The sequence below is a fragment of the Salmo salar genome, chromosome ssa07 (genome assembly GCF_905237065.1).
Source record: "Salmo salar chromosome ssa07, Ssal_v3.1, whole genome shotgun sequence".
NCBI classification, from domain to species: Eukaryota; Metazoa; Chordata; class Actinopteri; order Salmoniformes; family Salmonidae; genus Salmo; species Salmo salar.
In genome coordinates, this window is record NC_059448.1 from 23295217 (window position 1) to 23583574 (window position 288358).

Sequence of the window (288358 nt, forward strand, 5' to 3'; positions counted from 1 at the left end):
CTCGACCAACCAACAAACCAACCAACCAGCCAGCCAGACAGACAGAGACGATGTATTACCTGTTGACCTGGTGACACCTCCAAACCTAATGACTTCCGTTGTAGCCATTTCACCTTCATGCCTCCTTCCACTCCCAGCCTCTTCTCTCTCTCTCTCTCTCTCTCTCTCTCTCTCTCTCTCTGTCCCAGCCTATCTGACATGACTGTACCAGCTGGGCGGCTGGTTGGCAGGAGAGGGTGAAGGAGGGGGAGGCAGGAGGGGAGAGAATGGGTAGAGGAGCGGTGGAGGGGGGATGAGAAGGTAGAGGGGGCGGACGTGCTGATTGTATGTTGTAACGTCTGTTCCCTTCAGAGATCTGAGTCACGCCCGAGTGATGTTTTTTTGGGGGTGGGATTGAGAGTTATATTTGATTTCTATGAAGACAGCTGTCAACAGCTTGCGGGAGCTTTGGGACCTCTGGTTGCTGCAATCACAGCTGACTCATTGGACACAATGCCACTTTCTGGGAAGTGTGTGTGTGCGCGTGTGTGTGTGTGTGTTTCTATGAGTGTGTGGATGTGTGCACACCTGTGTTTGTTGGAACAAGGCTTATGAACACTGATAGAAACCATTTAAGAACTGCCCATCGCACTCCACTCCCCTCTCCCAACATCACAGTCCTTCACAGGCCTGCAGGAAACATTTAGACTCTTATTGGAAACATTTGAGACTTACAGCAGATGTGTCTGTGATTTCAGCAGCGCTAAACAAGCTCCCCTATCCAACTTTCTCCCCCTCTCCTCCTCACCTCTCCCCCTCTCCTTCTCCTTATTTGGCAGGTCAGACACACCAGTTCCCGTCTCTCCCAACCCTGCTCCCCTCCTCTCCCCCTTTTTGGCAGGTCTGATCAGGCACACCAGAGCTCCTGGGTCTTCAGGGGCCTAAAGTTGTGGCTGATTGAGATGAATGAAGACAACCTGGGAAGAGGCCCCACTAAAAATCATCACCAGTGACTCTTTCCAGATAGACGTGTAAAACCAGACGCGGATCGTTCTATATGGGCCGGAGCTGCTGACGGACACACACACACACACACACACACACACACACACACACACACACACACACACACACACACACACACACACACACACTGTTACACACACACTGTTACACACTCACTGTTAGTCATGAACGCCCTCCAAAAGCTGATTGAGTGAGGGATTGATGGAGGAGTGGAGAGGGGGAGGAGAGGGAGGGAGGGAGGGAGGGATGGTGGTGTAGGGATTTTTTTATGTGTTCATAAGGAATCTCAATTAAGTTTTATGGTGAAGGTCTTTTACCCACTTTGTGTCTCGTGTCGTTGGCATGAGGCTACGCTGGATTATGAGATTGATTCACCACCAAGAAAGAGAGGGAACAAAAAAGATGGATGGAGGGATGGAGGGAGGGAGAGATAGAGAAGTGGAAGGTCCCTACAGCTTGGGAGGAGGTCAGAGAGAATTAGACCTCAGGTGCACTGAGATGGAGGGAGGGAGGGAGGGAGGGAGGGAGGGAGGGAGGGAGGGAGGGAGGGAGGGAGGGAGGGAGGGAGGGAGGGAGGGAGAGTAGATGGAGAGATGGGGCTTGACTGAAGGGAGGAGTGGAGAAACAGTATATTCACTGGAGAAACATGACACAGAGTGAGGTTGGAGAGAATGGTTGTAAGGAACAAATGCTCTGTAGAATGAGAGAGGGAGAGAGCGAAAGTAATAGTCATTGTTCTAAAGTGTAGATTTACATTCTACTGTTGTGGCCCTCAGCTACAGCTCCATGTACCCCCAGTTACAGCCAAGAACAGTATACCTAACAGCCTTCCAAATGGATAATGTGAAGAGTGAGCTCTGTATCTCACCAGACATCTGGTGAGGGGAAGAACAGGGCTGGAGGCAGAGCAGTAGACAGACACATTGACAGGAGTGTATAAGGTGAAGGGTAGAGGGTTTAGGGTAGAGGGTTTAGGGTGTAGGGGGTAAGGGGCTTGTCGCATACACATTGACAGAATTCTATAGGGCGGAGTGGATGGGGGGGGGGTGAGGGTACACTGCTGGTCAAAGTGCAAACCCCTACGGGGCCCTGAAGGAGGCTGATTGTCTGATCTTTAGTTCCCGCTGACTGAGTGAGCACTCTCAGGTTTCCATCTGTGTTTCCCTGGGGACTCGTTTAACCGCGGCGCTGCCTGACCCTTTATGAATCACATGATGCTTAAATGTGCATTGCCCCTCATTACGAGCATCATTGCCTGTAATCCAGTCGGAGAGCTGTGTGTGTGTGTGTGTGTGTGTGTGTGTGTGTGTGTGTGTGTGTGTGTGTGTGTGTCTGTGTGGGTGTGTGTGAGTGTGTGTCTGTTTGTCTGGCCTCTCCTGTTACACTCATCCCACCCTCATGGCTAAGGCTTCACACACACACACACACACACACACACCAACCATCTCCCACCTGTCAGGGTGGACTCAACATCATTAGGATGTGTGTGTGTCTTATACATGTCATGAGGCAGGATTGTACACAGTACATGTGGATGATATGTTGTGATATGTGTGTATGTGTGGCTGCATGTAAGTATGACAGTTAAACATCCTAGTCGAGTGAGAACATGATGTATCTATAAATAACAACGGCAGTTTATCTTCAAGTAACAAAATGTGCCTGTGGTCGGATCTGTGTGTGTGTGTGTGTGTGTCTCGCATGTCAGTGCAGTATGCGCATTGCCCCAGCATGCACGTGTGTGTTTGTGATCTCCAGGTTGTGAGTATGGTACAGAGATTGTGCCGCTGATGGCTATCTCGGGGAGTGCAGTATTGATTAGCCAGAGGTAAATAATCGCCTGGGTTCTACAGGCTGTCATGGCCAGGCTGATTGCTCTGCACTGATGGCCGACAGGCAGGCAGCTCTGTTGTTATCACTATCATCCTCCATCTCCAGACCCCTTCAAACGGTTTTATTCTTCTTAGACTATCTCTACATCTATCGACTTGACACCATTTATTTGTACATCCATTTATCAATTTGCTTCCTATGTCGAAGGCGACAAATCTATGTACGCGACTTGTTTCCTTATTGTCGGACGTTTCACAGTGGGAAGAGCATGGAAATGGAGGGCAGTGGTGGGAATAAAAACGATAAAAAAATACAGATAGAAGTAAGACTACGTTTGGGAGGTCGAGATAGAGCAGCACAATAAAACGTTGCTTTGAGGCTTCTCGGGCGGGCAGATGTGGACCGGGACTGGTGGGGCAACAAATTAGATGGCACAGAGGCTGTCAGCGACCCCGCACGACTGGGACTGGTACTGCAGACCCAGCTGCGTTCGGAGTCCCAGTGCGATTTCTAGATGGTCAATGGACTGTATTTACAGTATGCTATAGTTTACTGTGGCAGCCTATACGATTCAAAATAATTCAGATGGTCGAACATGCATAAAACACACTATCTCAGTATCTATTCATACATAGGCTATATTTTAGGCTGCAGGCATAACTTCCCCAAACACCTTGAAACAAGTGTTGATTGTTTGCATGCGACAGACTTCAGTGCCATTGCCACGGTGGAATGTTAGACATTTCTGGAAAGAGAGAAAGCGCCTGGACTTGAGTGTGTGGTCTGGGGTCGAAACAAACGATTTAATAGACAGGCGAATAGACAGACTTCCAGAACTTCCTTTGCCACGTCTGAGCCAACAGAAATAAGCTCCATTTCCCTCGTTGAACAAGCCCGAGGGAAGCGGTGGAGGAGAGAAAGAAAGACACTTTAATTAATTTACGGAGAGAAAAAAAATCTAACAAAGAACTTTTCACTTTTGCCCTTCAATTCACATCAGCATAGACAAACAGAAGTTGGCGTCATTGTGTTATCCGCTCCGTAGGCTGATAATGAACTGGTTTTGTGTTGAAAGAAAGCAGCGCTTTCTATTCACCAAGATGTTCAGAAGAAGGCAAATTAATAGGTTTTTGTTTAACAGGTTTAAATTAAATGTTGTTAGCAATTTTTCTTCGATAATAATAACAATATGCATGTTGCAATTTGATGTTACATCATATTCTCGTCTCAGAGCCACTCGTCTTTTTACCGGCAGGACTGCATTTTCATAGGGGTTTGATTAAAACTCGAGTGGAAATTCCAATGAATTTCGATTTTTTAAAAAAGCAACTAGACTATATGAAGCAATGTTGTTCGCTTTTTTTCATTGTTGTAGCCTAAATGTTGTTGTAATGAGGTTCAGTGACCTGCGTGTTGCAGTATAAAATGATGAACAGCCTACAATACTATCAGCTAATCCACTTCTGTATTCCCTCTCCTCCCAGGTCTGCCATGCTGCGTACACTGTCCCTTTCTCTCCTCATCTCTGTTTGGGCCCTGCTGGTGCTAGGGGTCTCCACTTCCTCTGGTCCACCACAGGAAGAGAACCCCACTTCCCCCAGCAGCCCCCCTCCTCCCCCTGGGGGAGACCCCACCTCCACCTGGGCCCTGCGTCTCTACCAGGCCCTGCACTCCTCAGGCTCCAAATCCACCCCCCTGAACACTTTCTTCTCCCTCCTGCTCCTGGCCACCTCGCTGGGGGCTATGGATGGAGGGGCCGGGGGCTCCACAGCTAAGCAGCTCAGGACCTGCTCAAGACCCCAGAACCATCCAAGGACCAGGGGACATTGCTAGCCTTAGCCGGGGATCTAAGGTCCCTCTACGGGGCCAATGGGACCAGTTTCCTTCTGCAGAGCTTATCTGCTGTGTTCACGACCAAACAAGGTGACCAGGTCAGTGAGGCCTTCTTGAAGGAGAACCAGGGCCGCTATAGGCTGAAGCACCCGGCCCTGGGCCAGAAGGACCCTCAGACGCAGCTTCATGCCTGGGCCAATGGGAGCATGGGTGGGGTGGAGGGGACACTGCTGGAGGGTGAGATCCAGACCAACACTGGAGGCCTGATTCTAGCACTTTAAAGGTGAGGAGAAACAATAATATGGATTATAGTGTGGTATCGTGTATTATAATGTAGTAACCATGGTGATAGTGGTTAATTAATAAGAAATGCAGATGAATTGGGATTTAATTAGGTTTGCGTGTATCACCATTTAGAATCACACTGTGTTTTCCCAACTCTGATTTATATAGGTACACTAGCCAACCGGTTGGAGGTCCTTAGATTGGTTAATCCATGTGGTTGGTGGGCCATGATAACCTTTGATTATAATTGATGATTATAAGTTATGTATGTGTGCGCCTGCCAGCATGCCGACCTGTCAGTGTGTGTCTGTGTGTGTGAGCATGCATGCTTGTGTGTGTGTGTGTGTGTGTGTGTGTGTGTGTGTGTGTGTGTGTGTGTGTGTGTGTGTGTGTGTGTGTGTGTGTGTGTGTGTGTGTGTGTGTGTGTGTGTGTGTGTGTGTGTGAGAGCCCAGCTGGTGGACGCAGCATAAAGGATGATTCTGTGGTCTGTCACTGAGAGCTTATTTATCTTCCTGTGGGGGGGGGGATGTGTCATCTTAAATAATTGAGTAACAAGTGTCCAGGCTCTCTTCTCTTCTCTTCTCTTCTCTTCTCTTCTCTTCTCTTCTCTTCTCTTCTCTTCTCTTCTCTTCTCTTCTCTTCTCTTCTCTTCTCTTCTCTTCTCTTCTCTCTCTCGCTCACTCTTTTTTTCTCTCTCTCTCTCTCTCTCTCTGCTATTTAGAACCTAAAAGGTTTTTTCGGCTGTCCCCGTCAGATAACCATTTGAAGAGCCCTTTCTGGTTCCAATCCACAGAGGATTGTATATGGAAGCCTAAAGGGTTCTACCTGGACCTGGCGGTCCCGTGTGGCTCAGTTGGTAGAGCATGGTGTTTGCAACGCCAGGGTTGTGGGTTCGATTCCCACGGGGGACCAGAACGGAGAAAAAAATGTATGAAATGTATGCATTCACTACTGTAAGTTGCTCTGAATAAGAGCATCTGCTAAATGACAAAAATGTAAATGGGCACAGCCGAATAACCCTTTTTTTCTAAAAGTGGATATCTCTCTCTCTCCCGATCTCTCTCTCCCCCTCTGTCAGTCCCCCAGCGTTAGGCCTAACATCTGTGCTCAGAGCTTGCTCAGATTATGCAGTGACGCACCGGCTAGATCTCAACGCCTAGGCTTCACACTCAGCACTGCTACCTCTCACTTCCCTTTCCTCCCCATCTTCCTCGTTATCGCCCTGTCTTTCTCTTCATCTTTGTATGTGCTTCCTCAATCTGTTTCACTCACCCTATCTCTTCCTCCTCCTCCTTCTCTCTTAAGTTATTATCTTTCTCAGGTGAGGAAGGGAAAGGAAAGGGGAAATCTAGTCAATTGCACAACTGAATGTATTCAACGGAAACTTGTCTTCCGCATTTGTCCCAACCCCTCGACGATGTCATTGTCTCCCGGGTAGGAGTTGTTGTTTGGCGTTAACTCGAATTTCGGTTCCTGGTCCAACGCTCTTAACCGATAGGCTACTTGCCACCCTGGGGGGGGGGGGGTTGTCTAAGAGAAAAATGCCTTATAGATAGAAAATACATTCACGACTGACGCAATATAATTAATTTACTTTGTTTGATGTTTTGACTTCATTACGAAAATAGTTTCTTTCTGATTAGCCCGTGTTGATTAGTTCATTAATTTGGGGGATTAAATACACACATTACATTTTACAATAGATTACAACAAGTAGAGTGTCTACAGATGGAAAATCCGGACTATCCAAACAAAGTGTGACCTTTGTTGTAATCTATTGTAAAATGTAATGTGTGGTCACACTATCAACAAACTATCTGTTGATAAGCAACTGCTTCCTAAGGTTATGGTTAAGGTTAGGTTTAGAATAAGGGTTAGGTTAGGGCTAGGGTAAGGGTTAAGTTTAGGGTTAGGATAAGGGTTAAGTTTAGGGTTAGGATAAGGGTTAAGGTTTGGGTTAGGGCTAGGGTTAGTAGATAGTTGAAATTTTACTTATAGTCTGTAGAGCATCTACAGATTGACAATCCAAATAATGTATTAGCACAACAAATGAAGATTATGCAAATTGGATTCTTAGTTTTAATTTATAATTGAAAAAGTAGTCAATATTCTTCTACTGGCCGTTGTTAAGTTTTTTTGTAATTCATTTATTTGTCTGTAATTTTCTGGCCCGGGGCTATTCTCAATGTCTGGTATTGCAATGGCCTCCAAAACATTTCCTCTGTTATTGATACAGAAGTAATATGTTGGGGTGGCACCATTCATCTGCTTGTATCTCCCTTGTTTCTGTTTGTTTCCATTTGTTTCCTTTCCGTTAATTATTGAAAGGCAGAATTAAAAGCACTCCAGCAGCCCTCCATCTCTGTTCTGTACAGAAGAAAACTCAAAGAGGGAGAGAAAGAGATGGGGAAAGGATGGTGGGAGGGAGTGGGGCAACTAGTATGGGAGGAAAAGCAAAGAGAATACAGAGAGCAGTAAAGAGCAAGAGTATTGTAAAGAGAGACGGTGGGTGGGATAGGGGGAGTAAAGAGGAACAGAAGAGGGAACACAAGGAATGGAGGGAGTGAGAAAAGTAAAGAAAGAGAAAGAGCGACAGCCTGCTGCGAGGAAAAGAGAGAGAAGAGATTGACCGACATGGTGGAGGGATGTACAAAGCCCTACCTTGGGAGTTCCAGTCCACACTTGGTAATTAATTCAGCCTTTGTTCCTGCCGTTAAAAAAACAAACTGAAGAGAGAGGAAAAGAAAGAAAAAATAGGATCTCGATACAGCAGCCAAAATACACACATACACATATAACGCAATAAAAGGAAGAGAGAGAAAAAGCACACAGCCAACAACAAAAGAATGCACATTTAACCTCTAATAATAGCTTCCGGAATAGAATACCAAAACGACTAGTAATCACAGAGCTGAGCTGATGAGGGAGGGAGGGAGGAGGGGGAAAGTTGCCGGCTTCATTGATTTCATTGATTCTCAGTTTCCCTCGGATGTTTTGGGTATGAATCAGAGGGGACTGGTTTTCATAGCTGCACAATTGTCTCATTGTTATGTCCATTGATATGAATGGCTGGTAATGGCTGGTAATAAAGGCCCTTCTCTGCAGACTCTGTGTGTGTGTGTGTGTGTCTGCGTCTGTGTGTGTGTTGCTATAGGATCATTCTCTAAGCTCAGAGGAGGACTAGTTGTCTAGACACAGACTCACAGATCCACCCAAATCTGTGTCCTCCCTTGACTGCCAGCCAAATGTGTGGTTTGATAGATAACACACACAGTACACTCATTGGGAAATTCACCCATAATACCATATAACTGTCATTCCATAGACTTGTGCCACCCTAGGTGATCCACACTGCAATTTGTTTTGGAACTCCACCGTGATCAGATTTCCTCCTCCAAAATTACAGAAACTCAAAACTTGTATTTGCAAGTCTTGATTGGCATGCCGTTCTGCTGTATGACTGGCCGGATTCTTTCATCATTACCTATTTTAGTTTCTCCCACAGAACTCCCCTGTATCAAATAACTCCCTCTATGGAACGGAGCCGGAGGGTTTTGTAATGTAATATATAGTGTGAAAAAATTGTTTATTACTGTGGTAGTGCAGTTTTAGTTCTGGTCAGTCCTTCTTAATTGACAGGAGTGAGGAGGTGAGGTGAGCTGAAGTGTGTGTGTGTGTGTCACGTTCTTGGAAATGAGCGGACCAAGGCGCAGCGTGAGTATAGTTCCACATATTTATTTAAGTGAAACTAACAAAACAAAATAACAAAACTTACAAAGACCGTGAGGACGTAGTGCCCAAACACACTAACAATCAATCAAAATCCCACAAAACACAGGTGGGGAAATAACTACCTAAATATGATGCCCAATCAGAGGCAACTATAAACAGCTGCCTCTAATTGGGAACCATATTAGCACCAACATAGAAATAAACATACTAGATCACCCCCTAGTCACACCCTGACCTACTACACCATAGAGAACCAAGGGCTCTCCATGGTCAGGGCGTGACAGTGTGTGAGAAGGTGAGGTAAGCTGAAGTGTGTGCGTATGTGTGCGTATGTATGTGTGTGAGAAGGCGAGGTGAGCTAAATGGAGTGAGTGAATGGGGAATTGAGGAGACCTGTAAGTGACCTCATAACGGACCTTGATTGGCCCTGGGATGTGAGCCAATGAAATAGCTCTGTTGAGGAGATCATAGGGGGTTTTCAATGGACTACAGTATGTGTCAAAGCTTTATAGCACATTGTGTGTAGGGTTTGGTCTATAGGAAAGCGGCCGTCTGTTTGGACAATTAATAGACACTGCAGTAAATAAAACCGAATAAAAACATCTGTCTCATCCAGGACCGGAGACTACGCAGACCAGTGCACCATAGCCAGTCGTAGCTTCAGTAGGACTTTATTCAAATAAGCCATTTGCCACACGGGCCAGCCATCATTCACTTTGAACTGGACTGTGTTTACAGGCAGTAGCAACATCGCAACTTCAGATCATTAGAACACATTCGCCAAAAGCCACAAAATACACCTGAATGGATTTTTGCAAATATGTCAATACCACGGGAGTCCTCTTACATTTGGGAACTTCACAGTTGATCATGAAAAGGTAGACTCACTCTCCCTTAGTTATGCACATGAACAACAAGATCAACAACTAACTCTAGCCAGAGTAAAATCTAACTAGAGAACATTAGATAAACCCTCTCAAACCTTTTCAGATAGTTGGCCGTCAAAACTGCACTGATGAACGATGGGAAATAGTAGCCTACTCGTCCTCCTGCAGCTTGCCTGCCAATGCATGCTTGTCCCAACCAAGCACCCAAGCTAACTGGCTAAAGTTGGCTAGCTTGCTAGCTAGCTACTTCTAGACACAAATGAGAGAGAACCTCACTCTGACCATTTTACTCGCCGTAGCAGAGCTTGTTAGGCTGTTCACATGTTATCTAGAGCGTTCGTGACCAACTATCACTTTATTTTGCCAACGTTTACTAACACTGATCATATTTAGTCAATATTTTTAGCTTGCTACATACATAGATATGCTAGCCTATTAGCCACGTTATGACTGACTTGTGATCATTGTCCTTGCTAGTTTGATTGTATTGACATTCCCAGCCTTAGTTACATTAGTCCGTTTTTGTCCAGATATTGTGTCATTGAAACTGAAACAGTGCTTCCCTAATGGAGGCAGCAAACAATGTACCAGACCAGCTGTGATTTACAACCTGATAGCAATATTTTTTAGACTACCAGGAAATGTTTTGGTGAATTATATTAATCATGCATTGAACTGCATCCATCTATTCTGCCAGCAATGCCTTACTGTACGTCATGGAATGCTGAATGCTGAGAACCTATTTTTAAAACCTCTTATGAAGTTGGTTTTTATAGCATGAACTGGGAATTGTATCTTTTTGACTGATATTATGATTGTCTGTTAGTTTCACAGCTACAACGTAGTTAAAACGTTGTCAGTTCCACTGAAAGCATTCTCCTCTCTGTGTCTCTGTGCAGGACTATGGGAGAAAGACTTCAATGACGAGACGGCAGACATACGCAGCCTCCTGGGGACCAAATACACCAAGGTATCTATGATGCACCACGTAGGAGAGTCGTCCACACTACTTACTCAAATCAAATCAAATGTGATTTGTCACATGCGCCGAATACAACAGGTGTAGACTTTACCATGAAATGCTTAATTACAAGCCCTCAACTAACAATGCAGTTTTAAGAAAATAAGAGTGAAGAAAATATTTACAAAGTAAACTAAAGCAACAAAAAAACCATTAGAACACAATAAAATAAATATTAGTTACAAACAATGCGAAAAAAAAACACAAAATAGCACAATTGGTTAGGAGCCCGTAAAATGGCAGCCATCCCCTCCGGGACCATTATCCACTCATCAATACATACAAGCTCACAACCAGGGTTGGGCTCCATTCCATTTAAACATTTTCAAGGTGTGAAATTCAGTTCATGTCGAATTTTCATCTCATTAACTGAATGTCAATTCCCTTTCCTGAATGGACTAAATAAAAAAAAAGCTCCAAAACTTGCTCACAACCAATTCTCGTACAACCCCTTCTCCAGCACCGTACACACTCTGGCAAAGCAGGGGTCAAAGGACACTCCCTCCCATACCTTCCCTCGGTTCTGGGACTCCAGTTGTGTACACAACATCGGGCCACCACGCCCGTCAGTAGGGCCTCGAATCCACGGCCAGGGTGAGAGCGGAGGGGTCCTCCAGGGCTATGTGGGATAGGACGGAGACTGTGTCTGGGCTGCTGATGGGGGAGCTGGGGAAGCCACGGGGGAAGTGAAAGAGAAGGGACCTGGCCAGGCCCCAAGGCCCGTAGCAAGGGCGGAGACGCTGGAACAGGGCCACACAGGGCTCTACATGGAGGGCCTCCTGGGAGGGCTGCTTCCCGGGCCAACAGGGATCTTAGGGAGCTTGAGAGGGTCTGTTGATTGGGTGTTTTCGTCAAAGCTGGGTCTGTAAAGAGGGAGAGGGGGAGAGAGAGATGGACGGAGGTTAGCAGGCATGTTTACTGTTCTCCACTTTGAAATTAGAAGTATTGAACTTCAACTCAACAGGTCAGAGAGAAAAAAAGAGAGAGAAAAAAAAGAGTTGGTGTGAAGTGTGAACAGACGTCTTGTAAGTTGGGTAATCAGCATGTTGTGGGGGGGTCTAAGACCGAGAGAGAGAGAGACGCTATTTGGCCCTAAACAGAGAGTACTGTACACAGTGGAGAGTACTGTACACCTGACCACTGTGACTGACCCAAAATGAAGGAAAACTTTGACTACTGTATGTACAGACTCAGTGAGCATAGCCTTGCTATTGAGAGAGGACGCTGTAGGCAGACCTGTTCTCAAAGAAGACAGGCTATGGGCACACTGCCCACAAAATGAGGTGGAAACCATTGTAAATACAGCCCATATTTATGTTTATTTATTTTCCCATCATTAGTACACTGTATATAGCCATAACATGACATTTTAAATGTCTCTATTCCTTTTGTGAGTGCAATGTTTACTGTTCATTTTGTTTATTTCACTTTTGTTTATTATCTATTTCACTTGCTTTGGCAATGTAAACATACAGTATATATACAAAAGTATGTGGACACCCCTTCAAATTAGTGGATTTGGCTACTTCAGCCACACCCTTTGCTGACAGGTGTATAAAATCAAGCACACAGCCATGCAATCTCCATAGACAAACATTGGCAGTAGAATAGCCTTACTGAATAGCTCAGTGACTTTCAACGTGGCACCTTCGTCTTTAAAACAAGTCAGTTCGTCAAATTTCTGCCCTGCTTGAGCTACCCAGGTCACCTGTAAGTGCTGTTATTGTGAAGTGGAAACGCCTAGGAGCAACAACGGCTTAGCCAGAAAGTGGTAGGCCACACAAGCTCACAGAACGGGACCGACGAGTGCTGAAGCGCGTAACCGTAAAAATTGTCTGTCCTCGGTTGCAACTCTCACTACCGAGTTCCAAACTGCCTCTGGACGCAACGTCAGGAAAATAAATGTTGATCGGAAGTTACAGGATACAATGACATTCTCGACGATTCTGTGCTTGCTTCTTTGTGGGAACAGTTTGGGGAAAGCCCTTTCCTGTTTCAGCATGACAATGCCCGCGTGCACAAAGCCATGTCCGTACAGAAATGGTTTGTTGAGATCGGTGTGGAAGAACTTGACTGGCCTGCACAGAGACCTGACATCAACCCCATCGAACACCTTTGGGATGAATTGGAACGCCAACTGTGAACCAGGCCTAATCGCCTAACATCAGTGCCCAACCTCATTAATGCTCTTGTGGCTGAATGGAAGCAAGTCCCCTCAGCTATGTTCCAACATCTAGTGGAAAGCCTTCCCAGAAGAGTGGAGGCTGTTATAGCAGCAAAGGGTGGACCAACTCCATATTAATGTCCGTGATTTTGGAATGAGATGTTCGATGAGCAGGCGTCCACATACACTACATGACGAAAAAAGCCCTTTGAATTGAATTGAATTGAGAGGGAGGTTAGTTCGACATAACAGATACAGAGAAAACCATTTCCCCTGGAGTGGACTGAGAAGTGGATCCTATCATGTCGTCTGCAGTGTAGAGGTGTAGAGTATACGTGATGGAGGAGCTTTACACACATACACACACACACACACACACACCCCTAACCAGCATCAGATGTCCACAGACTGGGGCTGCCATGTACCTCTGCTCAGCTCTGCTGGGAGGAACAAGCTTTTGACATTAATGTGGAGAGGACAGGCTCTCTGACAGACAGGCTCAGGAGAGGAGGCTGTCCGAGGCTGCATCCCAAATGACTCCCTATTCTCTTTATAGGGCAGTGCACTACTTTTGACCAGGGCCCTCTTGTCAAAAGTAGTGCTCTATATAGGTAGTAGGGTGCCATTTGGGAGGCTGACCTAGACTAAAGACTAGAACAGCCCTCTGGGACCATGGCTACTTGGATAGGAAAGCAACAGAGAAGGCTACACACTCAAGTACTTTTTGCTTAGGGGCTAGGAGTTCATGCTAAGCAAATACACTACATATTGCCTACAGTATATTGCCTAGCCCGCGGATATTAGAGTTGATCCCTTGTCTTTTTTCCCTCGTACTCTCAGTGCGCTCTCTCTCACTCTCTTTCTTTCTCTCTCTCTCGCTCTCTCACACTCTGTCTCTCTCGCTCTACTCTCTTTCTTTCTCTATCTCTCGCTCTCTCTTTCTCTCTCTCTCGCTCTCTCTCACACTCTTTTTTTCTCTCTCTCTCTCTCTCTCTCTCTCTCTCATTCTGTCTCTCTTCAACTTCCATTTAAGGGCTTTATTGGCATGGGGAACATATGTTAGCATTGCCAAAGCAAGTGAAGTAGATAATAAACAAAAGTGAAATAAACAATAAAAATTAACAGTAAACACTACACTCACAAATGTTCCAAAAGAATAAAGACATTTCAACTGTCATATTATGTGTAAATAGTTAAAGTACAAAAGTTTAAATAAATAAACATAAATATGGTTTGTATTTACAATGGGGTTTGTTCAATGGTTGCCCTTTTCTTGTGGCAACAGGTCACAAATATTGCTGCTGTGATTGCACACTGTGGTATTTCACCTCATAGATATGGGAGTTTATCAAAATAAGATTTTTTATCTCAAATTCTTTGTGGGTCTGTGTAATCTGAGGTAAATATGTGTCTCTAATATGGTCATACATTTGGCAGGAGGTTAGGAAGTGCAGCTCAGTTTCCACCTCATTTTGTGGGCAGTGTGTACATAGCCTGTCTTCTCTTGAGAGCCAGGTCTGCCTTTGGCTGCCTTTCTCAATAGCAAGGATATGCTCACTGAGTCTGTACATAGTCAAAGATTTCCTTAGTTTTGGGTCAGTCACAGTGGTCAGGTATTCTGCCACTGTGTACTCTCTGTTTAGGGCCAAATAGCATTCTACTTTGCTCTGTTTTTTTTGTAAATTCTTTCCAATGTGTTAAGTCATTATATATATGTTTTTCTCATGCTTTGGTTGGGTCTAAATTTGTTGCTGTCCTGGGGCTCTGTGGGGTGTGTTTGTGTTTGTGAACAGAGCCCCAGGACCAGCTTGCTTAGCGGGCTCTTCTCCAGGTTTATTTCTCTGTAGGTGATGGCTTTGTTATGGAAGGTTTGGGAATCGTTTCCTTTTAGGTGGTTATAGAATTTAACGGCTCTTTTCTGGATTTTGATAATTAGTGGGTATCTGCCTAATTCTGCTCTGCATGCATTATTTGGTGTTTTTGCAGAATTCTGCATGCAGAGTCTCAAGTTGGTGTTTGTCCCATTTTGTGAATTCTTGGTTGGTGAGCGGACCCCAGACCTCACAACCATAAAGGGCAATGGGTTCTATAACTGATTCAAGTATTTTTTGACAGATCCTAGTTGGTATGTCGAAATTTATGTTCCTTTTGATGGCATAGCAGGCCCTTCTTGACTTGTCTCTCAGCTCGTTCACAGCTTTTTGGAAGTTACCTGTGGCACTGATGTTTAGGCTAAGGTATGTATAGTTTTTTGTGTGCTCTAGATGGAATTTTTATTTGTGGTCCTGGCAACTGGACCTTTTTTGGTACACCATTATTTTTGTCTTACTGAGATTTACTGTCAGGGCCCAGGTCTGACAGAATCTGTGCAGAAGATCTAGGTTCTGCTTTAGGCCCTCCTTGGTTGTGGACAGAAGGACCAGATCATCAGCGAACAGTAGACATTTGACTTCAGATTCTAGTAGGGTGAGGCCGGGTGCTGCAGACTGTTCTAGTGCCCTCACCAGTTCGTTGATATATATGTTGAAGAGGGTGGGGCTTAAGCGGCATCCCTGTCTCACCCTACAGGCCTGCGGGAAGAAATGTGTGTGTGTTTTTTACCTATTTTAACTGCACACTTGTTGTTTGTGTACATGGATTTTATAACGTCGTATGTTTTTCCCACAACACCACTTTCCATCAATTTGTATAGAAGACCCTCAACAAAGCATGAGAAGACTTTGCCTTTGTTTTGGTCGGTTTGTTTGTCAATTAGTGTGTGCAGGGTGAATACGTGGTCTGTCGTATGGTATTTTGGTAAAAAGCCAATTTGACATTTGCTCAGTACATTGTTTTCACTGAGGAAATGTACGAGTCTGCTGTTAATAACAATGCAGAGAATTTTCCCAAGGTTGCTGTTGACACATATCCCACGGTAGTTATTGGGGTCAAATTTGTCTCCACATTTGTGGATTGGGGCGATCAGTCCTTGGTTCCAAATATTGGGGAATATACCAGAGCTGAGGATGATTTTAAAGAGTTTAAGTATAGCCATTTGGAATTTGTGGTCTATATATTTTATAATTTCATTTCGAATACCATCAACTGCACAGGCCATTTTGGGTTGGACTGAGGGTTTGTATTTTGTCCTATAGTTCATTCAATTTAATTGGAGAATCCAGTGAGTTCTGGTAGTCTTTTATAGTTGATTCTAAGATTTGTATTTAATCATGTATATTTTTTTGCTATTTGTTCTTTGTTATAGAGCCAAAAATATTGGAGAAGTGGTTTATCCATACATCTCCATTTTGGATAGATAATTCTTTGTGTTGTTGTTTTGTTTAATGTTTTCCAATTTTCCCAGAAGTGGTTAGATTCTATGGATTCTTCAATTACATTGAGCTGATTTCTGACATGCTGTTCCTTCTTTTTCCGTAGTGTATTTCTATATTTTTTAGTGATTCACCATAGTGAAGGCGTAGGCTCAGGTTTTCTGGGTCTTTATGTTTTTGGTTGGATAGGTTTCTCAATTTCTTTCTTAGGTTTTTGCATTCTTCATCAAACCATTTGTCATTGTTGTTAATTTTCTTAGGTTGTCTGCTTGACATTTTTAGATTTTATAGGGAAGCTGAGGGGTCAAATATATTGTTTAGGTTTTCTACTGCTAAGTTTACACCCTCAATATTACAGTGGAATATTTTGTCCAGGAAATTGTCTAGAAGGGATTGCATTTGTTGTTGCCTCATAGTTTTTTGGTAGATTTCCACACTACCTTCCTTCCATCTATACCATTTCTTAATATTATTCAGTTCCTTTGAGTTTGATGCCTCATGACTGAACATAGCTCTGTTCAACTAGTGTTATTTTGCTGTAATCTGATAGGGGTGTCAGTGGACTGACTGTGAACGCTCTAAGAGTCTCTCCCTCTATCACTCTGTCTCTCTCTCTCTCTCTCTCTCTCTCTGTGTTTCTCGCTCAAGCTCACTACTCCTTCAATTGGGCTGAGCAAATATTGCTCATTACACCACGTTTATACTGTTTACCTCTCTGCCTGTCAGAACTCAGGACAGCTCCGAATACAGAAAGGGGGATGAGAGAGGAGAGAAAGGAGAGGCAGAACATCTGGAACCGACAAAAGTTTTCTTCTCAGACTCCGAGAGCTGATTCACTCGCTGCCGTTCTGTCATTAGACTCGTAGCGTAAGCCCGATGTTCTAGCGTTCTCTGTACATCGTTATTGGAGGAGAACCTAGACGCTTGGCACGCGAGGGGATTCTGGCAGTGACTGAGCATTCAACCCTATTGCGCCTTACACACGCACGGAGACACAAATACACAAATACACACACACAACTCTTCTCCTGACTCATTTATGATTCTTTCTGGCCCATCATCCCATCCCCAGCCTGTGTAGTCATCCTTTACTCTTGATCTCTGTTAAGACTCTTGAGTCCTCCTAGTTCTGTCCCGGTCGCGGCTCCCATCACATTACATGTGTACTAATGTGGCATCGTTCAGTGGTCCTGCTGACCTAAATAGGAGTGACATTCAGCAGGCGAGGGTGTAGGAGGTAGAGGAGGGAGGGAAGGATGGAGTGGAGGGAGGGGGCGCTGGGTCGAGCGCTGGGGGACAAGGTGGAACGCAGAAGCTACTAAAAATAACCTTCGGTTCACTCGTTCGCTCTCTTCTCTGGTGAAGGGCAGGCTGGGATGGAGGAGCCATGGCACGGCGGAGAGAGAGAGACAGAGACCCTGGCCCTCATTAACGAGGTTGGAGGTCGTTGGCGTGCGCACACAAATAAACACACACGCCAGAGTACCGGTCTGGTTTCCAGTTCCCCAGTGAAGACGTATGAGTAAGCAGGAGACATAGGAGAGCTCAGTCATGTCTAATGAGGTCACCATTTACAGAGCCACAGTTCGCTGTGTACAGGATCACGACCATGAGGAGAGCTCCCTGTACCTTTTTATCATAGGCTAAGCATTAATCCACATTAATGAATTAGGTGGATTTCATTTCTGCTGTTACCACCTCAAATGCCTCAATAAAAGTCCATGGTTTTTCATGAGCCGCTTAAACGCTGTAATGTTGGCCTGGTGGAACAGAGGGGATTGAGGGTTGAGAGATGGAGGGATGAATAAGAGAAGGGTAAATTCATTTGAATTCAATCACTTTTTGACAGAACCCCTTTTAATATGAACGAAGCCTTCCATACGTATTTGTAGGAGAGCTCAGAAAGTGATATTTTTGGGCCTGAATGCCAAAGCATTCAAGAGATAAAGGTGCTTAAAGTTGACCCATTTTGCATACTCCATCATACCATGAGACATCTATATCCTTGTCACTGGAAAAGATAAAAGGTTGAGATTTAAATCATTTAAAAACTTACAAACAGGGTTGTCAAACTATATAATTTCTGAAAAAAAAAAGTTTTGTAATAAAGAATATGCATTATTTTACCTTATACTCCAATTATCTAAAAACGCGTAAACTACCAATCAAAAGTTTGGACACACTTACTCATTCGAGGGTTTTTCTTTATTTTTACGACTTTCTACATTGTAGAATAATAGTGAAGACATCAAAACTATGAAAACCAAAAGAGTGTTAAACAAATCTAAATATATTTTTGATTTGAGATTCTTCACAGTAGCCACCCTTTGCCTTGATGACAGCTTTGCACACTCATGGCATTCTCTCAACCAGCTTCATGAGGTAGTCACCTGGAATGTATTTCAGTTAACAGGTGTGCCTTGTTCAAAGTTAAATTGTGGAATCTCTTCCCTTCTTAATGCGTTTGAGCCAATCAGTTGTTTTGTGACAAGTTAAGGGTGGTATACAGAAGATAGCCCTATTTGGTAAAAGTCCATATTATGGCAAGAACAGCTTAAATAAGCAAACAGAAACGACAGTCCATCATTACTTTAAGACATGAAGGTCAGTCAATCCGGACAATATCAATAACTTTGAAACTTTCTTTGAGTTATGTCTCAAAAACCATCAAGCGCTATGATGAAACTGGCTCTCATGAGGACCGCCACAGCAAAGGAAGACCCAGAGTTACCTCTGCTGCAGAGGACAATTTCATTAGAGTTCACTGCACCTCAGATTGCAGCCCAAATAAATGCTTCACAGAGTTCAAGTAACAGACACATCTCAACATCAACTGTTCAGAGATGACTGCATGAATCAGACCTTCATGGTCGAATTGCTGCAAAGAAACCACTACTAAAGGACACACCAATAAGAAGAAGAGACTTGCTTAGGCCAAGAAACACGAGCAATGGACATTAGACCGGTGGAAATCTGTCCTTTGGACTGATGAGTCCAAATTTGTCTTTGTGAGATGCAGAGTAGGTGAACTGATGATCTCTGCGTGTGTGGTTCCCACCGTGAAGCATGGAGGAGGAGGTGTGATGGTGTGGGAGTGCTTTGCTGGTGACACTGTCTGTGATTTATTTAGAAATCAAGGCACACTTAACCAGCATGGCTACCACAGCATTCTGCAGCGATACGCCATCCCATCTGGTTTGTGCTTAGTGGGACTATCATTTGTTTTTCAACAGGACAATGACCCAACACACCTCCAGGCTGTGTAAGGGCTATTTTACCAAGAAGGAGAGTGATGAAGTGCTGCATCAGATGACCTGGTATCCACAATCACCCAACCTCAACCCAATTCACCGCAGAGTGAAGGAAAACTATCCAACAAGTGCTCAGCATATGTGGAAACTCCTACAAGACTATTGGAAAAGCATTCCAGGTGAAGCTAGTTGAGAGAATGCCAAGAGTGTGCAATTTAGAAAAAGTAAAACCCTTGAATGAGTAGATTTGTCCACACTTTTGACTGGTACTGTATGTTGTAGCTTACACCCTATTTTACATCATCAAACGTTTTTGTGTTGTGCCCGCCATCGGTTTGAGACACAACATGGTCGTAAATACAGGGTGGGTGTCATGTTTAGGCTGATACGTGTACTAACATTTAAATAAAATGTCATTTTCAACTTTCAAATGGTACTACAAAGATGGTTGGAGGTCTACACATCAGAGAATGTTGACTTGAATGGGAATATCTGTTGTTTTAAATTATTACTGTCAATCCTCCATAGGAAACCTGTTGAAATCATAGAAATATAGATAATAGAATAGACATGACCATTGCAGCTGATATTCGAAGGTGGGTGGACAGGCAGTCATCTTTGTGGAAGTAATTTGAAGTTATAATTTGAATTCAATTGAAATGTCACTGGTATACCAGCTAAATTGTGTTTTTTTTCCTATGAATTTAATGACACCGACAGTGTATTCAAGAGCATGTTGTGTCTCAGCTGATGGCTGCGCCACACTAAAACCTCACAGGATGTCAAATAGGGCCTAATCTACAACATATGTGACTATATAAATAAATCTGAGTTTACTCGTTTTGCGATAATTGACGTTAAAGTTTAAACAAATATATATTTTAAAACTTTTTCTCAAGAAATAAGAAAATTGTTTGACCACACTGTAAGCTTTCAAAACGCAACCATTTATATGTCCAGTGATGAAAACATGTATGGAAAGTTTTGTTAAATTCAAAAGTGATTGAAATGGATTTACCCAGAAGGTATTGAGAGAGCGGAGGAGAGGTAGAGGAGACGTAGAGGGCCATGTAAACGAACAAGGTGGTGGAGGGATGAGAGAGAGGGATGAATTTAGTTTTAAATCGTTTTATTTTTATTTGAAGGTGTATATCAGCTTTAATACTGCAGATAGATTGGGGTTTCTATCAAAATAATTGTTAGCATAATTTCTAAAATCCCTTATTTTTTATCATATATTTCCCCCCAACGCTACCACCCCTCTCCTGATGAATTAAAGAAGGTATCGACAGAGGAGTGTAGGAGAGGGGAGGTAGTGGAGAGGTATAGAGGGCAATGGAAATGAACGAGGGGATGGAGGCCAGGTATGGAGGGATGAGAGGGACGGATGAATAAGAGAAGGTATCGACAGAGCGGAGGAGAGGAGTGAGGAGAGGTAGAGGGCCATGTAAATAAGACATCAGTGGCGGAGGGAGGGAGGGAGACGCTGGCTGCTGATTAAGAGTGAGAGGAGCTTTGAGACTCTCAAGAGGGTGTCCTGAGGTGAGCTTTGACTTTCTTTATAGGGTTGAATTAAACATGTTTCTCTGTGGGCTGAGCCACTCCTGACAATGACACACACACACACACACGTGTTCTATAATGTTTGTATTCCCACGTGCTCCTCCACTACAGACGTCTAAAACGCAGGACACGCGCGTGTGTGTGTGTTGCACCGCTCTCGTCCATGCATTATGCAACCCTTTTTGTTTTCTATTTTTAATTAGATTGTTGTTAATGCTGTTAAGCATGATGGGAGATTGTGCATCCCTCCGATGAATTATAAAGCAAGGTTGGCTGAAGAAAGAGAAGCGAACAGAGGGAGAAAGACATAAAGGAGAGGTAGAATATGCCAGAGGAGTGAAGGATAGAGAGGGGGGGGAAAGGGGGAAATGGGAGAAAGGGGGAAATGAAAGCATGAGCTGAGTGTATGTTTATTTATTTACCCTTTGTTAAATCAGGTTAGTCCCATAGCAACTGATGCTGTGCAAGCAGAGTCAGACAAGAGATGAGTGGCTGTTAGAACAACCATCCCTCCGCTCCCTGTCTCCTCCTTAACCCCCTTATCTCTCTCTCTATCGTGCCTCGTCCTCTCTTCATCTGTCACTCTATCACATGGGGCCCATCGAGCCCTCTCTATCCCTCTCCATCTCTTTAAATACCAGCAGAGAAAAGACTATGGCCCTTTACAGCTGCATCCAACTCCCCTCATTTCCTCGCCCTCCCAGGCCTGACTCGCCCCACTCCTCGCCTCTCAACTCTGTCATCCAAAGGCTCATCCAGCAGCCACTTACTCTCCTCAATCGTCCGACTAATTCATTTGGATACCGAGGACACCACACAAGAGAGTTGCCACGCTTCCAAGACCCAGACAGCGCTGAAGGCGAAGTTAGAGCTCTGGGATAAGGAGGGAACGGAGTCGGGGGGAGCCCATCCTGCATAGTGAACGGGTACTGACAATGCCTTTAGCATAAATTGTCTTCTAATAGCTTGGCGAAAGCAGATCTCAATGGACAATGCTATGCGCACACACACACACACACACACACACACACACACACACACACACACACACACACACACACACACACACACACACACACACGTGCGCGCACGCACACACCAGAAAACAATGGCTGTGGAGACATCTCATAGATATAGTTCAACAGAGCTCCCAGAAGGCCACATTTCTGCTGTAGTGCCCTACATCTCCCCATAGCATGCCTGCTGGAGCCCTGCCCTGGCCCTAGGGAACCAGTGTCACCCGTACCGTCGTACCACGGTGCGACAGCCACGCTTACATTTTAAACATTTACAACAGACAGAGACCCTCTGAGCTTTTGTCTTCCACCAGAATGAGCTTTGGCTCCATTGGATGGAGGGAGCAGTTGATGAGGGAGGGAGGGAGAGAGAGATCAAAAGACAAGAGAAAGTGGTGGTCTATTTATATGGATGTTGCCTGCTAATGTCACTGTGTGACTGTAATTTCTGGTGTCAGTACCACAGTGGTGAGACACGGTGCCCATGTTAGCTGCTGCCGTGGAAACAGGCTGCTTAAGGTCAGGCCAACAGGGTCTAACTGACATCCTCCTCTTAAAAGAGAGAACTTTACATGCAGTTAGTTAAGGAGGAGGAGGAGAGGTAACCTGATCCTAAATCTGTATTGCCAATGGGTGACAATAACCATAGGAGTAGGCAAGACAGTACAGACAGATCTGGGATAAGGCTAGGAGAATTCTCCCTTTCTTCAGGTTGTTAGCCGTGGTGTGTAGAACATTTGTCTTCCTAGAAGTGTGGTTATTCACTAGTTTTAAGTCTATTTCTGTTAACTGGAAGATAAGGCACCAGAAAACCTTGGAATGATTGCCGATGGCGAAAGAGAGGGAGAGAGAGTGATGTAAACAAGGGAGCGAACGTCCAAAAAGAGAAGGATGACCTGAGAAAGGGAAAAAGAGTGAGTGACAAACGGAGGGAGCAAGACAGAGCAGGACAAAATAGAGGCAGGAGGGGCAGATGAGGGATGCGGATGAGGGATGTGGATGCCACAGAGGTGGCAGAGCAGTGGCGAGAGACAGTGATGAAGTGGTGGAGGGCGGAAGAGAGGAGAAGAAGGGACGAATAATAGATGAGGACAATAGAAGTGCATTAGAGAGCAGGGGGTGGTGTGCACGAAAAACAGGGACTCTCTCACTGTCCGTCTCAAGGGCATGTTGACCATGAACTCAAGCAGACAGATTGGGAGGTGTGTGTGCGTCTGTCTGTGTGTGTGTGTGCGTGTGGACAGGCCGTGAGAGCCCAGGACGGGGGGAACAGAACAGGGACACGCATCGTGTTAAATGGAAGCAGTGGATCTAGTTGTCCACGTTAAAGCAGGTGACACAAACTGACATGGTCCCTGTCCTATTAATTAACTAGCCCTCTCTTACTGCTACGTCTACTTCCTGTAGAACAGTCTCCTTTCTATTGAGTCTCGTGGTCTGTAACACGGAAGCATGAAAATCACTTTCAAAACCTAACTGCTAAAAGTCTGGTATAAATGTTTTGCTTTATGTGAATAATATCAAATGGTCTGTGATTCGTATGGTGAACTGTCAGATGGGAAAAGATTAGATAGCGAATCATTTTCAACAAAGGTGGTCATGTACACAGCAGGCTACCCAGAATGCACGAAAACAGCATCCTCACTCACTTCTCCGTCCTCGCTCTCGCCCTCCCCCCTACGCACCTCTGCCTCCCCTCCCCTCTACCTACCTCCCTCCCCCTGCTACCCTCTGTGGTAGCCTGTCATATGGCGTGTGAGTGGTCCTCTGTTCTGCGTGTGGAAGTAAAAACTAGCTGTCACCGTGACGATGCTGCATCTTCCTGTTGGAATTCGTATGAAAGGCACAACAAAGGAGGTGGATGCATGGTGAGGTCACGAGTCATAGAACCATCCTTCGTACATTATTCATGGGACACTTCGCTGCCCGCCTCTACGTTACACACACACACGGCAGCTCCAGACATCGCGTTTGTACCGGCACGTCGCAACAAGGTCATCTGTCAGCGTTTGATTGAATTTGGGGAAAAATATTTTGGTTTTGATAGACTGTACATTTTGTTTGTTTTGTTTATATTTGTTTTGACGATTTGCGAGTTTGGAAGATGGCAGTGTTTATTTTCCTCACTCGCCGTATGTCATTGCATCATGACATTTTTAAATCTGCTTCCACTCGACATTGTTTGGACTTTGCTTGCATAATTAAGCGGCGAGGGAAGCAGACGCCCTGAGATGGTGTCTCCTGACGCGGGACATGTTCTAGAGGAGAGTTAGGAGGTTGTAGTTGGGGAATTTAATTGAGTTTTGTGTCAGTCCATGTCCAAAGTACTGATTGTCTTTCTCTCTGGTTTATGTTGAACACAGAAACAGCTGTCTACACTGGGCCTGACCGAAGCCTGGGACCAGAAGGCCGCTGATTTCTCTGGGGCCTCCGGTGGCCTAGGGCCATAGAAAGTGGAAAGGGCTCCATCTAGGGGCTGTCCTTCACTGGGCCTCCCTGGAGCTGGGCTCTGAGGCTGGGGAGGGAGCGACCGAGTTGGGGGACGAGAAGGTGGAGAAGCCCAAGCTGTTCTACGCCTACCACTGCTTCATGGTCCTGGTGAGGGACAACACTACAGGGGCCCTGCTACTGATGGGGGCCCTGGACCAGGCTTGGGGGCCCGCCCTGCATGATGAGCTGTAGTGGAACCTCCGGAGACTACATGACAATCATTGGCCCCTCAGACTCAGAATCTCTCTCTCTCTGCACTCACAGACACACATGCTGTTGCAATTGGGACTGACAATTGGGACTGGACTAACTCTTTCTCTCTCGCTCTCTCTCACACTCTTTTTCTCTCTCTCTCTCTCTCTCTCTCTCTCTCTCTGTCTCTCCCTCTCGGCTCTCTCACTGACACACATTCACAAAACCCAGCCAACTATCAGACAGTGCGACATTGTGTTTTGTAGGCTGACTGACTTGCCCATTGAGACTGGCTCTGCCACTCACTGTGACACATTATCAGGCTGCGACTAGCTGGCTGTCACGTCTTTACACTGACGAATAACACCCCCTCTTACGGCACACATGAATGAAAGTAATGGACAGAAATACTGAAAATACTAAGTTAGAGGGACTGGTACACACACAGGCAGGCAGGCAGGCAGACAGACAGACAGACAGACAGACAGACAGACAGACAGACAGACAGACAGACAGACAGACAGACAGACAGACAGACACACACACACACACACACACACACTGGTCCTCTCTTGTCACTGGCGAGAGAGTCCACAGTAACAAACTGACAAACAAGCTGACATTCTGACAAACCGTTCCGGCACCAGTTGACAGACTTTAACAACAACAACAGGACTCTAACAATCACAGACGGAGACACTGAAACACCCTGAGTCATTCCAGGAGACAGGCGGGTGTAGGCAGACCAGGTGGCGTGGCGAGCAGATGAAGGGTGCTCTCTGTGGGCCAGATAAGCTGGCTAGAGGCACCCCCTCCCCTGGTCCCCTGGGCATCTACTGGAGGAACGATTGTTCTGTGTCAGTGTGTGATAGATATGATTGTGTGCTCCTGTGTGTGTGTGTGTGTGTGTGTGTGTGTGCTTGTGTGTCCTGAGAAGAGTGATCACTCAGCCAAGTGGTTATTGATGGGCCTGGCTTAATGTTAATGTCTCTAATGAGCCAGAACTGCTGTCAACAACACAGTGGGACCAGGAACCTTTTAATCTTTTAATTCCATCGGGACCAATGGAGGCCAGGGATTTAGCATTGTGTCAAAAAGTTGTAACCAATCTCTGGCAACCAACCAGTTAACTTTAATGTAGCTCATTTTATTATGGGCTATTGATGTCAACGTCAGTGTTATATGAATTCGTATTTCTTTTAGATGTATCACAATAGTGCAGGGTGTGTGTGAAGGAAAACTATCAACTGCTAAGACATGGCTATGTTGCATGCGATTGAGTGGGCAGTTTTTCTATTTTTTTTATAGCATGAAACATTGCTGCACTGCACATTGTTAGCCTTTTTTCCCCCCAACGTTTCAGCGAGACAGCTCCTTATTTTCCATGTCAATAAATCAGTTATTTTTCAATTTTGCGTTGCATTTCTCAATCCCCACACCTGCATTTAGCACTGATAAAGCAGTTAATTGAGGGCACATAGACAATTGTTGCCAATTGAGTTGAGACAACAACAACTGTTGACAGCAGGCAGCAGTGATATAGACAGAGTGCTGCTTTAAAAAAAATCTAATTAATCATCCTCACACTAAAATAGATTGGCTAGTCTGGAGCTTCAGAGGTCTATGAAACTAGATTTAGGGGCTAAAACACACATCAAGATATTGAGCTTTGAGTCTAGACAAATTGCAAACTGATGATGAGGGCCTAGAAGGACCCTTAGCCTCCATGGCCCTCTATGGCAGCTACACTTACCAAACAAACTTCCCGTCCCGAAGGCTCCAAAACAAGCAAAGGGAAATATGTCCTTCTTTTCATCTCGACAAAAATGAATTATTGAGAAATAGAACGAACGAATGGAAAAAAAAGGACTCTCTCCTTGCCATTAATCTTAAAACAGAATGTGTCCCTGTGTAGGTATGTTTTATTAAAACGTTTTAGCCTCTCGTTTTCTGCTGATTCCAATGGATGCCTTAGTGCTTTGCTGGTCGCACAGACATCCAGACGGCATTATTACTTCTGGAGGGCCTGCAATGTTTGTGACCAAAATGGAAATATGTTTCAGTTTCTTGGGGGGTAAACGTGAAAATGGGTAGAAACATCTGTCCTGTTAGGGGGTCATGTAATATGCTGCTCAGAAACCATCCTGTGGCCTGCTAATGCACATTCTTGAAGTATCTGATATTGTAACACAGCACTACTACTGCTTTGCTAAGCTACTAATTCCGAAGTACAGGGCTGCACAGTCAAGATTTAGGGCCCAGAGTTACTCCTGACCGCGTGACCCAGGTTCCAGAGTTTCTCCTGACTGCGTGACCCAGGGGCAGCGCCTGAGTTTTTCTCCTGACCACGTGACCCAGGTTCCAGAGTTTTTCCTGACCGCGTGACCCAGGGGCAGCGCCTAGTTTTTCTCCTGACCACGTGACCCAGGTTCCAGAGTTTCTCCTGACTGCGTGACCCAGGCCCAGGGCCCAGAGTTTCTCCTGACCGCTTGACCCAGGGCCAGCACCCAAAGTTTACCTTGATCAGTCTCAGATCACATGGCCAGAAAAAACTCGGCCCTAAATCAAGCCATAGTCTAACAGGAAGACAGATAAACAAACCCAAACCCAAACCTTATATAACAGTTTGCTGTTATTCTGGCTGTGTGTGGGCTGACTAAGCCTCACTGCAGTAGTAATGTACAGTATAAGGTATAAAGAGCAGTGGCTGAGTAAACACAAGGCTCCATTGACAGGAGGCTGAAGAGCCTGCGGGCTGTGTGTGTGTGTGTACATCAGTCCTGCTCACTCCTGCATCAGCCCTCTTGCTGACTCACCTTCACGTTCTGCTCAAAAGCAGCTAGCAGAGAGCAGTTGCACCAACCAACCAACCAACCAACCTACCCACACACACACACAAACAGACTGTGAGGAATATGACCTAGCAAAATAGTGTATTTAGTTACCTTCTGAGATGCAGTCAAATCTCAAGACACATTGAGTCAAATACCGACACAGCTCTAAATGTGTTTTAAATGTACAGCTGTATCATTCTGTTTCTTTTGACATGTCTTGAGACTTTATTCCTCCATTTCCTCTGGTGCTAGGCTACAGAACGATTAATCAGTAGATGCATTGCACCTTCAAGAAAATGTATGTTTGTGTAGATGTTTCCAAGACAGCATAGAAAGACTGAACAGTTTTCTCTCTCTCTCTCTCTCTCTGTGTGAGAGAGAGAGGCCACAGAACACAGCCTTGTTTGTAGATATCAGACTATCTGTGCGTAGAATAGAAAGGTAATTGAGTTGAATGCGTTATGGGCACTAGGGGTTGAGTGACATTATCACAGCCAAAAGCTTCCAACATAACATATGAATGGGTTTAGGGAATTTAAAGTTTAATATATCTTTTTTTATAAATAAAAAATAAAAATAGCTGGCCCTGAACTTCAACTCCCCTGCTGCTTTTTGTCAAGGTTCAGCTTTGAGCTGCCTGTGCCCATTTTCTGATGCACAAGAGAGGGTTGAAGGAGTGCACTCTCCGTCTCTCAGAGTCCAGAGGAATCCCAGACGTGGTACTTACCCTTTCGTGTAAAAAGCAAGTGGCTCACTATGGCTGTGTGATCCTCAAGGGTCAACGAATAGAAAGGAATCTTACTGGTGCCTGTCCATTTTCGCCTTGTCCATTTTAAAAACTTGAGATGTGGAAAATGGTGAAAAGTGAAAGTCAGATTTGTTAGACTGGAAAAATGTATGTGTTTCAAACTTGTTTCAGCCTCTTAGGAATTGCATGTTGACATTTGAGAGGGTTCTTTGGGTAGGCCTACAGTTTATTTTTCCCTATCCAATATGCCACTCCATTCTTACATGATTGATACATTGGAGGAGAGCAACAGAGGAGTTCAGACAGTGAATAGGCCTAATACAGTAAGGATGTATTTTCTTATATTTAACTGAGTAGATGCCCCCATGGCCTTGATTTTTTCTAGTTAGCAATGTTTACATTGGATATGTCCAGTCCAGTTTAACATTCATAAAGCAAAATGTTTCAATGGCTACGCCTTGGCATCCCAGGCACTCTCCCTGCAGTGAGTCAGATTCTCTTTCAAAGCATCATATTTATTGTTTTTATCAACAGGAATGTCATATGTCACTTTCGCCACAGAAAGTGCAACATCTAATGCTGATCATTTTTTAAATTAGCATTCACTTGGTTGGCCTACCGTTGTCGTTTATGATGAGTGATTTTGTAAAAATGTGTAGTGACAGTTGGTTGTATTCACTCAAACATGGCACGCTCACTCAGTAATTATTCTCTGCCACACCTGCTGGATTTCTCACTGTGCTGTTTGATAATGAAAGCAATGTGATATGGTATTTATAATGTCTATTTATCTGAATTTGTACGCGCATATTTTTTTTCTTCCCACGAACCTTCCTACAACTGCATCAGAATGGGGTAGCCTAATTATCATGACGACGAGATAACATACCGATAACGTTACTGTACAATCAATTGGAAATCATTCGTTATGAGCAAATTGGGGACATGAAAGACCACGTCCCATCGTTGTAGAGGGCTTGTCTTCTCGCGAGGTGGGCTTGTCTTCTCGCGAGGTGCGCTTGCAACGAGAAGAGCACGTGGAACCGGTGCAAAGCAACCCCCTCTCGTGAGCCGTTTCTATGGAGACGTGTCTACAAGCGCGCCTCTACAAAAGCCGGAGAGTGGAGCCAACTACCATAGAAGAAACCGATAAAGTTGCCTGGCCAGTTTACTTCAAAACTATTTTATCACGCCATTTCGTATCTAGTGGTTTTAGAGTATGTAAGAATAAACAGTATTGATGTAGGTGTTATAGCTAGGTAAATCATTAAACACGTGGAGTTGCAAACAGTTATTACCTGACGGAAGGTAAGGTGGTTGTCAAGTAGGTAGCGACGTTACTGTAGCTACCGTTGTTAGCTAACTCTATTTGGTCTGCAGCTAGCTAGTGAAATGCTGAAAAGTAATTCTACTTATATAGAAATGTACAATTTTGGAAAGGAAATTATGGATTTAGCATGCCTTCAGAGGCAAACCCATCCTGCAATAAGATAATGACAAGCTTATAAAGAAAGAAATGTGTATCAAGTTACATTAGCTAGCTACAGTGTGTTCAATATACAGTAGCTAAGCATTTTGTATGCTCACTTGACACTCGTTAACTCCAACTGGGACAATTCTTGGTGGCTTTCCTCTGCAACAACCGTCCACTGTTTGACATTAAATCCCAGTACTGTATCTCTAACAGTTCGTTCATCTCTGCCAGAAGCAGACTCAGTCTATATTAATGTTATTGATCACTGTCAACTATACCTGCTCCCTCCCATTTCACATCTAAAGGGAGGGTGTATTTCAAAGGGTTTTCTGCTAACTTTCTTTTTATTACTCCCTTTCTCTTCTTTCCTCAATAACCTGTCTCTTTTATTACATAGCTACAGCCCTTAGAAACGGACAACTTGGGAACTTAATCAAAGTTTTAATAAAGACATGGTCACCCTGCCAGCTTTGACAAGTGAGGTGGTTGGCTAAACCAGAGAGGGGATATCTGCCCCAGATAGATAAATAGTTCATGAGCCTGTTGCCGTTTTGAGTTTATTACTTTTGTCTCAGATGTTTCCTCCAGACAGCAGGACTGTCTGTCTCACACTAATTTGCAAGCATTTACTCCCTTGGCTGGACCACCAGATTGTCCTAGGGAAAGGGGAAAGAGGGATACCTAGTCAGTTGTCCAACTGAATGTATTCAACTGAAATGTGTCTTCCACATTTAACCCAACCCCTCTGAATCAGAGGGAATAGGGTTTCCTATGGAGGGTAATTGGAGGGGACTTAAAGGCTCAGTTTATTTACCTTCACTGAGTCAGTGTATCAGTATATCTTTCTTTTTTATTCTCCTCTCCTCTACAGCTGACGACAAACATCAGCGGCTGGTTCGTTGGCCATGGCGGACCCAGAGAAGCCCCGCTCGGGCAAGTCCTCGGGCAAGTCCAAGCGTTCCAGCTCTGGTAAGAGCAAAAAGGCCAAGAACCAGAGCATCACGCCTGCTCCTGGGGAGAGCCTGCCTGAAGACAAGGAGACGCAGCCTGGAGGTAAAGGCCTAGAGGAGACATAACCAAACCTGAGTGCCAGGAAGTCTGTTTGTGTTATCGTGCCAACTCCTTGCCACTCATTGTCCACCCTCTGCTGGGTCGGAACAACAGGATGCATCCGGTGTTTAGGGGAAATGGAAAGAGAGCCTGTGATGCGATGTCCGCTTTTGGACTTTAATAAGGTGACACTCTTAACTCCTCCTCCACATTTACTGGATTGGTTGAACAGTGCAGAAGAGAACCTCCCCTACAAAAAAATGTTCTGGTCAGGATCAGAAAGAAAGAAAGGCCTGCTACGTTAGGTTACTCATTGTCATACCGAACATGTTTGCCTTGAGAAGGACAGCAATAGAGTTGGCAGGATTACACAAACAGATCTTAGACCAGGCTAACATAACCAAACCTGGACTCTATATACTAACTAGTCTAGCATGTCACACAACCAGGCTCATGTTCAGGTGGGTGCGATCAACGCTATAAACGTTGCACATAGAAATATTGTATCGTGTATAGAGCAGCTTGCCATTGTCTTACATCAGACAGCGCGTTGATTCCGCCTGCACTGATCTGTCTCGTTTCTCGCAATGGACAGTGGGATAGATGAAGAGTAGTCCAGCTACAATGGGCTGTCTAACATTCAAAAATATTACCTAGGCTACATCGTCTGTTGCTGAACCCCATTTCTGCCTCAAAACAGTCTAAATGAATCTAAGCTAAAACAATACATCTGTCAATAATGTTGATGTTTTTTGTTGAAGAAGTCGGCCCATTTTACATCTAGCTCAGGATTATGAGCAGTATTTCTGAAGTTTGACTATGGGCACAAAAGCTAGCATAAATGTGTCCAGTAACAGCTGAGCCAGTCACTGAAATCATCTTTGATGCTTTATGATAACAGTCAGTTCCTCTTAATTGTGGAGCTGCATGTCTACAACTTCAGGGTAGTTTAAACAGGCTAAGCAAGCTTTTCATGTCAGTGAAGAAAGAGCTAGCCGACTGGCTAGCCAGCTGCGTCAGTAAGCTAGCTAGCAACAACCATAGACATTAAAACAACAGTTAGCTGCACAGCTGATCAAGTCACTGCACTGGCAACCAATGTCCTTGCACAGAATTTGTGCAGGAAATAGCCACCGTTTTGTTTTTCTTTTCTCACTATTAAAACACTGTCACACATTTTTTAAAATAATTTAGCTAGTTGTTCTGCCAATTTCACTGAGAGTCATATGAAAGTGCAGTGATATATAATAAATGAGGACATTTGTTTACATTATTTGAATGGCGGACGCTCAATATTTCAACGTGAATATGAGTTCCACGTCCTGCAAGGCAGTTTGGTTGATGGAGGAGGAGTGACGCCATCTGACATGAGACAATAACAGCAGGAAATGATTCATTTTCTCCACGTCATCTGGAAGCATACGCGATCTGTTATGTCAGTCCGTTCTCCATAATGTATTTCTACCTGAGAAGGTTGTGCCCTGCTGAACATGCCATCAGGAACCATGCAACCATTCAGCTTGTTTTCGTCATAGCTCAAACGCTCCGATTGATTTAATTAGCTATTTTTACACTCATTGATTCGGTTGCCAAAAGGTTATTCAAATGATAAGGCATAAAATAGATTTTACAATAGATACTTTTATCCGAAATGTCTAAATTATGTAATTAAGTTATTACAGGAGCAGACGTTTATCGGCAGTGAACTCGTAGTTAATTAAAGGTTAAATAAAAAAAGAAATGAAATAAAAAAATGAACCACTGCGGAAAGTAATGACTGCACCCCCCAGAATGACAGGAAAGAGAATAGCAGAGATTATCTTGACAATACAGAAAATAAGATGTAGTTATGAAAATCTGAGTCGGCCTGTCGCAGCAATTACATATACTTATTGAAATGTGGTGTGTGTGTGTGTGTGTGCGTGTGTTTGCCTGTGTGTGTGTGTGTGTGTGTGTGTGTGTGTGTGTGTGTGTGTGTGTGTGTGTGTGTGTGTGTGTGTGTGTGTGTGTGTGTGTGTGTGTGTGTGTGTGTGTGTGTGTGTGTGTGTGTGTGTGTGTGTGTGTGTGTGTGTGTGTGTGTTGCGCGTGCGTGTGTTTGCCTGTGTGTGTGACGCACAGAGGAGATTCAAGAGGAAAGCAGCCAAGGAACGGCTGTGACCATAGAAGAAGTGGACACGTACACCGTGGGCCTGGTAAATCCATCATGATACTGTATCCCCCTATAGCGAATGTCCTGTCAACAGTAATGAATTGATTGTCAAATACAATGTAGCATCAGAAGACTTACACACGATGGTATCAAATTACACTGTGTCTCCATTGCAGATTAACACACACACACACACACACACACACACACACACACACACACACACACACACACTACAAAATGTCAAAAGGCAGTTTCAGTCTATTGGACACAATGGTATAATTGTGGAGAACAGGAGGAGGTGATTTGTGAGCAGCTGGTCAGTGAACCTGCACAGTCACTGTCTCTCTCATCAATTGAATTAATATAATTAATTACCACTCTGAACACACACACACAGAGACACCCACCCACACAGAGATGGCATTTCCATGCAGTGACCATAGCCCTGTGGACGATGGCAGCAGCTGTGGAGCGTAGCGGGGGGTGGTGGGTGGTGTAGCTACAGTGTTAGTGATCTAACTCCCATCCGCTACACAGTTTGCCTGCTAACATATTCGACATTACAAGACAGCAGAGAAGAGCACCACAGCCCTGTATCTATCCGCATGGTAATATGACCATGATATATTTGGGTAATAATAACAGATTTTGGGTTTAGGCTAGCTCTTTCTCCTCTGTCCTCTCCATAAAGAAATGATACTGTGTGTTGTTATTATTGAAAAAGCTTCTGGGGGTTTGGAATTGCATGTAAAGGAAGACCGGATGGTCGAGGGGTATGTTGCTACTCAGTGACATTAGTAAGAACCCCTGTGACAACTGTTGTTGTAAAATAGTCTTTATGAATACATTTAATTGATTGATTATTTTCTTGTTTCCAGTTTTTCACCTTTCCCTTTTTTTCCTCTGCAGAGGATGCTGTTTAAAAACCGTGTGGCTCTGACTGGCATGTCTAAGCTGCCTTGGTCAGAGGAGAACGAGAAAGCCCTGGATAACTTCATCCTGGACAGCTCCATCAGGACCCTAGTGGTCTACCCAGACCCCTACGCTGGCCTCCGGGTGGAGTACGCCATGCCGTCTCAGGTACAGCCTCAATAACCGCTAATATTGGGTCAAATCATAACCTTCACTTGAGTCGAATTTCCACTTAGCCACACATTGATGTCAATAGGAGACTTTAGTTGAATGAATGTTAGGATTTGCCCCAAGGTAGATATCCTTAAGTAAAGATCTCAGGTAGCTACTGCCCCAGCCCTGTTCACACACAGTTAGAACAAGGTAGATATCCTTAAGTAGAGATCTCAGGTAGCTACTGCCCCAGCCCTGTTCACACACAGTTAGAACAAGGTAGATATCCTTAAGTAGAGATCTCAGGTAGCTACTGCCCCAGCCCTGTTCACACACAGTTAGAACAAGGTAGATATCCTTAAGTAAAGATCTCAGGTAGCTACTGCCCCAGCCCTGTTCACACACAGTTAGAACAAGGTAGATATCCTTAAGTAGAGATCTCAGGTAGCTACTGCCCCAGCCCTGTTCACACACAGTTAGAACAAGGTAGATATCCTTAAGTAGAGATCTCAGGTAGCTACTGCCCCTGCCCCAGCCCTGTTCACACACAGTTAGAACAAGGTAGATATCCTTAAGTAGAGATCTCAGGTAGCTACTGCCCCAGCCCTGTTCACACACAGTTAGAACAAGGTAGATATCCTTAAGTAGAGATCTCAGGTAGCTACTGCCCCAGCCCTGTTCACATACAGTTAGAACAAGTTAGATATCCTTAAGTAGAGATCTCAGGTAGCTACTTCCCCAGCCCTGTTCACACACAGTTAGAACAAGTTAGATATCCTTAAGTAGAGATCTCAGGTAGCTACTTCCCCAGCCCTGTTCACATATAGTTAGAACAAGGTAGATATCCTTAAGTAGAGATCTCAGGTAGCTACTTCCCCAGCCCCAGCCCTGTTCACACACAGTTAGAACAAGGTAGAGATTCTTCCTCGAGCGCCTTCCTTGTATTGCACCGTCAGTGCATTATTATTATTACAAATGATTGGAGCTTTGTAGATTGAGATAATGATGTCCCTGAATACCAAGCTCCGTCTAAAGGGGAAGAGAAATGTCTACGTTTTCAGGCGGCGCTACACCAGTTAGTTTCCTCCTCCTAACACAAAGGAGAATCAGAGAATGCAGAATTGAATTATGTATTTTTACATCTTTTGCTAATGTGTTCAAACGTATTACCCACTTGTGTTTCCTGCCTCTCCACACCCCCTCCTCTTTCTTCCAACCATTGTCTGGTGCTCCTTCTCCTCCCCTCTCCCCCCTCCCTATAGGTGGTAGACCAGCTGGCCTTCTTCGTCCGCTCTGATGGCGGTCTGATCCTTGAGGAGACGTTTGAGAGCACGGTGCAGTTTGGTACGGTGCGGGGCAACGCCACCGAGAGCCTGCTGAGGATGATGAACGGAGTGCACGCCCCCCAGGTCACCCTCAGCACCGCCTGGCCCGAGAGCATCAAGAACAACTACTCCGCCCACATGCATCGCTTCCTCACAAACCTCACAGGTAGGTGCTGCTAAGTCACAGGTGGCTCCTAGAGTCGTCACAGCGCCACCTAGTGTTAGCCTTCCACACGTGCGCCACTTCACCACAGCGCCACCCAGAGTTTTCACACAGTTCCTGCACTTCTTCCTCCCCAACTCCACAGGAGTCCCGCTCTTATCCCCCTCTCTTTCAGCTCCACTTCTGTCTATTTCATCCCCCTCTCTCTCCCCATGAGGTCCCATGAGCACCCTCTTTGCACTAATATATTTAAAAAGTGACCAGCTCAGACCTAAAAAAAAACAATTTTTTCTGAGCGAGAACCTCAACAACACTCCATTTTTCCCTTTGACAAAACGACTGCTTTGACAGAAAACCATTGATCTGTTTCATGCTTCACGGTTGATTTAGTTGTTCTTTCATGTGTTGTAGCAGCCTATAGAGTCTTATTGTGCTATTGGTTCCTTATTCTTCTTCTCAGTAAAAAGGTCAAGGTTCTGAGTAAAAGTGACCTCAATGAGGACACACGTAGTCATAATCATAATCACGCAGTGCAGTCAGAGTCACACACGTACACACACGTACTGTACACACACGTACCCGGGCACACACACACACAGCCAGTGGAGCGCTGTGATGGTTCAGTTATCATGCTAATTATCCAAATCACCGTAGACTACGCCACTTTTTACACTGCCGGTAAACAGAAACTGCACACACACAATCAGAACACACACACACACACACACACACACACACACACACACACACACACACACACACACACACACACACACACACACACACACACTGTTCACCTGAAGCAGCAGCTCAGTCAGACTCATGGGATAATCAGCCAATGGTTTGGGCAATATTAAATTCTGACAGTAGTACTTTCATTCTTTGTTTTTTTTTCTCTCTTCCCCCTTACTCATTTTATGGATCATATTCAGTCAATTACCTAAGAAAAAACGAAGCATTTCAAGGATACCATTCCTCCAGGGTAAACTAAACAACATTCTTCTTGTTGCGAGATATCGACATGTAAAACTTACTAAGCCAAACAAATAACTGTGTTTGTCTCAATGGCACCCGATTCCATATATAGTGCACTACTTTTCAACAGATCCCTATGGGCCCTGGTCAAAAGCAGTGCACCAAATAGTGGTGCCATTTGAGGCGCGACCTATGCAACCACTGTGACTGCAGATGATGCCTTTAATACATTTACTACATAAATATGTAATTGAGGTGAGAGGCGAGCACAGCCCAGGTAATATGGCCTCTGGTATACAGGTTTCACCCACGCCTGGCACGCCGCACTAGCAATCAGGAAGCAGATGCATTTGGCCAGAAGGCAAAGCTTTACCTTGTCCTCTGTGTCTTCATCCATTCACTTCAGTCTGCCAAAGGTCAACTAACTGGATACATATAAATACACAAAGCACAACAAAATCTATATCTATACACAGACATGTATAGGTACTTATCCACGAAAGGTTCCCAATCAGACACACACATGGATTCAAGCAGACACACACACCCAAAACACACACACCCAAAACACACACACCCAAAACAGCATTGCTCTTTAGCGGTTTTGTTCACCTTCGCTGCTCTGAGTTGTCTCATTATTTCTCCTTCTGTTTTTGTGTTCTTACTCTTCCCATAAAGGCCAGAGCATCTCTTTGTTGTGCTTCCAGTCTTGCTCTCTGTGTGTGTGTCTCTCTATGTGTGTGTGTCTCCTAACTATCCTCCCAGTCAAGAGGCAGTACAGCCAGAGTCTCTGGTTCACACTGATACTCCGACCCTGTTCTCTTTCATCTCTTCATTTATCAGGCCAATGCACTCTGTTTGGACCCACCGACCACTTGTTCTTTCATTCAAACCATTTTTCTTTCATGTTTCTCTGCATTGTAGTTGTTTTTGGTCAACCTTTCACTCCTGCATTTCTCGCTCAAGTGGTGGGAGATGTTTGAGGTGTGTGGTGCAGGATGAGAGATGCGGGGAACTGTTTCCGCTAAGTTCTACTCGGTGGGCTACAGTAGAAGTAGTGGACGTTGGTTTGCCTTGGTTTGTGTCGATGTACTAGATATTTGAACGTTGTCTACGTGACGGGGGGGGACACACACGTTACAGTGTTGAACCATTAGCTACCTTTATTATCCTTAACACTCTATTCTATAGATATACAACACCAGGCGTTTTCTAGGAAGTCAATTTAAAATGGCTTTATTTCTTGGAAATCAAATATATGAATGCTTCCGAATGCTTGATCTGCATTGTTGTCAACACCATAATATGATTAGATTGCGTTTCATATAATAATGTTTGTGTGTGTGTGTGTGTGTGTGTGTGTGTGTGTGTGTGTGTGTGTGTGTGTGTGTGTGTGTGTGTGTGTGTGTGTGTGTGTGTGTGCAGACACCAGGTTCAAGCTGGTGGGCAACACAGTGCTTTATATCCCTATGGAGGCCCTGCAGCATAGCCCGGAGGTGGCCAGCAAGGACAAGGAGCTGGTGCAGAGACTGGAGAGTAAGCCTGGGGCGGGGGTGTGTGTGTGTGTGTGTGTGTGTGTGTGTGTGTGTGTGTGTCTGTGCGTGCGTGCGTGAAGCTGGCGGCGGCGTATTTTCATAAATATCACAACATTTTCGCTTTCCAATTCATGTTACTCCTAATGTACCTGACTCTGTTGTCCTCTGTTGTTCTCACCCTCATCTAATTCAACTGCCCTGCCGTCTTATGTCCGCTCCCTCTCCTTTCTCCGTCCCTTCTCTGCTCCTTTCCTCCCCTCTGTCCCCATCCCCTCTCCTCCCCCTCCCCAGTGGTGATGATCCACTGGACCCGTCAGATCAAGGAGGTGCTGAATGCTCAGGAGACGGTGGAGACGGGGGACAGCTCTGGACCCCTGGAGGAGATCTCCTTCTGGAGGAGTCGCTGTGCCGACCTCTCTGGGATCAGCCAGCAGTTGCAGAAGCCCGGGGTCCGTCACATCCAGAGCACGCTGCAGCTCTCCAAGTCCTCCTACGTACCCCCCTTCTGCAAGCTGGCCAAGCAGATCCAGGTGCCAAGCAGATACACACACACACACACACACACACACACACACACACACACACACACACACACACACACACACACACACACATAGCAGAGAAAGCGTACACATAGCCTGGTCCCAGTGTTTGTGCTGTCTTGCCAACTCCTGGTGTGACAGAGACCATAGGAGTTGGCAAGACAGTACAAAGAGATCTGGGACCAGGCTAGCATGCATAGAGCAGAGATGGGATATTTCCTGATTATGCAAGAATTCTGAATTCAGACACTGTAGAGTAGTCTATTCATAAGTCATTAAAATTGAGTTCAGCTTACCAAAGTTCACCTCAAACCAATACCCTCTTTCCAAGTCCTACCTCTCCACTCCCTACTAGGGCTCTGGTTGAAAGTAGCGCACCATGTAGTGAATAGGGTGTCATTTGAGACGCCATGTCTGTGTTTCTAGGATGGCTCTCTCCAAGCCCAGTCCAACCTGTCCTTCCTGTCCCTGCTGAGGGAGCCATGTGAGGAGATGGCTCAGCTCAAGCCCAGAGAGGTGGTTCCCAAGCTGGCCCACATCCTCAACCTCATCCGCCTCATCTGGGTCAACTCTGTCTACTACAACACCCGCGAGAGACTCACCGCTCTCTTCAGAAAGGTAGAGAAAACCGTTGTGTTTTTGTATTGTATGGGACGGACCCTCTCTCTGTCAGATTCACTCCAGTGAAAGGTTGGGATCAATTTGATTTTTGAATCAATTAACTGAAGAATTTAAATGGAATTGACCCTAACCCTGCTTCACTGAGATACACAGTCATATCCCTCCCTATCAACTCCAACCATTTACCGCTCCTTCTGAGATTATATTTCCAACCAATCAGCTGGCCCTCAGGTCCTCTCTCATGTTACTCAGCACTCCAATCAGAGCGCACTACTGCCCCTCTGTTCCTCTGAGAAGGGATCAGCTTGTAGTAACAGTGAAAGAGAGAGAGAGAACATGTACAGATCACAGCCACGACACCCCTTCCATGTTAGCCGAGTAGAGGGCCACACTCCTTTTACAATCCCGCCATTTTTATTTCAATCTCCTAGACAGGCGAAGCCGGGAAAAGCATTTAACCTCTCATAATTACGCCCTGACCTTCCCCTCTCCCGTCGCTGGAATCGTTTGTTGCTGTCCCACCGACCGTATTCCTTTTCTTGTTCATTTTTTTTCTTCCTCCGTCTCCCTCCTTTTCTCTATCTCCGGCCCTTTGATAGTACATCAAGGAGAGAGACTGACTGGCACAAAACATTTGATCTAATTGTTTCCTTGGGGTTAGTGGGGGTGTGGGGAGGGGAGAAACATAACCTAGCTCAAAGGCCCGCCAGCCACGGAGGATTCAAAGGAGCCCCTCTCTCTCTCTCCCTCCCTCTCTCACTTCTTCCTGATCTGCTCGGGTCAGATCAGCCTTCATCCAACACCTCCGCAGCCTCAGACAAAATGCCTGGGTCTCTCCCTCCATCTCTCCATCTCTCTCTCCTTCTCCACGAGAGAGAGAGAGAGAGAGACAGAGAGAGAGAGAGAGAGAGAGAGAGAGAGAGAGAGAGAGAGAGAGAGAGAGAGAGAGAGAGATGCAACCCTAAGTCTGTTCTGTTGTCACAGTTTCTCCACCAGCTAGAAAGTAACTAGTGTAACTTACCAAGAAGTTATAGTGGACCTTCTGTTCAATAATTTTTTGAGGAAATTAATGCTTATTTTGAATAGCAGTTTGTTTTAGCAGGGTTTTCTCTGTTTATTATAATATAATATGCTGATAACTTCACACGGACTGAAGCGGTCCCATGCTCCAAGCATCACAGATGTGCTTTTATGTCCATCCACATGTCCTTTTGGCTTCTTTCTCCACTAGTTCTCTGTGATTTTTACTACGCGATAGAGCTTTTTCTCTGCCCTCCGAGCCCCCTTTTTATTATTCCTCCAAACCCCTCTGAAAGGAAAGCGATGGTTTTTACAACCATTTTGCTGCTGCAGTATGTGCACTGTGGCACTACTGCATAAAGGCATTCTGTGTAGAGCAGGCCGGGAGTTTGAAGGCATCATGAAGGCATCATTGGTGACCAATGACCTGGATCACACTAGCTGGTTCATAGACTTGGCTCGGATCGTCTACCGCCGCTCCCTCCGCTCAGCAACCGCTCAGCAACCCCAACCGCCACTGTTGTCATTGGCAGGGAAGGAACGCAGAAAATATTACTGTGTTTTATGTAACTAATGACCCCAAGTTATTCCTGTACCACCAGCTGTGTGTGTGTGTGTGTGTGTGTTGCTACTGCTGTGTCCACCACCACCACTCTCACTACGTTTTCACTGGTCTCATGGTTGAGAGGCTTTTCTCCTTCCAATGGCGTAAAATAACCGAAAAGAAACTGTGTGTTTATTTCAGCAAAATGTTTTATCTCTTTCTGAATGCTGGGGTAGAACCAGCTCTGTCTGATGGGGTTTCTGTCGTGTTTGAGTTTTTGGCTAATCATTTCTAATCAGAGTCCATTTGAGTCATGGTAGCAGCAGTGTGTGTTTGTGTGCACGTATGTATAGATCTAATGTGTGTGTGTGGGGGTGCACGTGTGGACATTTGCCTGTGCGTGCATGTGTGTGTGTATGTCCGCCTTCCCACCCCCCCTTGCCTCCCTGCTGCAGGGGCCTCACTAACCATTATGTTCATTTCTTGCTTTTCTTTGTGCTGCTGGAGAGAGAACACAACACAACAATGTCTGGTTTAATATAATTTCCCAAGCCCACAGACCCTGAGGCCATGGCCTTGTGACTGTGAAACACGGTTTCAGCTAATGCCGAGAGAGAAAACCATAAAAACGAAATAAGTATGATCATTTTGGAACTACCGGTCATTGATGAATATACACACGCTCATGGTTAACTAGTCAATGCATCCCAATGGACACTGGTCAACTAATGCACTAGTGAATAGGATTCAGGCATACATTTTCTTAGTATTAAAGGGATGATCCACCCCGAAACCACTAATTCCAGATTAACAGTGTTAAATCGTGTTAAATAACACTAATATGTGAAGAATTTGTTTTTTTGTGAACCAATGTTTCATTTTGTTTTTATAAGAAGGTTGGTAGAAACATTTGAAAAATCAACAATGCAATGCTCTCTCTCTCTGGGCTGGCTGGCTAGCTAGCTAGACAACAAAGCTACACACAATAATACCAAAGTAGCTAGCTAGCTGTAAAATCGCCTAAATAAAATGCACTATCAATTTAGGAGTCTTACTCACCGTCAACTTGCAGTTTGTCTCTGCCACTGAGCTATAAACGGTATCTCTGCCCAGAGTGAGAGCAGAGTAACGTTGCTTTCCTACAGAGATCATTTTGAGGATATTGGAATTTACATTACATTTACATTGTGTACATTGCCCATAAGTCGTCAATGGGCTGCGCGGTGCATTCTGGGTGATTCTGGAACAAGGAGAGCTCTATTTCAAGGAGTGAATGGGATTCAGTTGGGCGCTAGCTCAAAAACAGAACATTAGCATGAAGTTCGTGAACAAGAAGTGCAGCATTGCAAATATTTTCCAAGATATGAGATAATTAACTTGTTCTCTGTAATATCGTAAAGCTTTGGAATATCGTATAGCTTTTGGAACACTAACTTTGAGAAGGGATTGCGTGACGATTAGCTTAGCAACCTTCCTATTTTGCAACAAAGCCTCCTTCACTCATGCCACCAAACATACCCTCGTAAAACTGACTAGCCTACCGATCCTTGACTTTGGCGATGTCATTTACAAAATAGCCCCCAACACTCTACTCAGCAAACTGGATGTAGTCTATCACAGTGCCATCTGTTTTATCACCAAAGCCTCATATACTACCCACCACTGCAACCTGTATGCTCTCGTTGGCTGGCCCCCACTGTATGCTCTCGTTGGCTGGCCCCCAATCTGTCGCCAAAGCCACTGGCTCCAGGTCATCTATAAGTCTTTGCTAGGTAAAGCCCCACCTTATCTCAGCTCACTGGTCACCATAGCAACACACACCCGTAGCACGTGCTCCAGCAGGTATATTTCACTGGTCATCCCCAAAGCCAACACTTCCTTTGGCCGCCTCTCCTTCCAGTTCTCTGCTTCCAATGACTGGAACGAATTGCAAAAATTTCTGAAGCTGAAGTCTTATATCTCCCTCTCTAACTTTAAGCATCAGCTGTCAGAGCAGCTTACCTATCACTGTATCTGTCCACAGCCAATCTGTAAATAGCCCACCCAACTACCTCATCCCCATATTATTACCTACCCTCTTGCTCTTTTGCACCCGAGTATCTCATCATCTGCACATCTATCACTCCAGTATTAATGCTAAATTGTAATTATTTTCACCTCTAAGGCCTATTTATTGCCTACCTCCCTACTCTTCTACATTTGCACACACTGTACATGGATTTTTCTATATTTCTTTTCTATTGTGTTATTGACTGTACGTTTGTTTTTGTGTAACTCTGGGTTGTTGTTTTTGTCGCACTGCTTTGCTTTATCTTGGCCAGGTCGCAGTTGTAAATGAGAACTTGTTCTCAACTGGCCTTCCTGGTTAAATAAAGGTGAAACAAAAAATAATATAAAAATTGTAAAAATGCCCGACGCAGCATGACAACGTGAATGTGATGGGTCAACAGTCAGTTGGGTGGGGCATTTCTCCATTCATTGCCCAATGGGGTTTGTATCTCATCCTTTCTGTAATATCAAAATATATTTTATATTTCAGAGTCTTGCCTTGATGATAGCTTTGCACACTCTTGGCATTCTCTCAACCAGCTTCATGAGGTAGTCACCTGAAATGCATTTCAATTAACAGGTGTGCCTTGTTAAAAGTTAATTTGTGGAATTTCTTTCCTTAATGCGTTTCAGCCAATCAGTTGTGTTGTGACAAGGAAGGGGTGGTATACAGAAGATAGCCCTATTTGGTAAAAGACCAAGTCCATTATATGGCAAGAACAGCTCAAATAAGCAAAGAGAATCAACAGTCCATCATTACTTTAAAACATGAAGGTCAGTCAATCCAGAAAATGTCAAAAACATTGAAAGTTTCTTCAAGTGCAGTCGCAAAAACCATCAAGCGCTATGATGAAACTGGCTCTCATGAAGGCCTGAAAAGCTCCTTGCCATTGGACTCTGGAGCAGTGGAAACACTTTATCTGCAGTGATGAATCACGCTTCACCATCTGGCAGTCCGACACACAAATCTGGATTTGGCGGATGCCAGGAGAACGCTACCCTAACGCTACCCTAATGCATAGTGCCAACTGTAAAGTTTGGTGGAGGAGGAATAAGGGTCTAGGGCTGTTTTTCATGGTTCAGGCTAGGCCCATTTCCTGTTTCAGCATGACAATGGTTTGTTGAGATCGGTGTGGAAGAACTTGATCCCATCAAACACCTTTTGGATGAATTGGAACGCAGAATGTGATACAGCCCTAATCCCCCAACGTCAGTGCCTGACCTCACTAATGCTATTGTGGCTGAATGGAAGCAAGTCCCCGCAGCAATGTTCCAACTGTCAGGGATTTCTTCGTCGGAGGACGATATGGCGAAATCATCATCGGAAAATGAGGACCAATATGCAGCAGAGTTGAGATGGTTCATTTTGAACTTTTAATAAATTCCAAAACGAACATACAAAATAACAAACACACGATACACTGACAGTCCTGTTAGGTTTACACACACTAAACACGGAACAATCTCCCACAAATACACAGACAAACACACCCAACTAATATAGGACTTCCAATCAAAGGCAACACCACACAGCTGCCTTCAATTGGCAGAACAAAACACACTGTCCCAATACTTTGAGCTCACTGTATCTCTGCTAGAGCTGACCTTATCTGCTATTGTCCCTTCTCAGTGTACAGGGCTTGAGAGGGATGCCTAAGGTAAAGCCAAACATGTTTAATGTTAAAATCTGCTACTCTTTTGGAACGCAGTATTGTCAAGATAACTACTTTTTACCGTGTGTAAAATTGCTTGTTTCATTTGAAAGCTTTTTATAAAAATACAAAAAATGCATGAAATGAAATGTATGCATTCACTACTGTAAGTCGCTCTGGATAAGAGCGTCTGCTAAATGAGAAATGTAAATGTAAATGTAATTGGAAGTCCACCCCAATTAACTCAACATAGAAACAGATCAACCAGACTACACATAGAAATACATCAACATAGACCATAACTCAAAACCCGGAAATAATAAATCAAACGCCCTCCTAACTAACACACCACCCTGAACCACATAAAACAAATACCCTCTGCCACGTCCTGACCAAACTAAAATGACAATTAACCCTTATACTGGCCAGGACGTGACACCAACATCTAGTGGAAAGCCTTCCCAGAAGAGTGGAGGCTATTATAGCAGCAAAGGGGGGACCAACTCCATATTAATGCTCATGATTTTGGAATTAGATTTTTGACGAGCAGGTGTCCACATATTTTTCATTTTGTAGTGTATTTAGAGTTAGCGATCTGGTGTTTTGAGTTTCCATCTCCTCAGGTGGTGAATTAGCACCAATTGAATTAGACCTACAGTTGAAGTCGGAAGTTTACATACACTTATGTTGGAGTCAGTAAAACCAATTTTTCAACCACTCCACAAATGTCTTGTTAACAAACTATATTTTTGGCAAGTCGGTTAGGACATCTACTTTGTGCAAGACAAATAATTTTTTCCAACAATTATTTACAGACAGATTATTTCATTTATAATTCACTGTATCACAATTCCAGTGGGTCAGAAGTTTACATACACTAAGTTGACTGTGCCTTTAAACAGCAATTCCAGAAAATGATGTCATGGCTTTAGAAGCTTCTGATAGGCTAATTGACATCATTTGAGTCAATTGAGGTGTACCTGTGGATGTATTTCAAGGCCTATCTTCAAACTCTGTGCCTCTTTGCGTGACATCATGGGAAAATCAAAAGAGATCATCCAAGACCTCAGAAAAAAATTGTAGACCTCCACAAGTCTGGTTCCTCCTTGGGAGCAATTTCCAAACGCCTGAAGGTACCACGTTCATCTGTAGAAACAATAGTACGCAAGTATAAACACTATGGGACCACGCATCCGTCATACCGCTCAGGAAGAAGACTTGTTCTGTCTCTTAGAGATGAATGTACTTTGGTGTGAAAAGTGCAACTCAATCCCAGAACAACAGCAAAGGACCTTGTGAAGATGCTGGAGGAAACAGGTACCAAAGTGTCTATATCCACAGTAAAATGAGTCCTATATCGACATAACTTGAAAGGCCGCTCAGCAAGGAAGATGCCACTGCTTCAAAACCGCCATAAAAAAGCCAGACTACGGTTTGCAACTGCACATGGGGACAAAGATTGTACTTTTTGGAGAAATGTCCTCTGGTCTGATGAAACAAAAATAGAACTGTTTGGCGATAATTACCATCGTTATGTTTGGAGGAAAAAGGGGGAGGCTTGCAAGCCGAAGAACACCATCCCAACAGTGAAGCACAGGGGTGGCAGCATCATGTTGTGGGGGTGCATTGCTGCAGGAGGGACTGGTGCACTTCACAAAATAGATGGTATCAGGAGGAAAATGATGTGGATATATTGAAACAACATCACAAGACATCAGTCAGGAAGTTAAAGCTTGGTCGCAAATGGGTCTTCCAAATAGACAATGACCCCAAGCATACTTCCAAAGTTGTGGCAAAATGGCTTAAGGACAACAAAGTCAAGGTATTGGAGTGGCCATCACAAAGCCCTGACCTCATTCCTATAGAACATTTGTGGGCAGAACTGAAAACGCTCGTGCGAGCAAGGAGGCCTACAAACATGACTCAGTTACACCTGCTCTGTCACGAGGAATGGGCCAAAATTCACCCAATTTATTGTGGGAAGCTTGTGGAAAGCGACCCGACACGTTTGACCCAAGTTAAACAATTTAAAGGCAATGCTACCAAATACTAATTGAGTTTATGTAAACTTCTGACCCACTGGGAATTTGATGAAAGAAATAAAAGCTTAAATATATCATTCTCTGTACTATTATTCTGACATTTCACATTCTTAAAATAAAGTGGTGATCCTAACTGACCTAAAACAGGGAATTTTTCTCAGATTAAATGTCAGGAATTGTGAAAATCTGAGTTTAAATGTGTTTGGCTAAGGTGTATGTAAACTTCCAACTTCAACTGTATATATAATATTAGTGCACATAAAGATGAAGGAAAATTCTGGAGCCCTGTTTTGACAGTAAAATAAAAGAAATAGCCTAATTGTCAACCCAAAATTCATGACAATCACTGGATTAAGTTGTATATAAATATATTTTAATCATGCATTCCTGCTTGGATGATGTAGCAGCGTATTTATTAAATATCTTCTTGGTAGTCTATTGTACTTCTAAGGCCCTATGCATTTTGTAAAAAAAAGTATCCCTGATTCCGTTTTCACCATTTAGTTTTTCCCAATTTTTTGTTTGTTTTTTCTCTCACAAAATCGTACTTTTTTAATAGAAAAACAATCAAATTGGATGTTGTATGTCCACAACAATGCTTAAACCACATCAGGAGACCGCTTTTGAGGCCTGTGAAAAATCGAAGAAATTAAGATTTATGGGTGTTGTTACCCTTTTAATTCAACTGGATTGATGCAAAGAATCATGTTTTCCTTCTGCCAGGTAGGCATAGGCTATTTTGGAGTTCACATCTAATTAAGAAGGATTTTGGGTACCTTTCCATCTACCAGAAGGCTTTCTCCTAATCCCCACCTATATGTACATATCTACCTTAAATACACCATTATCCCTGCACATTGTAAATTTGGTATTGATACTGACCCTGTATGTAGCTTCCTATCTTATTTCATGTAAGGTCTTGGCCCCATGTTTCATGAGCTGAAATAAAAAATACCTGAAGTTTTCCATATGCACAAAAAGCTTATTTCTCTAAAAGGTTGTGCACAAATTTGTTTATATCTGTGTTAGGGAACATTTCTCCTTTGCCAAGATAATCCATCCACCTGAGAGGTGTGGCATATCAAGAAGCTGATTAAACAGAATGATCATTACATACTGTAGGTGCACCTTGCGCTTGGGACAATAAAAGGCCACTCTAAAATGGGCAATTTTGTCACACGTGTCACACGTGCAATTAGTATGCTGACTGCAGGAATGTCCGCCAGAGCTGTTGCCAGATAATGTAATATTCATTTCTCTACCATAAGTTGCCTCCAATGTCGTTTTAGAGTATGTGACAGTACGTCGACCGGAGTATTTTTTTTCTGTAATAAAGACCTTTTGTATGGAAAAACTAATTCTGATTGGCTGTGCCTGGCTCCCCAGTGAGTGGGCCTGGCTGCAAAGTGGTTGGGCCTATGCCCTCCAAGGCCCAATCATGGCTGCACCCCTGCCCAGTCATGTGAAATCCATAGATGAGGGCCTAATGAATTTATTTAAATTGACTGATTTCCTTATCTGAACTGTAACTCAGTCAAATCTTTGAAATTGTTGCATGTTGCGTTTATATTTATGTTCAGTATTTATATAATACTAAGTTCAATACATTTTGGAATATTCTTGAATTCCGTTTTAATGTCTTGATTCCTTGATTCTGTCTGCATTCTCCACAACACAGATTTTATAGCGCACTACACTTATTAATAAAGCATTGTGAATGACGTGATAATGACTATATAAGATGATGACTCAAATGTATTCTGTTGTGTGACGCTGCAAAAAAGTTAGTGGTACCAGTGCCTGGTGGAGCCCCTCTTTCAAAGTCATGATATCTTTTCTTCTTGTCACGGTAGCCAAAATAATGGGCAACTGGTCATTATTATACCAGAGGTCACGTTAATATCTTGCTGAGTTTTGTAAACACAGATCTAAAATGCTTCTTATTGTAATTTCTGCTCGGCATCAGACAAATTTTGTGCTTCAGTAGCACTTCTCCACTTGGATGAGAATTCACCAAAAGGCATTCTTATCAGCAGACAGCACTCTGACTGATGGGTAGCTACTTTTCTCTGGTACTTTTCTCAGTGTAGCCTACTTTTCTCCAGTAAGATGCAAGTATATCTTCAAGCAAAACATTTCTATGATAAACATTAGAAATATAATAGCCATGCATTGTTTTGGCAAAAAAGATCTTGTTTTTTTTCATTTTAAGCTCATTTACTAGTGTGGCTGCCAGCCAAATAGTGCTGCACTTCTGTTGTCATCTGATGAAAATGAAGCTATTTTCTGGCGAATGTGTTGCACTAATGTGTTTTCTGGGAAGGAAAACTATAGTTGCACGCCCCTGATCACTCTATTGAAGCAAAACATCACTGTTGACCCTACGCATAATGGCCTTGAAATTGCTTAATTAACTCAGGAAGTTCACCTGTGTGGAAGCCCTTGCTTTCAATATACTTTTTATCCCTCATTTACTCAAGTGTTTCCTTTATTTGGGCAGTGTGTTGTCTTCATCGTTCTTCTTCTTCCTCCTCTCTCTTTCGCTCTCCATTTTTGTCTCTCAGTGAAGAAGAAAAGATCATTATTAACTCATAAGCTGGTTAATGCTCTAGCACTCTCCACCTTCAGGCCAAATGATCATTTCTGTCATTTACATATCAATTTAATTTCCTGTGTTTTTCTCTCTCTCCCCCTCTTTCATTAAAAGCGGCATTTGCTTGGCGGTGTAATCAGCCTGTAGAACACATTTTCCTGGTGCCGTGAGCACTCGAACACACACACACACACACACACATACACATACACACACACGCAGAGCAGGGCGGCTCAGCTCCCCAGCCCGCTGTTCCTCTGTCAGGATTAAACCACTGATCAGAGAAATGAAAGGGAAGCTGTCATTCCACATACGCCACTATATACATCATCCCCAATAATTACTCTCCTCCCTTTGACTCTTTCCACTCTCTCTCTTTCTCTTTCTCTCTCGCTCTCTCTCTCTCGCTCGCTCTCTCTCTGTCACTCTCTCTTTCTGTGTCTCTGTGTCTGTTTCTCTCTTCCTCTCTCTTTTTCTCTCTCTCTCTTTCTCCTGTCCCTTCTCCCTCCTCTCTCTCACACACTTTTTCTCTCCTGTTTCTTCTCTCCCTACCCCACTCTCTGTCCCTTCCCCTATATCCTACCTGTGCTTATGTGAGTGTGACAGACAGGATAGCGATGGCTGACTGACACCAAGCACACCACATTAAATAGGGGGTTTATGAAACGTTGAAATGTGAGCCTGGTGGAATTATACACTACCCCTTTAAAGCATAGGCCTTTTCTCTCTCTCTCTGCGTGGTATAATAATACAAACCACACCTGCATCAAGAGTCTGAGCCGGCCAGGCTGCACAGAACAGATGTAGATCTGCATACATCTGGTGCGATCCAACCCTGGAGGGGGATACCAGGGCCTTCAACCTGGCTTTTTAGCGTTATGAATATGAAAAATCATACATACTCCAAGGAGAACAAAATGTTACACTTGGACTGGAGACTTGGAGTTGAAAGAGAGAGAGGGAAGGGTAAGGGGGGGGTATCTGTAGATTATTTTGTGGGTTTTTCTTGGCCAAATGACTTGACCAGGAATTGTTTTAGTCTACAACTAGGAGCCCAGAGTTTATCCTGGTGAGGCCATATCATGGTAACTAGGAGCCCAGAGTTTCTCCTGGTGAGGCCATATCATGGTAACTAGGAGCCTGAGTTTCTTCTGGTGAGGCCATATCATGGTAACTAGGGGCCTGAGTTTCTCCTGGTGAGGCCATATCATGGTTACTAGGGGCCTGAGTTTCTCCTGGTGAGGCCATATCATGGTAACTAGGAGCCTGAGTTTCTTCTGGTGAGGCCATATCATGGTTACTAGGGGCCTGAGTTTCTCCTGGTGAGGCCATATCATGGTAACTAGGGGCCTGAGTTTCTCCTGGTGAGGCCATATCATGGTAACTAGGAGCCTGAGTTTCTTCTGGTGAGGCCATATCATGGTTACTAGGGGCCTGAGTTTCTCCTGGTGAGGCCATATCATGGTAACTAGGGGCCTGAGTTTCTCCTGGTGAGGCCATATCATGGTAACTAGGGGCCTGAGTTTCTCATGGTAACTAGGGGCCTGAGTTTCTCCTGTTGAGTCTACATCATGGTAACTAGGGGCCTGAGTTTCTCCTGGTGAGGCCACATCATGGTAACTAGGGGCCTGAGTTTCTTCTGTTGAGTCTACATCATGGTAACTAGGGGCCTGAGTTTCTCCTGGTGAGGCCACATCATGGTAACTAGGGGCCTGAGTTTCTCCTGTTGAGTCTACGTCATGGTAACTAGGTCCCTGAGTTTCTCCTGGTGAGGCCACATCATGGTAACTAGGGGCCTGAGTTTCTCCTGTTGAGTCTACATCATGGTAACTAGGGGCCTGAGTTTCTCCTGTTGAGTCTACGTCATGGTAACTAGGTCCCTGAGTTTCTCCTGTTGAGTCTACATCATGGTAACTAGGGGCCTGAGTTTCTCCTGGTGAGGCCACATCATGGTAACTAGGGGCCTGAGTTTCTCCTGTTGAGTCTACGTCATGGTAACTAGGTCCCTGAGTTTCTCCTGTTGAGTCTACATCATGGTAACTAGGGGCCTGAGTTTCTCCTGGTGAGGCCACATCATGGTAACTAGGGGCCTGAGTTTCTCCTGGTCAGGTCTAGTAATCAGGATAACTCAAGGCTCTATACATAACTCAAGGCCTAAGTCATTTCTACTCATGTATTACACAAGCCTTACTGGTAATGTGGTGTCTTGCATCTTGCCTCTGTTGTTGATGTTGTTGATCATTTCTGTGTTGTTGTTGTTCCAGATGAGTAATGAGATTATCCGGCTGTGCTGCAGAGATATCTCCCTGGACAGGATCTTCCAAGGCTATGTGGTGTCCAGCAAGCAGACCCTCAACGACTGCATTCAGTGCTGCCTGGCCTGGAAGGAGCTTTACCTGCACGCCTCACAGCTGCACCACAAGTAAGGACAGACACACACACACACACACACACACACACACACACACACACACACACACACACACACACACACACACACACACACACACACACACACACAAACCCAAACGTGTTTTACACAGCAAATGCACACACACACACACACATTCACATTTACATTTGAGGCATCTAGCAGACGCTGTTATCCAGAGCGACTTACAGTTAGTGCATTCATATTAAAATAGCTAGGTGGGACAACCACATATCTCAGTCATAGTAAGTAAATATTTCCTCAACGTAGCTATCAGCAAAGCCAGAATCAGTAAGAAGGAAAATAGTCAAGTGTTATTTCACGAAAGGCTTATTTTTATAATTTTCTGACACACACACACACACACACACACACACACACACACACACACACACACACACACACACACACACACACACACACACACACACACACACACACACTGTACAATTAATCAACATCACTCACTAGTAATTGCATGTGTAATGACACTTAATCCAAGTTCCTACACCTTCCTGCTGAATGTAAAGCTTATAGACGTCCCTTCTCTTCCTGAGGAAAACGACTGTGTCTCCTTTCTAAGTGATAGCAACAACGCACTGCAGCTAGCTACTGTAGCTCCTCTGCGTATTGACAGCAGATGACAGCAACCTCACTTCAAAGTGATGGTGAACGCACTAGGGAATGACAGCACCTCACTGCAAATAGCGTAGTAGCGCGTCTGTCTCCGAGCTTATAAAGGAGCTTTTGCGTTAAGTTACATCAGCTTATCCTATAGTGGAGCTCTCTTGTGGAGTTTCAATGAGCAACTTGACAAGGTGTATGACAACGTCTTGCTAAGAAAATAAGTCTTAAAACTGAGCAGGAGAGTTCGTCAACAGTTTCTTCACCTGTTGGTTTCAGTAAAGTTGGGCTGGGGATTTGGAGATGGACTGAGAGCGAGAGAGGAGGGAGATTGAGAGAGAGAGAGTAATAGTGGGGGAGAGAGAGAGAGATCCAGAAAGACAGGGAGCGTGAGGGAGAACGAAAGCTGGAACTTGTTGTTTCCTCTCAGTTGTCAGTCAGTGAGCTCAGCCTCAGCTCAGCGTTGTCAGGCGTGGTAGTGGGGAGGCTAGCTTCACTTCATTATGGCCGCCAGGGTGTGTGATGTGTGATTGCTCTGAGAGCCTCGGGGCCCCAGCTTTATTCAATGGTAGCGCAGAGGCCAAATCGTTCCACACGCACACACACACACAGACACACACACACACACGGCTCCAATACTCCTCAGGGCCCCTGCCGTCCGCACGGGCGATCAACCCCATCCACCCAATTAAAGAGAGTGCTTAGTTCCCGATCAATGGAGGGGGAGAGGGGTGGGATAGGAGGGGAGGTGAAAGCCCCATAGCATAGCTGATGACTACAGCATTTACTCTCTCTATGATAGTCCTCTGTACCCTAGTGACTAGGCACTAGTCTATAGTATAGGGTGGGACTGGTGCAGCCAAACATGGCTCTAAAGCACCTCATGAACAGAACCATTTAGAGACATACAGTACAGTGCATTCGGAAAGGATTCAGACCCCTTCACTTTTTCCACATTTGTTTTTTCCCCTCATCATAAGTATCCAGAGCTATTTTCAGGTCTCTCCAGAGATGTTCGATCGAGTTCAAGTCCAGGCTCTGGCTGTGCCACTCAAGGACATTGAGAGACTTGTCCCGAAGCCACTCCTGCATTGTCTTGGCTTTGTGCTAGGGTCGTTGTCCTGTTGGAAGGTGAACCTTCGCCCCAGTCTGAGGTCCTGAGGGCTCTGGAGCAGGTTTTCATGAAGGATCCCTCTGTACTTTGCTCCGTTCATCTTTCCCTCGATCCTGACTAGTCTCCCAGTCCCTGCCTCTGAAAAACATGCCCACAGCATGATGCTGCCACCACCATGCTTCACCGTAGGGGTGGTGCCTTTTTGGCAAACTCCAAGCGGGTTGTCATGTGCCTTTTACTACGGAATGGCTTCCGTCTGGCCACTCTACCATAAAGGCCTGATTGGTGGAGTGCTGCAGAGATGATTGTCATGTTTGATTCTCTCAGTGATCCCTTCTCTGCCCTCTATCCAGTAGTATCATACACAGGGTTTGTTTAGGGATTCATATGAGAGTCAATAGCCCTGCCATATCTACAGTACCAGTCAAAGGTTTGGACACACCTACTCATTCCAGGGTTTTTCTTTATTTTTACTATTATCTACATTATAGAATAATAGTGAAGACATCAAAACTATGAAATAACACATATGCAATCATGTAGTAACCAAAAACAGTGTTCGACAACTCAAAATATGTTATTTCATAGTGTTGATGTCTTCACTATTATTCTATAATGTAGAAAATAGTAAAAATAAAGAAAAACTCTTGAATGAGTAGGTGTGTCCAAGCTTTTGACTGGTACTGTACATTGAGGCTAGCCATATCACCTAATACTGTATCTTAGCATAAGACAGAGCTGCTGCGATGTGGTTATGTGGTATCTTCCGGGAGACAAGTTAAGTATAAGAGTGGGGTGTTGGAACCGTTTACAGCCAAGAATGTTTCAGACCCAAGTGGTGTCCTTTCACTATTCCGTTATCTTTGAACTGGGATGCCTCTGTCCGTCTGCGAGATAGCCACTTTTAAAAAATGAAGCACATTCCATCAGCTCTCTCAAGAGAGCCATCCCCGGCTAGGTGAGGATAAGAGAGAAGGGGGAGGAGGGGAGTAGGGTGACCACATGTCCTGGATTGTGCGGGACAGCCCCGCATTTTGGCCCTTTGTCCAGCGTCCTGCAACCAAATAATCATGTCCCATATTTTATCAACAAATTCAAACACCACTAGTTTTGAAAGAAAAGGTTGATTTGTCCCGTATTTCATTCGTACATTCCAACCTGTCTCTTGCAGTCACTTTGCGTTCATAGATAGATGTATATCATAAGGATGTGGTACTGGTGATGTTCAACACTTCTCCAATAGTTGTTGAGATCGAGAGGTAGGCCTATGTCATAGGCCTATCGTTAACCAATCATTTCTCAAATCCTTTCCGGCAAAATTCCAGCTAAACTTGTAGAGGACAGTTAGGCCTAACTACTTACAAAAAGCGTGCTTCTGACTAAGAGCTACAAAAGCAAGTAAATAGCCTTATCAGACTGAAAGATAGGCTATAAACTAATTTCGTCAAACTTGTGAGGCTCTCCATGTTTCTCATTAGTTGCTCATTCAACACATTTGCTGCTACTTCACTCAATCCGTTTTAAAAGTCTCCTGTCCTAACTGTTTTACATTCCCTGAGACCAACCAGAAATGTTTCCTTGGTCACATATTCCCAGATTTTTATAAAACAGCCGCACATGTGGTCTCTCCTTTCTGCATCACCACATTTTGCGAGAAGGGGTGTAGTGCTGCCAGAGTGCACCAAGAGCGTCGCTCCGCCACTTCTCACAATGGTGCCCATTAGGTAAAGTTAGATCAAAGCTGAATCAATGTCTTGGAAGATCACATAATAATTAAAGTAGTATTCTACATAACACAACCAAATGTAATAGCATAGTATAACATTACTGTCACACCAAAAACACCACCTGATTTTACCACCTCATTACTTGCCATCTGTAAATATGTATAAAATGGTTAAATTACGAGCCTAGTTGGTTTAGACACGGAAAAAGGCAGAAACCTTCCCGCTACCCATGATTGGCTGAGATAATGGATGGGCAGGACATGCCAAGAGATGAGTTTGGATTGGTCTGCCATGTAGCATTCTGTCTATAACATAGACTCAGTATGTGTAGGTAATTCTTTCAAACGCAGCTTTTTTTGAAAGATATCACTAAGAGGACCAAGTTTTGAAATCAGTTGAATGCCCGATGGAAGCAGAGTATGACCGCTAAGGAGATGCAGAAAATTCCACCGTTTGATTGCAAATGTGGAGGGAGTCAAAAAGAGAACACAGAAGGCTGTTGTATAAAACACCTGTCTGTAACAGTTGTCGTCAGATTGAGACCAAAACACAGCGGGTATATGTGTACTCATCTTCTTTTATTATGGAAAGAAGGAAAAACCTAAATAAACATGTACACCAAACGAACACACCGACGAATAAACAGTCCTGTAAGGCCATAAGCTATACATGGAACAATCTCACACAAACTCTAAACCAAACACATACCCATATATAGGACTCTCAATCAGAGGCAACGAGGAAACACCTGCCTCCAATTGAGAGTCCAACCCCAATAAACAAAACATAGAAATACAAAAGACTAGACAGAACATAGAAATACACTAACATAGAACAGTACCCAAAAACCCGGAAATAATAAATCAAACACCCTACTAACTAAACCACCACCCCGAACCACATAAAACAAATACCCTCTGCCACGTCCTGACCAAACTACAATAACAAATAACCCTTATACTGGTCAGGACGTGACACTGTCTCCGGATTACATCTTCAAACTAAGGGCAACCAGTACCTCTACTTGCACATTCATCTTCTGCACATCTATCACTCCAGTGTTTAATTGCTAAATTGTAATTATTTCGCCACTATGGCCTATTTATTGCCTTACCTCCCTAATCTTACTACATTTGCACACACTGTATATAGATTTTTTTATTGTGTTATTGACTATACGTTTGTTTATCCCATGTGTAACTCTGTGTTGTTTGTGTCGCACTGCTTTGCTTTATCTTGGGCAAGTCGCAGTTGTAAATGAGAACTTGTTCTCAACTAGCCTACCTGGTTAAATAAAGGAGAAATAAAAAATAAAACAATTTAAAAAACATGGCATCCGTGACAGAGAGGGAGAAGTAATGTTTGGCATGCAGATGCAGTTTCGACGTTTCACTGTAAAACGTTGACAGTGATGATGACCTAATTTGATATTAGGTATGCCTAACTTGGTGTTTAAGGTTATAAAAAATATTAAATGTTCTTGAGACTGTGTGGGCATAGGCAGACGTTGCAATTGGACGATGCATTTTAGGCATATTCTATAATTATATTCAGTAGGCTACATCTGTCAGGGGGAATGCAAATGTCCCGCACAATCATCCCGTTGTCCTGCATTTGGGCATTTTAAATGTGGCCACGCTTGAGGGGAGGAGAGTGGAGGGGAGCTAAGTAAAGAAATGCTGATACATCTCCAAGCTCGTTAAGAGGGCCAGGTTCTGCATCTTTCTCTCTCTCTCTCTTTCTCCAGTCAGATATCACTCTGAGGCTGTCTCCCACACGGCCAATATCACAGTCTATACTGGGTTCAGCCATAGGGCATGGAGAGAGCTGAGGAGGAGGGGTTGAAGTGAGGGAGAGAGGCAGAGGAGGAGGAGGCAGGGTGAGTGGGAGAGAAGAGGAAGAGAGGGAGTAGGGGAGACCTGTTTTAACACTTAGGGTTCCTATCTAGGAGGGAGTCAGTGTGTTGCAGTGTGGTGTAAGCGTCTGCCCTAGGAAGCAGTCCCTGGCCTTGTGTCTGCAGCCTGAGCCCAAAACACGCACACACGCACGCACGCACACACACACACACACACACACACACACACACACACACACACACACACAGCCTGTAAGAGAGAAAGCCCAGTGATAACAAAGAGACCAGCACTGCTTGCCTGTCTGTCAGCCATCACCTTGACTTCATAAAGCAATAAACCAGGTGCTGAAGCCCTCTCTCTTTCTCACACCAATCTAACACTGAGGGGAGAGAGAGAGTGTCGGTGTGCAAAATGCATTAAGACAGAGGATCGATCAAAGTTTAGACTATAAGAGAGCTATGTGGGGACGGCCAAGAATCAAAGGGCTGCGTTTCTGGTCAGATTCAGAGGTTGTGTGTGTGAGTGTTAGCAGAGATCGGTTTATTAGGTTTATATAACCCTCAGGAGGGTCAGTCGATGTGGTGCGTGCGTGTTCACGTGCGTGTGTTCATATGTGTTTGTGTATATTATCTGTGAGTGTATGTGCTGCTATGACCGTGGAGCTCTGACGCATGATTAATGTGTGGTTAGCTCCAGCCTGCCCTCTCTCCTCTGTCCTCCTGGTGGCCTCTCTCTCTATTTCTTTCTTTGTCTCTCTCTCTCTCTCTCTCTCTCTCTCTTTCTCTCTCTCTTTTTCTCTCTCTCTATCTCGCTTGACCTTCTTTCTCTTTCTCTGCATCTCACTGTTTTCTCATCCTTCCTGCCTCTCATTTTCAACCTTCATCACTCTCTTTCTTTTCAACAGCCTCTCTCTCTTTCATTTGCCCTCTTTCTCTGGTCTCTCTCTCACACACACACACACACACACTCACAAACGCACGCACGCACCCACACACGTGCACTTGTTCACCTCCTGTTATTTTAACATTAGGCCAATTATGTTAGATTTGCCAGCCAGACAGACAGATAGAAAGAGAGACAGACAGAGCGACAATGCAGTACATAGCCAGGCAGCAGGCAGCTCCTCTTTATCCCTCATCAGGTTTAACCCTTTGTAGTGTCTTTGTAGAGGTGTGTGCGTGTGTGTGCGCGTGCGTTCGTGTAGTCTCCCTTCTCCCTTACCCTGACTGAGATAAATTAATTTAATACGCCTGGCTGTTTGATGTAGTGATAACCTTCTGATAAAGGTTATTCCTTCGAGTTAATCTCAGGTAAAGGAAAAGAACGTGCTCAACTCTCTTCCTCTTGCCTAAATAAATTAAAGGGTGCTAACATTTTCCCCTGCCACTAAGTTTTTCAGTTGGTGGCAACAGCCCATGATTTGTTCTCACCCTCAAAAAATTGCCCCATCACTCAATAGAGTAGCTTAGCTAGGATAGTGGGTTCGATTCCCGGGACCATCCATACGTAAAATGTATTCAGTCATGACTGTAAGTCGCTGCATGCAAGCGTCTGCTAATTCATATATTATTATTAGTATTATTATTATCATCATCTTATAAAGTCTTTCACAGTGCTTTATTAAAAAGCCTAATGGACACCTGAGAAGATATTTCATCAGCTTTTCATGTTGTGATTCCAAATATTTTTATGTGCAACTTCATTCATTGGATAGACAATAAAGCTATTGTTATTATATTTTACTGTTAAAATAGGGCTCCAGAATTGTCAAATCTTTTTTGTTGTTCAATATAGATGAATTTGCCTGCATCTTTATGTGCTGTAATATCATTGGCAAATTTATTTGGGACTAATTCACCACCTAAATATGTGGAAACTCAAAACACATTAGCTAGATCGCTAAGTCTAAATATAACACCCACTGCCAGTAGCCATGTATTCATCTAACAGTAAAAATGTTTTTGCAGTTGTAGCCTACCGCCCAATGAGGCCTATGCCCTCGCAGTGGCTAACTGCGCATTTCGCGTGCTCCGTATCTCAGTGCCATATCAAATAGCCTATCGCGTTTGTAAAATAGAGTTGAGAAAGAACAAGTATACCTACACAAAGCTGAGAACCTCTTCTTTCCAACTGTGTCAACAGGGTAGCTCTGTTTTCCCCACAATTGGATTTAAAAATGTTATACAATCAGAACACTTTATTTTCTCCCCGGAGCAGTTTTTTGCCACTGGGAAAGGAGAGAGTGGCTTGCTCGACATAGCAGCAGGCCCCAGCGAAACAGGTACAGGGGCAGGCAGACACTTTCCTTATAGGAATCATGAGGATAATATACTTTACTGTTTGACCAAATCATGGTTTTAGCCGCCTAAAAAAATTGACATTTTGAGTGAGGTATTTGTATTTCTTATGGATAAATCCAGCTGCCAAGGCATCAGCTACTCTTCCTGGGTCCAGCAAAATTAAGGCAGTTATCTAATTTTCAAAACCTTACAATACATTCACATGGCTCCCGAGTGATGCAGCGGTCTAAGGCACTGCATCTCAGTGCTAGAGGTGTCACTACAGACCCTGGTTCGATTCTAGGCTGTATCACAACCGGACGTGATTAGGAGTCCCATAGGGCGGCGCACAATTGTCCCAGCGTCGTCCAGGGTTGGGCCGGGGTAGGCCGTCAATGTAAAGAAGAATTTGTTCTTAACCGACTTGCCTAGTTAAATAAAGGTTCAATCTTTTTTTATATAAATAAAAATAAAACAGATTTCACAACACAGTAAGTGTGTGCCCTCAAGCCCAACTCTACTACCACATATCTACAACACAAAATCCATGTGTACGTGTGTATATAGTGCGTATGTTATTGTGTGTTTGTATGCATGTGTCTGTGTGTCACGTCTACTCTCGCTTCCCCTCTCTGGCGCTCGTTGTCACCAGTTTATTCATCATTACGCACACCTGCCACCATTGTTACGCGCACCTGCGCCTCATGAGACTCACCTGGACTCCATCACCTTCCTGATTACCTCCCCTGTATCGGTCACTCCCTTTGGTTCTTTCCCCAGGCGTTGTTGTTTCTGTTTATATGTTTCATGTCTGTACACTACTCGTGTTTCTTGTTTTGTTCCATGTTCGTTTATTTATTAAATTCACTCCCTGTACTTGCTTCCCGATTATTAGTGTACACATTACACTGTGCCTATGTTTGCACTGCTTGCATGAGTTACTTGATGTGGAATAGAGTTCCATGTAGTCATGGCTCTATGTAGTAATGTGCGCCTCCCATAGTCTGTTCTGGACTTGGGGACTGTGAAGAGACCTCTGGTGGCATGTCTTGTGGGGTATGCATGGGTGTCTGAGCTGTGTGCCAGTAGTTTAGACAGACAGCTCGGTGCATTCAACATGTCAATACTCACAAATACAAGTAGTGATGAAGTCAATCTCTCCTCCACTTTGAGCCAGGAGAGATCGACATGCATATTATTAATGTGAGATCTCTGTGTACCGTGCTGCCCTGTACTGAGCCAATTGCAATTTTCCTAAGTCCCTCTTTGTGGCACCTAACCACACGACTGAACAGTAGTCCTGATGCGACAAAACTGTTGATAGTGTTGTTAAGAAGGCAGAACAGTGCTTTATTATGGACAGACTTCTCCCCTTCTTAGCTACTGTTGTATCAATATGTTTTGACCATGACAGTTTACAATCCAGGATTACCCTAAGCAGTTTAGTCACATCAACTTGCTCAATTTCCACATTATTAATTACAATATTTAGTTGAGGTTTAGGGTTTACTGAATGATTTGTCCCAAATGAAATGGTTTTAGTTTTTGAAATATTTAGGACTGACTTATTCCTTGCCACCCATTCTGAAACTAACTGCAGCTCTTTGTTAAGTGTTGCAGTAATTTCAGTCGATGTAGTAGCTGATGTATATAGTGTTGAGTCATCCGCATACATAGACACACTGGCTTTACTCAAGGCATGTCGTTAGTAAAGACTGAAGAATGTTAGGGGCCTAGACTGCTGCCCTGAGGAATTCCTGATTCTACCTGGATGTTGGATAGGCTTCCATTAAAGAACACCCTTTGTGTTCTGTTAGACAGGCAACTCTATCCACAATATAGCAGGGGGTGTAAAGCCATAACACATATGTTTTTCCAGCAGCAGACTATGATCGATAATGTCAAAAGCCTCACTGAAGTCTAACAAAACCTGCACAATCTAACCTGCACAATCTTTTTATCATACATTTTTCTCAGCCAATCATCAGTCATTTGTGTAAGTGCTGTGCTTGTTGAATGTCCTTCCCTATAAGCGTGCTGAAAGTCTGTTTGTTTACTGTAAAATAGCATTGTATCTGGTCAAACACACATTTTTCCAAACTAAGGGTTGGTAACAGGTTGATTGGTCAGCTATTTGAGACAGTAAAAGGGACTTTGCCATTCTTAGGTAGGGGAATTACTTTTGCTTCCCTCCAGCTCTGAGGGCACACAGTTTATAGTAGGCTTAAATTGAAGATAGGCAGAAAGGAGTGGCAATATCGTCTGCTATTATCCTCAGTAATTTTCCATCCATGTTGTCAGACCCCGGTGGCTTGTCATTGTTGATAGACAACAATCATTTTTTTCACCTCATCCACACTCACTTTACGGAATTCAAAATTGCTTGTCTTTCATAATTTGGTCAGATATACTTGGCTGTGTAGTGTCAGTGTTTGTTGCTGGCATGTCATGCCTAAGTTTGCTAATCTTGCCAATTAAAAAATCATTAAAGTAGTTGGCAATATCAGTGGGTTTTGTGATGAATGAGCCACCTGATTCAATAAATGATGGACCGTTGTATGCCTTTTTACCCAAAATGTACAATCATTCTTTGTCATTTATCTTTGTTTCATAGTGTAGTTTCTTCTTTTTTTCCGTTTAGCCACATGATTTCTCAATTTGAAGTACATTTGCCAATCGGTTGTGCAGTTAGACTTATTTACCAATTATTTTGCCTCATCCCTCTCAACCATACAATTTTTTCAATTCCTCATCAATCCGTGGGGATTTAACCGTTTCTAATGTCATTTTCTTAATGGGTGCATGATTATTAGTAACGGGGATAAGCAATTTAATAAATGTGTCAAGTGGAGCATCTGGTTGCTTCTCATTACACACCATGGACCAACAAATATTATTTACATCAACAACATAGGAATCACTACAAAACTTATTGTTTTCATTTTACCTTCATTTAACTAGGCAAGTCAGTTAAGAACAAATTCTTATTTTCAATGACTGCCTAGGAACAGTGGGTTAATTTAAAACTGCCTTATTCAGGGACAGAATGATAGATTTTTACTTTGTCAGCTCTGGGATTTGATCTTGCAACCTTCCGGTTACTAGTCCAATGCTCTAACCACTAGGCTACCTGCCGCCCCTGATGATGACCTCTTATACTCTATATTAGGCCCAGCCTTTGGAACTTCGATTTTCCTACATATGGCTACTATATTGTGATCACGTGTAATGTAAAATGTGCAGCTCGCACCAATGCGAACTATACATTTTTTTACTTGCACAGCCAAGCCAAAGGGTTGCAAGATACGACTAAAGGGTTGCAGTCTGGAGCCCTGCGATCACACACACAAAAAAGTGCTTTTTCAGGCTTCTTGTAGTTGTATAGTATTGTCTGTGCTTTTGCCCAAGAAAGCCTGGAGGATGCCTGTCCTAGGCTCCTAGCACCTCTCTGCAGTGTTTATATTAGTTTTCACACTGTCTCCAGCCTGTTGTTGTTGTTGTGGTTCAGGTGGTGTTGAGATGATAAGGTTGTGTCTCTGAGGCTAAGCTAATATCTATTTTAAACACAGTTGAATCATCTTTGTCCTGTTTTGACGGAGTGTGTGTGTGTTACCTTCTATTCTGTCTCACCCTCCAGGCTTATCGCGGTACACAGCTGGGGGTAAGGTGACTAGCTAGTAGCTAGCTTTTCTTTGAGCCTGTAGAGGGCCGTGGTATTATTGTTCAGAAGCTTGGTCGTGAACCTAGCCATTGTGTTGCATCAAACGGAATAAACACACAGATCATCTGGGTAATGTGCTGTTTATGTGGATCACTGACTGACATTCACCTCGCACCTGTGTGTGTGTGTGTGTGCGTGTATCACACAACCTGTGAGCATAACAACTTTTAAGGTCTTATAAAATCCCCCCCAAAAAATGCCTGATTCCATTTTTCCCCAAATTCCGTTTTCTCCGCTTAGTTTTTCCAGGTTTCCGTTTTTCCCCCGTTTTTTTTTCTTCAGGTTTTCGCTCTCAACATCACACTTAATAGAAAAACAAAACAAATTGATGTCGTAAGTGATGTTTAAACCACATCAGAAGAACATTTTTGAGGTCTAGGAAAAATTGTAAGAAATTTAAATTTTGAGGTGTTGCAAATGAAACATGAAATCACCCACAATTGAAATCCTGCGTGCATAACTTGCTTTCCTGGGAGATTGGCCCAGGCCAGTGATTTTCTCATTCGGGCCAGTAGTTTTCACTTGTTGCTGGCCCGGTGTGCCACTGGTAAATCTATCTGAATGTCAAGCCCTGCAGTGTAGCTACGCTTTAATGCAAGTGTTCACCAGGAAGAGACAGTTGTTTGGATAAATGGTGTTGCTGTAGCGCTCATATGATTGCAGAGTCTGCAAAACAAATGGCCACTGGGTTGATTGATGCAAATGATACAATTATATCATTCTGCCAGGTAGGCGTAGGCTACTTTGTAGTTAACATTTAATTGAGAACTTATTTGGGTTTTTTGGGAAAGTCTTTCCATCTCTACCAGAAGAAGGTCATCATTAGCATCGTCGCTAACGGCTACACAAGGTGTACGCACCGCACCGCACACACACACAGTACACACAGACAGGGGCATTCCTGTGCTATTTCAGGAAGTCACTGATGCATTTTGTTAAGGTCTTACGATTCACTTTGGCAAATGAATGCATTTTCTAATAAGTTCAATAGATTTAGTTGATTACCTACTAAGTTAAAATCCTTGTGGCGTTCTTTACAGATTTTGTTAGGGCCCTACAACTTGTCAGCTTACATCACACACAGTGGTTGGTCCACTACAAAGCAGTAGATCTTCTCTCCTCTTATTGGATCCTTTCCTCAGACAGACAGACAGACAGGCAGGCAGGCAGACAGGCAGACAGACAGACAGACAGACAGACAGACAGACAGACAGACAGACAGACAGACAGACAGACAGACAGTAGGATCTCTGGCTCCTGTTGGGTTGACATGATAGTCATGCTTTTGTCTGTTATTACCACACACTTTTGTCCTCTGCTCTTTCTCAGTTAATTAGGCTGAAAATTGGAGGGATTTATGCTTATCCAGACGCCCAAACATTTTTTATTCGCTATTCATCCCAGAGGGTTAGGGTTAGTTAAGTTGATCAAATTACCCTGACTTACAGCATAGCACTGTACTGGGAGGAACACCCTCCGCGCACAAACACACACGCACACGCACGCACGCACACACACACACACACACACACACACACACACACACACACACACACATAACAACATTAACCTTAGCATCCAATTTTATTTAACAAGGTTAATCAAGAGAGACCTGGACCAAGACAGCACCATCAACACATCCGTGTCAGACAAATAGACACATGACATCAATCAGACATAAATTCAGTCAGCGGAACGTCAGTAAAGAACATGTACACAGCACAAGCCAGGAAAACCCCAGAGTGCCATAATCAGAGCTTGAAATAAATAACAGGGTGACATCTAGAAACAACTACATGCCTCAACAACACAGTAACAAAAAAACACACCAAATGAATGGGGGGGGGGGTCCTTATTCAAATTCTATGAGACTGTTAGAGCATTGGGCCAGTAACCAAAAGGGTACTAGATCGAATCCTCGAGCTGACAAGGTGAAAATCTGTCGTTCTGCCCCTGAACAAGGCAGTTAACCCACTGTTCCTAGGCCGTCATTGTAAATAAGAATTTGTTCTTAACTGACATGCCTAGTTAAATGAAGGTTAAATAAAATAAATAAACAAAATGAATCCAGAAACAGAGCTCCCTCTCTTGCAGTCTTTAAATAGAGAAGAAGAATCCAGCATTTAAAATTGAACAGTGTGAATCGCAGCCTTCAGTTTCTAAAAGAGGACCATTGAGTGTTCCAGTGGCTGTAGTATTTCTTGGTTGCTGAAGTTAATATCCTCCTGAACGAGGGAACCAGCGAGAGGCCAGGCCGTCCAGGCGCTAAAGGTATCATTGAGATGATGAATGCAGTGCTACACACCCACATCAGCTAGCGTTTCATCTGAGTCATGGTAGGAATAAAGCCGTATAAACTTCAAACAACTTTCTTTCATCTGCAGTTAGACAGAGAGAGCGAGAGAGACTCACAGATGTTCAACACCCCCCCCCCTACCCCCACCCCCCACCTTGGCTCCAGTCGTTCCCTGTTCTGTTCTGAACATCTCAAACCTCCTACTAGCCAGACTTGGGTCTATATCTCACTCTAAGTTCTCCCCATCCTTCATAGCTGGAACGTGTGTGTGTGTGTCGCACTCTTCATCACACCGTGTGTGTGTGTGTAGTAGAGGTCGGCCGATTATGATTTTTCGACGCCGATACCGATTATTGGAGGACCAAAGAAAGCCGAACCGGTTAATCGGCCGATTTTTACATATATATTTGTAATAATGACAATTACAACAATACTGAATGAACACTTTAATTTTAACTTAATATAATACATAAATGAAATCAATTTAGTAAGTCAATTAGGAACAAATTCTTATTTTGAAAAACAGCAGGTTAACTGCCTTCTTCAGGGGCAGATTGACCAATTTTTACCTTGTCAGCTCAGGGATTTGATCTTGCAACCTCTCGTTTAGTAGTCCAACGCTCTAACCACCTCCCCATAAATAATGAATCATGTTCAATTTGGTTTAAATAATGCAAAAACACAGTGTTGGAGAAGAAAGTTAAAGTGCAATGTGTGCCATGTAAAAAAGCTAACGTTTAAGTTCCTTGCCCAGAACATGAGAACATATGAAAGCTGGTGGTTCCTTTTAACTTCAATATTCCCAGTTAAGAAGTTTTAGGTTGTAGTTATTATAGGAATTATAGGACAATTTCTCTCTATACCATTTGTATTTAATATACCTTTGACTATTGGATGTTCTTATAGGCACTATAGTATTGCCAGCCTAATCTCGGGAGTTGATAGGCTTGAAGTCATAAACAGCGCTGTGCTTCAAGCGTTGCTAAGAGCTGCTGGCAAACGCAGGAAAGTGCTGTTTGAATGAATGCTTACGAGCCTGCTGCTGCCTTCCATCGTTCAGTCAGACTGCTCTATCAAATATCAAATCATAGATTTAATTATAATATAATAAACACACAGAAATACGAGCCTTAGGTCATTATTATGGTCAAACCTGGAAACTATCATTTTGAAAACAAAACGTTAATTCTTTCAGTGAAATACGGAACCGTTCCGTATTTTATCGAACAGGTGGCAACCCTAAGTCGAAATATTGCTGTTACATTGCACAACCTTCAATGTTATGTCATAATTATGTACAATTCTGCCAAATTAATTACGGTCTTTGTTAGGAAGAAATGGTCTTCACACAGTTCACAACGAGCCAGGCGGCCCAAACTGCTGCATATACCCTGACTCTGCTTGCACTGAACGCAAGAGAAGTGACACAATTTCCGTAGTTAATATTGCCTGCTAACATGAATTTCTTTTAACTAAATATGCAGGGTTAAAAAAATATACTTGATTGATTTTAAGAAAGGCATTGATGTTTATGGTTAGATAAATTGGTGCAACGATTGTGATTTTTTCACGATGCGCTTTTGTTAAATCATTCGATGATTCAATGATAAATTAACATGCACCGCATTGATTATATGCAACGCAGGACAAGCTAGTTAAACTAGTAATATCATCAACCATGTGTAGTTAACTAGTGATTATGTTAAGATTGATTGTTTTTTATAAGATAAGTTTAATGCTAGCTAGCAACTTAGCTTGGCTCCTTGCTGCACTCTCGTAACAGGTGGTCAGCCTGCCACGCAGTCTCCCCGTGGATTGCAATGTAATCGGCCATAATCGGCGTCCAAAAATGGCGATTACCGATTGTTATGAAAACTTGAAATCGGCCCTAATTAATCAGCCATGCCGATTAATCGGTCGACCTCTAGTGTGTAGCCCTCTGCAACTTTGTTCTACTCCCCCCAGTCTCTTCCCACGGCCTCCGCCCCCCTGAACCGGGTCCCATTTTCCTTCCATAACAGAAACTCTAAATGTTTGTGTCTCAAAAGCTGCGCTAGAGATTACCTTTCCATCAGGAGAAGAATGAAGTGTGAAAAGCAATCCCACTTCCAACCCCACTGCCATACAGACGTTTGGAAGAATGCAATTATGCCAATGACAGATCATTTCTGGCCTTATCCCTTACCCCTATGGATCGGAGTTTACTGTTTCTATTGCTTTTGTTTATGTCATTCTCTGTTGGTCGTGGAAATGTAGAGAGAGACCGTGAGTGAAGCGATGGTGGACCGGTTGAAAGACTGAAAGGCCGCTTAACCTTCTGTTGCTTTCTCTCACTTTTTCTTTCTCTTTGTTTCACTCCCTCTCTCCCCCAACCGCTCTCTCTCTCTCTCTCTCTCTCTCTGTCTCCCTCTCTCTTTCTCTCTCTCTAGGTACTCTTCTAAAGGCTGGGTCCTGGACCAGACCAGCATCTTTGCTTTGGTCGATGCCTTTGTACAGAGGTGCAAAGACCTACTGGAGGTGAGGTCTCTCACACACACACACACACACACACACACACACACACACACACACACACACACACACACACACACACACACACACACACACACACACACACACACACACACACACACACACACACACACACACACTATTAAATGTATGCATTATTAAATGTATGCATTCAGTATTGTAACCAGAGCATCTGCTAAATGACTAAAATGTAAATGATAACAACACATACACTCACAAAAGATAGATACTAATCACAAACACTAATGAACATACACAGTGGCAAGGTTAGAAGAAATGTAAATATTCACACACTGCCATCAACTTCATCTCACCTCTTCGGAATTCTCCACAATCACTTCCCCATTTGTGTCTCACACTGTTGAATACACTTTTTTCTGTGTTGCACTGTTTTCTGTCTCACCATCACCATCACGCTTCTCTATTTGCCCTTCTGCTACCATGTCCCTGTCACAATGACTGTGCTACTGCACTCCTCCCTCCCCCCTCCCTCCCTCCCTCCCTCCCTCCCTCCCTCCCTCCCTCCCTCCCTCCCTCCCTCCCTCCCTCCCTCCCTCCCTCCCTCCCTATGCTGATACTGTCACACTGTGCTGTCACTATGCTGATCCATGTGCATGTGTGTACGTGCATGTTTGTGTGTGCCAACGCGGGTGCGCGTGTGATCTGTTTCCACCGGCCTCTAACTCTCTCCCCTCCCAGGTGTGTGACTGCCAGCAGCAGTTTGCCAGGCGGGAGGAGGGCGAGCAGATACCCCTGCCCTGCTTCGCCGGACGCCAGGGGGCGGAGGTGACCCGCAGCCTGCTGGAGATGGAGTCCACGTTCGGACGCAGCCTGCTGATCCTCCAACACGTCCGCAAGGGCATCCTGGACGTAAAGAACACTTCCTGGCACGACGACTACAACAGGTACCGTCTGTGTGTCCGTCCGTCCGTCTGTCTGTCAGAACACCTTGCAAGACGGCTACAAGAAGTACCTCTGTTTGTCTGTCTGAACATCTGTCTGTCTGTCTGTCCTGGCATGACGACTACAACAGGCATGTCTGTCTGGAGTGGATGGACGTCATACTGCTGACCTGTCTGTCTGAATACTGGGTCGTGTTCATTTGGCACCAAACTGAAGAAAACGGACTATCCTAAATGCAAATTTACATTTTTCCTTTGCAAACTGTTTTACCCTGAATTTTTTTACAAGAAGCACATGTGCTCCTCAGTTGACGAAAGCAGTATTAAAGGTATTAATGATCAGAATTGCCAGCAATTACAAAATACAGGGGTTATATATATTTTTTACGATTAAAATATAGCCTATACTCATGTTTTTTCTTTCTGTGCCACCAAGTGTTTGGATACTACTGGTAAAGATTATGATAACTATCATCTGTGGTTACCAGGTTGTAAGCTAGCCAGCAAATGCTGTAACATGACTGAACAAGGTTAGCGGCTCGCGAGATGGTTTAGAAATGTAATATGGGTCCTAACATTTGAACGTTTGGGCTAGAAACAAGACATTTTTTCTGCAGTAATGGTGCAACGGTCACGAATCTACACTCAGTGTATTATCTTTGGCACTCAGAGGCTGCGGAATAGCAAAGTAATAATTACAACAATTATTATCTGGGTTATTTAGGAGCATATGTGACCAAAATGGTTGCACTGTTATAGCAGTGTCTGTCAATAGAAGATATGTAGACATTCTGTATGTTTGTTTATATACTGTTTCGATCTACTAGGATCGCTGTTTACTTCTTCTGTCTGTCTTGTACAGTTTACGTAGGCCTATACCAGGGTTTCCGATTGCTGATAATAGCCGGCTTTTGGCCCCCCCCCCCCAAAAATGAAAAGCCGATAAATAAAATTGACTCTGGCCAATTGTCTGGGAGAAGGGAAAAAAATCCCTTTGCGAAATAATGTTTTTTAGCCTATTCATTGATAGAAATACCAGTCGATGTAAATATATTTGACCGGTCATGCTTATCATTCTATAGGTTTCTTTGCATAATTTAGTGGCATTCCATTAGTCGTTATGCGTCTTATGACACACGCACAGCATACTGATACAGAGCCTATGTTTGGGTGGAAAATCTGTCAGACAGCACGAGAGCTGCTGTTACAGCTCCTCAAACAGCTTGTTCATTGCTCCTGCACTGAAATGTGCTTTTATAAACCCAATCATTGCGCAACAATTCTAAATGCAATCGCGTGTTAAAAGGTGTTTTGAGGGCCACGATTTGTATTTCTTAACTGGTAATTGAAGTGCGCTTCCCATTCGTTAGGGGTGTGCCGACATGGCCGTACTTGTATCCGTAATTGTATCTGTAAATTGACAGTTGATAGTAAGATCGGATCAGATTGTGAGGACAGACGCTGGAAGAGGAGAAGCAAGCACAGGGAGTGAATATTTAATAAATAACAGACATAAAACAAAACACGGACAGCGTCGGGACAGGGGAAACATTATGACATTAATGCTGACACAGGGATCAAACTGAGGAACAGACAGATATAGAGGAGGCAATCAATAAAGTGATGGAGTCCAGGTGAGTCCAATGAAGCACTGAGGTGCGTAACGATGGTGACAGGTGTGCGTAATTATGGGCAGCATGGGAGAGGGAGTGGGAGCAGGCGTGCCACAGATGATACTCGTGATCGAAATAAACTGTTTTCATATAACTAAGTAGATGTTGGCTAAATACATCCCTGCACGTTCTCACTGCAAAAAAACTGCAGATTAGGAGCAGAGGGGCGTCTGTGTGTGTGTGTCCTTAACCTGCAGCTGGCAGCCAAGTTTGCTGTCACTTAGTCCGAATGCGCATCATCGTTTCATATTTTTCCCTTGCCCCACTTGTTAAATATTATGCACATTGATAGCTTGATAGCAAACGTCTTCGCCATGTTATTTATCATAGCAGCATGCAGCAGCAATCTAAATGATGGGACCAAAAATATGCAAGGAAAACTGATCGGGTGAAATTATGAAGTTAGTAGATGGAGAAATACAGCTTCACTCTATCCAATCGGAGCAGCAGGATCAACGTACAGCCCGTCCTTCTCTTTACAGACAGCCAGTTGAGTAATTTAGACCACGTAGAACCTTGCACATGACTGACTAATGAGAAGGATGTGTGCTGGCACCTGATTTGTATTTATTTTTGGATCACGGATAATTACAAATATTTCTCGGATCATAATCGTATCCAGAAAATTGCCCATATCCGTTACGATTCTAGTTTTGTCCAACTACTCAGGAACACCCCTACCATTTGCCATTCAAGTGCATAGGCAACTAGGCCGGCTTCAGTGCATCACCCACCACTTTGCAATGAGCTGGAGGCAGTATGCATTTTGAGAACATATACTTAGTTGTTTGAAACCTGAACGTTTTACTACATATTATGAGGCATGTTTTACCTTGCTTCAAAGTAGTCTAGCCAAAATCAGACCATATTAGTGGAGGCAATTATTTTATAAAGACTTCCATATGCCAATTAAACCAGTAGCCTATTTCTGTCATGTTCTATTGGTTTCTTTCATTGTCCAGCAGCCAACGGCACAATCCTAGTCATATTAGCAACCGATGCTAGTTGTTGCATCTTTAGATCTCCCCTCTTTCTAAATTTCTACCGGATATTTTCATCTCGGTCACATGAAACCGCTAGCTTGACAACGTTTTCCCGATAACTGCATTATGGAATGAACATTCACACACAACCTACTGCCTTGTGCGCATTGCTCTGCATATAATGTGAATAATTAATCGTTTATCGACATTTTAAGCTAATTTGTTGCATCAGTTTTTTTATGTACCCTAGGCTACTGGTTGTATGAATTTGTTATCTATCGTCCCACAACTGTCTGTTTGGAACAGGCTGTTTCTTTCTCGCACAGAACAACAAGCTGACCAATAAAATATGTTAGCTTTTCTACTATGGGGGATAGTAGATTGACATAGTCTAGTGATATTGCTGTTCTTACTCGTCTTGTTGGCTGATCAAAAGTACATGTGGACAGGTATTCTAACATCTTCAAAGTGTACATTGGAATACAGTAAGAAGGACGTTGCATCCTGGAGTTGCATGTTCTGTGAAGATGAATTAGCATTATCGAAGATGTTATTTCTGTCATTCTGAGCACCGTGGGTGGACACCCTAATCAGGTTACGCACCCAATGCATATGGCTCCAGTGAATTTCTCAAATGTCCATTCAATTAAAATGCTGCTGGTCAATTATCCATTTTCCTAAAGGAAACCCTGGCCTATACACTTATAGCTGTGTCTGTTTTCCACACGCTAATTCCAAACTTGATGGTGTAGGAGTTGGATCAATGCTTGTCCAGACCCGGGACAGTACCCACCAACACCTCTCTGACACAGCATTAATAGATCGTTAGTATGTGTCTGACTGTCTTTTAGATGAATGACCCGGGCTGCGGTGACTACGATGCGTCCCAAATGACGCCCTATGCCCTACATAGGGTGCACAACTTTTTGACAAGAAGCTCAAATGTTGTGCATTATATAGGGGATAGTGTGCCATTTGGGACACAAGCCTATCTATGAGCGAAGAGGCCCCTATGGGCCAGGCCGATACAGGGTTGTACAGCAACGCCCAACGCCCCTTCTTGTCATTCAGAGTTTCGGTGACAGCAGCCTATTGGACTCCTCATCTGAATAACATGATTAGGGAAGGGGGAGGTGGGGGGGGGGAGGAGGTGGGAGGGAGTGTGTGTGGATCCTCAGGGGACTATCCACCCCCCCCGCTGCCACCCCTCCACACCCCTGCGCCAGGGTAGCGGGGGTGTTGGGAACAGGGGCTGGCCAGGGGCTGATGTGTGTTTGATGTGGATGATGAATGGGGGTCGCTGGAGGTCGTGGGGTCGTAATGTTGTTGCCAAGACAGCTGGGCTTGTGTCAGGGGCAGCTGTTTCATAGCCACTCAGCACATTACTATTGGTCCAATCAATACTAGCCTACACCCTGTGGTGTGGGTGTGTGTGTCGGGGTGTGTGTGTGTGTGTGTGTGAGCGAGTTTTCGCTTACATGTGTGAGAAACTGTTTGATGTGTTGTGTGGGTCACCATTTCACCAAATCATCAATCATGTGTGTCTGTACATGTTTTACTGTGTGTGTGCTCGTGTGTGTGCGGTTTTGGTAGGTTCCGTGCGGGAGTGAAGGATCTGGAGGTGATGATGCAGAACCTGATCAGCACAGCGTTTGAGACGGTCAACACCGTGGAGGAGGGCGTTCAGCTGCTAGACATCTTCCAGCACCTGTCTGCCCGCGAGGTACACCACACACACACACACACACACACCACACACCTGCATTCATATGCCAATATACTTCCACACACACAACTCTACATTCATTAACCACACAGTAAAACCATGTGGACTGTATATGACTGCACATCTTTTTGTTACGATACGGCTGGCCAGCACAGAAGCCTATTTCTTTCTCCTAAATGGACCATGCAACATCGGGCCATTCTATCACTCTAATACTTGGGGAATAGCATTTTTCAACAATAGCAAGGCCTCTGTAGATTATTCATCCTCTGATGCCTTTTAAAGCTTAGGGTGGGTGTGTGTGTGCATGAGTGGTAAAGGACTTTCTCACGCTCAAACTACTTTATGTACTATCTGTGTGCCATTTCATAACAGAGATAAACACTGTCGAGTAAATGCACTCTCTCTCTGCCCTTCTGTCTCTGTCTTTCTCTCCCTCTCTCTCTCCCTCCCTCCCGCTCCCTCTCTCCCTCCCGCTCCCTCTCCCTCCCGCTCTCCCTCTCTCCCTCCCGCTCTCCCTCTCCCTCTCTCTCTCTCTCTCTCTCCCCCTCCCTCCCTCTCTCTCTCTCTCTCTCCCCCCCTCCCTCCCTCCCCCTCTCTCTCCAGGCCATCAAGAGGACCATAGACAGGAAGACGGTAGATGTCTATGGTCTTTTTAATAAGGAACTCAACCTGGTCAACAAGGAGCTGAGTAAAAAGATGTTCCACACCCCTGCCCACATGCCCCTCCACGCTGGACAGGCCCACTGGGCTAGAGCCCTGCGGCGACGCATAGAGAGACCCATGGAGGTGAGAGGAGGGGTAGGGCCAGAGGCTACACATGGTTACGGTCTACACCGTCATTGAGAAGGGGTGATCATTAAGATATTTGTTTTATCGAACTTCATTTGAACTATGAGGCCATAGGTCAAACCTTGCTTTAGGCCTTTGGAGGGGAAAAGTGTCACATTCAATGAGAGTGAGGTTACATTGGAAGAACGCCTACTGTGTCGGTAAACCCACAGAGAAGAGGTACTGTAAAGGGGAGACGGGTTATAGCAGGCCAAAGTACTGTATAAGGGAGATAGGGGTTATGGTAGCCCAGAGTACTGTATAGGGGAGACTGGGGTTATAGCAGGCCAAAGTACTGTATAAGGGAGATAGAGGTTATAGCAGGCCAAAGTACTGTATAGGGGAGACTGGGGTTATAGCAGGCCAAAGTACTGTATAAGGGAGATAGGGGTTATAGCAGGCCAAAGTACTGTATAGGGGAGACAGGGCTTATAGCAGGTCAAAGTACAGTATAGGGGAGACAGGGGTTATAGCAGGTCAAAGTACTGTATAAGGGAGATCGGGGTTATAGCAGCTCAAAGTACTTTATAAGGGGGACTGGGGTTATAGCAGGTCAAATTACAGTATAGGGGAGACAGGGGTTATAGCAGGCCAAGGTACTGTATAGGGGAGACAGGGGTTATAGCAGGCCAAGGTACTGTATAGGGGAGACAGGGGTTATAGCAGGCCAAGGTACTGTATAGGGGAGACAGGGGTTATAGCAGGCCAAGGTACTGTATAGGGGAGACAGGGGTTATAGCAGGCCAAAGTACTGTATAGGGGAGACAGGGGTTATAGCAGGCCAAAGTACTGTATAGGGGAGACAGGGGTTATAGCAGGTCAAACTACTGTATAGGGGAGACAGGGCTTATAGCAGGTCAAAGTACTGTATAGGGGAGACAGGGGTTATAGCAGGCCAAGGTACTGTATAGGGGAGACAGGGGTTATAGCAGGCCAAAGTACTGTATAGGGGAGACAGGGGTTATAGCAGGCCAAAGTACTGTATAAGGGAGACTGGGGTTATGGTAGCCCAAAGTACTGTATAGGGGAGACAGGGGTTATAGCAGGCCAAAGTACTGTATAAGGGAGACAGGAGTTATAGCAGGTCAAAGTACTGTATAGGGGAGACAGGGCTTATAGCAGGTCAAAGTACAGTATAGGGGAGACAGGGGTTATAGCAGGCCAAAGTACTGTATAAGGGAGACTGGGGTTATAGCAGGCCAAAGTACTGTATAGGGAGACAGGGGTTATAGCAGGCCAAAGTACTGTATAGGGGAGACAGGGGTTATAGCAGGTCAAAGTACTGTATAGGGGAGACAGGGGTTATAGCAGGTCAAAGTACTGTATAGGGGAGACAGGGGTTATAGCAGGTCAAAGTACTGTATAGGGGAGACAGGGGTTATAGCAGGCCAAGGTACTGTATAAGGGAGACAGGGGTTATAGCAGGCCAAGGTACTGTATAGGGGAGACAGGGGTTATAGCAGGCCAAAGTACTGTATAGGGGAGACAGGGGTTATAGCAGGTCAAAGTACTGTATAGGGGAGACAGGGGTTATAGCAGGCCAAGGTACTGTATAGGGGAGACAGGGGTTATAGCAGGTCAAAGTACTGTATAGGGGAGACCGTGGTTATAGCAGGTCAAAGTACTTTATAAGGGAGACAGGGGTTATAGCAGGTCAAAGTACTGTATAGGGGAGACAGGGGTTATAGCAGGCCAAAGTACTGTATAGGGGAGACAGGGGTTATAGCAGGCCAAAGTACTGTATAGGGGAGACAGGGGTTATAGCAGGTCAAAGTACTGTATAGGGGAGACAGGGGTTATAGCAGGTCAAAGTACTGTATAGGGGAGACAGGGGTTATAGCAGGCCAAAGTACTGTATAGGGGAGACAGGGGTTATAGCAGGCCAAGGTACTGTATAGGGGAGACAGGGGTTATAGCAGGCCAAGGTACTGTATAGGGGAGACAGGGGTTATAGCAGGCCAAAGTACTGTATAGGGGAGACAGGGGTTATAGCAGGCCAAAGTACTGTATAGGGGAGACAGGGGTTATAGCAGGTCAAAGTACTGTATAGGGGAGACAGGGGTTATAGCAGGCCAAGGTACTGTATAGGGGAGACAGGGGTTATAGCAGGCCAAGGTACTGTATAGGGGAGACAGGGGTTATAGCAGGCCAAAGTACTGTATAGGGGAGACAGGGGTTATAGCAGGTCAAAGTACAGTATAGGGGAGACAGGGGTTATAGCAGGCCAAGGTACTGTATAGGGGAGACAGGGGTTATAGCATGCCAAAGCAATCCTCTGACATATGTTGATGAACCTTAATGAAGCCAGGCTCCAGTTCTCTGTAGTACTCTATGAGGAGTATTAGCTAGTTAGGGGTTGGAGCAGGCCTGGCTGCCCATCCAAAGGCCTATCATGGCAGGGGGCCAGTCCATTAAGTCCAGGGCACAGATTCATAAAGCATCTCAGAGTAGGAGTCCTACCGATCTATGATCAGGTCCTCCCAGACTGTCCATGTAATCTCATTCATTATCTGAATGGCCAAACTGATCCTCGATCAGATGGATAGGGGCGCAGACATGGCCTTGGCATCTGTGTGTTTTAAACACAGCCGTGTCTGCCTGGTCTCTTTGCTTACACAGAGCATATGGCTGGAAGGAACGGCTCTCTGTTGAAATGCATCTTTCTGGATACATTAGGCACCATAGAACAAAGGAGAACATTCATTCTACACACATAGGAATTTAATAAGTACTTTTTATCAAACATTTCTCCGTCAAGTAAGTGGTAGTGAGTGTGCAAGGATACAGAATATACAACAGAAGCACTATTCCTTAGCAACAGCATCCTGTTAACGTTGGAGACCCTTCCTGTCCATCTAAGGTCGGTTTTGATACAAGTTGCTATCTGCCTTTCTTAGCTCGTCTGTATGTCCCGTTGCTCCTTTTTTAAAACTCTTGTTGAATTACCGTGTGTGTGGTTTGAACCTCTCCCCTGCCGTAGGTGGTACAGTGTGCCCACTTCATGCCCCACATCGGCAGTGGAGAGGAGGTGTGTCTGGCGTACAGCCAGCTGGTCCAGACCCTGGATGAGTTGGTCCGGAGGGTCTTCTCTGAGTGGAGTCAGTCTCTGGACCGACAGAGTCTCAAGAGGCTGGACCAGCCACTCATGGTGCGCTGCAAGGAGAAACAGGGCATGCTGGACATCAACTTCGACAAGTGGGTTCATACCGGAGGACACACACACGCACACACACACACTCGGAAGATGGAGGAGAGTTTTAGGAGAGTTTTCGCAAACGCAGACAGGCGGTTAGAGGACGCGTCACAGCACACGTGGATATTCTCAGGCTCACACGCCCTACTGACATAAAGACGCACGCCGGGGACTCTCGCTCCCCTCGACACAAACACCTTCTGTATCAGACCTCAGTCATGTGAACACTCCCTGTCCTTGGTTGTGTGTAGGAACATGCTGCAGATGTTCAATGAGGTCCACTACTGGGAGCGTCTGCTGTTCGAGATCCCCCACTACGTCTCTGACGTCTACCAGAGGAGAGAGGAGCTCCGCAGCATGAGGGAGAGTGTCCTGCTGGTGGTACGAGACTACAACCGGTACAGACACACACACACGCAGGCACGCACACACACAGATGTACGCAGACGCGTACGAACGCACACACGCACACACGCGCGAGCGCACACACACGCTGTACCTAAGTCTCTCACATCCTTGCTCAGTACGAGGCAATTTGGACTTTAAGCCTCTGTATACACAGTGCCTGGGACCCTGCAAAGTTCAGCACACCCAACACTGCTTGAAACTGAACACACACACACACACACACTGCGAAACACTTCAGATTGAAGCACACTCAGAGTGGATGTGAATTAGCACGTGGCAGGCCATGCATAGCATAATGCTCACAACTTACTGTGAGAAGAGTCCTAGCCGTAGGTCAAGTGTGTGCATACTGCATCAACAAACTGTGTGTTAGTGTTTATCTATGTCCCTGTAATTAGGGTGTCCATCCACTCTGCCCAAACAAGCTTTGGTGATGAAATTTCACTTCATTATGTTATAAAATACATTTCACTAAGACAAATATGATTGTTCACATTCTGGATCGTTCAGTGGGGTCTTTCACTATCATATCATTAACATTATATCTAAAAAGTTGGATTTCGTCATCTAATACTTCTGCTAATGAACACCGAGCTCAGTCGACAGCGGTGCGCTTTCTCGCAGCGACTTATGAGGATTTTATACATTGTGGTCATTTGCAAAGTTGTTTCTGCTGGTCGCAAAAAGCCAAATGAACTGAGTGAAATGTAAAAGGCTTTGAAAATCAACAGCTTGTGGTACGCTCCGTGCCCCGTTGACATTTCACAGAGCTACGCTTGTTTTTGTGAGAAGTCTTCGAAAAAGAACAGGAATTTCACATTAATATGAAAAGCGTATACTAAAATATGAAAATACTACATGTCATGTCTCAAAATCGATATCAGTCTTACTTCTATATGGTTTTATGTCCTTCCGGATTCCAGAAGAAAGATGACAGTTTCAATGGTGAGCCTGTCAAGTAGCCTTAACTCTCTCACAGCATCCAGTCTAGTTGACACAGCATCCAGTCTAGTTGACACAGCATCCAACCTAGCTGACACAGCATCCAGTCTAATTGACACAGCATCCAGCCTAGCTGACACAGCATCCAGCCTAGTTGACACAGCATCCAGCCTAGTTGACACAGCATCCAACCTAGCTGACACAGAATCCAGCCTAGCTGACACAGCATCCAGTCTAATTGACACAGCATCCAGTCTAATTGACACAGCATCCAGCCTAGCTGACACAGCATCCAGCCTAGCTGACACAGCATCCAGCCTAGTTGACACAGCATCCAACCTAGCTGACACAGAATCCAGCCTAGCTGACACAGCATCCAGTCTAATTGACACAGCATCCAGTCTAATTGACACAGCATCCAGCCTAGCTGACACAGCATCCAGTCTAATTGACACAGCATCCAGCCTAGCTGACACAGCATCCAGCCTAGCTGACACAGCATCCAGTCTAGTTGACACAGCATCCAGTCTAATTGACACAGCATCCAGCCTAGTTGACACAGCATCCAGCCTAGCTGACACAGAATCCAGCCTAGCTGACACAGCATCCAGCCTAGTTGACACAGCATCCAGCCTAGTTGACACAGCATCCAGTCTAGTTGACACAGCATCCAGCCTAGCTGACACAGAATCCAGCCTAGTAGACACAGCATCCAGCCTAGCTGACACAGCATCCAGCCTAGCTGACACAGCATCCAGCCTAGCTGACACAGCATCCAGCCTAGTTGACACAGCATCCAGCCTAGCTGACACAGCATCCAGCCTAGCTGACACAGCATCCAGCCTAGCTGACACAGCATCCAGCCTAGCTGACACAGAATCCAGCCTAGTTGACACAGAATCCAGCCTAGTTGACACAGCATCCAGCCTAGCTGACACAGCATCCAGCCTAGTTGACACAGCATCCAGCCTAGTTGACACAGCATCCAGCCTAGTTGACACAGCATCCAGCCTAGCTGACACAGCATCCAGCCTAGTTGACACAGAATCCAGCCTAGTTGACACAGCATCCAGCCTAGCTGACACAGCATCCAGCCTAGTTGACACAGCATCCAGCCTAGCTGACACAGCATCCAGCCTAGCTGACACAGCATCCAGCCTAGCTGACACAGCATCCAGCCTAGTTGACACAGCATCCAGCCTAGCTGACACAGCATCCAGCGTAATAGCTTTTTTCCAGATTTCCGACCAGTATCTACACAGTTAACATTATTTTACCCATTGGTCAAAATATGCTTTTTTGATTGGACATCCTACTGTAATACAGTATTTAGTGACCCAGACTATTTCTGTTAAACAATACAGTGCAGGAAATGAATTGAAGAAAAGACCACCAATATTATCATGTTTATATAAACACTAATGTTTGGTCCGTGTGTGTGTCCTGCGTGTGTCTATACTGTATTTATGTGTGTGTGTGTGTGTGTGTGTGTGTGTCAGGATCATCGCGTCACTGTCTGCTGAAGAGCTGGGTTTGTTCCGGGAGCGAATCCGTTTCCTGGACAAGAAGATCCAGCCAGGTCTCTCCAAGCTGCTCTGGTCCTCTAAAGGAGCGTCCAGCTTCTTCATCAAAGACTGCAGGCTGCACGCCAGCAAGGTCAGGACACACCATGATAAAACACACACCGACTGATAGATCAGAGAAAGGGTGTAAAGTATTGGTCACCAACCTTGAGATGGATAGAGACGTTTTGCTGTCGGCTTTCTCTAGCCCTTTTGATCCATTATAAGCTTTTATAGGCCAGTTGAATCAAGTTTTAGCATGTTTGGCGGGAACAAAAACCTGCGTACTCTGATGCTCTCTCGGACCAGGGTTGGTAGCCAGTGGGTTAGAAGTACACTACTGTGCTGTGCTCCAGGGCCCAGGGTTTAGATGTGAAGCCGTAACCCATGTAGATACAGTACAGCAACAGGATGTGGGTTCATTTGGCTCCCTGCTTTTACAAACCACCTTCATCACACGCACACACACACACACACACACACAGAGCACAGACTGTATCCCGTTGTCTTCCTTCTGCGGTCAGCATTTTCTAGACCAATAAACATCTGAATCTGGGAAACAAATTCAGCAGAATTCAGCCGCTAGCAGAAAACAGCAGACACTGACACAAAAACACCCAGCCAGGCTGGCCGCAGTTCAATTTAAGCCATGATGCATGGAGTGTTATGAGGCATTACTGTTGGATCCAATGCACAGAGGGCTGTGTGTGATGGACTGTATGTGCTTTTGTGTGTGTGCGTGTGCGTGTGCGTGCGTGCGTGCGTGTGTGCGTGTGTATGCGCGTAATAGACTCAGAGGGCTTCTATTCTCCTCAACCACCGGGATCAAATGATCTCCAGAGGGAAAAGAAGGAGTGAGGAGGGATAGACGGGAAGGTGGAGAGGGGTGATAGAGTATAAATACACATAACCCTCCTGCGTTTCATTTTTATTCCATTCCAATGCCATATAAGGCTGCATTATAAAACAGGGGGATGGTTGTTTGATTCATGGGTAATTGTATAGTAAGCGATACAGGACACAGGAGAGTTGCAGTGAATAGCCTGGTTTCAGATCAGTTTGTGCTGTCTTGCCAACAGCAATGCCCATAGGAGTTGTCAAGACAGCACAAACAGACCTGGGACCAGGCTAGGTTCGGGGTGTAATGCTGAAATACTAGCTGTAGTATAATGAATGCTTTGCCAACGTTATGGAGTTGCATTGTATTGGATGCTAAGTTACACTACGATGCTTGATAATGAATGATAATGAATGCCTTGCCAACATTGTATTGGATGCTACGATGCTAAGCTACGGTACGATGCTACAGTGCTACAGTATAATAATGAGTGCCTTGGCTTCCAGAGAGACAGTATGGGGGCTCAGTGTTCAAGACAGGTTGAGCAGCAGCAGCATGCGTAATGAACACTAACACTCATTGGCAAGGATTCATGCCACCGCAACACGCCCCTCTCCCCTGTCTCCCCTCTCTCTCAAGGGGTTTAAGATCAGGTTTGCGTCGAGCCAATGTCAAGATCTGTCGAGCCCAAAGTCAAAAACTCAGTGAGCGCTGTCTTCCGTGTTGTAGGTAGGTAGATGGGGAGAGAGGGTGTGAGAGGGAGAGTGAGCGAGAGGAAGAGAGCTCTGAACTGACTCAGAACAGCCCCCCCATCCCTATTATCCTCCCTCCACCTCCACCCCGCTCCCTCTCTCTCTCTCTCTCTCTCTCTCTCTCTCTCTCTCTCTCTCTCTCTCTCAGAGGATTATTCTGCGCGGCAGGCCTTATCCCCATGAAAGCCGTAAAATCCGGAGATCGGCGCTAGGATCTGGAGTTCTGAGTGAGAGACGGATTTGCTCTCCGTCTGAATTAGGTCCGGCTGCCGAGGCAATATGAGAGAGCCAGTCATCTCCGCAGCTCCCCTCCTCTTCTCTCTTCCACAAATTGAAAAGGAAACTGCTGGATGTATGTTCTATTCTGTTTGGCCACAGCCTGATGCTGTCATGATAAGACCTGTCTCTGGTAATTCAAACCAGAAGAGTTAGTGTTGGTGGAAATGGTGGAGCGTGATTCCTATGTAATAAAGCTCGCCTGCTTCGATCCTAGAAGTGAAGCGGGGGATGGAAAGGGACACTGCTGGGAAAGTACCATGGGTTCTGTATTCATCCATCTTTCCCCAGTTGCTTCTATTCCTCTTTATCTCCTCTCCTCTCCTCTCCTCTCCTCTCCTCTCCTCTCCTCTCCTCTCCTCTCCTCTCCTCTCCTCTCCTCTCCTCTCCTCTCCTCTCCTCTCCTCTCCTCTCCTCTCCTCCAAATTAACCATCACACACCTAACCTCCTCTCCCCTCCCTATCAGATCCAGCTCATCGTGGATGAGTACAAGGCAGCCAACCTGGCCATCTCCCGTCAGTGTGGTCTGATCAGTGAGCTGCTGCTTGTGCGTGTGGATGGGAAGACAGTGTACAGGGACCTGGAGTTTGAGGGGGACCAGCAGGCCCACCAGCAAGCCCAGCTCCAGCGGCTCCACTCAGCACACCAGGACATCGTAGCCATCATGTCCCGGGTCTACGAGACCTTCCGCACAGACGGACCAGAGGTGTGTGGTGTAGTGATGCGCGGGTTGAATCGGTTATATCTGCGGGACGGGTGGGCTTAGGGTCATTAAATATTGTGTGGGTGAAGGGCGGGTTGACTAAAGAGAAAACAATACCTTAAAAAAATGTATAAATGTATCGTTCATGTGCAATTTATATCTATAGGCTACATTGAGGTTTTTCTTTCATGATTTTAGGTTATCTGGCATTCGTGCATAAGCCTAAGCTTTAGGGCCTGACTGTACGGACGCCAAATAGCCTACAGCCAATTATCAAACGTTTTTGGAAACGGGCAGAAAAAGTTCACGTCGATCCACTGAGGCAAAAAGGACAATGTCGGAGTTTAATTCAGTAAGAGAAAAGCTGTGAAATGGAGAGTTGAAGATGTTTGGGAAAGATTTGGTGAAGTGGTAAACTAGGACGATGGCAGTGCCCGGCTATGTTATGTGTGATGTTGTGCGTCGCCATACAAATTCGCCAGTCACAAGACGAGGACTTCAAATAGGCCTACGGCACGTCAAGGGAACTGCAGCCTACTGTTCAGATGGGTTAAATGGAAACTGAAATCAGGACACTGACTGTAGGTCTATAACCTCTCACATAGCCTAAATATGAACTCCTGCAGAACTAAGCATTTCTCGCAGTATAATGACACACCAAATATAGACTACATTTTGACTCGGGAACAGGAGTGGAGAAATATGATTGATTTCTTTCAGCATCTTGAGAGAATTCGAATGCATAGTTAGATACAGTCTGTAGAGGTGCTATCAGCATCATTAAAGCTGATCGTATTTCAACCGCAATAAAATATGCATCCAAGCCGAACTGAAATCTTAACTGAAACATGTTGGGTCGTTTTCACAGGTTTCTATTTCCCTACAGGTCAGACTGATGCTTTTGGACACTTTGCACAGGAAATATTTCCAGTTTTGTTGAGTTATTTCATTTTGACAAAGAAAAAATGACCGCTGTCGATTTATGACATTATTCTGATGAACAAGGGCTTGTTTAGTCTTCTAGGGCAACATATAGGCTAATGCCAGAAGAGAAGCTGCGTGTATCCAATTATAGACAAGTTGACTAACAAATAGCCTGCCAACATTTCTGAAATTATAAACAGAAGCTTCTAAATCAGGCCCCAAAAAATCCTGCACCCCCTGTCAGGAAATCATTCTGCCGTCTCTGACTGTAGCCTACAGCGCATTTTCTATATTAGTGGGTTAGGGTCAGATTTTATCACATAGTCGGGCGGATTGTGTGTGTGTGTGTGTGTGTGCGTGTGCGTGTGCGTGTGGGAGGGTACCTATTCCTTGCTAGTTTTTGCTTCCCTACTTTTTGTGCTAATTTGTACTCACAAATAGTGGCTAGCAAGATACAATTATGGGGTAATTTCATTATAGAAAATGAAAACTGTTCATCTAGAAAATCACTTCATTTAGAACTTCACCTGTGGAACAAATTATGAATAGATGACATTAAGTGGTTGAGTGAATGTATGATGGACAGATAATAGTAGGTGTGTGTGTGTGTGTGTGTGTGTGTGTGTGTGTGTGTGTGTGTGTGTGTGTGTCCCAGGTCCAGCAGCACTGGGTTGTGTACACGGAGAAGATGGACAGCATGGTGGAGGAGGCACTACGTCTCAACATCAAGTGGTCCTTACAGGAGCTGTCCAAGGCCATCAACGGAGACAGCAAGACTTCCCCCAACCCCCTCTTCAGGGTGCAGGTGGTACTACGCCAGGAGGCCCCTGGGGCCACCTCACAGGTAAAGGGACACACAGGTCACACGCGCGCACACAAACAGAGAAACATGCATTGCCCACACACACTCAATCACTCAATCACATACACACACACACACAGTTTTTAACACTCATGTATATGCATTGCAGATTGTAATAGACTTCCAAGCAGTTCTCGAGACATATATTTTGTTCACGTACACACTTACCAGGGATTCTAGCAATATTACTCCTACTCGTACTAACCTCGGTTTGAAGGCGAACAATGTTATCCATTCTCAGTGTAGGATGCCATGTGATTTTGTAGCATTTCCAAGGTCTGAGTCACAGTGAGAGACACAGCCAGACAGGTCGTCAACTCGGCCCTATTTAGAATACAATGGAAGAGAACATCCTTTGTCCTTGTCTAACAGACGCAGAGCTCTACGCAGCGCAAGTTATTTTACGTATTAAGATAGCATTATAAATCAAAACAGAACACCAAGAGTCTCCCTTGCTCTCTCCCTCTTTCTCTCTTTTTCTCTCTCCCTCCCTCTCTCCCTCTTTTACTCTCCCTCTTTCTCCCTCTCTCTCTCCCTCTTTCTCTCTCTCTCGCGCTTTCTCCCTCTCTCTCTCCCTCTTTCTCTCTCTCTCGCACTCTCTCCCTCTCTCTCTCCCTCTTTCTCCCTCTCTCTCTCTCCCTCTTTCTCTCTCCCTCTTTCTCCCTCTCTCTCCCTCTCTCTCTCTCTCTCCCTCTTTTTCTCTCTCCCTCTCTCTTTTTCTCTCTCTCCCTCCCTCTCTCCCTCTTTTACTCTCCCTCTTTCTCCCTCTCTCTCTCCCTCTTTCTCTCTCTCGCACTCTCTCCCTCTTTCTCTCTCTCCCTCTTTCTCTCTCTTTCTCTCTCCCTCTCTCTCTTTCTCTCTCTCTCTCCCTCTCTCTCCCTCTCTCTCTCCCTCTCTCTCTCTCCCTCTCTCTCTCCCTCTCCTTCTCGCACTCCTCTCTCTCCACACTTTATAAATCAGCCGTGACAAATGATTTATGCTTTGTGTATGTACAATATCTGCATCGTTGATAGGCTAGGAGGGTGTGGTTCAGAAAGCATGAACCTTTTGGTATTCTTTATACAGGAGGATTAATTTATGTTATTACAAATAAAAAAGATTAAAGTCATATTTTATAAAAAAGGAATGTAGAGTTTTGGGGAAAATGATAGCAGGAGAGCTCGTTGGGTCTTTAAGCCTAGAGGCAAAAATTATTGGTGTGTGTGTGTGTGTGTGTGTGTGTGTGTGTGTGTGTGTGTGTGTGTGTGTGTGTGTGTGTGTGTGTGTGTGTGTGTGTGTGTGTGTGTGTGTGTGTGTGTGTGTGTGTGTGTGTGTGTGTGTGTGTGTCCAACAGGTGGAGTTCTCCCCCACTCTACAGAAACTGGCTCAGATCGTGAACAACATCAGTTGTCAGCTGATCGGCACCATCTCTGTGTTCAAACGCCTCCCGGACCTCCTCACACGCAGACGCTCACAGAGGAAACCTGTACGCTGCATCATAGGTAACAGACCTCACACGCAGACAGAGGTTAGAGACCCCTCTCGCTGTTCCACGCCTCCTCCTCCTCGACCCATCCTTATGTTCAGTTCTCTTTATTTTCACTTCTGACCCCTCACCTCTCCTCCACTCTCCTCACCTCACCCCGTCCGTCTTTCATTTCTCACTCCTTCTCTTCACCATATCCTCTTTTCTCTCCTACTCTTCATTTGCACTCCATCCCACTTTTACTCCTCACCCCTCACTTCACCCCCCCCCGTCCATTTATCCTCACTCCTCTTCACGCCACGCTCTTGTTACCATACCTCCTCCTCTTCATCCACTGCTCCTTCACCCTGACCTTATTCTCTCCCTCCATTCTAACCCCATTCCCCTCCTACCATTCTCTTCATCCTATCCTCATCTGTCCATTTTAAGCAGCTCTCCCGTCAGCTGTCTCCGGGTTTGATTGACAGCTGGTCGTCCACAGGGAGTATCTAGGCTTTGGCTTTAATCAAACAGTCAGGAGATGGTGGACTGGAGCAGGTCAGAGGTAGCCCCTCTCCATAGCTCTGTGTGTGTGTGTGTGTGTGTGTGTGTGTGTGTGTGTGTGTGTGTGTGTGTGTGTGTGTGTGTGTGTGTGTGTGTGTGTGTGTGTGTGTGTGTGTGTGTGTGTGTGTGTGTGTGTGTGTGTTTGTCTCTATCGAGGGGGAATGCTCTTACAGCTACTGCTGTTAGCTCCTGAAACCCAATCAGCATAGTGTAGTTGATCCCTAGTGACACGCGCCGGGCTGTTAAACATGTTCACTCATGAAAAGCCTTTTCTAACACGTGTAAGTGCCTGTTACAATGTGTCAAAGGTGTGTCAACTCACTGTATTTAACTACGAATGTGTGGAAGCATGCACTATGTAGTCGAGTGTACAGTTACTGTATGTATCTACCATATGGTGAGCTTGTGGTAGAAGGTGCCCCTATCCACAGATCTCGGATCAGGTCAACATATTCCAAGTTACAACCATAACCGTCGTCATTGATTTATCCAGGCATGTCTCATTGAGATAAAAATCTATTTGGCCAGAGAGGATCGACCGAATACAAAAATATCTGTATCAGTTCGGGGCTTCTACTTACTCCATATGGAATCCTCTCTGTCTCTCTCTCTCTCTCTCTCTTTCTCTCCCTCCCCAGAGCAGGATAAGGACAATTCAATAATAACTGATCCTAGAAATATAATTTGCTTTGGCCTATTTTATATGGTAATTCCCCTTTCTCTCCTTCTCTAACCCCAGAACAAGATGAGGAGATCGGTAAGATTCAGGCAGCGGTAGCAGCAGGAATGACGGCCAACGCAGGCCACCTGCAGGCTTACCTGAAGACCTGGGACAAACACAGAGAGATCTGGGAGATCAACAAGGACCCCTTCATCAGGAGATACCAGCGTCTCAACCCCCCCGTGTCCTCGTTCGACGCCGACATCGCCAGGTTTGACCCTCTAACAGCTGTGGGGGGGGGTGTTGCCAGATCGGTGTTTTCTTTAGCTTTAGCGAGCTCTGTTGTTCACTGGAATGAGTTACGGTGGTGTTGGCTAAAATAAGAACAGATCTGGCGAACAGGTCATCTACCTCAACAGGGTTGGAAGGTTAGAAGTCACAGATCTAGGATCAGCTTAAGCTACAGAACGGACCTAAGATACATAGCCGCGGGAAGATGTTTTGATACAATACCTAATGTGATCAGTAGCCTAAGCATAGGACAAGATTCAGTAATAGTAGTCACTGCAGGCTAAAGTAAATTAAAATCAATTTACCAAAATGATATAATTACTCTTATCTATACAGAAATAAATAAAACCATTCTCAGCAATAGAGGATCATTGGCTTCTTTCAAATCACAAATCTGTTGGCCTATATGCCTAGCAGCCTGTAATTTGGGCTGCTTGCTTGGCAATAGGCCTAGCTGGGGATACATAGTCAGCTGGACAACTGAAGTAATTCAACTGAAACGTATCTACCGCATTTAATCAACCTGAAACATCCACAGCACCCAGGGGGTTAACTGCCTTACTCAGTGGTGGAACAACAGATTTTTACTTTGTCAGCTCAGGGATTTGATCCAGCTACCTTTCAGTTACTGGCCCAACACTCTAACCACTAGGCTACCTGCCTAGTGTGATGTCAGTGAAAAGCAATGCATCTATAATATGTGTGAAGATAATGTGTCTTGAGTATCATTTGAAATGTTGAGACAAGAAGAAGGGAAGGCGAGGAGAGGGGAGGGGTGGGTGGCCAAGACATTGGATCTTCTCTCTCCAGAATGCGCTCAGTTCCCCAGAATGTGCTTAGCTGTCTCCCACCAATTCTTGTGCATTCATAGTTTTTTATTGTGTTAATTGTTTGACCTTTGATTGCTTATTTTGGATGAATTCCCCATTACATATCCTGAGTGTTCGAAACATTAGGAATACCTTGACATAGACCAGGGGAATCCAGGTGAAAGCTGTGATCCCTTATTGATGTCACTTGTTAAATCCACTTCAATCAGTGTAGATCAGCGGTTCCCAAACTAGAGGTGGCGCCTTGACCCAGGCCGCACCTGACCGTTGCACTTGAGTCATTCCCACAGTGAATGGCTAAGCCTGCTACGTTATGAAACCACACGCTATTGCAGTGACTTTGATATTACCGGCCACAACTGATATGGTGAAAAACAATGTGTGGGGAGGCAGAGGCACAGAAACTCACATCGATACCTTTAACAGATAACACTGTGAAACTAAGAATTGATGCTGTAGCTAACAATCAAGAGGACACTGACTGAACCACTGGAATTCCTCACCTTATGCCCTCCAAATGGACGTTAGCTGTGAGGGCCGAGATGCCCGTGCATTGACTTTTGTTCTCTGTACATGTCGGGGGATGCTATTCACCAGGACATATTGTTCTGTCTCACGATTCCCGAGCCTGAAACGGCATAGGGGATGTTCAGTGTGCTGCGTGGCTGTATTTGCGAAAAACAGATTCCATGGGATCAAATGGTGGGCTTTTGCACAGATGGGGCTCCATCTATCATGGGACGGCGGGCAGGCCTCTGTACTCTAGTTATGAATGTATCTCCCTCTGCCATATGGACTCATTTTATGATACACCCACTGAGCTAGAATGGATACACCGAGAGCAACTGGTGGGCAAAAAAGCTGAGCGCAGAACTCGGAGATGCGCGGCAGGTAACTTTGATTGTTAACTACATCACGCCCGCCTGTTCGCAAAACTATGTGGAGGCATGGGATCAGAGCAGGACGATGTTCTATTTCACAACAAGGCTTGGTGGTTATTGAGGGGGAGTGTTGGAAATATGTTTTTAATTGGGAGAAGAACTGTTGTGTAAAAAACTGTCTCCGTGCCTATGTAACAGACATTTGGGAAACTGAACGAACCGAACTCAAGCATGCAGGGTAAATACAAAAAAATGATACAGATGAGTGACCGAATCAGCGAAATCCATTTGAATGTGATACAGGCTCAGTTGACATGCCGGTAAGTGAAACCGAACAGCTGATGGAGCTGTCATGTGACTGAATGCTGCAGACAGCGCATTCACGTGTCATTATGGAAGAGTTTTGGTCCCTCCGAGCATTAAAACACATGGTACGCTGATTCAGTGCTCTCGTCTGCATTCAAATAAATATCGATCCAGGTTGGAGGTGACAGGAGAGATGAGGTGCACACTGTCGACCACGCCCCCTGACTTTGAGAAGCTCCGACGCGACATGCATCAACCATCTCATTAGTGGTGGTGAGATAAGAGAAATGATTTCAGACTCATTTGCAATTGACTATAATAGCCCCACATTAAATGTATATGATGGTGAGTTGAGAATACAATCAGAAATACTGTTAGAATGTTTTGAAATTGACTGCCATAGCCCCAATTAAAAAAGTAAACATTGGCTGTTTATTTACATCATTTTTTTTTTTACATGATTGTGGTCGCGAGAATTTTCGGATATCAAAATGGGGTTGCAGGCCGTAAAGGTTTGGGAACCACTGGTGTTGACAAAGGGGAGGAGACAGGTTAAAGAAGGATTTTTAAGCCTTGAGACAATTGAGACATGGATTGTGTATGTGTGTGTCATTCAGAGGGTGAATGGGCAAGACAAAAGATCTAAGTGCCTTTGAACGGGGTGTGGTAGTAGGTGCCAGGCGCACCGGTTTGTGTCAAGAATTGCAACGCTGCTGGGGTTTTCATGCTTGACCGTTTCCTGTGTGTATCAAGAATGGTCCACCACCCAAAGGACATCCAGCCAACTTGACACAGCTGTGGGAAGCATTAGAGTCAACATGGGACAGCATCCCTGTTGAATGCTTTCAACACCTTGTAGAGTCCATATCTCAACGAATTGAAACCGTTCTGAGGGCAAAAGGGGTGCGACTCAATATTAGGAAGGTGTTCTTAATGTTTTGTACACTCAGTGTATGTCACCAGTAGTACATTTACTGTTAATCCTCATCATTTGGTTACATACATTTATGTTAATGCATGGATTAATTAGGCCTACAGTCACGTTGCTACACATGTGAGAAACAAGTTTGGGTTTATTTCATACAATTAGTTTCGTCATTTCTTCCATTGTATTTTGTTTGGAGAGCTTCATGTGGTCATGTGTCTGGTTTCTCTGTCCTCTAAATGTTGACGGAGCTGACGGCGCCCGGAGCACGCTTAGAAGTAGGCCAACTGGCCTGCTCTGTGCAAATGGTAGAAAGTGCCCGTTTGGGGATGTCTGATTTCTGTTTGTCTGAACTCACCACCACTAAGCTGAGGTTCTCAGTTGTTTCTTCTTTACCTCACACAGTAAGTCAATAAAGTCCGTTTTTTTTATTAAATCCATTGTGAATGATAATAGTTCCTCGCCATATTTGAAAAATCTTTTCTAGCACTGCCCCTCGATAATCACCAGGCCTCGGTGTGAAAGATCTATATGTAATGCTCTGAGGATCCCATGTAGCCAGTGGAAACGTCATAAAATACCTGAACACATTTCCTATTGCGCAAAAACAGCTGCGTCTGTGCAAAAACAGCTGAGTCTGTCTCAAGCTCACTGGCCCGGGAAACTCTGACCGCCTGGAATAGGCTAGTAGCCCAGAATAGGCTAGTTGATACAATGTTGCACTTCACTAGCGATAGCTCAAGTCCTGACAGATAGAAAGGGAGGCAGACAGGCGGAGTAGAGAGATGAATGCGATTGAAAGAACCTGCATTTTCAGTTTTTATTTGTCAGCTTTATGTATTTGTACTTAGTTGACAATGGAAGTAATAGGCCTACTGCTACATTGGCCAAAAGGCTATCTCTTAGTTCCATGCGTTCATTTCTTTAACCACCAATGGATCGTGGTGTATCAACGTGTCCGTATGACAGAGGCTGGTGCTCTTCCATTAGTTGAATTTTAACTTTTAGATTTTTATCATTTCAATTCCCATTTGTATTATTAACCACGTGACAATGATTTTGAGAAACAAAAACGTTATTATTGAAATGAAACTATTCCACGAAACTGGCACGCAGCTCGGTAGAAATGGCAGGATCAATTGTAAGCTTCCCTCATCTTGAAACTCATAAACACACCCGCCGCCTAGGAATAGACCATTGTGAACAGAGCGCACATTTCTTTGTACTGCATAATGGCAATGGGGGTGTGTGTGAGAGAGAGAGAGAGAGAGAGAGAGAGAGAGAGAGAGAGAGAGAGAGAGAGAGAGAGAGAGAGAGAGAGAGAGAGAGAGAGAGAGAGAGAGAGAGAGAGAGAGAGAGAGAGAGAGAGAGAGAGAGAGAGAGAGAGAGAGAGAGAGAGAGAGAGAGAGAGAGAGAGAGAGAGAGATATAACGAGAGCGGTGTTGTAACTAAGATTGAGCCTATTAAAACTGAGCACAAATGAACAGCTATGAGCTCCATCGCAGAGAAAAGCGATCGGCTCGATCCAGCACCAGTTGGTGGAATGCGGCACTTGTTGGGCTGTGCCCTACACTGTGTTGCTTGCCAGACTAGTGGGCTTGTACACTTACGTGTTTGACATGGGCAGGAGCAGGCCTGCGAGGGCGAGAGAATGCCTTGTTCCTAATTTCATATTGTTCCCATTCCCTTTATGCCAAGTTTAGAATAGAGGTGGAAGACTATTGTGAGTGCTGCTCCAGATCACTTGATATCCACCACAAGAGGGAGAGAAGAGGAAGAGAGAGGGGGAGAGAGACTAACTCAACTGTCTATCATACAACAGAGCGCGTGTGACTCCAACCCCCCACAACTGAATAGATCAGAACATATCATGAGAGCACTGCTTACAAAACAGAGCTGAGAGCTCACCGTGCAGAATGGGGCCCATGCTTTTCTCTCTCCCCTACTCCAATCGCATTATCATTTATATCAATAATGCAACGGATAAATAGTTGAATCGTTTTTTATTGCAACAACACAAATGCAGCACAAATTCTTGCAGTTTTACCATCTTACCACCAGGGGTAAGATGGTATCCCTGGTGGTAAGCACCCCTACTTCCCGCGGGTGTGTTTATATCAAATCAAATCAATTCAAATTGTATTTGTCACATGCGCCGAATACAACCTGAAATGCTTACTTACAAGCCCTTAACAAACACTGCTTTAAGAAGTGTTAAATAAAAAATAGAAAATAAAAGTTACAAATAATTCAACAGCACAAGTAAAATAACAATATCGAGACTATATACAGGGGATACCGGTACAGAATCACCGTTAGTCGAGGTAATTGAGGTAATATTTACAAGAGGGGTCTGGGTAGCCCTTTGATTAGCTTTTCAGGAGTCTTATGGCTTGGGGGTAGAAGCTGTTAAGAAGCCTTTTGGACCTAGACTTGGCACTCCGGTACCGCTTGTCGTGCGGTAGCAGAGAGAACAGTCTGACTAGAGTGGCTGGAGTCTGACAATTTTTAGGGCCTTCCTCTGACACCGCCTGGTATAGGGGTCCTGGATGGCAGGAAGCTTGGCCCCAGTGATGTACTGGGCCATACGCACTACACTCTGTAGTGCCTTGTGGTCGGAGGTTGCCATACTAGTCAGTGATGCAACCAGTCAGGATGCTCTCGATGGTGCCAGCATCGGGGCGGCAGATAGCCTAGTGGTTAGAGCGTTGGGCCAGTAACCGAAAGGTTGCTAGATTGAATTCCCGAGCTGACAAGGTAAAAATCTGTCGTTCTGCCCCTGGACAAGGCAGTTAACCCACTGTTCCTAGTCAGTCATTGTAAATAAGAATTTGTTCTTAGCTGACTTGCCTAGTTAAATTTAAAAAATCTAGGAGCAGGTTCGTTCTACTCCCATGAGAATGGATAGAGAAGTGAGAGGGTCCAAACCAGACCCAACTGTCCCTGTATCCTCGCTGTTTAACATATACAGTTGAAGTTGGAAGTTTACATACACCTTAGCCAAATACATTTAAACTCAATTTTTTACAATTCCTGACGTTTAATCCTAGTAAAAATTCCGTCTTAGGTCAGTTAGGATCACCACTTTATTTTAACCTCTTACATCTAGACGTTCCGCTAGCGGAACACCTGCTCCAATATCCAATGATAGGCGTGGCGCGAATTACAAATTCCTCAAAAATACAAAAACTTCCATTTTTCAAACATATGACTATTTTACAGCATTTTAAAGACAAGACTCTCCTTTATCTAACCACACTGTCCGATTTCAAAAAGGCTTTACAGCGAAAGCAAAACATTAGATTATGTCAGCAGAGTACCCAGCCAGAAATAATCAGACACCCATTTTTCAAGCTAGCATATAATGTCACAAAAAACAAAACCACAGCTAAATGCAGCACTAACCTTTGATGATCTTCATCAGATGACACGCCTAGGACATTATGTTATACAATACATGCATGTTTTGTTCAATCAAGTTCATATTTATATCAAAAAACAGCTTTTTACATTAGCATGTGACGTTCAGAACTAGCATACCCCCCCGCAAACTTCCGGTGAATTTACTAAATTACTCACGATAAACGTTCACAAAAAAAACATAACAATTATTTTAAGAATTATAGATACAGAACTCCTCTATGCACTCGCTATGTCCGATTTTAAAATAGCTTTTCGGTGAAAGCACATTTTGCAATATTCTGAGTAGATAGCCCAGCCATCACGGCTAGCTATTTTGACACCCATTAAGTTTAGCCCTGACCAAACTCCGATTTACTATTAGAAAAGTTTGATTACCTTTGGTGTTCTTCGTCAGAATGCACTCCCAGGACTGCTACTTCAATAACAAATGTTGGTTTGGTTCAAAATAATCCATAGTTATATCCAAATAGCGGCGTTTTGTTCGTGCGTTCAAGACACTATCCGAATGGTAAATAAGGGTCACGAGCACGACGCAGTTCGTGACAAAAAAATTCTAAATATTCCATTACCGTACTTCGAAGCATGTAAACCGCTGTTTAAAATAAATTTTTATGCCATTTTTCTCGTAAAAAAGCGATAATATTCCGACCGGGAAAGCGTGTTTACATACAAAGAGAGAGAAAATAAAAGCATGGGATCCCCCCACGAGCCTGAGTCTCATAGTACTGTGACCGGCCACTATCCAAATGCGCTACTGTTTTTCAACCAGGGCCTGCAAAGCCACGATTCAGCTTTTTGCCGCCTTCTGAGAGCCCATGGGAGTCGTAGGAAGTGTCACGTAACAGCAGAGATCCCCTGTTTTGGATAGAGATAATCAAGAAGGCCAAGAAATGGTCAGACAGGGTACTTCCTGTACAGAATTTTCTCAGGTTTTGGCCTGCCAAATGAGTTCTGTTATACTCACAGACACCATTCAAACAGTTTTAGAAACTTTGGAGTGTTTTCTATCCAAAGCTAATAATTATATGCATATTCTAGTTTCTGGGCAGGAGTAATAATCAGATTAAATCGGGTACGTTTTTTATCCGGCCGTGAAAATACTGCCCCCTAGCCATAATTAAGATTGTGAAATGTCAGAATAATAGTTGAGAGAATTATTTATTTCAGCTTTTATTTTTTTCATCACATTCCCAGTGGGTCAGAAGTTTACATACACTCAATTAGTATTTGGTAGCATTCCCTTTAAATTGTTTAACTTGGGTCAAACGTTTTGGTTAGCGTTCCACAAGCTTCCCACAATAAGTTGGGTGAATTTTGGCCCATTCCTCCTGACAGAGCTGGTGTAACTGAGTCAGGTTTGTAGGCCTCCTTGCTTGCACACGCCTTTTCAGTTCTGCCCACAAATGTTCTATAGGATTGAGGTCAGGGCTTTGTGATGGCCACTCCAATACCTTGACTTTGTTGTTCTTAAGCTATTTTGCCACAACTTTGGAAGTATGCTTGGGGTCATTGTCCATTTGGAAGACCCATTTGCGACCAAGCTTTAACTTCCTGACTGATGTCTTGAGATGTTGCTTAAATATATCCACATAATTGTCCTGCCTCATGATGCCATCTATTTTGTGAAGTGCACCAGTCTGTCCTGTAACAAAGCACCCCCACAACATGATTCTGCCACCCCGTGCTTCACGGTTAGGATGGTGTTCTTCGGCTTGCAAGCCTCCCCCGTTTCCCTCCAAACATAACGATGGTCATTATGGCCAAATGGTTATATATATTTTTGTTTCATCAAACCAGAGGACATTTCTCCAAAAAGTACAATCTTTGTCCCCATGTGCAGTTGCAAAACGTAGTCTGGCTTTTTTATGGCGGTTTTGGAGCAGTGGCTTCTTCCTTGCTGAGCGGCCTTTCAGGTTATGTCGATATAGGACTCGTTTTACTGTGGATATAGATACTTTTGTACCTGTTTCCTCCAGCATCTTCACAAGGTCCTTTGCTGTTGTTCTGGGATTGATTTGCACTTTTCGCACCAAAGTACATTCATCTCTTGGAAACAGAACTTGTTTCCTTCCTGAGTGGGATGACGGCTGCATGGTCCCATGGTGTTTATACTTGCATACTATTGTTTGTACAGATGAACGTGGTACCTTCAGGCATTTTGAAATTACTCCCAAGGATGAACCAGACTTGTGGAGGTCTACAATTTTTTTTCTGAGGTCTTGGCTGATTTCTTCAGATTTTCCCATGATTTCAAGCAAAGAGGCACTGAGCTTGAAGGTAGGCCTTGAAATACATCGACTGGTACACCTCCAATTGACTCAAATGTTGTCAATTAGCCTGTCAGAAGCTTCTAAAGATATGACATAATTTTCTGTTTAAAGGCACAGTCAACTTAGTGTATGTCAACTTCTGACCCACTGGAATTGTGATACAGTGAATGATAAGTGAACTAATCTGTCTGTGAACAATTGTTGGAAAAATTATTTGTGTCATGCACAAAGTAGATGTCCTAACCGACTTGCCAAAACTATCGTTTGTTAACAAGAAATTTGTGGAGTGGTTGAAAATCGAGTTTTAATGACTCCAACCTTAGTGTATGTAAACTTCCGACTTCAACTCTATAGCCTGTCATATGGATGTGCATGGTAAACATGTTGGAGACTAGCGAGAGACAGTGAGATATTGTCTTATGGATTTGTCTGGGATAGTGCGATGTAAATCGTTGGAGAGTCAACACTCCATGTTTGTACATTACACGCTGGTCTGGCTCAGCAGGTTCCTATTGGCCCTTGTCAATAGAACAATCAGACCATGTTGCTTTAATCCTTTTGTGGTCTTGACTTTTGTTTGATGGTAATTCATTTAGCATTGTATTTTAGTGTTTACCGTATTATACAGATAATTATGTTAGTAAACAAAGTAGAATCTTTAGGCTACAGAGGAACAGTGTACCGGTTCCTATTGAAGTCAAAGTACGGTCTTTATCCTTTACGTGTACTTACAAATATTTCTCTCTTTCCTCCCCTCACCCCTCTCCTCCCCCAGGTACACGGAGGTGGCCAACAACGTTCAGAAGGAGGAGACGGTGTTGAGTGTTCAGTTTGTGTTGCTGGACTGTGCTCCCCTGAAGTTCAGCCTGGTGCAGCACTGTAACGAGTGGCAGGGCAAGTTCACCCAGCTGCTCAGCCTCATGGCCAGCACCAGGCTCAAAGAGCTGCACGTCTTTCTGCAGGAGAACGCTCTCAGGTGGGTGGGGAAGGTGGGTGGTGGAGGGTGGGGCCAGGAGTGTGTGGGTTCCACTTTATAAAAGGTTAATGAAGAGTTTATGGGCCTTAAAGTTGAAAGTGGGAGCATGTGTGTCTGGTGGAAAGGCATATGTGCAGCATATAGCTAGATTATAGGCCTTTTGACGTGTGACCTGTCTTAAACGTTTTATCTGCAGACGTCTTCAGAGTCCAGAAGATGTGTACTGTATGTGCTGCTAGTGAATGAGAAGGGTCAATTAACTATTATGTGTGTGTCCAGGCTGAGCCAGCCCCCTCAGTCCCTGGTGGAGCTGGGTGAGAGTCTGAAGCTACTGGAGACACTACAGGGAGACCTTCAGAAGATAGAGAGTCAGATCCCTCCCATCCATGAACAGTTTGCTATCCTGGAGAAGTACGAGGTCACCGTGGACCAGGCTGTGAGTAGCGCGACAGACGGACGGACGCACACCCACCCACCCACCCCCTGTTTTAACCCCCCCCCCCCTTTCTCTCTGTCTCTCTCTCTCCCCAGGTCCATGAGATGTTGGAGGCTCTGAATGGGGAGTGGGTGTGGTTCCAACAGGTGGTGATAGACAGTGACATCATGTTGAAGAAACACAAGGACAAGTTCAAGAGCAGCCTTATCTTCTCAGCAGAGGAGTTTAAGAAGAAAATGCAGATTACTGTCCAGACCTTCAGCAGCTCAGGTCATCTGCTAGCACAAAAAGCCGTACACAGATATCTCACAAACAGCTGTACACAGATATCTCACAAACAGCCGTACACAGATATCTCACAAACAGCCGTACACAGATATCTCACAAACAGCCATACACAGATGTCTCACAAACAGCCATACACAGATGTCTCACAAACAGCCATACACAGATGTCTCACAAACAGCCATACACAGATGTCTCACAAACAGCCATACACAGATATCTCACAAACAGCCATATACAGATATCTCACAAACAGCCATACATACACCAGGCAGATTATTTTCCAGTACTTCTGCACACCAGGGTTAGGGTCAATTCCATTCCATTTTCAGTTGAATTCCTGTTAAGGAATATACATTTCCGGGTAATAAATTCCATCCCTGAATTGGAATTTCAATTCATCTCCTGTTTTACGTCAGACGGTGTCACTCCTACGCGACGCTCATCCCTCAACCTGTCTGTCTTGTAGGACATAGAACTCATATTCACATTTGGAATATTCCAGAGCTTCCGCCATTCAACAGTGAAAACATAGTTGCAACTGTTTTATATCACTGCGTTTTCATATGACTCTCCATGAAATAAGCAGAATAACTAGCAAAAATGATTAAAAAAACGTTGTGATAGTGATTTCAAAGTTTGAAATTTTGAGAAATTCTTCACAAAGTCTGTGCAAGGATGTCGGTCGCCAATGCAGTGACTTGATTAGCTGCTTAGCTAACTTTTGTAGCTGCTAGTTTACTGACATAGCTAAACGTTAGTTAGTTAGCTAGCTAGCTCTTCCTTTAACAGTTACTGATATGAAAAGCTTGCTTAGCCTGTTTGAATTACCCTGAAGTTGTTGACATGCAGCCCCAGAATTAGGAGGAATTGTTATCAGAAATGTGTCCATAAGTCAGCATGTTTCTCCACTATAGCTACCATGTAACTTTGTATCGTTGGGTCAGCTAGCACTACAGTAGCTTACTAGCTAGTTTTTGTTGGAAGCATTCAACATTGTGTGTGCAGCACTAGCTAAGTAGGTATCTGGTTGGTTAGCATCGTTTCAGTGCCTGGTTCAGCTAGCAAGCTAAATGTTGGACAAATTCATGCTAGCTTTCGTGCCCATTGTCAAACTTCTGAAATACTGCTCCATAAAACACAAATGTTCTTAGCTGGATGTAAAATGGTGGGACTAAGACTTGCTCAACAGAAACATGTCCACATTATTGACAGATTTATTGTTCTAGCTTAGATAGATTTTGAGACAGAAATGGGGTTCAGCAACAGACGATGTCGCCTAGGTAATATTTTTGAACGTTAGACAGCCCATTGTAGCTGGACTACTCTTGATCTATCCCACTGTCCTTTGCGAGAAACGAGACAGATCAAATCAAATCAAATCAAATTTATTTTTATATAGCCCTTCGTACATCAGCTGATATTCTCAAAGTGCTGTACAGAAACCCAGCCTAAAACCCCAAACAGCAAGCAAAGCATGTGAAAGAAGCACGGTGGCTAGGAAAAACTCCCTAGGAAAAACTCCCTAGAAAGGCCAAAAACCTAGGAAGAAACCTAGAGAGGAACCAGGCTATGAGGGGTGGCCAGTCCTCTTCTGGCTGTGCAGGGTGGATATTATAACAGAACATGGTCAAAATGTTAAAATGTTAAAATGTTCATAAATGACCAGCATGGTCAAATAATAATAATCATAGTAGTTGTCGAGGGTGCAACAAGCACGTCCGGTGAACAGGTCAGGGTTCCATAGCCGCAGGCAGAACAGTTGAAACTGGAGCAGCAGCACGGCCAGGTGGACTGGGGACAGCAAGGAGTCATCATACCAGGTAGTCCTGAGGCATGGTCCTAGGGCTCAGGTCCTCCGAGAGAAAGACAGAAAGAGAGAAAGAGAGAATTAGAGAGAGCATATTTAAATACACACAGGACACCGGATAAGACAAGAGAAATACTCCAGATGTAACAGACTGACCCTAGCCCCCGACACATAAACTACTGCAGCATAAATACTGGAGGCTGAGACAGGAGGGATCAGAAGACACTGTGGCCCCATCCGATGATACCCCGGACAGGGCCAAACAGGCAGGATATAACCCCACCCACTTTGCCAAAGCACAGGCCCCACACCACTAGAGGGATGTCTCCAACCACCAACTTACCGTCCTAAGACAAGGCCGAGTATAGCCCACAACGATCTCCGCCATGGCACAACCCAAGGGGGGGCGCCAACCCAGACAGGAAGACCACGTCAGTGACTCAACCCACTCAAGTGACGCACCCCTCCCATGGACGGCATGGAAGAACACCGGTAGGCCAGTGACTCAGCCCCTGTAAAAGGGTTAGAGGCAGAGAATCCCAGTGGAAAGAGGGGAACCGGCAAGGCAGAGACAGCAAGGGCGGTTCGTTGCTCCAGCCTTTCCGTTCACCTTCACACTCCTGGGCCAGACTATACTTAATCATAGGACCTACTGAAGAGATAAGTCTTCAGTAAAGACTTAAAGGTTGAGACTGAGTCTGCGTCTCTCACATTGGTAGGCAGACCATTCCATAAAAATGGAGCTCTATAGGAGAAAGCCCTACCTCCAGCCGTTTGCTTAGAAATTCTAGGGACAATTAGGAGGCCTGCGTCTTGTGACCGTAGCGTACGTGTAGGTATGTACGGCAGGACCAAATCGGAAAGATAGGTAGGAGCAAGCCCATGTAATGCTTTGTAGGTTAGCAGTAAAACCTTGAAATCAGCCCTTGCCTTAACAGGAAGCCAGTGTAGGGAGGCTAACACTGGAGTAATATGATCAAATTTTTTGGTTCTAGTCAGGATTCTAGCAGCCGTATTTAGCACTAACTGAAGTTTATTTAGTGCTTTATCCGGGTAGCCGGAAAGTAGAGCATTGCAGTAGTCCAGCCTAGAAGTAACAAAAGCATGGATTAATTTTTCTGCGTCATTTTTGGACAGAAAATTTCTGATTTTTGCAATGTTACGTAGATGGAAAAAAGCTGTCCTTGAAACAGTCTTGATATGTTCTTCAAAAGAGAGATCAGGGTCCAGAGTAACGCCGAGGTCCTTCACAGTTTTATTTGAGACGACTGTACAACCATCCAGATTAATTGTCAGATTCAACAGAAGATCTCTTTGTTTCTTGGGACCTAGAACAAGCATCTCTGTTTTGTCCGAGTTTAAAAGTAGAAAGTTTGCAGCCATCCACTTCTTTATGTCTGAAACACAGGCTTCTAGCGAGGGCAATTTTGGGGCTTCACCATGTTTCATTGAAATGTACAGCTGTGTGTCGTCTGCATAGCAGTGAAATTTAACATTATGTTTTCGAATGACATCCCCAAGAGGTAAAATATATAGTGAAAACAATAGTGGTCCTAAAACGGAACCTTGAGGAACACCGAAATTTACAATTGATTTGTCAGAGGACAAACCATTCACAGAGACAAACTGATATCTTTCCGACAGATAAGATCTAAACCAGGCCAGATCAGTGCAGGCGGAATCGACACGCGATATGATGTAAGACAATGGCTACATACTGTACAGTACAGTAGGCTACACACACACAGGTTTGCATGGCAGACTGTATAAGGACATGTTAGTAGCACCATAGGGGTAGTGTGTGTGTGTGTGTGGGAGGGGGGTCAATGATCTTCCCAGCTGGTCCATGACATCTCCCCCCAGAGGGCTGGTCGACATGTTCTCTGTCTCTCTCCACATCTGACATCTCCCATTCTGGCTGTGCCATCCTTCGTTGTAGGGAGACTTTTTCCCTTACTTTTGTTTATTCTCTTAGTTTCCGTTGCCATTAAAAATCTGATTGAACTCGCTGTTCCTCCTCCACAGGCAAACACACACGCACACACATGCGCGCGCACACACTTCTACGACTCAAAACAAGATGCCGTGCCAAACCGTATCAAAGAGGACAAACCTCCTGTCCTACTTTTCTTTTACCTCCCTCTCATCCCTTTGCTCCACTCCCTCCCTCCCTCCCTCTCCTCTCTCTCTCTCTCTCTCTCTCTCTCTCTCTCTCTCTCTCTCTCTCTCGTGAACACAGAGAGAGACGTGTGATGTCTCATTGTTTTTGTCATGACAGAGTTACATATCCTTCCCATCTCTCCATCTCCAGGCTCTCTCTTACACACTTTGTCTCACCGCATCTGAATGTAAAAGTTTTACACTTTCAACACGTCTCGGAATGTGAACCATTCCCCTCCTCACTGTGGGGAAAGTTGTGCACTTTACGTTGTGCACGTTAGAACAGTCAAATTCATCATATCAAGTTCCACAAAGTCACCTCACTTTGTGTTTTCACAATTCTATTCCACTGTTCTATTCCAGAGCTCCTTGAAGGTTACTTCTCTAACCCCAGCCGTCCCTTCTGCTCAGAACCTGTTGAGAAGAGAATGGGGGGAATGTTTAGAAGGTGAAAACAATGGCTGTGACTGTAGCACTGGGAAGGTTAATGAGGCCAGCAGGCAGCCTTTGTTCTCTGGGACATTAGTATTCAGGACCAGACCACCTCCACACACACACACACACACACACACACACACACACACACACACACACACACACACACACACACACACACACACACACACACACACACACACACACACACACACACACACACACACTCAACAATAATTGCACAGTACACAGATGCGAGCACACACACACACACACACACACACACACACACACACACACACACACACACACACACACACACACACACACACACACACACACACACACACACACACACACACACACCACATTCTACAATAATAGCACAGTACACACACACACACACGTACATACACACACACAATAATATCCCAGTCAATTGGGTCAGCCATATCATATTCATTCTCTGTGTGAAGGGCACATCACAGTCAAAGAGAAGAGAAATAACTGGTCTGATGGTTTTATACAGAGACAACAGTCTGTGAATAGTCAATGAATAAAGACCATCAAATTCTCCCATAGCCTTAGTACGTACCTCAACACTAGCCTGATCCCAGACCTGTTGAGTCGGCAAGACAGCACAAACAAATCTGGGACGAGCACCAGCCCAATGCAACACGTATAGTATAGAGAGCTCTCCAGTCTAGTGAGGATTGTAGAATCAGTTATTCCGTCATTACAACTCCTGTTACTCTACTAGTACCATCATGGCTGTAACAATAGCAGCAGGCAGTCATCCAGTGAAAGGCCTAATTGAAAGCAGATAAGAGGCTGTGGTACAGTGCTGGTGATTGTGGTGGTGGGTCTGTCTGTCTGAAGCTGAAACGTCCTGCCTGAGAGCCTGGGAGTTGGGGTGGGGGCTGGGCCTGGGTGTTGGGGTGGGGGCTGGGCCTGGGAGTTGGGCCTGGGAGTTGGGGTGCTGGGCCTGGGTGTTGGGCCTGTTGGGCTGTGGATGGGGCCTGAGTTGGGCTGGGGCCTGAGAGTTGGGCTGTGGATGGGGATGGGGCCTGAGAGTTGGGCTGTGGATGGGGATGGGGCCTGAGAGTTGGGCTGTGGATGGGGATGGGGCCTGAGAGTTGGGCTGGAGATGGGGCTGGGCGTGAGTTGGGCTGGGGATGGGCCTGAGTGGGGCTGGGGATGGGGATGGGGCCTGAGTGGGGCTGGGGATGGGGATGGGGCCTGAGAGTTGGGCTGTGGATGGGCCTGAGTGGGGCTGGGGATGGGCCTGAGTGGGGCTGGGGATGGGGATGGGGCCTGAGAGTTGGGCTGTGGATGGGGATGGGGCCTGAGAGTTGGGCTATGGATAAGGCCTGAGAGTTGGGCTATGGATAAGGCCTGAGAGTTGGGCTATGGATGAGGCCTGAGAGTTGGGCTGTGGATGGGCCTGAGTGGGGATGGGGATGGGGCCTGAGAGTTGGGCTGTGGATGGGGATGGGGCTTGAGAGTTGGGCTATGGATAAGGCCTGAGAGTTGGGCTATGGATGAGGCCTGAGAGTTGGGCTGGGGCCTGAGAGTTGGGCTGGGGATGGGGCATGAGAGTTGGGCTGGGGATGGGGATGGGGAAGGGCCTGAGAGTTGAGCTGGGGATGGGCCTGAGAGTTGGGCTGGGGAAGGGGAAGGGCCTGAGAGTTGGGCTGGGGATGGGGCCTGAGAGTTGGGCTGGGGAAGGGCCTGAGAGTTGGGCTGGGGAAGGGCCTGAGAGTTGGGATGGGGCTAGGGCCTGAGAGTTGGGCTGGGGAAGGGCCTGAGAGTTGGGATGGGGCTAGGGCCTGAGAGTTGGGATGGGGCTGGGGCCTGAGAGTTGGGCTGGGGAAGGGCCTGAGAGTTGGGCTGGGGAAGGGCCTGAGAGTTGGGATGGGGCTAGGGCCTGAGAGTTGGGCTGGGGAAGGGCCTGAGAGTTGAGCTGGGGATGGGGAAGGGCCTGAGAGTTGGGCTGGGGATGGGGAAGGGCCTGAGAGTTGGGCTGGGGATGGGGCCTGAGAGTTGGGATGGGGCTGGGGCCTGAGAGTTGGGATGGGGCTGGGGCCTGAGAGTTGGGCTGGGGAAGGGCCTGAGAGTTGGGCTGGGGAAGGGCCTGAGAGTTGGGATGGGGCTAGGGCCTGAGAGTTGGGCTGGGGAAGGGCCTGAGAGTTGGGATGGGGCTAGGGCCTGAGAGTTGGGATGGGGCTGGGGCCTGAGAGTTGGGCTGGGGAAGGGCCTGAGAGTTGGGCTGGGGAAGGGCCTGAGAGTTGGGATGGGGCTAGGGCCTGAGAGTTGGGCTGGGGAAGGGCCTGAGAGTTGGGATGGGGCTAGGGCCTGAGAGTTGGGATGGGGCTAGGGCCTGAGAGTTGGGCTGGGGAAGGGCCTGAGTTGGCTGGAAGGGCCTGAGAGTTGGGATGGGGCTAGGGCCTGAGAGTTGGGATGGGGCTAGGGCCTGAGAGTTGGGCTGGGGAAGGGCCTGAGAGTTGGGATGGGGCTAGGGCCTGAGAGTTGGGCTGGGGATAGGCCTGAGAGTTGGGATGGGGCTAGGGCCTGAGAGTTGGGATGGGGCTAGGGCCTGAGAGTTGGGCTGGGGAAGGGCCTGAGAGTTGGGATGGGGCTAGGGCCTGAGAGTTGGGCTGGGGATAGGCCTGAGAGTTGGGATGAGGCTAGGGCCTGAGAGTTGGGCTGGGGATAGGCCTGAGAGTTGGGATGGGGCTGGGGAAGGGCCTGAGAGTTGGGATGGGGCCGAGGAAGGGCCTGGGAGTTGGGATGGGGCTGAGCCTGAGAGTTGGGCTGGGGAAGGGCCTGAGAGTTGGGATGGGGCTGGGGCCTGCGAGTTGGGATGGGGCTGGGGCCTGAGAGTTGGGATGGGCCTGAGAGTTGGGCTGGGGATGAGGCTGGGGCCTGGGAGTTAGGCTGGGGCCTGGGAGTTGGGCTGGGGATGGGAGTTGGGCTGGGGATGGGGCCTGAGAGTTGGGATTGGGATGGGGCTGGGGAACGGCCTGAGAGTTGGGCTGGGGATGGGAGTTAGGCTGGGGCCTGGGAGTTGGGCTGGGGCCTGGGAGTTGGGCTGGGGATGGGAGTTGGGCTGGGGATGGGCCTGAGAGTTTGGCTGGGGATGGGGATGGGCCTGAGAGTTTGGCTGGGGATGGGGATGGGCCTGAGAGTTTGGCTGGGGATGGGGCTGGGCCTGAGAGTTAGGCTGGGAGTTGGGCTGGGGATGGGAGTTGGGCTGGGGCCTGGGAGTTGGGCTGGGGATGGGGCTGGGCCTGGGAGTTGGGCTGGGGATGGGGCCTGAGAGTTGGGCTCTGGCTGGGGATGGGGCTCCGTCGGAGAGCAGTGTGTGTGGTGGTGGTGAGCGACTAAGCGTGGGCGTAGTCTGGGAAGTGTAAGAGAGAGGGGGGGGCATGGGAGTTCGGGGGCTTTGTGGGAATCTGGCAGGGGCCGACTGGGGGACCTGGGACCCCAACCAACCCTCTTTTCTCTTTATCATACTCTCACAGGGTAAAAAAGGGGTTCACAGCTCTCCCTCTTTCTTTTTCTCTTTTTCTCTCTCTCTCAACCTCCCTCCTGCTCTTTATTTTATCTCTCCCCTCTTTCCCCCTCTCTCTCGTCCCCCCCTGATGCTCTTTATTTTCCTCTTCTTATCTTCCCTCTCCCTCTTCATCCATCCCTTCCTCAGGGTGGTAAGTCGTGACACACTGACCTTTGGGCTCAAGCTGTGAAACAACATGAATGACGCAGAGGGAGAAACACTTCTTCTCTACTTTCCCTACCACACGCTGTTGAGTTAAACAGAACAGATTACCATCGCTGATACAATCACACTGTTTCTCTACTGTGAAATCAGCTCAAGGTTACTACATACAGTATTATACATTGTCACGTTTACTGCCGTTGAATTAACAGCTCTGCTTACTGTTTGCATGTACCAGTATCTCTCGCGTTTGTGCAGTTGTGTGTGTACTGTGCTGTGTATGTATGTATGTATGCAAAGTATACACATTACAAGGTATCACGTGTACATGTATGTACTGTGCGTGTGCCGTACTGCAGGTCCGTTTGGTAGCGTGGTGACGTGCGAGTTGGCCCTGGAGAAGGTAGCAGCGCTGAGAGGCCAGCTGGACACGCTGAAGGAGGAGGAGGGAACCATACGTCACGGCCTGGGCATCTTCAAGCTAGAACAGCCGTGCTCTAAAGACGTACAGACCCTGGAGAAGGTAGCCCACCTAACCATAACCCCAACCATAACCCACGGCCTGGGCATCTTCAATATAGAAGAGCCGTGCGAGAGGGGTGCCATGGTTACGCATTTTGGGGCGGCGGGTAGCCTAGAGGTTAGAGCGTTGGACTATTAACTGAAAGGTTGCCAGATCAAATCCCCGAGCTGACGAGGTAAAAATCATTCTGCCCCTGAACTAGGCTGTCATTGAAAATAAGAATTTGTTCTTAAATGACTTGCCTAGTTAAATAAAGGTAATGTAGAGAGGAAGGAGGATGTCTTGGGGTTCATTTGTAAGCCCCTCCACCACGTGAAGTCATAACGTAGGATTGTGGTAGGATGCGCATTGCGCTGTAAAGGGGATGTGTGTATGTTTTGTGTTGTGTTGTAGGACCTAGACTACCTGCAGCAGGTGTGGGAGATCACCCAGCAGTGGGATGCCCACTGGGATGAGTGGAAGGCGGGTCAGTTTGTCACCCTGCAGACAGAGAACATGGAGAACATCGCCCAGACCATGTTCAAGAAACTACACAAACTCAGCAGGGAACTCAAGGTCAGTGTCTATCTACCACAGCTACAGTACACATTTTATTCTACCCTATGTTCTATCCAAAAATTTGCTCTGGATTGCTGAAGCTATGTATTGCCCATTGAGAGGCTTTGAAGCCGCAGGTCGGCCATGTTGGCATTCCCCAGTAAGAGCAATCCTCCGAATGAATTGAATTCTACAGCATTTCAATTAAAGGACAAAATTACATGTATTTAAATATATGTGTTGTTGTAGTTGGGACAGTAACATTAGTACTCTCTAAAAAATATATATACTTTAAGGACATTTTTTAAATAATTGTTATTTTTTATTTATGTTGAGCTCACGTAATATCATTTAAAAGTAGGCATTAAGGTGTCTGCAATAGAAGAAACGTGTCAATAACGAATGCAGACGTTCATAAATTGGGTCAAATGTGGAAGACACATTTCAGTTGAATGCATTCAGTTGTACAACTGACTAGGTATTTCCCTTTCCCTTTCCTTAAATGCATTTCTATAGCTTCCCAAATCTGTTTTTTTTTTTTACAATGGAGGAGCAGTACCAAGATGGCTGTTCATTGGCTGTTATTCATCCAGGGTTTATACACATTGTTGGCATCAAAATACTCTGCATGGTACTGGGCACCTGTACTTTTCCCTCGTGCGCTAAACAGGTCCCTTGCATTTGTTGTGCAATTTTGGTAATGAAGTGGACTTTGTATTTTGTTATGTAGTAAACGTTTGCTGTTGTTGTTGTGTGCCTGCAGGATAAGCAGTGGGAGATAGTGGACTTCTCTAAGAACAGGATTGACCAGTTCAAGAGAACCATCCCTCTCATCTCTGACCTGAGGAACCCAGCCATGAGGGACAGGTCAGGCCAGGAGAGAGTAATATGTCCTGCTGACGGTCCTCACCTCTAAGTAATGTGTAGAAGTCCACTTAGGTTCTCATACACAAACAGTGCAGTCTGCTCCTCCCATAGCACTCGTTCTCCTTCACTTTACTTTGAACCTCAAATACACTACAGCAGTTAGGAGAAGAGCATCTGTTAACTGACTAAAATGTAAATGTAGGTAAACACACCCGCCTTATACAGTGTTCTCCCCCCAAGGTTGTGCTTCTCTGTAGAATAATGTTCAAAACTCAGCAGGGTTTTCTACAATATGTCTATACGTACCTGCGGATTTCTAAGCCTTCGGCTCTTCCCCAATTCCCCAGTTCTTCCCCAGTCTTTTTTCTCCAGCCCTTCCCCTGTTCTTAATATCATACCGAGCCAAGGGGTCTGGCGCCAGACCCTGCCTGGACCATTGTAAACGCTCACTGGGCTCCCCCCCCAAAAATGTTTCACTCACTTTGCTGGAGGTTCTACAGGACATCAGTTCCTCCTAAAGCCTCCTGTCCTAGTCGCGACTTCACTTCCTCCCATCAGCTCCCCCCCCCCCCTGATTGGTTGTGGCGTTCCCAAAACAACGTTCCCCACTTCCCATCCATCCAGCTCGATCCGGAATGTTTTGACAAGGAACCTAATGACAGGGAGAAAAGGAGGGAGAGAGAGAGAGATTTCCGAGATGACGTTGTTGCCTATCAGCAGTGATGTAACCGTCTGAAAGATCCTTTCTGACTGGGCCGCGCTCTGGGGAATAGGAGAAAATAAACAGAGGATTACGTCTGACGGAGAGAGAGGGGAAAAAAAGCTGAAAAAGAGAAAAGACAGAAAGAGAAAACACATTTTCCGTTGCACTCTACCAGGTCCCAGGGTGCACAGCGGCGCAGCGAGACTCCATGGGGGCGGATAGAGAGAGAGAGAGAGATCAGAGTGCAAGATGGTGGGGTTGGGTTGTGTGCCTGGTCTGTAGTTAAGGAAGGGCGGGTGTCTTGTGGTTAAAGTCAAGTGGGGCTAAGGTACCGTGGTGCTGTGGGTAACTAAGGGGTTTCCTAGTGAGAGGAATCCAAGCTGTGATTAAATGGCAGAACATAGCCAGAGGCTGACTTTTGGCACATATTCCTTATCTATCCTCTTCCTCCTTTTCCCTCCTCCTCTTCCATTAATACTTCTCCTTCAATGTGTCAATATTGTCAATCATCATGACAGTCAGTGGTTTGACCCACTCAAGTTATGGGACTGCATCCATAATGTCCAGTTACATGATGGTACCAGACCCTCCATGTTTTTATGTAGATGTAAGCCTCACTTCACACAGACAAGAGTGAATCCAACAGGTTGAGTACAACACAGTAGAAGTACCCAACTTGATAGGAACATTGGACATTTGTCTGTGGTATGATCCCACAAGTGCTCCAAGAAAATCACAACACACATCAAACATGGGTAAATCTGGTAAAGTATTTTCAAATTCTTTTTATCGGTATGACATTACACCATTGCATAACGCTAATAACAACCAACAAGGCAACAAACAAGACAGCACCTTTCAACCTTATATCAGTGGTTGTAATATTAAACAGTAAATAAAAAGAAATGAATAATAAGTAATAAAAGATTTGAATAAAAACTCCCAATACACATACAGTTGTACATCCATCCCTTCAATAGCCTCTTTCCTCCCCACTCCTCTGCATTCATACTCTACAGTGTGTGTCCTGGCTGACCTGGTGACTGTCTGTGATTGTTGTTGCTAGGCACTGGAAGCAGCTCTGCCACGAGGTTCAGCGGTCGTTTGACCACACCAGTCCAGAGTTCACCCTGGAGAGGATCGTGGCCCTGGGCCTCGAGCAGCACGCTGACAAGATCTCTGAGATATCTGCAGCCGCCAGCAAAGAGCTCTCCATAGAACAGGTCCGTTTCAGACCCTTCTCCTTTACACTCTCTCTCTCCATTCTCTCACTTTCTCTCTCTCTTTCCCTTCCTCTCTCTCCTCCTCTCGACCTACCTCCTCTCTCTCGTACCTACTGTACAGGGTTAACAGCAAAGTGTAGTCTTTTCAATAGCACGTTAATCATGGACTCCCAGTCCCTGCATCTCTCAGCACATGCCTCTAGGGGTCTGAGGGTTCAGTCATCGGAGCCTTTTGCTTTGGTTATAAGGGTCAGAGGTCTAAATGTAATTAGTCACTCCTGATCCTGGAAGTCTTTAGGGAGTGTAATGGCTCCTCATCTGTGATCACAGCATATCCAAGCATTCAGTAAGGTCAGTGTAGTGTTAGAATGATGAATGGCCCACAGGTGCAGTGTACCTCTGCTCTTATAACCAGGGTTGTTGGGATCAATTCCATTTCTATTAAGTCAATTTGTGACTGAATTGAAATGGTATTGACCCCAAAACTGATTATAACCCCCCCCAACTACAGTCTTAACGAAGAACCATAAGGGTTTAGCCTTGTCCCAGATCTGTTTGTGCTGTGTAAGCATTTCTTTCGCTGGCTCCCCCTCTTTCTCTCTCCCTCCCCTCGCCCTAGCAGCCTTTAACCCTATAAATTCCCAGACACAGCGCTCCTCTGTCACAGAGGTTACATCAACACAGATATAGTGTGTGAATACCGTCGGCCGCCAGGGAACAGAGGCGTTTGAAATAGCCCAATTGGCCTCCGTCCAAGCCCCCCTAACCCCTCTAGCCCCTCAAACCCCAACACGGTTCATTGATAAGTCATGGAGGAGGAGTGGAAGAGAGAAAAGAGAGCGCACGAGAGAGAGAAAGAGGGTCCATGGCCATGTAAGGCCTCTCACTGTAGGTGCCTGCCAAGATCAATGGTTTCCTGTCTTAAGAGCTGTTTCAAGCTGCTGCTGATTCAGAAATCATCATATAAGAAGGGGTGCAGATCAGATCACCCGCGACACACACACACACACACACACACACACACACACACACACACACACACACACACACACACGCCCCCTCCGGCCCCTCTCTGTTCTGTCTGTTAACATTAGCATTCAAACGTAGATTTTTTTCTCTTCTCCTTCCAGTCGCTGGAGGGCATCGGCATGACATGGGAAGAGACATCCCTGGACATCGCACCTTACAAAGACAAGGGCTACCACAGGCTGAGGTAAGTCAGTCTGCCCCCCGCAGGGGAGGGAAAGAGGGGTCAAAGGTCACAGAGTTAAAGGTCAGGGGTCAGAGAGAGGCATGTCACCTCAGTAACAAGGCCTCAATGAAAAGGTGACTTGCCACTTGGCGTTTCGCCGAGCTGAACTGAAAATATTCCCCTTTGTGAAATTTAGGACTCGACATTCAGCGTCTGCCAACGTCTGCCGAACTCACTGGGACAGTTAATCAAATTTTCATATGGCCCACTTGAGTCAGTACATTTTCAAACTCCAAAACAGAAAAAAAAATATTATATTTGTATTTAATCCTTCACAGTCTTTCTAATGTCGGATGCTTCACACTTGTTATCAACCAGCATTTGGTTTCCAAGGCTACATCCTGGATACTCGCGCCAGACCCGTGTCAGCGGAGGCGGGAAGCTCATCAGTTCAGAGTTGAACATCGACATGTGCATTCAAAAGGACCCTCACCTGCTTTTCAGTCTTCTTTCATATCAGACGCAGCGATGACATTATTAAAAAGAGAAAGATTTACTTAGGCCTACACTAAGAAGCTACTTGGTTGTCAAGACATGAACATTATTTACACAAAAAGTTAAGTACAGGAATACAAGACAACAGTTTTGATGACAGTTATTGAAAAGAGCAGGATCCCAGCTTTAAAGTGGTGTATGATTTATTTCTCAACTTTTTTTCGCAATTGTCAACGTTTTACAATCCCAGTGTCTGGCATGACAATGGAGAAACAAAGTCAGCGGGAAGCGCGTCGGCCATTCCAATGCATAAACGGTAGGCCTATATTCACTATAAAGTTCACACAATTACACTGTGTTTATAAACATTGTAGAAATCACATGATTTTATTGGTGCCATTGGGATTTCTTTGGGGGGGACATTAAACAAGCAACAAGATCATATTTAGCGTGTGTGATCTAAGTAATGGTTAGCCCATTGTGGTAAACCAGGGCTCTCCAACGCTGTCCCTGGAGAGCTACCCTCCTGTAGGTTCTCGCTCCAACCCTGATCTAGCCCCCCTGATTCTAATAATTAGCTGGTTGATACGCTGAATGAGGTTAGTTACAACTAGGTTGGAGAGAGAACCTACTGGAGGGCATCTCTCCAGGGACAGCGTTGGAGAGCCCTGGTTTACCACAATGGGCTAACCATTACTTAGATCACACACGCTAAATATGATCTTGTTGCTTGTTTAATGTCCCAAAATATGACGTTTTAAACAGCTTAATATGTTAAGGCTATATGTCATCATTTTATTTTGGTTTTCCAAACAATCAGTGTAAACATCAGTGTAAACATATGGTTGGCTATACGGTAGCCAACCTGCCCAGACTGCAAATGAAACATGACATCACCCACGATTGAAATTCTGCATGCCGAACTTTCCTGTGATCGTGGCCCAGGCCAGTCATTTTCTAATTCGGGCCAGTAGTTTTCACTTGGTACTGGCCCAGTGTGCCACTGGTAAATTTACCTGAACGTCAAGCCCTAAAATTGACCTGTAAAGACTTTCTTTTTGGGATGCGGTTACTGACAACAACCTTTGGATGCAGTTAATTTGGCACAGGATAATGTAGTTAGTTGTGGCTTGTCTGAAACAAAAAGGAGAGCTGCAAGCTCAGTGGTCCGCCAGCTGAACACCTCCCTCGACAAGCAGGCAGGGCCTTTGGTGAGCATTAGCCAGATCAAAATGACTCATTCTACATGCAGTAGAAAAACCCTTCAAACGCATGGCTTTTTCCCAGAACACACACAGTACACATGCGCTGGGCCTCAAAGGATTCAATTAGTGGGTTCAATTCAGAATCAGAACCTACTCACGGCTCTGCATGTTCGCAGAGCAGGACATTTAAAACACGCACAGACGAACACACGTTAGCAGGACATAAACAAGGACACAGTCTCAGTGTGGCTCCATCCACCCAGCAGCAGCTCCTTATATCCCTACCCTCAAGTCACAGATTTGTCCTTAATTGGAAAGTTGTCCTAATTGACTTTACCTATTTTATGGATTAGAGGGTTTCTACTCCCAGCCTAATTGAGCCATAACTTCCACGTGTTCCCAGTCAGTGAGGATGGTAATTGGCTGATTGGGGATGAGTTGTGGAGTTGTTTTTCTCCATCAGATGTAGTTATGAACAGCATGCATATTACACAGTAGCCTAATATTGAAATGAATCTAACTAGAACAATGTGAAAAGAACCACCACAACAGAAATGAACAAGAGACGTAATGTTTCAACGTGATAGGATGCAAGGCCTTAGGTCTGTTCTAGTGTGTCTGTGTGTGTAGATGTATTAATTATTCTAACATTGTTATTGTATTAGTCCGGGTGTTGCAGTGTGGTATTAAGTCACATTTACTGGCCTCAAGGCAGAGACAGAGACAACAGAGCGAAAGAACGAGGCGAAAAGAGAGGCCAGCTAGCACAAAATGTGTTTCTTACACCTTGGCGAGAGAGTGGTTGTCCTATGGTTATTTTGCATACAACCTTCCCACAACTTTCTGGGAATGGTGCCGGATAGTCGCTTGGTTTTAGAACATTCTCAGCACATTTAAGGAACTTGACAACAACATTTTTTCCCCTAAAGGTTCACACGCGGTTACGTTCAGGTGTGTTGGCCACGCCCACTAATTGGCCACACCTGATCTTAATGAGTGCTCGTTTACTTTGAAATGGGGTCTGTTTGAGTAGACTGAAATGAGCAGCTTTGTATGCGTAGAAAAACACGTCATGCTAGTTTTGAATCTCACTGATGCCGTGTCACAATAAAAAAAAATTGTTTGAATGAGTAATGCCTAAGCAAGTGAAATTCCTTGTGTCCTTTCTGCACTTCGAGTTACAAAAAAGTTCACCTAAAATAGGCTAGCAGTGTTATTAAAAGTCTTATTGAAGCATTCAGGGAAAGTTATTCAAAAAGCTAGACATTTTGTTATTAGAGTGTTAAGAAAACGTACAATAATAACCATAAAACTTTCACATTTATAGTAAAACATCCCAGTAAAACTGTAAAGGAACCAAAGTAAAACGTTCTCAAAACCTCCCTGCAACCTAAAAACAAACGTTCCCAGAACAGTCTGGAATATTCTGAAACCAAATAACACGTTCTCACAACTTCCAGGAAACCAAATGTGCTAGCTGGGAGAATTATACCTAAGATGAGATACAGAGCTTTGAGGGTTATGATAAGCAAAGACTTCAAGACTCATTTATAACCCTTGTATCTATAATATAATGGCACTCTAAATGGCTTATCAATGACAGGTCAATCAGTGGCACATTACTGTAGCTTTACTGCAGACAGCTTTAACATAAACAGAGGTAGCTTGTGACATGTGTTGAAGAGCCAGTACAATTGAAACTGAGAACATTGTTGTGTAAGTAGTCTAGACGAGATACTCACAGTCACGAGCAGTGTGCAGAAAAACAGGCCAAAAACACTGGGAAAGTAATGCTTTTTCATTTTTAGGGTTGAAGCGTTTCTTTGATGCTGTTCTCAGGGTTTTCCTTTCTCACCCTCCATTTGTTGTATGTATGACAATGTTTGTAGTCCCTGATACTTTTGATTTCTTTGTATGTATATTTCTTTGTATGTGTATGTGAGAATGTTTGATGTGTAGGTCACACTGTATTCATTAGTTTAGCATGTTTCTGTGTATGTGTGTATGTCTACCAGGGTTGTATTCATTAGTGTAGCATGTTTCTGTGTATGTGTGTATGTCTACCAGGGTTGTATTCATTAGTGTAGCGTGTTTCTGTGTATGTGTGTGTTTCTGTGAATGTGTGTATGTCTACCAGGGTTGTATTCATTAGTGTAGCATGTTTCTGTTTATGTGTGCATGTCTACCAGGGTTGTATTCATTAGTGTAGCGTGTTTCTGTGTATGTGTGTATGTCTACCAGGGTTGTATTCATTAGTGTAGCGTGTTTCTGTGTATGTGTGTGTTTCTGTGTATGTGTGTATGTCTACCAGGGTTGTATTCATTAGTGTAGCATGTTTCTGTGTATGTGTGTATGTCTACCAGGGTTGTATTCATTAGTGTATGATGTTTCTGTGTTTGTGTGTATGTCTATCAGAGTTTTATTTGTTAGTGTATGATGTTTCTGTGTGTGTGTATGTCTACCAGGGTTGTATTCGTTAGTGTAGCGTGTTTCTGTGTATGTGTGTATGTCTACCAGGGTTGTATTCATTAGTGTAGCGTGTTTCTGTGTATGTGTGTATGTCTATCAGAGTTTTATTTGTTAGTGTATGATGTTTCTGTGTGTGTGTATGTCTACCAGGGTTGTATTCGTTAGTGTAGCATGTTTCTGTGTATGTGTGTATGTCTACCAGGGTTGTATTCGTTAGTGTAGCATGTTTCTGTGTATGTGTGTATGTCTACCAGGGTTGTATTCATTAGTGTATGATGTTTCTGTGTATGTGTGTATGTCTACCAGAGTTGTATTTGTTAGTGTATGATGTTTCTGTGTGTGTATGTCTAGCAGGGTTGTATTCGTTAGTGTTGCATGTTTCTGTGTATGTGTGTATGTCTACCAGGGTTGTATTAATTGGTGTTGCATGTTTCTGTGTGTGTGTATGTCTACCAGGGTTGGGGTCACTTCCAAATTTAATTTGAAATGTCTATTTAATTCTTGAAATCACTCATGAAGTGGAGGATTTACATTGAATTCAATTGAAATTTCGTTATGGAATTGGAATTGAATTGGAACTAAACTAATTGTACTTTTTTATTTTTTGTACTTTTTACCCATTTTTCTATGATATCCAATTGGTAGTTACAGTTTTGTCCCATCGCTGCAACTCCCGTACGGACTCGGGAGAGGCGAAGGTTGAGAGCCATGCATCCTCCTAAACACGACCCCTCCAAGCCGCACTGCTTTTTGACACACTGCTCGCTAGACCCGGAAGCCAGCCGCACCAATGTGTTGGAGGAAACACCGTGAACTCAGTTTGCAGGCACCCGGCCGCCACAAGGAGTCGCTAGAGCGCCATGGGACAAGGACATCCCAGCCGGCCAAACCCTCCCTTAACCTCTCTGGGAAATGTGGGACGGTCCCACCCGCGGGACACACTATTCAACAGCCAGTGAAATAGCAGGGTGGCAAATTCAAAACAACAAAAATCTCATAATTCAAATTTCTCAAACATACAACTATTATATCCCATTTTAAAGATACACTTCTCGTTAATCCAACCACATTGTCCGATTTCAAAAGGCTTTACGGCGAAAGTATAACATTAGATTATGTTAGGACAGCGCCGACACAAGAAAAACCACACAGCCATTTTCCAAGCAAGGAGAGGTGTCACAAAAACCAGAAATACAGCTAAAATGAATTACTAACCTTTGATGATCTTCATCAGATGGCACTCATAGGACTTCATGTTACACAATACATGTATGTTTTGCTCGATAAAGTTAATATTTATATCCAAAAACCCCATTTTACATTGGCGTGTAATGTTCAGAGATGTTTTGCCACCCAAAACTTCCGGTGAATGACCACATCAATTTACAGAAATACTCATCATAAACGTTGATAAAATATTAAACTGTTATTCAAAGAATTATAGATACACTTCTCCTTAATGCAACCGCTGTGTCAGATTTCTAAAAAACTTTACAGCGAAAGCACACTTTGCAATAATCTGAGTACAGCGCTCAGACAACAACAACAAGCAATACAGATACCCGCCATTTTGGAGTCAACTAAAATCAGAAATAGCATTATAAATATTCACTTACCTTTGATGATCTTCATCAGAATGCACTCCCAGGAATCCCAGTTCCACAATAAATGTTTGTTTTGTTCGATAAAGTCCATCATGTATGTCCAAATACCTCCCTTTTGTTTGCGCGTTTAGTCCACTACTCCAAATGCAGGAAGCGCGCGCAAAATGTCACGACAAAGTCAAAAGAAGTTATATTTACGTTCGTAGAAACATGTCAAACGATGTATAGCATCAATCTTTAGGATGTTTTTATCATAAATCTTCAGTAATATTCCAACCGGACAATTCCAATGTCTTCAGAAAAGAAAAGGAACACAGCTAACTCATGTGATTGCGCGCCACTGAACTCATGTCATTCTCTCAGTCATCTGACTCCAGGAGCTCTTATTCTCTCCCCAGTCACAGTAGAAGCATGAAACAACGTTCTAAAGACTGTTGACATCTAGTGGAAGCCTTAGGAAGTGCAAAATGACCCCACAGACACTGTATACCGGATAGGGAATCACTTGAACCACTTCCTGGTTGGATTTTTTCTCAGGTTTTTGCCTGCCATATGAGTTCTGTTATACTCACAGACATCATTCAAACAGTTTTAGAAACTTCAGAGTGTTTTCTATCCAAATCTACTAATAATATGCATATCCTACCTTCTGGGCCCGAGTAGCAGGCAGTTTAATTTGGGCACGTTATTCATCTGAATTTCCGAATACTGCCCCCTGTCACCAAGAAGTTAACTCGGTGGGAGAATTGTGTGCCACCTCATGGGTCTCCCGGTCATGGCCGGCTGCAACACAGCCTGGGATCAAACCTGGTTCTGTAGTGCCTTAGTCCGCTGCGCCACTCGGGAGGCTTAAACATTCTTCTTTAACCTGTCTCCTCCCCTTCATCAACACTCACCTACACTGATTGAAGTGGATTTAACAAGTGACATCAACAAGAGATCATAGCTTTCACCTGGATTCACCTTGCCAGTCTATGTCATGGAAAGAGCAGGTGTTCCTAATGTTTTGTACACGCAGTGTATGTCTACAGTATATTTGTCTCTGCGTGTGTAAACAGTATATTTGTGTCTGTCAGTGTGAGCGTGTCTAAAATTGGCTGATGGAAAGAAGCGGAGGTTGAGAGGTGTCAGGAATAAAAGCGGCAGCAACGTCTCTCTCTCTCTCTCTCTCCCTCCCTTTTTCCTCTCTATCTCTCTCCTCCCCATCTCTCTCCAGGTGTCACGTCAGCTTCTCTCGCCCACCAGTGAGCCACTGCCAGGTCACTGCTAACGGAGACACATGCACCGCAGAGGGAGATGGGGGGTGGGGGGGAAGGAAGGAGAGCGAGAGAGTGGGGGGGAGAAGGCGAGACAGAGGGGGGTAGAAGGAGGAGGAAGGAGAGTGAGAGAGAAAGAGAAAGAGGGAGAGAGAGAAGGGTGAGAAGGGAGGGGAGGAATAACAGAGATAGATAGAGAGGAGTGAAAAATGTTCTCTTTATGCACATCTCCGTCAGTTTTTTAAAACGTAATTAAGTGGTGATGGGGAGCTGGGTTGTATAGACACCGATGAGTCTTCTGTTGTTACGCTTGTTTCTACCGGCGGATTCGCGCGTGTGTTATATAATTTCATAAACCATGTTTTGGGCCGTTTTAAACTACTCGTGGGCCGCTCTTTTTTGGTTTGATAAGAAACAACCTTTTTTTTGTCATGTTACCTAGCTAGCTAACAACCTGGTAACTTGACCAAAAGGCTATGCTCAAATTTGTATTGCATGGAAAGAGCAAAATTCTTTCTTAATGAAAAAATGACTTCTTTTTCTGGTGTTTCTTTTCTAAGTTGAGAGCAGTATTTAGTATTTATTAGGGTCCCAATTAGCTGCTGCCAAGGCAACAGCTACTCTTCCTGGGGTCCAAATACGACTAAAACAATTAACGTCGCAAGGAACGTTTGACATCTTCCTAAGTCTGAGGGTGGTTTTAACTTTCTAGTCTTGGAATGGTATCAACTCACTACCCAAGGCTTTTACTTGCGACATATACTGTAGTTCAGTGCATTAAAGAGGAACAATGGGCACATATTAAAGATGTACATGCTCATCCCCAAAATCTTTTTATGTGTCTATTTTCAAAGGACAAAGCTAAGAACATGGACAACTTCATAGTTAAGAACACTATAACAACAGAGCAGAAAATGAAGTGTATTCTACAAGAATGAATATCACTCCCTAAAAATGTACCCCTATGGAACAATCCTTGGATAGCTTTTCAGAATTCACCGGTAAATTGGTCCACATGGAAAACTAAAAGCACCGAAACCGTAAATGACTTGGTAACAGGAAATGCAGTTATTTCCATAACAGAATTCTAAAGTCATTTTGGACTGATCATTTCAAATACATGCAACTTAAAAGTTACATATCATAACCTTTTGATTTGAAATCTTTTGGACATCAGAGCAGCCTTGAGGAAATCTTACTTGAGTCAGAAAATGTTGTTCATATGATAGGGAAGATACAGTAAGGGGAAAAAGTATTTGATCCCCTGCTGATTTTGTATGTTTGCCCACTGACAAAGAAATGATCAGTCTATAATTTTAATGGTAGGTTTATTTGAACAGTGAGAGACAGAATAACAACAAAAAAATCCAGAAAAACGCATGTCAAAAATGTTATAAATTGATTTGCATTTTAATGATGGGAAATAAGTATTTGACCCCTCTGCAAAACATGACTTAGTACTTGGTGGCAAAACCCTTGTTGGCAATCACAGAGGTCAGACGTTTCTTGTAGTTGGCCACCAGGTTTGCACACATCTCAGGAGAGATTTTGTCCCACTCCTCTTTGCAGATCTTCTCCAAGTCATTAAGGTTTCGAGGTTGTTTGGCAACGTTTGGCAACTCGAACCTTCAGCTCCCTCCACAGATTTTCTATGGGATTAAGGTCTGGAGACTGGCTAGGCCACTCCAGGACCTTAATGTGCTTCTTCTTGAGCCACTCCTTTGTTGCCTTGGCCGTGTGTTTTGGGTCATTGTCATGCTGGAATACCCACCCACGACCCATTTTCAATGGCTGAGGGAAGGTGGTTCTCACCCAAGATTTGGCCCCGTCCATCGTCCCTTTGATGCGGTGAAGTTGTCCTGTCCCCTTAGCAGAAAAACACCCCCAAAGCATAATGTTTCCATCTTCATGTTTGACAGTGGGGATGGTGTTCTTGCGGTCATAGGCAGCATTCCTCCTCCTCCAAACATGGCGAGTTGAGTTGATGCCAAAGAGCTCCATTTTGGTCTCATCTGACCACAACACTTTCACTCAATTGTCCTCTGAATCATTCAGATGTTCATTGGCAAACTTCAGACGGGCATGTATATGTGCTTTCTTGAGCAGGGGGACCTTGCGGGCGCTGCAGGATTTCAGTCCTTCACAGTGTAGTGTGTTACCAATTGTTTTCTTGGTGACTATGGTCCCAGCTGCCTTGAGATCATTGACAAGATCCTCCCGTGTAGTTCTGAGCTGATTCCTTACCGTTCTCATGATCATTGCAACTCCACGAGGTGAGATCTTGCATGGAGCCCCAGGCCGAGGGAGATTGACAGTTCTTTTGTGTTTCTTCCATTTGCGAATAATCACACCAACTGTTGTCACCTTCTCACCAAGCTGCTTGGCGATGGTCTTGTAGCCCATTCCAGCCTTGTGTAGGTCTACAATCTTGTCCCTGACATCATTGGAGAGCTCTTTGGTCTTGGCCATGGTGGAGAGTTTGGAATCTGATTGATTGATTGCTTCTGTGGACAGGTGTCTTTTATACAGGTAACAAACTGAGATTAGGAGTACTCCCTTTAAGAGTGTGCTCCTAATCTCAGCTCGTTACCTGTATAAAAAACACCTGGGAGCCAGAAACCTTTCTGATTGAGAGGGGGTCAAATACTTATTTCCCTCATTAAAATGCAAATCAATTTATAACATTTTTGACATGCGTTTTTCAGGATTTTTTTGTTGTTATTCTGTCTCTCACTGTTTATATAAACCTACCATCAAAAATTATAGACTGATCATTTCTTTGTCAGTGGGCAAACGTACAAAATCAGCAGGGGATCAAATACTTTTTTCCCCCACTGTACATACAAAATCTTGCAGAGAGCATATCCAACTAACAACCTCTTAACCCAGTATAAACTAATGTGTGGAACTTATTATACAAGAGACAAAATTCACAAATTCTATAGCACAACAGCAGAGTCATGTCTTAAGTGTAAATGACTCAATAACCCATGCTTTCTGGGATCGCTATAAAGTCTGGAAGTTGTGGTCAGAGCTAGAAAGTTGGCTATCAGAAGTATTTCATCCGTCTGCATATTTAATCTGTCTGCATATTTCAAGACACAGCATATGGGGGTGTAGAGAGATACCCGATGGGTCGGACGATTCTCTTCTCATCACTCACCTTGAAAAAACGTGGAAATCAATCAATCTGCTGTCATTAATACCGTGGAAAAATTGAAATTGTGTGGGCTACGGAGAGAAAGAGACAGAAAGTGATGCGGGCGCTGGAGATGGGGGGGGTGCTAGTGGGTCTGGGCAGGTGTGATGTAGTTGATGTTTGTATGATGTTGTCGTTTGTATGTGTATGTTTATGTTTTGTATTGTTTATAAAAGAAATAACAAAAAAGCAATATATGATACATTATTAAATCATTACTCCATCATTATAGATGCATAATATAAAATATACAATAATACATTATTACAATGTGTTTTGTGTGGCGTGTGTGTGTTAGTGTGCAGAACTCAGGAACGGCGTCCTGGGGTTCAGAGCTAACAGGACCCCCCCTACTTTCAACACTACTTTCCGTGCAAAACCTTTTTGGCACCTTTTTGGGCCCTCACAAGTTTGCATCCCCGAGGGATGGTGGGGTGATATTAGGGTGGAATGAGGAGCCAGATAGACAAATAGACAGGATACAGAAATAAACAGACAGGTGGGGAGGCAGATAGACGAATAGACAGGATACAGAAATAAACAGACAGGTGGGGAGGCAGATAGACGAATAGACAGGATACAGAAATAAACAGACAGGTGGGGAGGCAGATAGACGAATAGACAGGATACAGAAATAAACAGACAGGTGGGGAGGCAGATAGACGAATAGACAGGATACAGAAATAAACAGACAGGTGGGGAGGCAGATAGACGAATAGACAGGATACGGAAATAAACAGACAGGTGGGGAGGCAGATAGACGAATAGACAGGATACGGAAATAAACAGACAGGTGGGGAGGCAGATAGACAAATAGACAGGATACGGAAATAAACAGACAGGTGGGGCGGCAGAGGTGGATGAGCAAAAGAAAAAGATAGTGAGAAAGAGGTGGAGGGAGCTTAAAGAGGTCCTTCTCTCTCTCTCTCTTCCTCCTCACATGCCAATCTCCCTATTTATAGGCTCCAAGTTACACCCCTGTTTTCTGTAGCAGAGGATGACAACGTGGGCTTGGTGTTTCCGTTTCTCTCTTCTGTTTTCTATCCCTCCTTCCCAAATCTGTTGCCCTCACACACACACACACGCACGCAGGCACGCATGCACACAAGCACACACGCACGCACCGGACAAACACACACACAAACAGGCCCAGCAATTGTGCATTTTTCTGCCTCATCATCCCAGTCATACCTAGACTAAAGTAAGAGAGGAGGAGGAGGGGGAGGAGGAGGAGGAGGAGGAGGTGGAGGAGGGGAGTAGGAGAGGAGGAGGAGAGGGAGGGAGGGGAGTGGGTGTAGGTGTAGGGGAGGGGGAGTAGGAGGAGGAGAGGAGGAGGAGAGGAGGAGTAGGAGAGGAGGAGAGGAGTAGGAGAGGAGGAGGAGAGGAGGAGGAGAGGAGGAGGAGAGGAGAGGAGTAGGAGAGGAGGAGAGGATGAGGGACATGTGATGGGGTTCTTTTAATCTCTCCCGGGGAAGCTTAGATCACTCTTCAGAATATTTCCATCTTTTCCAGGATTTACCCATCCACCCCTCCTCCAAATACTGAGCCTTATGTATTCAGAGCCGACCTATCATATCCAATGTGGGGGACTAAATCAATTCCAAATTATTGTGCCTCTCAATAACTGATGGCAATGTCTGGCCAGGGGAAGATATGATTGATGATGATGCTATGGACAGTATGAGTAAGATGTGGGGAGACACACACACATACACACACTGCCAAAGCGAACAATGTGGATGTGGCCGCCCTGGTAAGCGCACGCACACACACACACACACACACACACACAAACTGGGCCAAAGAGTCTGGCTGACATTGGTTATAGGAGGGTTAACGCGAGCTATGGCCCTGTCCCTGGAGAAAGAGGACGTGTGCATGGGCCTCCTCTGCCAGTGTAATTGGCCCTGCTGTTAAGGCTCCACAGCATTGTGTGTGTGTGTGTGTGTGTGTGTGTGTGTGTGTGTGTGTGTGTGTACTGCTCTGTGCTCTGGCTGTAATAACAGGAAGACAGGACACACTGTGCACGGAGGAGCACAAATCACCTGTAATTACCACCCACCCATCCATCTCTCACTGGCCCCAGACCGGTTGCCATGAATACACATCCTTCAGTTGCATACACACAGGCTCTCATGGACACACACACACCTCACACTATGTCCTCGGCCACGCACACTAAAATCCAAACACAATCACACTCATACAGTATATAATTGCATCTACACTGTTGTCCGTACCCCACTACACAAGAACACACACACATGATGTTCTCCTCTGGTAAAACATAGCACACAGCTCACTACACCCGCCCACGCCTGAGAAAGGCAGTCACACACACTCACACACCCTTTTGTTCTGTTTGGACGTACACTCCCCAACCTGCACTCCCCGTCACACAGTCCCATATGCACTTGATAGCTGAGGATAGTAGTTACAGTGAGCTATGTTCCCTTTCTGTATTGTTCTGTTATTGCATTACAAGCCCCTCTCTCTATCTCTCTCTCTCTCTCTCTCCCCCTCACACACACAGACCCCCACACACCACTCTCCAGCCTCCCCTCTGTGTAATTTAGTGCTCACACTGTTTACTCTGCAATGCCGCACAAGACCTCTGAAAATGATTTCAGCCCAGGTCTACCCTCTCTCCAAATGATGGCCATTGATTTGTGTCTTTATGATGTCTTTAGTGCAAAGTGCTCCCCCGCATGGCTGGCACAGCCCAACACTGCCACCCAGTGCTTAGCCCATACGCCAATAGGTGTGTGTGTGTGTGTGTGTGTGTGTGTGTGTGTGTGTGTGTGTGTGTGTGTGTGTGTGTGTGTGTGTGTGTGTGTGTGTGTGTGTGTGTGTGTGTGTGTGTGTGTGTGTGTGTGTGTGTGTGTGTGTGTGTGTGTGCGCGTGTGTGCGTGTGTGTGTGTGTGAGAGAGAGCCGCTCTCCTGGATTTCATTACCTTGGGCAGATCTTGGCTGACTGCTGGAGAATGCAGGAATGCCTTGGCCATCTGCTGCAGATTAGAGTTAGACCTCCAGCCCAAATCAATTAGCATCCCCGGCCAGCTACGCAGATCGGCTAGTGAGGGGGGAAAGGCTAGGAGGCGAACACTACGCTAAGGCACAATCAGTCAGCTAGGGAGGCTATGCTAAGGCTAGCGCTACAAAAGCTCGGTTACGCTAGGCTAACGCTAAGGCACAGGCAGTCAAATGTGGATGGGGGAAAGATTTAAAAGGTAAGGCTACGCTAAGGCTGCACCAGAGTCAGTCGATCACTGCCTGCTCTGCAGTAAACATCGGGTGTGGGGGAAAAAGCAGGGATGTGGAGTTCATTGCTCCATGATAAACCCTTCATAGTTTCAATCCAGTGGAGAGGAAGGGGTGCAGGGGGGGGCAATGAAAGAGGCCTAGGGTTGCTACACACACAAACAAACATTCAATCAAACATACACACACACGCACACACACACACACACATACAGTGCAGATATGCTCACTCAGGTAAATGCACAATACTCATGTACAGTAGAGATAATAAAATATACACCCGTATTCACAAGGTGTTTTAGATTCAGACAAATACAGTTGGCTTCACTAGCTTCACAGAGACATAAAACACAAAGAACTCACTGTTGTTTCCAGATATGGTCCCAATTATCTGAAACATATTTCTAACTGAGGGCAGCCTGGCATTTTTGGAGAACATAGTGGAAGTTGAGTGTGTGTGTCTATGTGAGTGCGTGTGTTTCTGTATGCTGTTGCCCCTTTGTTTGTGTGTGTGTTGGGTCTCAGAGGAGGTCCGCAGTAATACAGTCGATGCAGGAGACTTTTGTCAGCTCCCTCTGCTTGTCTCTCACCTGTTCCTCACACTGCAAGAAACCTGCCATGTTTCTTTTAGTGTGAGGACAGGTTTTTTACTTGTCCAAAACTCAAGTCACTTGTCGTCGTCCCCCCATTGTATGACGCAAGGAACCATTTTACAAAACAAAACAAATAAAAATTAACATAGAGAATCAGACAAAGATGTAGGCTACACTCTGCCTGATGGCTTCTTTGCATATTCATGCCTGTCTCCTGGAGGATGATTGGCCACCCTTGGTAACCTATAAAATATTGGAACATTGCAATTTGGACCAAACACGTTTTATGCATTTATAAAATAATTTGCTCCAGGGCTCAAAATTAAGGTCGTCCCGTTGTCCCAGGGACGATGAAAAATAGGACTCTGTTACAGTTCTGGGATGACAGATCCAAAATTCATACAACCACTGTACAGATTATAATTTTTTTTACCCCAATGAGGCTGATGGAACAGATCAGACTGTTTAGCTTAAAATGTTGATACAGTTTTATTTCAACAATGAGCACAAGAATGTTACAAAATGCAATTAGCGGCAAAACACAGTTCTCAAAAGCGCATCACATGCATGAGCGGTTTCATGTTACAGTAGTTGTAATCGGCCTGTGTGTAGCTGGTGTGGAGGAGTCAGGCGCAGGACAGCAGAAATGAGTAAGGAACGTCATTTACTCAAGGAATCAATAAATACAACACAATAAACTAGCCCACAATAACGGACCGTATACATACAAACAATCACTCCCAAAAAAACATGGGGGAACAGAGGGTTAATGTCACGTCCTGGCCAGTATAAGGGTTAATTGTTATTGTAGTTTGGTCAGGACGTGGCAGAGGGTATTTGGTTTATGTGGTTCGGGGTGGTGTTTTTTCTAAAAGGGCATTTGATTTAAGTATTCCGGGGTTTTTGGGCACTGTTCCTTGTTTACGTATTTCTATGTTGATCTAGCTGGTTGTATGTCTATGTTTGGTTAATTGGGGTGGACTTCCAATTGAAGGCAGCTGTGTGGTGTGGCCTTTGATTGGAAGTCCTATATTAGTTGGGTGTGTTTGTCTGTGTATTTGTGGGAGATTGTTTCTTGTTTAGCGTGTGTGAGCCTAACAGGACTGTCTAGTAATCGTGAGTTCATTTTTGAGTTTATTAAATGTTCAAAATGAACTATCTCAACTCTGCTGCATATTGGTCCTCTTTTTCTGACGATGATTTCGCTATATCGTCTGACGATGAAGAAGTCCCTGACAGTTAAATAATGAACAAGTAATTGGGGAAGTGAAACCGGGTGTGTAAAACAAAGACAAAACAAATGGAAAATTAAAAGTGGATCGGCTAGAAGCTAGAAGGCCGGTGATGTCGACCTCCGAACGCCGCCCGAACAAGGAGAGGGACCGACTTCGGGGGAAGTCGTGACAGTAGTAGTGTGCCGTTCGCGATTTGTTGTTTTTGAACGGCTCTTTTTACGGACTCGTGAGTTCTGATTTGTCTGTCAAATCAAATCAGATTGTATTTGTCACATCCGCCGAATACAACAGGTGTTGACCTTACATTGAAATGCTTACTTTACAAGCCCTTAACAGTGACTCGTTCATTTTAGTCGTTCGTTTGACCTGCTAGTGCTGGCAGCAATGAGATCTACAGCAGGATTAATACACGCTCCTCCGGTTTAGCGACTCCAGAGACGACCACCAACTGTCGTATGTGCGCAGGAAAATAGATAATGAGCATAGAGAAGAAAAATACATGTTTAGAACTGATAATTGATCACATGGTGCAAGAATTAATTAAAATAATTGATTATTGAATGTTGTAATGGACACTGCTTTGTAGAACCAAAACATACACAGGCTCTGCTCAACAAACTCAAACTCGAGAACGAATTGTTTGGGGGGGATGCAGTTCGAGAATGATATTGTGTTTATCACCTTTCACGGCAGTAAAGCAATGCATTCCACCAAGAGTCGTTCACAATCTAGTCCATTTGCAGCCACAACTAGACTTTGTTTCAAATGCATCAAGAAATAATCTTATTTGTATGCCTAGCAATCAACATATGTACGTTGTTTTTTAAGCACACGACACAAGTTTACAAGTCTGTGGCTATACTGACTCAAATGAAAGAAATAAGTCGAAAGAGTCGTTCTTTTTACTGAATGAGTCAATAAAAAGAGACAAACTTCCCATCCCTATTTGACAGAGATGAAAATATCAATTTGAAATTAAGAAAGAGGGGAGATCTAAAGATGCAACAACTAGCATGGGTTACTTATATGACTACGATCATGCCTTTGGCTGCTGGACAATTCAAAAAAAAAAATATGTGAAAACCAATAGAACATAAATTGGAATTTTAAGTGTTTATAAAATAATTCCCTCAACATTTTTATGGTCGTATTTTAGGCTAGGCTACTTTGAAACAAGGTAAGACCTGCTTCATACAATTACATAAAATATCCAGGTTTGAAACAGTTAAGTTTATGGTTAAATAGTTTCAAAATGCTGACCTCCTCCACTCATATTCAAGTTGGGTGCGGTGCGTGACATGCACTGTCCTTCACTCTCTGGTGACCATTTAATCTGAACAAACCGTGCCTCGGATATGTTGACAGAATCGAGCCTTTAGACGTTAATGTTAATTATCCTTCATTGTATTTGTCAAACATGACTGGTGTTTAGCCTATATTTTTGTAATTAACAGTCTCATGAAAGTTTGGCTACATTTTCTGCCGCCTCCCTCATGTCAGCATAGGTTTGGACATGAGGTTGTAACCAATATGCATATCACATACACTTTGACATGTCGGCTTTTTTATTTAAGTACATGAAAAATAGATTTGAATATTATTACAATGTTGGCCTCTGATCCAATTATGATCTGACTAATTGTTTGATATTGGGATTGTTGTTGGATTACATTTTTTAAACTTGTCCTTTCAGACAACTCAAACCTATATTCTTCTTGTCTGACAATTTTGGTTTACTTGTCCCGGACAAGAAGACAAGCGTTAATGTCGAGCCCTGCACACAAACACACACACATCACCAACGGATATTCCACAGCCCTCGTGAAATATCATCAAAGCAAAATGCACACACACGTATACCGTAGCTACAGTATACAGTAAACAGCATGGCAGTAATGGCTATTTGCCTGTCTGTACAGTAATCAGACACACACACACACACACACACACACACACACACACACACACACACACACACACACACGCCTCCCCACAGCTCTGTCTCTGGGCTCCATTCAGCCATTCAGGCAGGCAGCTCTCTGGGCACTAGCCCTGAGCTCGGCCCTCTGGGCATTCCTCCTCTAGCTCTGCTGGGTAACACCAGATCCTTCAGCATGTATTACATGTGTGGCTGGTGTGTGTGTGTGTTTGTCTGTGTGTGGCGGATGGATAGATCAAGTGAAGCATGTGTGGCGAGTGTTGTTGGTAAGTGAGTTTGTGGTCAGCGTATATTGCTTCAGCAGTTGATGGAGACATAGTGATGTGTGTGTGTCGGCTCAGTGTGCGTGTCATGCGTGTGTTTGTCTTTGTATTTTTTGGGTCAGTTGACAGTTGTATGAATGTACATGATGAGTTAGTGTGTGTGTGTGTGTGTGTGTGTGTGGCATTACAAGCAGAGCAGAGTGAACATAGGGTCTTGAATGTGTAAGTGGTAGTATGGGCCAACATCCCTGTGAAACGCTTTCGACACCTTGTAGAGTCCATGCCCCAATGAATTGAGCGGGGGGAGGGGACAAATTAGCTGTTCCTAATCTCAGTGTACGTTATGGAGTGTGTGATTAGTCACTAACAGTGTGTACCTGTGCTTTGAGTGATTGTGTGTATGTGCATTTAAGCATTGTGTGTGTGCTCTGAGCAGTGTATGCCCTATGCGCCATGTGTGTGTGTGTGTGTGTGTGTGTGCGCTCTCAGCGGTGTGTGTGTGTGTCCCTAGCTGAAGGAGCATGCGGATAACCTAGCCTCCTCCTTTCATTGCCCTTCCCTCAAGAACCCATCTCATCTCTCTCTCTCTCTCTCTCTCTCTCTCTCTCTCTCTCTCTCATTTAGAACACTATTTGAATCCTATCCTATCTCTCCCACCTAATGTGGTGAAACAACAGGTAGGCTATTCTCTATGCTGACAACCCCCAAACCACCCAGTCTGGTATTGTAGGTAGTTGAACCTGTAGTTCCTGTGGTGTCAGGATTCAGTTCTGAATACATTAAGGCCCTCTCTCTCCTCTCCTCTCTGCATGGCCCTGTCTCTCTCTGCACCACAGTCCTCGAGAGCTCAAATTGACATTGGAGGACTGGTTATTAATACGTGGACAACAGTGGTATGGGCGCGCTTGTGTGTCGCTGTATGTGTGTCTAATACACAGTGTGCTCAGAACACACCACGTCTGATGAAATTAAAGAAAAGTTGCCTCTCTGCACACCTGCTGAAGCCATGATCTCTCTGTGTGTGTGTGTGTGTGTGTGTGTGTGTGTGTGTGTGTGTGTGTGTGTGTGTGTGTGTGTGTGTGTGTGTGTGTGTGTCAGCCGTGGGTTTGTGGGTTTGCAGGTGTGTGTACGTGTGTGTCTGCATGTTTGTGTCTGTGTGTGTATGCGTCAGGTGTCACCCACCGCGTCTGATCCCCGCAGAAGGCTGCCGCCGCCGTTGGCATGGCGACGGCTGCAGTGCCGCACGAGGCTGCTGCCATGGTTACAAGGCACGCTAGGCGGGGGGGCGGCGGAGACCACAGCTTCTTACTTTGTACCCTTTATTTCTGTTTCTGAAAGCTCTGGTTACCTCGGCCCCCCTCTTCAACCCCAGCCCCCCCCATCATACCCTCCTCAGTCCCTCAGCTCCTCACCACTCTGTTTTCTTTGTTGTAATATTTTAGAGAGGTTCAGCTAGTGAGGTAGAGGAAAGGTCTATTCTGCTGTTGTGAGGGCTGTTCCCTGCCTTACCTACCTGCACCCCAACCACCCACTCCACCGTCCCTTAGCCCCTCACTGTGTTCTTTCTTAGGTGTAGAGAGAATGTGCGTGTGCACGTGTGTGTGTGTGTGTGTGTGTGTGTGTGTGTGTGTGTGTGTGTGTGTGTGTGTGTGTGTGTCAGTGATAATAGCTGTTCAGAGTACAGTAGCTACACAGCACTGTTATATCCCTACTCAGACTGGAGACTCAGAAACAGACTGGAGGACAGAAACGTATTCTCCCTAGTAATATGTGTTTGAATATTCGTCATATGTATGCAGGTATAGTATGTTTGAAAAAAACGCTAAATATATATATACCTTTTTTGTTCTCTGAAAATGTCAAATGCTGCTCTTTTATCTTTGAGAAGGGTTTAAGTCATCGGTCAAACTCTGCATATTTCAAACGACATGTATTTCAATGGGTCCAGCCATTATAATACATGTGGACCTTGTTCCATCTGACCCGGTGTCTCCTAAACCCTCCAGGGGTACAGAGGAAGTGTTCCAGACCCTGGAGGACAACCAGGTGACCCTCTCCACCATGAAGGCGTCCAGGTTCGTCAGGGCCTTTGAGAAGGAAGTGGACCGCTGGGAACGCTGCCTCTCTCTGGTGCTGGAGGTCATAGAGGTGATCCTCACTGTCCAGAGGCAGTGGATGTACCTGGAGGTAGACTACACACACAGTCACACTGTCATGCACGCATAGAACCCCTATTCTCTCTCTCTCCCTCTCTCGCTCTCTCTCTCTCTCTCTCTCTCTCTCTCTCTCTCTCTCTCTCGCTCTCTCTCTCTCTCTCCTCACACGTTATCTTCCATTCTTACACCCTGACAGATCTTGGGTGTACTCAGGGGTCAGGAGCATAACAGAGGAACAGTGTAGGCCTTCATTTAAGTTGTATGCTCTTCTATAAACAAACAACCTTTCACATCAACTCACCAACATTCGCAGTTCTCTCACGCCTAAATCCTGAGTACAACGTAAAACACATGGAGTACAACGTAAAACACATGGAGTACAACGTAAAACACATGGAGTACAACGTAAAACACATGGAGTACAACGTAAAACACATGGAGTACAACATAAAACGTGTTTGTTCGTTTAGCTCTGATCAGCTGTCTAAACAGAGTGGTAGAGTGTTTTAGCAACATCTAGTGTCTACTGCCGGGTATAAACACACCTGTAACACGTTTCCTCTCTTCTCTCTGTTTTGTCTGGTCTGTTTCCTCTCTCGTCTATTGTTTTTCTCTCTCGCTCTTTCTTTCTCTCTTTCGCTGTCTCTCTTCCCTCGGCTTTCTCTTATCTGTTTTTTTTAAATCTTTCTTCTCTCTCTCTCTCTCTCTCTCTCTTTCATCACTCTCTTCTCTAGAACATCTTCCTGGGCGAGGACATCCGTAAGCAGCTTCCAAGAGAGTCCACAGAGTTTGATGACATCAACAGCAGCTGGAAGACCATCATGGATCGACTGAACAAGGACAACAACGCCCTGAGGGGAACACACCACCCGGGTACGCACGCACGCACGCACGCACGCACGCACGCACGCACACACACACACACACACACACACACACACACACACACACACACACACACACACACACACACACACACACACACACACACACACACACACACCACCCAGGTACAGAAAGGGGGAAGGATGTTTTGTAACACACCATTGTAAGATTAGACACCCTAGCGCCCCGACACAAACTACTGCAGCATAAATACTGGAGGCTGAGACAGGAGGGGTCAGGAGACACTGTGGCCCTGTCTGATGATACCCACGGACAGGGCCAAACAGGCAGCGATATAACCCCACACACTTTGCCAAAGCACAGCCCCCACACCACTAGAGGGATATCTTCAACCACCAACTTACTACCCTGAGACAAGGCCGAGTATAGCCCACGAAGACCTCCCCCACGGCACGAACCCAAGGGGAGCGCCAACCCGGACAGGAAAGATCACGTCAGTGACTCAACCCACTCAAGTGACGCACCCCTCCTATGGACGGCATGGAAAAGCACCAGTAAGCCAGTGACTCAGCCTCCATAATAGGGTTAGAGGCAGAGAATCCCAGTGGAGAGAGGGGAACCGGAAAGGCAGAGGCGGCAAGGGCGGTTCGTTGCTCCAGTGCCTTTCCGTTCACCTTCACACCCCTGGGCCATTTGGTGTGCTAGTGCTGGGCTGGAACAAAAACCAAAAACTGCACAGTCACCGATGGTGTAAACGGAAACAAATGGAAGGCAACTCCCTCATATAATTCTTTCTCCTTCCCCCAGGCCTGCCGGAGAAGCTGTCTGAGATGAACAACAAGCTGGAGGAGATCCAGAAGTCTCTGGACATGTACCTGGAGACCAAGCGCCAGATCTTCCCTCGCTTCTACTTCCTGTCCAACGACGACCTGCTGGAGATCCTGGGCCAGTCACGCCACCCCGAGGCTGTGCAGCCGCACCTCAAGAAGTGCTTCGACAACATCAAGAGCCTTCGCATGGGAAAGGTAGGCATACAGACAAGGTCACGTAGGGAGAGGTGCACACACGCGTGTACGCACACACACACACACACACACACACACACACACACACACACACACACACACACACACACACACACACACACTATCCAGGTGTCCTTGTCTGACTGTGTGTGTCTGTGTTTCTTCGTTTTAATGTTTTAATGTTACATGCAGAAGTACAGTGAAATGCCTTTCTTGCTAGCTCTAACCCCAACAATGCAGTAATCAATAACAATACAATACTAGAAATAACAAGGTAGAACAAAAATAAACAAGATATACAAATACGAAATAACAAGAACACAATAAAGTAAGTACCCAGTGCTTAGCCCATACGCCAATAGGTGTGTGTGTGTGTGTGTGTGTGTGTGTGTGTGTGTGTGTGTGTGTGTGTGGTCTAGGTTGGGATCAGCAGTGCTAAGTCTGAGGCCAGCGGGATGTTCTCAGCGGAGGGAGAGTTTGTGGAGTTCATCCACCCTGTGCTGCTGGAGGGCCCTGTGGAGGTTCCAACACTCTCTCACCTGCTACCTGCACACCTACAGTCTATTCATGAACTGATACTGGCTATTCACTCAAACTTAATAACCACAAGAGTCATGCATTTTGGTATTTGTATTGTCTTATTCTTACTGCCTCTGTCAATGTGTGTTTTTCTGATGTGTGTGTGTGTGTGTGTGTGTGTGTGTGTGTGTGTGTGTGTGTGTGTGTGTGTGTGTGTGTGTGTGTGTGTGTGTGTGTGTGTGTGTGTGTGTGTGTGCAGGCCTGGCTGTGTGACGTGGAGAGGACCATGCGCTGGACATTGAAGGACTCTCTGAAGAATTGTCGCCTGGCCCTGAAGAAGATGACTGGGAAGAGAGACAAATGGGTCAAAGACTGGCCTGGACAGGTCTCTCTCTCTCTCTCTCTCTCTCTCTCTGTGCTCAAATGTTTATCCTCCATCCCTCACTGTGAATGTCAGTCCTTATCGAACACTCTCATTGTCTCTCTCTGTGCCTTCTGATGCTACAAAATGGACGTCATAAACAAATGTCCACCTAAAATGGACACCAAAGTTTTGAACTTTGAACTCCATTGCAGTGTCCCTCCCATCCAGATGCTGATCACAGCCAGTCAGATCCAGTGGACCGCTGACGTCACCAAGTCTCTGATCACCGGCAAGGAGAGGGCCGACAAGTCTGCCCTCAAGTCCTTGAAGAAGAAACAGGTTAGAGAGAGAGAGAGAGAGAGAGAGAGAGAGAGAGAGAGAGAGAGAAGGGCAGCACTCTGTTATCAATAAGACATTATGAGTGGTGAAACTCCACTGCTCAAAGTAGCCTCCAACACCATGAGTGATGAGGAACCGTCCCTCCACCGAGAATTAACCAGGGACCTGATGCACAATTACACTAGCGCCTGTTGGACTCTTTAACCTTTTACCGTTTGTCCCTGCCCGCCAGGTGTCCATGCTGCACCGTTACTCTGACGCCATCCGGGGGAACCTGTCTAAGATCCTGCGGCTGAAGATCGTTGCGCTGGTCACCGTGGAGGTGCACGACCGCGACGTCATCGACAAGCTGGCTAAGACGGGCTGCAACGACGTCAACGCCTTCGACTGGCTCTGCCAGCTCCGTCTCTACTGGGAGAAGGTACGGAGAGGGGGAGGAAAAGAGAAGGTACGGAGAGGGGGAGGAAAAGAGAAGGTACGGAGAGGGGGAGGAAAAGAGAAGGTGAGGAGAGGGGGAGGAAAAGAGAAGGTACGGAGAGGGGGAGGAAAAGAGAAGGTACGGAGAGGGGGGAGGAAAAGAGAAGGTGAGGAGAGGGGGAGGAAAAGAGAAGGTACGGAGAGGGGGAGGAAAGGAGAAGGTGAGGAGAGGGGGAGGAAAGGAGAAGGTGAGGAGAGGGGGAGGAAAAGAGAAGGTACGGAGAGGGGGAGGAAAGGAGAAGGTGCGGAGAGGGGGAGGAAAGGAGAAGGTGAGGAGAGGGGGAGGAAAAGAGAAGGTACGGAGAGGCGGAGGAAAGGAGAAGGTGAGGAGAGGGGGAGGAAAGGAGAAGGTACGGAGAGGGGGAGGAAAGGAGGAGGTGAGGAGAGGGGGAGGTCAGGAGAAGGTGAGGAGAGGGGGATGGAAGAGGAGTAAGGGCCTCTGCTGCGAGCTACGGGGGAGGAAAGGGGAGGTGAGGAGAGGGGGGAGAGGAGGAGGTGAGGAGAGGAGGAGGTCAGGAGGAGGTGAGATGGGGGGTGAGGAGGGGGGGAGAGGGAGGTGATGAGAGGAGAAGGAGAGGGGGAGGTAAGGAGGAGGTTAGGACAGGGGGTTGAGAAGAGGAGTAAGGGGCCTTCAACTGTCTCTGCCAGCTCCTCTACTGGGGGACGGTACGGAGAGGGGTGAGAGGAGGTAGAACAGAAAGCAGGAAGAGGGTTGAAAGTGAAGAGGTAGCTCAAGTTTCATCCTAAATGTTTTTTTCTCTCTCTGTTCATAGGAAGTGGATGACTGTATCATCAGGCAGACCAACACACACTTCCAGTACAGCTATGAGTACCTGGGTAACTCTGGACGACTGGTCATCACCCCACTCACTGACAGGTAAACACTAGCATCAACCCAGGACCTCACAGTAAAGAGATCGTGGCCACATCTCGGAGTTCACACTAGCTATTCCCTGTATCAGTGGTTTTCATCCTCTCCTCGGGGACGATTCACAATTTTGCTGCAGCCTTGAACTATCTCACCTCATTTCCCGAAATGAATCAAATTTGATTTGTCACATGCGCTGAATACAGCAGGTGTAGACCTCACTGTGAAATGCTTACTGACAAGCCCTTAACCAACAATGCAAAGTTTTTCGTTAAAGTAAGAAAATATTTGCGAAAAAAGTATATCAAAATGTAATAATTAAGGCTTGATGATTAGTTGACAAGTTGAATCAGGTGTGCTAGCTCTGGAAGAGATCAAATATATGAAACGGCTGGAGGTTTATATTATATTATAAACTGGGTGGTTTGAGTGCTTAATGCTGATTGGCTGACAGCTGTGGTATATCAGACCGTATACCATGGGTATGACAAACATGTCTTTTTACTGCTCTAATTACATTGGTAACCAGTTCATAATCGCAATAAGTCACCTCGGGGGTTTGTGTTGTTGCGTCGTGCATAAGAACAGGCCTTAGCCGTGGTATATTGACCATGTACCACACCTCCTCAGGCCTTATTGCTAAAGTGCACTATATTTCATTTGTCTCTGCCAAATTCCAGCACCTTGAAGAAGCTGCAATGCACAGCGCTTTTCTTTCTTTCCCCCCCTATCTCTCTCCCTCTCTCATCTTCCAGGTGTTATATGACCCTGACCACAGCCCTCCACCTCCACCGGGGGGGCTCTCCTAAAGGTCCAGCAGGGACAGGGAAGACTGAGACGGTCAAGGACCTGGGCAAGGCTATGGGCATGTACGTGATCGTGGTCAACTGCTCCGATGGAATGGACTTCAAGTCCATGGGACGTATGTACTCTGGACTGGCTCAGGTACTGGACCGTGAAGAAAGAGATGCACCCTTATGTTATTAAGATGGTTTCCCTCTGAGTGAAGAACTAGGCTTAATCTGTGTCTGATAAACTGCCAGCGTACTTCATCTTAGGCATTGCATATCCATTGACAGTCTTGAATGGGTTATGCACTTAAGTCAGTGTTGTACAGCAACACAATTGACCTTTCAGGTAACACATAGTGTGTTGAAAATAATGCCCGGCTAAAATCATATGTGTGTTCCTCTAGACGGGTGCGTGGGGCTGTTTTGATGAGTTTAACCGTATCAACATTGAGGTGTTGTCAGTGGTGGCTCAGCAGATCCTGTCCATCCTGTCTGCTCTGTCTGCTGGAGCCACCAGCTTCATCTTTGAAGGACGAGAGATCCGCCTGGTCTGGTCCTGTGGTATCTTCATCACCATGAACCCTGGTACAGTCATTTCACATATCTGTGCATACAGGAAACTATAGTATTGAGAAATGTCTCATTCATATCCATTCAGGATTCAGAATTGACATTTTAGTAATTTATCAGATGCTCTTATCCAGAGGGACTTCCAGTTAGTGCATTCATCTTAAGATAGCTAGGTGGGACAACCCCTTATCACAGTCAGAGTAAGTACATTTTTCCTCAGTAAAGTAGCTATCAGAACTAGTAAGGGGAGAAAGAGTCAAGTGTGAGTGTTAGTTCACTAAAGCCTAGCTTACTTCAAGTTAGAATCACTGTCACATTTCTAAAACGGATTTAGTGTGTGTTAGAGAGAAGGGGAAAGAGAGGGGAAGAAAGAGTGAAAGGGGAGACAGAGAGAGGGGGATAGAGGAGAGAGAGATCATGTGTTAGTATGTGTTCTCTCCATCTCCAGGCTATGCCGGTCGTACGGAGCTGCCTGACAACTTGAAGTCCATGTTCAGGCCTATCTCCATGGTGGTACCAGACTCCACCCTCATCGCTGAGATCACCCTGTTCGGAGAGGGATTCAACAACTGCAAGGTAATAAAGTACAGAGGGAGGGAGGAATGGTGGCATGGAGGGAGGGAGGAATGGAGGGAGGAATGGTGGCATGGAGGGAGGGAGGAATGGAGGGAGGGATGGAGGGAGGGAGGGAGGAATGGAGGGAGGGAGGAATGGAGGGAGGGAGGGAGGAATGGAGGGAGGGAGGGAGGAATGGAGGGAGGGAGGATTGGAGGGAGGAATGGAGGGAGGGAGGAATGGAGGGAGGAAGTGACAGGTAATAAGGTAATAATACTATGTTAATGACCGTTTCAGACCTTAATGTTGCTTCTGACTGCCTGCAGAGTATTTCCTGACCATAGGGCCTAGAGTTTGTCCTGCTTAGCTCACAGGAAGCCCTTGAAAAACTCCTGGCCCGAACTATGATACTACAAGATAGTACTGTAATATCTACTATTTCACCATGTCTGAAAAACCTACTTGCCCACTGTGTCTGTTAACTAAATGAACAAGATATTCATATGCCATATAAGTGTGTCAGTTTAATGAATTGCGCTGGCAGTAGGTATATATTCAACACTGTTCGCTCGCAATGCCTGGTGGTTTCTAAAGAATATGTTGTAGAATTATCACTGGCGCGTTAATGAAATATAGACGTTTCTTTTATGTTGAGAGCGAAGCAATCATCAGATGAGATTGAGTTCCCGTGGCACTGAAGGATAGATATAGATGCATATCATCAAATCAATCTGGTGGATATTGCATTTACTGTCTCCGCTACGCTGCGTCTCACAAATCTGATGTTACAGGATATGGATTTTACTCTACGTGACGATGACACACAGACATGAATTAGGAACGAACGCACCAGTGTTTCTGCTGCATTCTTTTAGCTGTGGCGCTGTGCCACGGGAAAATACATTTTTGAACACCTACTAGGGTTGTCAAAATGATTACAACAATTCATTGAGTTAATTGCATGGTTTTCTGTGCGATTAACTCGATGAATGCCATTTTTTGAAATTGTTCCCTAAATAAAGATGTTTACATACAAATAATAACATCGCACTGGGCTGTAGGTATAACATCTTTTGATTATAGGGGAAGAAATCAGAAAATAAACTGTATTCTAAGACAATAACAACAGATCAACCATGTCAGAGTTCATGTAAAATATCATACATCTATTAGATCTAGCCGAGGCTACTGATCCATGTTCTTCGACATGAACTAATGTAGCCATCCAGGCTGTATCACATCCGGCCGTGATTGGGAGTCCCATAGGGCGGCTCACATTTGGCCCAGCGTCGTCCGGGTTTGGCCGGGGTAGGCCGTCATTGTAAATAAGAATTTGTTTTTAACTGGTAAAAAAAAAATATATATATATATATATATAAAATTTGTGTTTTTTACATCGGATAAAAGTAGAGAAAGAGGTAGAAAATGGTACACTCTACAGTATATACAAAAGTATGTGGACACCCCTTCAAATGAGTGGATTTGGCTATTTCAGCCACACCCGTTGCTGACAGGTGTATAAAATCGAGCACACCGCCATGCAATCTCCATAGACAAACATTAGCAGTAGAATGGCTCTACTGAAGAGCTCAGTGACGTTCAATGTGGCAACGTCATAGGATGCCACCTTTCCAACAGTCAGTTTGTCAAATTTTTGCCCTGCTAGAGCTGCCCTGGTCAACTGTAAGTGCTGTTATTGTGAAGTGGAAACGTCTAGGAGCAACAATGGCTTAGCCACGAAGTGGTAGGCCACACAAGCTCACAGAAAGGGGCCGCCGAGTACTGAAGCGTGTGGCGCGTAAAAATTGTCTGTCCTCGGGTGCAACACTCACTACCAAGTTCCAAACTGCCTCTGGAAGCAATGTCAGCACAAGAACTGTTCGTCGGGGGCTTCATGAAATGGGTTTCCATGGCTGAGCAGCCGCACACAAGCCTAAGATCACCATGCGCAATGCCAAGTGTCAGCTGGAGTGGTATAAAGCTCACTGCTATTGGACTCTGGAGCATTGGAAACGCGTTCTCTGGAGTGATGAATCACGCTTCACTATCTGGCAGTCCGATGGACGAATCTTGGTTTGGCGGATACCAGGAGAACGCTACCTGCCCCAATGCATAGTGCCAACTGGTTTGGGCAAGGCCCCTTAGTTCCAGGGAAGGGAAATCTTAACGCTACAGCATACAATGACATTCTAGACCAGGTATTCCCAAAATGGGGTACGTGTTTTTTTCCTTCACATTTTCAAACAGTCTATTTATATTTTCCAACGGGTGAGTTTTCTTTTAATATTTGGGTGAGTTTTTTTTCTCGCCTGAGTAGCCTCGTTTCACTGCCCAAATTCTTTTGGAACATTCTGGAGTTCAGGGAAATAACAACACAATGTCAATTACAGGTAGCGTAGTGAAATAATTAACATCCAATCACATTAACCGTTACTCTCTCGCGGGAATTCCACTAACTGTCCGTATGTAGCCAAACATAGCTGCTGCTCATTCTGTTTGCTCGAATGGTTAAATGGTTAAAAAAAAGTAAGGCCCGCTTCCTTAGAGACACATACCAGCTCTACTGGTAGTACTTCTACTACCAGCATTACTACACCTGCACCTGTAGACGACAAGTTGTTCTGCTTCCACGAGCACATCCAATGCTAGCATCAGTCATTCTACATTTGCTGTTAGCCCAGCTAGCATGGACACTGACAGTTGTGAATCTGATGCAGCCGAAGAGCTACTGCCCCCTTACTCAGGAAAGCACCGAACGACAGACAGGGACGTTGGACCATCGAAGAGGCACAAATATGATGAGAACTACATTGATTTGGGGTTCACTTATATTTGGAGTAGTGCCTTTCCTCAGCCACAGTGTGTTACATGTGCAAAAGTACTATCTCACAACTCAATGACACCTTCACTCTTGCACAGACATTTAGAAACAAAACATGCCAATTTGAAAAATAAGCCACATGAGTCTTTTTTATTTGGGTTTTGTTGTTGGTTTTTTTACCCCTTTTTCTCCCCAATTTCGTTGTATCCAATTGGAAGTTACGGTCATGTCTCATCGCTGCAACTCCCGTACGGACTCAGGAGAGGCGAAGGTCGAGAGACGTGCGTCCTCCGAAACACAACCCAACCAGCCACACTGCTTCTTGACACAATGCCCACTTAACCCGGAAGCCAGCCACACCAATGTGTCGGAGGAAACACCGTACACCTGGCGACCGTGTCAGCGTGCACTGCGCCCGGCCCGCCACAGGAGTCGCTAGTGCGCGATGGGACAAGGACATCCCTGCCGGCCAAACCCACCCCTAACCCGGACGACGCTGGGTCCATGGTGCGCCACCCCATGGGTCTCCCGGTCGCGGCCGGCTGCGACAGAGCCTGGACTCGAACCAGGATCTCTAGTGATGCAGTGTCTGAGACCACCGCACCACTCGGGAGGCCTTCCACAGGAGTTTTATGAGTGAGAATTAAGACAACTTTCAAGTAGTAAGACATGCATAAAAGCAACAGATACCATTAATAAGAAGGGGCTAAGAAGCGCCTTATATGGTGAGCTACTGAGTGGCTAGGACAGGCGAGCCCCATACTATTGTGGAGGACTTAATTCTTCCTGCTGCCGCGGATATGGCTGTGACAATGCTGGGGGAAAAAGACCCAAAGAACTCCACAGACAATGCCTTCATCAAACAACACTGTTTCACGACGCATCAGTGACATGGCAGGAGATGTTTTGAAACAATTACTGCTTCGCATACAAGCCAGTGAATTCTATGCTTTACAGCTGGATGAGTCAACAGACGTGGCAGGCCTGGCACAGCTCCTGGTATATGTCTGTTACGTTTATGGGGGGTCAATTAAGGAAGACATCCTCTTCTGGAAACCAGGACAACAGGAGAGGATATTTTTAAAGTACTGGGCAGCTTTGTGACATCAAATGGACTTTGGTGGTCAAGATGTGTTGGTATCTGTACTGATGGTGCAAAAGCCATGACAGGGAGACATAGTGGAGTGGTAACGCGTGTGCAAGCAGTTGCTTCCGACGCCACTTGGGTACACTGCAGCATCCACCGAGAGGCTCTTGCTGCCAAGGGAATGCCTGACAGCTTGACAGATGTTTTGGACACTACAGTGAAAATGGTTAACTTTGTTAAACAAGGCCCCTGAACTCTTGTGTATTTTCTGTACTATGCAATGATATGGGCAGCGACTATGTAACGCTGGTTATCTAGTATTGGAACGAGCTTAAAGTTTTCTTTACTGACCATCATTTTCACTTGTCTGACTGCTTGCATGATGACGAGTTTCTCACACGACTGGCCTGTCTGGGTGATGTTTTTTCTCACCTGAATGATCTGAATCTAGGATTACAGGGACTCTCCACAACTATATTCAATGTGTGGGACAAAATTGAGGCTATGATTAAGAAATTGGCGCTCTTCTCTGTCTGCATTAACCTGTTGAGGACAGACGTTCCGCTAGCGTAACCCCGTTCCGCCTGCGAACCCCTAGCCAACAGCCAATGGCATCGCACGGCGCGAAATACAAAACCAACTAAAATACCACAATTCAATTTTCTCAAACAATCAACTATTTTACACCATTTTAAAGATAAGACTCTCCTTAATCTAACCCCATTGTCCGATTTCAAAAAGGCTTTACAGCGAAAGCAAAACATTAGATTATGTTAGGAGAGTACATAGACACAAATAATCACACAGCCATTTTCCAAGCAAGCATATATGTCACATAAACCCAAACCACAGCTAAATGCAGCACTATCCTTTGATGATCTTCATCAGATGACACTCCTAGGACATTATGTTATACAATACATGCATGTTTTGTTCAAATTTATATCAAAACCCAGCTTTTTACATTAGCATGTGATGTTCAGAACTAGCATACCCACCGAAAACCTCCGGTGAATTTACTAAATTACTCATGATAAACATTCACAAAATACATAACAATTATTTTAAGAATTATAGATACAGAACTCCTTTATGCAATCGCGGTGTCAGATTTTAAAATAGCTTTTGCAATATTCTGAGTACATAGCTCGGCCATCACGGCTAGCTATTTTGACACCCACCAAGTTTGGGGTTCACTAAAGTCAGAATTACTATTAGAAAAATTGGATTACCTTTGCTGTTCTTCGTCAGAATGCACTCCCAGGACTTCTACTTCAACAACAAATGTTGTTTTGGTTCCAAATAATCCATAGTTATATTCAAAAAGCTCCATTTTGTTCATGCGTTCAGGTCACTATCCGAAGGGTGACGCGCGAGCGCATTTCGTGACCAAAAATTCCATTACCGTACTTAGAAGCATGTCAAATGCTGTTTAAAATCAATTTTTATGCTATTTTTCTCGTGAAATAGCGATAATATTCCAAAGGCTGAAAGAAAAAAATGGAGTAGTCTCGTGAACGCGCATCTCAGTCTCACTGTCCCCAGGCTGACCACTTACAAATTCTGCTGCTGTTCTTTGCCAATACAGATGCTGTATTTTCGATAGAGATGCAACAGAAGGACAACAAATTGTCAGACAGGGCACTTCCTGTATGGAATCTTCTCAGGTTTTGGCCTGCCATATGAGTTCTGTTATACTCACAGACACCATTCAAACAGTTTTAGAAACTAGAGTGTTTTCTATCCAAATCTACTAATATGCATTATATGCATATTCTAGTTTCTGGGCAGGAGTAGTAACCAGATTAAATCGGTACGTTTTTTATCTGGCCGTGAAAATACTGCCCCCTATCCCAAAGAAGTTAACAAGGACAACACACAGGTCTTTCCATCACTGTATGATTTTTTTTGTGTGCAAATGAACTCAAGCTTATGGACAATGTGAAATGTTATATTGCGAAGCACCTGAGTGAGTTGGGTGGGCAATTACGCAGTTACTTTTCCGAAACGGATGACACAAACAACTGGATTCGTTATCCCTTTTATGCCCTGCCTCCAGTCCACTAACCGATATCTGAACAAGAGAGCCTCATTGAAATTGCAACAATCGGTTCTGTGAAAATTGAATTTAATCAGAAGCCACTGCCAGATTTCTGGATTGGGCTGTGCTCAGAATATCCTGCCTTGGCAAATCGTGCTGTTAAGACACTGATGCCCTTTGCAACCACGTACCTATGTGAAAGTGGATTCTCGGCCCTCACTAGCATGAAAACTAAATACAGGCACAGACTGTGTGTGGAAAATGATTTAAGACTGAGACTCTCTCCAATACAACCCAACATTGCAGAGTTATGTGCATCCTTTCAAGCACAACCTTCTCATTAACCTGTGGTGTTTTATTCACAATTTTTGATGAACAAATAAGGTTTTATATGTAAGATGTAAATGTTTCGTATAGTGTGTGTGTGGTAGGCTTACAATGATGGCAAAAAACAACATTTGAGAGTGCGCTGACCCTGGAAGCTGGAGGTTGAATGTTTGATACGGGACTATAAAAAGTTTTGGAACCACAGTTCTAGACGATAACTTTGTGGCAACAGTTAGGGGAAGGCACTTTATTGTTTCAGCATGACAATGCTCCCGTGCACAAAGTGAGTTCCATACAGAAATGGTTTGTCAAGATTGGTGTGGAAGAACTTGACTGGCCTGCAAAGAGCCCAGATCTCAACTCCATCTAACACCTTTGTGTGATGATCGTCGTCGAAAGGAGTAGACCAAGGTGCAGCGTGGTAAGTGCTCATGATTATTTTTATTTAACTCAGAACACTAGAACAAAACAATAAACAACAAAAAACGACCGTCACGTTCTGCAGGCTAACTGAGCTGCACAAAAACAAGATCCCACACTGAAGGAGGGAAAAAGGGCTGCCTAAGTATGATTCCCAATCAGAGACAACCATAGACAGCTGCCTCTGATTGGAAACCATACTCAGCCAAAACAAAGAAATACAACACATAGAATGCCCACCCCATGTCACACCCTGACCTAACCAAACAGAGAAAAACGTCTCTCTCGGGTCAGGGCGTGACACTTTGGAATGAATTGGAACACCGACTGTGAGCCAGGTCTAATCGCCCAATTTCAGTCCCAGACATCACTAATGCTCTTGTGGCTGAATGGAAGCAAGTAGTAAAAATATCCTTGATCTAGTCCTTGGCCTATATCCTAGTCTGACTTTGGGGCAGGTCATGCTGTTCTTCACATTATTGTCTCTGGTAAACACACACTATATCAAATAAAATCTATGTTTATTTGTCACATGCAAAGGATCCAAAATGTGTAAGCGGTACAGTGAAATGGTTCCTTGCATAGTGGAGTCTTTTGTTTAGACATGTAGGTAGCTAGCTAAACAATGAACCATAATCCCAACCCATATTACCATGCACTGAATCTGCAGGTAGCTAAAGCTAACCAAATAGGTTCAATGTTAGCTAGCTAACATTAGGCTATAACTAGCATTTCAAATGGTACAAATAGATTCAAATAATATTACTACACAGATCATTCACTTAACGTTAGCTAGCGAAACCAGCCAGCTAACGTTAGCTAGCTAGCTAACAGTACGCTTTAACTTGCAATGAAAAAGACTTTCTGACAAAATAAGAAAGATATAATATCTGAAAATGTAGCTAGACTGGTATACATTAGAGGTCGACCGATTATGGTTTTTCAACGCTGATACCGATTATTGGAGGACCCAAAAAAACCGCCGATACCGATTAATCAGACGATATTTTTTTATTTTTTTATTTATTTGTAATAATGACAGTTACAACAATACTGAATGAACACTTATTTTAACTTAATATAATACATCAATCAGATCAATTTAGCCTCAAATAAATAATGAAACATGTTCAATTTGGTTTAAATAATGCAAAAACAAAGTGTTGGAGAAGATGTGCCATGTAAAAAAGTTAACGTTTAAGTTCCTTGCTCAGAACATGAGAACATATGAAAGCTGGTGGTTCCTTTAAACATGAGTCTTCACTATTCCAAGGTAAGAAGTTTTAGGTTGAGGTTATTATAGGACTATTTCTCTCTATACCATTTGTATTTCATATACCTTTGACTATTGAATGTTCTTATAGGCATTTTAGTATTGCCAGTGTAACAGTATAGCTTCCGTCCCTCTCCTCGCCCCTACCTGGGCTCGAACCAGGAACACATCGACAACAGTCACCCTCGAAGCATCGTTACCCATCGCTCCACAAAAGCAGAGCAAGGGGAACAACTACTCCAAGTCTCAGAGCGAGTGACGTTTGAAACGCTATTAGCGCGCACCCCGCTAACTACCTAGCCATTTCACATCGGTTACACCAGCCTAATCTCGGGAGTTGATAGGCATGAAGTCATAAACAGGGCAATGCTTAAAGCATTGCGAAGAGCTGCTGGCAAACGCACGAAAGTGCTGTTTGAATGAATGCTTATGAGCGTGCTGCTGCCTACCATCACTCAGTCAGACTGCTCTATCAAATCATAGACTTAATTATAACATAACAACACACAGAAATATGAGCGTTTGGTCATTCATATGGTCGAATCCGGAAACAGTATTTCGAAAACAAAACGTTTATTCGTTCAGTGAAATACGGAACGGTTCCATATTTTATCTAATGGGTGGCATCCCTAAGTCTAAATATTGCTGTTACGTTGTACAACCTTCAATGTCATGTCATAATTATGTACAATTCTGGCAAATTAATTACGGTCTTTGTTAGGAATAAATGGATTTCACACAGTTCGCAACGAGCCAGGCGGCCCAAACTGCTGCATATACCCTGACTGCTTGCACGGAACGCAAGAGAAGTGACACAATTTCCCTAATTATAAGAAATTCATGTTAGCAGGCAATATTAACTAAATATGCAGGTTTAAAAATATATACTTGTGTATTGATTTTAAAGAAAGGCATTGATATTTATGGTTAGGGTTGGTGCAACGACAGTGCTAAATCATCACCCGTTTGGCGAAGTAGGCTGTGATTCGATTACAAATTAACAGGCACCGCATCGATTATATGCAACGTAGGACACTCTAGATAAACTAGTAATATCATCAACCATGTGTAGTTAACTAGTGATTATGTGAAGCTTGATAGATTTTTATAAGTTTAATGCTAGCTAGCAACTTACCTTGGCTTCTTGCTGTCCTCGCGTAACAGGTGGTCAGCCTGCCACGCAGGCTCCTCGTGGAGTGAAAAGTTAGGCAGGTGGTTAGAGCATTGGACTATTATTATTAATTTTTTTTAATGTATGAAATGTATACATTCACGACTGTAAGTCGCTCTGGATAAGAGCGTCTGCTAAATGACTAAAATGTAAATGTAAATGACTAGGAAGGTTGCAAAAACGAATCCCCGAACTGACAAGGTAAAAATCTGTCGTTCTGCCCCTGAACAAGGCAGTTAACCCACCGTTCCTAGGCCGTCATTGAAAATAAGAATGTGTTCTTAACTGACTTGCCAAGTTAAATAAAGGTGTAAAAAAAAAAAAAAAAATACGGCCAAATCGGTGTCCAAAAATACAGATTTCTGATTGTTATGTGAACTTGAAATCGGCCCTAATTAAACTCACCTCTAGTATACTTGATAAATGATTCTACCTCTCTGTCATGGATGCCATGGTTTCCCTTCATTTGAAGATGTTTTATACAACAGCCTTCTATGTTCTGTTTTTGACCCCCTCAGCATTTGCATAATCTCTTTGCTTCCACCAGGCATTCCACTGATTTTAAAACTCTGTCAACTTCTTCTGTGACAACACTGTTGATCGCCGTTTCTTCCCCATCACTGTCATCAGAAACCTCAACAGTGTCTGGTTCAATTAAAATGTTTCTACCTAAATCAGGGATTTCCTCATCGACTGATTCATTTCAGAGTCAGAGAGTGTCAGCATGCCACGATCGTCCTCCAGAAAGTAGTCCATCACAACTTTTTCCCACTGATCTGTGTCGATAGCGCCTGTTAAATTCAGGGCAACAATGTTGAGGGCAGTAGCAGCACTTTTGAAGTTCTTCATGATATCTTTCAAAAAAGCTGCAGTAGAAAGGATGATCTACACGTACTGAGCAGCTCATGTTATAGACAGAAGCATGCTACATGGCAGACCAATCCAAACTCATCTCTCGGCATGTCCAGCCCATCCATTATCTCAGCCAATCATTGCTAGCGGGAAGGTTCCTGTGTTTTTCCGTGGCTAAACCAACTAGGCTCATAGTTTTAACAATTTTATTGGTGTTTACAAATGGCACACACGCTTGTTATTAAGGCACATGAAAGTTCACATGTTCCAGAAGGCATTTCTGCCAAAAAACGCATTAAAAAAACATTTATAATGTTCAAATGCCTCTCTTGTGAAATAGTGATGTGGAACATATGCCTAGCTTCCTGAAAAGGGTCACATTTGCATAAATCTTAGCTAAATGGAATGGATGTCCTGTTCTGAATAAAATCATTGTGGGAAATTAGACTTGAATCAAGAGGCATTCAGCCATGGCATTGTAAACATTCTCGTTTGGTTAGCTAGCTAATGTTAGCATAACTAGCTAGCCACTGTGCAAATGAGGTTTTTGCTATCTAAAGAAACGCCTGGGAATGTGTTTATGATTGAACCTCCTGTAAGTTTTCCTTCAAAATGGTTGCTCAAAGCTGTGCGAGTAGTGGATGTTCAAGCACCACAAGAGAGACAGGCGGCTGTACAGCGGCTGCTAGTGGCAGAGACTGAGAGCGCACAGCGCAAGCACATTGAGTGTTGCGCTTGAAAGGGGTGCGTGTTGTGGTGTTGCGCTTCAAATTTTGACCGGTAACTGTAATTAACGTGTTAACTTTTGACTGCCCTAATTTCTACCAAATGATTGATTGATTATGCACATTCGCTTTTCCTTGCTAAATAGATCTTCTGTCCGGGTACGACACCTTTCTAAATGATATCTCGCTCTTTGTGCCACTGTGGCAGCCAGAGACCAAAGCTTTCTGCGTGCGAAAGACAGTGGCCTTGAGACACTGGAGAGACCCGGAGGCGCAGTTAAGTCAGTTAAAAACTTCTTGCAGATCAGTGGGACGCTACCGTCCCACCTGGCCAACATCCGGTGAAATTGCAGAGCGCCAAATTCAAATTAAATTACTATAAATATGAAACTTTCATGAAATCACAAGTGCAATACATCAAAATAAAGCTTAACTTGTTGTTAATCCAGCCACCGGGTCAGATTCCAAAAAGGCTTTACGGCGAAAGCAAACCATGCGATTATCTGAGGACAGTGCCCAGCACACAAATGCATAACAAATCATTTTCAACCAGGTTGCGACACGAAAGTCAGAAATAGCGATATAATATATGCCTTACCTTTGAAGATCTTCTTCTGTTGGCACTCCAAAAGGTCCCAGTTACATTACAAATGGTCCTTTTGTTCGATAAACTCCTTCTTTATATCCATAAAAACTCAGTTTAACTGGCACGCTTCAGTCAATAATCCACTTGTTTTCCCTCCTTCAAAATGCATACAAAATGAATTCCAAATGTTACCAATAAACTTATCCAAACAAGTCAATCAATGTTTATAATCAACCCTTAGGTACCCTAATACACAGATAAACGATCAAATTTAAGACGGAGAATCGTTATTGTCTTTACCGGAGAAAAATACCAAAGGACGAGCTCTCATTTACGTGCTTGGAAACACTACAGCCAAAATGGGAGCCACCTAGAAAAACTTCAATTTCTGGCAAGTTTTTCCAAAAACCAGCCTGTTGACATCTAGTAGAAGCCCTAGGGACTGCAATCGGGCACGATTTCGCCCTATTATAAAAGTGCCAGCCATTGAAATCAGTGGTAGGATGACATTCTTTTATTTGGGGATGGTTTGTCCTCGGGGTTTCACCTGCCATTTCAGTTCTGTTATACTCACAGACATTATTTTAACAGTTTTAGAAACTTTAAAGTGTTTTCTATGCAAATCTACCAATTATATGCATATCCTAGCTTCTGGACCTGAGTAGCAGGCAGTTTACTTTGGGCACGCTTTTCATCCGGACGTCAAAATACCGCCCCCTGTCCCAAAGAAGTTAAGAACAAATTCTTATTTACATTGACGGCCTACCAGGGAACAGTGGGTTAACTGCCTTGCTAAGGGGTAGAACGACAGATTTGTTACTTTGTCAAGTCGGGGATTCGATCCAGCAACCTTTTGAATAAGTATCAACTAGTGGCGCAGAACAGTTCAACTTCTTACAATTCTACATATTTTGCCATGGGCAGAGAGAAAAACCCTGGAACGCACAAACACCCACAGACACACACACACACACACAAATACAGGAAGGAATGTGCATACACACACACACACACACACGCTGCCTCGTGCTCTGAGATGAGTGTCAGTGGGATTTGGAGCGCGGCCAGGATGTTATGGGATTATCTACAGTGGGACTCCTATTGAATCGGATGAAGGCATGGAATCATGGCACACACACAAACACACACACACATACACACACACAAACACACACACAGATCACTGGGACCAGAGCCAGAGCAGGATTAATGCTGACTCACAGGGGGGTTGTGTGTGTGTGTGTGTGTGTACTTGTTCCGCAGCGTGTCTTTAACAAGATTCAAATTCACTTCTGCACCAGAGCACCCTCCCAGTCCCACCCGCGCTTCAATAACATCCTATAACACACCCCTGAGGCTTCAATACCAACACACACACACACGCCAAACTTTCACTAAACTTACCCATGACACCCTTTGTTAAGCCCCTAGAGTCGATGTCCGCGCCCCCGCAAATTCTTTATTAGCATAATAATAAATAATAGCCATAAAAACCCATCAGATTAAGCTAGAGATATCTTATATGTTTTGCATCGGATGCGTCTCAATCCACTACATCCGCAGATATCGCGCTTCCACATCTGCAGTGGAAGGAGACAGAGCTAGAGTGGTATTTGTAATACCATGAGACATCCCGAAAATCAGTCTTCTCCCAAAATCATCTGTAGCATCCGAATGATTTGGCCTACAAACTATTGTGACCCCCTCGATGGTGTGTGTCCCCCCCCCCCGCAAGCGTCTTGGGACTCGTCTGAAGTCGGTACTGCCAACTTCTGTCTGTAGCATTTTTTATCAAACTTCTCAAACACCCTCCCCATCCACACACAGGCACACACGCCCCAAACAGCAGTGGTGTGTGGTCTCCTGTGGGGAACAGTAATTAGCTGCCAGAGAAAGAATAGGGGGTGTTAACTGAACACCACAAATAACAGCAGATGAACAAGAGGTGGGAAAGAGACCAGAACACAACACAACCACTCCAGCCCTGGCACAGAGGGAGGGAACACGGGAGGGAAGTAGAGACGGAGGGAGAGAGACGAAGGGAGGGTGAGAAGGTGGAGGATAAGGAAATATGTAGAAATGGAGGGAGGGAGGAGATACAGACCGACGGAGAGAGACAGGGACTGGAGAGAGGAAAGAAGAGAGGGAGAGGCTGTTCACGCCTGCTTTAAACCACTAACACCCCAATGCCAACCAAGCCCAATGCCAGCTAAACCCAGGCCAACATACACACATCTCAGGTCCCCTTGCCACACACATCTCAGGTCCCCTTGCCACACACACACACACCCTCTCACTGCATGTGTGTCAAAGAGATATTGTCCCTGTCCCTGATGGGGTTCTGCCATCACCATCAGAGCCATGCAGAAATAACACCTATCTGCTGGCATGGGGCTTTTTGGCCTAGGTGTTTGGCCTACTTTGGTCTGCTTTGGCCTGTTTTGAGAGTGCGGAGCGTATTGTGTATTCTGTGAGCTGGAACAGACAGGAAAGAGGATTTGCTTCCCGTGAGCCCATCGTCTGCTCTGCCTAGCATGACAACACTGTGTGTGTGTGTGTGTGTGTGTGTGTGTGTGTGTGTGTGTGTGTGTGTGTGTGTGTGTGTGTGTGTGTGTGTGTGTGTGTGTGTGTGTGTGTGTGTGTGTGTGCATATGCATGTGCGTTTGTGTGTGTTTGCGTAACTGTGTGCATGAGCGATTGTGTGTCACTGAAGCGCATGAAGGGAGAAGTGATGAGAACAAGCTGACATGGTAACCCAGGAGCCCTCCATGCTCTCTTGCACACACACACACACACACACACACACACACTACATTACAGTAATGTACACTCACTATCTTCCTCATATGCTTACTCAAAAGCACACACAAACCCACTGACATCTTTCTCATACATACTCAGATTCTACCTCTCTACGACACACACACACACACACACACACACACACACACACACAGCCTGCTTGCCAAGAGGGGATCATGACAGCCAGTGTCTGTCAAGCTGTCTGCTGTAGGGCAGGGCAGCTTCATAGCGTATTTTCTAGTCTGTCTATCTCTCTCTAGCTGGCAGGCCAGCTAACAAGACAGACAGACAGACATGTCTATATGACACATTTCACATGACCAGGTTATATTATGATACAACGCCGCTAGCTAGGTGACTTTAAATACTGAACAAAAATATAAACGCAACGTGTAAAGTGTTGGTCCGATGTTTCATGAGCTGAAATAAATGATCCCAGAAATGTTCCATACGCACAAAAAGCTTATTTCTCTCAAATTCTCTGTTAGTGAGAATTTATCCTTTGCCAAGATAATCCATCCATTTGACAGGTGTGGCATATCAAAAAGCTGATTAAACGGCATGATAATTACACAGGTGCACCTTGTGCTAGGGGCAATAAAAGGCCACTCTAAAATGTGCTGTTTTGTCACACAACACAATGCCACAGATGTCTCAAGTTTTGAGGGAGCGTGCAACTGGCATGCCTACTGCAGGAATGTCCACCATAGCTTTTGCCAGAGAATTGAATGTTCATTTCTCTACCATAAGCCACCTCCAATGTCATTTTAGAGAATTTGGCAGTATGTCCAACCGGGCCTCACAACCGCAGACCACGTGTATTGTGTCGTGTGGGCGAAGGGTTTGCTGATGTCAACGTTGTGAACAGAGTGCTTCATAGTGGAGGTGGCGTTATGGTATTGGCAGGCACAAGCTACAGACAACGAACACAATTGTATTTTATCAACGGGGAATTTGAATGCAGAAAAATGTTGTGATGAAATCCTGAGGCCCATTGTGAGGCCATTTTTTTGAAGGGTTCTGTGACCAATAGATGCATATCTGTATTCCCAGTCATGTGAAGTCCATAGATTAGGGCATAATGAATTTATTTCAGTTGACTGATCTCCTCATATGAACTGTAACTCATTAAAATCTTTGAAATTGTTGCATTGATATTTTTGTTCCGTATATATTGGGGCTCCCGATTGGCGCAGAGGTCTAAGGCAGTGCATCTCGGTGCTAGAGGTGTCACTACAGACCCTGGTTTGATTCCAGGCTGTATCACAACCGGCCGTGATTGGGAGTCCCATATGGTGGCGCACAATTGGTCCAGAGTCGTTAGGGTTTGGCCGGGGTAGGCCGTCATAGTAAATAAGAATTTGTTCTTAACTGACTTGCCTAGTTAAATAAAAATATGAGAGGCCCATCCTTCACGCTATGCTCTAGGGTTGTGATGGGTTGATGTGCTTACTGACTCAATTTCTCTCTTTCTTTTATTTCTGCCACCCTCTATCGCTCCCATCCTATCTTTTATTCTCTCTCCCCCCCCCGCCTCCCTCTCCAGCTCCTGGCTAAGAAGGTGTTCACCCTGTACTCTCTGGCAGTGCAGCAGCTGTCCAAACAGGACCACTATGACTTTGGCCTGCGTGCCCTGACCTCGCTGCTCCGCTACGCGGGCAAGAAGAGACGTGTCTGCCCCGACGTGGCCGACGAGGAGGTACAGTGAAACAACTCACTTCACCTGACCAGGGTATACAGTAACAGCACTGCAACTGACTGCAGAGTACTACGCAGCTATACTTATGCTCACTTTCCAGCATTGGGTTCAATTCGATGACATGTGAGTCAGTTTCTAGAGAGAAAGATAAAAAGTCTAAGAGACAGAGTCTGGTAGGCAGACAGACAGACAGGCAGACAGACGTCAGAGAGCAAAAGATAGATAGAAATCTACCTTTGAATAAATTGGCCAACGGCACTTTTCTATTAATCTCCTGAATAGAACTGTAATTCAATCCATCTGACCTCTGTGTGTGTGTGTGTGTGTGTGTGTGTGTGTGTGTGTGTGTGTGTGTGTGTGTGTGTGTGTGTGTGTGTGTGTGTGTTTTGTGTGCTCTCTCAGAGAGACGCAGAGACACAGAATGCAGATGAGAGTTTGACACCATAAAAGTGTGCCTAACACCCGAAAGGGTGCCTGACACTGTGATGAAAAAAATGTATCAAAGAGGACAAAAACTTGAAAAGTAAACTTGAAAAGGATTCATCTTTACCTGATAGCGAGCTTCAGTCGTTCCTCTGTACTTTTGTATAAATTCACAGTTCCTCGCATTTGTTAAGTTTCTGTTGATGTTGTAAAAGTTAAGTCGGTGGTGATCGAACGAGAACCTTGTGTACAGTTGTATTTAAAGTCAATTCATGTCAAAGACAGAAAACTATACCTCGCTGTGGCTCAAACAGGATGTGATGTCACCCCCTGACCTCTTACCCCTGATCAGATCCTGCTGATGTCTATGAAAGACATGAACATCGCGAAGCTGGCCTCCGTCGACCTGCCTCTGTTCAACGGAATCATCCAGGACCTCTTCCCCGCGGTGGAGACCCCTACTATCGACTACGGAAAGGTACCCATGCACACACACACACACCTCCCCGCCATGGAAATCCCCACCGTTAGTGAAAAATAAAGTGGCTTCCCAGTTTCACACTTGAACTGAAAAGGATTAGTCGTTGGAGCCTGTCAAAGCAGATAGGCCTAATGCATTAACTAATGAACGAGTCTCTGAGAACTGAAAGTTCTCTGCTTCAGGTAACGGACACTCACTGTGCTTTTGTCTGATGATGGGGGGGGGACACATACACGTTAGCGGTCTGATCAACCCGTGGTGGGACTGAGAAGCGGAGGAGTGGGGGAGCGAATCACTTCTGGAGAGAGGACTGTAGCTATCCTTCCATCTCTCTAGTCCCCCTCTCTCTCTCTCTCTCTCTCTCTCTCTCTCTCTTCCTCTCTCTCCACACGCGACTGCCGTCTCTAAAATGTGCCATCTGCTTTTCACACTACCGAGACGTGAGTGAGCCAAGTTGAAAAATGCCGCATCACATCTCCATAAATAATTCAGTGTGTTGAGCTGCTCCACTCTGCATCGGCTCTGCATGTTAGGAGAGAGAAAAAAGAGAGAGAGAGAGAGAGAGAGAGAGAGAGAGAGAGAGAGAGAGAGAGAGAGAGAGAGAGAGAGAGAGAGAGAGAGAGAGAGAGAGAGAGAGAGAGAGAGAGAGAGAGAGAGAGAGAGAGAGAGAGAGAGAGAGAGAGAGAGAGAGAGAGAGAGAGAGAGAGAGAGAGAGAGAGAGAGAGAGAGAGAGAGAGAGAGAGAGAGGAGGATATTTATTCATCTAGCTGTTTATTTGGCCTGCTTATAAACAGTCTATCCCAGTCCCACTGGTACAGGTGCAGAAATAGGGAGGGGAGGGGTTGGGAGGGTGGGGTAGAGATAAATACTCTAAAGGGTTTACATTGTTGCGTTGTAACTACACCGAATGCTTGTGTTGGTCAGCGTTGTTCAGATGTATAATTCAGACCCTCTGACTGCTCTGTACCAGATGCCCCAGGGCAGACCGGGTCTCAGCAAGTAGCCCTGAATACTGTTTCACTAACTCTGTCCATCCGTCCCTCTGTCTCTGTATCTGCTTCTTTCTCTCCATCCATCGCTTCCTCTCCTCCCCCTCTCCCCGAAGCTGCGAGAGACGATCGAGGCGGAGCTGCGTCAGGCCTGTCTCCAGGTGACCCCCTTCACCCTGACCAAGGTCATCCAGCTGTACGAGACCAAGAACTCCAGACACTCCACCATGATCGTGGGCAAGACGGGCAGCGGCAAGACGGTCACCTGGAGGACCCTGCAGAGCACCCTGACGACCATGCACCGCAAGGGAGAGCCCGGGTTCAACCTGGTCCGGGTACGTCTTGTCTGTCTCTCTGGTCCCTCTCTCCGGTCCGTCTGTCTGTCTCTCTGGTCCCTCTCTCCGGTCCGTCTGTCTGTCTCTCTGGTCCCTCTCTCCGGTCCGTTAGTCTGTCTGTCTGGTCCCTCTCTCCGGTCCGTCTGTCTGTCTCTCTGGTCCCTCTCTCCGGTCCGTCTGTCTGTCTGTCTGGTCCCTCTCTCCGGTCCGTCTGTCTGTCTCTCTGGTCCCTCTCTCTGGTCTGTCTGTCTGTCTCTCTCTCTGGTCTGTCTGTCTGTCTGGTCCCTCTCTCTGGTCCGTCTATCTGTCTGGTCCCTCTCTCTGGTCTGTCTGTCTGTCTGGTCCCTCTCTCTGGTCTGTCTGTCTGTCTGTCTGGTCCCCCTCTCTGGTCCGTCTATCTGTCTGGTCCCACTCTCTGGTCCGTCTGTCTGTCTGGTCCCACTCTCTGGTCCGTCTGTCTGTCTGTCTGGTCCCTCTCTCCGGTCCGTCTGTCTGTCTGGTCCCACTCTCTGGTCCGTCTGTCTGTCTCTCTGGTCCCTCTCTCCGGTCCGTCTGTCTGTCTCTCTCTCCGGTCCGTCTGTCTGTCTCTCTGGTCCCTCTCTCCGGTCCGTCTGTCTGTCTCTCTGGTCCCTCTCTCCGGTCCGCCTGTCTGTCTGTCTGGTCCCTCTCTCCGGTCTGTCTGTCTGTCTGTCTGTCTGTCTGTCTGTCTGTCTGTCTGTCTGTCTGTCTGTCTGTCTGTCTGTCTGGTCTCTCTCTCTGGTCCGTCTGTCTGTCTGTCTGGTCTCTCTCTCTGGTCCGCCTGTCTGTCTGTCTGGTCCCTCTCTCTGGTCTGTCTGTCTGTCTGTCTGTCTGGTCCCTCTCTCTGGTCCGTCTATCTGTCTGGTCCCCCTCTCTGGTCCGTCTGTCTGTCTGGTCCCCCTCTCTGGTCCGTCTGTCTGTCTGGTCCCCCTCTCTGGTCCGTCTGTCTGTCTGGTCCCTCTCTCTGGTCCGTCTGTCTGTCTGGTCCCTCTCTCTGGTCCGTCTGTCTGTCTGGTCCCTCTCTCTGGTCCGTCTGTCTGTCTGGTCCCCCTCTCTGGTCCGTCTGTCTGTCTGGTCCCTCTCTCTGGTCCGTCTGTCTGTCTGGTCCCTCTCTCTGGTCCGTCAGTCTGGTCCTCTGTTGGCTTTCTGACCTTGCTCCTGCACCAAGCCTAAAATACAGTGCAATAGGGACCATTTCTCTATCTACCTGTTTGTCCATTTGTAATTGCCTCTGTGTGTACACTACATTGGGCCCAATGTTCTGCCTGTCTGTCTGTTTCTTTACTTCCTACATCAGCAGCCCCGTAACTATGTATAGGCCCATCTCTCTGTCTGTACGTAGGTTTTTCCCACTCCGTCAAACCATTCCACATCTCCTGTTCCCATCTCACATCAAGCGTCTCTCCCGGAGGAGCCCTTCCAACAAATGATCCATTCTAGAAGCTGTTATCACACCCTCAGTGTTACTGCTGTAGAATATCTCACACCTATCAGCACGCTCCGTTAACATCATATACATTTCCTCCCCGCCTCCCTCCATCCCCACGTCTCATTGGTCTGTTGGCCCATCCTGCACTAGGCACTAAGCTCTCTCCACTCATCCTGGCTTCCCATGGGTCCCCTGGGCTCCCAGACGGCCCTATCCTGTCTAATTGAGTGGATCTCATGATCTTCAGAGGGTAGAGTAATCATTTTAAGGGCGTTCTGAGAGAGAGGGAGTTAGGAGAGGCAGATGGGTGGGTAGATGGGCTGAGTGGAGAGACGGATTAAGTCTCCAAATCATCTCTTCGAGTCTGAGAGGAGAGAAAGAGGAGAGGAAGGAAATTCTCCTCCTCCTCCTCCTCATCTTCTCACAGGATGTTGAGTGTACTTTGCTCGTCTGCTCTCCTGCTCTCTCTCTCCAACTATTTTGCTCGATCTCTTTCCCTCTGTCTCTCTCTGGTCTCTCTCTCTCTCTCTCCCTCTCTCTGTGTCCCTGTCTGTCTCATTAGAATGGCAGTAATATGCGTTTATCCGGCGCCATTACAACGCTCTGTTGTGTCCTGAGCTCAGAGACAATCCAGCCACAAAAATATATACTTCACTGCAGAAGAGTACCCTAACCACCCATATTAAAGACTCTCTGCAGCTCTCTGCTCCCCCACTCCCCCACAGAGAGACACACACACACACACACACACACACACTGTTGTTGACTAACGGTTGGCTGGGAAACACACACAGGGGGGCGGCTCGACACTCGACGCAAGAAGAGGCAGAGAGTTAGTTCACAGCTGGCGTTAATTGCCGCGGCTTACCGTTGGCTTTCTAGTCCCAAATATGTTTTGTAGCGGTGCGTTTAAGTGAGCGAGCAGTAGCTGCTGTTTGATGCTGCCCCAGTTGGCGTGGTGCTACAGATCACGGGGCTGGTGTTTCTCTCTGAAGCTCTCTGCCTCTTTGTTGCAGGGTTGTTTTTCTCTGCCGCGCTCTCTCAGTGGCTCTCCCCTTCCTCCCTCCTTCCCTCCTCACGTGGCTCCTCCAGATGTGGTTAAAAATAGGCAAACAGAGGGAGGGATGGAGAGAGGGAGGAGGGGAGGAGAGGTGCGTTGTGTTTCCAAGTTCCCTTTTTTTAATGATGTTCCTGGAGTCTTGTTTAAAAAATATTTATTTTTTTATTTTTTGGGTGCTTTCATGTGTGTGTCTCAGGAAATGTGCTTCAGTTTTACTGTTGATTTGATCTGATGTTTTACTTGAGTCACCTCCAACACACCTTCCTCACTTTCACTGCCCTGTACCTTACCATCCCCCCTTTTCTCCTTCTCCTCATTTCACCTATCACTCCATTTACACGTACATGTGAGTCATTTAGCAGACGCTCCTATCCAGAGCTCCTTACAGGACCAATCAGGGTTAAGTGCCTTGGTGAAGGGCAAATAGACAGGTTTTACACCTAGTCGGCTCCGGGTTTCGAACCAGTCACCTTTCCGGTTACTTGCCCAACGTTCTTAACCATCCTATTTATTGTCTACCTTTTTTAGGCCATACATCACAACTGTCTCTATTCTTATCATTGTATTTGTGTAATCCATCATTCATAACATGTTCATTCCTATTCCCGGTGTGTCTGTCTCAGTGGTGGGTTATTCTCTGTGTCTCTCTGTGTGGAACTTCCTGTGGTTGCTGTAATTCTCTTTGGTTTTAGGATTCTTGCTCTCTATGTAACTCAACCCCACGTGTCTCTCTCTCGCTCTGTTTGTTCCGCTTTCTCTTCTCTCCCTGAGTCTGCCTTTCTTCGTTTGTTCTTTTTTGCATTTCTGACTCAACACCCTGCTCTTTGCATATCTATATCGGGTCTCTAGCTATCTCTCACCATGCGTCACCTCCGCCTCTCGCTCTCTCTCTCTTTCCCTCTCTCTCTCTCTCGCTCGCACTCTCTCTCTCTCTCTGTCTCTCTCTTTCTCTCTCTCTCTCTCTTTTTCCCTCTCTCTCTCTCTCTCTCTCTCTGTCTCTCTCTTTCTCTCTCTCTCTCTCTCTCTCTCTCTCTCTCTGTCTCTCTCTTTCTCTCTCTCTCTCTCTCTTTTCCCTCTCTCTCTCTCTCTCTCTCTCTGTCTCTCTCTCTCTCTCTCTCTCTCTCAATTCAATTCAAGGGGCTTTATTAGCATGGGAAACATATGTTTACATTGCCAAAGCAAGTGAAATAGATAATATACAAAAGTGAAATAAACAATAAAAATGAACAGTAAACATTACACTCACAGAAGTTCCAATAGAATAAAGACATTACAAATGTCATATAATGTCTATATACAGTGTTGTAATGATGTACAAATGGTTAAAGTACAAAAGGGAAAATAAATAAACATAAATATGGGTTGTATTTACAATGGTGTTTGTTCTTCACTGGTTGAATTTTCTTGTGGCAACAGGTCACACATCTTGCTGCTGTGGTATCTCACCCAGTAGATATGGGAGTTTATCAAAATCGGGTTTGTTTTCTAATTCTTTGTGGATCTGTTTAATCTGAGGGAATATGTGTCTCTACTGAGGGAAATATGTGTCTCTACTGAGGGAAATATGTGTCTCTACTGAGGGAAATATGTGTCTCTACTGAGGGAAATATGAGTCCTCTAATATGGTCATACATTTGGCAGGAGGTTAGGAAGTGCAGCTCAGTTTCCACCTCATTTTGTGGGCAGTGTGCACATAGCCTGTCTTCTCTTGAGAGCCAGGTCTGCCTACAGCGGCCTTTCTCAATAGCAAGGCTATGCTCACTGAGTCTGTACATAGTCAAAGCTTTCATTAAGTTTGGGTCAGTCACAGTGGTCAGGTATTCTGCCACTGTGTACTCTCTTTTTCGGGCCAAATAACATTCTAGTTTGCTCAGTTTTTATGTTAATTCTTTCCAATGTGTCAAGTAATTATTTTTTTGTTTTCTCATGATTTGGTTGGGTCTAATTGTGTTGCTGTCCTGGGGCTCTGTGGGGTGTGTTTGTGTTTGTGAACAGAGCCCCAGGACCAGCTTGCTTAGCGGACTCTTCTCCAGGTTCATCCTTCTGTAGGTGATGGCTTTGTTATGGAAGGTTTGGGAATCGCTTCCTTTTAGGTGGTTGTAGAATTTAACGTCTCTTTTCTGGATTTTGATAAATAGCGGGTATCGGCCTAATTCTGCTCTGCATGCATTATTTGGTGTTCTACATTTTACACATAGGATGTTTTTGCAGAATTCTGCATGCAGAGTCTCAATTTTGTGCTCTGTCCACCCTACCTGCACTCATCTGCTCTGTCCACCCTACCTGCACTCACCTGCTCTGTTTACCCTACCTGCACTCATCTGCTCTGTCCACCCTACCTGTACACACCTGCTCTGTCTACCCTACCTGTACTCACCTGCTCTGTCAACCCTACCTGCACTCACCTGCTCTGTCTACCCTACCTGCACTCACCTGCTCTGTCTTCCCTACCTGCACTCACCTGCTCTGTCTACCCTACCTGCACTCACCTGCTCTGTCTACCCTACCTGCACTCACCTGCTCTGTCACCCTACCTGCACTCACCTGCTCTGTCCACCCTACCTGCACTCACCTGCTCTGTCCACCCTACCTGCACTCACCTGCTCTGTCCACCCTACCTGTACTCAACTGCTCTGTTTACCCTACCTGCACTCACCTGCTCTGTCCACCCTACCTGCACTCACCTGCTCTGTCCACCCTACCTGCACTCACCTGCTATGTTTACCCTACCTGCACTCACCTGCTCTGTCCTACCCTAACTGCACTCACCTGCTCTGTTTACCCTACCTGCACTCATCTGCTCTGTCCACCCTACCTGCACTCACCTGCTCTGTCTGCACTCACCTGCTCTGTCTACCCTACCTGCACTCACCCGCTCTGTCCACCCTACCTGCACTCACCTGCTCTGTCCACCCTACCTGCACTCACCTGCTCTGTCCACCCTACCTGCACTCACCTGCTCTGTCCAACCTACCTGCACTCACCTGCTCTGTCTACCCTACCTGCACTCACCTGCTCTGTCCACCCTACCTGCACTCACCTGTTCTGTCTACCCTACCTGCACTCACCTGCTCTGTCCACCCTACCTGCACTCACCTGCTCTGTCTACCCTACCTGCACTCACCTGCTCTGTTACCCTACCTGTACTCACCGGCTCTGCCCTCCCTACCTGTACTCACCTGCTCTGTCCACCCTACCTGTACTCACCTGCTCTGTCCACCCTACCTGTACTCAACTGCTCTGTCCACCCTACCTGTACTCACCTGCTCTGTCCAACCTACCTGTACTCACCTGCTCTGTCCAACCTACCTGTACTCACCTGCTCTGTCCTCCCTACCTGTACTCAACTGCTCTGTCCACCCTACCTGTACTCACCTGCTCTGTCCACCCTACCTGTACTCACCTGCTCTGTCCACCCTACCTGTACTCACCTGCTCTGTCTACCTTACCTGTACTCACCTGCTCTGTCCTCCCTACCTGTACTCACCTGCTCTGTCTACCCTACCTGTACTCACCTGCTCTGTCCACCCTACCTGTACTCACCTGCTCTGTCTACCCTGCCTGCACTCACCTGCTCTGTGTACCCTACCTGCACTCACCTGCTCTGTGTACCCTACCTGCACTCACCTGCTCTGTTTACCCTGCCTGCACTCACCTGCTCTATTTACCCTACCTGTACTCACCTGCTCTGTTTACCCTACCTGCACTCACCTGCTCTGTCTACCCTACCTGCACTCACCTGCTCTGTCCACCCTACCTGCACTCACCTGCTCTGTCCACCCTACCTGCACTCACCTGCTCTGTCCACCCTACCTGCACTCACCTGCTCTGTTTACCCTACCTGTACTCACCTGCCCCTTCTACCCTACCTGTACTCACCTGCTCTGTCTACCCTACCTGTTCTCACCTGCTCTGTCTACCCTACCTGTACTCACCTGCTCTGTCTACCCTACCTGCACTCACCTGCTCTGTCCACCCTACCTGCACTCACCTGCTCTGTTTACCCTACCTGTACTCACCTGCCCCTTCTACCCTACCTGTACTCACCTGCTCTGTCTACCCTACCTGTTCTCACCTGCTCTGTCTACCATACCTGTTCTCACCTGCTCTGTCTACCCTACCTGTACTCACCTGCTCTGTCTACCCTACCTGCACTCACCTGCTCTGTCCACCCTACCTGCACTTACCTGCTCTGTCCACCCTACCTGTACTCACCTGCTCTGTCTACCCTACCTGCACTCACCTGCTCTGTCGACCCTACCTGCACTCACCTGCTCTGTTTACCCTACCTGCACTCAACTGCTCTGTCTACCATACCTGTAGTCACCTGCTCTGTCCATCCTACCTGCACTCACCTGCTCTGTCCACCCTACCTGCACTCACCTGCTCTGTTTACCCTACCCGCACTCACCTGCTCTGTCAACCCTACCTGCACTCACCTGCTCTGTCTACCCTACCTGTACTCACCTGCTCTGTCCACCCTACCTGTACTCACCTGCTCTGTCCTCCCTACCTGTACTCACCTGCTATGTCCTCCCTACCTGTACTCACCTGCTCTGTCCAGGTGAGTGCAGGCAGGGTAGACAGAGCAGGTGAGTGCAGGGAGGGTAGACAGAGCAGGTCTACTCTACCTGTACTCACCTGCTCTGTCTACTCTACCTGTACTCACCTGCTCTGTTTACCCTACCTGTACTCACCTGCTCTGTTACCCTACCTGTACTCACCTGCTCTGTTTACCCTACCTGTACTCACCTGCTCTGTCTACTCTACCTGTACTCACCTGCTCTGTCTACTCTACCTGTACTCACCTGCTCTGTTTACCCTACCTGTACTCACCTGCTCTGTTACCCTACCTGTACTCACCTGCTCTGTTTACCCTACCTGTACTCACCTGCTCTGTTTACCCTACCTGTACTAACCTGCTCTGTTTACCCTACCTGTACTCACAAACAGGCTTGGCTCTAGATGCCACCTATCTAAACACACTTCACATTGTTTGGGAGATCAGACATAAAATCACTATGATCCAAGGGCTCATATTCACAAGTTGCTTTCATTTCAGTTAATCTCATTTGTAAACATTTCAACTGTATTAAATGATTCGTTTTTTTCATTTCCCCATAAAATGAACACCCATCAAAATAAAGTTCTCTGTCTCTCCTTCTTGTGCTGTAAGTGTCGTGACGGGGCGTTAAATCCCAGACAAGGCTTTAGCGTTCTTACATACTCAACAGAAAGACCATTCCGGCCATTACCGGGGTGTGTTTGACAGGTCATATCAAACGTTTCCGCAGTCGTAAGGTTAACGGGGAAAAAACAACAGGCACAAGCGAGAGTATGATAGAATCGCAGTAAAATGAAAGCAGTCAATCCAGCGAGATTTAAGTGACAAGTGGATTTTGCACCCCTCAAACACAGGAACTAGATGGTTGAAAAAGACAGATCCTCAGGTGGGCGGGCATGCACGTTGCTATTCTATGCAACCACGCGATATCAACATGTCCCCTCTCTCTCTGTCTGTCCGTGTCTTTCTCTCTCTTGTCATTCTGTAACCCCTACCCCTTCCCTCCTTTTCCACTTTTAGGGCAAATCTAAAATAACAACCTTTTCCCCTTAAGATAGTGCATAATATGGAGAATAGAGTGTCGTTTGAGACTTATTTATGCTCTCACTGATTGACCTCTTCACCCTTGACCTTTGCCTGTTGACCTGTGTGTGCCCGCCATGCAGGAATGCCCTCTGAACCCCAAGGCGGTGAGCCTCGGGGAGCTGTATGGAGAATACGACCTGTCCACCAACGAGTGGACCGACGGGGTGCTCTCCTCCCTCATGAGAGGGGCCTGCGCAGGTACTAGACATTATACAGATAGCAGACCTGGGTTCAAAAATCATTTCAAATACTTTAGCTGTGCTTGATTGATCTTGCCTGGCACAGTGGAACCAATAGTAAAGTCCCAGGAGTGCGAGCCCCGCCCATTTGGCACCCTTGGCAGGTTAAAGCAAACGCTCAAAGTATTTGAAAGGATTCGAATAGTGTTTGAACCCCGATATTGGATTTCTATTAGAGTAGACCAGAGACTGTCCTCAATGTCACTGACTGTCCACTAGACTTCCACTCACATGTTGTTGTCCCAGGTCTGAATCAGTTCCTGATTAGAGGGGAAGGATGAAAGCCAACAGTGATCCGAATTGAATAGCCCTGGCGCAGTAGGCTTTAGTTGGGGAGAGCAGTAATACCATCGAAGTATAGAACGACACCAACGTATGTGGGAGATTGAGAGCCCAGGGCACTTTTAACATCTAGAGCAGGGATGGGCAGCTGGCGACCCGAAGGGCGAATGACCCCCCTTTTGTACCATTTCCCCCCCCCCCCAAAAAAAGTATTATTGAGAGTTACAATAATAGAATACACAAGGTGCCATTTAAAAACGTGGTTGTGCATCAGCAGTCACTCAATTAGCCCATGTCAGCTATTTTTTTTTTACATTGGTAAGTTAGTCTAGCGTCCAGCTATCTAAACTTGTAGTAAGCATGGTTGAATTACTGACCAGTTATAGTATAAAACATTTCAAACATTTCTCTCCACCCTATGGAAAAATGTGTAGAATTGCAGGACATTAGCTGTAAAACAGCTCATTTTCCTCTCTGTGCCATAGCAAAATGAGTAGAATGTCATGGAATTAGTTCTAAAATTGCTAAATCTTCTCTCCGGCCCATGGCAGAATGTGTAGAATTATAGCAAACTTACTTTAAAACTGCTAATTTCTCTCTGTGTCCATGGCAAAATAGCAGGAAATGAGCTTTAAAATGCTTAGTTTTCCTCAGAGGGTGGGGGGTGGGGGGGATAGATATGAGTATGCAGACCCACGAGCCACTGCGGCCCTTCGTGATGAGTTCAGTTTTTTTGTAGCCCCCACCCCCATCAAAGTTTCCCATCCCTGATCGAGAGAGAGAGAGAGATGTCATGTGGCCTGAAATTGGAAGTGAGGTATGTGTGCTGCATCACTCCCTAGTCCTTGGTTCCTCTGGCAATCTAAGTCTTGAGAGAGCGAGACCATGGCATAGAAAACAACCTGCAACAAAGAGGTAGAGAGAGAGAAACGCTTTTCTCATACAGCTGCATCCTGCCCATCAGAATCACCCCGGCAACCCGCCACTCTGGACTCCTGCCTTCTCTCTCTCTTCGCTCTCTTTATCCCTCCATGTCGCCAGCCATTACAGAGAGCTGTTACCTTCTCCTCCTTCCATTCTCAGCGCCTCTCCTCCTTTTGGTCGCTCCTATCTCCTCCTCTCCTCTCTTCTCCTACCCCCCTCATCTCCCCCTCCTCTCCTCCCTCTCCTCCCTTTCCTCTCTTCAACCCTCCTGTGCTTGCCGTCCTCTCCTCTCCTCTCCTCTCCTCTCCTCTCCTCTCCTCTCCTCTCCTCTCCTCTCCTCCCTCCCTCCCTCCCTCCCTCCCTCCCTCCCTCCCTCCCTCCCCCTCCTCTCTTCTCCCTCTCCAATCCTGTAGCAACACAGCAGAAGACAGACACTACTGTTTCATCTGCTGCCTCCCTCTTCTCTCCCCCACTCCCTCGCTCTCCCCCTCTCTCTCTCTCTACCTCTCCAGCTCTGTAGTCCCTCTGCTCCACAGTACATGTGCTGCTCACTGGAGATACAGGAGGGAGTAGGCACTCAAGGCCAAACTCCAGGCCTCGTTCAACACACACACACACCGCTGGCACTAGCCTCTGTCCCAGTAGAACACACACTCACAAGCATGTACAAACAAGTGCCGTACACACAAACACACACACACACACACACATGTTCGCACACACACTCACACCAGGAATCCACTAAGAGGGAAAGTGTTTGTTCATTTGCCCTATTTTGGTATTTCTTCATTAATCACACAAACGAGTCCACCATTCTTTTATATAGTTCACCATGGCACACCCACCATTTTGTCACCAAGCGTTTCAATAGGATTAAATGTCACACTGTGTTCTTTCTGTGTTCGCCAAACCCAGTTCTCTTCCCCTGTGGGTCCAGCCCACACTCACTCTGTCCTACTATGTGTACTGGAGGGGGTGTAACTGGTCCCTGTCCCTGCTGATTCTCGCCTTCTCTCTACTCTCTCTCTCTCTCTCTCTCTACTCTCTACTCTCTCTACTCTCTCTCTCTCTCTCTCTCTCTCTCCCTTCTGTCTCTCTCTCTCCCTTCTCTCTCTCTCCCTTCTCTCTCTCTCTCCCTTCTCTCTCTCTCCCTTCTCTCTCCCCCTTCTCTCTCTCCCTTCTCTCTCTCTCTCTCTCCCCCTTCTCTTTCTCTCTCTTCTCTCCTTCCTCTCTCTCTCTGCACACTGATGCAGAGAGACGGTGTGAGTCTCCACTCTGAGCGGCTGTTAAGCTGTGTAGCTCGTCACAGGACCACACACTCATACGGTACGTCAGTGCCTATACTCATATAGACTGATTCCATCTATTCTTCTGAATGACCTCAAATGGAGGCTAACCTTGTCCCTCCACTCTCTACCTTTATGGATCTCTCTGGTTCCCCCTTTTCCTTCCCATTGAACATTTTGTGCCCCTATATATCCACCATTCATTTCAGTGTCTGTTCCCCATCTCTTCCACCCATTGCCTCTTTGTCTTTCCATGCTCCCGTACCTTCTTCCTGGGTGCCCTTCGTTGTGGAAGTGTTCCATACTGTATATCCTGGGCTCCCAGTCTTTAGCCAACCCTGGTTGCCCCCTCCTCTCCCTCCTCCCCAACAGGAGTTCCCCATCAGTCCCAAGTCTCTGTCTCAGGGAGAGCTGTATGGTTGCTATGTCCTGGGCTACAGCGAGTGGAAGGACGGAGTGCTCTCTGCTGCCATGTGAGAGGCCTGCGCAGGTTGTGATGCTGCGCCGTGTGCTCGACCAATCCAACTTTGCCTCCCGCCTTCTTTTCTTTTCACCTTCTGTCCTTCCATCCCTGACATCTTTTTTTCCAGGGCGTGCCCATATCATCATCCTGGGTTATATTGCCACATCCTTGTCTTTAGATCTTAGTGTGGAATATTATTTTTCTCTTCTATCTTTTTTTTAAATTTTTTTTATTTTTTTAAATTAAAATATATATATATTTTTTTACCCCTTTTTCTCCCCAATTTCGTTGTATCCAATTGGTAGTTACAGTCTTGTCTCATCGCTGCAACTCCCATACGGACTCGGGAGAGGTGAAGGTTGAGAGCCATGCGTCCTCCGAAACACAACCCAACCAAGCCGCACTGCTTCTTGACACAATGCCCACTTAACCCGGAAGCACCAATGTGCCAGAGGAAACACCATACATCTGGCGACCGTGTCAGCGTGCACTGCGCTCGGCCCGCCACAGGAGTCGCTAGTGCGCGATGGGACAAGGACATCCCTGCCGGCCAAACCCTCCCCTAACCCGGACGACGCTGGGCCAATTGTCCGCCGCCCCATGGGTCTCCGCGACAGAGCCTGGACTCAAACCTGGATCTCTAGTGGCACAGCTAGCACTGCAGCGCCTTAGACTACTGCGCCACTCGGGAGGCTCTGGGTCTGTGTAATCTGAGGGAAATATGTGTCTCTAATATGGCCATATATTTGGCAGGAGGTTAGGATGTGCAGTTCAGTTCTCTCCATCCCATCTGCTGTTTGTTTATGTTCTCTCCCTCCTCTTTTTTGTCCCTCCCTCCCTTTATGAAGTGGAGAATCAGCCCAGAAGGCATGTGGCAGTTTGCTCTGCTGTGTGTGTGTGTGTGTGTGTGTGTGTGTGTGTGTGTGTGTGTGTGTGTGTGTGTGTGTGTGTGTGTGTGTGTGTGTGTGTGTGTGTGTGTGTGTGTGTGTGTGTGTGTGTGTGTGTGTGTGTGTGACAGGTTTGATGATGGCGGTGTGTGGTTAACCACTGGACAGCCAGTGGGGCTGCTGTGTGTCTCTGTCTCCCATATCAAGAGTGTTGAACCTGATGATTGTGTACTGTGGTTTGGTGAATGAGTTGCATATGGCAGAGTAGATAAAGGGGCTGCGTTTCAAACTCGAAAGTAGACAGCCCTAAACCCTCAGCCCTTGAATGACGTTTTACATCGTCACATCCGAGTGAACCTTAAATGTCCCTTGCCCACGCGAGGGAGAGTGATGATCAGAGAGGCAACGTCCTTGGTGGAAATCTAGAAGTTGAGCTTAAAAACAACCAACCTAATGCTATTAATGTACCTAGCCAGCTAACGTAGCTATCTAGCATTCCTGTCAGGTAGCTAGCTACAGTAATCTATAGCTGGTTAGCTAGTTTTCTGGTTTAGTCATTTATTCCAATACATTTCAGAATTCCCCAAAATATTTTTAGGAATCGAGTTACGTTTTATAAGCTCCTCATTATGAGATTAAGCCATTTTGCAAACGTTGTCTATATATATATATTTTTCTTAGAAAGCAAGCTTCATAATTTTGTCTGACATGCTGAAAATGCAGCCGTGTTGATTGAATTTCACACTTCGCAGCCACCAGAGTTTGACATGTGACTACAGTTTGCATTGAATTGTGGGTCATATCAACCCCACAAGTGATCAAAGATCTTCACTCACTCCCTCGAGCTAAATTGAGAGCCGAGGGGGGCAACGTTTCTGAATTGGACCTCCACTTAAGATGGCAATCAAACTGCATCCGGTTTCGACGGGGATTTCCCCTAGGGAAGTGACTAGGGCGAGGGGGTACAAATATCATGTTTGGACTGCGACCAGAGTCTATGAGATTGATGATGACACAGTTTGTGTTGTGATTTGCGTGTGTGTGTATGTGTACGTATGTGCATGCGTGTGTCTGCCCCACTCTTAACCTTGTCCCCCTCCCCCTTTCCCACTACCCCTGGGCCCAGATGAGAAGCCTGATGAAAAGTGGATCGTTTTTGACGGCCCGGTGGACACACTGTGGATCGAGAGCATGAACTCTGTCATGGACGACAACAAGGTTCTCACTCTCATCAACGGAGAGAGAATCTCCATGCCAGAACAGGTGACATGCAAGCGCGCACACACACACACACACACACACAAACACACACAAATGTCTGCATTCAAAATGATATACTAGAAATAGTACAGTAACTACCATCTATAAGTTCTTATCTACAGTATATAGGATCACAATGTAGGGCCGTTACAGTATAATCTTATTTTGTATTGTGTGTGTAGGTGTCTCTGTTGTTTGAGTGTGAGGACCTGTCCCAGGCTTCCCCAGCCACGGTGTCTCGCTGTGGGATGGTCTACAACGACTTCTCAGACCTGGGCTGGAAGCCCTACGTCCAGTCCTGGATGGACAAACGACAGAAGGTAACAGGCTGGCTACACCACAGCTTTACCTGCTGTATGAAGGTGCTCTGATTATTAACCCTTTCTTTTCTCTTTCCTCTCTCCTCTCTCTCTCTTCTTTGCCCCGTCGATCTCCCCCCTCATCTCTCCCTCTCCCTCCCTCCTTTCCTTCTGTCTCTTCTCTCCTTCCCTCTCTCCCCTTTTTGCCTTTTTGCTCGCACCCCACTCTCTCCCCCGTCCCCCTCCCCTCTCTCTCTCTCTCCCTCCCTCCGTCTCCCTGCAGGTTGAAGTGGACTACCTGAAGCGGTTGTTTGATAAGTACACAGAGAAGACCATAGCGTTCAAGAGGCGCAGCTGTAAGGAGCTGGTGGCCATCACCGAGCTCAATGGAGTCTCCTCCCTCTGCCGCCTCTACGACTCACTGGCCACACCCGACAATGGGGTATGTACCATGGCAACCAACAGAAACCGTCTGGCAACACTAACCTTAAGTTGACATGTGTTACTAACTGTTTATCTCAATGCCTCATTGAAGCACTGTACATTCAAAAAAATGCTGGGTTAAAAACAACCCAATTTGGGTTATTTATTAACCCAGCGCTGGGTAAGTATTGGACAGAACACACCCTCGGATATTTTGACTCGACCGAGGCAACCGGGGAGGTCTCAGCTGGCTCATCAGGCTCTCACGCCTCAGCTGGTCATCAGGTTTCTGCGCCTGAGGCGACCGGTCCGCTCCGGATCCCCGGGATCGTCCCTTTGATTGGTGTCCTGCGGCTGGAGCCGAACGCGCCGGGGAGGGGGTACCGTCACGTATGCTCTCTCTCCGGCGCTGTAGGTCACCATGCTCCCACGTCTCAGCCAGATTAACAGGTTTCCCATGCCTCAGCAGAGGTGACCGGTCCGCTCCTGATCCCCAGGATCGTCATTTTGGTCGACGTCCTGCGACTGGAGCCGCGTGTCGGGGAGGGGGTACTGTCACGTGTGCTCCCTGTCCGGCCTCTAGGTCACCAGGCTGCTCGTTATGGCGCACACCTGTCACCGTCGTTACGAGCACCTGCGCGTCATCAGACTCACCTGGACTCCATCACCTCCTTGACTACCTGCCCTATACAGTTGAAGTGGGAAGTTTACATACACTTAGGTTGGAGTCATTGCGCATGACACAAGTCATTTTTCCAAAAATTGTTTACAGACAGATTATTTCACTTATCATTCACTGTATCACAATTCCAGTGGATCAGAAGTTTACATACACTAAGTTGACTGTGCCTTTAAACAGCTTGGAAAATTCCAGAAAATGATGTCATGGCTTTAGTAGCTTCTGATAGGCTAATTGACATAATTTGAGTCAATTGGTGGTGTACCTGTGGATGTATTTCAAGGCCTACCTTCAAACTCAGTGCCTCTTTGCTTGACATCATGAAAATCAAAAGAAATCTGCCAAAACCTCCAAGTCTACAAAAAAATTGTAGACCTCCAGAAGTCTGTTTCATCCTTGGGAGCAATTTCCAAACGCCTGAAGGTACCACGTTCATCTGTACAAACAATAGTACATAAGTATGAACACTATGGTACCACGCAGCCGTCATGCCGCTCAGGAAGGAGACGCGTTCTGTCTCCTAGAGATGAACGTACTTTGGTGCGAAAAGTGCAAATCAATCCCAGAACACCAGCAAAAAGGACCTTGTGAAGATGCTGGAGGAAACAGATACTAAAGTATCTATAGCCACAGTAAAATGAGTCCTATATCGACATAACTTGAAAGGCTGCTCAACAAGGAAGAAGCCACTGCTCCAAAACCGCCATAAAAAAGCCAGACTACGGTTTGCAACTGAACATGGAGACAAAGATCGTACTTTTTGGAGAAATGTCCTCTAGTCTGATGAAACAAAAATAGAACTGTTTGGCCATAATGACCATCGTTATGTTTGGAGGAAAAAGGGGGAGGCTTGCAAGCCGAAGAACACCATCCCAACTGTCAAGCACGGGGGTGGCAGCATCATGTTGTGGGGGTACTTTGCTGCAGGAGGGACTGGTGCACTTCACAAAATAGATTGCATCATGAGGCAGGACAATTATGTGGATATAGTGAAGCAACATCTCAAGACATCAGTCAGGAAGTTAAAGCTTGGTCGCAAATGGGTCTTCCAAATGGACAATGACCCCAAGAATACTTCCAAAGTTGTGGCAAAATGGCCTAAGAACAACAAAGTCAAGGTATTGGAGTGGCCATCACAAAGCCCTGACCTCAATCCTATAGAAAATTTGTGGGCATAATTGAAAAAGCGTGTGTGAGCAAGGAGGCCTAGAAACCTGACTCAGTCACACCATCTCTGTCAGGAGGAATGGGCCAAAATTCACCCAACTTATTGTGGGAAGCTTGTGGAAGGCTACCCGAAATGTTTGACCCAAGTTAAACAATTTAAAGGCAATGCTACCAAATACTAATTGAGTGTATGTAAACTTCTGACCCACTGGGAATGTGATGAAAGAAATAAAAGCTGAAATAAATTATTCTCTCTACTATTATTCGGACATTTCACATTCTTAAAATAAAGTGGTGATCCTAACTGACCTAAGACAAGGAATTTTTACTAGGATTAAATGTCAGGAATTGTGAAAAACTGAGTTTAAATGTATTTGGCTAAGGTGTATGTAAACTTCCGACTTCAACTGTATATGTCACTCCCTTTGGTTCCTCCCCAGGCGTCATTGTTTCTGTTTCAGTTTCATGTCTGTGTGCTGTTCGAGTTTCTTGTTTTGTATTATGTTCCGTTTATTTATTAAAACACTCACTCCCTCAACTTGCTTCCAGACTCTCAGCGCACATCGTTACACAAACCATCTCAATTGGGTTGCCAGGTCATCTGATGCAGCACTCCATCACTCTCCTTCTTGGTCAAATAGCCCTTACACAGCCTGGAGGTTTGTTGGGTCATTGTCCTGTTGAAAAACAAATGATAGTCTCACTAAGCGCAAACAGATGGGATGGCGTATCGCTGCAGAATGCTGTGGTAGCCATGCTGGTTAAGTGTGCCTTGAATTCTAAATAAATCACTGACAGTGTCACCAGCAAAGCACCATCACACCTCCTCCTCCATGCTTCACGGTGGGAACCACACATGCAGAGATCCGTTCACTTCCTCTGCGTCTCACAAAGACACGGCGGTTGAAACCAAAAATCTCACATTTGGACTCATCAGACCAAAGGCCAGATTTTCACCCGTCTAATGTCCATTGCTCATGTTTTTTGGGCCAAGCAAGTCTCTTCTTATTATTGGTGTCCTTTAGTGGTGGTTTCTTTGCAGCAATTTGACCATGAAGACCTGATTCACACAGTCTCCTCTGAACCGTTGATGTTGAGATGTGTCTGATACTTGAACTGTGTGAAGCATTTATTGGGCTGCAATCTGAGGTGCAGTTATTATGTTATTTGTACATTTTTTTTTGCCCCTTTTTCTCCCCAATTTCATGGTATCGAATTGGTAGTTACAGTCTTGTCCCATCGCTGCAACTCCCGTACGGACTCGGGAGAGGCGAAGGTCGAGAGCCGTGCGTCCTCCGAAACACGACCCAGGCAAGCCGCACTGCTTCTTGACACAATGCCCACTTAACCCGGAAGCCAAATAGGTGCCAGTACTCAATTTGGGTTGCCCGTACTGTTTATACACTGCTCAAAAAAAATAAAGGGAACACTTAAACAACACATCCTAGATCTGAATGAAAGAAATAATCTTATTAAACACTTTTTTCTTTACATAGTTAAATGTGCTGACAACAAAATCACACAAAAATAATCAATGGAAATCCAATTTATCAACCCATGGAGGTCTGGATTTGGAGTCACACTCAAAATTAAAGTGGAAAACCACACTACAGGCTGATCCAACTTTGATGTAATGTCCTTAAAACAAGTCAAAATGAGGCTCAGTAGTGTGTGTGGCCTCCACGTGCCTGTATGACCTCCCTACAACGCCTGGGCATGCTCCTGATGAGGTGGCGGATGGTCTCCTGAGGGATCTCCTCCCAGACCTGGACTAAAGCATCCGCCATCTCCTGGACAGTCTGTGGTGCAACATGGCGTTGGTGGATGGAGCGAGACATGATGTCCCAGATGTGCTCAATTGGATTCAGGTCTGGGGAATGGGCGGGCCAGTCCATAGCATCAATGCCTTCCTCTTGCAGGAACTGCTGACACACTCCAGCCACATGAGGTCTAGCATTGTCTTGCATTAGGAGGAACCCAGGGCCAACTGCACCAGCATATGGTCTCACAAGGGGTTTGAGGATCTCATCTCGGTACCTAATGGCAGTCAGGCTACCTCTGGCGAGCACATGGAGGGCTGTGCGGCCCCCCAAAGAAATGCCACCCCACACCATGACTGACCCACCGCCAACCGGTCATGCTGGAGGATGTTGCAGGCAGCAGAATGTTCTCCACGGCGTCTCCAGACTCTGTCACGTCTGTCACATGTGCTCAGTGTGAACCTGCTTTCATCTGTGAAGTGCACAGGATGCCAGTGGCGAATTTGCCAATCTTGGTGTTCTCTGGCAAATGCCAAACGTCCTGCACGGTGTTGGGCTGTAAGCACAACCCCCACCTGTGGACGTCGGGCCCTCATACCACCCTCATGGAGTCTGTTTCTGACCGTTTGAGCAGACACATGCACATTTGTGGCCTGCTGGAGGTCATTTTGCAGGGCTCTGGCAGTGCTCCTCCTGCTCCTCCTTGCACAAAGGCGGAGGTAGCGGTCCTGCTGCTGGGTTGTTGCCCTCCTACGGCCTCCTCCACGTCTCCTGATGTACTGGCCTGTCTCCTGGTAGCGCCTCCATGCTCTGGACACTACGCTGACAGACACAGCAAACCTTCTTGCCACAGCTCGCATTGATGTGCCATCCTGGATGAGATGCACTACCTGAGCCACTTGTGTGGGTTGTAGACTCAGTCTCGTGCTACCACTAGAGTGAAAGCACCGCCAGCATTCAAAAGTGACCAAAACATCAGCCAGGAAGCATAGGAACTGAGAAGTGGTCTGTGGTCACCCCCTGCAGAACCACTCCTTTATTGGGGGTGTCTTGCTTATTGCCTATAATTTCCACCTGTTGTCTATTCCATTTTCACAACAGCATGTGAAATTTATTGTCAATCAGTGTTGCGTCTTAACTGGACAGTTTGATTTCACAGAAGTGTGATTGACTTGGAGTTACATTGTGTTGTTTAAGTGTTCCCTTTATTTTTTTGAGCAGTATATTTAGCTGCAGGAGCTCCACAGTACTTTTGAGCTAATATTCTATAAGAGGAGCTCAAGCAGTAGAACATTTGAGGTGCCTGTACTCAGCTCCGGAGAGCTCCTGCCCAAGTCAAGCACTGCCACTAGGTCATATCTCAATAACCCAGCATCAATAACCCAGCACCCAGCATCAATAACCCAGCACCCAGCATCAATGACATAGCACCCAGCATCAATAACCCAGCACCCAGCATCAATAACCCAGCAGTTTTTAAAGAAAACAACACAACTACGTGAGTGACCCAACACCTTCAAACCAGGAGTTGGGTCAACCAAACAAACCAACATTGTATTCCTTGCTGGTTCAATAAAGACTCTCTCTCTTTCTCTGTCTATTCCCCTCCCTGTCTCTCTCTCTCTCCCTCCCTGTCTCTCTCTCTCTGTCTATTCCCCTCCCTGTCTCTCTCTCCTTCCCTGTGTCTCTCTCCTTCCCTGTCTCTCCACCCAGGTGAACCCCTCTGACTCTGACCACTACGGTCGTATGGTTGAGTTGTGGTTCATCTTCAGTCTCATCTGGTCCATCTGTGCCTCGGTCGACGAGGGCGGTCGTAAGACGATCGACAACTTCCTCAGAGAGATGGAGGGTACCTTCCCCAATAAGGTGGGGGCATGAAGACACACACATGCACGAGTGCTCACACACACACACACACACACACACACACACACACACACACACACACACACACACACACACAGTACCGTTACACTGTCACAATGAAAAATAATCTTCATTTTATTAACATATCTTTCTAACATATTTCTCTCAATCATTTATGTTTTTGTAGTACAGTATTTTATGCACATATATCAAACACATTTTTGAAATCCCTTTCTAGGTTTATATTACCATGCAGTATATTGGCTGTATTTATGCACAGACGTTGAACTGTGTCACTGATGTCTTGTTTTTCCATTTGTCCCTTCCAGGACACCATCTATGAGTACTATGTAGACACTAAGAACAAGACCTGGGCCTCCTTTGAGGACAAGCTGCTCAAGGGCTGGCGCTACGCCGCCAAGTGAGTATGTGTGTCTGTCCGTGTGCGTGTCCCTGTCTGTGTGTGTGTGTATGTGTCTGTGTGTGGCCCTGTGTACCTGAGAGCGGCACCACCACACACGCACACTGCCATGGCCCTCACCTCTACACACTGTATCACTGGACTGTGTGTGTGTGTGTGTGTGTGTGTGTGTGTGTGTGTGTGTGTGTGTGTGTGTGTGTGTGTGTGTGTGTTGTTGGGGTGGGAGGTGTGTATGTGTGTGTGTGTGTGTTGGGGTGGAGGTGTGTATGTGTGTGTGTGTGTGTGTTGGGGTGGGAGGTGTGTATGTGTGTGTGTGTGTGTTGGGGTGGGAGGTGTGTATGTGTGTGTGTGTGTTGGGGTGGGAGGTGTGTGTGTGTGTGTGTTGGGGTGGGAGGTGTGTATGTGTGTGTGTGTTGGGGTGGGAGGTGTGTGCCCTGGTCTGACTGTGGTATTGTAAAGTGGTGTGTTTGATTTCATTCTGTTGTTTATCTATCCTCTCTATCTCTTCTCTCAATATCATCCATCCATCTTGTCACCTTACCCAACCTCACATATCTTTTCTCCCCGTTCATCTCTTTCCATCCCATCCTTCCCTCTCTCTCCCTCCCTCCCCCTTCCATCCATCTCTCCCTCATCCTTCCATCCATCCCTCCCTCTCCCCCATCCCTCCCTCCCCCTTCCCTCTCTCTCCCTCCCTCTCCCCCATCCCTCCCTCCCCCCTTCCCTCTCTCCCTCCCCCAGTGCTCCGTTCTATAAGATCATGGTGCCCACGGTGGACACGGTGCGTTATAACTTCCTGGTGCGGGCTCTGGTGACAGGGCAGTACCCGGTGTTGATGACGGGTCCGGTGGGCACGGGGAAGACCTCGGTGGCACAGAGTGTTCTGCAGGGACTGGACTCCTCCAAGTGGGCGGTCCTCACTGTCAACATGTCCTCACAGGTGAGACAGGACCGACAACCTCTAACAACCTTCCTGGAACCTTTCATCAATCCCCAAACAACCTAGTTGTGACATATCAGTAACTTCACAGTAACCGCCCTGCCAACCTTCATGTAACCTCCCACCAACCTACCTGTAGCCAGCACAACCTTCCACCTCACACTAACCTTCCACCAACCTCTCAGCTTCCTCCAGCAACAGTCTTGTCACGCTAAGTTCTATATAACGGGACATGTTACACTATTTATGCCAAACAACACGTTCTTTGTCTATTATTAAGATTGCACTGTAGATCCTACATGAGACTGTTCATGTCAGGCTTAGATATTGTAAAGCCATAATCTCCAGCTAAAAATACTTTGGACCAGCCGCCACAGCTTCCAGAGGCAGAGTAGGGGGTAATAAACTATGATTAAAGTGAGTGCGTGCGTGCGTGTGTGTGTGTGTGTGTGTGTGTGTGTGTGTTGGTTTACTACACCGGGTTGAATAGCCTTCAGCTCAGGTTCCTACTATTTCAGAGTACACGGCTCTCACTCACAAGGCGCCAAAATTAGCTGAGTCACGTACGTCAGGCCGCACTGCCCACGACCCGCCAACCCTGATGCGCGCACACACACACAAACACACACACACCTGAACACTCATTACATTACAGGAGGTTGTGTGATGGAAGTCCTCATAAAAGCAGCACCACCATTATCATTATCCATCACATCCAACCATCATCATTAACATCACCTGGATAACTTAGAGGGGGGGGGACTGGAGGTAAAGTTGGAGAGAGAGACCATCAACTCTCTGTCCGTCGGTCCATCCATCTACTGTTCACTCTGTCAACCCCTCTCTGACTCGGTCAGTCTTCTGCTGTCCCCTTTTCACTAATGTATACCTCTTTTACTCTGGCTAATACCTCTCTTCCTGTAACTACCTTATCCCTTTTACTCTTTATCCCCCCCACCCACCCACCCACCCACCCACCCACCCACCCACTCTCTCTATCTCTCTCTCTCTCTCTCTCTCTCTCTCTCTCTCTACACACACCCAACCGGCCCCTTTCTCTCTCTCTGACCCCTACTCTATCTTTCTGACCCCCCCCTCTCTCTCTCTCTCTCTCTCTCTCTCACACCCGACTGGCCCCTCTCTATCTATCTCTCTCTCTCTCTTTCTCTCTCTCTCTATCTCTCTCTCTCTCTCACACACACCCAACCGGCCCCTCTCTCTCTCTCTCTCTGACCCCTACTCTATCTTTTTGACCCCCCCCCCTCTCTCTCTCTCTCTCTCTCTCTCTCTCACACACACAGTCCCCCTCTGTCTCCCCATCTAACCAGTCCCCCTCTCTCCCCTCTGTCTCCACCTGTCCAGACCACGTCCAACAACGTACAGGCCATCATTGAGAGTCGTGTGGAGAAGAGGACTAAAGGTGTGTATGTACCTGTGGGCGGAAAGCGCATGCTGGCCTTCCTGGATGACCTGAACATGCCGGCCAACGACGACTTTGGCTCCCAGCCGCCGCTGGAGCTGCTCCGCCTCTGGATCGACTACGGCTTCTGGTACGACCGGCAGAAACAGACCCTCAAGTGTGTCAAGGTGAGATGAGAGGGGTGGGGGTACCAGACACCGTGTGTCGGGGGGGTGACTCATTATTACTAAGTTCCTTAGTTCCCTCTCCTTAGGTATTTATTTGTAGGTATTTTGTTTTAGGACGATTGTGTGTGTGTGTTGAATTCATCTTTCGGTTTATGTGTATGCTGCACATGTTCATGCATTCTATGCCTGTGTGAATGTGTTTGTGCTGAATGTGCTGTTTTAACCATTGTGTGTGTGTGTGTGTGTGTGTGTGTGTGTGTGTGTGTGTGTGTGTGTGTGTGTGTGTGTGTGTGTGTGTGTGTGTGTGTGTGTGTGTGTGTGTGTGTGTGTGTGTGTGTGTGTGTGTGTGTGTGTACAGGACATGTTCCTGCTGGCGTCTATGGGTCCACCTGGTGGGGGGAGGACTCACATCTCAGGCCGCCTGCAGAGCCGCTTCAACCTCATCAACATGACCTTCCCTACTGTCAGTCACACACACATAACCACATAACCACACACATTTATTCAGCTTCTGCTCAATGCTGCTTTCTCCTCCTCTGCAATCCTCCCCCTCCTCTTTCTCTACCTCTTCTCTGCTAGTGACCTCCCTCCTTCTTCATCACCTACATTCCTCACCACCTCTTTTTCTCCTCTTCCCCTCCCCTGCTTTACTCTTCATTTTCTCCTCCTGTCCTCCCTGTCCTCCTCATCTCCTTCTCCTCTTCTCTCCTCTCTCTCTTCTCTGTGTGTTTCAGGTCAGTCAGTATCACTGCAGAGCCATGTTTCCTGATAATGAGTCTGTTCTTTCTCTGACACGTCATCCTCCTTCATCATCCTTTCCCTGTCTCTCGCTCTCTCTCCCTATCTCTCACTCTCTCACCCCACCCCACCCTCTCTCTCTCTCTCACCCCACCCTCTCTTTCTCTCTCTCTCTCTCTCTCTCTCTCTCTCTCTCTCTCTCTCTCTCTCTCTCTCTCTCTCTCTCTCTCTCTCTCTCTCTCTCTCACCCCACCCTGTCTCTCTTTCTCCATCTCTCTCTCTTCATCTCAGCAGAATTCCCCTGATTATCCTGATGGTGATGATGATAATGACAACAAGGAAAATGTGCCACTGCACCCTCATTTAGAAGACAGGAAAAGCATGATGGATGTGATGTCTCCTTTTCCTTTCATTTTTCTGTTGGCTTCTCCCTTTTCGCTCTCTCTGACGTCTCTTTTTTGATCACTCCTTCCCCTCCCACCTCCCACCTTACCTCTCTTCTCTCCTCATCTTTCTTTTCAATTATCACTCTTCTTCTGCGCTGAGTTCTGCCTCCATCTTATCTGTTCTCACTTTCTCCCTCTTTCTCCCTCTTTCTCCTCTCGAACCCACTCTCCTCTGACACGGTCCTCCTTCACTCCTTTCTCTCACTCTCTCATCTCTGTTGCATCCTCCCCCTCTCCCCTTGCTCTCTCCATCTGCTTCCTCTATCCTCTCCCCTGCTCTCTCATCCTCTTCCTCTATCCTCTACCCTGCTTTCTCCATCTCCTTCCTCTATCCTCTACCCTGCTCTCTCCATCTCCTTCCTCTATCCTCTCCCCTGCTCTCTCCATCTCCTTTGTCTATCCTCTCCCTGCTCTCTCCATCCTCTTCCTCCCTGTCTTCCCCGCTCTCTCCATCCTCTTTCCCCCTGCTCTCTCCATCCTCTTCCTCTATCCTCACCCCTGCCTCTCTTATCAATTTTCACACTTTTTCTCTCTCTCAACTCTGTCACGTGTACGTTTACTCCTCTTTCACTTCTTTCTGGGTTTCTTTCTTTCCTCACTCCCTCTCCTCTTTCTCTCCCCCTCTCCAGGAGTCTCAGATCAAGCACAGCTACGTCACTATGATCACTCAGAAGCTCTTGTGCTCTCCCTTCCTCTCCTCCTGCCCCTCTCTCCTCTTTCATCCCTCCCTCACCTCCCCTCTCCTCTCTCTCTCCAGGAGTCTCAGATCAAGCGTATCTATGGTACTATGATCAACCAGAAGCTGCAGGAGTTTGAGGAGGAGGTGAAGCCTATAGGTTCTGTCCTGACCCAGGCCACCTTGGAGCTCTACTACTCTACCGTCGCCCGCTTCCTGCCCACGCCCGCCAAGATACACTACCTCTTCAACCTCAGAGACATCTCCAGGGTAGGGGCTACACACACACGCCATGACATACACACAGACATACATACACACACACGCGCAAGTCATACTGTATGTGTCGACTTTCACTCAATCTCTCTTAATCCTGGTGTTCAGTGTCTGGGGTTTAGGTATAGATTAACAGTGGACATGTGTTTCTGTGCGTCAATAAGCTCTCGTCTCCTCCTTCTCTAGGTGTTTCAGGGGTTACTGCGAGCTCACAGAGACTTCCACGACACCAAGCAGAGCATCACCAGACTCTGGATACACGAGTGCTTCAGGTATACTGCTCTCTATCCCTCGTTATAAACTGGCTGGTTCCAGCCCTGAATGCTGATTGGCTGACAGCCGTGGTATACCACGGGAATGACAAAACATTTATTTTTACTGCTCTAATTACATTAGTAACCAGTTTATAATAGCAATAAGGCACCTCGGAGGTTTGTGGTACATGGCCAAATATACCACAGCTAAGGGCTGTATCCAGGCACTCCACGTTGCGTCGTGCTTAAGAACATCCCTTAGCCGCGATATATTGGCCGTATACCACACCCCCTCGGGCCAGCTTAAATATATTATACTAAGACATAGGATAAGAGAAACATTCATTGTTCCCAAGGAGACAATAGTCTCTACCACTACAGTATATACTGTGTACATTCTGTCTACATGGGTGACATGCAGCACTGATGGGACAGTGTCCCTGACTCCTCTGGTCTCATCTCTCCCCATCCCCAGGGTGTTCTCAGACCGTCTGGTGGACCAGAGTGACACAGAGGCCTTCGTAGGGCTGCTGGCTGAGAAACTAGGCTCTCTGTTTGAACTCACCTACCACAGCATCTGCCCCAACAAACAACCACCCATATTCGGTACTAACAAACGCTCACTCGCGGTATCTCACACACACACACACACACACACACACACACACACATGGGACTGGGAGGATGGGATGGATCGTTCTTTAACTAGTCTGACTGATGAATGGATGTGTGTGTACATTGACAAGCGGACTGAATGAAGGATCGATTTAGGTATAGATTGATGAGTGGTTTGTAATTAGTAGACCGGTTGGTTGGTTGATTGATTACAACAGCTCTGTCTCCCGAGAGCTGTTTACAGACGTCTTGTATGTCAATATAACTATGTGTGTGTGTTTGCGTGCGTGTGTGTCTCTCTCTCTCTCTCTCTCTCTCTCAGGGGACTTCCTGAAGGAGCCTCGTGTGTATGAGGATCTAGTGGACTTCAAGATGTTGAAGGGTTTCATGGAGTCTCAGCTGGAGGACTACAACCTGACCCCTGGAGTGGTACCCATGTCCCTGGTGCTGTTCAGAGACGCCATAGAACACAGTGAGTAGTAGGACTGATCGATCGTCTATGATGATAATGATAGTCAGTATAGTACATATGAATACTGCATTTCACTCTAAAACTTCAAATATCACAGCCATACAAAATACAGTCAGTACATCCCGTTAGCACACATCCCTGGGGTTTGGTCTTACCTTTTCTTTACTTTGGCTCTTACTTTCCATCAAGAAAATATCTTCATTTTCATATTTGCTTCCTGCAACACAAACTCAAAAAGGTTCTGGGACACTGTAAAGTCCTTGGAGAATAAGACCACCTCCTCCCAGCTGCCCACTGCACTGAGGATAGGAAACTCTGTCACCACCGATAAATCCACTATAATTGAGAATTTCAATAAGCATTTTTCTACGGCTGGCCATGCTTTCCACCTGGCTACCCCTACCCCGGTCAACAGCACTGCACCCCCCACAGCAACTCGCCCAAGCCTCCTCCATTTCTCCTTCACCCAAATCCAGTCAGCTGATGTTCTGAAAGAGCTGCAAAATCTGGACCCCTACAAATCAGCCGGGCTAGACAATCTGGACCCCTTCTTTCTAAAATCATCTGCCGAAATTGATGCAACCCCTATTACTAGCCTGTTTAACCTCTCTTTCGTGTCGTCTGAGATTCCCAAAGATTGGAAAGCTGCCGCGGTCATCCCCCTCTTCAAAGGGGGGGACACTCTTGACCCAAACTGCTACAGACCTATATCTATCCTACCCTGCCTCTCTAAAGTCTTCGAAAGCCAAGTCAACAAACAGATTACCGACCATTTCGAATCCCACCGCACCTTCTCCGCTATGCAATCTGGTTTCAGAGCTGGTCATGGGTGCACCTCAGCCAGGCTCAAGGTCCTAAACGATATCTTAACCGCCATCGATAAGAAACAATACTGTGCAGCCGTATTCATTGACCTGGCCAAGGCTTTCGACTCTGTCAATCACCACATCCTCATCGGCAGACTCAACAGCCTTGGTTTCTCAAATGATTGCCTCGCCTGGTTCACCAACTACTTCTCTGATAGAGTTCAGTGTGTCAAATCGGAGGGCCTGTTGTCCGGGCCTCTGGCAGTCTCTATGGGGGTGCCACAGGGTTCAATTCTTGGGCCGACTCTTTTCTCTGTATACATCAATGATGTCGCTCTTCCTGCTGGTGAGTCTCTGATCCACCTCTACGCAGACGACACCATTCTGTATACTTCTGGCCCTTCTTTGGACACTGTGTTAACTACCCTCAAGACGAGCTTCAATGCCATACAACTCTCCTTCCATGGCCTTCAACTGCTCTTAAATACAAGTAAAACTAAATGCATGCTCTTCAACCGATCGCTGCCTGCACCTGCCCACCCGTCCAGCATCACTACTCTGGATGGTTCTGACTTAGAATATGTGGACAACTACAAATACCTAGGTGTCTGGTTAGACTGTAAATTCTCCTTCCAGACTCACATCCATCATCTCCAATCCAAAGTTAAATCTAGAATTGGCTTCCTATTTCGCAACATCTTTCACTCATGCTGCCAAACATACCCTCGTAAAACTGACCATCCTACCGATCCTTGACTTCGGCGATGTCATTTACAAAATAGCCTCCAATACCCTACTCAACAAATTGGATGCAGTCTATCACAGTGCCATCCATTTTGTCACCAAAGCCCCATATACTATCCACCACTGCGACCTGTACGCTCTCGTTGGCTGGCCCTCGCTTCATACTCGTCGCCAATCCCACTGGCTCCAGGTCATCTACAAGACCCTGCTAGGTAAAGTTCCCCCTTATCTCAGCTCGCTGGTCACCATAGCAGCACCCACCTGTAGCACGCGCTCCAGCAGGTATATCTCTCTGGTCACCCCCAAAGCCAATTCCTCCTTCGGCCGCCTCTCCTTCCAGTTCTCTGCTGCCAATGACAAGAACGAACTACAAAAATCTCTAAAACTGGAAACACTTATCTCCCTCACTAGCTTTAAGCACCAGCTGTCAGAGCAGCTCACAGATCACTGCACCTGTACATAGCCCATCTATAATTTAGCCCAAACAACTACCACTTCCCCTAGTGTATTTATTTATTTATTTTGCTCCTTTGCACCCCATTATTTCTATTTCTACTTTGCACTTTCTTCCACTACAAATCTACCATTCCAGTGTTTTACTTGCTATATTATATTTACTTCGCCACCATGGCCTTTTTTGCCTTTACCTCCCTTATCTCACCTCATTTGCTCACTTTGTATATAGACTTATTTTTCTACTATATTATTGACTGTATGTTTGTTTTACTCCATGTGTAACTCTGTGTTGTTGTATGTGTCAAACTGCTTTGCTTTATCTTGGCCAGGTCGCAATTGTAAATGAGAACTTGTTCTCAACTTGCCTACCTGGTTTAAATAAAGGTGAAATAAATAAATAAATAAATAAATAAATACAAATATCTTACCAATGAGTCAGGTTAGGAATGGGTGTTTTTGTCTAGCTTTGCTGAGCATACAAACAATGTGTGTGTGTGTGTGTGTTCCCTCAGTAACCCGTGTGGTGCGTGTGATCAGCCAGCCCAGAGGGAACATGCTGCTGGTGGGCATTGGGGGCTCAGGCAGACAGAGCCTTTCCAAGATGGCCGCCTCCATCTGTGAGTACCTGGTCTTCCAGGTGGAAGTCACCAAGCAGTACCGCAAGCAGGAGTTCAGAGAGGGTAAGAGACCATTATCTATTACCTACTACCAGCACATGGGTTGAAGTACCTTTTGAATACTTCATCTGTGCTTGATTGAGCTTGCCTAGCACAATGGAACCAATGAGGGGGAGACTTTCTAGTCAACTGCACTACAGAGGTATGAGACATTATATATTTGGACCTGTTTGTTCTGCAAGAGAAATTTGTCAAATTTGGTTGATCTGCCAACAGCAAGGCATTTATTTACAACAGGGGTCTTCAACCTTTTCTTGTCCAGGGACCCCCTCCCAGGAAAACCGGCAACCCAGGGACCCCCATCATATGTTAGCCCCCCCCCCCAAATAAATTCATGTCTTGTCTTATCATCAGGTGAATGATAATGGAAAGGATATCAAATCAACATTTTAAAATTAATAGAAGTTATTTATTCTGTTGTTGCTAGCAACATTCTTATTATTTAATTTTTTTCGCAGACCCCCTGCAGTACATCTGCGGACCCCCTGTTGAATACCTCTGGTTTAGAACATAATTACACTGAATTACAGCACGCTGCTCAGGGCTGCTCGCTCCCTGAGCGTTTAATATGAATTGAGTCAGACTGATAGCCTTACGTTCTGCTCTAGTTGAACAAAACACTTTATTTAGATGGCATTTTCCTCAGTTTGTTTGTTGTTAGTTTATATTTTAGTTGCTTTTCAACTGGTGCAGTTATTTTGATTGTTCAGGAATGTCCTACTTTGTTGAGTCAGATTCTAGGCCTACAACCTTAACCAAAATACTTTTGTCGTGATCACAACCCGGCAACACACACACACAGACACACACACACACACACATCCTTGAGTCTTCTCCTCCCATGCATGTCTCCTCCCAGACATAAAGAAGTTGTATCGTCTGACGGGTGTGGACAACAAGCCCACAGTGTTCCTGTTCAACGACACCCAGATAGTAGACCAGTCTTTCCTCGAGGACATCAACAACATCCTCAGCTCTGGAGAGGTGCCCAACCTCTACAAACAGGACGAGTTTGAAGAGGTACGATTACTGAACAGGGTTTAATACAATGCAACGTTTGCATCTGTTATTTTCAAAGAGGGACTTTACACAGGTGCTAGTGCACTGAGTGTACAAAACATTAAGAACACCTTCCTAATATTGAGTTGCTGCACCCCCCCCCCCTCCCACTTTTGCCCTCAGAACAGCCTCAGTTTGTTGGGGCATGGACTCTACAAGGTGTCGAAAGCGTTCCACAGGGATGTTGGCCCATGTTGACTCCGATGCTTCCCACACTTGTGTCAAGTTGGCTGAATGTCCTTTGGGTGGTGGACCATTCTTGATACACGTGGGAAACTGTTCAGCGGGAAAAACCCAGTAGCGTTGCAGTTCTTGACACTGAAACACACTGTTGTACACGGCGATCCAGAGCATCCCAAACATGCTCAATGGGTGACATGTCTGGTGAGTATGCAGGCCATGGAAGAACTAGGACATTTTCAGCTTCCAGGAATTGTGTACAGATCCTTGCGACATGGGGCCGTGCATTATCATGCTGAAACATGAGGTGATGGCGGCAGATGAACGACATGACAATGGGCCTCAGGATCTCGTCACGGTATCTCTGTGCATTCAAATTCCCCGTCGATAAAATGCAATTGTGTTCATTGTCCGTAGCTTATGCCTGCCCATACCATAACCCCACCGCCACCATGGGGCAAACTGCTCAACCACACAACACCATACACGCTGTATGCCATCTGCCCGGTACAGTTGAAACCAGGATTCATCTGTGAAGAGCACACTTCTCCAGCGTGCCAGTGGCCATCGAAGGTGAGCATTTGGCCGTTGAAGTCGGACTGTAGTCAGGTGAAGACCCTGGTGAGGACGACAAGCACGCAGATGAGCTTCACTGAGACAGTTTCTGACAGTTGGTGCAGAAATACTTTGGTTACGCAAACCCACAGTTTCATCAGCTGTCCGGGTGGCTGGTCTCAGACGATCCCGCAGGTAAAGAAGCTGATGTGGAGGTCCTGGGCTGGCATGGTTGCAAAGTGGTCTACAGTTGTGAGGCCGGTTGGACGTACTGCCAAATTCTCTAAAACAATGTTGGAGGGGGCTTATGGTAGAGAAAGTAACATTCAATTCTCTGGCAAAAGCTATGGTGGACATTCCTGCAGTAGGCATGCCAATTGCACGCTCCCTAAAAACTTGGGACATCTGTGGCATTGTGTTGTGTGACAAAACTGCACATTTTAGAGTGGCCTTTTATTGTCCCCAGCACAAGGTGCACCTGTGTAATTATCATGCTGTTTAATCAGCTTCTTGATATGCCACACCTGTCAGGTGAATGGATTATCTTGGCAAACCAGAAATGCTCCCTAACAGGGATGTAAACCAATTTGTGCACAAAATTTCAGAGAAAAAAGCTTTTTGTGAGTATGGAAAATGTCTGGGATCTTTTATTTCAGCTCATGAAACATGGGACCAACACTTTACATGTTGCATTTATATTTTTGTTCAGTGTATATAATATATACTGTATGAATGAATGAAGGATTTTTTGTTGTTGTGTCAAATCGCCGTTTGGCAACCCATCCCTTATGGGATTAATTGACACATAAACAAACATTACAATAATTTACTGTGGTAATTCAGTGTTAATTCTTCTTCCGGTGTTCGCTGCAGTGCGCATCGCATAAAGAGAGAAAAAATGTAAGATAAAAATCAATACATTATAGTAAATAAGGTTATCCAAACAATAATTACATCCCTAGAGCAGTACAAATATATACATACATATATATATACACTGCATATATACACATACAAACATACATACATAATATAATAATTTGTTCTTAACTGACTTGCCTAGTTAAATAAAGGTTAAATAAAAAATGTAATAAAAATAACTTACAGATAAATAAATACAGAAGGCATTTGAACCCAGTCTGGCACAAAGAGAAGATTCATGTGAGAGACAAGCCTATACACAATCTATATACACATGTGCCATTTACCACTTACTAGCTAAATATTTGTATAATCGAATTATAGGTAGCCCTTTTTCTTTTATTCCAGGCTTTATCTAAATATTCCACAAACGGAAATACACAATGGACAAAATACCACTTCAGTTTCTCCTCATCGCTCAGCCACATACTACCAGGGTATATCTGGTGTGCTTTCTGGAATAAGAGCAAGCATATATCATGGTAGGAAGGGCAATAGAAGATCAAATTAATTTCATTCTGTATTTCTTCGAGGTCGCAATAGTTACATAGTGTTTCCTCTTCCATTTCACCACGATACCGACTGTATATTATCTCTCTATATAAGTACATCTCTTATAGAAAAGTCACCACAAAGAAATATAGATAAAAGTGTAGTAGGGCTATCCAGCATGTGTGTGGTAGGCTAGTTTGTGTTTTCTATGTTTGTTCTCATGTTGTTTTGTCTCGTTGTGTATTAACCTTTGACCCTGACCTCCTCGTCCAGGTGTCCAGTGCTCTGTCGGACTGGGCCAGGAAAGACAACATCATTGAGACTCCAGACTCCATGTTCAACTACCTGATAGAGAGAGTGAGGAACAACCTGCACATCGTGCTCTGCATGAGCCCTGTGGGAGACCCCTTCAGGTAAGCCTGCACTCAGGACAGTTTTTGAAGTTAAAGAATGTACAGTGCCTGCTATATACCTCGCCAAGCAAAGCGATTAGTAATGTACAAAGCACTGAACACATTCAACAATAGGGGTTTGAGACAGAGATGAAAGCTTTTCCTGCGGCATCATCTGTGCTAATGGGCGACTAGTAGAGGTATCTTCCAAAGCATTGCCACTGTTCTCTCATTATCTGTTTCCTTCTCATGCTCTCTCTGTCTGAGTGTGTAAACCCCACACTCCAGCACAGCTGATTCTCAGTATTAGAACATAGACAGCCAAACATGAACACTTGTCAGCTAGTTAATAGCTAATGTGCGTCCCGCCATCCCTTGTCTTGCAAATTAGGAATTGTGTTTAGGATGACACAGCGTTTTAGACCTGAGGCTTGCTGTGATTAGAAATGACAGGATGGATAGCAGACATGACGGCTGGGTCACTCACACACACACACACACCAGTCTGTCTCTCTCTCATTAGCGAGACAGGGCAGTGTTCACACATAATACCACTAATTGGGCTGGCAAGGCCCATTACCCAGAGCTAATCACCATGCTTTGGCTGTTGGCTCCAGGGCTGCCCTCCATTCCGCCATTCCTCCATCCCTCCATTCCTCCATCCCTCCGTTCCTCCATTCCTCCACCTCTGACCAGTATTTGTGGCTGGGAGTGAGAGAGGATCTTACCAGGTCAACACAGTCACACTGGCTGTGTGATGGCATGACAGCAATTAGCCAGCAAAACCTAGTGGCTCAGACAATGGAGGTTGGGTCTTGGCAGCTGTTAAGTTGAGTGGATTTAAGTTGCGTTTCTCCAAGAGCTCAAAGTGATTTTCATCATTCACGACATTCACCTCCACACCGGTGTTTAGCACCCACCAGCGCACCCATTTAGACACAACTAGACTCAGAGCACACACCCCAACAGATTGAAACGTTTATTGAAATCAATGGGAATCTTTGGATCTGATTAACTTGTGTGTGTTCTTCAAGGAACTATATCCGTCAGTACCCAGCCCTGGTGAACTGTGCCACCATCGACTGGTTCTCAGAGTGGCCCAGAGATGCCCTGTTGGAGGTGGCTGAGAGATACCTGGACGGACTGGCCCTGGGCACCGTGGAGGGGGTGAGACACACACACACACATGCATATGCACACACGCACACACATGCAGGCACACACGCACACACACACACACACACACACACACAGATAACACACATACACTTCTATCTAACTGAACTTGGTTAGAAGGTTAGCCTGCTGTGTGATGGAGTGATTCACCCTCTCATCCTTCCTGTGTACCTACTAGCCAGTCTTTTAAAAGGCATTTATGAAGAGCAGCTGGGTAGTGAAAACCTCAGGGTTAAAGTTTGTTTTATTATAGTCTCATCTACTATGCTGTACCCACCACGTACACGTCACCTTCGACCTTCACACTCCTACACAACACTGCTTTGCTCTGTTCTCTGTTTCCACAATGGTATATAATGTTGTAGGAATGTCGTAGGATTGTTTACGGCCAGAAGTATTTTCCTGGCCACATGACCCGATCAGGAGAAACTCTTGGCTCTTGTAATGTTGTATAATGTTCAATAGTGTTATATTCTCTTGTAATCAAGTTTTAATAACGTTGTAATGGCATGTTGGGGATTTATTGTAGATCTAGACAAAGGTGTCCAGTATTTTTGTGACCATGCACCAGTCTGTGGCCCAGTAATGTTGTATAACGTTGTAGTAATGTTGTAACAACATTATATCTTTGGGTGGATGTGTTCCTGTAGATCCAGACCAAAGTGGCCAGTATCTTTGTGACCATGCACCAGTCTGTGGCCCAGTTCTCCCAGAGGATGAAGCTGGAGCTGAAGAGACACAACTATGTCACTCCTACCAACTACCTGGAGCTGGTGTCTGGATACAAAAAGTAACTAACTACCATCCCCATTGCCAGCTCAAAGTGTTCTTTGACTTCTCTCAATCTGTCAGTCATCTCCCTGTCTACCAGGTCTGCTGTCTCCCACTCTTTGATGCAGTATATCTTTCACATTGTGTCTCTCTGTCTTTCTGTATTTATCGGCCTGTCTTTCTGTATCTGTCTATCTCTCTGTCTGTCTGTCTGTCTGTCTTTCTTTCTTTCTGTCTCTTTATCAAATCAAATTGTATTTGTCACATGCGCCGAATACAACAGGTATTACACCTTACAGTGAAATGCTTACTTACAAGCCCTTAGCCAACAATGCAATTTTAAGAAAAATACCAACAAAAAAAAAGTATGAGATAAGAATAACAAATATTTAAAGAGCAGCAGTAAAATAACAATAGCGGGGCTATATACAGGGGGTACCGGTACAGAGTCAATGTGCGGGGGCACCGGTGTCGAGGTAATTGACGTAATATGTATTAAAGTGACTATGCATAGATAATAACGGAGAATAGCAGCAGCGTAGAAGGGGGGGGGGGCAATGCAAATAGTCTGGGTAGCCATTTGATTAGATGTTCAAGATTTTTATGGCTTGGGGGTAGAAGCTGTTTAGAAGCCTCTTGGACCTGGACTTGGCGCTCGGTACCGCTTGGTGTCCGGTAGCAGAGAGAAGATTCTATGACTAGAGTGGCTGGTGTCTTTTACAATTTTTAGGGCCTTCCTCTGACACCGCCTGGTATAGACATCCTGGATAGCAGGAAGCTTGGCCCCAGTGATGTACTGGGCCGTATGCACTACCCTCTGTAGTGCCTTGCAGTCGGAGGCCGATCAGTTGCCATACCAGGCAGTGATGCAACCTGTCAGGATGCTCTCGATGGTGCAGCTGTAGAACCTTTGAGGATATGAGGACCCATGCCAAATCTTTTCAGTCTCCTGAGGGGGAATAGGTTTTGTCGTGCCCTCTTCACGGCTGTCTTGGTGTGTTTGGACCATGAAGCTCTCAACCTGCTCCACTACAGCCCCGTCGATGAGAATGGGGGCATGCTCAGTCCCCCTTTTCCTGTAGTCCACAATCAACGTTGAAGGAGAGGTTGTTGTCCTGGCACCACACGGGCAGGCCTCTGACCTACTCTCTATAGGCTGTCTCATTGTTGTCGGTGATCAGGCCTACCACTGTTGTGTCATCGGCAAACTTAATGATGGTGTTGGAGTCGTGGGTGGCCGTGCAGTCATGAGTGAACAGGGAGTACAGGAGGGGACTGAGCACGCACCTCTCAGGGGCCCCCGTGTTGAGGATCAGCGTGGCGGATGTGTTGTTATCTACCCTTACCACCTGGGGGTGGCCCGTCAGGAAGTCCAGGATCCAGTTGCAGATGGAGGTGTTTAGCCCCAGGGTACTTAGTTTAGTGATGAGCTTTGTGGGCACTATGGTTTTGAACGCTGAGCTGTAGTCAATGAATAGCATTCCCACATAGGTGTTCCTTTTGTCCAGGTGTGAAAGGGCAGTGTGGAGTGCAATAGAGATTGCATCATCTGTGGATCTGTAGGGGCGGTATGCAAATTGGAGTGGGTCTAGGGTTTCTGGGATAATGGTGTTGATGTGAGCCATGACCAGCCTTTCAAAGCGTTTCATGGCTACAGACGTGAGTGCTACGGGGCGGTAGTCATTTAGGCAGGTTACTTTAGTGTTCTTGGGCACAGGGACTGTGGTTGTCTGCTTGAAACATGTTGGTATTACAGACTCAAAAAGGGAGAGGTTGAAAATGTCAGTGAAGACACTTGCCAGTTGGTCATGCTCGGAGTACACGTCCTGGTTATCCGTCTGGCCCTGCGGCCTTGTGAATGTTGACCTGTTTAAAGGTCTTACTCACATCGGCTGCGGAGAGTGTGATCACACAGTCGTCCGGAACAGCTGAGGCTCTCATGCATTTTTCAGTGTTACTTGCCTCGAGCGAGCATAGAAGTTATTTAGCTCGTCTGGTAGGCTCGTGTCACTGGGCAGCTCTCGGCTGTGCTTCCTTTGTAGTCTGTAATAGTTTGCAAGCCCTGCCACATCCGACGAGCGTCGGAGCCGGTGTAGTACGATCTGTCTGTCTGTCTGTCTGTCTGTCTGTCTGTCTGTCTGTCTGTCTGTCTGTCTGTCTGTCTGTCTGTCTGTCTGTCTGTCTGTCTGTCTGTCTGTCTGTCTGTCTGTCTCTGTATCTTACTGTCTGTCTGTCTCTGTATCTGTCTGCCTGCCTCTCTGTATCTGTCTGTCTGTCTGTTTTACTCTATCCAACTCCCTGACTCTGTATTCTTGTCTCACTCTCTCCCTTTCTTTATTTCTTTCTCTCACTTGATCTTTCTCTCACTTCTCTCATTCTAACTCCCTCTCCCTGTGTATCCCCAGGCTGCTGGCTGAGAAGCGCAGTGAGCTAGGGGAGCAGGTGTCCAAGCTGAGGAACGGCCTGTTTAAGATAGACGACACACGCAGCAAGGTGGAGGCCATGTCTGTGGAGCTGGAAGAGGCCAAGAAGAAGGTGGCTGACTTCCAGAAGCAGTGTGAAGAGTACCTGGTCATCATCGTCCAGCAGAAGAGAGAGGCCGATGAACAGCAGAAGGTACATACAGTTGAAGTCAGAGGTTTACATTCACTTAGGTTGGAGTCATTAAAACTTGTTTTTCAACCACCCCACAAATTTCTTGTTAACAAACTTTAGTTTTGGCAAGTCGGTTAGGACATCTACTTTGTGCATGACACAAGTCATTTTTCCAACAATTGTTTACAGACAGATTGTTTCACTTATAATTCACTGTATTACAATTCCAGTGGGTCAGAAGTTGACTGTGCCTTTAAACAGCTTGTAAAATTCCAGAAAATTATACCATGGCTTTATTTTGAGTCAATTAAAGGTGTACCTGTGGATGTATTTCAAGGCCTACCTTCAAACTCAGTACCTCTTTGCTTGACATCATGGGAAAATCAAAAGAAATCAGCCAAGACCTCAGAAAAAAAATGGTAAACCTCCACAAATCTGGTTCATCCTTGGGAGCAATTTCCAAACATCTGAAGGTACCACGTTCATCTGTACAAACAATACTATGCAAGTATAAACACCATGGAACCATGCAGCCGTCATATCGCTCAGGAAGGAGACGCGTTCTGTCTCCTAGAGATTAATGTACTTTGGTGCGAAAAGTGCAAATCAATCCCAGAACAACAGCAAAAGACCTTATGAAGATGCTGGAGGAAACAGGTACAAAAGTATCCATATCCACAGTAAAACAAGTCCTATACCGTCATCACCTGAAAGGCCGCTCAGCAAGGAAGAAGCCACTGCTCCAAAACCGCCATAAAAAAGCCAGACTACATTTTGCAACTGCACATGGAGACAAAGATCGTACTTTTTGGAGAAATGTCCTTTGGTCTGATGAAACAAAAATATAACATTTTGGCCATAATGACCATCGTTATGTTTGGAGGAAAAAGGGGGAGGCTTGCAAGAACACCAACCCAACTGTCAAGCACGGGGGTGGCAGCTTCATGTTGTGGGGGTGCTTTGTTGCAGGAGGGACTGATGCACTTCACAAAATAGATGGCATCATGAGGATGGAAAATTATGTGGATATATTAAAGCAACATCTCAAGACATCAGTCAGGAAGTTAAAGCTTGGTTGCAAATGGGTCTTCCAAATGGACAATGACCCCAAGCATACTTCCAAGTTGTGGCAAAATGGCTTAAGGACAACAAAGTCAAGGTATTGGTGTGGCCATCACAAACTGAAAGAGCGTGTGCAAGTAAGGAGGCTTACAAACCTGACTCAGTTACACCAACTCTGTCAGGAGGAATGGGCCAAAATTCACCCAACTTATTGTGGGAAGGTTGTGGAAGGCTACCCAAAATGTTTGACCCAAGTTAAACAATTTAAAGACAACGCTACCAAATACTAATTGAGTGTATGTAAACTTCTGACCCACTGGGAATGTGATGAAAGCTGAAATCATTCTCTCTACTATTATTCAGACATTTCACATTCTTAAAATAAAGTGATCTTAACTGACCAAGACAGGGAATTTTTACTAGGATTAAATGTCAGGAATTGTGAAAAACTGAGTTTAAATGTATTTGGCTAAGGTGTATGTAAACTTCCGACTTCAACTGTACATCTGGTGGTGTGTGTATGTGTGTGTGTGTGTGTGTAGACTGTGAGTGCCCACAGTGAGAAGATCGGAGCAGAGGAGATCAAGTGTAGAGCCATGGCTGAGAACGCCCAGAGAGACCTGGATGAAGCCGTGCCTGCTCTGGAGGAGGCCATGAAGGTAAGCTGTTTGTATCTGTTTTTATGTGTGATACTGCCTCTGTGTATGGCTGGGTCTCAATAGCAGCAGGGGTCGCCTTAACGCAGAATTCTGCGTTTCTCATCCTTGAAAACGCGTAACAAATATCTTGCTGCGTTTTGTAAATGCAGATCTAATATGTTTTTTATTGTAATTTCTGCTTGGCATCAGACTAATTGTGTGCTTCTCGGTGTGGCCCATGCTAGATTAACTTCAAGTAAAACATTGAGCTGGCTGCTCAAATTCTTTCTATGATGGTAATGCATCGTTTTTCTAAAAGGCCTCCCTTTTTCATTTTAAGATCATTTACTTATGTGGCTGCTAGCCAAATAGCATTGCACTTCTGTTGTCTTCTGATGTGTTGCGCTAATGTATTTTCTGCAGTCCCCTGATCACTCTATTGAAGCAAATCAAAGGCTTTTTGAAAATGCATTCACACGTATAAACCATATTTATTTTTTTTTGTTAACAGGACAATCAGCAGAGTTGGTACAGTAATATATATGGTCACCTTCTGTGATTGTGTTACCATATTTACTGACGATCTGCTACCTCCCACCCTCTCCTTTCCCTTCTCTCCTCTCCGCTCCCCTCCTCCTCTCTTCTCTTCTCCCCTCCACTCACCTTGTTTCCCCTCCTGTCCTCTCCTCCTCTCTTCTCTTCTCCCCTCACCTTGTTTCCCCTCCTCTCCTCCTCTCTTCTCTTCTCCCCTCCACTCACCTTATTTCCCCGTCCTCTCCTCCTCTTTCTCCTCTCCTCCCCAGGCGTTGGAGTCCCTGAATAAGAAGGACATGACAGAGATCAAGTCATACGGCCGTCCCCCGACCCTGGTGGAGACCGTCATGCAGGCTGTCATGATCCTCAGAGGCAATGAGCCCACCTGGGCAGAGGCCAAGAGACAGCTGGGTGAGAGCTATCTACCGCTCCATCTCTTTTTCTATCTATCTCTTTTTATGTCTCCCTACCACCCCGATTCTACCTGGGCAGGGGCCAAGAGACAGCTGGGTGAGAGGGGGGGAGGGGAGGGGGGGAGATTTGTAGATTTGGAGCAAAAATATAAGGAAAAGTACAGTAATGGAAAACTGTAATTTATACGTTCATTTTGGTTAGTATCAACAGTAAAATACTCTGAAACTTTAGTGCATTGTGGGAAAATGTTTAGGGCGGGGAAAGAATTGCTGTATTTCGAATGGTAATTGTAATTCCAGCCCCACAGAATACAGTACTGTACCGTATCTTTGGAGCACCAAAAAAACGTTTGACCACTAGTGGATGCATCATTGTTGTTTCTGTCTCATGAACATATTTTGAGGCGTGTCTTGTAAGAGGCTTTATCTGTACACTCGTGAGTGAGAATGCTGTACCAATTTTACTCCTCTGTGGTTCTAGTGCCCCATCTATTTAAAATCTATAGGGGATAGATTGGAGTGACAGCAAGTCTTAAACATGAAATGGTTGAGCATTTTGCCATGTCCTTTTGGTCTGTTTCTCCCGGTTTTCGCTGCCAGTTTGGAAGCCTTTGATAAGGCCTCTATAAGTGCAAGTGGTATAGGCCTAAAACGCAAAATATTCATTAAAATGCTGTAATGTGTAAACACTACCAAGCAGCCAAACTGCTTGGACCAATCCCTTGTAATTACAGTAAAATACTGTATTTCATTCATCCATTTATTCATTAATTGATTCCTATTACGGTAGCACTATAACAGTATAATACAGTACATTTTATAGTACTGTACTGTGTGTCATTACACAGTACTTGCTTTAATACCGTATTTATATTACAGTGGGTGTACTGCAATATGAAAGACAGAATGTTACTTGCCACTGAGCTGTCTGTAAATTACTATCAAATTCACGGCAACCCCTTTAAAGTGTATACCAGTGTTACTCAATCTGGGGACTCAAAGGGGTGTACATTTTAGTTTTTGCCTTAGCGCTACACACCTGATTCAAATGATCACCTCATCATCAGGCTTCGATGATTAGAATCATGTGTGTAGTGTGCAAAAATAAAAATGTGCAGGACCAGGATTGACCATCAGTGGTGTATACAGTAACTAGCTACAGTAGTGGGCGCAAAGAGGAAGAGCTAGAACAAAACCTCCGACATACTATATTGTATTAAGAAACTTTTGAATCCTTGCATTGAAAATACAGAAAGGTGAGAGAGGGAGGGGGGAGACAGAGAGAGAGAAATATGTTTCCCATGCCAATAAAGACCTTTGAATTGAATTGAGAGAGAGAGAGAGAGAGAGAGGTAAAGACAAGTTATTGACTGGTTGCCCTTGGTGTCTGGCATGCAGGCGAGGGCAACTTCATCAAGCAGCTGGTCCACTTTGACAAGGACAACATCTCAGACCGCGTACTGAAGAAGATCGGCCAGTACTGCACCCAGCCAGACTTTCATCCGGAGATCATAGGACGGGTCTCCCTGGCCGCCAAGTCTCTCTGTATGTGGGTCAGAGCCATGGAGGTAAGCAGTATACATACATATACACGCAGTGTCCAGTTTATTAGGTACACCCATCTAGTACCGGGTCGGACCCCTCTTTTCCTCCAGAACAGCCTGAATTCTCTGAGGAATGGAAACTTTGCTCATTTAGTATCAAAGGACCTAACATGTGCCAGGGAAACATTCCCCACATGGTTACACCACCGCCACCAGCCTGTACGGTTGACACCAGGCAGGATGGGGTCATTGACTCATGCTGTTTACGCCAGATCCTGACTCTGCTGTCAGCATGACGCAACAGGAACCAGGATTCGTCGGACCAGGCAATGTTTTTCCACTCCTCAACTGTCCAGTGTTGGTGATCACGTGCCCACTGGAGCCACTTCTTCTTGTTTTTAGCTGATAGGAGTGGAACCCGGTGTGGTCGTCTGCTGCAATAGTCCATCTGTGACAAGGATCAACGAGTTGTGCGTTCCGAGATGTCGTTCTGCACACCACTGTTGTACTGTGCCGTTATTTGTCTGTTTGTTGCCCGCCTGTTAGCTTGCATGACTCTTGCCATTCTCCTTCGACCTCTCATCTACGAGCTGTTTTTCGCCCACAGGACTGACGCTGACTGGATGTTTTTTGTTTGTCACACCATTCTTGGTAAACCCTAGACACTGTCGTGTGTGAAAAGCCCAGGAGGCCAGCAGTTTCTGAGATACTGGATCTTGCGTGCCTGGCACCGACGGTCATACCACGCTAAAAGTCGCTTAGGTCACTTGTTTTGCCCATTCTAACGTTCAATCGAACAGTAACTGAATGCCTCGATGCCTGTCTGCCTGCTTCATATAGCAAGCCACAGCCACTGTCTATAGGAGCAAACCATTTTGGTGAACGGGGTGTACCTAATAAAGTGTATATATATACTGTATACTCTCACACACACACACACACACACACACACACACACACACACACACACACACACACCCACCATTTCTATTCCGTGAACTACCAGATGTTACTTTCTCTCTCTCTCTCTCTCTCTCTCTCGCTCTCTCTGTCTCTCCCTCTCTCTCTCTCTCTGTGTCGCTCTCTCTCTGTGTCTCTCTCGCTCTCTGTCTCTCTCTCTCTTTCTCTCTCTGTGTCTCTCTCTGTGTCTCTCTCTGTGTCTGTGTCTCTCTCTGTGTTTCTCTGTGTCTCTCTCTCTCTGTGTCTCTCGCTGTCTGTGTGTGTGTGTCTCTCTCTCTCTCTCTGTGTCTCTCGCTCTCTGTGTCTCTCTCTCTCTCTGTGTGTGTCTCTCTCTCTCTCTGTCTCTCTCTCTCTCTCTCTCTGTGTCTCTCTCTCTGTGTCTGTGTCTTTCTCTCTCTGTGTTTCTCTGTGTCTCTCTCTCTCTGTGTCTGTGTCTTTCTCTCTCTGCGTCTCTCTCTCTCTGTGTCTCTCTCACTGTCTGTGTCTCTCTCTCTCTGTGTCTCTCTCTCTCACTGTCTCTGTCTGTCTTTCTCTCTCTCTCTCTCTCTCTGTGTCTCTCTCTCTCTGCGTCTCTCTCTCTCTGTGTCTCTCTCACTGTCTGTGTGTCTCTCTCTCTGTGTCTCTCTCTCTCTCACTGTCTCTGTCTGTCTTTCTCTCTCTCTCTCTCTCTCTCTGTCTCTCTCTCTCTCTCTCTCTCTCTCTCTGTGTGTGTGTCTCTTTCTCTCTCTGTGTGTCTCTTTCTCTCTGTGTGTCTCTTTCTCTCTCTGTGTGTCTCTTTCTCTCTGTGTGTCTCTTTCTCTCTGTGTGTCTCTTTCTCTCTGTGTGTCTCTTTCTCTCTGTGTGTCTCTTTCTCTCTGTGTGTCTCTTTCTCTCTCTCTCTCTCTCTCTCTGTCTCTTTCTCTCTCTCTCTCTCTCCCAGGTGTATGGTCGTATCTTCAGGGTGGTGGAGCCTAAGAGAGCCAGGCTGAACGGTGCCATGTCCCAGCTGGCAGAGAAACAGGCTTCCCTGGCAGAGGCCCAGGCGAAACTCATTGAGGTACACACACACATGCACACACACATGCACACACACATGCACACACACACACACACACACACACACACACACACACACACACACACACACACACACACACACACACACACACACACACACACACACACACACACACACACCAACTCAGAGAGGTACTGTACAGGGGTGGAGAGGAGAGCAGAGGACAACTGCCTGCCTGGGAAATACTCACTATAGCTGAAGCGTCTCTGGACTGTCAATGAGTCTGTGTGAGTGTTTGTGTTTCTCATTGGAACTCAGGTGCTTTTTGGAAGTGAGTATAGTAAAAATGAATCTAGTTGCGTGTGAATCTGTGTGCTGTATTTTGTGTGTGTGTGTGTGTGTGTGTGTGTGTGTGTGTAGGTAGGGGAGAAGCTGGACCTGTTGAAGAGGCAGTATGATGAGAAGCTGGCTCAGAAGGAGGAGTTGAGGAGGAAGTCAGAGGACATGGAGATCAAACTGGACCGGGCCGGGAAACTGGTGTCTGGACTGGCTGGAGAGAGAATCCGCTGGGAGGAGACTGTTGTGGTACAACCCCCTCTTATTGAGCTCACACAGCCAGCTAAAACACACTATCGCACACGCAACTCATCACACAGAGTTCACTCTAGAGGTCGACCGGTTATGATTTTCCAACGCCGATACCGATTATTGGATGGTCAAAAAAGCCGATACCGATTAATCAGATGATTTTTTTACATTTTATTTATTTATATGTAATCATGACAATTACAACAATACTGAATGAACACTTTTATTTTAACTTAATATAATACATCAATAAAATCAATTTGGCCTCAAATAAATAATGAAACATGTTCAATTTGGTTTAAATAATGCAAAAACAAAGTGTTGGAGAAGAAAGTAAAAGTGCAATATGTGCCATGTAAAAAAGCTAACGTTTAAGTTCCTTGCTCAGAACATGAGAACATATGAAAGCTGGTGGTTCCTTTTAACATGAGTCTTCAATATTCCCAGTTAAGAAGTTTTAGGTTGTAGTTATTATAGCAATTATAGGACTATTTTCTCTCTATACCATTTGTATTTCATATACCTTTGACTATTGGATGTTCTTATAGGCACTTTAGTATTGCCAGTGTAACAGTATAGCTTCCGTCCCTCTCCTCGCTCCTACCTGGGCTCGAACCAGGAGCACATCGACAACAGCCACCCTCGAAGCATCGTTACCCATCGCTCCACAAAAGCTGCGGCCCTTGCAGAGCAAGGGGAACAACTACTCCAAGTCTCAGAGCGAGTGACGTTTGAAACGCTATTAGTGCGCACCACCGCTAACTAGCTAGCCATTTCACATCGGTTACACCAGCCTAATCTCGGGAGTTGATAGGCTTGAAGTCATGAACAGCTCAGTGCTTGAAGCACAGCGAAGAGCTGCTGGCAAATGCAGGAAAGTGCTGTTTGAATGAATGCTTACGAGCCTGCTGCTGCCTACCACCGCTCAGTCAGACTGCTCTATCAAATATCAAATCATAGACTTAATTATAACATAATAGCACACAGAAATACGAGCCTTCGGTCATTAATATGGTCGAATCCGGAAACTATCATTTCGAAAACAAAACATTTATTCTTTCAGTGAAATACGGAACCGTTCCGTATTTTATCGAACGGGTGGCAACCCTAAGTCTAAATATTGCTGTTACATTGCACAACCTTCAATGTTATGTCATAATTATGTACAATTCTGGCTAATTAATTACGGTCTTTGTTAGGAAGAAATGGTCTTCACACAGTTCGCAACGAGCCAGGCGGCCCAAACTGCTGCATATACTCTCAAGAGAAGTGAAACAGTTTCCCTAGTTAAAAGAAATTCATGTTAGCAGGCAATATGAACTAAATATGCAGGTTTAAAAATATATATTTCTGTATTGATTTTAATGAAAAGCATTGATGTTTATGGTTAGGTACATTGGTGCAACGACAGCATTTCAACGACAGCATTTCTCGCGAATGCGCTTGTTAAATCATCACCCGTTTGGCGAAGTAGGCTGTGATTCGATGATAAATTAACAGGCACCGCATCGATTATATGCAACTCAGGACACGCTAGTTAACCTAGTAATATCATCAACCATGTGTAGTTAACTAGTGATTATGTTAAGATCGATTGTTTTCTATAAGATAAGTTAAATGCTAGCTAGCAACTTACCTTGGCTTCTTGCTGCACTCGTGTAACAGGTAGTCAGCCTGCCATGCAGTCTCCTCGTGGAGTGCAATTTAATCAGTCACAATCGGTGTCCAAAAATGCCGATTACCGATTGTTATGAAAACTTGAAATCGGCCCTAATTAATCAGCCGTGCCGATTAATCGGTCAACCTCTTGCACAAACCCAATAGTGTGTCTGAGTCAACTTTCAGAGTCGTTTGGTCAGAAGATTAGAAGGATAATTTCTTATCTTTAAAGTTGGCCGGTAGCTTTTCTCTTTCATCTTTCTTTGTTTTGATGGTCACATCCACGAGTGAGACCTGGAGATGTGTGTGTGTATCTCAGGGTTTGGAGAAAAACATGGGTTTTCTGGTAGGAGACTGTCTGCTGGCTGCAGCCTTCCTCTCGTACATGGGGCCTTTCCTCTCCAACTACAGAGACCAGCTGGTCTCAATCTGGATGAAACAGGTGAGTGGCAACGTCACTGTCTGGATTTCCCTCCACTCTGTCACACTACACCAGTAGGTGGAAATGTATGTATGTGTATATATTATTCACTGTTACCTTCATGTCTCTCTCTCTCACTCATACATTTAACCACATTCTCTGTTGCGGTTTCTTTCTTTCTCCCCCCGCTCTCACTCCCTCTCCCCCTCTCGCTTCCTCTCCCTCTCTCTCCCTCCCCCTCTCTCTTCCTCTCACTCCCTCTCCCCCTCTCACTTCCTCTCCCTCTCTCCCTCCCCCCTCTCTCTTCCTCTCACTCTCTCTCTCGCCTCTGCCTCCCTCTCTTCTCCATCAGGTGCGTGAGTTGGAGGTGCCGTGTTCTCCAGGTTTTAGTTTCGCTGTGTTCCTGTCCAAGCCCACGGCCGTAAGGGACTGGAACATCCAGGGTCTGCCCTCCGATGCCTTCTCCACCGAGAACGGAGTCATCGTCACCCGCGGCAACCGGTCCGACAACACACACACACATCCAGTAGAGACTAGCATCGTTATTCAGTTCTCTCCGTCTTTGCTTAGTGCTTAGTTTCATATTGCTAATATTACTTCAGTAGTCTAAACGAGACAAAACCGCTCAATTAAATCAAACAAACATTACACCTATCTCAGTCTCACAGACCTCACGGATGAGGCTAAGAAGACATACTAGATTTTGGGTGTTGTGGCTACTGTCTAGCTTGATCATGTAAAGGATTGCTTCTCTTTGTTTTTCCCAAGATGGCCACTGATGGTGGACCCACAAGGCCAAGCCCTGAAGTGGATCAAAAATATGGAGATGAAGAGGGTGAGACCTGCTTTGTACAAATGATGTCTGTCTCTCTCTCTCTCTCTCTCTCTCTCTCTCTCTCTCTCTCTCTCTCTCTCTCTCTTACCACACACACACACACCTTCTCTCTCCTCGCTCTCGCATTTCTCTCTGCCACTGTCTACTTTCATGGTATTGGCCTCGTACTCGCTGCATTGTGTGTTTGTCGACACATTCCATGTAACATGAATACAGTGGGGGGAAAAAGTATTTGATCCCCTGCTGATTTTGTACGTTTGCCCACTGACAAAGAAATGATCAGTCTATAATTTTAATGGCAGGTTTATTTGAACAGTGAGGGACAGAATAACAACAAAAATATCGAGAAAAACGCATGTCAAAAATGTTATAAATTGATTTGCATTTTAATGAGGGAAATAAGTATTTGACCCCCTCTCAATCAGAAAGATTTCTGGCTCCCAGGTGTCTGTTATACAGGTAACGAGCTGAGATTAGGAGCACACTCTTAAAGGGAGTGCTCCTAACCACAGCTTGTTACCTGTATAAAAGACAACTGTCCACAGAAGCAATCAATCAGATTCCAAACTCTCCACCATGGCCAAGACCAAAGAGCTCTCCAATGATGTCAGGGACAAGATTGTAGACCTACACAAGGCTGGAATGGGCTACAAGACCATCGCCAAGCAGCTTGGTGAGAAGGTGACAACATTTGGTGTGATTATTCGCAAATGGAAGAAACACAAAAGAACTGTCAATATCCCTCGGCCTGGGGCTCCATGCAAGATCTCACCTTGTGGAGTTGCAATGAGCATGAGAACGGTGAGGAATCAGCCCAGAAGGATCTTGTCAATGATCTCAAGGCAGCTGGGACCAGCTGGGACCATAGTCACCAAGAAAACAATTGGTAACACACTACGCCGTGAAGGACTGAAATCCTGCAGCGCCCGCAAGGTCCCCCTGCTCAAGAATACATATACATGCCCGTCTGAAGTTTGCCACTGAACATCTGAATGATTCAGAGGACAACTGGTGAAAGTGTTGTGGTCAGATGAGACCAAAATGGAGCTCTTTGGCATCAACTCAACTCGCCGTGTTTGGAGGAGGAGGAATGCTGCCTATGACTCCAAGAACAACATCTCCACCGTCAAACATGGAGGTGGAAACATTATGCTTTGGGGGTGTTTTTCTGCTAAGGGGACAGGACAACTTCACCGCATCATTTGACGGGGCCATGTACTGTCAAATCTTGGGTGAGAACCTCCTTCCCTCAGCCAGGGCATTGAAAATGGGTTGTGGATGGGTATTCCAGCATGACAATGACCCAAAACACACGGCCAAGGCAACAAAGGAGTGGCTCAAGAAGAAGCACATTAAGCACATTAAGGTCCTGGAGTGGCCTAGCCAATCCCATTGAAAATCTGTGGAGGGAGCTGAAGGTTCGAGTTGCCAAACGTCAGCCTCAAAACCTTAATGACTTGGAGAAGATCTGCAAAGAGGAGTGGGACAAAATCCCTCCTGAGATGTGTGCAAACTTGGTGGCCAACTACAAGAAACGTCTGACCTCTGTGATTGCCAACAAGGGTTTTGCCACCAAGTACTAAGTCATGTTTTGCAGAGGGGTCAAATACCTATTTCCCTCATTAAAATGCAAATCAATTTATAACATTTTTGACATGTGTTTTTCTGGATTTTTTGTTGTAGTTATTCTGTCTCTCACTGTTCATATAAACCTACCAATAAAATGATAGACTGATCATTTCTTTGTAAGTGGGCAAACTTACAAAATCAGCAGGGGATCAAATAATTTTTTCCCCCACTGTAGATGTAACTTTCTCTTGCTCTCCTCACCCTTGACCTTTACTATACTTACCGTGTTGGAAGGTCACAAGGTCCCTGAAAACATGAAGCATGACATGTACAATATCAAATCAAATCAAATGTCATTGGTCACATACACATGGTTAGCAGATGTTATTGCGAGTGTAGCGAAACGCTTGTGCTTCTAGTTCCGACAGTGCAGCAATATCTAACAAGTAATCTAACAATTCCACAACAACTACCTAAGACACACAAATAAGGAAAGGGATGGGTTAAGAATATGTACATATAAATATATGGATGAGCAACGACCGACCGGCATAGACGAGATGCAGTAGTATAAAATACATTATATACATATGGCATGAGTAATGCAAGATATGTAAACATCATTATTAAAGTGCCATTAATACAGTGACTATGTCACGCCCTGACCTTAGAGAGATGTTTTATTTTCCTCTAGTTTGGTTAGGTCAGGGTGTGATATGGGGTGGGCAATCTAGGTTGTTGTATTTCTATGTTCCATTCTATGTCTTCTATTTCTTTGTGTTCAGCCGAGTGTGGTTCCTAATCAGAGGCAGCTGTCTATCGTTGTCTCTGATTAGGAATCATACTTACTCAGCCCTTTTTTCCCCCCCTCCTTCTGTTGTGGGATCTTGTTTTTGTCAGCTCAGTAAGCATGCAGAACGTGACGTTTGTTTTTCCTTGGTTTGTTAATTTGTTTGAGTGTTTCTGAGTTACAATAAATATAAATATGAGCACTTTCCACGCTGCACCTTGGTCTACTCATTACGACGATCGTCACAGACTAGTAAAGTGACTAGTGATCCATTTGTTAGAGTGGCCAATGATTTCAAGTCTGTATGTAGACAGCATCCTCTCTGTGTTAGTGATGGCTATACAGTAACAGCAACATTCATTATATACAGTAGTGTATCTGTAAAATGGAATAGAATCTGCTTGATCCCCTCTGTCGAAGACGCTTGGACCTTCTTTTTTGATATTTTCAGTGGTATTGTTAACAAACACGCCCCCATAAAGAAAATGAGAATTAAAAACAGGTTCAGACCCTGGTTCTACCGTGATCTGGCAGACTTACTCCACCTCAAGAATTGCATTTGGCGAAATGCTCGGCACACGCATACTCAGGCTGACTGGCTCTCGTTCAGGCAAATGAGAAATAAGTGCACTCAGGCGATCCGGAAGGCCAAAGTTAGTTACTTTAAGGAGCAGTTCTCTCTCTGTGGGTCTAACCCCAAGAAGTTCTGAAAAACGGTTAAAGACCTGGAGAATAAACCCTCCTCCTCACAGCTGCCCATGTCCCTTAATGTTGAGGATGTGGTTGTTACTGACAAGAAGCACATAGCTGAGCTCTTTAATCACCACTTCATTAAGTCAGGATTCCTATTTGACTCAGCCATGCCTCCTTGCCTGTCCAACATTTCATCATCTCCCACCCCTTCTAATGCGACTATCCCCGATGCTTCTCCATCTTTTTCCCCTGCCCCGCTACAAAGTCTCTCCCTGAAGGCAGTCACTGAGTCTGAGGTGCTAAAGGAGCTCCTGAAATTCTGGGTCAGATGGTTTAGACCCTTTCTTCTTTAAGGTTGCGGCCCCTATCATCGCCAAGCCTATCTCCGACCTTTTTAACCTGTCTCTCCTCTCTGGGGAGGTTCCCATTGCTTGGAAGGCAGCCACGGTGCATCCTTTATTTAAAGAGGGAGATCAAGCTGATCCTAATTGCTATAGGCCATCTATTTTGCCCTGTTTATCAAAAGTGTTGGAAAAACTTGACTGGCTTTCTTGATGTCTTTAGTATTCTGATATAGAAGACAGAATTCCCAGCTTACAATAGTCAAAATGTTTATTCACGAAGGCACTCTAAAGTCAAAAATGAGGACCCAGTCCTTTTATAATACACACACATTCCTATCTTTAGACCCCTCCCTGCTCAAACAACCAGTACTTTTCCACTAACCACAAAGAACCATACATTTGGTCACATCCTTCAAGGCTTTCACCTCCCCTCCCCCGTTGGGGCCATCTTGGTTTGAAAACCTCTAATGATTTTCTATTATCTACTCTACAACTTCATTCTGCTTACATCTCTACTAAAGAATATAAAACCCTAGTATTACAATTCTAACAGATCTACACACATCCTCGTTTTATCTTCTCATGATTCTCAAACATTTCACACTATCATACAATTTCAGAGTGGAACACTTTAGCCATTATTCGAAAACATACAAATTATTCTATCATATTCTCTCTGGTATGCAATCTGGTTTATGCTCAGGTTATAGACGTGTCACTACAACCTTAAAGGTCCTCAATGAAGGCCCCACGCTCTTCTCAATTTACATCAACAACATAGTTCAGGCAGTAGGAAGCTTTCTCATCCATTTATATGCAGATGATACAGTCTTATACTCAGCTGGCCCCTCCCCGGATTTTGTGTTACACACTCTAGAAAAAAGCTTTCTTAGTGTCCAACAAGCTTTCTCTGCCCTTAATCTTGTTCTGAACACCTCCAAAACAAAGGTCATGTGGTTTGGTAAGAAGAATGTCCCTCTCCCCATAGGTGTGATTACTACCTCTGAGGGTTTAGAGCTTAAGATAGTCACCTCATACAAGTACTTGGGAGTATGGCTAGACGGTACACTGTCCTTCTCTCAGCACATATCAAAGCTGTAGGCTAAAGTTAAATCTAGACTTGGTTTCCTCTATCGTAATCACTCCTCTTTCACCCCAGCTACCAAACTAACCCTGATTCAGATGACCATCCAACCCTTGCTAGATTACGGAGACATAATTTATAGATCAGCAGGTAAGGGTGCTCTCGAGCGACTAGATGATCTTTACCATTCGGCCATCAGATTTGCTACCAGTGCTCCTTATAGGACACATCACTGCACTCTATACTCTTCTGTAAACTGGTTATCTCTGTATACCAGTCGCAACACCCACTGGTTGATGCTTATTTATAAAACCCTCTTAGGCCTCACTCCCCACTATCTGAGATATCTACTGCAGCCCTCCACATACAACACCCGTTCTGCCAGTCACATTCTGTTAAAAGTCCCCAAAGCACACACATCCCTGGGTCCCTCGTCTTTTCAGTTCGCTGCAGCTAGCGACTGGAACGAGCTGCAACAAACACTCAAACTGAACAGTTTTATCTCAATCTCTTCATTCAAAGACTCAATCATGGACAATCTTACTGACAGTTGTGGCTGCTTTGCTTGATGTATTGTTGTCTCTACCTTCTTGCCCTTTGTGCTGTTGTCTGTGTCCAATAATGTTTGTACCATGTTTTGTGCTGCTACCATGTTGTGCTGCTGCCGTGTTGTGTTGCTGCCATGTTGTGTTGCTGCCATGTTGTTGTCTGTTGTGTTACTACCATGCTGTGTTGTCATGTGTTGCTGCCTTGCTATGTTGTTGTCTTAGGTCTGTCTTTATGTAGTGTTGTGTTTTCTCTCGTCGTTGTGTTTTGTCCTATATTTTTATTTAATTGTTTTTATTTTGAATCCCAGCCCCTGTCCCCACAGGAGACCTTTTGCCTTTTGGTAGGCTGTCGTTGTAAATAACAATTTGTTCTTAACTGACTTGCCGAGTTAAATGACAGTTAAAAAAAATATCCCCTCAAGGAGCCAAATGGAGCCAGATTCTCCACTGTAATCCCATCAACAAAGCACATTTGAGACAGGTTTTGACAGTTGAATGCTTTTAGTTAGGACCAGTAGGCTTCCTTCATCAAATAAGATCCTTTCAGCACAGAGACACACGTGCCCGCTCGCAAGCACACAAACACACACAGTGACCCAGGTGAACAAGGAGGAAGTTTACAACTTCATTTTTTCCTCCCCAGCTCTGTGGTTTCTCTCCTCCTTTCTTTCCTCCTTCTCTCCTCCTTTCTTCAGACACTTGTTGTATGTGTTCAGTTTGGCCCTCTCGGTCAGTAAGGTAACGTCAGTAAAAAACTGTAAATTTCTTCAAAAGGCACCTTTTGTGTGTGTGTGTGTGTGTGTGTGTGTGTGTGTGTGTGTGTGTGTGTGTGTGTGTGTGTGTGTGTGTGTGTGTGTGTGTGTGTGTGTGTGTGTGTGTGTGTGTGTGTGTGTGTGTGTGTGTGTGTGTGTGTGTGTGTGTGTGTGTGTGTGTGTGTGTGTGTCTGTGTGTGTGTGTGTTTGAAAGAAACAGAGAGAGAGAATAGGTAGGTCTGTGTAGTTAACCTAAGAGTGAGTGATGGTGAAGGGAGGGAGGGGGGAAGAGAGAGTGACTCAGGCACCCCTTCTGTTTTTCTCAGTCTAGACCAGTCTGTGGGTCACCATGCCTTTTTTTCTGCCACTCTCAGACAAGACAGACGACACCAATTTTCACCCACGTCTGGCCAGGACTACCTTTCCTCTCTTCTCCTCTCGTCTCTTCTCTGGCCAATTTCACTTCTGATGTACACTACCGTTCAAAAGTTTGGGGTCACTTAGAAATGTCCTTGTTTTTGAAAGAAAAGCTTATTTATTGTCCTGCAAAACACCAGTCTCAACGTCAACAGTGAAGAGGCGACTCCGGGATGCTGGCCTTCTAGGCAGAGTTCCTCTGTCCAGTGTCTGTGTTCTTTTTCCCGTCTTAATCTTTTATTTTTATTGGCCAGTGTGAGATATGGCTTTTCCTTTGCAATTCTGCCTTGAAGGCCAGCATCCCGGAGTCGCCTCTTCACTGTTGACGTTGAGACTGGTGTTTTGCGGGTACTATTTAATGAAGCTGCCAGTTGAGGACTTGTGAGGCGTCTGTTTCTCAAACTAGACACTCTAATGTACTTGTCCTCTTGCTCAGTTGTGCATTGGGGCCTTCCACTCCTCTTTCTATTCTGGTTAGAGCTAATTTGCGCTGTTCTGTGAAGGGAGTAGTACACAGCTTTGTACGAGATCTTCAGTTTCTTGGCAATTTCTCGCATGGAATAGCCTTAATTTCTCAGAACAAGAATAGACTGACGAGTTTCAGAAGAAAGGTCTTTGTTTCTAGCCATTTTGAGCCTGTAATCGAATCCACAAATGCTGATGCTCCAGGTACTCATCTAGTCTAATGAAGGCCAGTTTTATTGCTTCTTTAATCAGGACAACAGTTTTCAGCTGTGCTAACATAATTGCAAAAGGGTTTTCTAATGATACATTATCCTTTTAAAATGATAAACTTGGATTAGCTAACACAACGTTCCATTGGAACACAGGAGTGATGATTGCTGATAATGGGCCTCTGTACGCCTATGTAGATATTCCATAAACAATCAGCTGTTTCCAGCTACAATAGTCATTTACAACATTAACAATGTCTACACTGTATTTCTGATCAATTTGATGTTATTTTAATGGACAAAACATTATGCTTTCTTTCAAAAATAAGGACATTTCTAAGTGACCCCAAACTTTTGAACGGTAGTGTATGTCCAGGACCCTTCTCCCTCCCTCCCTCCCTCCCTCCCTCCCTCCCTCCCTCCCTCCCTCCCTCCCTCCCTCCCTCCCTCCCTCCCTCCCTCCCTCCCTCCCTCCCTCCTCTCCTTTGTTCTTTCTCTCCCTCTCTGACCTTTCACTCCTTTCTCTAGCTGCTTTTAGCCTAGTCTCATCAGCACCACTCTACTCCAATGCTCTCCTATAATACGTCCAAAACGCTGACATTTGGGGACAATTGGGCAATGGCTTTAACAACGGTAACAGACGTGTAGTGCTGAGCCATTAATCAAAATGTCACAGATTTTTTTTGTTTTTTAAACAACAAATTGATCGAGTGGGTTCAATTATTTGAATTTCGTTTTTTTTCTTCTGTGAGCTCAATGCGTACGTTGCGCTGCAGTTTCTCTAGAGATAAATCAGAACATGCCCGAATTGTGCGATGTAGTAGGAAGTTGTAGTTTCCAACAGGCCAATGTTCTACATAGTTTAGCATTGAAAATGTGATAACTACAACGTCCATAATCCATTGCGTGATTGCTTGTCCAGTCTGTGTTTCTTTTACGCCTGCTTCATAAGGGAAAGAAGAATGCAGGACCAAGAAGGGATACATAGAATTATTTGATTTTTTTCATAGTGATTATTTTTTTATAATCGAACCAAAAGTGAAACCGAACCAACCTCAAAAAGCATTGATCGCTCAGTACTACAGGCGTGAACCAATGTCTACTCCTCTCTGACAAGGCTTTTTTGTGTGGTCGTTTTTCACTTTTCACTGTTTGCTTTCTCTTCTCTCATTCACTGGGATCTCTTCTCTCTCCTTCTCATCTCTCATTTTGTTTCATGCTTTCCATCACTAGTATTTGCTTTTGTTTTGTTTGTTTATTTGTCTTGGTCTCTCCCTCATTCTCTTTCTTTCTCTCGCTTTCTCCCTCTCTCAGGGTCTGAAAGTGATAGACCTTCAGATGCCAGACTTCCTGCGTATCTTGGAGAACGCGGTTCAGTTTGGTTCGCCGGTACTGCTGCAGAACGTCCAGGAGGAACTGGATCCCTCGCTGGCCCCCATCCTCAACAAGTCTCTCACACGCGTCAGTGGAAGGCTCCTGTTGAAGTTAGGTGATAAAGAGGTGGAGTACAGCCCAGAGTTCAGATTCTACATCACCACCAAGCTGTCTAACCCTCACTACACCCCCGAGATCTCCACCAAGACCACCATCGTCAATTTTGCTGTCAAGGAGCAGGTCGGTACATGTGTTTGTGTGTAATCTTTGCATTTGTATGCGTAATCTGTGTATGCAGATGAGTGTGTTTCGACATGTCCAGATCGCGTGTGTGTGTGTGTATATTTTGAACCTTGTGCCTGTATGGTGTGTATATATGCCAGGGCCTGGAGGCCCAGCTCCTAGGGATCGTGGTGAGGAAGGAGCGTCCAGAGTTAGAGGAGCAGAAAGACTCTCTAGTCATCAACATCGCCTCTGGCAAGAGGAAACTACAGGAGCTGGAGGACGAGATCCTCAGGTACATTTACATTTGAGTCATTTAGCAGACGCTCTTATCCAGAGCGACTTACAGGAGCAATTAGGGTTAAGTGCCTTGCTCAAGGGCACATCGACAGATTTTTCACCTAGTCGGCTTGTGGATTCGTACCAGCGACCTTTCGGTTACTAGCCCAATGCTCTTAACCGCTAGGCCAACTGCCACCCCATACTACACTACTATACATACACTACTACATACTACACCACTATACATACTACACTACTACATACTACACTACTATACATACTACACTACTACATACTACACTACTATACGTAATACGCTACTACATACTACACTACTATACACACTACACTACAATACATATTACACTAGTATACGTAATACACTACTACATACTACACTACTATACATACTACACTACTATACATACTACACTACTATACGTACTACACTACTACATACTACACTACTATACACACTACACTACTATACGTAATACACTACTACACTACTATACACACTACAGTCATGGCCAAAAGTTTTGAGAATGACACAAATTTTAATTTTCACAAAGTTTGCTGCTTCAGTGTCTTTAGATATTTTTGTCAAATGTTACTATGGAATACTGAAGTATAATTACAAACATTTCATAAGTGTCAAAGGCTTTTATTGACAATTACATGAAGTTGATGCAAAGAGTCAATATTTGCAGTGTGACCCTTCTTTTTCAAGACCTCTGCAATCCGCCCTGGCATGCTGTCAATTAACTTCTGAGCCACATCCTGACTGATGGTAGCCCATTCTTGCATAATCAATGCTTGGAGTTTGTCAGAATTTGTGGGTTTTTGTTTGTCCACCCGCCTCTTGAGGATTGACCACAAGTTCTCAATGGGATTAAGGTCTGGGGAGTTTCCTAGTTATCACTTTTGCCTTATGGCAAGGTGCTCCATCATGCTGGAAAAGGCATTGTTCATCACCAAACTGTTCCTAGATGGTTGGGAGAAGTTGTTCTCGGAGGATGTGTTGGTACCATTCTTTATTCATGGCTGTGTTCTTAGGCAAATTGTGAGTGAGCCCACTCCCTTGGCTGAGAAGCAACCCCACACATGAATGGTCTCAGGTAGAGGTCGACCGATTAATCGGAATGGCCGATTAATTAGGGCCGGTTTCAAGTTTTTATAACAATAGGAAATCGGTATTTTTGGACACCGATTTGTTTGTTATTTTTTTGTTGTTGTTTTTTTACACCTTTACCTTTTTTACACCTAGTCAAGTCAGTTAAGAACACATTCTTATTTTCAATGACGGCCTAGGAACGGTGGGTTAACTGCCTTGTTTAGGGGCAGAACGACAGATTTTTACCTTGTTAGTCCAACGCTCTAACCACCTGCCTTACATTGCACTCCACGAGGAGCCTGCGTGGCAGGCTGGCTACCTGTTACGCGAGGGCAGCAAGAAGCCAAGGTAAGTTGCTAGCTAGCATTAACCTCTCTGGGACATGTGGGACGCTAGCAAATTCAAAACAACAAAAATCTCACAATTCAAATTTCTCAAACATACAACTATTATATCCCATTTTAAAGATACACTTCTCGTTAATCCAACCACATTGTCCGATTTCAAAAAGGCTTTATGGCGAAAGCATAACATAACACTCCCAGGACTCAATGTTACACAATACATGTATGTTTTGTTCGATAAAGTTCATATTTATATCCATAAACCCCATTTTACATTGGCGCGTGATGTTCAGAAATGTTTTTCCTCCCAAAACTTCCGGTGAATGAGCACATCAATTTACAAAATACTCATCATAAACGTTGATAAAATTTACAACAGTTATTGAAAGAATTATAGATACACTTCTCCTTAATGCAACCGCTGTGTCAGATTTCAAAATAGCTTTACGGTGAAAGCACATTGTTCAATATTCTGAGTACAGAGCTCAGCCATCGAAGCAAGCTATACAGTTACCCGCCAAGTTCTGGAGTCAGCAAAACTCAGAAATAGTATTATAAATCTTCACTTACCTTTGCTGATCTTCGTCGGAATGCACTCCCACAAGAAATGTTTGTTTTGTTTGATAAACTCCATGTTTATGTCCAAATACCTCCGTTTTGTTTGCGCGTTCAGATCACTAATCCAAAGGCATAATGCGAGAGCGCAAAACCCGAGACGAAAAGTCAAATAGTTCCATTACCGTTCGTAGAAACATGTCAAACAATGTTTACAATCAATCCTTAGGGTCTTTTTAACATAAATCTTCGATAATATTCCAACCGGATAATAGCGTATTCATTACAGAGGAAAAAGAAGGAACGGTGCGCCTGCGTGCCAGCGCAGTAAACAACTCGTTGGTCTCAGGCTTGAGACAGCTCTTATTCTCTCCCCAGTAACAGTAGAAGCATGAAACAAGGTTCTAAAGACTGTTGACATCTAGTGGAAGCCTTAGGAAGTGCAAAATGACCCCACAGACACTGTAGTTTGGAAAGGCAATCAGTTGAAAAACTACAAACCACTTCCTGGTTGGATTTTTTATCAGGTTTTTGCCTGCCATATGAGTTCTGTTATACTCACAGACATCATTCAAACAGTTTTAGAAACTTCAGAGTGTTTCTATCCAAATCTACTAATAATATGCATATCCTACTTTCTGGGCCCGAGTAGCAGGCAGTTTAATTTGGGCACATCATTCATCTGAATTTCCGAATACTGCCCCCTGTCACTAAAAAGTTAAACTTATAAAAAAACAATCAATTTTCACATAATCACTAGTTAACTACACATGGTTGATGATATTACTTGCGTATAATCGATGCGGTGCCTGTTAATATCTCAACGAATCACAGCCTACTTCGCCAAATGGGTGATGATTTAGCACTGTCGTTGCACCTAACCATAAACATCAATGCCTTTCTTTAAAATCAATACACAAGTATATATTTTTAAACCTGCATATTTAGTTAATATTGCCTGCTAACATGAATTTCTTATAATTAGGGAAATTGTGTCACTTCTCTTGCGTTCCGTGCAAGCAGTCAGGGTATATGCATCAGTTTGGGCCGCCTGGCTCGTTGCGAACTGTGTGAAGTCCATTTATTCCTAACAAAGACCGTAATTAATTTGCCAGAATGGTACATAATTATGACATCACATTGAAGGTTGTACAATGTAACAGCAATATTTAGACTTAGGGATGCCACCCGTTAGATAAAATATGCAACGGTTCCGTATTTCACTGAAAGAATAAACATTTTGTTTTCGAAATGATAGTTTCCGGATTCGACCATATGAATGACCAAAGGCTCGTATTAGTGTGTGTTATTATGTTATAATTAAGTCTATGATTTGATATTTGATAGAGCAGTCTGACTGAGCGATGGTAGGCAGCAGCAGGCTCGTAAGCATTCATTCAAACAGCACTTTCGTGAGTTTGCCAGCAGCTCTTCGCAATTCTTCAAGCATTGAGCTGTTCATGACTTCAAGCCTATCAACTCCCGAGATTAGGCTGGTGTAACCGATGTGAAATGGCTAGCTAGTTAGCCGGGTGCGCGCTAATAGCGTTTCAAACGTCACTCGCTCTGAGACTTGGAGTAGTGGTTCCCCTTGCTCTGCAAGGGCCACGGCTTTTGTGGAGCGATGGGCAACGATGCTTCGAGGGTGACTGTTGTCGATGTGTTCCTGGTTCGATCACAGGTAGGGGCGAGGAGAGGGACGGAAGCTATACTGTTACACTGGCAATACTAAAGTGCCTATAAGAACATCCAATAGTCAAAGGTATATGAAATACAAATGGTATAGAGAGAAATAGTCCTATAATTGCTATAATAACTACAACCTAAAACTTCTTACCTGGGAATATTGAAGACTCATGTTAAAAGAAACCACCAGCTTTCATATGTTCTCATGTTCTGAGCAAGGAACTTAAACGTTAGATTTTTTACATGGCACATATTGCACTTTTACTTTCTTCTCCAACACTTTGTTTTTGCATTATTTAAACCAAATTGAACAAGTTTCATTATTTATTTGAGGCTAAATTGATTTTATTGATGTATTATATTAACTTAAAATAAGTGTTCATTCAGTATTGCTGTAATTGTCATTATTACAAACAACAGCAAAAAAATCGGCTGATTAATCGGCACCGACTTTTTTTGACCCGGCAATAATCGGTATCGGTATCGGCGTTGAAAAATCATAATCGGTCGACCTCTAGTCTCAGGATGCTTTACTGTTGGCATGACACAGGACTGATGGTAGCGCTCACCTTGTCTTCTCCGGACAAGCTTTTTTCCGGATGCCCCAGACAATCGAAAAGGGGATTCATCAGAGAAAATGACTTTACCCCAGTCCTCAGCAGTACCTTTTGCAGAATATCAGTCTGTCCCTGATGTTTTTCCTTGAGAGAAGTGGCTTCTTTGCTGCCCTTCTTGACACCAGGCCATCCTCCAAAAGTATTCGCCTCACTGTGCGTGCAGATGCACTCACACCTGCCTGCTGCCATTCCTGAGCAAGCTCTGTACTGGTGGTGCCCCAATCCCGCAGCTGAATCAACTTTAGGAGACGGTCCTGGCGCTTGCTGGACTTTCTTGGGCGCCCTGAAGCCTTCTTCACAACAATTGAACTGCTCTCCTTGAAGTTCTTGATGATCCGATAAATGGTTGATTTAGGTGCAATCTTACTGGCAGCAATATCCTTGCCTGTGAAGCCCTTTTTGTGCAAAGCAATGATGACGGCACGTGTTTCCTTGCAAGTAACCATGGTTGACAGAGGAAGAACAATGATTCCAAGCACCTCCCTCCTTCTGAAGCTTCCAGTCTGTTATTCGAACTCAATCAGCATGACAGAGTGATCTCCAGCCTTGTCCTTGTCAACACTCACACCTGTGTTAACGAGAGAATCACTGACATGATGTCAGCTGGTCCTTTTGTGGCAGGGCTGAAATGCAGTGGAAATGTTTTTGGGGGATTCAGTTCCATTTTATGGCAAAGAGGGACTTTGCAATTAATTGCAATTCATCTGATCACTCTTCATAACATTCTGGAGTATATGCAAATTGCCATCATACAAACTGAGGCAGCAGACTTTGTGAAATTAATATTTGTGTCATTCTCAAAACCTTTGGCCACGACTGTACACTACTACACATTATACAATACTACACTACTACATACTACACTACATCATACACTCTTTGAAAAAATGGGTTCCATACAGGTTCTGCGACTGTCCCCATAGGATAACCCCTTTTGGTTCCAGGTAGAACTTTTTGGGCTCTACCTGGAACCAAAAGTGGTTCTTCAAAGAGATCTCCTATGGGACAGCTGAAAAACCCCTTTTGGTTCTAGATAGCACCTTTTTTTCTAAGTGTGTACTACACTACTACATACTACACTAATAGTTAATAGTAATACTACACTACTTTATTACACTGACCCATTATACTGACCCAACTGTCTGTTAATGCCCTAGCTACAATTTCCACATTACATTTTAGTCATGTTCTAGTCATTTTATTATTTCTGTTATTTAATTTATTTTATTCAGAATTATTTACAACACGTGCATTTAAATAAAAAGAAACAAGCATATACAGTAGAATGATCTTCCCAATTAAAGCCTTCTTCAGAAAAGTGCTGGTAACAATCACTGTGCTAGAAAAAGTATTTTAGAATAATAAGTGTATGTATTGCAGGCTGTTGAACGAGGCAACGGGTTCTCTCCTGGATGATGTTCAGCTGGTGAACACCCTGCAGACATCTAAAGTGACGGCCACAGAGGTCTCAGAACAACTGGAGACCAGCGAACTGACTGAGATCAAGATCGACACGGCCAGAGAGGTGAGGAGGGAGGGAGGGTAGGAGAGAGGGAGGGAGGGAAGGAGGGGGTGAGGCGGGAGGGAGAGGGTAAGGAGGGAGAATGGGTGTGAGGAGGGAAAGAGGGGGTCAGTCGGGAGGGAGAAAGGGAGAATAAAGAGGTGGAGGGAGCAGGACAGAAAGAGTGATGACAGAGCAGAAATGGTCTTACACTGCATAAGGGTCCTTAAAGTTGTATAAATGACTGTAGACATAACAGAACGTTATGTATCTTTATGTCAGGTATATTTGCTTTATAACCGCTACATCATCACCATTCTAAGTTAAGTGTTACTGACCATGCCAAAATAAATGTCTGTTTTCATGAAAGCCATATATATCCGTGTCCTCCCCTCTAGGCATACCGTCCTTGTGCCCAGCGGGCCTCTATCCTGTTCTTTGTATTAAACGATATGGGCCGTATTGACCCCATGTACCAGTTCAGTCTGGATGCCTACATAGACCTGTTCAACCTCAGCATAGAGAAGAGTCAGCGCTCACACAAACTGGACGAGAGGATCGCCAACCTCAACGACTACCACACATACGCTGTTTACAGGTACAACATAATATAACCTCAACGACTACCACACATACCGCCGTCTACAGGTACAACATAATATAACCTCAACGACTACCACACATACCGCCGTCTACAGGTACAACATAATATAACCTCAACGACTACCACACATACGCTGTCTACAGGTACAACATAATATAACCTCAACGACTACCACACATACCGCTGTCTACAGGTACAACATAATATAACCTCAACGACTACCACACATACGCTGTCTACAGGTACAACATAATATAACCTCAACGACTACCACACATACCGCCGTCTACAGGTACAACATAATATAACCTCAACGACTACCACACATACCGCCGTCTTCAGGTACAACATAATATAACCTCAACGACTACCACACATACCGACGTCTACAGGTACAACATAATATAACCTCAACGACTACCACACATACGCTGTCTACAGGTACAACATAATATAACCTCAACGACTACCACACATACCGCCGTCTACAGGTACAACATAATACAACCTCAACGACTACCACACATACCGCCGTCTACAGGTACAACATAATATAACCTCAACGAGTACCACACATACCGCCGTCTACAGGTACAACATAATATAACCTCAACGACCACCACACATACCGCCGTCTACAGGTACAACATAATATAACCTCAACGACTACCACACATACCGCCGTCTACAGGTACAACATAATATAACCTCAACGACTACCACACATACCGCCGTCTACAGGTACAACATAATATAACCTCAACGACTACCACACATATGCTGTCTACAGGTACAACATAATATAACCTCAACGACTACCACACATACCGCCGTCTACAGGTACAACATAATATAACCTCAACGACTACCACACATACCGCCGTCTACAGGTACAACATAATATAACCTCAACGACTACCACACATACGCTGTCTACAGGTACAACATAATATAACCTCAACGACTACCACACATACCGCTGTCTACAGGTAGAACATAATATAACCTCAACGAGTACCACACATACCGCCGTCTACAGGTACAACATAATATAACCTCAACGACTACCACACATACCGCCGTCTACAGGTACAACATAATATAACCTCAACGACTACCACACATACCGCCGTCTACAGGTACAACATAATATAACCTCAACGACTACCACACATACCGCCGTCTACAGGTACAACATAATATAACCTCAACGACTACCACACATACCGCCGTCTACAGGTACAACATAATATAACCTCAACGACTACCACACATACCGCCGTCTACAGGTACAACATAATATAACCTCAACGACTACCACACATACGCTGTCTACAGGTACAACATAATATAACCTCAACGACTACCACACATACCGCTGTCTACAGGTACAACATAATATAACCTCAACGACTACCACACATACCGCCGTCTACAGGTACAACATAATATAACCTCAACGACTACCACACATACCGCCGTCTACAGGTACAACATAATATAACCTCAACGACTACCACACATACCGCCGTCTACAGGTACAACATAATATAACCTCAACGACTACCACACATACCGCCGTCTACAGGTACAACATAATATAACCTCAACGACTACCACACATACGCTGTCTACAGGTACAACATAGTATAACCTCAACGACTACCACACATACCGCTGTCTACAGGTACAATATAATATAACCTCAACGACTACCACACATACCGCCGTCTACAGGTACAACATAATATAACCTCACCGACTACCACACATACCGCCGTCTACAGGTACAACATAATATAACCTCAACGACTACCACACATACCGCCGTCTACAGGTACAACATAATATAACCTCAACGACTACCACACATACCGCCGTCTACAGGGACAACATAATATAACCTCAACGACTACCACACAAACCGCCGTCTACAGGTACAACATAATATAACCTCAACGACTACCACACATACGCTGTCTACAGGTACAACATAATATAACCTCAACGACTACCACAGATACGCTGTCTACAGGTACAACATAATATAACCTCAATGACTACCACACATACCGCCGTCTACAGGTACAACATAATATAACCTCAACGACTACCACACATACCGCCGTCTACAGGTACAACATAATATAACCTCAACGACTACCACACATACCGCCGTCTACAGGTACAACATAATATAACCTCAACGACTACCACACATACCGCCGTCTACAGGTACAACATAATATAACCTCAACGACTACCACACATACCGCCGTCTACAGGTACAACATAATATAACCTCAACGACTACCACACATACCGCCGTCTACAGGTACAACATAATATAACCTCAACGACTACCACACATACCGCTGTCTACAGGTACAACATAATATAACCTCAACGACTACCACACATACGCTGTCTACAGGTACAACATAGTATAACCTCAACGACTACCACACATACCGCTGTCTACAGGTACAATATAATATAACCTCAACGACTACCACACATACCGCCGTCTACAGGTACAACATAATATAACCTCACCGACTACCACACATACCGCCGTCTACAGGTACAACATAATATAACCTCAACGACTACCACACATACCGCCGTCTACAGGTACAACATAATATAACCTCAACGACTACCACACATACCGCCGTCTACAGGGACAACATAATATAACCTCAACGACTACCACACAAACCGCCGTCTACAGGTACAACATAATATAACCTCAACGACTACCACACATACGCTGTCTACAGGTACAACATAATATAACCTCAACGACTACCACACATACGCTGTCTACAGGTACAACATAATATAACCTCAACGACTACCACACATACCGCCGTCTACAGGTACAACATAATATAACCTCAACGACTACCACACATACCGCCGTCTACAGGTACAACATAATATAACCTCAACGACTACCACACATACCGCCGTCTACAGGTACAACATAATATAACCTCAACGACTACCACACATACCGCCGTCTACAGGTACAACATAATATAACCTCAACGACTACCACACATACCGCCGTCTACAGGTACAACATAATATAACCTCAACGACTACCACACATACCGCCGTCTACAGGTACAACATAATATAACCTCAACGACTACCACACATACGCTGTCTACAGGTACAACATAATATAACCTCAACGACTACCACACATACCGCTGTCTACAGGTACAACATAATATAACCTCAACGACTACCACACATACGCTGTCTACAGGTACAACATAATATAACCTCAACGACTACCACACATACCGCCGTCTACAGGTACAACATAATATAACCTCAACGACTACCACACATACCGCCGTCTACAGGTACAACATAATATAACCTCAACGACTACCACACATATGCTGTCTACAGGTACAACATAATATAACCTCAACGACTACCACACATACCGCCGTCTACAGGTACAACATAATATAACCTCAACGACTACCACACATACCGCCGTCTACAGGTACAATATAATATAACCTCAACGACTACCACACATACCGCCGTCTACAGGTACAACATAATATAACCTCAACGACTACCACACATACCGCCGTCTACAGGTACAACATAATATAACCTCAACGACTACCACACATACCGCCGTCTACAGGTACAACATAATATAACCTCAACGACTACCACACATACCGCCGTCTACAGGTACAACATAATACAACCTCAACGACTACCACACATACGCTGTCTACAGGTACAATATAATATAACCTCAACGACTACCACACATACCGCTGTCTACAGGTACAACATAATACAACCTCAACGACTACCACACATATGCTGTCTACAGGTACAACATAATATAACCTCAACGACTACCACACATACCGCCGTCTACAGGTACAACATAATATAACCTCAACGACTACCACACATACCGCCGTCTACAGGTACAACATAATATAACCTCAACGACTACCACACATACCGCCGTCTACAAGTACAACATAATATAACCTCAACGACTACCACACATACGCTGTCTACAGGTACAACATAATATAACCTCAACGACTACCACACATACGCTGTCTACAGGTACAACATAATATAACCTCAACGACTACCACACATACCGCCGTCTACAGGTACAACATAATATAACCTCAACGACTACCACACATACGCCGTCTACAGGGACTGAACTCGGATAATGATAGGAATGATGATGAATTTTGGAATAGTGTGCATTTAAATGTGAAGCTATTTTACAGGACCAAAAGTTTGGAAGTAGGTAACAAAATAACACACAGACCATGCTTTAGATACTAGATACAGATTACCATAGAGATACAATAGAGTCCTGTACTGTTTAACCTCTTCTTCCGGTGTGTGTACTACCGAAGTTCGATCAAGACTGTCCCCGTCTTCTCCAGGTACACGTGTCGTGGTCTGTTTGAGGTCCACAAGCTGCTCTTCAGTTTCCAGATTTGTGCTAAGATCCTGGAGGTGGCTGGTAAACTCAACATGGACGAATACAGCTTCTTCCTCAGGGGAGGATTGGTGAGACACACACACACACACACAGAACAGACTGAATGTGCCATTCAATTCATCACAATTGTATTAATCCTATGAGGATTAATGAGGAAGGTTTTGTCAAGCACACAGTTAGTCAATAAATCTTCCTCAAGCAGCAGTCTCAGACGTGTGTTACAAGAGCTAGTACTGCATGGGCAGTTATACAGGTGCCATAAAAAATCTAAAACACATCCCTTAAAATGTATCTATCTCTCCCCTCCCTCCCTCCCCCCTCTCTCTCTCTCTCTCTCCCCTCTAGGTTCTAGATAAAGAGAGTCAGATGGAGAACCCGTGTTCTAGCTGGCTGGCTGAGTTGAACTGGGACAACGTGACAGAGCTGGACAAGCTGGCTAACTTCCACGGCCTCATGGCCTCCTTTGAACAGTACCCCCCGAGACTGGAACCTTTGGTACACGAGTGCCGGGCCTGAGACCGCACAGCTACCTGGTGAGAGGGGTAGGGTTGGGAGCGTGTGTGAGTGAGTACACAGTACAGTGGGGGGGGGAAAGTATTTGATCCCCTGCTGATTTTGTACGTTTGCCCGCTTACAAAGAAATGATCAGTCTATAATTTTAATAGTAGGTTTATTTGAACAGTGAGAGAGACAGAATAACAACAACAAAAATCCAGAAAAACGCATGTCAAAAATGTTATAAAATGATTTGCATTTTAATGAGGAAAATAAGTATTTGACCCCTCTGCAAAACATGACTTAGTACTTGGTGGAAAAACCCTTGTTGGCAATCACAGAGGTCAGACGTTTCTTGTAGTTGGCCACCAGGTTTGCACACATCTCAGGAGGGATTTTGTCCCACTCCTCTTTGCTGATCTTCTCCAAGTCATTAAGGTTTCGAGGCTGACGTTTGGCAACTCAAACCTTCAGCTCCCTCCACAGATTTTCAATGGGATTAAGGTCTTGAGACTGACTAAGCCACTCCAGGACCTTAATGTGCTTCTTCTTGAGCCACTCCTTTGTTGCCTTGGCCGTGTGTTTTGGGTCATTGTCATGCTGGAATACCCATCCACGACCCATTTTCAATGCCCTGGCTGAGGGAAGGAGGTTCTCATCCAAGATTTGACGGTGCATGGCCCCGTCCATCGTCCCTTTGATGCGGTGAAGTTGTCCTGTCCCCTTAGCAGAAAAACACCCCCAAAGCATAATGTTTCCACCTCCATGTTTGACGGTGGAGATGGTGTTCTTGGGGTCATAGGCAGCATTCCTCCTCCTCCAAACACGGTGAGTTGAGTTGATGTCAAAGAGCTCCATTTTGGTCTCATCTGACCACAACACTTTCACCAGCTGTCCTCTGAGTCATTCAGATGTTCATTGGCAAACTTCAGACGGGCATGTATATGTATTCTTGAGCAGGGGGACCTTGCGGGCGCTGCAGGATTTCAGTCCTTCACGGTGTAGTGTGTTACCAATTGTTTTCTTGGTGACTATGGTCCCAGCTGCCTTGAGATCATTGACAAGATCCTCCCGTGTAGTTCTGGGCTGATTCCTCACCGTTCTCATGATCATTGCAACTCCACGAGGTGAGATCTTGCATGGAGCCCCAGGCCGAGGGATATTGACAGTTCTTTTGTGTTTCTTCCATTTGCGAATAATCGCTCCAAATGTTGTCACCTTCTCACCAAGCTGCTTGGCGATGGTCTTGTAGCCCATTCCAGCCTTGTGTAGGTCTACAATCTTGTCCCTGACATCATTGGAGAGCTCTTTGGTCTTGGCCATGGTGGAGAGTTTGGAATCTGATTGATTGATTGCTTCTGTGGACAGGTGTCTTTTTTACAGGTAACAAGCTGCGGTTAGGAGCACTCCCTTTAAGAGTGTGCTCCTAATCTCAGCTCGTTACCTGTATAAAAGACACCTGGGAGCCAGAAATCTTTCTGATTGAGAGGGGGTCAAATACTTATTTCCCGCATTAAAATGCAAATCAATTTATAACATTTCTGACATGCGTTTTTCTGGATATTTTTGTTGTTATTCTGTCTCTCACTGTTCAAATAAACCTGCCATTAAAATTATAGACTGATCCTTTCTTTGTCAGTGGGCAAACGTACAAAATCAGCAGGGGATCAAATACTTTCTTCCCCCACTGTATGTGTCATGCCTGCATATAAGTGAATGTGTGTGTCTCTATAAATGAATCCATCTTGTTCTCCTATGTGCAACAGTTGGGTACCGTTTGTGTGTATAGTGAAGTCTTTGATTTAAAAAATGATAGTATGTATTTTTTCTTCTTCGTTGTTAAGTTTACACTGCCAAAGCAAGTGAACTAGATAATTAACAAAAGTGAAATAAACAATTAAAAATGATCAATAAACAATACTCTCACAAAAGTTCCAAGGAATAGAGACATTTCAAATGTCATATTATGTATATATACAGTGTTGTAACGATGTACAAATAGTTAAATTACAAAATGGAAAATAAATAAACATACATTTAGATTGTATTTACAGTAGTGTTTGTTCTTCACTGGTTGCCCTTTTCTTGTGGCAACAGGTCAGAGATCGTGCTGCTGTGATGGGACACTGTGGTATTTCACCTAATAGATATGGGAGTTTATCAAAATTGGAATTGTTGAGGATTTCTTTGTGGGTCTGTGTAAGGAGGTTAGGAAGTGCAGCTCAGTTTCCACCTCATTTTGTGGGCAGTGTGCACATAGCCTGTCTTCTCTCGAGAGCCAGGTCTGCCTACGGCGGTCTCTCTCAAAAGCAAGGCTTTGTTCACTGAGTCTCTCTTTCTCCCCTTCTTTCTCTCTCTCTCTCTCTCTCTCCCTCTCTCCGTACTGAAGGACTATTGATGCCTATCACGTAGCAGTGTGTGCCTCTGTCACTATCACTGCTTTATGTCATCACGTTAATTAAATCACACAAAGTTCAGCTCAATATTAATATAATTACATGATGGAACTTGCTGCCATAATTTTTCCTCCCGGCTTGCCGTTTAAAATCTATTGTTTATCTAAAACCCATTTGCCATTTATGCCATTGTGATTCATTGTGGTTTTAACACCGGGACTTTAGTTGCAAAGTTTAGTTATCACTGGTGTTGCTGAAAACACCCAACCAACGCCTTGTCTCTTTCTCCCCTTGTCACCTTCACCATCCATCCTTCGTCTTTAACCTCGCTGTCTTTCTGTCTCCTCCCCCATCCCTCTCTCTATCCCTCCCTCTCTCTCTTCTCCCTCCCTCCCTCCCTCCCTCTCTTTTTCCGTCCACCCTCCCCACACCAGGTGAGTGGGAGAATGGTTGTAATGAGCTCCAGAGGATGTTGATCGTGCGCTCGCTGCGTCAGGACCGCGTCGCCTTCTGCGTCGCCGCCTTCATCATCAACAACCTGGGATCACGTTTCGTGGAGCCGCCCGTACTCGACATGAAGGCTGTGAGTGTGTGTGTGTGTGACGAAACTCTGAGTGGCACTCGGAGGAGACTGTTTGAACACACCCCCCTCCCCCTCATGCTCTCTGTGTCACTCTGTGTCACTCTGTGTCACTCCCACGCTGACACGTTCAGCCTCGATGGCGGCTGAGGGAACTGGCACAAGATGGCTGCCAACCAGAGCCAAGATGGATCCCCTGCGTTGTGGAGGTGGTCCATTTTGAGATGGGCCATTCTTGTCTTCTGGAGTTATTCCTGACCACTTGACCTGAACAGGAAAAACATTTGTTCCCAGTAATCCTCTATGTATTGATGTGAAAGCACTTGGTAAAAAAGTTTCACATTTGTCACAAACCCATTGGGGGATGATACTTGCATCCTACTGCCATCAACTGTGACCATTAACAAGAACTGTACTAATACAATACTCATTTCTCTCTCGGTCCTCCCCTGATCTCTGCCGCTGTGTTGGTGCTTCCCCCAGGTGGTGGAGGACTCGACCACTAAGACTCCCCTGATATTCGTGTTGTCTCCTGGGGTGGACCCGACAGGAGCCCTGCTACAGCTGGCTGAGGCCTCAGGGATGAGCAGGAAATTCCATGCCCTCTCCCTGGGCCAGGGTCAAGCCCCCATTGCCACACGCATGATCAAAGAGGGAGTGAAGAGCGGTACGAATCAGTCTCTTCCCTCCCTCTGTTCTCTTTCTGTGTCTCTTTCTCTCTCTTTTCATTTCCCTTTCTCTCTCTTCTCTCCTGTTCTCGGCATCTGTTTCTTATTCCCGAAGATAGCTACTTTGCTAAGTATTCATAGGACTCCTCTTTCTCTCTCAATCTATATTTCCTCTCTCTCCCCCATGCCCTGTTTGTGGACTGCAGTGTCATTTGTTATGTTCTATCTGGCTGTCACTTTCTGTAGCTTGTTGTGATTTCAGCCACACCTCTCTATACTCGACCAAATGTCATCGTCATACATCAGATTGTACTCGTAATACATCAGTACTGTTGTTTTTGGAAAAGTCGACTTTTAATATCGCTTCTCCTCCACTCTTTCCTCTATTCTCCTCTCTCACTCCCACTCCCACTCCACAGGTCATTGGGTGTTCCTGGCTAACTGCCACCTGTGTCTGTCCTGGATGCCCCAGCTGGATAAGTTAGTGGAACAGCTGCAGGTAGAGGAGCCCCATCCTGACTTCAGACTGTGGCTTAGCTCCTCTCCTCACCCTGACTTCCCCATCGCTATCCTGCAGGCCGGCATCAAGATGACCACCGAACCGCCTCGGGTAGACAGAGAGAGGATATACACTACTGTACTCACACATACACACACACACGCAGGAACACACACACGCAGGCACACACTTTAAGAGAACACATCTAGATACACACACATTTTCAGAATGATCTACTCTCTTTTGCCATTGCCCCACTCAATTCTCTCCCTCCCTCCCTCCCTCCCTCCCTCCCTCCCTCCCTCCCTCCCTCCCTCCCTCAGGGTGTGAAGTCCAATATGAAACGCCTGTACCAGCTGGTGACAGAGGGTCAGTTCACACGCTGTGCCCGGCCTGTGCTCTACAGGAAGCTGCTCTTCGCCCTCTGTTTCTTCCACAGCATCCTCCTAGAGAGGAAGAAGTTCCTACAGCTGGGCTGGAACATTATCTACGGCTTCAACGACTCTGACTTCGAGGTAACTCACACGCACACAAAAATGGCTTCTAGTCGTAGTCTTAAAACTATCAACAACTTGGATCTTTCTACTTGGTGAAAATAGTCAATTAGGAGAGGGGAATGTCAGGTATTTCTGAGTCTGATATGGATTGTGAAGATTTCATGTTGAAGAATGCTTGAAAATGGTGACAGAATGTTTTACCTACTCCTTTCCCTTGTAAGACAATGAAGACTAGACTGTACTTTGGGTGGAATCCTATCGAGATGTTGACCAGTCTACATCCTGTTGTGTGAGACCAAAAGTAGTGGATAAATCACCCCCTGGGGGTGCTAACAGCAGGCGTGTCCTCATCCGTCCTCTAGGTTAGTGAGAGTCTGATGAGTCTGTATTTAGATGAGTACGAGGAGATTCCCTGGGACGCCCTCAAGTACCTGATCGCCGGGGTCAACTATGGAGGTCACGTGACTGACGACTTTGACAGACGCCTGCTCACCACGTACATCAACGACTACTTCTGTGAGGCCGCCGTCGCCGCGCCATTCTTCAAGTGAGCGTGACACGCGCGTACAAACACACACAGCGATACACACACACACACACACACACACACACACACACACACACACACACACACAAACGTCTCTTTCACTCTCTCCTTCTCAAACACACATAAAGATCTAGTCATGGCAGAGCGTACTGCGGCTGCTGTCTGGTTACAGGTACTCATAAAGACTGAGGACCGTGAGCACCACCATGTGGCCAGTGTTGATATTACAGTCACTCTAAGGAGTCCAGCCCTGTTGCTGATTACACCTGCTTATCCAGTACTTTCTAAGGGTGAATTTGGGATTGGACAACAAAGTTGTACTGTAATACTTTCCTCTCCTCTCTCTCTACCTACTACATCCCCCGGGACAGGCCCCAGTCCTCCTACAGGGTTAAGGGTTATGAAGTGTTAACAGTCTCCTCTCCCCTCTCTCTAGACTCTCCTCTCTCTCTACCTACTACATCCCCCGGGACGGGCCCCAGTCCTCCTACAAGGAGTACATCAGCCACCTCCCAGCCACGGAGCACCCCGAGGTGTTCGGCCAGCACCCCAACGCCGACATCGCCTCCCAGATTGCTGAGACCAGGACCCTGTTTGACACCCTGCTCTCCCTGCAGCCCCAGGTCACTAGTGGAGCTACTGCCGGAGCAGCTGCCGGGCCCAGCAGAGAGAATAAGGTGAGTGGGAGGGATGGGGGGGGGTTACAGTTAGAGGCTGTGTCATGTGTGTGTGTGTGTGTGTAGCTCTTTATTTTCTGCGTATTTACTATCAGTGCAACAGTTTCAGTCGATCCCCTCTCTCTCCAGGTATTGGAGTTAGCAGCAGACGTGCTGCAGAAGATCCCAGGCCTGATAGACTATGAAGGGACCAGAGTCCTGCTGGCTGACGACCCCTCACCTCTCAACGTGGTCCTACTGCAGGAGATCCAGAGATACAATGCCCTGCTACACACCATCAGGTAGGACAGAGAGAGAAGGGAGGCAGGTGATGTAGGTAGGTGGTCTGTGCAGGGGTGTGTAGCTGCAAATGTGTGTGTAAAAATAAAGTACTGGATGGGTAGTTTAACGGCGCGTGTGTGTGTGTGTCTAGGTCGTCTCTGATAGAGCTGGAGAAGGGGATCAAGGGTCTGGTGGTGATGTCTAGCAGCCTGGAGGAATCATTCCACTGCATCTTCGACGCCCGCGTCCCCCCACTTTGGGTTAAGGTAGGACAAACACACACACACACACTCATGGATTGTTACAGGTCATAGACACACAAAAAAAACACACATTTACCACTTATCTCAAGGCATTTGATTCTGCTGTAGTAAATGCCCCAGTGGCAGCAACATCACTAGTATCTGCCCTTGTGCTATCGTGATTGTAACATCTACACATCATTCATGTAACCAGACACCATTCTATTATGTGAGCACAGCGATATCAACAAATCTGTACATCAAGTTCATGTTCAGAAAACCACTTTTAGCCGGAGGGAATGGTGGCCATTTTACCAATTGTGCTATTTTGTGTATTTTCTTTGCGCTGGTCTTAACTTTATTTTGTACATAATGTTTCCGCCATCGTTTCCTATGACCGAAAAGAGTTTCTGGACATCAGAACAGCGATCACTAACCTTGATTTGGACTAGGACTTCTACTTCAATGAGTCGGAGGTGACAGACATATTGATTAACCTCGGACCAGGCCCTAATCCCTGTCAGTCGAAGGTAAAGACGGCACTGTAGAGGCCGGCTCGGGCACCCTGATGAGACTACAGCGGCAAATTAATGAATCACCTCTACCCTCTTCTATTGGCGAATGTGCAATTGCTGGAGAATAAACTGGATGAGCTCCCTTCGGGACATTAGGAACTGTAATATACTATGCTTCTCGGAGTCATGGCTGAACAAGGACATGAATAATATACATCTAGCTGGTTTTTCTATGTATCGGCAGGACAGAACGGCAGAGTCTGAGAAGATCAGGGGGGTTGTGTGTGTCTCTTTATTAACAACAGCTGGTATGCGATCTGTAATATTAAGGAAGTCTGGAGGTTCTGCTCCCCTGAGTTAGGATACCCCATGATAAGCTGTAGACCATACTATTTACCACGAGAGTTTTCATCTGTATTTTTCGGAGCTGTCTGTTTACCAACCACAAACTGATGCTGGCACTAAGACCACACTCAATGAGCTATATAAGGCCATAAGCAAACAAGAAAATGCTCATCCAGAGGCGGCGCTCCTAGTGGCCAGTAATTTTAATGCATGAAAACTTAAATCTGTTTTACCTCATTTCTACCAGCATGTCACCTGTGCAAATAGAGGAATAAAAACTCTAGCTCACCTTTACTCCACACACAGAGACGCATACAAATCTCTCTCTCGCCCTCCATTTGGCAAATAGGGCCATAGCTCTATCCTCCTGATTCCTGCTAACAAGCAAAAACTCAAACAGGAAGTGCCAGGAAGTGTCAGCTCAATACGGAAGTGGTTTGATGAAGCGGATGCAAAGCTACAGGACTCTTTTGCTAGCACATATTGGCATATGTTCTGGGATTCATCTGATGGCATCGAGGTGTTTACCACATCAGTCACCGGCTTCATTAATAAGTGCATCGATGACGTTGTCCCCACAGTGACCATACATACGTACATATCCCAACCAGAAGCCATGGATTACAGGCAACATCCGCACTGAGCTGAAGGCTAGAGCTGCCGCTTTCAAGGAGCAGGACTTGTAAAAAATCCTGCTATGCCCTCCAACGAACCATCAAACAGGCAAACCTACCACACCGGCTCTAATGCTCGTCAGATGTGGCAGGGTTTGCAAACTATCACGGATTACAAAGGGAAACCCAGTCGAGAGCTGCCCAGTAACGCGAGCGTACCAGATGAGCTAAATGCCTTCTATGCTTGCTTCGAGGCAAGTAACACTGAACCATGCTGTTCCGGACGACCGTATGATCACGCTGTCCATAGCCGATGTGAGTAAGACTTTTAAACTGGTTAACATTCACAAGGCCGCAGGGCCAGACCAGGATGCGTACTCCGAGCATGCACTGACCAACTAGCAAGTGTCTTCACTGACATTTTCAAAATCTCTCTGACCCAGTCTGTAATACCTACATGTTTCAAGCAAACCACCATAGTCTCTGTGCCTAAGAACACCAAGGTAACCTGTCTCACTGACTACCGCCCCATAGCACTCACATCTGTAGACATTAAAGGCTTTAAAATGCTGTTAATGGCTCACATCAACACCATCATCCCAGAAACCCCAGATGTACTTTAATTTGCATACTGTCCCAACATATCCACAGATGATGCAATCTCTATTGCACTCCACACTGCCCTTTCCCACCTGGACAAAAGGAACACCTACGTGAGAATGCTGTTCATTGACTACAGCGCAGCGTTCAACACCATAGTGTCTAATCACTAAGCTAAGGACCCTGGGACGAAACACCTCCCTCTGCAACTGGATCCTGGGCTTCCTGACGGGCCGCCCCCGGGTGGTGAGGGTAGGCAATAAAACATCCTCCATGCTAACCCTTAACACGGGGGCCCCTCAGGGAAGCGTGCAAAGTCCCCTCCCGTACTCCCTGTTGTTCACCCACGACTGCATGGCCGCGCACAACTCCAACACCATTAAGTTTTCCGACGACACGACGGTGGTAGGCCTGATCACGGACGACGATGAGACAGCCTATAGGGAGGAGGTCAGAGACCTGGCAGTGTGGTGCAACAAAACTCTCCCTCAACGTGGGCAAGACAAAGGAGCTTATGGACTACAGAAAACGGAGGGCCGAGCACGCCGCCATTCACATAGACGGGGCTGTAGTGGGGCTGGACAAGAGCTTCAAGTTCCTCTGTGTCCACATCACTAAGGACCTATCATGGTCCAAACATGCCAATACAGTTGTGAGGAGGGCATGACAAAGCATATTCCCACTCAGGAGGCTGAAAAGATTTGGCATGGGTCCTCAGATCCTCAAAAAGTTCTACAGTTGCACCATTGAGAGCATCCTGACTGGCTGCATCACCGTTTGGTATGGCAACTGCACGGCATCCGACCACAAGGCGCTACAGAGGGTAGTGCGTCCTGCCATCCAGGACCTCTACACCAGGCAGTGTCAGAGGAAGGCACTACAAATTGTCAAATACTCCAACCACCTAAGTCATAGACTGTTTTCTCTGCTACTGCACGGCAAGCGGTACTGGAGTGCCAAGTCTAGTACCAAAAGGCACCTGAACAGCTTCTACCCCCAAGCCATAAGACTGATGAACAGTTAATCAAGTGGCTACCCGTACAATTTATTTTATTATGTATTTATTTATCTTAATTGTTTTGCACTCCCTTGCAGTGGCTCTATGCACACTACCTGGTGCACTACAAAAGTAGTGCACAAAAGTAGTGCACTGTATTGTGAATAGGGCTCCATTTGGGAGGCAGTCTCTGTGCAGCCAGCCAGGCAGGCAGGATGATGGATTAACACACCTTTAATAACAGAACACTAACTCACTGAGTACAGGCCTAGGGGAACCTAACATACTACACTGACACTCCAACACACACACACACACACACACACACACACACACACACACTACATACGCTCACACACTAAACACACATGCATATTGACGCCACATACACTTTCACACTTCACATACGCTGCTGCTACTCTGTTTGTTATACGGTACGTTCGGAAAGTATTCAGACCCTTGACTTTTTCCACGTTTTGTTAGGTTACAGCCTTATTCTAAAATTGATTAAATAGTTTTTTCCCCTCATCAATTCACACACAATACCCCATGATGACAAAGCAAAAACACGTTTTTAGATTTTTTTGCTAATTTATATTAAAATATATCAATATCACATTTATATAAGTATTCAGACCCTTTACCCAGTACTTTGTTGAAGCACCTTTGGCAGCGATTACAGCCTCAAGTCTTCTTGGGTATGACACCACAAGCTTGGCACACCTGTATTTGGGGTGTTTTTCCCATTATTCTCTGCAGATCCTCTCAGGCTCTGTCAGGTTGGATTGGGAGCGTCACTGCACAGCTATTTTCAGGTCTCTCCAGAGATGTTCAATCGGGGTTCAAGTCAGGCCTCTGGCTGGGCCACTCGTGGACATTCAGAAACTTGTCTCGAAGCCACTCCTGCGTTGTCTTGGCTGTGTGCTTAGGGTTGTTGTCCTGTTGGAAGGTGAACCTTAACCCCAGTCTGAGGTCCTGAGCACTCTGGAGCAGGTTTTCATCAAGGATCTCTCTGTACTTTGCTCCATTCATCTTTGCCTCGATCCTGACTCCCAGTCCCTGCTGCTGAAAAATGTATGATGCTGTCACCACCGTGCTTCATCGTAGGGATGGTGCCAGGTTTCCTCCAGACATGACACTTGGCATTCAGGCCAAAGAGTTCAATCTTGGTTTAATCAGACCAGAGAATCTTGTTGCTCATGATCTGAGTGTCTTTAGTTATGTTTGGGCAAACCTCAAGCGGGCTGTCATGTGCCTTTTATTGAGGAGTGGCTTCCGTCTGGCCACTCAACCATAAAGGCCTGATTGGTGGAGTGCTGCAGAGATGGTTGACCTTCTGGAAGGTTCTCCCATCTCCACAGAGGAACTCTAGAGCTCTGTCAGAGTGGCCATCGGGTTCGTGGTCACATCCCTGACCAAGTCCCTTCTCCCTCGATTGCTCAGTTTGGCCGGGCGGCCAGCTCTAGGAAGATTCTTGGTGGTTCCAAACTTCTTCTATTTAAGAATGATGGAGGTCACTGTGTTCTTGGGGACCTTTAATGCTGCAGAGATTTTTTGGTACACTTCTTCAGATCTGTGCCTCGACACAATCCTTTAATACATTTGCAAAAATTTATAAAAACCTATTTTCGATTTGTCATTATGGGGTATTGTGTGTAGATTGCTGAGGAATTGTTTTTATTTAATCCATTTTAGAATAAGGCTGTAATATAACAAAATGTGGAAGAAGTCAAGGGGTCTGAATACTTTCCGAAGGCACTGTATGTCCTGATTGCCTAGTGACTTTTACCCCTACACACATGTAGAATCTGTATTACTTCAATTACCTCAACTACCTCGTACCCCCGCACATTGACTCAGTACTGGTACTCCTTGTATGTAGCCTCGTTATTGTTTTTACTGTGTTACCATTTCATTTTTTATTTTGCAAATATTTGTCTTACTTTTTAACTGCGTTGTTGGGAATGGGCTCGTAAGTAAGCATTTCACTGTAAAGTCTACACCTGTTGTATTCGGCACGTGACCAACAAAATGTGATTTCAATTTGACTTTAGAGGAACGTCCTGCTGATAGATTCAGTGAGGTTGAATTGATGACGTTACATATTCACTCTTATCCCTAACAACAAGACAACAACACAGACACTATCAAAGCAGAGCAGCAGCTATTGATGGTACATAATATCCATTCCCTTAGGTAGCATTTAATACCATACTTTCCCCAAAACACGCTTCAATGGTCAAATGAATGGCCAATCTGGGTAGTGGGGACATACCCACTGGGCACAGACGTCAATTCAATGTCTTTTCCACGTTGGTTTAACGGAATTTCATTGAAATGACGTGGAAACAACGTTGATTCAACCAGTGTTGGCCCAGTGGGTAGGTCCAGTATCAGTGTGATTTATAGAAGAACATGGAGGCTGTCAGAAGCCATCTCGGCTATGTCAAAGGGAGCAATCTGATCTGACTGGAAAACGTCAGTGTGTGAGCCTGGAGCAGGAGAGGGGGGAAGAGACACACACATACTCACATATGCGCGCACACACACAGATACACATTTTCTAGGACGAGCGAGGCAGCCTGGCCAAAATTAAAGCCATGAGTCTGAGGGAACAGAAATATAATGACAGTCTGCCATGCCTGCCAGGGGTGAATGGAACATGGACAGACGGACGAAAGGAGAGAGAGCAAGAGAAGGAGGGGGGATAGTGTTCTAGAAGGGGTTGGAGCAGGGACAGGGAGAGAGAGAGAGAGAGAGAGAGAGAGAGGCAGTCAAGGAGAGAAAGAGAAGTTGAAGAGAGAGAGAGACAGGCAATCAAGGAGAGAAAGAGAAGGGGAAGAGAGAGAGAGAGAGAGCTTGACAGACAGGGGAAAAAATAGTGAGGAAAGCAGAAGGAAGTAGGGGACTAGATATAGAGGGTAGAGTAATGAGGCAGTAGAGTTGAGAGAGACACAGCTGGAGCTGAAGCATTAATGGCTGTCCTGTCCTCCTCTCATAAAGAGGGGGCCAGTAACAGGGTAGCGCAGGCCTCTTTCCCTCTCGCTCTCTCTCTCTTTCTCTGTCTCTTTCTCTCGCACTCTCTTTCTCTCTCTCCCCCTCTCCCTCTCTCTCTTTCTCTGTCTCTTTCTCTCACTCTCTTTTTCTCTCTCTCCTCTCTCCCCCTCTCTCTCTCCCTCTATCCTTTTCGCTCTCCCTCTGTCTGTCTCTCTTTGTCTGTCTGTACTGTAATAGTCAGCAGTGGGCTGGTTGGGCTTTAGAAAGGGAACTGGAGCAGAGACAGCAGGTTTACTCTACTTATTACACTGCAATTACCCCCCCAGCTTCCCCTCGGTCCCCTCAGTCCCAGATACGACATTGTGGCTTTGTTTAGGCACCAAGTGTCCACCTGATGACCCAGTGGACCAGACACACACACAGGCGGACGCGCACACCCACACACACACACCCACACACACACAGCCACACACACACACACATGCACACCCACATAAACATAAACTGCCCTCAATGACCCCTCTGAAGAGACACGCACACTCCTTTTTTCATCCGCCCCATCCCCCAACACGCAGTAGAGTCTTTGGCAGACTACAGCGGTCTCACTGACTACTGGAACGAGTTGTACACTGTTTTAATGAAGAATTGAACCATAGGACATAATAACAGTTGGATTGTGTTTCCAGTCCAGTGTGTATGGGGGTCAGTCAGTAGAAAATGAGTGTGGTTTCCCAAACGGCACCCTATCCCCTACCTAGTGCACTACAAAAGTAATGCACTATATTGGGAATAGGGTGCCATTTGGGAGGCAGTCTCTGTGCAGCCAGCTAGGCAGGCAGGATGATGGATTAACACACCTTCAATAACAGAACACTGACTCACTGAGTACAGGCCTAGAGGAACCTAACATACTACAGGTTCATATGATGCTACTGGGACAGTTACTATAGCAGGACAGCATATACTATTGACGTTGCTGTGTGTCTCTTTCTGTGCCTGTCTGATGTGTCTTGTCTCCTCCGTTCTCCTCAGGCCTACCCGTCTTTGAAGCCGCTGGCATCGTGGACCAGGGACCTGTGCCAGCGTGTGGAGCAGTTTGCCCGCTGGGCAGAGACGGCCCACCCCCCTACCCTCTTCTGGCTCTCTGGCTTCACCTTTCCCACTGGCTTCCTCACCGCTGTGTTACAGTCGTCCGCACGTCAGCACAGCGTGAGGCCACACACACACATACAGAACCAGTCAAAAGTTTGGACATACCTACTCATTCCAGGGTTTTTCTTTATTTTTACTATTTTCTACATTGTAGAAAAATAGTGAAGACATCAAAACTATTAAATAACACATATGAAATCATGTAGTAACCCAAAAAGTGTTAAACAGATCAAAATATATTTTAGATTTTAGATTCTTCAGAGTAGCCACCCTTTTCCTTGATGACAGCTTTGCACACTCTTGACATTCTCTCAACCAGCTTCACCTGGAATGCTTTTCCAACAGTCTTGAAGGAGTTCCAACATGGAGGCAGGTAGCCTAGTGGTTAGAGCGTTGGACTAGTAACCGATAGGTTGCAAGATCGAAACCCCAAGCTGACAAGGTAAAAATCTGTCGATCTGCCCCTGAACAACACACTGTTCCTAGGCTGTCATTGAAAATAAGAATTTGTTCTTAACTGACTTGCCTTGTAAAATAAATAAAAAACATATGCTGAACAATTGTTGGCTGCTTTCCTTCACTCTGCAGTCCAAACCATCTCAATTGGGTTGAGGTTGGGTGATTGTGGAGGCCAGGTCATCTGATGCAGCACTCCATCACTTGCCTTCTTGGTCAAATTGCCCTTACACAGCCTGGAGGTGTGTTGGGTCATTGTCCTGTTGAAAAACAAATGATAGTCCCACTAAGCACAAACCAGATGGGATGGCGTATCTCTGTGGTGGCCATGCTGGTTAAGTGTGCCTTGAATTCAAAATAAATCACTGACAGTGTCACCATCACACCTCCTCTTCCATGCTTCACGGTGGGAACCACACATGCGGAGATCATCCGTTCACCTACTCTGCGTCTCACATAAGACACAGTGGTTGGAACCAAAAATCTCAAATTTGGACTTATCAGACCAAAGGACACATTTCCACAGGTCTAATGTCTATTGCTTATTTTGCTTCTAATTTGAATAATCTCAAATATGAAACACTTTTTTGGTTACATGATTCCATATGTGTTATTTCATAGTTTTGATGTCGTCACTATTATTCTACAATATAGAAAATAGTAAAAATAAAGAAAAACCCTTGAATGAGTCGGTGTGTCCAAACTTTGGACTGATACTGTATATTTATACACACACACACACACACCACACAAACACGTACACACACACAGCACTGACCCCTTACTCTGCACACTCACCAAACACAACCGCTGAGAAAACTTTCAAACTGTGTTCACAAACTAACCACAACTACTCTATACCGCACACACTCATAGACTGCTGCACAGGAATGGGTCGTGTTTGGTTTATAATTATGCCCACATAATAACTTTTCTAAGGATATACAGTACCACTGTAGGGATAGTAAAGAGTACTTGAACTTCAACCATGCCAAGTTAACCTCTAAAGTAAAATGTTCACTTTGTCATGCATTGAGGTCAATGGGAGACTTAGTGAAAATCTGACTAACACGTATGCATTACCCACAGGTGTCAGTGGACACTCTATCCTGGGAGTTCATTGTTGCGGCAGTGGACGACAACAACCTCCTCTTCCCACCCAAGGTGAGACACCCAAGTTTTCACTAAATTAGTGTCCTTTTCTCCACACCTCTTTTCCCTCAATGTGTCTAGTTTAGGGCTCGGAATACTCTTCCTGGTCAGACCGCATGGTCAGAATAAAACCCTAATCTATTGTAAGTCATGTAACTCATTTTCTCCTTCTTCCTCCCTCTTTCCTCCCCTCCTCCATCCATCCCCTCCTCAGGACGGGGTGTTTATCCGGGGGCTGTATCTGGAAGGGGCTGGCTGGGACAAGAAGAACTCCTGTCTGGTGGAGGCTAAGCCAATGCAGCTGGTCTGCCCCATCCCAACCATCCACTTCAAACCTGTTGAGAACCGCAAGAAGATAGCCAAGAGTAAGACAACAAAAAATCTCTCTCTCTCTCTGTGTCTGCCAAGTGAGTCTGATGTAATGTCTGTGTCCTGTGTGTGTGTGTGTGTGTGTGTGTGTAGGTATGTACTTGTGTCCGTGCTACTACTTCCCAGTGCGTTCGGGCGATGGGGGCAGACCCTCCTTTGTGGTGGGGGTGGACCTGAAGTCTGGAGCTGTGCCTTTTGACCACTGGATCAAGAGAGGAACCGCTCTGCTCATGAGTCTAGACAACTAAGGGGTTACGCACACACACACACGTCTCGGAATCACACTGTATTAATGAATACAAGAATCTTACGTAAAACACAAACATTCTCCACACATGCCTTTTGAATAGTCATTCCAATATTTTGTATGTTAATTTGCATCATTCTTGTCAGGGTTTTATTTGTTTAAAAATATTCAAATTCCTCAAAAAATTAACTGAAATGATTGTACTTTATTCTAATCTTTTTTTATAATTTGAATAAAATATGAATTAATTGATTTTGCAAATAAAATAAATAAATGTTGATGATTTACTCTTTGGGGTTTGACTGACATGGTTGTATCAAGGACTCCCACATTGCTCTATTTTCCACTCCTCATGATTCACTTCCTAATACAGCACTACATCACTCTTTCCACTGTGACCCCTTTTAACCTGCTGAAAGAGCTCTCCACAATACATTAAAGGCACACACACGCACGCACGCACACACACACACGCACACACAGAGACAGGACACAGACATTACATCACACACACTTGAATAAATAGACAATCTCTTCATTGTAATTATTCTCTGGTAATTATTCAGACACACACAGACAGACTAGATTTATTATCCACAGTAGAACCTTGTACCCCTTTTTTTGTGATCAAGTTTTTATACTTTTTTGCTTGACAGGACAGAAAAACCCAAACCAACAGACATTACACAGATACACATTTATCTCCGACTTCCCTTCCCACTCACAGGACCTGCTTATCTGAGTGCATACAGTGCCTTCGGGAAAGTATTCAGACCCCTTGACTTTTTCCACATTTTGTTACGTTACAGGCTTATTCTATAATGGATTTTTTTTTTTAAATGTATCCTCAGCAATCTACACACATTACTCCATAATGATAAAGCGAAAACAGGTTTTTAGCCATTTTTGCAAATGTATAAAAAATCCTAAACAGAAGTACCTTATTTACATAAGTATTCAGACCCTTTGCTATGAGACTTGAAATTGAGATCAGATGTATCCTGTTTCCATTTTTTATTTTATTTATTTAACATGTATTTAACTAGGCCATTGATCAGAGATGTTTCTACACCTTCATTGGAGTCCACCTGTGGTAAATTCAATTGATTGTTCATGATTTGGAAAGGCACACACCTGTCTATATAAGGTCCCACAGTTGACAGTGCAGAAACCAAAGGAATTGTCCGTAGAGCTCCGAGACAGGATTTTGTCGAGGCACAGATCTGGGGAAGGGTACCAAACAATTTCTGCAGCATTGAAGGTCCCCAAGAACACAGTAGCCTCCATCATTCTTAAATGGATGAAGTTTGGAAACACCAATTTGAGCAATCGGAGGAGAAGGATCTTGGTCAGGGAGGTGACCAAGAACCCGATGGTCACTCTGATAGAGCTCTAGAGTTCATCTGTGGAGATGGGAGAACCTTCCAGAAGGACAACCATTTCTGCAGCACTCCACCAATCAGGTCTTTATGGTAGAGTGGCCAGAAGGAAGCCACTCCTCAATAAAAGGCACATGACAGCCCGCTTGGAGTTTGCCAAAAGGCACCTAAAGACTCTCAGACCATGACAAACAAGATTCTCTGGTCTGATAAAACCAAGATTGAACTCTTTGGCCTGTATGCCAAGCGTCACGTCTGGAGGAAACCTTGCACCATCCCTACGGTGAAGCATGGTGGTGGCAGCATCAGGACAGTGCGAAAGAGTCTGGTAGTCCAATCAACACTGTTCTCTATGAGGAGACCGCATTAAATATTTCGATGCACATCCAAGCATGTTGTTCTGGGAGACTAGTCAGGAACGAGGCAAAGATGAACGGAGCAAAGTACAGAGAGATCCTTGATGAAAACCTACTCCAAAGCGCTCAGGACCTCCGACTGGGGGCGAAGGTTCACCTTCCAACAGGACAACGACCCTAAGCACACAGCCAAGACAACGCAAGAGTGGCTTCGGGACAAGCCTCTGATTGTCCTTGAGTGACCCAGCCAGAACCCGGACTTGAACCCGATCTAACATCTCTAGAGAGACCTGGAAATAGCTGTGCATCAATGCTCCCCATCCAACCTGACAGCGCTTGAGAGGATCTGCAGAGAAGATTGGGAGAAACTCCCCAAATACAGGTGTGCCAAGCTTTTAGTGTCATACCCAAGAAGACTCAAGGCTGTAATCGCTGCCAAAAGTGCTTCAACAAAGTACTGAGTAAAGGGTCTGAATACTTATGTAAATGTAATATTTCATTATTTATTTTTTATAAATTAGCAACAATTTCAAAAAAACTGTTTTTGCTTTGTCATTATGGGATATTGTGTGTAGATTCAAATGGGGGGAACAAATGAATACATTTTAGAATAAGGCTGCAACTTAACAAAATGTGCAAAAGGTCAAGGGGTCTGAATACTTTCCGAAGGCACTGTATATCAAAGAAGTGATTTTAAACTGTCAAGTGTTGTAGTCCATATTAACATTGTCTGACTTTGCGCCATGCATTCAAGAGATTGGTCATTCAAGTTGAGCTATGACCAGGAATGAGGAAATCCATTGCTGATGTGGCAGAGTGTGTGGGGCTTGCCATCGTAAGGCAACCATTTTCTTGGCTGCTGTTAGTCTGGCAAGCCAAACCCTTCTATGCCTGTATGTTAGGTTAAGTGAAGACTCATCATTAAGCAGTAGCACGTTGCAAAGACATGGAATGGGTTTGGACAAAATGCTTGATAATGATGAAGCCACTGATTGCCAAAAGAGCACTCCCAGACTGTATGAATGAATGTGCCATGAGAACTCTGGGGGCTTGTACTCCTTTCTGATCTTCCTTAGTAACATCTGGATGTTGTGAATGTTACTGTGTCTTCTGTGTGAAATGTTGTTTAACTGTGCAGGGATTTTTCTACCATTGAAATCCATTATGTGTGTGTGTATATATATATATATATATACTGGTATACAGTACCAGTCAAAAGTTTGGACACACCTACTCATTCCAGGGTTTTTCTTTATTTTTACTTTTTTCTACATAGTAGAATAGTGAATACATCAAAACTATGAAATAACACATGGAATCATGTAGTAACCAAAAAAGTGTTAAACAAATCAAAATATATTTTATATTTGAGACTCTTTAAAGTAGCCACCCTTTGCCTTAATGACAGCTTTGCACATTCTTGGTATTCTTTCAACCTGCTTCATGAGGTATTAACCAAAATGCATTTCAATTAACAGGTGTGCCTTGTTAAATGTTAATCTGCAGATTTTTTTCCTCCTTAATGCGTTTCAGCCAATCAGTTGTGTTGTTAAAAGGTAGTGGTGGTATACAGAAGATAGCGCTATTTGGTAAAATACCAAGTGCATATTATGGCAAGAACAGCTCAAATAAGCAAAGAGAAATGACAGTCCATCATTACTTTAAGACATGAAGGTCAGTCAATCAGGAAAATTTCAAGAACTTTTAAAGTTTCTTCAAGTGCAGTCGCAAAAAACATCAAGCGCTATGATGAAACTGGATCTCACAGAGCTCAAATTCAAGTAACAGACACATCTCAACATCAACTGTTCAGAGGAGACTGTGTGAATCAGGCCTTCATGGTCGAATTGCTGCAAAGAAACTACTACTAAAGGACACCAATAATAAGAAGACACTTGCTTGGGCCAAGAAACACGAGAAAGGGACATTAGACCGGTGGAAATCTGTCCTTTGGTCTGAAAGTCCAAATTTGAGATTTTTGGTTCCAACCACTGTGTCTTTGTGAGACGCAGAGTAGGTGAACGGATGATATCCGCATGTGTGGTTCCCACTGTGAAGCATGGAAGAGGAGGTGTGATGGTGAAAATGTCAGTGATTTATTTAGAATTCAAGGCACACTTAACCAGCATGGCTACCACAGCATTCTGCAGAGATACGCCATCCCATCTGGTATGCGCTTAGTGGGACAATCATTTTTTTTCCCCAACAGGACAATGACCCAACACAGGCTGTGTAAGGGCTATTTGACCAAGAAGGAGAGTGATGAAGTGCTGCATCAGATGACCTGGCCTCAACAATCACCCAACCTCAACCAAATTGAGATGGTTTGGGATGAGTTGGACCGCAGAGTTGAGAAAAAGCAGCCAACAAGTACTCAGCATATGTGGGAACTCCTTCAAGACTGTTGGAAAAGCATTCCAGGTGAAGCTGGTTGAGAGAATGTCAAAAGTGTGCAAAGCTGTCATCAAGGCAAAGGTTGGCTACTTTGAAGAATCTAAAATCTATTTTGATTTGTTTAACACTTTTTTGGTTACTACATGATTCCATATGTGTTATTTCATAGTTTTTATGTCTTCACTATTTTTCTACAATGTAGAAAAGAGTAAAAATAAATAAAAACCCTTGAATGAGTAGGTATATATATATATATATATATATATATATATATATATATATATATATATATATATATATTCCTGCACAGGTGAACAACATTTCACACAGAAGAGTAACACACAGAGACATTCACTACATCCAGATGTTACTCAGGAAGGTCAAGTGGGTGTACAAACCCTAATGTCTATATATTATTATTTCTTTTTTGGGATGGAAAAACACTTTCAGTGTGAACTTAAATTACTAAAGCCTTGATAGAAGTAGAGAGAAAATATATATTTTTTAAATAATATAATCTTTGAGAATGAACAATCCCCAAAATAAAAGATAGACAGTCAGGGAGAATTTAAAATTTTAAAAACAATGAATTTAGCAGTATTGATTTTGTTATTATGTTTGAGCAAAAGAACACAGCATTAGCCAATGCAAAATGCATAGAATTGCATTTTCTCTCCGCTCCATGGCAGAATAAGTAGAATTGCAGGAAATTAGCTTTAAAAATGAAACAATTTCTCTCAGCTCCATGGGGAAACGTGTAGAATTGCAGGATATTGGTTTAAATATATATTTTTAAATGTATCTACACCACCAAGATGGGAGGCCTCTAAAATGTTCTCTCAAATCCAGCGCCAACTGCTCCCATTGCCACGCCCTCTGCTACACCCACCACCTAAGCCCATTTGATCCAGAAAAAACCCTGCTGTGTGTATGCTTCAACTTTCTGTGTTTGTTTGTAGGATTGGCAAAGTGCTGAAATGTCTGATTGGCACATTTTATGTCAGGATGGCAAACTGTGTGCATACACACACACACACACAAACCCAATGTGCTTAACGAGGTGAGATGGAAATATTTATGCTAACACATTTTCTCAAAGTGGAAGTAGGAGGGGCATTCTAATTAACTAAATCAGAGACATTTGCTGAGTGAGTACTCACTCTAGACACACACACACACACACACACACACACACTGTAAAAGGCTTCAACACAAAGTTATTCAAAGGAGGGGAAAACAAGAGAGGGACTGGGGAGAAAGAGTGAAACAGAAGAAACGGTTGTGAGGGAGGGAGTGAGGGCCTCCCTCCAGTTCAAGGCCGTATTCAGGCGGGAATGTCTTCTGAAAGAGACAGAGAGACCGTTAAGGGCCTCTTTATGTGGCCCAGGTCTGGGCTGTGTGTGTGTGTGCTACCAGTTGTTGTTCGGGAGCTCATAGCAACATGCTGAATTCAAATTCAAATAAGCTTTTAAGTTCTTCTGAGGCAGTGTTGTAAGGGAAAGTGTTGGCTCAGTCTTGTTTGTTGAAAGCGAGAAAAGTATTTTGAATTTGAGATGAGAAAACTGTCAACGTAACATGTACAGTCATTATTGTGCATTACACTTTCTGAAGAAGAGGAGTGTGTGTGTCTCAAAGGGCCAATAGTAAAATAATTAACTTTCAACTCTTTTACAGAACTCCTCTGGTATTTGTAGGAGGCATTTTCTGTTGGAAGCAAACCTTTCTCGTCTGCTTATTCAATTAAATGCTGTAAAACGAGATCCACTATTCCTAGAGAAATGTTTTGTAAAATCGAATGTGCTAACCCTTGATAGTGTGTATAGTAAACTAACTGTATTATCCATAGTGGTGAACTGGCCTGTTATCTAAAGGAAATCATTATTATAAAAACATCACTATATAAAATAACTTTATAAATCCCAAGTGCCCCTTATGGACTTGCATTAACTATGTCCAACTGAAATTATAGCAGAAATTATTGATCAAACCCTCAAATAATGGAAAAATCAGGGTAATTTGTGCTCTGAAGAATAGAGCGCTAAGGGCATTTCAGCAAGCCATACAGTGTGTGTTTGCCAGTGTATAATAAGGCTGGGCAGTGTATGTCCAAGACTCGTCCACCAAAAATAAACCTGCATGAGAGGGAAAGAGAGAGAGAGAGAGAGCGAGAGGGAGGAGGAAGATAAGAGCCCTTACAACAGAGAAGAGTTTGGGAAACAGTATGCGTTTCAATTGATTAAGAACTGCGCAATTTCTTAGTATCCATCGCCGCTTTGGTCCTGGTGCCCTTCTACAATATATCGATATCTAAAGGCGTGTTTGGATTGAACATGCGTGTGGCAAACCCGCCCGCGGTGCACGCATAGCCTATACCGGCGGTTGTAGCAGCTACGTACTTGGCTTGGCGATTTTGAAAAGGAATGTTCAATTCTTCTGCGAGAGGGCTGTACATTCATTTTGGAAGACGATATGCAAGATTGAAGATTACTGTACAGCTTTGAAATTGTGCAACAACACGAGACTAATCGTTGTGCCATGCCCATGGCTGATTCTCTAAATGCTCTCTTCTCTCCCCAAGCAACGATTTCATAATGTATCTGCGTGTACAGTTTCTGCAAGCCGACATTTTCTAAATGGAGCAAGGATTTTTGACACATTATTTCGCTATTACTTAATTTTGGGAACGGTTTTGGGAGGCTACGTGGCTGAACGAACGTCATTCGTGTGGAAAGATGTGTTACGACGTTGTTGTTTTTTGTTGATGTTACAGTGTGCAGCAACCGCACCTCCCATGAGAAAGCAGCATGCACAAACAGGTAAGATGAAAACGATTTTACTGATATAGCCTGATTAACACAGGCTTCTAATGTTTCATAATTAACCAGAATTACCGTAGCAGAGAATGTTTATCCAAAATGAGATCTAGAACGAATGGTATTGAGTTAATGCCTACTTTATAGGCTACTGATATGCTATGTCCAATGATTGTAACCAATGGAACGCGCGTAATCATCTCTTAATTAGGATGCATTGTTCCAAACATTTAGTACACAGGCTACTACAGCGTAACAAGGTAGATGAGAAGTTTCCTATTCGTAGCCTAAAACTACAAAGACGTAGGCTATAGGAAAAGTAGCAAACGCATTTTGCATTTCTGCCAGCTGTGTTTTATCCTTTTCACAATGAGTAATATCGAAAGTGTTTGCAGTATGGTCATCTGGTTACAATAACGATGGGTTTACGGGAACCTAGTATGAGTAGGCGATGTTGTAATCGCCTAGTGACGGGCTGGTGTGCTGCTTTCGGTTCAACCTTTTTACTCTTCTAAAACGCGATCAAAACCTACATGTGGCTTGAAGTCGTATCTTTCTCGGTAGTGCCAGGGTCCAAAATGTCCTGTCTGTGATATGTAATTCAATAACGGTTAAGTAACCGCGGCCATTGAATGAAATCTGGGCCTTCCAGTGTTCGGGGAAGGAGTGTCGCATTTTCTTTCTGAAATGTCATGTGGTGAAGTTGTGGCGGGTTCCGTCGAATTTCCAGGAAAAGCGTTTGAATTCGTTCAATGTCATTTTGGTCTTCCTCTCCTTACCAGTTCTGTCCCCGCCCTCTTCATGCACGTCCTTTTTGTCGCCACTAGAGGACGCCAGCGGTCCATAGATGGGCTTGACGTGGCTCTGCCTGGCTACCACTGTTTTCTGCTGGATAGGCAACATCCACCCGAAGTTTTTATTTCAAGTTGATAGATTACCACCTAGCTTATTGAGTACCCCATTGGTGAGTTATTAACATTGAGCCATAGGTTATTGCCAGGTTATAACTAGTAGTTAACAAGAAAATAATTGTGACGTTAGCTGAGATTAAATCAGGTCAAATTGTGTTTGTCAGATGCTTCGTAGACAGCAGGTGTAGACTAACGGTGAAATGCTTACTTACGGGGTCCTATACCAACAATGCAGAGTTAAAGAGAAGATACACAATTAAATAGAAATAGTGACAAAATTCAAACATATTGGGTGTGTTCGTAAATTCAGAGCGTTGTCAGATTGTCCGTTCGTAAATTCAGTGCGTTTTTGCTCGCGGAGTGTTCAGAGCGCACACTGGACGCTCTGGCCGAGGAGTAAATTCTGGGTTGATCTGAGCGTTCTGACCTCACAACGGCAGTCAAGCACCCAAGCTAGCTGGCTAACGTTGGCTAGCTTGCTAGCTACTTCCAGACACAAATGAGAGAACCCCTGACCATTTTACTCGCCCAAGCAGGGCTGATTAGGCGGTTCCATGTTATCCAGAGCGTTGGTGACTGTAACGTTGCTGCTGGGAACAATTTAATTATGATTTTTCGCCGAGGTTTACTGACACTTGTCATATTCAAGAGGTTTCGAGCGTTTGTAAATTCCTCAGTTATTCTGCGCTCTGGCACCCGCAGCGGAGAGGGCTTTGAAATCGGAGTAGATAGCCAGAGTGAATTTATGAACGCACCCATTGACGCAACACACATCGACACACTTTTAACACTCTTCACATACGCTACTCTGTTTATTATCTATCCGGATTGCCTAGTCACTTTTACCCCTACCTACATGCAGTGGCGATTTAAGCATGTACATCTTGGGGGGCAAACTCATTTTTTGCGGGGGGGATCCATGCCAGCAAAGCTACTACACAACACTAACAAATACATTAATTGCACTATAACGGTGACAAACGGTGTCCACAAACTGTTAGGGCCAACAGCAGAGTCCCAGCAGCAGTCCCAACACCTTACCGCTGCTACACCTGGCTATCAGCGGAGCTTTGTCTGGCAGTGAAACAGTTAATTCAGTCTCATTTACTGCCTTTTAAAAAAAACACAGCTGATATGGCTGACTTGCTGAAACAAATGTGGTTTCTCCTGACAATTGAGATGTACAAACTATGGCATAAGGGGACGACAAGCGGATAAGAGGTAATCCGTAATTTAGATTAAGACATTAATGAGCTAGCTAAGACGGACGTAGTCAATATAACTGTTTATTCAGCACTTTTGAAATGTACAGCAACGTAATTCAGAACATGGCCATTCTTACATTATTCTCCCTGTACCCCAAGTCAGAACCGTAGGATAAGAAAAGGGAGCATATAAGCAGACAATGAATGCTCTTACAATATTCAATGATTACATTTCTCTAAAACACGTTATAGACTACATGTGCACAACCAAGTCAGAAAAGTGGGCGAAATTAAGAGGTGAAAATAAACCAAATTATTAGGGTAAGGCACATGGGCTACTAAAAACTTACTACACAACATACACTTAATATTACTTTCTTAGCTACAGTATACATATCTCCCTGGCATATTACATCATTTATGCAGCAGTATACAATACATTTTAGGACTCACCTTGATGTGCTGTGCTCACTTGAACAGGAAGGTGGCGCGGCGGTCCTTCATGGGCAAATTTTGTCATCAAACTTTGTCATCAAAGTCTGGCATTATCTGAATTTATGGTGCTTTCAAGACAACTGGGAACTCTGAAAAAAACAAGGTCGAATGATGATAAAATCAGTGATCTTCAGGTCGTAGCTCTAGAAAGAGGCCCGAGTTCCCGATTTACAATTCCGAGTTGGATGACCGTTCAAAACGTATTTTCCCATTCAGAGCTCATTTTTTTCCTGAGGTCCCAGTTGTCTTGAATTCACTGAAGTCAGATTTCCCAGATCCGAGTTAACAGTTGTTTTGAGTAGAGGTCGACCGATTTATGATTTTTGACCGCCGATACCGATTATTGGAGGACCAAAAAAGCCGCTGCCGATTAATCGGCCGATTTTAGGGGGGGGGGGGGGGGGTTTATTTATAATAATGATAATTACAACAATACTGAATGAACACTTATTTTAACTTAATATAATACATCAATAAAATCAATTTAGCCTCAAATAAATAATTAACCATGTTCAATTTGGTTTAAATAATGCAAAACAAAGTGTTGGAGAAGAAAGTAAAAGTGCAGTATGTGCCATGTAAAAAAGCTAATGTTTAAGTTCCTTGCTCATAACATGGGAACATATGAAAGCTGGTGGTTCCTTTTATCATGAGTCTTCAATATTCCCAGGTAAGTTTTAGGTTGTAGTTATTATAGGAATTAAAGGACTATTTCTCTCTATACGATTTGTATTTCATATACCTTTACTATTGGATGTTCTTATAGGCACTTTAGTATTGCCAGTGTAACAGTATAGCTTCCGTCTCTCTCCTCGCTCCTACCTGGGCTCGAACCAGGAACACATCGACAACAGCCACCCTCGAAGCAGCGTTACCCATGCAGAGCAAGGGAAACAACTACTCCAAGTCTCAGAGCGAGTGACGTTTGAAACGCAATTAGCGCACACCCCGCTAACTAGCTAGCCATTTCACATCGTTACACCAGCCTCATCTTGGGAGTTGACAGGCTTGAAGGGGTGGGTATAATTTGTGGAACGTTCCAACGGAATCTGTTCCAAAAAACGTAAAGTAAAAGGTTGCCAACCAACAACGCATACAAAGTAGCAACGCATACAAACCTAGCTAACTAGCTGCCGAATAGGCATCAACTCACCACGTAGCTTATTCTTAATGTTTGTCTATAGGCAACCAGAGTGAGGACAGACATTTTTTGGAATAAACGTGATGAGTGAAAAACGCAATGAAATAGACCACTCACTACCCGGTATCTTATTCTGCCGCTATACAACTTTGTATGCGTTGTTTTTTGTCAACCTTGTTATTTACGAAGTTTTTGGAATAGATTCCTGTTGGAACGTTCCACAAATTATACCCACCCGGTTTGAAGTCATAAACAGCTTGAAACACAGCGAAGAGCTGCTGGCAAAACGCACGAAAGTGCTGTCTGAATGAATGCTTACGAGTTATGTTATGTCAATGTTATGTCATAATTACGTAAAATTCTGGCAAATTAGTTCGCAACGAGCCAGGCAGCCCAAACTGTTGCATATACCCTGACTCTGCGTGCAATGAACGCTAGAGATGTGACACAATTTCATGTTAGCAGGCAATATTAACTAAATATGCAGGTTTCAAAATATATACTTGTTTATTGATTTTAAAGAAAGGCATTGATGTTTATGGTTAGGTACATTGGTGCAACAACAGTGCTTTTTTCGCAAATGCGCTTGTTAAATCAACACCCGTTTGGCGAAGTAGGCTGTGATTCGATGATAAATTAACAGGCACCGCATCGATTATATGCATCGCAGGACACGTTAGATAAACTAGTAATGTCATCGACCATGTGTAGTTAACTAGTGATTATGTTAAGATTGATCGTTTTATGCTAGCTAGAAACTTACCTTGGCTTCTTGCTGCCCTCGCGTAACAGGTAGTCAGCCTGCCATGCAGGCTCCTCGTGCGTTGGATTGGATTAGTAACCGGAAGGTTGCAAAAACAAATCCCGAATCCCCCCTGAACAAGGCAGTTAACCCCCGTTCCTAGGCCGTCATTGAAAATAAGAATGTGTTCTTAATCTGACTTGCCTAGTTAAATAAAGGTGTAAAAAATAATAATAAATGAAATCGGCCCTAAATAATCGGTCGACCTCTAGTTTTGAGCACGGCAGAATTCATGCTAGATTGATAGCATGGCCAATGTTGCTCTACCCTTAGATTTGGCGGTGACGTAGTCTCCCCATGAGTGTCAGAACACTGAGCCAATCGCAACTAGAGAACATTACCAACCCCTACGCTCTGTATTTTCTGCTGGCTGCCCCACCACCACAAAGCACTGAGCTGCACCTGCATTTTGGAGCTGTCTTACTCAAGAAAACAAAAAAGAGACCGTGTTTGCTTGAGGCTTTATTAACTTATTTTTTTACATTGTTTGCAAACTGATATATGACAAGTATTAATTCCAAAATAACATGAAAAACAGGCAACCTTTTTTTTAGCTTAAAATGTGGGGCTCACAACCCACCCTGAATGACGGGTCGCCACTGCCTACATGCATATATTACCTGTACGTATTACCTGTGCGTATTACCTGTACGTATTACCTGTACGTATTACCTCATACATATTACCTGCACATATTACCTGTACATATTACCTGTGCGTATTACCTGTACGTATTACCTCATACATATTACCTGCACATATTACCTATACATATTACCTGTGCGTATTACCTGTACGTATTACCTCATACATATTACCTGCACATATTACCTGTAAGTATTACCTGTACGTATTACCTCATACATATTACCTGTACGTATTACCTGTACGTATTACCTGTACGTATTACCTGCACGTATTACCTGCACGTATTACCTGCACATATTACCTCGTACGTACTACCTCGTACGTATTACCTCGTACGTATTACCTCGTACATATTACCTCGTACATATTACCTGTACGTATTACCTCATACATATTACCTGTACATATTACCTGCACGTATTACCTGCACATATTACCTGCACATATTACCTGTACATATTACCTCGTACGTACTACCTCGTACGTATTACCTCGTACATATTACCTGCACATATTACCTGTACATATTACTACCTCGTACCCCTGCACATTGACTCGGTAGCGTTACTCCTTGTATATACTGTAGCCTCGTTATTGTTATTTTATTGTGTTATTATTTACTTTTTATTTAGCATATTTTTTGTATTTTTTAACTCTGCATTGTTGGGAAAGGGCTCGTGAGTAAGCATTTCACGGTAAAGTCTACACCTGTTGTATTCGGGGCATATGACAAACGCATTTTGATTTGATGTGGCCTCAAAATGCTCATGTGATACAATCAGGAATCCACTAGAGACCGACACACACTCCAACAATACTCCGTCTAAGAGACCGACACACACTCCGACAATACTCCGTCTAAGAGACCGACACACACTCCGACAACACTCCGTCTAAGAGACCGACACACACTCCGACAATACTCCGTCTAAGAGACCGACACACACTCCGACAATACTCCGTCTAAGAGACCGACACACACTCCGACAATACTCCGTCTAAGAGACCGACACACACTCCGACAACACTCCGTCTAAGAGACCGACACACACTCCGACAATACTCCGTCTAAGAGACCGACACACACTCCGACAACACTCCGTCTAAGAGACCGACACACACTCCGACAACACTCCGTCTAAGAGACCGACACACACTCCGACAACACTCCGTCTAAGAGACCGACACACACTCCGACAACACTGCGTCTAAGAGACCGACACACACTCCGACAACACTCCGTCTGTCTCCTTCCTTTAGGAGTGGCTGAAGCTGCTAACATAAACATGCTGGTGATTCTGTAACATGTTCAGGATAAGTGTGTTAATCTATAACAACAAATTAGCACCATTATTACTAACCACAATGTTCTTGTGAGCTCCCTGATGGCTCCTCAGACACACAACTGAAGTCCGTACCTGTCATGCCAGGCCTCTAGGCTTCTCTACAGTTATAATGTCATTGCACTGACGTGCTTCTCTATTCGCAGCGGAACAAGGCCTAACATGATGACACGGCCTCGGTATGCTGTTGGCATGGGCCAGCCTGGCGTCACGGTCAGGGCTGTGCAGCCACAGCAAAGAGCCAATCATAATAAAGTGTGGGAATGGTAAGTTTGGCATCTTATCAAGTGATATCATTTGATTCCAAAAAAAAAAAGAGAGTCGATTTTAGAGCATTCTGCATCGCGCCGACAGAATGATTTGACGTTTCTCTCCTGCAGCGAGGCCGTCTGGTTGGAGCACACAGTTGGCCAGGTAAGGAAGTGTGTCTGTATGTCTGTGCATTTATACAAATGCTGATGTTGTGCGTCTGTGCTTGTGTTTGTCTGTGTATGTTTGCGTCTGTCACTGTACAGTGACTATAGAAAGTCTACAGCCTCCCTTTGGATTTCTTCACATTTTATTGTGTTACAAAGTGCGATTAAAATTGATTTAATTGCCATTTTTTGGTCAGTGATCTACACAAAATACTCTGTCAAGTTAACAATTTTCTTTTTTTTTTAAGACTTAATAAAAATGAAACATTATATGGTAGAAACACCTTTGGCAGCGATTACGGCTGTGAGTCTTCTTGGATAAGTCTCATAAGAGCTTTGCACATCTGCGTTGTGCAATATTTGCCCATTATTTTCAAAATTCTTCTAGCTCTGACAAGGTGTTGGGGATCATGGCTAGACAGCAAGTCTTGCCAAAGCTTTTAGAGGAGATTTAAGTAAAAACGAACTTGGCCACTCAAGAACATTCACTGTCTTCTTGGTAAGCAACTGCAGTGTAGATTTGGCTTTGTGTTGTAGGTTATTGTCCTGCTGAGAGGTGAATTCCTCTCTCGGTGTCTGGTGTAAAGCAGACTGCAGCAGGTTTTCCTCTAGGATTTGCCTGTGCTTAGCTCCATCCCGTTTCTTTTCATCCTAAACAAATCTCCCCTGTCTTTGCTGATGTCAAGCATACCTATACCATGATGCAGCCACCACCATGCTTGAAAATAAGGAGGCAGCGACTCTGGTATTGTGTTGGATTTGCTGAAAACATAAGACTTTGCATTTAGGCAAAAAAGTGTATTCCTTTGCCGTGTTTTTACTTTAGTGCCTTGTTGCATACATATTCATGTTTTGGAAAAATGTTATGATGTGCATTTGTATTCTGTTATTTAGGTCATTATTGTGCAGTCACTACAATGTTGATCCATCGTTTTTCTCCCGTCACAACCATTGAACTGTTTTTAAATCACCGATGGCCTCATCTTGACATCCCTGAGCGGTTTCCTTCCCGTCCTGCAGCTTAGTTCAGATGGATGACTGCATCTTTGATGTGTCTGGGTGGTTTGATACATAATCCACAGCATAATTATTAACTTGACTGTGCTTAAATATGTAGTAGGTATTTGATTTGTTATTGTTACCCATCTACCAATCACTGCCCTTCTTTATGAGGCTTTCGAAAAGCTCCCTGGTCTTTGTAGTTGAAGATGTATGTATGTCGGACAGAGGAAGGGGTAGTCATTAAAAAATCATGTCAACCAACCCCTATTCATTCACAGTGATTCGATATAACTTATGTGATTTGTTAAGACAAATTTTACTTCTGAACTATACTGAACAAAAATATAAACGCAACATGTAAAGTGTTGGTCCCATGTTTCATGAACTGAAATAAAATATTTGCCATATGCACAAAAAGCTTATTTCTCTCAAATTTGGTGCACAAATTTGTTTACATCCCTGTTAGTGAGCATTTCTCCTTTGCCAAGATAATCCATCCCCCTGACAGGTGTGGCATATCATGTCAAGAAGCTGATTAAACGGCATGATTAATACATAGGTGAAACTTGTGCTGGGGACAATAAAAGGCCATTCTAAAATGTGCAGTTTTTTCACACAACACGATGCCATAGATGTCTCAATTTTTTTCAATTGTCATGCTGACTGCAAGAATGTCCACCAGAGCTGTTGCCAGATAATTAAATGTTAATTTCTCTACCATATGCCGCATCCAACGACGTTTTAGAGAATTTGGCTGCACGTCCAACCGGCCTCACAACCGCAGACCACGTGTAACCACGCCAGCCCAGGACCTCTACAACCACCTTCTTCACCATCCGGATCGTCTGAGACCAGCCACCCAGACAGCTGATGAAACTGAGGAGTAGTTCTGTCTGTAATAAAGCCCTTTTGTGGGGAAAAACTCATTCTGATTGGCTGGTCCTGGCTCCCCAGTGGGTGGGCCTATGCCCACTCACGAATCCATAGATTCGGGCCCAATAAATTCATTTTAATTGACTGATTTCCTTATATGAACTGTAACTCAGTAAAATCTTTGAAATTGTTGCATGTTGCGTTTATATTTTTCCTCATTATAATTTACGCTTGCCTAAACAAAGGGGGTGAATACTTATGCAACGACCATCTTGTAGTTATGACATTGTTATTAATTATTAATTCGCATATTTTTTTGTGTAGCTCATTGACAAAAAAAAAAGTCAATTAAATCTATTTCAATCCCACTTTGTAACGTGACAAAATGTGAAAAAAAGTTGAAGGATGTGTAGATTTTCTTTAGGGACTGTATGTCTGTATCTGCTTGCACCGCTACAGGGGGACCCTAAACCCGCTCCTTCTCCATCAGTATGTCACTAAGGTGATCACAGCTCAATGGTTTAATGAGAGGTAACGATGGAGGGATGATAGACAGGAGAAAGAGAGAGCGAGAGATCTCTGGTGTGTTTTCTGGCCACTCCTCCCTCGTTCCCAGCAGTGGTTATCTGATGTCCTCCTGTCTCTGTGTGTGTGTGTGTTCTGGTTTTGGCTCACTCTCACTGTAACAATTTCATACATATCTCTTGACGCCTGCAAAGGGAATCCAGTTGTGTGTGGTCGATTTGATTTGGACTGTAACTGGGCGGATACCCTTGCTATCCACTCCCCTCTCTATCGCTCGTCCATATTTCTCGTTCTCCCCCCTCTCTCTCTCTCTCTCCCTCTTTGTTAAAGCATAACAACATGTCACAGGAGAGCTCTACGTTGTGTTTCTAGGTGGGTGCCAGAACTCACACACACACACACACACCCGACGTTCAGCGTTTTGGCCCTGTGCCGAGCAGAGAGGCCCTGTCTGGGAGCAGCTTATTTCCTGGAGGGGAGCGAGCGGCCCAAACAAGCACACACTCACACACACACACACACACACACACCTTGTAACACCCCACACACCCTTCTTTCTCTCTCTTACACATGCACACACACACACGTACGCCACTGTCCCCCCTCTCCCCAGGACCCCACAGAGTCACACCTGGGTCTCTCAGTCATTCAGCCTCTCTTTCAGCTATATTACATTACCACTGGGTATTGAACGTGGTCTAGCACACATTGACTGCCTGCCAAACACTGGGCTTTGTGTGTGTGTGTCTGTGCGTGTGTGAGTGTGTGTGTGTCTGTGTCTGTGCGTGTGTCTGTGCGTGTGTGTGTGTGTGTCTGTGCGTGTGTCTGTGCGTGTGTGTGTGTGTCTGAGTGTGTGTGTTGAAGTGGGAGGTGTAGATAGAAAGTAGTTACTGGTCTTAAAGACCAAAATAATTTGGAGGAGGTACGGGGTAGAATCATGTGCACATGAGAAGCATTGGTTGTGTGTGTGTGTGTGTGTGTGTGTGTGTGTTGAAGTGGGAGGTGTAGATAGAGAGTAATTAATAATTATGAGGAGGTACGGGGTAGAATTATGTGCACATGAGAAGCATTGGTTGTGTGTGCTGATACAGAACAGGTTATTTCTGTCTGAGGTTTGCTGTTTTGTTGTTGAATATCTAATCTTTCCTTTTACTTGTTACTGTTGTCTGGCTCTGGAACAGTTTACCTTGAATGCAGTGTGTGCGTGTGTGCGTGTGTGTGCGTGTGTGTGCGTGTGTGTGCGTGAGAGCGATGCGGGACTGTTTCTGGGAAATCCAGACCATAAAACATCAGAAGGTCGAGTTGAGCGCTGGCATCAATCACCATGACAACCCTGTCCATCAGCAACCATCACACACACACACACACACCCCAGGGTTTCCGTTAGGAAAATGTGGCGCCGGACAATAAAACGTCTGATAGCGGATCCAAATGTGACAGAGATGAAAAGCTCTGTTAGAAACTTAGAAAGAGGGGGAATCTAAAGATGCAACAACTAGGATGGGTTGCTAATAAGACTAGAATTGTGCCTTTGGCTTCTGGACTATGAAAGAAAGTTGGTATGAAAACCAATGGACTAGGAGAGAAATGTTATGGTGGTGGGTCCAACCTCCCGAGTGTCGCAGCGGTCTAAGGCACTGCATCGCAGTGCTGTAGGCGTCACTACAGACCCTGGTTCGATCCCGGGCTATTTCACAGCCGGCCGTGATTGGGAGTCCAATAGGGCGGCGCACAATTGTCCCAGCGTTGTCCGGGTTCAGGGAAGGTTTGGCCGGGGTAGACTTGCCTAGTTAAATAAAGTTTAAATGAAAAAAAATATTTGCCTCAATTATATAATTACTCCTGTCTATACAGAAATAAATACAATCACCAGAAAGCATGACTTAGCCACACAGGAATCGAAGGAACATTAGCTTCTTTTAGAAAATAGCTGTGCATTGTTTCAGATCACAAGCTCGTAGGCCTATGCCTATTTGGGAAGCCTGTGATTTTGGCAGCGCACGTGGCAATATGCCAAGTTGATTATTGAGTTGCTGCGGTCAGTGAAAAGCATCTCAAATATGTGTGAAAATAATGTGTATTAAGCATGATTAAAAATGATGAGACAATAAGGTGTTTGGCGAAGATATAGGCTTGTCTCTCTCCAGAATGATTTATAAAAGATAAAACGTATCGGTGCTCATCGGCCATTGGACATAAAGATTACACAGCAAGTTGGAAATCGCAAATTCCACAAGGAGTCGTTTGGAAGGAATCAGTGGCTAACTGCAGGCGTTACAAAGAAACCACTAACGTTAGCCTGCTATTCAATGGAGTGGCCGTGTGTTTTTTTCCCCCACCGAGTTTCCACCATAAATCCATAGAATGCCAGACTTTGATGACAAAGTTTGATGACAAAATTTGCCCACAAAGGACCGCTTCGTCACCTTCACAAGGTGAGTCCAAAAATGTATTGTATGCTGCTGCATAAATGATGTAATATGCCAGGGAGATATGTATACTGTAGCTAAGAAAGTAATATTAAGTGTATGTTGTGTAGTAAGCTGTTAGTAGCCCATGTGCCTCACCCTATTAATTTGGTGTGTTTTCACCAACGCGGTATTGTAAACACATCGTTCGTGGCCTGGTGTTTGCTTGTTTGGCTACTTTTTTTGTACAGCTTTGACAGTGCTACTGATAGTAGTGGTGGCGCTTGGCTTGCACGTGCAAATTCAGAACACACAACATTCTATAATAGAATTGTGTTATTTAATGTGTCAAATAGTGTTATATAACATGTATCTTTTTTGACACACAAAGACCCAAACGGCGTTCAATGTGCCTCACCCTAATAATTTGGTCTATTTTCACCTCTTAATTTCACCTACTGTTCTATCTTGGTGGTGCACCTATAGCCTATAACTTGTTTTAGAGAAATGTAATCATCGATTTTCATGTTTTTATGCCCCCTTTATTTATCCTACGGTTCTGACTTGTACAGGGAGAACACTGTAAGAACGGCCCATGTTCTGAATTCTGTCGCTGTACATTTCAAAAGTGCTGAACAAGTAGTTATATTGACTACGTCCATCGTTGCTTGATCATTAATGTCTTAATCAAAATTCGGGATTGCCTCTTATCCGCTTGTCGTCCCTTTATGCCATAGTTTGTACATCTCAATTGTCAGTAGAAACCACAATAGTCATATCAGCTATGTTTTTTTAAAGGCAGTAAATGAGGCTGAATGAACTGTTTCGCTGCCAGACAAGGCTCCGGTGATAGCCAGGTGTAGCAGTGGTAAGATGTTGGGACTGCTTTATATAGGCCCTTACAGTTTGTGGACACCGTTTGTCACCGTTTTAGTGCAATTAATGTGTTGTTTAGTGTTGTGTTGTGTAGTAGCTTTGCTGGCATGCATCCCACATGATTTATTTTTTTGCCCCACCAAGATTTACATGCTAAAATCGCCACTGCACTGAACTACTTCCATATACACTGAGTCAAAACATTATGCTCTTTCCATGACATACTGACCAGGTGACTCCAGGTGAAAGCTATGATCCCTTATTGATGTCACTTGTTAAATTCACTTCAATCAGTGTAGAAGAAGGTGAGCAGACAGATTAAAGAATGATTTTTAAGACTTTAGACATGGATTGTGTCTGTGTGCCATTCAGAGGGTGAATAGGCAAGACAAAAGATTTAAGTGCCTTTGAATGAGGTATGGTTGTAGGTGTCAGGCACACCAGTTTGTGTCAAGAACTGCAACGCTGCTGGGTTTTTCACGCTCAACAGTTTCCTGTGTGTAGCAAGAATGGTCCACCACCCAAAAGACATCCAGCCAATTTGACACAACTGTGGGAAGCATTAGAGTCAACATGGGCCAGCATCCCTGTGGAACGCTTTCAACACCTTGTAGAGTTCATACCCTGACAAATTGAAACCGTTCTGAGGGCAAAAGGGGGTGCGACTCAATATTAGGAAGGTGTTCTTAATGTTTTGTACACTCAGTGTATACTTCCATGAATTTTTGGAAATGGTACTGGGCTACCTTCAGACGAGGTTCGTGGGCGCCCGAGAGCAAAACAACCGACATGTTCGTGAGAGTCTTGCCTCCATATCAGTGTGTAGCCCAAACTGTTCCGACGCTACAGACAGAAGTTGGCAGATCGGCAATACCGACTTCAGACGAGTCCCGTGAGCGGAGAACATGGTCATATTGCGGTCGTATTGCGGTCATAATTGTGGTCATATTTGATTGTAGGTCAAACCGTTCAGACGCGCAGACATTTTCGTGAGAAGACACATTTTCTTGATGTCCCATGGTCTGACAAACACCACTGTGGCTCGGCCACCTTCCACCGTGGATGCGGTGGATTGAGACTCATCCTGTGCAACAACAACAACAAATATATATCTCTAGCTTAAACAGACAGATTTTTATGTGGATGTTATTATTATGCTTATTATATATAACTTTATCATTTTCATTCCGATTTTTATGATTAACCACGTGACAATGATTTTGAGAAATGAAAACGTTCAAATTGAAATGAAACTGTTCCACGAAAAGGGGCATATGAAAATCATAACTGGCACGCAGAACGGCAAAAATGGTAGGATAAATTGTAAGCTTTCCCCAGACGTGAAACTTATGCGCCGCCCATGAAGTCTTTATAAAATAATTGCCTCCGTGTTTCCATGGTAGGATTTTGCACACTGCCTCCAGCTCACATTGTTAAGTGGTGGGTGACACGCTGACAGCCTGTTGTCTGCACTTGAATGGTGAATAGGAAGCACACTTCAATAACCAGTTGAGAAATAAAAATAGTAGCTATTTTTAATCGTGCACCAAAACAGTTGAATTTATCGGCTTTAAATTATTTTCCCAAAAAATAGGCTAATGGAAACCCTGACACACACACACACACACACACACACACATACAGTCTTCATCTCAGACATCTGCATATTGTCACCTTCATTCTCCTTCCACTCTCTCATCTCAGTTGCTTTCTTCCTCCCTTTATCTCTCTCTCTCTCTATACCCCTTTAACTCACTGCTGTTGCTCTTTATTTTAATGACTGTGGCTGGATACTGTAGGACCATGAATCCTTAACCAGACTAGACAGATACAGAGAGAGAGAGAGCGCGGGATAGAGAGATGGGTGGATAGATATTATAGAGAGAGAGTGAGGGATAGAGAGATGGGGGATAGATATTATAGAGAGAGAGTGAGGGATAGAGAGATGGGGATAGATATTATAGAGAGAGAGCGAGGGATAGAGAGATGGGGGATAGATATTATAGAGAGAGAGTGAGGGATAGAGAGATGGGGGATAGATATTATAGAGAGAGAGTGAGGGATAGAGAGATGGGGGATAGATATTATAGAGAGAGAGTGAGGGATAGAGAGATGGGGGATAGATATTATAGAGAGAGAGTGAGGGATAGAGAGATGGGGATAGATATTATAGAGAGAGAGTGAGGGATAGAGAGATGGGGATAGATATTATAGAGAGAGAGCGAGGGATAGAGAGATGGGGGGATAGATATTATTATATAGAGAGAGTGAGGGATAGAGAGATGGGGATAGATATTATAGAGAGAGGGCGAGGGATAGAGAGATGGGGGATAGATATTATAGATAGAGAGATGGGGGATAGATATTATAGAGAGAGAGCGAGGGATAGAGAGATGGGTGGATAGATATTATAGAGAGAGAGCGAGGGATAGAGAGATGGGGGATAGATATTATAGAGAGAGAGCGAGGGATAGAGAGATGGGGGGATAGATATTATAGAGAGAGAGCGAGGGATAGAGAGATGGGGGATAGATATTATAGAGAGAGATAGAGGGATGGGGGATAGATATTATAGAGAGAGAGCGAGGGATAGAGAGATGACTTGAGACTGCTGGAGGGAGGTGGCAGGAAGCTGTGGGACTAGAGAAGAGAGGAGGAGAGGCTTTCGTACACCTCCTTCACGGAGCGAAGGAACATAGCATCACACTGAGGGAGGAGGAGAGGAAGGAGCTGACATCATCCACTGTGCCCACCTGCTGAAGACATGGGCACGCAGCAGACATTGTGTGTGTGTGCGTGTGTGTGTGTGTGGCTTGCTTGCATGCCTGCGCAGACATTGTATTAGTGCCAGTCGATGGGATCAGTTACATTAATGGGCTGGTTTGTGCGATCGAACAGGAGAGAGGAGAGAAGAGATGGGCGCCTGTCAACGAGAGACTGAAATAAGATGGAGTGACAAAGAGAGTGAGAGAGAGATGAGATGGGAGCGCTAGAGAGAACATGAGGCTGTGAGAGAGTAATGTGATGAGAAGGGAGGGAGAGAGAGAGGGAAAGACAGTGAGAGAGATGAGATGGGAGCCCTAGAGAGAACATGAGGCTGTGAGAGAGTAATGTGATGAGAAGGGAGGGAGAGAGAGAACATGAGGCTGTGAGAGAGTAATGTGATGAGAAGGGAGGGAGAGAGAGAGGGAAAGACAGTGAGAGAGATGAGATGGGAGCCCTAGAGAGAACATGAGGCTGTGAGAGAGTAATGTGATGAGAAGGGAGGGAGAGAGGGATGTGATGAGAGAGGAGAGCTCTCCTCTGCAGTGCATGTTATCTTATATAACCCCCCCTGTGTGAAACAGATTTTACAGAGAGACAGAGGGATAAAGAGAGAGGAGTAGAGATAAACAGAGAGAGAGAAGTAGAGAGGGAAGCAGGGTGTGATAGCAACAATTTCTCATAGTTTCCCTTTGAAATGCCACGTTAATTCTGGGTTACAGGGTTCATTGTGCGTGGTTACAGGGTTCATTCTGCAGGGTTACAGGGTTCATTCTGCGTGGTTACAGGGTTCATTGTGCGTGGTTACAGGGTTCATTCAGCGTAGTTACAGGGTTCATTCAGCGTGGTTACAGGGTTCATTCTGCAGGGTTACAGGGTTCATTCTGCGTGATTACAGGGTTCATTCAGCAGGGTTACAGTGTTCATTCCGCAGGGTTACAGGGTTCATTCTGCAGGGTTACAGGGTTCATCCTGCAGGGTTACAGGGTTCATTCTGCAGGGTTCATTCTGCAGGGTTACAGGGTTCATTCTGCAGGGTTCATTCTGCAGGGTTACAGGGTTCATTCTGCGTGGTTACAGGGTTCATTCTGCGTGGTTACAGGGTTCATTCTGCAGGGTTACAGGGTTCATTCTGCAGGGTTCCAGGGTTCATTCTGCAGGGTTCATTCTGCAGGGTTACAGGGTTCATTCTGCGTGGTTACAGGGTTCCTTCTGCGTGGTTACAGGGTTCCTTCTGCGTGGTTACAGGGTTCATTCTGTGGGTTACAGGGTTCATTCTGCAGGGTTACAGGATTCATTCTGCGTGGTTACAGGATTCATTCTGCAGGGTTCATTCTGCGTGGTGACAGGGTTCATTCTGCGTGGTTACAGGATTCATTCTGCATGGTTACAGGGTTCATTCTGCAGGGTTACAGGGTTCATTCTGCGTGGTTACAGGATTCATTCTGCGTGGTTACAGGGTTCATTCTGCAGGGTTCATTCTGCGTGGTTACAGGGTTCATTCAGCGTGGTTACAGGGTTCATTCTGCGTGGTTACAGGATTCATTCTGCGTGGTTACAGGGTTCATTCTGCAGGGTTCATTCTGCGTGGTTACAGGGTTCATTCTGCATGGTTACAGGGTTCATTCTGCGTGGTTACAGGGTTCATTCTGCGTGGTTACAGGGTTCATTCTGCGTGGTTACAGGGTTCATTCTGCGTGGTTACAGGGTTCATTCTGTGGGTTACAGGGTTCATTCTGCGTGGTTACAGGATTCATTCTGCGTGGTTACAGGGTTCATTCTGCAGGGTTCATTCTGCGTGGTTACAGGGTTCATTCTGCGTGGTTACAGGGTTCATTCTGCGTGGTTACAGGGTTCATTCTGCGTGGTTACAGGGTTCATTCTGCGTGGTTACAGGGTTCATTCAGCGTGGTTACAGGGTTCATTCTGCGTGGTTACAGGGTTCATTCTGCGTGGTTACAGGGTTCATTCAGCGTGGTTACAGGGTTTACTCTGCGTGGTTACAGGGTTCATTCAGCGTGGTTACAGGGTTCATTCTGCGTGGTTACAGGGTTCATTCTGCGTGGTTACAGGGTTCATTCAGCGTGGTTACAGGGTTCGTTCTGCAGGGTTACAGGGTTTGTTCAGCGTGGTTACAGGGTTCATTCTGCGTGGTTACAGGGTTCATTCAGCGTGGTTACGGGGTTCGTTCTGCAGGGTTACAGGGTTCATTCTGCGTGGTTACAGGGTTCATTCTGCGTGGTTACAGGGTTCATTCTGCGGGTTACAGGGTTCATTCTGCGGGTTACAGGGTTCATTCTGCGTGGTTACAGGATTCATTCTGCGTGGTTACAGGGTTCATTCTGCGTGGTTACAGGGTTCATTCTGCAGGGTTCATTCTGCGTGGTTACAGGGTTCATTCTGCGTGGTTACAGGGTTCATTCAGCGTGGTTACAGGGTTCGTTCTGCAGGGTTACAGGGTTCGTTCAGCGTGGTTACAGGGTTCATTCAGCGTGGTTACAGGGTTCGTTCTGCAGGGTTACAGGGTTCATTCTGCGTGGTTACAAGGTTGAAATCGGAACAACTCAAAGGTTAACAGTTTAGGCATTCCTTCAGAGTGATTAAGGTTAGGGCTGTGGTTTGGGAAAGGCTTACAACAAAATAATGAAGAAACGACGTGCTATTCTGGTCAGGTATGAACCGTATTCACAGTATTCACACGCCTTGCTAGAGCTTTGTGAACTGCACCGTAGTACAGGGGTCTAAGCAGCATGCTTCAGCGCCCAGTGCTGGCCAATCGCTTTTCTTTCCATTTCCGAGGAAGGCACATATCCAGGAGAGAGATAGACGTAGCGATGGTGAGGGAAGAGAGAGAGAGAGCGTTAGAAGTTTACCCACACGTCTCCTCTGTGCTCTGTGGTTGGCACGGTGGCATAACTGTTAGTGGCATCCTCCCTGGCACCTCTCCGCCTCGCTCCGAAACGCTCAGACCTACTTCTACATCAACTGTCACAGCCACCATACTGTGAGTGTGTGTGTGTACCTGTGTAAAATACCTTGCTATGTTGTGAGAGGTGTTGAGAGTTCCTAGATGGTGTCAGATAAGTGTTTGGTGTGACTGTGTGGTAATGTGTGTGTGTGTAGAGAGAGCACAGGTGTGTCAACACTGCAACTCGATAGGGGGCTGGTGAGGGTTAGTTAGTATTGGTAAGAGATTGGGGTGTAACTGAGCAATGTTTTAAAGACAGATGTTTATGTTGTTTTAGGATTCAGATATGACATGGAGATTATTTACCTTCATTTAACCAGGCAAGTCAGTTAACAACAATTTCTTATTTACAATGACGGCCGATGCCGGCCAAACTGTGCACCGCCCTGTGGGACTCCCAATCACGGCCGGATGTGATACAGCCTGGATTCGAACCAGGGACAGTGGTGACGCCTCATGCACTGAGATGCAGTGTCTTAGGCCGCTGCGCCACTCGGGAGCCCAATGGCTCAAATTATCTGTCTGTCTTAATGAATGTTTATTTATTTTGGGGGGGGGGGCACAATCCCATAAAATCCTGCCATGTTTTTTTTCTCGGCCTTTCCCCAAATCTCTTGTTTAAAAATCCATCCCAAAAATCCCTGCTGTTCTCGCCTCCCAACTTGACCTTCTCTGTTCCCTTCCTGCATTTCCTCTGGCTCTTGTCCTCCTGTCCTGGCTTTCTGATCTCATGTTACCCTGTACCCCCTCCTTCACACCCCACTGACCAACCCTCCTCCTCCTCCCTCCCCGTGCCTTTGTGTGAAAGGGGTCAGAGGGGGAGGGAGGGAAAGAGGTGTAAAGAAGGGGAGAGTGCCCTGGGGATATGGTGTATAGGGAACGGTCCCTGCTCTGAGCTGTGGTTATATAGTCAGTAAATTGCAACCTGTTTTTATCATGGATATTCTTATCGTAATATCATAAAATCATACAAAATATTTTGTTGCTGATATGTCTTCATTCCCAGTCTAAATCTGTGTCTTATTGTATGTCGGCGGTCTGTCTAAATCTGTGTCTTATTGTATGTCGGCGGTCTGTCTAAATCTGTGTCTTATTGTATGTCGGCGGTCTGTCTAAATCTCTGTTGGTAGTAGGAGGTCTGTTCTCTGGCCACTCAGAGGTCATTGTAGAAGCCTTGTCTTGGTAATGATCTTACAAAATGGATTCTGTCCAAAACAGACACACACACACACACACACACACACACACACACACACACACACACACACACACACACACACACACACACACACAAGACAGATGTAGAGATTAGCCAGATACCTGTTTAGTAGATCCATCAGTCAATCTCCTCTGCCTTTTTCTTCCCCCCATACACACACACACAACCCCCCCATACACACACACACACACACACACACACCCCCCCATTCACACACACAACCCCCCCATACACACACACACAACCCCCCCATACACACACACAACCCCCCATACTCACACACACAACCCCCCCCATACACACACACAATCCCCCATACACACACACACACACCCCCCATTCACACACACAACCCCCCCATACACAGCCCCCTCGTACACAGACAATACAGCCCCTCACACAAACACCAAATACCCAGCCCCCTGGCCCCAGAGAGAGAACTCATTAACCCCTGGTCAGGCTGTATAGACAGCAGTGCTGGCTGGGAGGTGTAGTTACATGTAGTTGTCAGTAGGGGGTGATGGGAGCCTGGCCCTTTGTAAGTCAGTCTGCAGCCTAAGCCTCCTAATCACAGTCTTGGAGAGGCTCAGGTTTAATGAAGGGTTAGGGCTCAGCAGACACAACATGGACTCTGGGTGCCAAGCATACTCCATCATGCCCTGGTGGGTGGGTGTGAGTGAGTGAGTGAGTGAGTGAGTGAGTGAGTGAGTGAGTGAGTGAGTGAGTGAGTGAGTGAGTGAGTGAGTGAGTGAGTGAGTGAGTGAGTGAGTGAGTGAGTGAGTGTCAGCATTGGGGTCAATTCCATTTCAATTCCAGTCAATTCAGGAAGTAGTGCACTGAAATTCCAATTCTCTTCAGTGCTTTTCCATGAGGAACATTTGGAATTGGGTTTACTTTCTGAATTGACTGGAATTGAAATGGAATTGACCCCAACCCCGGTGTGTGTTTACTGTTCAGAGTATCACCTTTTTTTCTCACAGTCTCGGCACGGGAACGTGTGTGTGTGTGTGTGTGTGTGTGTGTGTGTGTGTGTGTGTGTTGTGTGTGTGTGTGTTTACTCACCTGAGTTAGTTCAGCTGACAGGCACACCTACTATCCTGGCTAATGCCAGACAAAGCTGCTTCCAGATTTCACTCCCTCCGTTCAGAGACTGTGACAAAGTGATACTCTGAACAGTAGACACACATGCACTTCTCACAGAACGCACGTGCTATTCTAGTCTTCTGCATTAGAACGCATGACGATTAGAAACACTCACAGACTTAAGAGTCCTGGTCTGTATGTTGTGGAGCCTCCTCCTGTCCTCCTCCTGTCCTCCTGTCCTCCTCTCCTCCTGTCCTCCTGTCCTCCTCCTCCTGTCCTCCTCTCCTCCTGTCCTCCTCCTCCTGTCCTCCTCTCCTCCTGTCCTCCTGTCCTCTTCTCCTCCTGTCCTCCTCTCCTCCTGTCCTCCTCCCCTCCTGTCCTCCTGTCCTCCTCTCCTCCTGTCCTCCTGTCCTCCTCCTCCTGTCCTCCTCCTCCTGCCTCCTCTCCTCCTGTCCTCCTGTCCTCCTGTCCTCCTGTCCTCCTCCTCCTGTCCTCCTGTCCTCCTCCTCCTGTCCTCCTCCTCCTGTCCTCCTGTCCTCCTCTGTCCTCCTCCTCCTGTCCTCCTGTCCTCCTCTCCTCCTGTCCTCCTCCTCCTGTCCTGTCCTCTTCTCCTCCTGTCCTCCTCTCCTCCTGTCCTCCTCCTCCTGTCCTCCTCTCCTCCTGTCCTCCTGTCCTCTTCTCCTCCTGTCCTGTCCTCCTCTCCTCCTGTCCTCCTCTCCTCCTGTCCTCCTCCTCCTGTCCTCCTCTCCTCCTGTCCTCCTCCTGTCCTCCTGTCCTCCTGTCCTCCTCTCCTCCTGTCCTCCTCTCCTCCTGTCCTCCTGTCCTCCTCCTGTCCTCCTGTCCTCCTCTCCTTCTCTCCATGGTTGAGTCTGTTCCTGGAAAACCAGCAGCCACTCACGTTACCACGGCTAAGTCAATTAGGAGAGCTGCTGCTGAGCCGCTGGACTCAGAGAGAGCCCAGCCTAATCATTCACACACACTCCAGCACAGAGACACATGAGCAGAGAAATACCCATTCAATCAGATTGTTTAGTCTATACACATACAGTATGACATGACGCAATCACAATAGAAGACTACTGCCAGCTACATCATAGTAATAATACCACAGTCAGAGATAAAATACATGTACTACGTCACTGACGTGCATATAAAACGTGTTCTAGTAGTCGTTCGACCTAGCCTGGGCGCCAGTCGGTTTCTGCTGACATTCCACTGACTCCTTGTACTTCCAGGCTACATTTAACCTACACAGCTGGGAAGATCGGTTGATAACAAGCTCGCAGGTTCGCCAGTGATCCCATCATGAATTAGTGTTATCCTTTATCCCTCCCAGAAGATAAAGGACGTCTAGTACCAGCTGTCTGCGGGCGTCGTCCTCCCATGGCCCTAACTAATACTAACTCCTAATGAAAGCCTGGTCTAATTGAGTGTGTAATGAGTGTTCATAGTAAAGTATGCTGGCCGTGTGTGTGGAGATAGTCAAGTATGCCAGCCGTGTGTGTGGAGATAGTAAAGTATGCCGGCCGTGTGTGTGGAGATAGTAAAGTATGCCGGCCGTGTGTGTGGAGATAGTAAAGTATGCTGGCCGTGTGTGTGGAGATAGTGAAGTATGCTGGCCGTGTGTGTGGAGATAGTAAAGTATGCCGGCCGTGTGTGTGGAGATAGTAAAGTATGCCGGCCGTGTGTGTGGAGATAGTAAAGTATGCCGGCCGTGTGTGTGGAGATAGTAAAGTATGCTGGCCGTGTGTGTGGAGATAGTAAAGTATGGCTGGTTAAACCCATGAGAAGGTTTGTCATCACCTTTAATTACCTGCTGTTCATTTTGACAGTCCCTCTCTTCAATAGTTTGGTGTGTGTGTGTGTGTGTGTGTGTGTGTGTGTGTGTGTGTGTGTGTGTTATGGTTAGACGCTACGGTCTCTGGTATCTTGTGTGGCCATTGTCGCATCAGGCCAGATGGATTACTTCCGTACACACACACACACACACACACACACTCACACACACACACACACACACACACACACACAGACTTCCAGACAGTCAGGGCAAACATCCGCACACACAAACACACTGAACAGACACACTTGTTTTGTGAAGTCCAGACTCATTTATCACTTTATTCATTGTCTTTGAGTGCCTCAGTCAGCCTTGGTATCTGATAACTTCTCTCTGTCTGTCTCTCTCTTTCTCTCTGTTTTTGTATCTCTTTCTCTCTGTCTCTCACCTTCTCTTCAGTGAGAGAACAAAGAGAGTAGCAGCAGTGTGTGTGTGTGTGTGTGTGTGTCTGTCTGTCTGTCTGTCTGTCTGTCTGTCTGTCTGTCTGTCTGTCTGTCTGTCTGTCTGTCTGTCTGTCTGTCTGTCTGTCTGTCTGTCTGTCTGTCTGTCTGTCTGTGCTAGCAGAATGAGGAGAGGTTACACCTCTTCATGTTTTATGTCTCAGAGAGAGATAAGGCCCCTAACAGACGTTAGGACTTTAACCCTGTTTAACATTCACTCAACGCTCTCACAACGCTGAGAAGAATGAGGCTGATGCCAACTCATTAGGAAGCGTTGGCTCAATGGGAAAGAAGCAGGAAACACACACTGCTGAGAATGGAAGCATGTTCAGGATGAGTGTCAAGGATTGTAACGTTGTTGAAATGTTCTGGGAACGTTATCAATGTGATTGAGGGACTTTGTTTCGTCTGAAAGTCATTTCTCTTTGTTTTTAAAGGCATCTGTCATGGTTTCTGTTAAAATAGCAAACACACACAAGTGTCGAGCCGTTAGTGCTGAGTGAAGCTTGTCCGGTCTGTGCGGAGCAGACACGGAGACAGAGAGAAGAGAGGCCAATGGAGAGGGATAGAAAACAGTTGCTTCGCAAGCAAGACATGATGTAAGTGAATGATAGTTGGTATTCAGTAGTCATAAAACTGCCTTATTTACATTGAAGAACTACAAAAACAGTGGTTTTGTCAGACAGCGTAGGCAGCAGCTCTACAGAGATGAGATGATGACTTGGAATGAGATAATAAAGTCATCAAATAAAACCAATGTTATTAAAGTAAAGTGATTTGAATATTTGATGGTTAACAAGTGATAAGCAGTAATGGCCAGTCACTACCATCATGTGACTTTTATTCATTGAAATCGAAAACTGCGCTGAATTTTTTTGAATCAAACCGAACCCGACCTCAAAAAGCACTATAGTCGCTCAGCACTATGAGCAATAGGGAGTAAATCGAGACTGTTGAGCATCTTTGTCTCCTTAGCAAACAGTCATAGTCTTTGGTACCCATGAGTTTAGTTTATTTCTGTAGTTGTACTTTTAGTTGCTGATTGAGTTGGTGTATTTACTAGAAAGCAAGCAAACATGTACAGTATGTACACTAAGTGTGTGCAGGGGGATTGAGGGGTCTAGGTGAGGGGGGGGGGGGGGTTAAAGGGGACACCCTACCTTCATAGGCCGTGCCAGGAGCAGGGTTCTGTTGCCATGGTGAAAATGGAATCCAAAATGCAGAGCTCCTGGGAGCCTCCTGATTGGCTGAAGGACGTGCATGGGATTGTGATGTGTGCTGTCAGCCGGCCAATGGGACACAGACAGAGCTGTGGCTGTTGCTAAGGGGAGTTGCTTGGAATGGAGTCAACTGGGTTCTTTCTCTGTCTCTCTCCTCTCTCTCTCTCTCTCTCGCTCCCTGTCTCTCTCTCTCCAGTCTGCTGTTTGCCCTCATTGACTCCGTCTCCCTCCGCTCTCTCCCTCCTTCCTTCCTGTCTCTCCGCTTTTTTGCACTTCTACACATGCGAAGGGGGAAAGAGCACATGTTGAGAAATTCACTGAATATTTCATGTAGACAGCTTGCTGTTGTGTGTGTGTGCGTTTCTGTGTGTGTGGCTTAGGCCTGCGAACTGCTGCTGCTACTGCACACAGCGAGAGGTGTGTGTTTTCAGGGAAGATCTTGAGGGTCTCTTATAGAGGTGAAGGGACATTGAAATTAGTGATGGGGGAAAATCGCTAGTTACATATCACAGTATTATTTTGGACAACGTTATATCGATAATTTGACTATCGATTTGTGAAAATATAATAAAAAATATTCAAAATACAAATAATATAACATTTTGTCTAGGTGGCGTTAGCTAGAGCTAGTGGGCTATACCTGGAACAGCTAGAGCTAGTGGACTATACCTGGGACAGATAGCGCTAGTGGGCTATACCTGGAACAACTAGAGCTAGTGGGCTATACCTGGGACAGATAGTGCTAGTGGGCTATACCTGGGACAGCTAGAACTAGTGGGCTATACTTGGGACAGCTAGAGCTAGTGGGCTATACCTGGGACAGATAGCGCTAGTGGGCTATACCTGGGACAGCTAGAACTAGTGGGCTATACTTGGGACAGCTAGAGCTAGTGGGCTATACCTGGGACAGATAGCGCTAGTGGGCTATACCTGGGACAGCTAGAGCTAGTGGGCTATACCTGGGACAGATAGTGCTAGTGGGCTATACCTGGGACAGCTAGAACTAGTGGGCTATACCTGGGACAGCTAGAGCTAGTGGGCTATACCTGGGACAGATAGCGCTAGTGGGCTATACCTGGGACAGCTAGAGCTAGTGGGCTATACCTGGAACAGCTAGAGCTAGTGGGCTATACCTGGGACAGCTAGAGCTAGTGGGTTATATCTGGAACACCTAGAGCTAGTGGGCTATACCTGGGACAGCTAGAGCTAGTGGGCTATACCTGGGACAGCTAGCGCTAGTGGGCTATACCTGGGCCAGCTAGAGCTAGTGGGCTATACCTGGGACAGATAGCGCTAGTGGGCTATACCTGGGACAGCTAGAGCTAGTGGGCTATACCTGGGACAGCTAGAGCTAGTGGGCTATACCTGGGACAGCTAGCGCTAGTGGGCTATACCTGGGCCAGCTAGAGCTAGTGGGCTATACCTGGGACAGCTAGCGCTAGTGGGCTATACCTGGGACAGCTAGCGCTAGTGGGCTATACCTGGGACAGCTAGAGCTAGTGGGCTATACCTGTGACAGCTAGAGCTAGTGGGCTATACCTGTGACAGCTAGAGCTAGTGGGCTATACCTGGGACAGCTAGCGCTAGTGGGCTATACCTGGGACAGCTAGCGCTAGTGGGCTATACCTGGGACAGCTAGAGCTAGTGGGCTATACCTGGGCCAGCTAGAGCTAGTGGGCTATACTTGGGACAGATAGCGCTAGTGGGCTATACCTGGGACAGCTAGAGCTAGTGGGCTATACCTGGAACAGCTAGAGCTAGTGGGCTATACCTGGGACAGATAGCGCTAGTGGGCTATACCTGGGACAGCTAGAGCTAGTGGGTTATATCTGGAACAGCTAGAGCTAGTGGGCTATACCTGGGACAGATAGCGCTAGTGGGCTATACCTGGGACAGCTAGAGCTAGTCGGCTATACCTGGGACAGCTAGAGCTAGTGGGCTATACCTGGGACAGCTAGCGCTAGTGGGCTATACCTGGGCCAGCTAGAGCTAGTGGGCTATACCTGGGACAGATAGCGCTAGTGGGCTATACCTGGGACAGCTAGAGCTAGTGGGCTATACCTGGGACAGCTAGAGCTAGTGGGCTATACCTGGGACAGCTAGCACTAGTGGGCTATACCTGGGCCAGCTAGAGCTAGTGGGCTATACCTGGGACAGCTAGCGCTAGTGGGCTATACCTGGGACAGCTAGCGCTAGTGGGCTATACCTGGGACAGCTAGCGCTAGTGGGCTATACCTGGGGCAGCTAGAGCTAGTGGGCTATACCTGGGACAGCTAGAGCTACTGGACTATACCTGGGACAGATAGCGCTAGTGGGCTATACCTGGGGCAGCTAGAGCTAGTGGGCTATACCTGGGCCAGCTAGAGCTACTGGGCTATACCTGGGACAGCTAGTGCTAGTGGGCTATACCTGAGCCAGATAGCGCTAGTGGGCTATACCTGGGACAGCTAGCACTAGTGGGCTATACCTGGAACAGCTAGAGCTACTGGGCTATACCTGGGACAGCTAGAGCTAGTGGGCTATACCTGGGACAGCTAGCGCTAGTGGGCTATACCTGGGACAGCTAGAGCTAGTGGGTTATACCTGGGACAGCTAGAGCTAGTGGGCTATACCTGGGACAGCTAGAGCTAGTGGGCTATACCTGGGACAGCTAGAGCTAGTGGGTTATACCTGGAACAGCTAGAGCTAGTGGGCTATACCTGGAACAGCTAGAGCTAGTGGGCTATACCTGGAACAGCTAGAGCTAGTGGGCTATACCTGGGACAGCTAGAGCTAGTGGGCTATACCTGGGACAGCTAGAGCTAGTGGGCTATACCTGGGACAGCTAGAGCTAGTGGGCTATACCTGGGACAGCTAGAGCTAGTGGGTTATACCTGGAACAGCTAGAGCTAGTGGGCTATACCTGGGACATCCAACGCTGGGGGGCTATACCTGGGACAGCTAGCGCTAGTGGGCTATACCTGGGACAGCTAGCGCTAGTGGGCTATACCTGGGACAGCTAACGCTAGTGGGCTATACCTGGGACAGATAGCGCTAGTGGTCTATACCTGGGACAGCTAGCGCTAGTGGGCTATACCTGGGACAGCTAGAGCTAGTGGGCTATACCTGGGCCAGCTAGTGGTCTATAGCCGGGACAGCTAGCGCTAGTGGGCTATACCCGGGACAGCTAGCGCTAGTGGGCTATACCCGGGACAGCTAGCGCTAGTGGGCTATACCTGGGACAGCTAGCGCTAGTGGGCTATACCTGGGACAGCTAGAGCTAGTGGTGTATACCTGGGACAGCTAGCGCTAGTGGGCTATACCTGGGACAGCTAGCGCTAGTGGGCTATACCTGGGACAGATAGCGCTAGTGGGCTATACCTGGGACAGCTAGAGCTAGTGGGCTATACCTGGGACAGCTAGAGCTAGTGGTCTATACCTGGGACAGCTAGAGCTAGTGGTCTATACCTGGGACAGCTAGAGCTAGTGGTCTATACCTGGGACAGCTAGAGCTAGTGGTCTATACCTGGGACAGCTAGCGCTAGTGGTCTATACCTGGGACAGCTAGCGCTAGTGGGCTATACCTGGGACAGCTAGAGCTAGTGGTCTATACCTGGGACAGCTAGCGCTAGTGGTCTATACCTGGGACAGCTAGAGCTAGTGGTCTATACCTGGGACAGCTAGAGCTAGTGGTCTATACCTGGGACAGCTAGTGCTAGTGGGCTATACCTGGGACAGCTAACGCTAGTGGGCTATACCTGGGACAGCTAGCGCTAGTGGTCTATACCTGGGACAGCTAGCGCTAGTGGGCTATACCTGGGACAGCTAGAGCTAGTGGTGTATACCTGGGACAGCTAGCGCTAGTGGGCTATACCTGGGACAGATAGCGCTAGTGGGCTATACCTGGGACAGCTAGAGCTAGTGGGTTATACCTGGGACAGCTAGCGCTAGTGGGCTATACCTGGGACAGATAGCGCTAGTGGGCTATACCTGGGACAGATAGCGCTAGTGGGCTATACCTGGGACAGCTAGAGCTAGTGGTCTATACCTGGGACAGCTAGCGCTACATTTCACCCTTTCTCCACCTTCTTTTTAAATAGCGAGTCAACATGTCTTCGGCACTCTCTCTGTGCTTCTACTTCTGCATTGCTTGCTGTTTGGGGTTTTAGGCTGGGTTTCTGTACAGCACTTTATGACATCAGCTGATGTAAAAAAGGCTTTATAAATACATTTGATTGATTGATTGATTGTCCCTCTGCAGCAGACATGTGGTGGGCAATATGTTCGGAACAGGAAATCGCACTACAATCACAGTATCAAATCAGAATCCATATAGAATCCTGAGGATCGCAAAACACGTCGTATCAGCGCCAAAGTATCATGATAATATCATCAGGTTCCTGGCCGTTCCCAGCCCTAATTGAAATGGAGCCAGTTTGCCTTGGGTATGTGTTGGATGTCACGTAGGCAGGATCCCCTCTCTCTCTCTCTGCACCCCAAAACTGTGCACATTGGATAAACACACACACACAAACACACACACACACACACACACACACACACACACACACACACACACACACACACACACACACACACACACACACACACACACACACACAGCATACTGTCTATGTTTGCTCCAGTTGAAAAGACAAACTGTGCAGACATTGGAGGTATGCAGTATTATAATTAGGGACAACTTCTACCTCCTACTATTGAATCATGCTCAATATAACTACAAATTTCTGCAAAAAGGATGTACTGAACACACACACACACACACACACACACACACACACACACACACACACACACACACACACACGGATGATGTATCACAGCACATGGGAAAGTTTTTAGATATCACCTCAACATGTACACGTCATCCAACAGGATGCGGCCAGACAAAGCATCCTCCCTCCTTCCCACACTCCTCTCATTTCCTCCCCCTTTCTTTGAGTGCTCTTTTCCTCCTCTTCACTTCCTCTTCCTGCCTTACATCCTCCCTCCCTCTCTCTCTCTGTCTATTTCTCTGCCAACACTCCCACCCCCTCAGTTTCCCTCTACTTCCGTTTTTCTCCCTCTCTGTCCTCGATGCTTAGTTTTAATATCAAATTAAATTAAATTCTCTCGAATATAGTAATAATAGAGATCAATAATATAATATACACTGTTGGCCCCCCTCCCTTTTTTCCCTCAGAACAGCCTCAATTCGTCGGGCATGGCCTCTACAGGGTGTCGAAAGCGTTTCACAGGGACGCTGGCCCATGTTGACTCCAATGCATCACACAGATGTATCAAGTTGGCTGAATGGTGGTGGACCATTCTTGATACACACGGGAAACTGTTGAGCGTGAAAAACCCAGCAGCGTTGTGGTTCTTGACACACTCAAACCGGTGCGCCTGGCACCAACTACTGTACCACACCCCGTTCAAAGGCACTTAAATATTTTGTCTTGCCCATTCACCCTCTGAATGGCACACACACACACACACACGATCCATGTCTCAATTGTCTCAAGGCTTTAAAATCCTTTAGCCTGTCGCCTCCCCTTCATCTACGCTGATTGAAGTGGATCTAACAAGTGAAATCAGTAAGGGATCCTAGCTTTCACCTGGATAGTCTATGTCATGGACAGAGCAGTACAAACTGTTTACTGTAGAGCTGACGTTTTCATTCAAAGCCGCTTAGTCATGCATACGGTGGTCCCGGGAATAGAACTCGCAGCACCGCCACGCTCTACCAACTGAGCCATACATCTCTCACTCCCTCATCCCTCTCTCTCTTCCTCTCTCCACTGAGAGCTGTGTGTAATAGAACCATTGTGTTCTGGACTGAGATTGTAATAGAAATATTAATAGGGACTTCCAGCTTCACAAAACTATGTTAATAAACCGTGGCGGCCCTCAGCTATGATCATTCACATTATCCTCCCAATCACTTGTTCAAGTACACTGAACAAAATGCAACATGTAAAGTGTCGGTCCCATGTTTCGTGACCTGAAATAAAAGATCCCAGAAATGTGCACAAAAAGATTATTTCTTTCTCCACCTGACAGCTGTGGCATATCAAGAAGCTGATTAAACAGCATGATAATTACACAGGTGCACCTTGTGCTGGGGACAATAAAAGGCCACTCTAAAATATGCAGTTTTGTCACACAACACAATGCCACAGATGTCTCAAGTTTTGAGGGAACGTGCAATTGGCATGCCGACTGCAGGAATGTCCACCAGAGCTGTTGCCAGAGAATTGAATGTTAATTTCTCTACCATAAGCCGCCTCCAACATCGTTTTAGAGAATTTAGCAGTATGTCCAACCGGCCTCACAACCACAGACCACGGGTAACCACGTCAGCCCAGGACCTCCACATCCGGCTTCTTCACCTTCCAGATTGTCTGAGATCAACTGTGAAACTGTGGGTTTGCACAACCAAAGAATTTCTGCACAAACTGTCAGAAACTGTCTCAGGGAAGCTCATCTGTGTGCTCGTCGTCCTCACCAGGGTCTTAACCTGACTGCGGTTTGGCGTCATAACCGAATTCAGTGGGTAAATGCTCACCTTCGATGGCCACTGGCACGCTGGAGAAGTGTGCTCTTTACGGATGAATCTCGGTTTCAACTGTACCGGGCAGATGGCAGACAGCGTGTATGGCGTCGTGTGGGCGAGCAGTTTGCTGTTGTCAACATTGTGGGGTTATGGTATGGGCAGGCATAAGCTACGGACAAAGTACACAATTGCATTTTATCGATGGCGATTTTAATGCACAGAGATACCGTGACGAGATCCTTAGGACCATTGTTGTGCCATTCATCCGCCGCCATCACCTCATGTTTCAGCATGATAATGCACAGCCCCATGTCGCAAGGATCTGTACACAATTCCTGGAAGCTGAAAATGTCCCAGTTCTTCCATGGCCTGCATACTCACCAGACATGTCACCCATTGAGCATGTTTGGGATGCTCTGGATCACCGTGTACAACAGCGTGTTCCAGTTCCCGCCAATGTCCAGCAACTTCGCACAGGAGATCCACGCCCCTACCTTTTTATTAAGGTATCTGTCACCAACAGATTCATATCTGTATAACCCAGTCATGTGAAGTCTATAGATTAGGGTCTGATGAATTTATTTCAATTGACTGATTTCCTTATGAACTGTAACTCAGTCAAATCTTTGAAATTATTGCTTGTTGCGTTTAGATTTTTGTTCAGTGTAGAAGGTGGAGGAGAGATGGAGAGAGAGAGAGAGTGCTTCTGTGTTTGTGTCTGTCTGTCTACCTGTGTGTGGGTATAGGCGTGTGTGTGTGTGTGTGTGTGTGTGTGTGTGTGTGTGTGTGTGTGTGTGTGTGTGTGTGTGTGTGTGTGTGTGTGTGTGTGTGTGTGTGTGTGTGTGTGTGTGTGTATTTACTAGTGAAGGGCACTGGCAGGCGCGTGTAGGTGTGTGTGTGTCCTGCAGCCACAGGAAATGTGAGTTATTATGTGGATTATGATTAATGAAGAAAAAAAAATTGTAGGGGTTGATGCATTTTTCATAAGGGAAAATCACGTGTGAAATTTCAAAGTGGAAAGCACAAACTTCAGAAGCCTCTTTAAACCTCAAATACACTACACGTTTTACATTTCCTGCGTTGCGGAAAGGTTCTCCTGCGACAAGGTGATCAAATGGAGATCCTACACCGGTATGTTTATTTATGCTGGTTGACTAGCTTGTGGAACACAGCTGCAGGTCCCTGTGTGATATTATTCCAACACAAATACAATGTCCCCAGCTTTAAATATGTCCTCCTACCAGGCTAGTGTGCTTTGCCTTATTACTGCAGATGGTCTTCTCCCTGTTGGAACGTTTATAACGACACCTACTTTGGGTGCATTGCGTGAACTACAGTAGTCGTCTGAAATATTGGAAGAGAACTCCTCAGCAACCCCATCCACCCCATCGTCTTCACTGTGTAGGGGGTTTAAAGTAGCTTCTCGGTCTGGTCTGGCTTCCATAACACACACTCTCTCACACACACACACACACAGTGCTCAGTATGCTACAGTACCTGCCTGCTCAGATTGGTGAGTACTACATCCCTCTGTGCTCCTCTGTGCTCCTCCCAGCTGAGACCATTCTCCATTCTTCTTTCTTGTCTTTCACCCCTCTCCTTCCTGAAGAGCAGAAGCTATCACTCCTCCGGCCGATGGCAGCCCCACACCGCACGTCCTCTCTTCCTCCCGCCGCCGCACGCGCTCCAAGCTAAAAGAAGAGTGATCCCCCGCAGGGAGAGGAGAAGGAAAGACAGGAATGATGTGAATAACAGAATATCAAAGGTTGGCCAGTGAGTGAAAGAATGGACAGAGAGAGAAGATCAATGAGTTGAGGGAAGGATGAAAAGTAAATTGACTGTAGCGACAGCGGTGTGCCTCTCTCGCCGAATGCCTTGGTAGAGTAAGTTTCCACTTGTCGTTCAGATGCATTGGTGTGTGTGTTTATGTCCAGTTGGCACACTAACGGCGGTTGGTGTGTGTGTGTGTGTGTGTGTGTGTGTGTGTGTGTGTGTGTGTGTGTGTGTGTGTGTGTGTGTGTGTGTGTGTTTGACCTGCGGTCAGCCTATTCATTTAAACTTGTGTGTCGGAGAGAAGAGAGGAATAGAGCGTCTGGACACCAATAGTTGGACACCCAATATACAGTAGTGCCTGTCCTGAGCATTGCATTCACCTCCAAAACAGGTTTGATTTGTTTAGGAAGCAACAGAAAAGGCATGCAAGTGGTATGTGTTTTAGAGAGCATTGGTTACATATGGACACTGACATGCCATTGTTCCTGTCAGTGTCTGTGTCAGTCAGTCAGTCAGTCCGTTTAGACTTAACCGATACTGACAGAATGACTTGACATGCAAACGCTCTCTCTCGCTCTGCCTCTCTCTTTCCCTCTCTCTTTCGCTCTCCTTCCCCCCTCACTAAGTGAGTGAGTGACAGATTGAGAGTGAGTGAGAGAACGACAGACACACGTATGCCGTCCAACCTTCACTGGTCGGTGGTAACTGGTGAGTCTAGCATATGAGTGAGGGAGAGGAGAGAGGAAGAGGAGAGGGGTAAAAAGTGCAGAATGAACCACTGTGGTATCACCGATGGTAGTTTAGCCAAAGTAAGCTGGCATGGGTGATATTCTGTTAAACGTTGTAACTGGGAATATTTATTTGTGTTAAAAGCAGTGATGCCAAAGTCACATGTTGAAGGTTTCCTCTGTTTCTTGAATGTGGTGGATGTAGACAGCAGTACCACGCTGAAGTGTGCTGTGGTGAGTGTGTTTGTACATGAGCATGTATCAACAGTTACCAGGGCTGGAGTTTATACTTTGGACTATAATGCATGTTGACGTGTTCTAGAGCAGCTCTGCAGTGAGTTTCTCTGCTCTGAAAGCTCTAGGTATCTCAGGGCTGCTGATTCTATTCTAGCTATTTTTTCACAGGTATATATTCTGTGCTATGTATTTCTACAGGTATATATTCTCTGCTATCTATTTCTACAGGTATATATTCAAAGCTATCTATTTCTACAGGTATATTAGGTGCTATCTATTTCTATAGGTGTATATTAGGTGCTATCTATTTCTACAGGTATATATTAGGTGCTATCTATTTCTACAGGTATATATTCTGTGCTATCTATTTCTACAGGTGTATATTCAAAGCTATCTATTTCTACAGGTATATATTCTGTGCTATCTATTTCTACAGGTATATATTGTGTGCTATCTATTTCTACAGGTATATATTCTGTGCTATCTATTTCTACAGGTATATATTCTGTGCTATCTATTTCAACATGTGTATATTAGGTGCTATCTATTTGTACAGGTATATATTCTGTGCTATCTATTTCTACAGGTATATATTAGGTGCTATCTATTTCTACAGGTATATATTAGGCGCTATCTATTTCTACAGGTATATATTCTGTGCTATCTATTTCTACAGGTATATATTAGGTGCTATCTATTTCTACAGGTATATATTCTGTGCTATCTATTTCTACAGGTATATATTAGGTGCTATCTATTTCTACAGGTGTATATTAGGTGTTATCTATTTCTACAGGTATATATTCTGTGCTATCTATTTCTACAGGTATATATTAGGTGCTATCTATTTCTACAGGTATATATTAGGTGCTATCTATTTCTACAGGTATATATTCTGTGCTATCTATTTCTACAGGTATATATTCTGTGCTATCTGTTTCAACAGGTGTATATTCAAAGCTATCTATTTCTACAGGTATGTATTAGGTGCTATCTATTTCTACAGTTATATATTAGGTGCTATCTATTTCTACAGGTATATATTCTGTGCTATCTATTTCTACAGGTATATATTCTGTGCTATCTATTTCTACAGGTATATATTCTGTGCTATCTATTTCTACAGGTATATATTAGGTGCTATCTTGTAGTATCATAGTTCAGGCCAGGAGTTTTTCCAGGGCTTCCTGTGAGCTAAGCAGGACAAACTCTAGGCACTATGGTCAGGAAATACTCTTCAGGCATTAAGAAGCAACACTAAGGTCTGGAATGTTTTGTTCAAGAAAAACCCTGTCCCTTGTCATTTACGGAGTATTATTACCTTGAACATAAAGGTCTCTGTCACTTCCTCCCTCCATTCCTCCCTCCCTCCATTCCTCCCACCATTCCTCCCTCCATCCCTCCATTCCTCCCTCCATTCCTCCCTCCCTCCATGCCACCATTCCTCCCTCCCTCCCTCCATTCCTCCCTCCCTCCCTCCCTCCATTCCTCCCTCCCTCCATTCCTCCCTCCCTCCCTCCATCCCTCCCTCCATTCCTCCCTCCCACCATTCCTCCCTCCATCCCTCCATTCCTCCCTCCATTCCTCCCTCCCTCCATGCCACCATTCCTCCCTCCCTCTGTACTTTATTACCTTGCAGTTGTTGAATCCCTCTCCGAACAGGGTGATCTCAGCGATGAGGGTGGAGTCTGGTACCACCATGGAGATAGGCCTGAACATGGACTTCAAGTTGTCAGGCAGCTCCGTACGACCGGCATAGCCTGGAGATGGAGAGAACACATACTAACACATGATCTCTCTCTCGCTCTATCCCCCTCTCTCTGTCTCCCCTTTCACTCTTTCTTCCCCTCTCTTTCCCCTTCTCTCTAACACACACTAAATCCGTTTGGGTTTCCATGGCCGAGCAGCCGCACACAAGCGTAAGATCACCATGCGCAATGCCAAGCGTCGGCTGGAGTGGTGTAAACCTCGCTGCTATTGGACTCTGGAGCAGTGGAAACGTGTTCTCTGGAGTGATGAATCACGCTTCACCAACTGGCAGTCCGTTGGATGAATCTGGGTTTGGCGGATACCAGGAGAACGATACCTGCCCCAATGCATAGTGCCAACTGTAAAGATTGGTGGAGGAGGAATAATGGTCTGGGGCTGTTTTCATTGTTCGGGCTAGGCCACTTAGTTCCAGAGAAGGGAAATCTTAAAGCTACAGCATACAATGACATTCTAGATGATTCTGTGCTTCCAACTTTGTGGCAACGGGTTGGGGAAGGCCCTTTCCTGTTTTAGCATGACAATGCCCCTGTGCACAAAGCGAGGTCGGTGTGGAAGACCTTGACTGGCCTGCACAGAGCCCTGACCTCAACCCTATCAAACACCTTTGGGATGAATTGGAATGTTGATTGCGATGTTCTAACATCTAGTTGAAAGCCTTCCCAGAAGAGTGGAGGCTGTTATAGCAGCAAAGGGGGGACCAACGCCATAATAATTACCATGATTTTGGAATGACATTTTCAAACGAGCAGGTGTCCACATACTTTTGGTCATGTAGTGGTAGCTTTCACCTGGATTCACCTTGTCAGTCTATGTCATGGAAAGAGCAGGTGTTCTTAATATTTAGTATCCTCAGTGTATTTCTACATGTATATTTGCTGTGCTCTCTATTTCTACAAGTATACTGTGCTAGGTGCAGTATTTCTACCCTGCTTGGCTGGTCTGAACAGGACCATTATCTATCTGTCTGAGATGTCTTCTCCTCTGGGCTGCCCATGGCTAGGAGGCAGATAGGGGGAGCGAGAGAGAAAGAGGGAGAAGATGAAGAGAGAGGGAGAGGAGATTGAGAGGGAGGGAGGGAGGGATGATACTTATGAAGACTGAGATACTGCAGTCTGGCTCTTTAAAGAAAGGGGGAGGGAGTGAGGGATGGATGGGGGGAAGAGAGTGAATTGAGATGAAAAGTGGGAATTGAAGAGAGGGCTGACTGACTCCGACTGCGTTATTGCTCCTCTCTCACTTAGTCTCTCTGCCTCTGTATTCTCTCTCTCTCCTGGATTTTCTCTGTCTCTCCTGTATTCTCTCTTCCTCATCAACACTATATATACAGAAGTATGTGGACACCCCTTCAAATGAGTGGATTTTGCTATTTCAGTCATACTCATTGCTGACAGGTGTATACAATCAAGCACAAAGCCATGCAATCTCCATAGACAAATATTGGCAGTAGAATAGCCTTACTTTCAACGTGTCACCATCATAGGATGCCACCTTTCCAACAAGTCAGTTCATCAAATTTCTGCCCTGCTAGAGCTGCCCCAGTCATCTGTTTTTTTACCTTTATTTAACTAGGCAAGTCAGTTAAGAACAAATTCTTATTTTCAATGACGGCTTAGGAACAGTGGGTTAACTGCCTTGTTCAGGGGCAGAACAACAGATTTGTACCTTGTCAGCTCGGGGATTCGATCTTGCAACCTTTCGGCTACTAGTCCAACACTCTAACCACTAGACTACCTGCCGCCCCTGCTGTTATTGTGAAGTGGAAACATCTAGGAGCAACAACGGCTCAGCCGCGAGGTGGTAGCCCACACAAGCTCTCATAACGGGACAGCCGAGTGCTGAAGCGCATAAAAAAAGATCACCATACGCAATGCCAACCGTCAACTGGACTGGTGTAAAGCTCGCCACTATTGGACTCTGGAGCAGTGGAAACGTGTTCTCTGGAGTGATGAATCACACTTCACCATCTGGCAGTCCAATGGACGAATCTGGGTTTGGCGGATGCCAGGAGAACGCTACCTGCCCCAATGAATAGTGCCAACTGTAAAGTTTGGTGGAGGAGGAATAATGGTCTGGGGCTGTTTTTCATGGTTCGAGCTAGGACCCTTAGTTCCAGTGAAGGGAAATCTTAACGCTACAGCATTCTGTGCTTCCAACTTTGTGGCAACAGTTTGGGGAAGGCCCTTTCCTGTTTCAGTGCCCCCGTGCACAAAGCGAAGTCCATACAGAAATGATTTTTTTGCCCATGATTTTAGAATGAGATGTTCGACGAGCAGGTGTCCACATACTTTTGGTCATGTAGTGTATCTTCAAACACGTCAGTCTGGCAGGATCCTGTCTGGCTCTTGGTGAGAGTGTGTGAGAGACAGAAAGTGACATGTCTCTCTCTCTCTCTGTGTCTGTGTGTGTGTGTGGGTGTGTGGGTACATAATATCTTCAGGCAGCCAACAAAGACTGTCCGTTCGTCCGTCCTTCCGTATGTCTGTCTGTCAACCATGTCTACCACTCTCTCCCTGCGTTGTCGATTGGTGGGCGTGTTAGCGTGACTGCCAGCATTGTGTGTGTGTGTGTGTGTGTGTGTGTGTGTGTGTGTGTGTGTGTGTGTGTGTGTGTGTGTGTGTGTGTGTGTGCGCACGGAGAAGGCTTAACGGTTTCCTCTGTGAGACACACAATCCATCTTCCTGTCCTAGTGTAGAGAGCAGGTGGCTCAAGGAGGAGGGAGTGTACTGGAGGGAGTACAGTAGGGTAGGGTTCAACAAAGAGCTTGTTCTCTCTCTTCCCTCTCGTCTCTCGCTCTCTCTCTCTCCCTTTCAATTCAGAAGGCTTCCTCTCTTTCCACCTCTCTCTCCCTGTCTCTCTGTTTCCCTCCCTTCCTCCCTGCCACTGAGAGTGACCTCATGGCCGATGACCTCATCGTTAAGGAGCTGATTTGAGGGAGAAGGGATATCTGGTGGGGTCAGGCAAGAGGGGGGAGGTGAGCCCTGTTGGGGCCCCTCGAGGCCACTCTTTGGGTTAGGAGGAGGGGTGTATCTTTTCCCTCCATCTTAGGTTCCTCTCTTTATACTGACTGACGGGGTCTCTGTGTGTGTGTGTGTGTGTGTGTGTGTGTGTGTGTGTGTGTGTGTGTGTGTGTGTGTGTGTGTGTGTGTGTGTGTGTGTGTGAGACAGGGACTCAGGATATAGGGTTCATTCGTATCTTCTGTCTTCTTATAGACACTGTATAGGCTGTCTGTCTCTCTCCATGCACACCATGCAGGTGTCCAATCACTCACACACATCTCTTTCCCTTCTGTCCTTTTATTCTCCTCCCTCACCCTGTTCTCGCTCTCAATTACCCCTCTCCCTTTATTCTCTTCCTGCTCCCTCTCCTCCTCCTTCCCTCTTTTCTTCTCCATCCTCTCCCTCTCTCCTTCATCTCCCTCCTCTGTCCCTCCTGTCAGGTTGGGGGGGGGGGGGGCAGTAGTAGACCCTCTGTCTGGAGCCAGCTGTAACCTTACACCCCGACAGAGAGAAAGAGAGAGAGAGAACGACAGATCAGGAAGATGGAGAGAAGAGGGGATGAGGGGGAGAAAGGGCGGAGACTGGGCGTAACTTGATATTTAGTGATTATACATTCATCATATTTTCACAGACATTGGATATATTAATGCACACACACATACACACACACACATACTGTACGTCCATACACACAGTCAGTCTCTTTCTCCTAGCAATGATGTAATCCCAAGGCAACATCGCCTTGGCGATTGTCCCCACGGAAACGGTGTGGTTTGAACTGTAGCTGATTGCATTGTCTAGGCAACTGGGAAACAAATTGCCAGCCCCGTGCCCCAAGGCAGCGATAGACAGACGGGCGGAGAGAAAAAAGAGAGCGAGGGGGGAGAGAGATAAAGAGAGGGAAGAAGGGGAGTGAGGAGGAGGAGAGAGACAAAATGAAGGCTTTATAGGCGCTTTGATCATTGATATTCAGTGATACTAAAGCTGTGATCAGCTCCGAAAACAGCTTTCGATTGAAGATTCTGTCATGATTCCTTTGTTGCTGTCGCAGACACCAGCTTCTTCTGCTGCCTTAGATGTTCGTTGTGGTTTGGCGATTTGTCACAGGCCAGGAACGAAGCTCTGTGGTTTTGTGCTGTAAATCCTGTTCTACGGTTTAGACTTCCTCTTGAGGTTATAGGCTTCATAGATTATATACAGGAATAGATGACATTGAATATATAGAGAGTACATGTCCACAAGCACATGTACACGCTCGCATGCTTTGCGTTCTGAAATGGACAATAGTCTCCCGGGAACCCTGTTGGAGCCTATTGCCCCTGGGCCTGGTGATCCCCTTTCGGCCTGGGGTTTTCCTAGGCACCGCGGCCCCCCGCGTGTGTCCTGGCCCTGGGCCAGAGCAGCCAGGGCCCTGCCTGTACCAGACTCCCTCCCTGGAGGACGGGAGGAGTAGAGGAACCCCCAGCTGGCAGGGTGGGAGGGACAAGCTCTCCTTCCCTTCTCTCACTGATGTTCTCACCCTCTCACTTTCTCCTTCCCTTAGCTTAATGTCCCTCCATCATTCTCCCTTTCTCTCCTTTCATGCACATGTTCTATTTCTCTCTCTTTCTCTCTTCAATTTCAATTCAGGGCTTTATTAGCATGGGAAACATATGTTTACACTGCCAAAGCAAGTGGAATAGATAATAAATAAAAGTGAAATAAACAATCAGAAATGAACAGTAAACATTACACTCACAAAAGTTCCAAAAGAATAAAGATATTTCAAATGTCATATAATGTCTATATACAGTGTTGTAATGATGTGCAAATAGTTAAAGTACAAAAGGGAAAATAAATAAACATAAATATGGGTTGTATTTACAATGGTGTTTGTTCTTCACTGGTTTAATTTTCTTGTGGCAACAGGTCACACATCTTGCTGCTGTGGTATCTCACCCAGTAGATATGGGAGTTTATCAAAATCGGGTTTGTTTTCAAATTCTTTGTGGATCTGTGTAATCTGAGGGAAATATGAGTCTCTAATATGGTCATACATTGGGCAGGAGGTTAGGAAGTGCAGCTCAGTTTCCACCTCATTTTGTGGGCAGTGTGCACATAGCCTGTCTTCTCTCGAGAGCCAGGTCTGCCTACGGCTGCCTTTCTCAATAGCAAGGCTATGCTCACTGAGTCTGTACATAGTCAAAGCTTTCCTTAAGTTTGGGGCAGTCACAGTGGTCAGGTATTCTGCCTCAGTGTATTCTCTGTTTAGTGCCAAATAGCATTTCTCTCTCTCACAGATACTTTCCCACACTTCTTCGATTTTCTTCTCTAACTGTTACCAGCACTTTGATATTTGTCCTGTATGACTTTCCTCAAACTTCAACAACGCCCCCAACACACACACACACACACACACACACACACACACACACACACACACACACACACACACACACACTCTCTCTCCCCCATATTAACCTGCGTGTGGCACTGCCTGCCTCATTCTGTCGCTGTGTGTGGGCCCCACATCAAACCCCAGCAGCTAACTACTCTGAGGCTAATAAAGGCTAACATTAGCAGCGTTAGTGCACTGAGCTCCATCCACACCTCTCCCGCAAGCCACCCAGGCTACCACCCACCCACGGCGAGGGGAGGCCAGCCCCAGAGGGAGGCCCCTGTGGTGGGCTAGGGCGTCACCCCAGCCCCTGGGTGGGTTCCTGGAGATTGGACGTGTGGCCTCCCTCCTCTCTCTCTCTCTCTCTCTCTCTCTCTCTCTCTCTCTCTCTCTCTCTCTCTCTCTCTCTCTCTCAATGGTGTTGTCATTGCGGCTATGCCTTCCACGACCCTAATGATGCTCAGACACGCGCGAACACACACACACACACACACACACACACACTTCACACAGATCATGCAAAATATATTCACACACACTAGCTAACACTCCCAGTCTCACACACACTCACGCACAAGTAATTAGACACACACTTAAATGACCTCATACTAGCGTCTGTAATGTATAACATTAACATAGAGAGAACATGAGTATGTTTTCACCTTAAAGGGGCAATCTGGGATTCAAACAACACGGCCGGTCGGTGACCCCGCCCTTTTTTTGTTGGTAAACAGCTGAAGGATGGGGCTGGAGAAATGTAACCACACTTGAATTCAAAGCAAAGACGCAACCATGACTACGTCCAGTCAGCGATAATCCACATGGATGTTTAACTGTTGGTAATACTCACCTTCAGTCACCCAGATATTTATCTCTGCTCTCTCAGACAGACAGTGGTAGTCAGACCTGCTCAGTTTACATTCCACTGTATGCTTTGTGTGTGTGTGTGTGTTAGACCCTATGAACTGATGTGACGCCCAGGAGCCAGACTCACCCCCCCTCCTCACCCACTCTTAACCCCCCAAACCCCACAACGCATTTAGACTGTCCTCTCAGTTTACTGACACACCGTAAACACACACACACACACACACACACACACACACACCCAGCTTATATAGACCCTACACATCTCCATAACGACTTGGTTCTATCAGTTTAAAGCTATCAGTGGTCCTATGTGGAGATCTCGGGTCAGGTCGTCCTATCTTAATCCAGTCCATAACCATTAGAAGGTATAAAGGAAGTCTGATCTCGGGTCAGGTCGTCCTATCTTAATCCAGTCCATAACCATTAGAAGGTATAAAGGAAGTCTGATCTCGGATCAGTTCGTCCTATCTTAATCCAGTCCATAACCATTAGAAGGTATAAAGGAAGTCTGATCTCGGATCAGTTCGTCCTATCTTAATCCAGTCCATAACCATTAGAAGGTATAAAGGAAGTCTGATCTCGGATCAGTTCGTCCTATCTTAATCCAGTCCATAACCATTAGAAGGTATAAAGGAAGTCTGATCTCGGATCAGGTCGTCCTATCTTAATCCAGTCCATAACCATTAGAAGGTATAAAGGAAGTCTGATCTCGGATCAGGTCGTCCTATCTTAATCCAGTCCATAACCATTAGAAGGTATAAAGGAAGTCTGATCTCGGATCAGCTTTGAGAGGAGACAAAAGAGATTTACTAGAGAGAGCAGAAAAACAGGGACTCTCTCACTGTCCGTCTCAAGGGCATGTTGACCATGAACTCAAGCAGACAGATTGGGAGGTGTGTGTGCGTGTGCGTCTGTGTGTGTGTGTAGAGAGAGAAAGCGTGGAGGGTGAATCGTTCTAATTCTACACAGCGTTTGAAGTCAAAGTTTGGAGCCGACAGAGGAAAAACTTCAAACGCACTTCTACCCCCTCCCTCCTCTTCCTCTGTCGCTCCCTCCCTCCTCTTCCTCTGTTGCTCCCTCCCTTGTTCTCTTCCTTTCTCTCTGATCTTGTGAGAGGAGCACAGAAGTGTCCTGTAGATGACACCCGGTGTGAGATTAGGCATGCTGACGCCCCTCATACATGCGCACACACACACACACACACACACACACACACACACACACACACACACACAGCTTCTCGCTCCCCATCCCATTATTAGGTTGAAAAGACAGTAGAGGTGTGTGTGTGTGTGTGTGTGTGTGTGTGTGTGTGTGTGTCCAGCCAGTAGTATGACCATCTCAGTTGACACAGGGCTATTTTTACTACTGCCATCTAGCTTTCTGTCTGAACTCTGTAGAGTGACTCGCTCTCACTATGGGCCAACAATGTGGGTGTGCACACACACACACACACATTAACACACACTCACGAATGACTGTCAGTGATACACGTGCCTACATGAACGAACTCACACACACTCAACCACCGCTCTCAGGATGTGTGTGTTGCTTCTGAGCCGTTGCTGTGTGTTTGTCGTTTCTAGGGCCTTTTTTCTCGTTGGGTGTGTGTGGGGTGTGTGTTCACGTGCTGCGGAGGCTGAACAGCTGCATGTGGTTTGTGTATCTGACAGCGGCTGGCCTCTCTCCTCCTCCCCCTCGATCTCTCCTCCTCTCCACTTCCCCTCTCTATCCCACCTCCCCCTCTTCTCTGCCTCTCTCATTCAATCTTTTCCTCCCCTCTACCGACTTTCATTTTCTCTCTCTCTTCCTTTTTCTCCCCCTCTCCTCTCCTCCGTTGGCCCCTCTGTCTCTCCCCTGCTGCCCTGTCTGGACCTCAACATCCGCCAGCTATCAAAGCACTGACCAGATGACACACACAATGCCACATTCACCACACATACTACTGATTCTGTATCTTGGTTTTAAGAGAAGCCAGATGCTAAATAACTAAGGCAGATGCACGTGCCTGTTTTCCCCCCGCCTTGGAAGTGTGTGTGTGCGTGTGCGTGTGCGTGTGCGTGTGTGTGTGTGCGTACGTGTTCGTGCTTGCGTTTTCTATCTTCTCTCTGTTTTTGCTTTAGTTAGTGTCATGGTTACGGAGAGAAGGAGTGTTTTATCTAAACCTCCAGCCTCTCTCTCTCTCCTCGCTGACTCAGCTGATCCTCAGTATTGAACAGGGTCTGTGTTGCAGATCATTCAACAGGGTCTGTGTTGCAGATCGTTTAATAGGGTCTGTGTTGCAGATCATTCAACAGGGCCTGTGTTGCAGATCGTTTAATAGGGTCTGTGTTGCAGATCATTCAACAGGGTCTGTGTTGCAGATCGTTTAATAGGGTCTGTGTTGCAGATCGTTTAATAGGGTCTGTGTTGCAGATCGTTCAACGGGGTCTGTGTTGCAGATCGTTCAACGGGGTCTGTGTTGCAGATCGTTTAATAGGGTCTGTGTTAGAGGTCGACCGATTAATCGAAATGGCCGATTAATTAGGGCCGATTTCAAGGTTTCATAACAATCTGTATTTTTGGCCACTGATTTACCGAGAAATTTTTTTTTTTTTTTTTACACGTTTATTTAACTAGGCAAGTCAGATTAAGAATACATTCTTATTTTCAATGACGGCCTAGGAACGGGGGTTAACTGCCTTGTTCAGGGGCAGAACAACAGATTTTTACCTTG

At 45.3% G+C, this 288358-nt stretch overlaps 3 protein-coding genes across 3 annotated transcripts in view; all 3 read left to right on the forward strand.

The window, feature by feature from the left end:
* The first annotated feature begins 3627 nt into the window (after positions 1-3627).
* serpinh2 (serine (or cysteine) peptidase inhibitor, clade H, member 2) lies at positions 3628-25085 on the forward strand. Its single transcript, XM_045722581.1, is given in 5 exon segments — positions 3628-4615; positions 4618-4947; positions 10476-10546; positions 24266-24355; positions 24357-25085. Coding segments are annotated over 5 exon segments (1071 nt in total). The 5' UTR covers positions 3628-4263; the 3' UTR covers positions 24585-25085.
* A 4174-nt stretch (positions 25086-29259) lies between these two features.
* Positions 29260-237517, forward strand: dnah2 (dynein, axonemal, heavy chain 2). The gene is given in 88 exon segments (XM_014206991.2): positions 29260-29474; positions 30512-30693; positions 32809-32882; positions 33752-33922; positions 35170-35398; positions 37796-37906; positions 38197-38435; positions 38874-39065; positions 51233-51390; positions 67446-67533; positions 68248-68453; positions 72700-72829; positions 73439-73621; positions 76644-76858; positions 77108-77254; positions 79706-79862; positions 82102-82341; positions 83918-84106; positions 85458-85605; positions 86872-87064; positions 96495-96695; positions 96975-97131; positions 97227-97401; positions 105899-106062; positions 106456-106617; positions 107363-107466; positions 109236-109392; positions 110523-110605; positions 130110-130290; positions 130994-131132; positions 131913-132130; positions 132550-132651; positions 132909-133034; positions 133242-133352; positions 133585-133773; positions 134603-134706; positions 135453-135642; positions 135893-136073; positions 136507-136634; positions 152265-152417; positions 153193-153318; positions 154427-154645; positions 162883-163000; positions 168010-168146; positions 168326-168463; positions 168726-168884; positions 174185-174337; positions 174667-174758; positions 175500-175698; positions 177061-177285; positions 177644-177748; positions 179227-179415; positions 179608-179693; positions 180151-180281; positions 180613-180762; positions 183281-183448; positions 184305-184465; positions 186926-187065; positions 188079-188211; positions 188871-189010; positions 191397-191607; positions 193191-193307; positions 194090-194231; positions 195632-195801; positions 197657-197773; positions 198155-198319; positions 200301-200423; positions 200755-200903; positions 201171-201237; positions 209423-209722; positions 209866-209999; positions 215683-215827; positions 216202-216401; positions 220871-220997; positions 221275-221403; positions 221405-221462; positions 224255-224403; positions 224884-225067; positions 225488-225678; positions 225891-226082; positions 226427-226611; positions 227048-227288; positions 227418-227569; positions 227701-227815; positions 234892-235068; positions 236557-236631; positions 236834-236984; positions 237082-237517. Coding segments are annotated over 87 exon segments (13533 nt in total). The 5' UTR covers positions 29260-29474; positions 30512-30545; the 3' UTR covers positions 237237-237517.
* A 5996-nt stretch (positions 237518-243513) lies between these two features.
* The window catches only part of LOC106608825 (lysine-specific demethylase 6B-like), a 171640-nt gene continuing 126795 nt past the window's right edge, over positions 243514-288358 (forward strand). Inside the window, 3 exon segments of the mRNA XM_045721741.1 lie at positions 243514-244180; positions 250869-250988; positions 251103-251136. The gene's annotated coding sequence lies outside the window, so the exon portion shown is untranslated.